The sequence below is a fragment of the Mercenaria mercenaria genome, chromosome 2 (genome assembly GCF_021730395.1).
Source record: "Mercenaria mercenaria strain notata chromosome 2, MADL_Memer_1, whole genome shotgun sequence".
NCBI classification, from domain to species: Eukaryota; Metazoa; Mollusca; class Bivalvia; order Venerida; family Veneridae; genus Mercenaria; species Mercenaria mercenaria.
Genome location: NC_069362.1, coordinates 73,558,444 through 73,823,690, shown reverse-complemented (window position 1 = coordinate 73,823,690; position 265,247 = coordinate 73,558,444). Strand labels below are relative to the sequence as shown.

The following is a 265,247-nucleotide window of genomic DNA, read 5'->3' as shown; positions in this document are numbered from 1 at the left end:
GACAGACAAGATGTTATTCAAGTTTCACGCAAAAAAGAAATTTATTCGTAGCTGTTGTTTATAAATGACTTTCAGTTTTTATGCTACCACGATCTGCGTCGATCTGTATGCAGATGGCACATGTTTGTGTGACATTTAGAAAGATTGAATATCTTAGGGAATTTGTCTCTTTTAAGCATTTGCAAAACAACACTTTGATTAATTGCAATAGAACAATTGTATGGTTTTATGCTAGAAATTTCTTTAGTTAATACTTTCAATACAGACATAGGAAAATGCCTAATGTTTTTATTTAGACACATGCTGGAACAAGTTGTGTTTCTGCCAATCTACTTGTCAAATGATATTATATCCTTAACGAAATATTTGCAATTCTGAAAAGACATTTTTGACTAACATTAAATAAATGTGAACCATAATAAAGATATTTTAAAACAATTACAAATTCTTACTAAAATATGAAACATTACAATTGAACAACATGCAACTTGAAGCTAACACATACCATCATAGCTATCTATATTTTGCTGAATAATATGTTGGTGGTGGTTGAACGAAATATATTTGAATATCTCACAGATAACTCGATAGATACAATTTTCCGCACAATTCTTACAATGAAAACAAGTTCTTGCATTAACATCAAGGATCTCATATCTACCAGTTTCCAATTTCAGTGGAGGTACCCCAACATCGAAACTTTGCCATGAGACAGAATGGTAGATTTCCGGTAGTTTTCTGTATCAAGATCACTTTTAAATTATCTGTATGTCCAAAGTGTTTTTTTTCCATTACTATCTCGTGATTCTACTTTATTCAATGCATCCTTCCATCCCTGAATCTCAGCCTCTACCAATTTATTTTCTACTGCTTATTTATAACATTTTACACATATGAAATACACTATTTTTAGTTGTGGGAAGATTCAGCCCATAAAAATATTTTCTTATTGACACGATTATGAGTCATATTCTTAAAACGATAAAACTGACGAGTAACTGCGCCCCATTGTTTAACTTTTGCTGGTATACATACCATTTTCCCATAGATTGCAGTATTTGGTGTATATTTACCAACCCCAAGAAAATATCTCATTGCACGATTTTGTACAGTTTTAACACAAGATAACTCTTCATCCCTAGCAATTAAAGATTGGCCATACCATGGAGTCGTACAGTTTGGTGGAAGCCACGTTAGTTCGTAATGTTACAATTCAGGCCCACTCAATGGATCATAATCATTGTTCTAATTAAAACAATAATATTATATATCTTCATGAAATTCTATCAAATAACAAAAGTGCGTCATAAGATACGAATTATCAGTTTAATCAACTATCAATTTGCTGGATTACAATTAACCGCCCGATTGATTGGCTCAATAGATCAGATATGAAATCGTAAGAGGTCGAATGTTCTCGAAATCGAATGAGTTTAATTTCCTTTTTTTTTTCTTTTTGAGAGGTTGTCATTTACATGTGATGAGGAATTCAGAACTGATACGAAAAGCAAGAAAAGTGTATAATGGCTGCTGTTACATAAATAAAATTGCCAAACTGCGTTTAATCCGTTTAATCAAAGGAAACAATCAGGCGAACAAACAAGTAAGAACCACTGCAATCAACGACTGATTCAGAAGAATATTGCATTACTCTTCTGCTTGACCAAACACATTTTCAAATATTACTGGATTAGAGAAGAATATAGAGTAGGCAATCATAGTTTTATGAAATCTAGGGCATAATTACCATGAAATTAAAGTTTAGCAGTATATCACAAAACAACAGAATTTTTTAGTAAACGAACAGCATCTTGACAAACAACTTATCTGTCCAATACATGTTTTACTGTTATGTCCCATAGAGTTGGATACTTAAAATATTCTAAAGAAGTTGTCCCCCTTTAAAGAAGAATGCCTTTTGTAAAGAAATAAATGTAAACAATTGTCAAAAACGATGTTTTACCTAGTTATGTTAAGTTCAAACACTGGTACGTTGTTGCAAATGCATCAAAACGAAGACATGTAACACCTTTTTAAAAATGGTGAGCTTTTAAAGGCGCTGAACTGTCCAGAAGTGTGGCCTCTTCATGCAGCCCCTTTTCGGAATTCCATACATATATGAGTTAATTGACAATGGTTTTGTAGAATAATATAAATGTCTTAAATGCTGTTAAATTTTCATGTAAAACAATGCTTTTTTTTCTTTGCTTTGATGATGTTCGAACTTTTTTCTCTGAAACATGGATCTAACTTAAATAACATTCTCACAAAATTTCATTCCGTTTTAATAACCACACAAATAAATTTCGTAATATTACAAATAATATTAGCTAAACAAAACATTACACTTATATATGATTGAAACGTTGGAAATTATTTTAAAAGTATAACTCAGACAATATTTAATTCACTGTAGTTTTCAGACATTTTGCCAATTTACGCTTTTACTGTTTGAATTCTTAAAGATTTATAGGTAATGTTATTGTAAAGCACTCTTCAGCGAATGGAACATTTTAGTTAAACTTCACACACAGATGTCTGCTTCTAGTTGTTTTAATAACATACCTATGTGGTATCGTAGACAACGAGTAGGCGGAAATGGACTTTTTAACTTCAAGTCTTTTGAAACATTACACCTATTTACAATAACGAAAGAAACGTAGGAGATGTTTAACATTATTTGAAACTTAAACATGATTCACTGGCGCCAGCAAGAACTCTTTAGAAAGTGTGCCTATCAGAAGTAAATCTGGAATATAGTTCTTCTTCTTCTTCTTTTCGTTCGCGACTACACTGTCAGACCAGTAGCCTCGATGAAACTGGTGGTTTGCCGCAGATCCTCAATGCCTCTATACAGTTTCTGGTGGATTGAGGTATCTATCGGCCAAGTCGCAGCTCGCTCCTTGTCATGCCTTTTACAAATCTGAAGTATATGCTTCGCAGTCTGATCTTCTTCACTACCTGATGTCAGTCTGTATTTCTTGTACATGTGAGCATTGAGCTTGTTGTGCCCTGAGCGGGGCCTGACCATCATCACTTGTTCAGACCGATTAAGGAGATGAAAAGCATCTTCCTCCATCCTTGGTCTCATTAGTACCTTGATAGTGGTGACTTTCTCCTTGTAACTCACAGGTTCTGTTGGTTGTTCTGACTGAGCTCCTAGCTTAGCCAGTTTGTCTGCCTCTCCATTGCCTGCAAGTCCACAATGGGATGGAATCCATTGAAGTGCTACTTTGCAGGTTATACTCAGGCTCTGCATTCTCCTGGCTAGCTGCGGAGCTTTTTTGTTGATCAGAGCTTCCACGACAGACAGCGTATCTGTGAGAAAGACGACTGAGGAGCTTTCTTCTGCCGAGTCTTCAACCATTGACACGGCCTTAATGAGTGCTTCAGTCTTTGCCTTGTAATTGCTGCAGTGTTTTCCTGTGGCTGCATGTAGTGTTTCTCTCTTGCCAGATGGGTATTGAATGAAAACTCCTGCTCCTCCATCTTTGACGGCACATTTGGCTGATCCGTCTGTATAGACATGAGTCCATGATTCCGGATGATAGTCTTCATTGATCATAGCAAGTGTGAGGCTTTTCCGAATGCCTTCATCCTCTTGCTTCCCGCGGTCAAGACGAGGAACAGCAAGTCTCACAGTCACTGAGGACAGATCATTCGCTAGTGGGTTTATAATGTCTTCACTACCTAGGGGAGTCGTTGGTATGCTCAGTTCAGTTTTGAACTCTCGGTTGAGTTTCTTTGCTTCATGTACGAAGCTGCTACGTTTGAGCCGATTCTTTGTGTAGCCATCTAGCTTGGCTTTCATGGGATGGTCTTGAAAAGACCTGAACTTCTCTGCTTGAAGCAGAACCTTTGCATGTCTTCTGTCTTGTAACGGCTGTGTGCCTGTTAGCTTCTCCATGAAGGAGATTGGTGTAGACTTTGTAGCATCTGTCATGATCCGCAATGCTTGGTTCTGAACCTTGTCTAAAGCCTGTTGGTTAGTTTTGGCAGTAGTGGACCAAGCAGTTGGACTATATTCTACATGGGGTCTCACTGTTCCCTGATATACTGTCTTGAGTATTTGCTCATTTGCTCCCCACGTTATTCCAGCAAGTATGCGCATCATGGCAAGCTTCCTACGGGCTTTGCCTTCTGCTTGACTAATGTGGGGCTTCCAGATTAGCCGTTTGTCAAAGGTCACTCCAAGGTATTTTGCCTCGTCTGCTTAAATCAGCAAAGTATTTCCCATCTTGATTTTACACGCCCTCTGTTTTGACGAGAGGGAGAATAGTGTGGTGGACGATTTCTCTGTATTGATCGATACACACAAATCTTCAGCCCAAGCTGAAAGCTTGTTGATGGCTTCTTGCATCCTGTATGTGGCTATAGTGGCATGTTCTTCCTTACACCATAACACCAGATCGTCAGCGTAGAGAGCAGCCTTAACTCCTTTCGGTAGTTCAGACACCAGATCATTGATGAAAAGCAAGAAGAGTGAGATAAGACTCCGCCTTGTGGGACACCATAACGCAACAGGCACTTCCTACTGCTGGCACGTTCTAAACTGACTCTTGCTCTCCTGTTGTGGAGATATGATTTAATCCACCTCAGCATGTGACCTCCTACTCCAGTCCTCATCAGCTTGACGGGGAGTCCATCAGTCCAGACTTCGTCAAACGCCCTCTGTAGATCAATCCATGCTGTAAGCACGACTTTCTGCTCTTGGAAGGCGTCCTCTATCTCTTGCGATAGATAAGTGGTCTGGTCCTCAGTAGAGCGGAATTGTCTGAAGCCAGCGTTGCGAATAGGTTGTTAGTCTCCATGTACCACTTCAGGCGTGCATTCACAATCAGCTCTATGGTCTTTCCAACACAGCTGGTTAGACTGATTGGGCGGTAGCTTGCAGCCTTCTTTGGATCCTTCCCTTTTTTGTGGATGGGGATCACGACCGCCTCTTTCCATATCTGTGGGAGCAGTCCTTGTGTCCCGCTGTAGTTGTAAATTTCCAGGAGTTCCAAATTGCTTCAGTGCCTAGATGGGTCAGCATTTCATTTGTGACTCCATCTGGTCCAAGAGACTTCTTTGTCTTCAACTGCCTAATAGCTGTCTGTAGCTCATGCAGTTTAAGACCCTGCTTCATGCATTCTGGTGCCACTTGGCTTGTCTGCCTTTCCTTTTTTTCTCTTCGGGCTTCTCTTTGCCGTTCCTTGTTGATGGGGATGTTTGAAACATCTTTGTAGTTAGAGGCAAAAGTGTTTGCCGCTTGTTTACCCGTCAACAGTTCACCATTCTCTTCCAAAGTTACTGAGCCTCTTCCTGTTTCTTCATCATTCAGCTGTCTCGTCAATCTCCACAGCTTTTGGCCATCACGCTCTAGATTGAGCGAGGCTGTTTTGTTTCTCCAGCTCTTCCTCTGTGCTTCCCGTTTGTGCCTGAGGAATTTGGTCTTGGCTTGCTGAAGAGAGAGGTTACTTTCTTTTGAGGGATTGTTTTTCTGCTTCCTCTCTGGCTTCTGATAACTTTGCCTGTAGATTTTCCAACTCATCACTCCAGTAGGGCTTATAAGGCTCATGAACAGACTCAATAAAACCGAGTCTGCAATTTTCACTGTTTGCTTTGTTCTCGGTGCTTCCGAGAGATCTACTTTCCAAATTTTATTATAGTCCTTTCTTGCTCCCCTTGGAATGACGCTGTACGCAGCCTTAAGTATACTGGCGTTGAAGTCTTTGACAACCCGGTTGATGTCTCTACCTTCCACTCTGATGTCTTTACAGAGCTCATCACTCAGACTAAAAGGTCCACCTGGCCTTCTTGTAGTTCCATCTGGGGATGATAGGTGAAGTAATGGCTATACGGTCCATAGTAAGTTGGACTAGGCGATAGTCGCTACCTCCTAGTTGTTCATTGACTTCCCGCTTGACATGTCCATGTATGTCAGCAGTACATAAAGCAAGATCAGGGACTGATGTTGTTCGCCAGCTTCTGGAGTATAAAGTTGGGGGATCATCTGGCTTGTTGATGAGGTTTAGCTTGTTATCATCTTGCCAGGTCTTTACTTCCTCTCCACGTTTATCCAGGTGGTCATATCCCCAGCTTTGTGAGTGACTGTTAAAGTCTCCTACAATGATGACCCTGGTTTCATCAGTTGTAACTTTGTCAAGGGACAGAGCTTTGTCACTTGGAGAGTATATGTTCACAAGTTTCAAACTGAACTCGTTCTTTCTAAGGCTCAGAACTTGGAACTCGGAGTCATCCATAGGCGTGTTGGTCTGGACAGCGCTGATGTTGTTCCTGACCAATGTCATGATGCCTCCTTTTCGTCTGCCAATTCTGTCACAACGGAAAGACTGGTATCCTTTGACTTTGAAGGATTTCTCTGGCTGTAGGTGAGTTTCCTGAATGCAACAGACATTGATGTCTTTCTCATGGAGGATATGCTCAAGTTCAGCTTTCTTGTTGAAGACACCGTCCGCATTCCAATGCATCAGCCTGAAAGGTTGATGCGGATTGGTTCTTCTCCTTGGTATGTTCCTCCTTCTTCTCTTTGCATGTTGTGGATTGAAGGAGGGACCCCCAGTAGCTGTGGGTGGACTCGAGGCTCAGAGCCCGGCAGTGAATCCCCCTGGAGGGACCTCAGAGATTCAGCACCACATTGTTGAATACCGGATGGCTGTGTAGTCATAGCGATATTGCATGGTGCTGTGGTTCGTTAAGAGAGCGCCAATGGCCCAGCACCTCTGTCTTCAACTCTCTAGGTTTCTTTCGGGGTTACCTCACTCTTAGTTCCGAGTTAAAACCCTATCCTGGGAACACAGGAGCTATTTGTCCCATAGCTGGGGGTCTGTTCATAGGCATCAGGGCGTGTCCACACACCGGTGGGCCTGGCATGCCACATGTCTGGGGGCAGACCTCCTCCGAGTCCCCTGCAGTTCTGCCTAAGGCCGCAAGGTGCTCAGTTACCGTGTGGCGCCAACTCGAAGGCACTGCAAAGGGGCTTGTCTGCAGAGAGGCTATGTACTGGCAGGGAAGACTTACGCACTCGGCTCCTTTTTCACCAGAAGGCTAGCCAGCGGTGGAGGCTGAAAGCGGAAGGTGACAAGCACACAACACACAGCACATCACACTTGAGGCATCAGCAGACCAATTGCCACACACATAGTGCTGCTAAAACCATTTTTCTTCTATTTAATCAAATTGGTACTTACCGAGTTAACTCTTTTCTGTCTAAAGCCTTAATTCAGAATAAAATATAGTGCATTGTTCAGAGGTGGGTCAGCTGTACTACATGGCGTCATCCCCTTTAAAATATTTTGAAACAAGAAGGGAGAAGAAAATAACTCTACCCTTCGGAAGATGTAAGAAACATATTTTATCAAACTGTTTAAACCGTCTTTGAATGCTGAATAATATTTACATTTTATACGCCCGAAGGGACGTATTATGTTATGACGCCGTCTGTCCGTCTGTCTCTCGGGTCTGTCCGTCCTTCCGTCAGCAATTACAAATGTTTACAATATCAAGGCGACGTGCAGAGCGCATGTTTTGGATGGCTCGCTTTAAGGTCAAGGTCACACTTAGTGGTCAAATGTCATACCTAAACCCCTTGAAGGATTTCGAAGAAGCTTGACACAAATGTTCACCACATCTAGACACCGTGCAGAGCGCATCTTCTGGATGGCTCGCTTCAAGGCCAAGGTCACACTTAGTGGTCAAAGGTCATATGACTATGTTTCGTGTCCGCTCTGTAACTCTTGAAATGCTTAAAGGATTTTAAAGAAACATGGCACAAATTTTCACTACATCCAGACGTGCAGAGCGCATGTTTCGAATGGCTCGCTTCAAGGTCAAGGTCACACTTAGGCGTCAAAGGACATACATTTGGGTGTATATTGCCCCGCATTGCGGTGCTCTTGTTATACCCAGAAATCCCGAAAATAAGCCGCAGGCTTATTTTAAATTTCCGCAAGGATTTGGTGGCTTATTATCGAGACCGGCTTAATTTTTAGTCCGGCGAACTTTTGAGTACATATATTCAGTAACAGTTTAAAAAGCGGCGTATTTTCGAGTACCGAAATACTGAAGATATGGATTTCATATATTTTGTTTCTCAGTAAAAACACCGACGTCGGTAAATACTCATACTTCTGACATACCAGTTTTGTTACAATTTGTTACTATTTCTTAATGAAAATAATCCGATGCTAACACATAATTACCCATTAAAAAGTTTTGTCTGGCCTAACAAACAAAATCCACCTATGATTTAATCAACAACTTACACAATACGTGTAAACACTGTTTTAAAGACCGGTCATTGTTAATTTGTAGAACTGACGTGACAAAATGTGTTTGAGATAAGAATTTTATTGCTTTTAAAATTTTAATTTGCCAAGGCTTTTAAAAATTAGCACAACTTGCATTGTTTTATGTGTTTTTTATTCCAAAGTATGTTTTATTGCTATTACATATAGAAATAAATCTGCTTTGTACACGTTGGTAACTTTTGCTATCTTATATGGTGTCTTAACAAAGTCATTGATACTATTACTGATACAAAAAGCTGGACGGCTTTTGAGTGCGCTTATTAAGCCTTTTTGATGTATGAATGGTGGCTAATTTTCAACGCTATTTCGGATTAGGTATTATTTTATAGCCTACAATTACGGAATTTATGTATTATTTTTGTTGTTGTTTTTTTCAATGATGCAAAACTAAAAGTTTCATTTTTGTTATTATTTCTTTGAAATCCATGCTTATGTGAAACCGTGTTTGCATATTTATTTGTAATCTTTTTCACTATTAAAGTATGTAAATACGAAATGGCCATTTCTTGAATCTTTGTTCATCTACATAACATATGTTCAGCAGATGTATTATTTCTTATTTATTGTACAGTTGTTATCCATCTTGGAACTTCTGTATAATGAACATAAAAAAAAGATATACTAATACACGTATACATGTGAATGTCTGATAATGGAAAGAAAAAATAAGTTGATAACCACAATGCACTCGAAACGAATGAGGCGGATTTATTGATTAAGATTAGTCAAAATCTGTTTCAGTTTAATCAGAAGCAGTGCCGGTTTATATGATGATTTATATTAACAAATAACTAATTCGTTTATTTTTACAATATACTAGGACATAATGACATATTCCGTTGATTGTGATTGATACCTAGAAAGAACAGGGAAATTGGTCAAGACCATTTACTCGAGTCATCGTTAGTTTTCGAGTTAGCGAGGTTTGAGTGATTAACTGTAGCATAATTACTCAGTTTAAACACTTGCATTTCTTCAGGAGGTTGCTGGGTATGCCGTCAATTTCTTAAGTCTCAGTGTACACATAGCAAACTATTGTACCTATGCATCTAATAATAAGATAATTATGCTTAAATCTCCTACACAATTTCTAAATGTCCATTCTAGTCTCATTTATCACTTTAAGACAGGAAATATTAATACAAATCTCCACTTTTTCGCACAGAAATTGAGAAAAAAATAATATCAAAAGTTTAGAAGGCACGAAAAGATATTTTGAAACAACTAAGGATCAGAAAATGATGCAGAGTATATAAAATTGTTGAAATCTCGGCAAACAGTTTTTATCTTACTTTTTGTTTCTCTTTTGAATTTTGAAAAAAAATATAGTACGTTTTATCATGCTAGTGTACCACTCTCACACTAAACATCGAACATGTGATTTGCAATTTTACTCACACATGTCTGCTTCTGTTTGCTTTAATTACATAACCTTGTTGAAAACGAGTGGGCGGAGGAGTAATTGTTTTAACTTGTCGTCTTCTGAACTGGGTCGTTTGCAGTATTACACACCTATAAACAGAGAAATGATAAAAAAGTTAATGTTTAATATTAGAGAGTTTGAGATTTCAACCTTCGCCTTCACCTTCAACGTCTCTTGCGAAGTTAACGTATGAAGTTGAAGTTCGATTAAAATTCCTTGAGATTTCAAACATTAGAATGAACCTTACTTCTTTTAATCCGCCCATTTAATTTATCCATAATTATGATCGTTTTTTTTTTCGTGCATTTTGATACCAATTGTCCAAAAGGGCAGGAATTTTACAAGAGGTTTTAAAAATGAAAAGAATGAAAATTAAATGAAAAAAAAACCCATTTCAATTAATATAATCATCGCATGGATATTAGAGCGACAACAACAAAAACAAAAAAAACAACAACAACAAAAAAAAAACAATGTGAACAATGTAAAAACTCGTTAGTGTTGCTCCAAACATTTAGGTTTTATATAAAGTTATGTCAGTATAGTCAGTATACAATGCACGATTGTAAATCATACACGAGAGGAAATAAAAATGATTATTACATACCTAAAATTATTTTCAATTGGGTTTCAATGGACCGCGATCGTGCAATATTTTTCCATATCATGACGTTGAACGCTTTCATATCGGACTAGTCCCAATCCGTGACTCTAGTTACCTCCCCTGACGGTCCGTCCATTGCGAATCTCGTTTCTTTAGATTTTTGTTGCTATTGTGTATTTGTTTAATTTGTAATTAATGCAACATTTTGTTTACTTTTACGCTTTGATTAATCTGACCTATTAGATACTGGCACGTAGTAATTTATCAGACTGAAATGAAATGAAAGTTATAATTACGTCATGAGTTGGACTAATATAGGACGTGGAATGTTTTCTTAACGTTGTAATGGAAAGACTTGCGTGACGTCCATGGCGTCCACGCGCACGTTGCGACAAGTTGACGTCATTTTCGCGGAAAATACTAATGCGCGTCAGTTTCATTTGTTTATTGCATTTTCGGAGAATTTTTTTCCGTATTTTTTCCTGTCTTTTGTGACAGAACGATAATTTAGATATAAATTAATCATTCGATAGTGGATATGTAATAAAAAGGGTATCAACTTTGTATGTGTATATATGCACTCGTTCTTTCGCGGACAACACTGCGCTCCTAAAGTCGCGCAATATTACCGCTGCAGAACTCGTGCATATATCCACATACAAAGTTAATAGCCTATTATGATCATATCAAAGTGATAATGACACTCTGTATAACTCTGTATAATGCCAAACTCTCAGACAGCACAATATGATTTTAATATACTATTTTATAAGTAAAGCATCTGCGGATCCAGGAATTTTTGTTAGAGGGACACCAACATTAAAGATGGGGTCACCCATTTAAGGGGGGAGGGGGAGTGGGTAGGGTAGGGTCACACCGAGTTTCAAGACTGACTTTCTTTGTAAAATGTAAGAATCAAAGGGGGAATTAACCCACAATGTCTCTCTGCCAGGCTCTGGTTCCGTGCATTTAAAAAATGAAGTTATCCCATACGGCTAACAGGAAAAGTCTCTTTGATATCATAAATCTGAAATTGTATGATACTTCAAAAAGAATTTTCCGTCTTACTAGTACCATTTTATGTTTATAATTAAAACGCAATTGTCGTTTTAAGTGTCCGACAGAAACAGATTGATTTTATTTGGATGTGAAAATAAAATGTTCCACCAAATGATAATCGCGCGTAATTATTTATTTTTCAAGTAAAATGACTGTCATGCCATGTGCCTTCATCCAGATTTCAGTCTTTGATGCCGAGTATGTGAACAGAGTAGATGTAAAAAGAATGAAGTTTCGACTTTCGTGATATCACATCTTCGGACGTTCAAAACTTCACTTCATACGACAAAACGGCCCATCTGGTATAATCGATACCGCCTGGGGACAAAAATATGCCGTAGAAGTTAAAGTTTGAACAAAATCTCAAAGGTTTTCAAAATCAATTGATAACTTTATACTTCCAGGTTCAATTCAATGTATTTAGTTAAAATCATTAGCCATACAAAACTTCCTTATTCTTATACCTATTGATAGTGTTTCGCATCAAATTTAGTCTAATTATATATATGGATAATCAAATAACTTAATAAACAGAAATCCTGAAACTAAGCTTTTTATTTCGCATAGTAATAAAGCGAAGTCTTAGGCTTACGTGATATTACATGGAAAACTTTAGTAGAAACGTGTGATTTAAATAAAATTCACGCATGTCGGTGACGTTTTACCCAAACTATATATGAGAGACGTTGAAGGGGAAGGCGAAGTTTGAAATCTCAAACTCTCTATTATCTGAAAGGAAGAAAAGTTTGTCACCGATGATATTGACTTGTTTATACAACGAAAAATAAAAATTTGAATGAAGAACATACTATATCCATTTGTTAGACGTTTAGTTTGATGTTTGTTATCGGAAATATGTTAATATCGAAAACCCTTTTGTCAGAACTACTATGAAAATACCGAACAAACCTGAAAAAGCAGTCATTCAATATCAAATGTAATATTTGTTTTCTTTTAAATAATTACTTTACTGGGACACCTTTAAAGATGCAACACAAAATAACTGTATTCTTTTATATTTTCATGATGGTGTATTTATACATGATTTGCATGAAAACAAAGAGAAATAACAAGTATCTAGTTACAAACTGACCGTGACATATAAAAGGCCAAGACAATGTGTTTATTGTCTTAATATATTATTGAATTAATGTTAAAGTATGATGCATTAAGGTGAGTTTAGGCGACACTTTGTTTCTACAGTGTAGGATAGTAATTATGCTATGTTCTTAAAGGGAATTCCTATAGTTTTTTATGCGCATCTTTCTGCGCAGCCTACACTTTCTATGGAAAACTGAACTGAAGTCAGCATTTGTTGAAACATTTACAGACAATCTTAGTATGAGGAATATTTGATTGATATTAAATTATTGATAAGTTAATAGTTCAACAAATGTTGATCGGGTTTTATGTTTTATAATGACTGTATGCCATTGCCTTCAGACAGTCTTATCCTTTGCGAGTAATGTAGTGGTTTTGCTTTTTTCACATGCATTCGAGTACAAAACAGTTTGTCAAAAATTTGTATAATGATATTGGACTTAGTCGTGAATTAAGTTGACAAATCCAATTTTCATCAGTTATTTTAGTATTCATGGTTCAATCAATGAATTAGTAAATTTAAAAAACTTTTTTTTACTAACTTTTCGCATCAGAATATGTAATCAATTTGGATATCCAACATTTACGTCCGAACTAGTGTTTAGTTAGCGTATAACATAATTTAGGCTTAGTGAACCCATACATTTTAGCCATTTTTATGATTCACAATGTCGTAGTTTTAACCACAAAGAAAAAGAAAAAAAGCGAAGGTTTTTCAAATTTATATCAAAAAAAAATTCTTCCACGGTATATTGTTACAATGAAAAATAAAAAAATTAAAGAAACATATTTTTTTTCTTTGTACCGTTATTGTAAGGATGTGTTTACAAATATGTTAATATCAAATTTGTAAATATATAAAATCGAACAAATGAAAAAGCAGTATTGTATGCATATGTATATTGTTTCGTTTTAAGGTATTTATAAAAAAGAGCAAAAAAATTAATGAAAATTTTCAAATCGCTGTATTTCACAATGCATGGAGAGTAAAACAAGTTTTTACAAAACTGACCGTGACTATGTTTTTATTGTTATTGATTTTGCAATAATTTATTATCATTAAGTGATTTACACACATTTTCTAATTGTAAGGAAGTAAATTATGTATTTCTTAAAACTGTACTGAAAAGAATATGACTAAATAAGTTTCCAAATGCAGTTGTGAAAACACATTAATTCAGACGGGATCTAAGTTGTCCACCTGGTATCTGGTAGAATAGCTGCATTATATCGGTATTGCTAGAATAACTTGCGCGAAGTTCATGTGGAAGGAAAAAGAAAGACACTGGGTTGTGGTAGGTCTTTAATTGCCTTTTGCAATTTAATTGACATTAAAATGTTTCCAATGCCAATGCCAGTTGCAATTTTAAATATATTGGTCAGATAAGATAAAAGATTAGTATATCATAGTGTAATTTAAATTTAAAGCATGGGATAGAATACACTAGATCACATTTTTAAACATTATAAGTAAGAAGTATCTATTACTTCAACTGAATCATCATTATTTCAAGCAGTATTTTGAGTTTCCATTTCTCCTTTCTGTATACTACTCGATATTTAGTCACATTAAATTTTAAAGCGTGTTGTAAACATAATTCAAATCGAAACAGAGCTGAACGAAGTAATTAAGAGATACACAATGAAAACATATAACCAGCTATAATTAAATATGGCTGATGGGGAGGATTAATTGAATAGATTCATGATATATCTGCTTAAGTGGAAAGGAAAACTGTGGTTAAATAAAAAGGGAAAATCCTAAAAGACAGAAAACTTTTATCAGTTGAGGTCGATATACATGTAAGACTTGAAATACTATCTATAGTAGCAAGTGTTTGATGCTAATTTTCCTTAATAAGTTTTCGTAGAAGGTCTCCCCGTACTTTGACTCCTTGTATTTTCTGGTCCTTTTTATCATGGATTCCAATAATAGAGTTCCACTTAAGACGGCGTTATTGGGCGTGAGGGATACTGCAAATTCATAACCTCCGGTGAACAGACAATCAAACCGAGCCTGCTGTTTTTTTTAATTTGTTGCGTTCTATAAGGAATTTTGCCTTTTAGTAGATGCTGTGTTATAAATCTGCAATGATATCTTAATATACAAGTGCAAACGCCGCAATTCTTATCAAATTTCTAAAAAGATATTTTCGTTTTATTTTCATTTGAAAGAATTTATACAGAGGAAAATAAACTACTGGTAAGACACATGTAGGACGATGTTGATATATATCTTGTAAAACGAAGCCGAAGTACTCGAAAAATCCTTTTCGGATTTGGTGAATCAGACAGAAAACGTGAATTTAAAAATTATATAGCTTGCATAGCTTGCTATGAGGTATACTTTCTTTGCCTACAATGTTTAATCTAATGTAAATATTTTACAAAACATGTTTACAAGTTTATTAGGCAATCGGTATTATAACATGCCTTTGGCCATTTACAATATCTTACTAAGACGGCCAAGACATACAATCAAGATACAAATCATACAATCATCAACATACAAACACACGAAGTAACACATTCAATATTACACTAAGACGCAGCAATAGTAGCAAGTTTATCCAACCGAAATTTCATAGCATTGGATACAAATTTAGACAAACTTCTAATAGTTTTGATACTCTTACTAGATAGCAAATTAGCAAATCTATTGATAGTAGGAAAGGAAGAAAGCTCATGATAAATTGGACAGCACAATAAAAAGTTATACCCAAATTCAACATAACTAGGACATAGTTTACATATTCGATCATTTCTATCAATACCTGCAAATCTACCATTTTCAATTTCCAGATTATGAGATTACAACCTAAAACGTGACATGTCTTTTCTCACAGACACACTATCTACTACATCCAAATATTTCTCATATGTAAATTCAGTCTTGAATTTCCTATAATACTCAAGTTTCGGTTGGTTTTATATTGTATCATTCCACTCTTATAAATATTGATTTCGTAACCTTTGTTTTAACAATGGTAAATAGTTTATATCAAAATTAGTAGCATACTGTAAATGACCATATCCAAGGTTGTTTAGTAAGTGTTTTACAGACAAAGCCCATGAATTTTTTTGGTTTACAATATCAGATGAAGATAATTCAACAAATATTTTGTGAGTTAGAGAATCGGTGTTTTTCATTATTTTTATCCACTGTTTTAAAACTCGCTCTTTACAAATTAGTGATAAAGGAAAACGACCAAGTTCTCCCAACACGGCAGTATTAGATGTCTGAGTACGAACACCAAGGATGCGTTTACAAAAACGTAAATGTAGTTTATCAATTTCTTTAAAATTATAAGCACCCCATACTTCTGATCCATAAAGAAGTATAGGAGTTACTAGAGAGTCAAATAAAGAAAGTTGGATTTTAATGTCAAGATGAACCCTACTAAAAACAGATAATAAATTATTATACGCTTTCAGAGCTTGATCGTTCAATGTTTTGACAGCATTTTGCATATTACCAGTATAATAAAATTTGACACCTAGGTAACAAAAAGAATCAACAATATCTAATCTTGCACCATTAATACACCAAGTAAAACTACAATGACTTTTTCTTTTTTCAAATATACATATTTTAGTTTTCTTAACATTTATTTTGAGTCCCCAATGTAATGAGTATATATAAATATTATCGAGTAAAGTCTGTAGGCTTTCGGAACTAGTTGTAAATAATGCTATATCATCGGCAAACAATAACATGTACACATATAATATATTTAAATCAGTTTCAGACATTTGCGAGAAATCAATGATATTTCTAACATCATTTTCAAATAAAATAAACAATAAAGGAAAAAGTGGTTCTCCTTGCTTAACACCAAGAGTAACATCAAAAATGTTGGAATATGACAATGATACTGTATCTTTAACACAAGATTTAACATTTTGGTAAAAAAGCTTTAACCATAGTTACAATCTTACAACTTATTCCAGATTCAATTAACTTGACCCATAATGCTTTATGAATGACGGTAGCAGATGCCCGCTCATAATCTACAAAAACACAATATAACTTGGATTTGCTAGATAAAACTTTCTGAATAATACTATGCAATATAAATATACAACCTGACGTACTATGACCATCTCTAAACCCGAACTGTGCCTCATTAAACACATGTTCATTTTCACACCATTTATTTATACGATTACTTAACGCTAATGAAAATATTTTTGCCATAACATTTACAATGGTTATACCTCTATAATTAGAAGGCTCACTACGATCACCCTTTTTGTAGATAGGAACAATAACACCTTTGCTCCAAGAATCAGGATATGTACCTTTATCATAAACAACGTTAAAAGTTTTCACTAGATATGGTGCAATAAAATCTTTAAAATCAATAAAGAAATCAGCGACATTATTTGTTAAATCACAACTTTTATGTCTTTTCATATATGATATTGTCTTTTGTATTTCATCGACTGTAAATTCACAATCGAGCATATCTATGTGTAACGTTTCATCCCTATTTACAAAATCTTCCGGACTAAACGTATTTCATGCTGTGTGTTAGACATATTACTAAAATGTTCAACAAAGCTATCTAAACCGACATCGCTTTTTGCATTGCTAGACTTTTGTTTATATTTCTTTATGTATTTCCAAAACTTTTTTGAATTAGATTTACTCAAATTAGACAAAGTACTCCTTTCCTTGAAACAATATTTACGTTTAGCTTTCCGTTTTGTAGCACAAAACGCCCGCCGAGCATTTAAAAATATATCTCTGTTAGCCTCTGTAGAGATTTCGTTATACAACCTTTTAACCTATAGAACTCAGATTTGTTTAACTTACAATCATTGTCAAACCATAAGGAAAGTTTTCTGTTAACCGTCTTACCAGGGTTCTTTGTTTTAAAAGTTTTTCCATGTAATTGGAAGGAAATACCGTACATAACATCAGGAAACTCATTTATACATGTATCAATATTAATATCATTACATAGTAAGTTGTTTGTTATATCATCAAAAGATTTTTTTCTATCATTTAGTAATGTATTTAGTTCAAACATATCACAATTTTCCCAAATTATTTTTTCATAAGTTATATCTTCTACATCATCAAATTTCATATTGGCAAAATTCATATCAAATAAAATTGGACAATGGTCAGAAAACTCTGAGAGTTCTTGTACTTTCATACTATTAATCATAGGAAAGACGTTAGAGTCTGTAATCAAATAGTCAAAAACACTAACTGCAGTGTGTTTTCGAGCCAAATTGTAACAAGTATAGTGGCCCGATTCTAAGCGACCATTGGCAATATATAAACTATTTTCTTTACATAAAGATAGTAATTTGTTACCAAAATTGTTAACATGTTTATCAAATGAAGTACGTGGCACCATTTCATCACACAATGTATCTGCCTCAGGTAAGTCAATATAGCGCTCAAGATTGATACGATCAACCAAGTCTGACCTTTCACCGGTCCTTGCATTTAAATCGCCAGTTACTACAATATCACCATTTTGGCTATATTTTCTTATGTCATCCGATATAACTTCAAAAATGTCAAATTCAAATAGTGGTGAGTCACGCTGTTTATACACTTTTGAGTCATCAGGTGGTATATAACAACTACAAACATATATGTCATTTACACTTCCGAAATAAGATTTCTTTAACTTAAACCAAATTATCCCTTTATTATTTAATGATACAAGTTCAATATGTCCAGAAAATTTCTTTTTATAATAAACTATTACACCACCATTGTGACGTTTTGCTCGTTTATTGAATTTGGGTCGCGGACAGGAAAAACTTTCGAAAGTGTTCAAATCGATATTCAAGATTTTAGAATTCCAGGTTTCAGTTGCAATAATAACATCATAACCATTCAAAAAATTAAAAAAAAACACTGTCTGTTAATTCAGTACTTATTCCCTGTAAATTCCATAGTAACAATTTTAGCTGCCTCTGTTCAGCTTCCTATGCACTCTCCATTGGCTGGCCTCCACTCTGTTGCCCTTCCCCGGTACCCGTTGCTCCAGACTGGTGCCTCCGAGGACGAGGCTCGAGGGTGGGCACGGGCCCCGGCGGGTGGGGGGGGGGGGGGGCGATCAGCAGTGTAAGGGCGATTCTCTATATACAGTGTGTCATATGATAACACTGCATCTTTCTTTTGATTTCTAGCTTGTACTAGATATGGAATGGGCTTTTTGCGTCTATCTTGAATTTCCCGCAGAAACTGATCACTGACACGAAAATCTTTGCCAGCTAATTTAACTCGTGCTTTCTCTTTAACTTCAACTTTGTCTCTATAGTAGTTAAATTTTGCCACAATTGGCCGCTTCTTACCCTGTTCGTATTTACCAACACGATGAGCTCTGTCAATTTTGAATCTATATGCATCTACTATGTCAATTTTTTCAACACAAAAATTTAAAACAAATTCAGTACAGTCTTCTTTATTTCTGGATTCGCGATTCTTCTCCTCGTCAACGTTAAAGAAAAGAAAATTGTCTCTCATCGATCGCGACTTGAGGTCTATAACCTCATTGACCATAGCATCCTTTTCTTTTTTCAACTAATCAAAAGACTGTGATACATGCAAACAATACGCATTTGGATGTTTTTGTTACAAATTTGTAACATATTCGGGCTTGTTACGCTAGCATAATGTGTATAACTATTATATCTGTGTCCGCAATACTTGATGTTTTATTCAAACTCGGCGTACAAATATAAAATATATTTTAGATAACTGAAACATGAAATCGAAAAACCGAAGTTATGTTGGTTCCAATGTATTCTGAAAGAAATCTTAAAATAAAATTCAGTTACAGTTTTTTGAATTAATAAATGTTTGCAGTTCCATCACAAACAAAAAGAAACATTATTCAAAAGATTGACTTTTGTCTGATATTTGAGCATAAGCTTATGATTACCATATAACGAAATTGCGTTCGTTTCAGAAATGGAACATTTGAATACTGGTGACAGAATGGCATCAAATTTATTCTATAATTACAAAGTTAATTTTTTATTAAAAAATTTAGAAATGTCGTTTTTCCTAAAATGGGAAAGATATTATGCAACTTTTATTTCATGTAATTTGTATTATGAGTTATATGAATAAATATAATTATAAATATCTTAGCTCGAATGTACAACAATTCTGGGAACTGAAAGAAAGTTTTGTTGAGAAAAGTTATATAATAACCACAAAACGCGTGCCTGGTATTTTACTGTAGTGTCGCATTATGTTCTTTTTTAAACTTTTGGAAAAAATGTTTGGTTTCAGAGTACTTCAACTCGGGCTCTTTTACCTTTTATTTCACTGTTCATTAGTGCCTGTTTGGTACATTCTTGAGATAACAATACCAATTTAAGTCAAACTTTGTGTGAAAAGTTAATGTGCTTGGTTGCGTTCTATGCTTCCAAAGGATCGACCTACTTTTATGGATTCTTTCTCTCCCTATAAGTTTAAGCATACCGAATTTATTACATATAAAAAAGCGAGCCAACGTTTTCTAAATAGCTATTAAGTCTGTAATGAAAATGGAAATATCAACAATAAAATATGAAAATAAATCAATACAACAATAACGATAAAATGAATAAAAAAGATACAAGGTAAGGGTAGATTTCCCGGAAGCACAGCACACCCAAAAACACAGCCATAGAGCCATGCATCGCAGAGTAGGCCCCAAAGAAAGAAGCAGTAACGGAAAAAAACATTGTAGACGGGTTGCTTCAAAAATCCAACAATAAGTACATTATAAATATATGCAAAATACAATAAATAGGGGTTGGGTGGTAAGGGTTGGATAAAAGGGTCGGCAGTTGGGGGAAGATGGAGCAAGGATGAATATTAAACAGAGAAATCCACAATTCTTAAATGTAGTATTCGTACGTGATTATATTTTACAATGTGATATATGAATCATTTTGTCCCAGCGTTATTAATTGTTTTAGGCTATATCATCACTGCCAGTTGTAGAATTTAAGGATTTGTCCTCATGCCAGCCACCTTTCTAGTCCCACCTCTTTCTAAGGCCATATATCACTATTACTCAATTTGAACAGTTGACATTTCCTTAATTTCCCGCAGTGTTCATAAAAATGCTAGGGTATGCCGAGCATGCCATTTTATCAGTCGTTGTATCCTGTAATTAGATAACGATGCCTCTCAATTCACTAAACAGCTTCTTTATATTGTGTAGTCGCAAACGTTATCAGTTTAAGAAAGGAAACAATAAAAAAATGGATCGCCCTTCTGCATAAAAGTACAGTAAAAGTAAAGGATTGTCTCCAAATCATCTGAAATATTGTTTGACTCCCATAACACATTCTAGAACAATAACCTACACAGTGACCTGCCTTCCTATGAGGACTACCAATTTAAAACGTTGATAAGGTCATTGTGCTGTAACTTGGATTCTATAAAAGCAGCCATAACAGTTTTTTTATTTCTAAATGTTTCTATGACAAGCCTGTGTTAAACTGTTCAGTTCTCGGACTTTGTTCGTAATTTCCCGTTATTAAATGCCGCAGTCAGGCGTCTACCCATGCCATTTAACTTCACAAAAAGGTTATCTCTTCCAGTTATTGCAGTCGACTGAATTTTGAACAAACATTGAGCAGAGTGATAACTGCATCTTAAAGTATTCACGGTCGGTTTTGGACCTGATTAATTGGTAAACAAAAAAGAACATGTAGGCTGTGAGCGAAATATGTTGGCACTAAGAAGTAAAGCTCTCCATTAAGCGGTGGACGTGAGATACAAAAATTAATTTCTAGTATCAAATCTTAAACAAAGTAAAAATATTTACTTGTTGTTTGGGCAAACTATTACCTAAAAAGTATGTTAAACTAGTTAAATTCCTTGAGTCAACATCTCTTTTTACTATCTGCTACAAGGATTTTTTCAAGACTGTAATTTATTTAAATCATTCTTAGAAATAGAGATAAATGACATCTTTTAAATGAGAATATCCCAGGGTAAACATAACAGTATCAATTGTACACAGATAATAATGCCTTTAAAATGAATATTAATACTCAAATGCGTTTCCTTCGGCGAAATAATGAAAAGAAATTGCATTCAGATTCCCATAATGTATTTACCCCCCAAAAATGAAGATTCTAGAAGTCATCAGTTTAGATTTACAATGTTTCGGTTGTACTTTATTCCATGTTTTGCACACTATAACTTTAATATACCAGTTTGTGTAAAACGTTCATTACATAAATAATTTTCATGCAATGGCTTATTTTCTATTTTATTATCACAGCAGCGTTGTTTGTGCCGTGTGGCGGTCGTAAAATGTCTCCCCGTACATTCAGTCAGGGCTGTTATATTTCGATCTTCTCAGATCGTTCAGCACGACGTTTATGTCGTGTTACTGGTACTGTTTAGTTTTTCAGCATGAACATTTCGGCCTGGGTTGTTCCAATACTCCCGCTTTCATGGCTTTGGGTATTGTTTAATCACCCCTTGGATATGGTGCCTGCTTTTTAATTTTGTCTTTTGGCAGTTCCTGTGATATGCAGATCTCCTTTCTAAATTCAAGTTTGTTTAGTTCTGCTCATTGTTTTCTCGTTTAGGGCAACCCCATTATTTTAACTGGGGACCATACGCCGCTCTTCATGGAATAACACGCTAGTGTAGCATTGAAGGTTCCATGTGCACCGCCGTATGAACACATCTGCGGATGTCTCTAAATTGTTTTTTGTACTTTTAGCATGTGTAAATGTTGAGTTCTGCTCAACCCGGGGCTAGAGGGCGTGGACGGTAGCATGCATTTTAACTACCGTCCATGAACAGGCTCAATCAAACCGAGCCTGCAACATTTTCGTTTTTGTTGTGTTGAGCGACCTGTGGAGTTTCCACTTTTTCTAGTTTACGTACATTTCATTGTTTTCTGTTGGAAAACACTGGAAAATGAACACGATTTTTTTTATTCTAGGAATGCTAACATCGGTTTTATTTTGGGACAGCCTAAATGATATAATAGACCAAAGTTATAGAGACCTGTACTGGTTCTTCCCAGGAAGACGGCTTCGCGTGTATCGGTGCTATACACCGGGCACGTTAAAGAACCAGACTGTCTATTCGCAAAGAACTAGGCTAAGTTAGCCGGACAAGTCTGTATCTAAAAAGGATTTCTCTCTATCTGTTCTGAGGGCTTTATCTCACTCTGTCCCTCTGGTCAGATCGCTCTGTGTCTGTACTAGTAGAGGATGAATTTTGCGCCCTGTGTGGCTGCGTTTGCTATATGTAAACCGCCGTTGAAAATGGCGCTATGTAAATCTGGTTTAATAAAAATAATAATAGTAATAGTAATAATAATAATAATAATTTAAAAGTTCTTTCTCATTTTATTTTTCATTTGTTTACCAGAATATTACATTCTTATTAATTTATTTCATTTATTTCAAGATCTTGTCCCCGAAGTCATAAATCTCCGAAACGGCACTTACGGCGGTTGTCGAAACTGCATTTGTCTTACACGTGGTAACAACGAACGCTTTTCACATTATAACCTCTGATAAAATACTCGTATCTCATACGATGCCGTATGATGTAAAATACAAATAAACATATTTTAACAATAATTTGTAGCCGACTTGTTTAAAGCTATATGTCAAAACTACTACATGTAAACAGTTGACATTTCTTTAATTGAAGCATATGTGCGACGAAATTGGTCGCTATGTATAACAAGCATGCTGTACTATCACCCGTTGTCTCTTATAACTGAATAACTGAATAACGTTACACCAGCTCTCAGAATAATCTCTCCATGTCTCTAATTATAAGATATATCGATAACAAAAAGACAAAAGCGTACAATTTATCATCCGTTTGCACGATATAGTACAAGTGTTGTGTTAACATCAATAACTGTGTTACAATTTAATCTCCTGGTACGGACGACAATAAATTATGTGTTTATTCAATTCTTTTCTGCTATTTGTAACATACGGAACAATAAAACTCCCTGACGGGCATGGTGAAAATGAAAGTATTTTGTTATGGTTAAATTAAGCGTCGCAGTGTAAGAAAATACCTAAGTGTATGGAACGCCTAAACTGCCTTTGCGTGTTAATTATTAGTTCGTTATGTGCCATTTCCAATATATTCCGACAAATCATAATTTGTTATGTAGAAATAGCAGTTTGTTATGTACATTTTCTAGTTTGTCCAGTACATATTTTAGTTTGTGCTGTGCATTCACTAGTTTGTGCTGTACAATTAATAGTTCGTCATGTGCATTTTCCATTCATTTTCTTTATATTTTCGAAGACAATTGTAGACAATTGCGAAAGATATTTTACCTGTGAGCAACGTATGTGAATATTATTTTCAAATGTCCGGTAAATTATTAGATAACGTTTTATTCTTGCAATACAGCAAAACATTTACTTTTCTACATTCAGTTTATGATTCAGCGGATATAAAAATGTGTTTTGATTTATTTTTTTGTGATTTGGTGTGCATAAATATCCATGTTAAGCACCGTAAAGTAGTTATGATTTAAATATCAACGTTGCAACAAATTATTGTGTCTAAAATCTCGAATCAAGAGGAAATCTTACGTGGTAAAGTTACATGTACCGTGCACACTCCCGCTTATTATTGTCGTCATCGGTGCATCCTTGTTAATGGCAAACATACATGACGTGGACACAAACAACATTAGTTCTGGCACGTTTTGCACAGACCAATACCAACGTGACTGAAAGTTTCGTTTTAAAGTCGCCTCATAGTAACAATCATTTGTGTCAGTACATTTGAAAATCCTTCCAGATGTAAAACTCTTATCAATACGCAGAAAAACTAGTTTTATTGACTAATTAATTTATGGACTGTTCATAGTTTAACATGTAAATCCACAGACATCAACCAAAATATAGTTGATTACCACCTGACCACTATTTGACCAATTGAAAAGGCTATAAGCTTACGGGCTGCAAAACAAACTATCCTTAGAAGACACTATTAGAGTTTCAGAAACGAGTTCCAGTGTGTCACACAGTGATCAAAATATGTCGTTTTATTAATTCACATTGCAGTGACCGGCCCCTTGAGTTAATACTGCCCATGCCTATAGTTATGGATGTGTCATTTTGATGTTCAGCTACCAATTAAATCTGTATTGTATTTGCGAAGTGTTCATTTTGGAAATGGTTTATGTGATGTTTTTGTTTTGATTCAGAAGCTGTACTCTGACAATATTCACATTTTAATGTACTGTTCTAATTAAAAACGACTGAGCTCCCGTTAGAAATCAAGGAGTCCACCTTGGGATATTTTTTATGCAATTAATTCTGCTCAAAACAAAAATTGTTTAATTGCCATTGCAATTTTGCGATAATGATGTGATTCATTAACAAACTTCGCTCTGATTGCACATTCACGGATTTTATTAATCAAGACCAATATTCAAAATATCACACATACCGCAAAATACATTGCGTAACTGAAAAAAACATGTGATGTTTACCTTTTTGTCTTTGTAGCAAAGCAGCAGTTCATTAACTTGGAATTGGAGTCTTGTGCAAGCGAAAACACTTATACGTACCTGCAATGTTGAGTACCAATTTCTAAATTCTGTGGAAACGAGGATGTAACTGTGATGTAAGTGTTAATTTATAACATTTTGTTTGACATTTTTGCTTGCAAATAAACATTATCAATGAAAAACACCTTTGAACATGTTTTCATGCGAAAGTTGGTATATGTAACATTAAAACATCTATACTATTTTTTCAACAAAAGCATATCAAGCATGAAAATCATCCTGCCAATAGTGTCATAAACCTATAAAGCAGCTGCACTTTCGGATATTTCAACCCCATAAATACATCTCCATGTTCTAAGTATTAAAACACGTAGTTTTTGTACGCATTTGCGATAATGTCTGAATACTAAAATGCTTTTAGAATGTTTATCATAGCTCTCAGTCAAATTGACCATATGCAAATTTGTTCTCGGATGTCGCAGTTTTTAAAGAAGTACTTTTGTCAAGACAATGTGCATGCTTATTGTAATGTTTAGAGAAATCCACCTGTTAACAACAATTTTAAAAGATTACGTCTCAATATATGTTTGAACCGTCGACAAATGTGTCATGCCATAGTAATCTCCTCCTCTGTTTTGCAAATGACTCCCTCAAAGAACAGATCATGAATACATTCAATTTAATAAATTTACTGTCGTACTACTTAGCACACGTACATACATGTAACTGCAAATGTATCAAATAGGAGACAGTCTATCGAGCATATTGAGGTATATAAAATATTGGACTGTCTGAAGTCCTTTTAATTCACAATTCTAGAATAAAAAGTTGATGATAGTTTTTCGAAAGATATGCATGCTTTATAATCTATTTTACTTTTTTAACAACCGAGTCTACTCATCCTGCACCGGACGTGAAATCTATTGACGAAAATTTTATGACTCCTGACACTGATATTCTGTCACATCGGTCTGGAGAGATTTCTTCCTCACAAATCACAAGTATTGTTAGGCATTCTTGAAATAAATATTATTCATAAGAGACATTCTACTATTTAATTCACGAGTTTTAATAATACGGACGATTTCTTATTGATGATATATAACGCTTAGTAAAAGTAATATGTTTGAGTCTTGTTACATTGATATATGAGATCTTTTCCCTAATTTCACAAAGTTCTGGGAATGTCGATAATAGAAGTCAATATATGAAATGTGGAAAAAAAGCTTTCAGTTGGACAATTTGTTAGATCTGCTTAAGATTATTACAGTAACAGCTAAAATGCTAAATAAAATTTAATAATGTACAATGATATGTAAACAGCTTCTGGACATATTCAAATACATAGATCTTCCTTTTTAAGATAAATATGTGATGTAGTATAATCTAATAGCAATCACTAATAAAGTCCTTAAAAGATAAGTATATTGCCATCGTTTGAAACACGCAAAATTCAAGCATCAAAGTATCAAGCAAGTCAATGAAAATAGTAAATCATTATTTCAATATTTAGCGAGACGATTTAATCACAGAATAGTTGTCTTTTTCTAATCCTTTGGCCAATTGTAAGACCGTCAATAAGGCATATATAGAGATTGTATTTCAAGCTAAAATGCCTAAAATTGAAACGCTAGCTAACACTGTTTTCACAGTGTTGGTAAACTTAACATCCTCTCAAAAATTGTTGAAATTGTTGTTGTTGTTTTTTTATAGTCTCAAAGTGTATTTTGCATACATTGTATACCCCTATGAAAATATGTCATATGAGCAAAAAAGGAAGAACTTGTTTTAAAATATCTTACCTCCAACTCACCATGTGCGACAAGAATTAAAAATTACATAATATGAATGTCTCATTATTGTTAAATAAATTATCTCAAGTGCCATGCTGATACCATTTACGACGACCTAATTACAAGTGATTGTAAACACACTTTTTGTAAGAACCAATTCCTAGAAAAGTTGATGTTCCATTTCTACAAAAGATCACTTTTCTTGTCACTGACGTAAAATATGTTTTATATTAGTTCCGCCTTTTGTGAAACCGTCTGCTTTATTTTTCCGTTAGAATTTTCTTTTTGTTGCAGGCCTACTTAGCGATGCATGGCTCTATGGCCGTGTTTTGAGATTCTCCGTGCTTCCGGGAAATCAACCATTACCTTTAAATTTTGAAAATATGTGAATCTCTGTATACGGAAAGACAGGACTATTCATAAGATATTAACAACCGGAAAGAACATAATCGAGGATTAATTTATTATTGATGCAACGGCATGTTTAAGTTATTTTGATTTAAATACATTTATAAATGACCAAAAAAGGGTATTTCTTATATTGTTGTACAACTCATTTATGATACTAGGGCATAATAGCAAGGGGTGTAGATTGTTTCCTGGAAAATATCAAAACAAGTCAAGAACGAGTCATCCAAAGTTCTCGAGTGAGCTATGCGCGAGTGCTTAACTCTACAATAATTAATCAGTTGAAACGCTTGGTATCATTCTCTTAAGCACGTTTGTGGGTATGCCGTAATTTCCTTACTTTGTCTCAATGTACGCCTAGCAGGCCGCTGTATCAATCGTTGCCTTCGGTAATTAGATAATTCAGCCCTAATCTTCAAATCGATTTCTAGTACCATTTATCAGCTTAAGACAGGAAAAATTATTATAAATTACACATTTGCACGCAACGTTTGAATAGGAATAGTTTTTCTCACTTAAAGAAATTGGAAACAACAAAACGCAAAAGAAAATTTAAAAACATTCTGATCAAGAAATGGTATATAGTATACATAATTGTATAAAATACGAGACGTCAACGGTAGATAGATAATATTATTATTTTAATATCGTGTGTAAAGAGCTTTATCGACGAAAATCATATTATGAAACGATTGCAAAACTATTTAGAAGGACCTTTCCATTTTACTTTAATCACCGGAAATAGCTTATGTAAATTTCACACAAAGAAGTGTGTGTCTGATCATTTTGATTACATTTTTTTTAAGTTTTTTCTACTTTTTACATTTTCTACTAACTTCAAGTCTTCATCTGAATTAGCGCTTTTGAAATATAATACCTCTGTTAAACAGAATAAAAACATAGATTATGAGTATCATTACCGAAATGACCAATAAATATGCTGAACTTTATTCACTGACACCAATTAATGAACAGCTAGTCAGTTCGTGAAATCATATAATTATATTTACCATAAGTATAAACAATTAATCGAAGTGTTGAAACAATCATTTGATTATCAGATTAAATATTATTACTTATCTAGTAAAATCTAATACACGATTAAATGTCAAACCAATTGGAGATCATCGTTAACATAGTATCAAGCAAGAAACAAGGCCTTGCCAATGCATAATATGACACTATGGTAACGGTAGATAAACCTATTGAAGCTTTTGACAGACGTTAATATTTATTGCCCTCTTGATACAACGTTTATTGTACCAATGAAAGGGCGTCGTTAATAATAAATGTCACGTGAAAAAACAACAACATAATTTCTGTAAAAAAACATAGGTTACTTTATGATATTCACATGTTCATTCCCTCTGTTGCTCATTTGATATGTACTGTGTATTTGGATAATAATATTTCTGAAATTGGTTGATAGCTATGTATGAACGCCGAAAATCAATTTTTGTTTCGAACCTGCCACATTATTAGAAAAGACACGTCAAATCACGAAATGAAATATGTCAAAAATTCAGTTCTAACCAAATCTTATGGTACCTTATTGCATAGACTAATACTGACTTGAATGGAATCGACACAGGTCCTGTAAGGTCCTGTATCTGATTAATTTCCACAGAGATCTGTGACAGTAATAAACTTGATCAGTATGAATAGTTAAATAAAATAAGAACGCAAATGATAGTTAAGTGGAGGCAGCATTGAGTAGTATATCATCAAAAGATCATTGCTGAAACAGACATTTTGGTTAAAAACATATGTACATGATCAGATTTGAGGGCACAATCAGTCTTTGATAAAGCAATTACCTTTTTATACAAGTAAAAACATACGCCCGAATACCACAGATATTGTCCATTGTAGAACCTTTTATTAAAATTTAATTGATCATTGTTTATAAATATTTAATTGATATCTACATAAATCAGTCATGATTGTCCTGTTTGATACATAGAAGAATGCACGCTAAATAACCTCAAACAGTGTGCTTCTTTAATGTGTGTTATTTAAATTGGATAAGATTTATGATATCTTTACAGACTAGATCCAACTTTACAAGTCACAAGTTATTCGTTTCTCCTAAATGCTATCGAAATTCTTTACAACTAGTGAAACAGCCTAATCACAATTAACGTAACACAATTAAAGTAGAACTGGATTTTGATGTATTAAATACTACTGGAAGGGACACTCAAAATTGCCCTGTGACATTTGGTTCCAAGTTTGCATTTGACATTAGAATGTTTCAGTGTTACTCTTAATTGCATTTTTAATTATTTAATGCCACAGACGTCCCCAGAAACACAGACTTCAGCGGAACTCTATTATACAAATACTTTCAATGGGTTTTATGATCAAATAAAACCAACATTATAACACTCAGCACTGAGAACATTTTTGTTTTGTTGTACATTTGTTGTGGAAAATTGAATTCATTTCTTATATACAGTTGACTTGTCTTATAAATCTCTAGCAAATGTCATCTCCATTTGATGTGATGCTAAAATTTTGATATGACAAAATTAATTTGAGTGATTTCAATCGTGTGGTCTCATTTTCTCTAGACAACTTTGTCACTTGCAAAAACATTTTATGAAACCGGATTACTAACAAAATACTGGTTTAAATTTGATTTTTCCACTTTATCTTTCAGACACTCGGTTATAGCCAGCATTTCGTGATGAAGCCAGTTTTGTTCTATACATATAAATGCATATTATAAAAAAGGAATCATATAATTGGATGGAACGGGCGGGTGAATAGAATACATGTAATCCGGTGTTAGGGGGCGTGATGGGTGTTTCACAGTTCATAACCTCTCATGAACAGACTCAAATAAACCAAGTACTCTATTAAGTTAGTTTATACATAATTTATTTAAGGTCGATTGTGAAGTAAGTTCTACAACTTATATTAATCACTCTCGACACCTCATTCCTGATGGAATCCATCGCCACGAAGGTATGAGAAAAGAGGCCAGTTTCTCTTTTAATGCTGAGCGCCAAGCAAGGGAGCTACTGGTACCATTTTTCACGTCTTTGATATGACGCGGCCGGGGATCGAACCCACGACCTCCCGCGCTCGAAGCGAACGCTGTACCACTAGGCTATCTCTATTATGTTGCTTGGTTGCATTCTGTGATTCCGAAGGGTCTTTCACAGATTTGATTCATTATATAGCTAGTATTACAGTGACGCCACATAAGTGCACACTATTTCAGACTAGGGAAAGACACGGGTATCTTTCTTTCCCTGGCACATAATCGGACAATTGTATCCTTTTCCCGCTACAGACAAGAATCGTTTAATTTGCTTTATTTAAAAATACTGCAATGAGATAAGAAAACACTACATAAAATAACTAAGAAAATTGCATTTTGATGATATGTTCATCATGAAAGAACAAAATATCAAAATCAGTGATCAGTGAAAGGTAAATGTTCTTCCCATAATGGTGCCTTTCGTCTGCAAAGGGATTTTTATGATTCATTGGGTGTTTTCTTTATTTACACGAACAAATCTGTATTCTATGAAAGATAATTTTGCAGTCGTATAGGAATAACATATCTCTATAACAATATTACCAATATTAAACATCATGAGTTTCTTATTGTACGAAATATGTTATTGCTTTTTTTCTGTAATAACATGTCTATAACAATATTACCCATGTTTTAACTGTCCCTCATCGAGAAAGACATGTACCTTGTTTAACATCAAACTAGATATACCTGGTTTGCATTTCAAGAATAAAAATCGTGCAATGAGAAACCATGAATGCTTTTTAACACACAGTTTACACATTTCCGGATCAAAGTGAAAAAGTAGTTTTTGTGATGAACGACTGATGCCTATCTTAACCCTATGGTGATCTAGTTACCAGGATATTCTTGCCTATCTCTTTAGCAAGGTAGACAAAAATATTAGATTGGGAAGTTGGGCGTGATATATTTTGATCTTTTCTATTATTTCATTTGACCTACCTTTCTTAAATAGCTCTAATTGGATAGAACTTTATTTTTATGTAACATTTAGCCTCGGCCTCTATTTAAATTTTTATGATGTTCGTGTAAGTTATTAACTAGCCAAGTGTCGAATCAAAACACCTTTAGTTTGTACTACGGAGTCCTACATAACATCACGTGATATCTTTTTAAACTACTTCAAACAGAGTCAAGCGTCTGATCATGTGCTATTATTATATCTAATCGTTAGATATACGGTACATGTCATATCACATTGCGAGAAAAAAAGATATTCAGTTTTTATCCAATCTGACTAAAGTACTTGATCTTCTAAACGAAGATCTGAGAACGACCCATTCACATTCGTCTTCTGTATATTTTGGATTTCCAGTATTGCTATTTTTATTTTATCCAATCAGACGACTTGTTCGAATGTCAAAGAGTAAGAAAAATGTGCAGTCATTCCAGGGCTCGAAGCCGGGACCCCTCGCTTACGAAGCAAGTAGCCAACCGACTGAGCTAGCCGGCTATCTGATACATTACGACATAAGAATTGTAAATATCAAAAGTCAAGGCTACATGTAGATTTGCAAGATGTTGTAAGTTAGGCTCTGATTGGCTAGCGAAAGGGTCGTCAGAACGAGGCTATGAATAGGTCGTTCTCAGATCCTATGCGTAGCGTAAAAGGAGATGTACTTCAGTCAGATTGGTTTTTATCATACATATATTATTTTTCTAGCGGTCAGTCGTTTCTTTGACATCATCAGATTATTGGTGTTTGTTTTACCGTTGCTTTACCACACCTTTCAATAAGAGAAAATTATGATAATGCTATTGAAACTCTTTGTGGTACCCTCTAAATAATATAAACAGTACTACTAAACAAAATAAATCCCATTTTTGAATGGTTTTAATTTATGAACGACTCTCGAATTAAATTACTAATTTCTTCCACAGCGTAGATTAAACCTCACTCTTATCAAGACAGCATCGCATTGCTAAATTTCTTCTGGTTTTAGCCGTTCAAATCAATAGACTCATATTTAACTAAGCTAGATGACTATGTTTTGAGTATGGGATAAAATATCAAGGGACTATATCTATTCTACTTCTAAGATAATAATACATTTAGCTATGCTATTTTGCTTTCAGAGAACGCATGTTATAACCAATATTTTAGGATAGCAAGGCCATTATTACAGTAATGGAAATATATGTCCTGATTAATGTATTTAGGCCATGTTTGTTATTATACTGTATCTATTGAAAGGAAATGTTTCTAATTTCGGATTAAACTATATAGACAGTGAAATGTAGCAGAAAAAGTGTAATAAAAGGCTCCACGAATTGGCCAGTATCGATCATAAAACGCTGAGAGAAATGGGAAACTTCTACTCTACTGAATTACTGACAAAACTGTTGTGTATATTTCGTGACAGCGTAATATTTGATTCTTTTCCTTATTTTCGGTGTACATAAGCCAGAACGTTTAAAAGATTTTCACATACGTAAGATCAGAATTCAGTGCAAAAAGCAGTTTGAATCAAAAGCCAAGCCGCTTTGGTTGAAATTTAGATTACATTTTCTTCTGAGAATAATAGAAAATTAAAAAGTCGTTTTGTCAGAAACTGAGGGCTGAATTATAAAACAATTCCATGAAGTTTTTACCAAGAATTCTCATTGTCTGAAAAAATGGTTGCAAGATGGTCTCTTCTCCATACATCGAAAGCTGATGATAAAGTTTGTAATAATCTTTTGGTGATCATGACCACCAGAGGACACGGTCAGATCTAACACAGACAAGTTTTATTTTATTTCACCTCCTTCTTAGACATACTATATTTTCTTTGGACATTAGACATTTCTTTATATGCACGGGGGAGGAAGTGTCACACGAAGGATGGAGTTCTTCTGATAACCTGTCATGTTTTCTTCTGATAACTGTTACGGAGTTCCTGGAAAACGTTACAGAGTTCTTCTGATGTCTGGATGACGAGCCAAGGAATCGGTGGATAAAATGGTAATTATTTATCTTTAAATAGAGAGAATGAGGTGTAAAACTAAAGTTTGATGATCAAGGTTGCCTGATGTCTTGTGCTATGCGTCAGAAAAAACTGTTTAGTCTAATAATCAGTGCCACCTCTTTGTAATGAGGAAATGTTGAGTAAAATATCGAAATCGTTTGCTTATTCATACATATTATTCTTCTTATTTACGTTTTTCATCCTCACCACAAGCAATAGAATAAATTTAGTGCAAAGTTGCAAACATAAACCACGTTCTAACAATTTTTTACCCGACTTTTTAAATGTTACGGAATTCAGGTGATAACTCTGAAGATGTCACAGAGTTCTTATGATAACTTTTATTACTGCCAGGGTGTTTCATGAGCTATGTTAAGATACTTTTTAGCTAATTTGATTATTTACAAAGGGTGTTAATGATGTTTTAACGTAATATATTTATCCACTGCACAGTATTGTGATTATATAATGTAGGTATGAGTCTTTTGTAAAGTTTAAAACTATGTGCAGTATAATGACATATATAGTAAAATATGAATAGACAACAAATGTAGTAAATTGTATTTTTTCGTTCTATCAATGGATGTGCCAATGTTCGTGAACAACGGTTTATTGGTTTCCGTTTTGATTGATCACTGAATTGAAATCAAATCCGTTCATCTATTTGCTGCATTTGCAGAGGCTGTCTTTTTCTGAAGCGGTTTATCGGATTAATATGTATGACTGTGGCAAACTTAAAACTCGGACGTTTGATTTACTTGGGGGAAGACATTGGACAGGACGAATAAAGAATATCCTATGATGAAAAATGCTTATTTATTTATTTATTTATTTATTTATTTGGGTTTTACGGCGCACCAACCTAGTATAGGTTATATGGCGCCAAACAGGACTACAAATTTCAGTTTCACATCTCATTTACATCGAAATAAAAAATAAAACATGAAGTGTGGAATCAAAAAGATGGTTTGATACAGTGTTGACGAAAGATACTACATAAAGTCCTGTACACAAATTAAAAAGAATAAATACACCAACCAAGAATGTGCATAAATAGTTGTTTTAAATTTGCTACATGGCCTCAATATTGTAATTGCGACTTTCCTTTCAGGATGAATATTTACAACATGAGCAACTGCTTCAGACGTCAGGAATCTTTTGTGACAGTATTTATATCTGACTGTCGCATCCTGAAACAAAGGACAATTATCTAAAGCTTTACCTAGCATATTGGTCCTTTCAACCTACCACATATTAACCCAACGTAAAGGTCATAATATGAATATGCATAACTAGATAAGCAATTGAATTGCATGCGATGACAACAGCAGTCATACATATTAATCCGATAAACCACTTCAGAAAAAGACAGCTTCTGCAAATGCAGCAAATAGATGGACGGATTTGATTTCAATTCAGTGATCAATCAAAACGGAAATCAATAAACCGTTGTTCACGAACATTGGCACATCCATTGATAATACGAAAAAATACAATTTACTGCATTTGTTGTCTATTCATATTTTACTATATATGTCATTATACTGCACATAGTTTTAAACTTTACAAAAGACTCATACCGTACATTATATAACTACAATACTGTGCAGTGGATAAATATATTACATTAGAACATCATTAACACCCTTTGTAAATAAATAAATTAGCTAAAAGGTATCTTAACATAGCTCAAGAAACATCCTCGCAGTAATAAAAGTTATCATAAGAACTCTGACATTTTCAGAGTTATCACCTGAATTCCGTAACATTTGAAAAATCGGGCATAAAATTGTTAGAAAATAGTTTATGTTTGCAACTTTGCACTAAAATTATTTTATTGCATGTGGTGAGGATGTAGAACGTAAATAAGAAGAATAATATGTATGAAAAAGCAAACGATTTCGATATTTTACTCAAAATGTCTTCATTTCAAAGAAGTGGCACTGATTATTAGACTAAACAGTTTTTTCTGACGCATAGCACAATACATCAGGCAACCTTGATCATCAAACTTTAGTTTTACACCCCATTCTCTCTATTTAAAGATAAATAATTACCATTTTATCCACCGATTCCTTGGCTCGTCATTCAGACATCAGAAGAACTCTGTAACGTTTTCCAGGAACTCCGTAACAGTTATCAGAAGAAAACATGACAGGTTATCAGAAGAACTCCATCTTCCTCCCCCGTGATATGGTCGCTAATAATTAACAGCTATATACACGCCAAGCATGCCACTTTATAAATTGTTGTTTCAAGTAATTGGGTAATTGCATCTCATTTCTCGTTAACGACAAAAGAAAACTGAAATTCATCACCTTTTTGCATGTAGTACGAGGTCTGTTGTCAGTTCTAGTAATGATGAAAAAACAACAATTAATATATGTTAATGCAGATCGCATAAGAACGTACGTGTGTTTTGTGTGCTATGAGTCATAGAAAGGAAAATTGCATTTGATTTTTAGATGTTGTAAAAACATATGCAACAACACCGCAAGGATATGTTTCTAGAATTATTACTTACTCATATAAAATGCATTGAATTTAAACGTATTGCATTTCTTATATTATCTGAGTATGATTTCATATTTTAGTACGTATCAATTCGAGGATAAGTAATTTTTAATATGATCTTTATGTAAGCTGAACGGCTTATTTACATTATATAATTTGCCTTCTAATTACAATGCTTTAATTATCATTTATTTTATTTCGTTATGTTAAATCCTACATTTCTAAGGAACTTCATTATTTGTCTTGAATGACAGTGTTAGGTACGTGTGTTAAATGTCATATTAAAATCTTAAATAAATCACGACCGTGAATAAAAACCTTTTATCAAACAAATGACAGCTGATGAGTGACTAAGAATTTTTGTCTGTCTGAAGAGGCTTCGTTGAAAACTACTCACTCAAAAAAGCAGTAAACACGTTGGGTAACTGTTCGGTAATGTCAAATGTTTTATATGGATATTTACCTATCTGTGGCAACAAAATATATTAGCAGATGCCAATGTATCAATTCTCCATTCATTGCTTAATATTACTGAGCAGTGCTAAACTTACCCCAGTTGTTTCATCTGTATGCAAAAGTATATGGAAACGCTTTTAAAGATAATGGCTACCTAATAGCCAGACAGGTCAATGCCACAAAATAAGCAAACACTTTATAGATATCGTTACTTAATCGCTTCAAATAAACCATACAACATAACTTATCAACATTATGTCTAATACCTGTATAGCTTGTGTTGTTTAGAAATAAATCGAGTTATTTAAGTCTTACAAAAATATATATAATTACCGTTTTGAAAAGTTTGAAATAGGAAAAGATTTTTGTAACAATCGATGAAATAGCGTGGGAAAGAAATCTAATAGAGTTTTGTCGTTGACAAAATCAAATAAGAAACAAAATAGTTACCTCCTGTATATCATAAAAAAAACATTTGTTTAAAGTGCACACTCTCAGTACATTATGATTGTTTCTTCCATTGAGGAAGCTGTTTTAAATATTTTATTAGCTTGCTGAATGCATCCAGTATTGCCAATTCAAGTATTGCTTTATAACTCAGAGCGTGTAGCAACACGATGACATCATTTTATGACATCACTTGTTTAAAAGTCCGTTTCCTATAAAACTGAGTTTTAGATTGTTTACTGTTACATGATTACATGTGTATTGAAGACAAAAATACTTTGATTCTGCCCTCCGTGAGGTAATGGTCGGCCTTTAGAAAATAATCACCCTCAGATCTATGACATTTATGCTATTTTTTACTTTTCGGGACGATTATAACCTCCTTTCGAGTTACCTCAGTCAGACAAGTCATGTCGTCTATTTGATATGAAATTCAGGAGCCTAAACGATTATTATGACATCCTTAAAACTGCGCTAAAATAAAATTTATATCATTACGATAAATGCGATATCAATAACGTATGAACAGTTTCTTGTAATATAACGTGGTTTCACATGAAATAATATTTAGTTACAGCAGCCAATAATAGTTTATTGATCTGCCTTTAATATATGATAATTGTCATGAAAATGTGGTGAATTTAATATCAACAATACGGAAAATATCTACACGCTTGATACTCTTTTAGTAAGTGACCACTTATCTCTGTTCTAGACAAATGCCTATAATTACAGAAAATTAACAAGAGCAACGCAATGCGGAGCAATATACGCCCGAAGGTATGACCTTTGACCCCTAAGTGTGACCTTGACCTTGAAGCGAGCCATCCGAAACATACGTTCTGCACGTCGTCTCGATGTGGTTAACATTTGTGCCAAGTTTCTTTAAAATCCTTCAAGCAGTCCAAGAGTTACAGAGCGGACACGAAATAAAGTTTTATGAACTTTGACCCCTAAGTGTGACCTTGACCTAGGAGCAAGGCATCCAGAACACGCGCTTTGCACGTCGTCTTGATGTGGTGAACATTTGTGTCAAGTTACTTCAAAATCCGTCCAGGGGTTCAAGATTTACAGAGCGGAAACGAAATTGCTTTGACCCTAAGTGTGACCTTGACTCCAAAACATGCACTCTACATGTGGTCTTAATGTGATGAACATTTCTTAAAAGTTTCGTTAATTGCACTGTATCCTCTTTCTATACGGTTTCTGACAGATTTTACAAACATTTAAGTAAAATAAGTATAATGATTAATAAACTACATCCCCATAGTATACGGAGTGTGTAAGAACAAGTATTAGTAGTGTTTTAAGGTTTGTTTACTATTTCTTTAAAAATTCGGACGATCTGTGGTAAGGTTTAGCGAAAGCCTTCTGTAGTTTGTAATACCGATAACCGTGTTTGGTAATATAAAGATTTTCTACGATTAAAATCTTTTGAGCACACTCTTTTAAAATGAATAAGATCTGATTTAGAGACACCGCATGTTGGGGGGCATATCCACCCAGAAGTGGAACTTTCAAAATTGAAATTGTCTCATTAAATAAATAAGCTCTCTTTGATTCTAAATCACCATTCATTGTTGTTTAATGTAAGTCCAAATTCAACTCTTTATCCATCATTTATGAAAAATGTTTTGTGTCCATATTAAGGTTCATCGAGGTTTCATGAAAAGCTTTAGTAAGGTAAAACTGGGAATTAGCGGACAAACTTAGCATTAAATCTCGTTGATAATAATAATTTTAAATAAATCAGCAATAAGTGCGACTCTGTTAATCCACAAAGAGATGCCAGTCACTTGTCTATGTTTTATTGCCAAATTAATAAATAATTTGACAATGAGATACCGCAATGCTTCACATGCCTGATCACAATTTCACAAGTTGTATTAATTTTGTTCAGTTTACTGTTAGAGAAAATTATTCTCTTTCTGAATCATTAGATGCCAAATAATTAGAATTTCTTTTTTGCAACTGTTTTCTTAGTTAAGTAAAAGCTACGCAATGTCTTAACTGTAATGATGCACAACGATCAAGCTTGTATTAGGTTTTTGATTTTGATTTTGTTTTGTTGGGTGTAACATCCGACTTGATTATTGCAAAATATTTGAAAAAAAAAACCGTAAATGTGAATGTTCCTCTTGCCATTGTATCAAAATTTGGCCAGGATTTGTTAAATGTGATATATTTTGAAATCAAATAACTCTCTTATTATTGAAAAATCCGTCTCCCTGCGTCGACAAAAATTGGCAATAATTAGATTTTACTATTTTAATTGACTTTCTTACGGCAGTGATGGTCGTACGTAAAGTAATAATCCAAAATATATGTTCTAACCAAGGTGACAGTTTGATTGTATTAGAGCAAAAATCCAGTTACTAGTCCTCCTGATGGCTACACTTATGTGTGAATGTGTTTTCTTGGTGTCTATCCAGAAACATGGACCGATGATGGTGAAAATGGAACGAGGTATTACACATTTCCTTTGATAATATTTTACACATAATCTGATTTGTCCAGAGGTATGTAGCCAGTTAAACAGTTTAATAACAGCCGTAATGACATTATAACTTTCAATGCTTCCCACACTTTTTGACACATATAAACTGTTGAAGTACTTATATTATGCTTGACGTAACAGCTGATAACATGTGTTTTTGCTCAAACACATTCTTGTTGCTTGTTGCCTCCTTGACCGAGTGTTTAAGGTCACTGGCTTCGAATTACTTGTCCCTCACCAAAGTAGGTTCGAAACCTAGCTTGGGATGTAGAATTCTGCATGTGAGGAAACCATCCACCTTAATTACTGGAGATAAGTGGTTCCCCTTAAATACCCGCCCATGTCTGAAACAATATGCTTCCGCCAGCATTAAAAGCTAGACAAAATCACCATATATTCCCTAAATTTACTCTCGACCCAATAAAAAGCGTAATATTGCTCGAAATCTTCTTGACCCATATAATTTCTGAGACGTAGGTAAATCTCATGAATCATATAATAAGATTAGACTCGTAAGAAAGAATGCCTTCGGCTAGATGTGACATAAAATCGATGTTTTTTGGAGTTTGGCCTAAAAGTTCAACTAAACCGACTCACTATACCGTACGTTCTATGCACAAATGTAGATCTAATAAACATCCGACATAAGAGACGGATACGATAGATCACAAACTGATTCGACTGGGAGTTAAATTCAGCATAAAACCAGCTTAGGCAAATAACAGTAAGCACAGACAATCATTAAAAACCTTGATTCTATTATAAATACAAACCCAACCTACAAAAAATAAGACGTAATATTTTCCTACATAAAATGATTAATGTTCAAAATAAGTATATCCGTCATTTTAATTAATGAATGTTTTGCTGTTTCTCATTCCTTAGAGGGTGATATGAAAAATGTTCACCTCGAATTTGTCATAGGAATCTTAACCGAGGTTAGTTTGATCATTTCCTATCCGTGATTCAAAATTCGATAAAAAGTTGATTTCGAAAGTTTTGGCACGGAAAGCAAATCATTAAAGAAAGAAAATCGACAAGGGTCACATATGCATGAACACTAGAAGATATCATTTAATCCTATAATATATAACCGCCTCGTCAACATTGATCGTTGCACTCTTATAATCAATGTGAAAGTATCATATCACATTATATAACATGCGCAGAAAACCAAAAGAGCGCTGTTGCGCATGTGATAGTAAATAACGGATACCATCACATACACAGAAAAAGAAAATAACGATTTTACGCTTGAGATATTAAATCAGTCGGGAATATGATACTATTCAAGTCAATCTAATGGGAAATTTGTATTATGCATTGATGCGAGGTATAATAATGTAAGTTATAAACTACGGGTGTGTAGTGGTTATTCCATTAATGTTCAAATCAAATATAGAATCATTAAGAGGATAGGTCTAGGACTGGTCATCTCGGTGTCAGTATATTGTGAATAGGTGCGGTATCGTGATATTCACGTGAGGAAACACTATACGGTTTGGCATTGTATTCACTGCTATACTTAGACACCGTCGTTTAAATGAAAGACTGTTGACAGAGACTCTAGATACCACCACTATACTGCTGCGCCATAGAAATAGGAACCATTAAGTCTGCTAATGCTTCACGTATAACAAAAACATCATTGATTCGCAAATTCAGACAAAGTTATCTATGCGTATGATGCGCAGCAGAATCTAACAGATATGTATTTTATTTAACAAACAAAAACGTCATTCAAGGCTAATGTTAAACAAGAAATGCAAGTACACAAAAATGACTATCGAATAAAGTTTATCGTGATTTTCAGTGTTCAAAAACAGCGAAAGTATTTTTTTTTCATTGGTACGGGTTATACTTGAATACAAATACTAATATACTTGTCTCTGTTAAAACACGCTTACGCTAGAATGACGTCACGTTAACGTGCGGTGACGTCAATGTATTTGTTGCGACCAAGAAAGAGCGCTACTATATTTTATCTACTGTTTTAAATTAAGTCCATATTAGAATCGAAATAATTTATATCAAAACCGTGTTTTAACACTATTTATACTCTCGGGCGGTAATACGTCGTACAAATAACTTTACTCGGGCTGCGCCCTCGTGAAATTATTACGCCCGACGTATAACCGCCCATCGTGCATAAATAGTGTTTAAACACTCTTTTGCTATAAATTATTTCTTAGATAATATGATTTTAAATATTCGGAAATTCTTTCAAAATAAATTTATAGATTATTTCATTTCTATTTCTAAATAAAACTATATTCTCACCCTCGCGTGTAACGGTGCTATACATAACGTAAAAAACCAGACTGTCTATTTGCAAAGAGCTAGCTGTACAGGCCTGTATCTAAAGTATTTCTCGTTCTGTGTCTCTCTCCTAGTTCTGGGGGCTTTCTCCCGCTCTTTTCCTCTGTTCAGATCGCTCTATGTCTGTTCTAATAGAGGATGAATTCAGCATCCTGAGTGCACTATGGCTGCCTTTGTACAATGTAAAGCGCCTTTGAACGTGTTTATCATGAAAAGGACGCTTTATTAATCTTGTAATATTTAATAACAATATAACATTATCTAAATGAAATAGATGTTTGGAAAGATAATTTAACTTTTTTATTTCTGATGTCATGACATTGGATATAATTTTGGATACAATTATCAGACATACATGAAACAAACGGAATTTTGCTTCTTTTATATGTAAGATTAAAATATCTTTAACTCGTCTTAAAAACAAAGTTTTATAGATAATAGACTCGGTCCGAGACTGAATGTTTGTTATGAGATTATTGAATTTGTTATGTCGGTTGTTAACCATTTTAATTTTATATGAAAATTCGAATTACGTTCGCGCGTCTAGAATGAGAATATCATTGGGATTTGATAAAATGTTTCTTTCGCTAAACCATGCTTTGAATAACTGCTGAAAATCTTGTTCGCAGACATTTATTATCAAGGTATTCTCCTTTTGATATTTATATTTAAATGTCTTGAGACAATCCGTTTTCACGGCATAAGTTTTATTTTAACAACGAAAAAGGAATTTCAGTTCGTCTACCGTTAACGTTAGTCCTACTTTGGACGTTTTTAGGTAAGTTTCGTACTTTTACCTATATCAAAGTCCTGCGAAAGCCCGTTCTGAAATAGTCATTTTAACACGATGTCCAGACCCCAGCTTGCCTAGCGAAAACGAAAAGCATTTACTGCAGATGAAACTTAAAGTAAATCTGTATAAGTAATTTATTTTTAGACCATACAACTGAAATCTAATTAAACTGTTTATTACTTTTGGAAAACTACCTTTGACTTTATTTTGTCAACCTTAATTAAAACATGTCATTTCGAGGGCTGAGCGCGAAACTATTGTAACTATATAGGAATAAAGAACAAGATACAATAGTTTCGCGCTCAGCCCACGATTTGCTGTTGGCAGTCTTATAATCTCGGTGGCACAAGACAAGATACAAGATCGTCGTCTCGCGTACCGGCAGCGGGTCTTAGAGATAAAAATAGAGAATGCCATGTCGTGGAGTAAAATGCAATGTTACTTTGACACAAGATTTTCATTTATTGCTCTCGATTTGTTGACATTGCTTGTTTATTAGCGGAATGGAATTTAGACCTATTATTAGTAACGGGCACCTGGTATTGCTTGAGCAAACTATTGAATTCTTTTTAACAAACGGAAAACATGAAGCCGTTTGGATGCCAAGTCAACCGCTTTTTTATAAAACTAATGGAATTCGGAAACTCCTTACAACGACTGGGTACAGGCAATCCGGGGCAATCCAAATCCCGATACCGGAAGAAAGGTCTTGAAATTTCGAGACTTGACAGGCCATATTTTGAAATGACCATGTACATTATGAATATTGTATGAATGTTTTGTACAACGAGGTACCTGTATATGTGTACAAGTTGAATAAACTATGTTCTGTTCTGTTCTGTTCATATTTATCTTTATTTATAGTATATTTAGTTGTAAAATAGATCTAGTTATATTGTGTTTACTGAAAATTATTTATATTGAAAACAAATGGAAGGTATCCTCTTCTGTTGCTAAATATAACTTGCAAATCGGAATCTAAGACTCAAAGTAAGCAAGATCTACAGTATGGCCGCCCGACGGGCATCACAAGAAATAACTTTAATAGATTATTAATGGTGAAGTAATTATTTTGCTTTTTAAATGCAACACAGCGGTCACTAATTTTATTCATGAGTCAGAAACCATTTGTAAATAATATTTTTAAGTTGTTTTTCCTAAAATGAAATAATTTATTTTGTTAGTTCTTCCAGCGACTTTATGATGATCGAGAGTGATATTCGACAAACGACGATATCTTTCTTATCTTTGAACGAAACATATATGTTTGGATTATTATGTTATTTCTTAGATAATTTCTTATCCGGTGATTATGTTTCGAGTCAAAATTTGGTAAAATTGTTTCCGATATTTTTTTGTGCTGAGAGCAAAGGCAATAAAAAATGGCGAGGAATCCAGCTTACTTGGAATTATAAGGAATAGATTATTTTTTCTGATGCTCATGCACGTGCAACTTTTTGGCAAACATTTAGCATAGAATCTTTTCAGGGTCTTACTTAATTTTTGCTGTTAGGCAGGGTTAACACTCGTCAAAGTCGTGTCGTAATTATCACATTTAAATTATTTCATTTCATTTCAGCCAGATATAAAATCCATTATATTAGGTCCAACATCTGATATCATTAGTAATTACCAGTCAAACATAAATTTCCATCTCAAGAATATTAGAAACGAGTAAAACCTTTTAGTTAAAATTTAGTTATCTTGTGAACAGATATTTGTATTCAGCTAATTCTGCATAAAATCTGTAGAAAAAAGACTATTTAATATATACTTGTATCAAGCACAGTGTAAAGTCGTACTCGATTTGTCCACCAGGGTTATCCGTTAACCGTGGCGTTAATAAAAGAAAGCCAAATCAAAATTCGAAGACATAGAGCTATATCATTTCTCGTAAATGTTTTATGCATTCAAATGTTGTCAGTAAGTTATACTTATTTCTTACAAAAACACAAATTTATTTGCAACAACGCGCTAAAAATAAAGTGTGGAAAACCACAGGTTGCCCAACACGACATAAACGAAAATTTTGCAGGCTCAGTTTTATTGAGCCTGTTCATAGACGGTAGTGGAATTGCAAACTACCGTCCAGAACTCAATATTGTTACACGTGTTATGAGTACCTGAATATAATTTAGTGACGTGCGCTGATGTATTTATACGGCGGCGCACATGGCACAGAATGCAATTTCATGAAAAGCGGCGTATTGTCCCCCGATAAAATAATTACTTTGCCCTAAACGAGAAAACAATGGACAGAACTAAACAAACTGGACTTTAGAGGGTAGCTGTGGTTATGGAGCCTGCATATCACAGAAACTGCCCTAAGACGGCATTAAAATGCAGACGACATATCCAAGGATTGATTAAACAATAACCAAAGCTATAATAGTGGGCGTATTTGAACCACCCAAGCCGAAATGTTCAACCTATAAATGATCTGAAGAGATCGAAATATTACAGTCTGACTAAGAGTACTAGGAGAATTTACACGGCCTTCAAGGCTGCTTTGTTAATAGAAATAAAAAGGTAGAAAACCACAGGTCGGCCAACACGACACAAACGAAACTGTTGCAGGGGTAGGGGAAATGCCAGAATATAATTTAGAGACATTAGCAGATGTATTCATACGGCGGTGCACATAGAACCTTCAATAGTTCAGAGAGTGCAAGAAAAAAAAGCGGCATATGGTCCACAGATTAAATAATAACTTTGCCCTAAACGAGAAAACAATGGGCAGAACTAACCTAACTGGAATTTAGAGAGGAGATCTGTGGTTATAGAGCCTGCATATCACAGAAACTGCCATAAGACAACATTAAAATGCCGGCACCATATCCAAGGGGTGATTAAACAATACCCAAAGCCTTTAATGCGCGAGTACTGGAACCGCCCAAGCCGAAATATTCAAGATGAAAAATTAATACTTTATTTAAAGTACATTATTTTGAGCAATCAGTCCTATTTGAGCATACTTTTAACATCCATTATTGACTGAAATACTTTGTTCCGTTTTGATTAATGAATAAATGTTGCAGCTTTCAGGTGCTATTAAATTTATCATGAGTGAGGTAAAAAAAAAGAACTTTTAATGACTGAGATTATTGGGAAAATATACAATAAGCATGGCCATTTTCAAACAAAATGAACAGTTTTACTTGCAATAAATCTTATTCTTTTCCATATATATTTAGTATTTGATATACAAATTACTATGCGAAAACTGTGGACTTAATGAACGTTAACATGGAAACTAACCGTACACACTATATGACTAACATTAAAATTCAAAGGCATTGAAAACGCATGATAATTACAAAATTAATAATAAATTTTTGCAACTTTTTTCCTTTGGTAACAATCATGGTTACGTGATATTGCAACTGAATATTTTAATAAGGGACTGTGTACAATTGGCTAGAGGAATATAAATTAAAATTTTTAATATCTTAATATTCTTGTCATTTCTGTTTTTTTATATATCATTGTGTCTATCCAATATTTTTAAGCAAAGTTCCGCTTAAGCCGGTGCTACGGGCGCATATCTAGTGTTGCAGGTTTCATTGTCAGCCGTGAACAAGCACAAACAAACCAATTATAGGATTAACTGGTTTTGTTGCGTTTTATGCTGCAAAAGAATCTTCTTGTTGATGTGATTGCTACTTATTTCAACTTTAACCAGTTTTATCTTATAAATGTCTAATAATGACTAATATTTTACGTGCTCAATGATTTTTATATTAGGATTTTTACGTTTCTCCAATTATATAACTTTTGATACAACTGTAGTTGCCTCAGCCATGTAAAACTACAGAGAATTCTCTTGCCAAATGTATTTTTGCTGTAATCGCTTAATCAATAGATTCATATCTTCCTCCACTAGATGATTACTATGAAGTTGTGATGATCGGTTAAAATATCTAGTGAGTACATATTCTACATTTCTAACACCATTATACATTCAGAGGACGCGTGTTTGGATCTCTAAAACAAGACAGATAGGAATATGTTAGAATAAAGAAAAACGATATCTACATTAAAGAATTCAGGCTAATTTCATTATTAACTTATAAACCCGTATATTACATCCTTTTCTGCACTTACTGTTTGTAGTTGACTCTGATTGTGTTTCCTGTGCACAATGCATCTAGGGAGAATACTTTTATTTTATAGATTTTTGTACAGCAGTTTTGTGAAACATGTTCAGTTAAGTTAAGTTATGTTCAAATGTTGATTTCACTGTACACTATGATTTACAATTTTTCATTTAACACATCTCTTCTGCTTATATTTGTTTACTAAATGGTTATATTTCGTTTCGATAAGCTTTTAAAACTTAATAAATTCGCAGATTTTACGAATCGTTTGATGCAATTATTATTCCTCACATATGTATACAGGTTTCTGTTACTACTATATGTAGATATAATATACATATGTGTTAGCATCTCAGTTATAAATGGAATTGATATTCAATATTCATCTTAATATGCAATTGTGATTTGTACATTGAACTTATATTGTACTTATTGTTTTGTAATTATGCTTTGTAAATTGAAATGTTATATTATAATATGTACTCTTCAATCTTTAGAGGCAATAAAAATATCTATCTATCTGTTATATTTAATGTATGTGCGTAAGCACTGAGGAAAATGCTCCTTGCAAGTGGTGTCATGCCGGTTGAGATATATATGAGTCGACCTTGTCGGGGCCTTTTACTTATGATCTGAAGTTTGTTGTGTCTGAGACCGATATTTAGATTATCTTCAAGTGAACAACAACGTCGTTATATGAGTTTTAATTGTTTCAAAAATACGTAGTTTACACACTAATAAATGAGGCTGGATACGACAACGCAATAAAGGAAAACAAAAGGGGGTCATAAAAGGGGGAGGGGGTCATAAATGCGTACGTCAGCAGTGTTTAAATGACGTCATAGGCACTAAAATACCGTCTCTTCTTTAACTGCCATATCATTTTCGTAAGTGATTCAATTGTAAAATTATATTCAGCGTTAAGAAGAGCAATATGAATCAATGGACGATGTGAATTTCATTGAAACAGAACGAGACATATTATGCTAATGACCATATAGCAAGATTTCAGTTAATCACAAGGTAATTTAGAGTAAAATGATTTATTATAAACTTGAATGAAACATGTTAATAAATGTAAGAGATTTCGTTATTAACAATAATTGTAGGAGATTTATTTATTTATTGATTGATTAATTAATTTATGTATTTAATTAAAGACTGATTGTTAACTAGAAAAGAAAGTGACTGATGGCGGGACGAAGCCAGTGAAATCTTTCTAGCCATCGTTTTTCTCAATTAAGTGAAGCTCGAATAATTCACGGTACAATTTGGTTGCTGTCTATGCCGACATTTCTTTAATTTTTCTCATGCTATTGTATCAATCGCTGTATCTGATAATTAGATAATTCTGCCCCAATCTTCTAAACAATTTCTGGGGGTCCTTTTTTGTAACATTAATCAGCTTAAGACAGGAAAAATTAGTATAAATCACCCATTTGAACGCCGCTTGTGAATTCTTTTCTCACTTCGAGAAATTGGATACAACAACAATAATTAACACGAAAAGTTAAAAGAACGCAGAGGAAATTTCAAATATTGCTAGATCTGGGAAAGGTGTTGAACATACATCTCGGACATCATTGCAAAAAAATTGTCTGCTGTTAAATTTTATATTCATGAGAATTTCTTGAGTTGTAGTAATTTTCGTTTAAAGAATATTACAAAAACGCTTGCTCAGTGTGTTTTACATGTATTCACATTTTGCTTATACGTTTGTCAGAAAGGCACTCATATCAAAAAGTGTAACCAATGTAATATTAATTACACAGTAGCTTTCAGAAAACATTTTCCCATTTTAAGACGTTTTTTAATTCATTCACAAGTTTAAAAGATTTATAGTCAATACTACTGTAAACCCAAGCGACAATCATACACATGTCTGCTTCTGATTGCTTGATTATACCTTGTTGTAACTATTGGGCGGAAATGTATGTTGTTTAACTTCAGGTCGTCTGAATTACCTTTCTCGAATTATTTCACCTCTACAAAACAGACAGCGGAAAAAAGGAAATCTGAAAGGCTCATAATTGTTTAAAATATGGGTGCCACATTTTCCGTTTTGAACATAAAATACATTATTTTCTTGTTAAATCCTTTTTCTGATAATTACTTTCATTAACGTTTGTCAAAAGTTTGAATAATGCTGAATATACCAGAATGTTTCATTGAATCTATTGTTTTTTATTACCTGCTTTGAATGCTCTAAATATAACAGTTCAGGTACAATATTAAAAGTAGCGCTTTTCTAACCATGTAAGTACGCATAACATCTATACGTAAAGCTGTTTCATCCGTTTTTATGATAAAAAGTTAAAGCATTATTGACCTTTAAACAGTGTGAAAAATATATAGTAAAAAGCACTGATATGTCTTTTGGATTGAAAATATAGTACTGCTTGTGGACACTAATGTTAACATTGGTTGAAGCAAGAAATAAGACAGTGTCAACGCATAACATACGGTATCGTGATATGCTTTAAGAAGTTGACAGTTTCGACAAACATAAGCATAATGCCCCATCCCTTAATACAAGTTATAGTATAACAATATAGATACAACGACAGCTTTGAAAATGCAACACCTTATATTCATCCTATGAGTATTGTGAATACTGAAAGCAACATGTTTGATAGCAAAAGTTATTATGCTTAATTTTGAAATCATTCATGCGTGAAAACGGAGTAAGTAATGGAGGGGTTTACCACACTTTTTCCGGCCTGTGATACATTTTAAATTCGTTACGATATATGAGGTAAATAATAATTTAAATCTCTTCGGTCTTACAAACTTTGTTTTCTTTAAAAAAAAGTATGCATGAGAAATGTCGACGATTTTCTATGTTAATGCTCATAACGGGTGATTTTAATAATAAAAAAAGAAAATTCAAGTACCATGTTCTATAGGGTTTAACCCAATACATCTTAACACGAAACAACAAATGCGACGGATTTGAAATTTTAAGCGCATTTTCGAAACTGAAAATAAAACATAAGGAGGGCTCTTTGGTTTACACTTGAAGCCTAAATTAAATGTTGATAAGCACGAGTATATGCTGTTTTAATCTTTTAAATTTTCTATTGGAAATGAAGAATACACCATTTTGAAAGTGTTTGCTGATTTGACCAGTATATCAAATGAAAGTCCCGAGTTTAAGGCAATTTGGCTCTTTTGTGACTTTTATTTTAGTTTCTTACGAAAAGGGATATAATACTTAAATTGTTACCATATATATATTACAGCGTTCTTAGCAAATTTGAATAAAACCTAAGCGTGAAATAGATGTTATTTAGAGATGTGTTAGAGAAGGCATATTTTAGCGCTGCTAGTTATATAAGATGATGCTATTGTTGCTTTTTGAATACATGAAACATCGTGAACACACAAAGTATTAAAACAATAAGTAAACATTTATTATTTTAAATAGTACAAAAAATTAATATTTAAAAAGGCGATCAGTATTTTTTCTGTACAATGATACCATGGCATACGAAGTTCATATGGGATAAAGACAGAAAAGGTATGTTTTCTTAATTAATCGGAGATGATATTGTTTTTATATTCGATCTGTATCCTACAACTATTGAACTTTATATGTATTATTGCCCAGCCTGGCGTGAAATACAAAAACGATTTTACGTTTGTAGAACGGGGTCAGTTTTCTTTTCAATACAATAAAATGACATTTTCGAAATGCATCTAAAAGAAAAGAGCTTATGGACATACGTTGTTATGTATTTCAGTGTAAAGCAAGAGAACGATAAGCTTAAAAATGTATTTGTCTTTGTTTTTATGGATGATCATTTTATTCTTGTCTCTATACATTTAAATAAGACCATGGTCAAGAGAGAACCCTTTAATTCAACTTGAAGATAGAAATAATGAGTCTTATGAATGCTTCATAACATTTGCGTTCCACGAATGCCAGTCCAAATTAGCGAATTAACCGATTTCCCATTAACTGTGTTAGATATACCGCAATAGAGTCTTAGCAGTAGTCAGTTGCCAACTTTCTTCTCAGTCTAGTTGTTGAATCAATATATTCATATCTCCCTACACTGAACGATTAAGTCTTAGCTTTTAAAATATCAAGGGACCAACATTCTCTACTTCTAAGATAATTATTTATTTAGCTATATTATTTTGTTTTCAAGCAATGCATGTTATAACCACTATTTTAGGATAGCAAGGCCGTTATTATATTTATGGTAAGATAAGTCATCATGAATGTATTTGGTACTAGTTTTGTTTCTTATTGACTTTCTAGAATTAAACTATATATTGACAGAAAATATGGCAAAAAGGCTATGGCTATAGAGAAGATTTTACAACTTGGTCTGTTATATCTATCAGTACAAGTTAGAGAAATGCAGCAATAACTGTTGTGCGTATTTTATTATACCAGTACCACAAAATTTGACTTTTCCCTTCATTTTCGTTGTACATTACATATGATACAAAGTTAGTGATAACTTTATCCATTGACAGATTTTGAATCTTCAGTTATTTGTAAAATTTGTTCTATGAACAAGTATGTTTTAAATTCTAGCGCCCGTAAATATTAGGTTAGCTGGCAGCCAAAACGCATGCTAAATACGGTTAAGAAACGGGGTTGTCAAACGGTTTTTGCAAAAGTCAAACAGAACACCAATATCAACAAGAAAGACATCAGTGTAATCAATTGTTTCTACTTTTCTAAATATTTAAAAATATATAATTCTTAACTTGAATACTATTTTCCTGATTCTTAAAATTCTTTCATAGCATTGAAAAACTATTTTGATGAGAAAAAAGTCAAAATAGGCACCGAGAAACGCATGGCCGGTATTTTATATCGACTGATTGGATGTCCCGATCAATAATAATTTTGTAAATGTTATTTCCTTAACAATAAGGGAAAATGGCATATTTTCAGAGCACCATCGTTTTTTGTTTTTGTTTTTTTTTCCACATGCCCTTCAGTGCCTGATGAATAGAATCTTGATACCCAACTGAGACTTTATTTAGATATACAGTTTCAGATAATTTAACCATTCTGTTTATGAGAAATGTTCATTGCAATATATGACTGTCTCAGCTCGTTGATTGTCTGCCTTTTACAAGTCGTATTATCTCTGAATTAATGTTAACCAGGCGTCGTGATGCGATCTTAGAATGTTTGATGTTCCAACAGCCGTTTGTACAACCCTGTAAAACTGAATGACGTAACAACTGAAAATGAAAGAAAGCATAAATGTCAATATGTATTTCATATATTTCAAAAGAAGACATGGAACATACTGAGCTGTTTCATGTCAGCATACAGGCTTTATCTACATACAAACATACCTAATGTATTTGTACTTCTATGAAAACTGCTAAACATGTATTAAAAAAATAGCATGCAGTCAATAAGGATTTTACACTAAGTAGCGAAATATCTACTACACCAAATCAGTACGGCAATAACTAAAGTAAGATTAAAAACCATTTTGAAGTTATATTGATCTACTTTGTTTACTAAATATAAATCATATTAATATTTTTTTATGAATAATTTCTATCCAAATGTACGTATTAACTGACTGTTGTTAAAAACCAAGGTCTCATTTTGATGCCGACAAATTGTTACACCCTTTTCTGGGATAATCATTATTGTTTTAGAACATTTAACATTTGTTTTAATTGACCATTTCAAAAATATCGAATTCATTAATTTGCTGCTATGTACGCAGAGCATACCGCTTCATCTGCCGCTGTATCCGATAATTAGATGATGTTGCCTCGGTTCTCTAAACAGTGTCTTCATCTTGGTAATCGTAAAAGTTATTAGTGTAAGACAGGGCAAAAATTGAAATTGATCACTTTTTTACATGCATTATGAACGTGTTATCATTTAGAGTAATGTTAAAGAAGAATAATTAATGATAAAATATTAATGTTGAACGCAAAGAAAAATGGAAAAATATCGTGTGCTGTACATAGTAAATATAAGTCCATGAAGTATAGAAAATTTCAAGCATTGACCATATTGATATGAAACATGGCATAGTCTAATCAAAGTTATTTTCTTGTCTGGCGATTACAAATGAGTGTGATGTTTGGCATAATACTAGACTAAATCAAGTTTACTGGACATGAAACTGCATCATTTACAGTTGACAAATGTAGCTAGGCTGAGCTTTCACCCCGAAAATATGTTTGGAATAATTCCAGCATGGCTTGTTTTGGACAAAATAGCAGAAAATATTTGCCCCGTTCTATCTCAGACCTCTTTTTAAAGTTTGTTAGTTAAAAGGAAGTAAAACATGAGACATAAATCTTCGTTTTTGAAACATAAACATTGACTATTTTTTGCTACATTTGATCGAAATATGTATAGTTTGGAGGTATACTTTTTGGCTTTCAAAAGATCCGCGTGATCAACCTTTACCGACACTAAAATATGTCATTTAAAACTGTCAAAATGTGTCGTTATATGTTGGAATTGTTTTATTTTGCCTTAATGATGGTTGATTTAAGCAAGTCTTCATTTAAAATTTGGTTTCCTGAAATGAAAACGTAAAATGATTTGAAATTTCATTCAGATGCTAGTAACTAAAGATAGGGTAGAAATTTAAATTATATTGAAATATGAAAAAGCTCATAACATGGCAATATTGGCGTGACGTCAGTATAGTGTTAGATGTAATACAGATAGAGTGCTATCAGATTTAAGTCATACATGTGTCATGAAATAGTGATTCCCTATATCATCTACATGTTTACATAAAAACACATATTGGAATCAAAATAAAATATAACTGGACAATATTTTGATATATCGTAACAAACGAATCGATTATACACCACGTTTAATAATTCACCGCAAGCGCATAACCTGTTCGTATTGTTTCGATATATCAAAACTAGGTTTCTGGTATATTCTTTTTCTTAATTGAATAAATATTAGAAAGAATGGTTTAAAGAAAATAACGACTGTGTTCCGGTATATATCTGTACAGTTTTTGAAATCAAATGGCCATACCACTGTTACCATTTTCCAATGTATGAATGACTCCCTTGGCCACTGTTTGCATTTCATTTCACATTTATCGTAATTAGACCGGGCTTTCAATAAATCATCCTATCAAATGACTTATCAGCAATATATCTTGTTTAGTTTTGCATTTAACGGGAAACACATTGACTTTAATAAATCGAGGTAAGTAAGTCTTAAACATAGATATTGGTATAAGATATGAATGATGTGAGGAATTATCGGACAAAATCTGATCGTTACTGTAGGAAAAACGAACAGAGTATAAAATAGTTATAAAAAGGTTGTTATAAATAAATGACTGTAGAAGAGTTAATAAAAGACAGTAGTTAGACTGCTAAATGGGACGGTCGTTTCAAAAGTTTAAAAGAATAAGAACTACAAAAATACTTGTTCTCAAAGCGTTTAATAGGAAGTCCGTAAATTGAACTGTAATAAATTATAACATAATTTTATGATACAGAAGTATGCGCTAGTCTGTGCATGATGGTGGTTTAAGTAACATCATTGTAATATTTTGAAATGTACGATCTATTACTTAATGCAACATTAAAGTCAAAACTTTTTGTCTGCATTACAGAACGCCTCTTTATTAAGGCACTCACTTTCTGACTCTTTTGCCATGCGTTAATGTTGCAAGTGTCATTTAGTTCAAAGATCGGATTGATCTGGCACAGAATTTGCAATAACATACAATATTCAGCGCAACAAACAACGTTAGTTTGCTTTCAAAGGCCATACATGTTTTGGCTTTAGCTTGAATTTTGTCAAAGAAATGACCATTTTAACAAAGTTTGTTCACAACGAACGTTTATCAAAATCATTTATTAAAGACATAAACAAAGACATTGATGACTGTAATACTTTGTATATAATCACGCACTCGGATTAGGGCAAAGCAATAATATAAGAGTAGATGTGGAAACTATTTTATCAGTATAACTTTAAAAGGATAGGAATGTAAGAAACTAACTATCTCCGATGTGGTCTATTTTGACCTTCTTTAATCTTCATTAAATAACGTTCAGGTATATTGTATTTATTGGTTTGTAATTCCAAATGATAATATGCTATCATCAAATAGCTTAAGGTCTGGAAATTTGATGTAGATATTTGTATGTAAGCATGTTTTGCAGTAACTTCTTGTCCAATACTCAAACACCATGTAAGTCTGTGGTATCATGAGATGACATTATCGTATATGTAACGTTACTCTGCCTTATATTTAATCACAATGAAGCCCATTTTCGTTGAACGTTTTACACGTAGGCAAGTTTTTCAGGAAATATAGGGCTTAAAGCTATGCATATGACTTAACATCATGATATGAACGCTCAAATCTAGGTTCCATAACTCTGCCCTAGTTTAAAAATGTACGCGACATCAACCTAGATGTTTTGTAAAACGTGTGTGTGAGTTAGTAATGTGTAAAAAGGTTTCAAAAAGGTGAGCGTGATGCCTTTACACAACACTGTTACCATTTATCATTTATAATGGAATAGGTAGTCTGAGACAAAAAGGGAGTAGGAAATGTTTATAGTCTTTTTCAATTTCATTCCATTTTATTGTTTACGTAGACACGTATACATGTTTAAATGCAATATGTATGGAATAGAATTGACTGAGCTGCAATCAAGGGAGCTACTGACGACGCGGGTCAAGGAGAAAATCACAACTCATTGGAAGCGAGCGTTTTGCCACAGTTACGTTTTACGTAATAGGTCTAAAAGCATATTGTTATAAAAAAAATTATACGAGATAAAGAAGTCTGAGTGTTCAGAGGGTTTCAGTGAATTCAGACATAATCTAGACATCATCTCATAATTACAAACTGATTTTCAAAACCACTGAAAATGTCTTGCAAATATATAGGATAAACTATATAAATAAAAATTCAGAGCGTATTTTGCAGGAGATTTGTCTTTTCTGGTTTTATGTCAAACACAAAATTTTCAACAGTATCTTAGATGTAGATATTTCTTCAAGTAACATTTCATTAGAATAGGGTATTCTAAAAAGTCAATTATAAAATGTCCGGTCAAACTAATGTTTGTAAAGGTATTGTTATACCGGTGATATTTGATGAAACAATAACCACTGAGAAATCGGTTGCAAATAATTTGACTTGCTAATGAAAATCAAGACATTTGAAATTTAAAATTTATTTCTATGGATAACCTTTCCCATCTGCGAAGTTGAAATGTACTTAATAATATTGCTGACTAGGTAAAATGTGTGTGACATTGTTCTCAAGGGGGAGAAGTGGCATGTGTTAGGAGGAGCATATCACAAGATGAACATTACAATAGTATTGTTACACAGTTAGAAATATCTAAAAATGTGTTGAAGTTCATAAATATTGATATACGATATGCGTTTCCTTCGATAAAACTAAATAATATTGCAGCTGAAATTCTGTGAACTATATTTAATTGACGTATTGGACACCATTGTAGGCTATAGCTGATATTGTGGTACAATATTGGTTTAAATGAAAACATGAAACATTGAGACGTCTGGTGGGTTTGGTTGATTTATTTTTTGTTTTAGGGCAACTATTTTGCACCTTAAAGCCATTCATTCACAGCTATGACAAAGCAGAGAATACCTGAATGTACATTTTCTATATTAGAAATGTCATGTCACCTGTGCAAATAATAACTCTATACAATAAAAAAAAACAACAGCAAAGACTTTGCATGCAAATCAAACCAGACCTTTACTGTGAAAAAAAAGTCATTACTTTTACTTCATAAATATCTCACCTATAAAATATACTTCTGATCTATATGTGACACACTATTTGTAACAATACAAATGCCAAACTATTAAAATACTTGTATGAGAAACATTCACAAACGTGCTTCAACTCTAAGATGAACTCCACGTGACCTAACATGAATCAGAAATTAACATTGTCTAAATGGTCAGATGGAATGCAGTGGTGTGCTTGGAATACCTTGTCATTATATAGATCTTATATAATCTAAATGGTTGACAGGTTGTATTAGGACTGCTTGATCATTGATAATTCTTCCGCAACATTCATGAATGGAACTATTTTGTGTAGTGCAGTAACATCTTTTTGATGTGATTAGGTATAAAATAAAGATTATATCACAATCAGAAATACACTTATTACTTTGTTAGTGGATAAATCCGCTCCAATAAATCAGGTCTTCAAGTTTATATGTAATCTTAATTATTCACTATCCTTTTTATCAACATATATTGTATAACTATTCATCGTTTATGTGTTATTAATAAATGTCAATCATCGTTTACAAAAGCAGTCATATTCATCAATAAATCATCTTATGTATCTATACTGTTAGATATACATACTCGGTCGCAGTCACAAATGTGGGCGTACAGAATGTGGGCTATAGAGGGTTGGGCTGAAGGGAAGTAGAACCACTAACATTCGAAACAATATTCATAACATATAAAAAAGTGGACAAAACGACGAGTTAAACATAGGGACAGGGAACGTTCGTAGGGGGTTTAAACGCGTTTTGGGCATGTCAGTCTCACACATCATATTTTCAATTAGATAGACACTGTCTGAATAAAATTTTTCTCCGCTGAGACAAGCTCTAGTAATGGTGACAAAATACAAGACTATCATACTGTATAAAGTCAAAAAAATAAATATGGTCAACCTGAGGTATCGCTATTAAACCAAGAATAATTTTTTATTACTGGAGGTAAACTGCCTTAATTATAAGTGTCTATATTTAATGATCGCGAAACACATATTCCTCCGTGGTGGTATTGTTAGGGACAGCGGGACAGTTTTTATTGCTCCGCGGCTTGGGTTCGATTCCCGACGCGAGCATCTTTTTTCTTGATTTGGCTTTTTTAAGATTTAGAAACAAAAACTCGTATTCAAATGTTCATAATACGACCAAATTTCAATTTTAAAGAAAGATCATTTTAGCCAAAATATTTTTGTCATTGTAGTTTTTTATCATTTGCTCTGTATTGATTTTCTACGTCATGAAATATGTTTACTTATGTCTCTTACAAAGCGTGTTGAAATAGTGTTTTCAAATTTCAAACAGAATAGATCTCCAGAACACTGTGATACAATAGTTGTCTCACAGAGACATTAAGTAGGCAGTGGAGGATCTGAAGCAAGCTTAATGTCAGCCGTCACGTTAAAAAAGAACAATTTGGTTTAAGACAATTTCTTGGTAAAGGAAATTAAGCTATTTTTTCACAATTAAGAGTACATACAAGAAACGTTTGACCCCTCGCATACACATCTGGTACATTATTATCCCTCGCAGGGAAATATTGCCCTGCAATATTCATTGATATTATTTCAGAAACACATGAGTTACGGCCTTTAGTATTTACATGATGCTTACTAAACATGACATTTCTTTGCAATTTTAATGTAATTTTAAGGTCCATTTTTGCCATGGGATAGATATAGTCACCAAGTTTAATGCACATATAGATTTCCTAGAAACTGATGTACGGTATGCGTTCTGATCACTGCGGTCAAGGTCAAGGTCAATGTTACTAAAAATAGAATATTATTTTTGCACAATAATTTCAGTAAGGAATAGGGTAGGCCTATTTTTAGGTTTTAGGTGTACTTTTTGTTGATTACTTCGAATTCAAGCTCAAGATTAATAATTTAGAATGAGTAGCTTTTAAAAAGACTGAAATTCAATTGCATTTAAGTAATGCGTTTTTGTATGCAGAGAATGCTTCCTCAAGGTATTGAAACATTTCCCATTCGATGGGGGATACCGGTTCTTTATTGACAAAAATAACAACGACTGTGTACACAAATAAGATAACCATCCATTTTACGACTCCTTACTTACTTTTATGAACGTTGACGTTGCTTTTGATATTTACAGATGTTAATCAGTATACAAAACTGTTATAATTAGTGAGTTAACGCGCTCTACTGACATAACAATCAACTACTGTGTTTTTAATGATATAATGATTATCAACTATGGTTTATTTTAACCCACTGGTAAAGGTCTAATCAGTGCATCTGGCAGAGGTGTGATCGCGAATTCAGTGATATTCAGTCTGAGTGACTGTTACCGTTTCGTCAAGACGATACATTTGCTTTGAGAAATGACTGTGATCTTCAAAGTAATTACGTTGTCTTTACGTTAGCAGTGTAAATGACCATTGTTGCTGCGTAACGATTTTAAAGTTCAGACTTATTAGCATACGATACAGACAACGTGCATGTGTTAAGCACGGATGGCTATGATTCTCTACTAATTAGAATGAAGAATTGACAAGCAGCAAAGCAAGATGCTGTGGCATAATAAGTAGGAAAATACAACACAAAACATGTCATTACATGGAAATCAAATGATGGTTTAGATCAGTTTTAGATCAGACCGTATAAAAGGCAGGACGTAAACAAATCAAACATGATCACTTATTGATTAAAACATTCTGTTTTCCCGTCCATTTAACGGTACAGAATGAATATAGAATAAATACGCTATATCTGTTTTTGCAATGGAACAAACACGCTGTCTGAATGATAATAAAAAGAGATAAGGATTTTGACACAAAACACCTTTCAGTAATCATGTAGGTATTTTCAAAGAAAGAAAGGGATAGTATGGTCGTACCATGCTTCCATGTCAACAGTAAAGTCTCTTATTCCGGAAACAAATGTAATACCGGTATTATAACTGTTACCGACCCAGGGAAGGGAAATAGAATCAAACACGAGCATTACATATAAACATAACACAGTAATAAGAAAAAAGCATAAATCAATCTTTTCTTATCAAAAGGGAAACAAATTGGTTGTATGGATATCTTCTCTTCATCTCTTTTGGGATATATTGAAAGGTCTGTATATGTTAATATGCTGTTCACAGTCATCGATTAGGGAACTAAGATATCAGTATTACTTTTCTCTGATTAAGAGATTTTATATATCATTTCTTTTTACATAAAAATCCGTCAATTATATATTAGTATGAATACTATAATGCAACTTCCCAATAGCTTTACCGATCCCCCCCCCCCCCCCCCCTCCTCACACACACACACACACACAAAGTTAGCTTATTACTGCACTAATGTCTAAGTCTTACAATAAGAGAGTAGTCATCAGCTGCCAAATTTCTTCTCACTCTCGTTGTTAAGGAGGTAGGCTACCTTCATATTTGTATGTGCGCATGTCCAAACGGAAGCTAACGTGACGATTTACGACGACGTTTACGACAAACTAAATGTGTTTGTATATTCATTCTTCTGAAAACAAATCATGAACTTGTCTTCGATCTGATGCTTTATGGTTTAATAATGCAGAAATAATGAATAAATTGCCGCAGAAACGCTTCAAAACAATGTTGCCTTAAAATGACGTCATTGACGTCATGACGTTACGTGTCAGTTACCGCGCAAAATGAATAGCTTTTATCTTGAAAGTACGTAATTCTGTACATTTTCTTTATTTTAACTATTTTCAAATAACCATTATTTGCTGAAATATTTTTTATGAGTCTTTTGCTCTGAATAATAATCAATATTTTGCTTCTTTTATGTAGTTATATTGAAATGTTTTGCGGAATGTAAGAAAATGGATGATGGCAACCAATGCTATTTGGAATATAGTTGGGTGAAAGGTTACTTGTTACGGCCATTTTCAAAAAAAAAGTCTAGCAGTTTGATTTATAATACCTATTTTTCAGGTTCCATTGATAATTTGTTACTTACATACTAAAACTAAGATCTAAAATTGTTCAAATTTCTGTAGAAAATTGTGGTTTCTTGAATTGAATTGATGTTACCATGGAAACGAAGCCCGTGACCTATGTATCTAAATGTAAAATTCAAAAGCGTTGACACTGGTCTATTTAAGAAACACAGCTTCGGCTTTTTATTTTCATTTCAACAATATCCATGAGAATAATAGCAGCACGCTGAACGATTTTTCCATGAAAAATGGCAGACGAGGGGTACTGCTGTACGTATTCTAAGCTGTGAAATTTGTTTGAATAAATGCAAATAACACGAAAATGTAACCTACGTTAGAAATAATATGTTTTAAAGCTACATCAACTAGAAAGATAATCTTATTCAATATTTTTTTTAAAGAAATTACGACAAACAGCAAGATATAAGATATTTTAAATATCTCTGTTGCCATGGTTACTTTAAAATTTAAGAAAAATAGGGTACCATGTAAAGTGCTTGGTATTTTGCTAATAATATTCCCCAAATATTTCATGTTGGTCATTAACAGAATGGCACTGAAGCCGTCGAAAACCCCTATTTTTATACATAATTGTTTAAAAATGAGAGAAAATGCGTTACCATGGAAACACGAGCCCCGCGACATATACATTTTAAGCTTTTATTAGAAAGATAACGTGCATACCAGTAAAATTATCAATTATGCAGACTTCTACGGATATCAATGCAACTAAAATACACTGAAAAGTGTTAAATATCCGTATTTTCCTTCTTCTTTCAATATGAAATATCTTTGGAGGGTCATGTTCTTCAAACCTGGATAAAAATTGAACTTGAAGGGACAGAGACAAACGAAATTGAGATTGTAGCAGTTAAAACTTCATATTACACGAAATACAAAAACATGCTGCGGTTCACCTAATTTGAATTTACCCTTGTAACAAGGTATCCTACCTCCTTAAATCAATAGATTCAAATCTTCTTACACTGGGTGATTAAGTCCTAGTTTCTAAAGTATCAAAGGACTACGCATTCTCCACGTCTAAGATAATTATACATTTAGCTATATTATTTTGTTTTCAAAGATGGCATGTTATGATCACTACTTTAACATAGTAAGGCCGTTATTACATTAATGGAAAGATCTGTACTCATGAATGTGTTTGGTACCAATTATGATATTAGACAGTGAACATTGAAAGGAAATGTTTCTTATTTTAGGATCAACTATATATTTATAGCAAATGTAGCAGAAAAGCTTACAACTTGGTCTGGTATCAGACATTATTACAACTTAGAGAATTGCAGAGGAATAGATTGACAATAATTATTGTGCGTATTTCATGACTTATCTCTCAATTTTCGTTGTACAAATGATACGAAATTCAATAATTTCTTTATTCATTGATATATTCTAAATCGTCAGTGATAAGTACAAATCGGCCTATGTAAGAAGTATATTTCAAATTCCAGCGCCTGTAAGTATCATGTTAGCTGGCAGGCAAAATGTTAAGAAACTGTGTTGCCAAACGGTTCTTAACAAGCCAAACAAAGTAAAAATAGTGGAAAACTAAAAGTCCCCCAACACAACACGTCATAAACCTCGGTTTGATTCAGCCTGTTCATGGACGGAGTGCAATTCCATGAAAAGCGGCGTGTTGTCCCCCAATAAAATAATGGCTTTGCCCTTAACGAAAAACAATTGGTAGAACTAAACAAACTGGAATTTAGAGAGAGGATCTGTGGTTATTGAGCCTGCGTATCACAGCATCTGCCAACAGACAAAATTAAAACGCCTGCACCATATTCAAGGGTTTTTAAACAATACCCAAAGCTTTTAAAGTGGGTGTATTGGAACCACCGAAGTCGAAATGTACAAAATTAAACAGTATTTTTATTTACACAACATAAATGTCGTGCTGAACGATTTGAAATATAACAGCTGTGATTGACGGTACGGGGAGACATTTTACGGCCGCCACACGGCACAAACAACCCTGCTGTATTCGAGAAATCACAAGTAGCCCAACACGGCATAAACGGAAATGTACATCAATCTAACATGAAAGACACCAGTGTTAACAAATCTTTAAATATATTTTAAACTTTGATACGTTTTTTCCGATTTATAAAATTCTTCCACAACATTGAAATGCTACTTTGATAGGAAAAAGAATCAAACAAAATAGCCATCTGTAAAAGCGCGGCTGGTTTGCTTATTTCATATATGTTGCCCCATTTTGAGTAGACGGATCCATAATAATTCAGTAAATGATATTTCTATAAACAATGAGGGAAAACAACACAGTTTCAGAGTACCATCGTTTTATAGTATTTTTCTTATTATTTTCACAAGCCCGTCAGTGTCTGATTGATAGAATCTGGAGACCTCGGCGATACTTTATTTATATATATAGTCTCAGAAACTTTATCCATTCTGTTCATTAGCAAAGTATAATGTAAATATGTTTCTGTCCCTACTTGTTACAGTTGTTGCTTTGTCAGTCTTTGGTTAGTCGTATTTCCTTTAAATAATATAACAAGGCGACATGATAGGTCTTAGTATCTTTAGTGTCCAAACATCCGTTGTATCTTTAGTGTCCAAACATCCGTTGTATCTTTAGTGTCCAAACATCCGTTGTATCTTTAGTTTTCCGTTTGTACAGCAATAAAACCTGAATGACGTGACAACTGAAAATGCAAGAAAACAAATATTTTGAATGGGAAATGTCAATATTTAATACATTTATAAAGAAGAAATGAAAAATACTAAACTATATCATGTTAGCATACATGCTTTCTCTTCATACAGACATGGGCAGTGTATATTCGTTTGCAGCATATTGTTTACACTAGAAGATATATCAGAGTCGAAATAAATAAAATAGCAAGATCATTGTATAATCTATTGTAACAATACGAATCGGTTTTTCGCGACCATTATAATCATAAATTGGCTGCTATGTACGCAGAGCGCACCCCTTTATTAGGCACTGTGCCCATCAATTTCGTCATGAAAGTAATCGTAAAAGTAATTAGTGTAAGGCAGCACAAAAATTGAAATTAATCACTCTTTTGCTTGTATTATGAGCGTTTTATCATTTTGAGTAATGTTAAAAAACAATGATTAATGACGAATGTTAATGTTGAACGCAACAAAAGTGGAAAGCTGTGATGTGTAGTACATTTTAGTTATAATTGCATCGAGAATGGAAAATATACATACATTGTATGAAACATGTTATAGTTTTATTAAGGTGCATGACCTATCTAGCTATTAAGACTATTGTGACTTAGACATTAACTAAAGAAACATAAGTTTACTGGAAATTAATCTGCACCATTAAAAGTTAATAAATGTTGCCGTGCTGAGCTTTGTATACCTTGAAAATGCATCCAGTATAGCAGTATGGTTGGGTTTGAACAAAATAGCAGATAATATTCTACAAACTCTTTTAAACTTCTAAATATTTTGACCCGTTCCGTCTTTGTATGAAATATTAATCGCTGTCCGAAGTTTGTCCGCTGTTTTATGTAAAATACGTTTTTAGAATCAAAACGAAACAGAACATTGTAACACTTAATGCACCCACTTTGAGTTGATTGTAAGGCCGCAGAATAACTCAGCAAACGTCTACCCACGCAGAATGTGTTCCCTCATGAAATTTATCAATATCACGGGCAGGCACTGAAGTCATTCAAGTTCCATGAAATAGTGATTATGTATATCATCTTCTTACTTACACTAGAAGATATATCAGAGTCGAAATAAATAAAACAGCAGGATCATTGTATAATATATTTTAACAATACGAATCGGTTTTACGCGGCGTTTAATAATTGATCCGGCTACACCGTCATAAACGTAAACTGTTCGTATAGTTCCGATTTCCTAAAACATGGTTTCTGATATATACTAATTCTTAATTTAATTAATATTAGTAAGGAGGATTTACTGAATAGCACGACTATTCTTCTGTATAATTTGAAAACACATGGCTATTACGCGATAACCTTTTTCCTACTTATGAATGACTCTCCGCGCCAATGTTTGTCCCCGTTGCACATATATTATAACTAAATCGGATTTCCGATGAATATTATCAAAGACTTATCAGCAATATGTCTTGTTTAGTTCTGCATTGAACAAGAAACATATTGTCTTCAAAAATAATTAAAGTTACTATGTCTTACAAATATATTACAATATGAACGATAAACAATCTTTGTGGTAATTGGTGAGGGAAAGAAACCTGTATAGTAGTTTTAGGAAAAACAAATACAGTATAAAATTGCTCAAGTATATCATAAAAGTATTGATGATAAATATATGACTACCGTTGAGTTTATAAAAGACAGTATTAGTAATTGCACAGTTGAATAAGACGGTCGTTACTAAAGGTTGCGTTTAAATATAAGGAACTCGAATAACTCATATCATAATATTATGATAAAGAAGTCTGCTTACGTGTGCGCATGCTGGTGGTTTAAATATCTCCATGGCGGTGGTGTAAAAGACAAAACAAATATTTTAATGCAGCTTTAAAGTAAGATATGTTTTCCTGCGTTACAGAACGACTATTGGGTTAAACCCTCTCGTTCTGGCAGTTTTTCCATGCATTAATGTTGAAAGCGGCATCGACTTTAAACGTCTGAATGCTCTAACACAAATCATAAGTTTTAGGCATTAAATTGCATTTTGTCAAAATAACAACCAAGTTTATTCAATTATTAGTGTTCGGGTGAGCTATTGTGATCGCTCCCCGTACGGCGTCCGTCCGTCCGTCGGTTGTCCGGCCATACTTTTCTTTAAAGAAGATCTCCTCTGAAAACAGTGTGTGGAAGCTGATGAAGCTTAGCCATGGTGTACCTTGGGTGGTCCACTTCCACAAGTGTTCAAATGGTTCTGCTTGGTTGCACATAGGGACCGCCAGAGCTAAATAGAAAAATCTTAAAGCAACATCTCCACCTAAACCGCTGGTCCGATTTCCAAATAATTTCTCACAAATGGTCCTTATGTAATCCTCTACATTTCATTAGAGATAAGACAGATACATCTGAAATACAAGCATTGCGCAATAGCATGTAAACACAAACAAAAATAAATGACAGAAATGTTTTTATGGACATGATTACCTGAATGGAAATGACAATATCTAAGTAAAGAAAAACAAACAAACACATTTATGTTTGTTTCCACGGTGTGAGTAGATATGTTTGGTAGACGCGCTACTGGTACAGGATCCAGCCGCGGACCTTGTAGCGGGACAGGAACTTCCTGGAGATACCCTTTGGAGGATTTCGCTGTAACAGTTGAAGATATTTATAAACGTTGGTATCCGAGTCACCGTCGCCGAAGTCTTCCAGTATTGTTCCCGTATCAGCTTCGGCTTGACAGACGCATCTGAGGCGCTCTTGATCCTCTTATTGATTCGTGTTTTGCAACTGGAAATACCATTGTTAAGATATATTGTATTTACACGAAATCCCATATCATAATATACTATTATTCAAAAAGCATAGTGCACGGAAATTAAATTTAGAATTTTGTATGTGAGCAGGTGTCGTATTAATGTAACTAATGTGCCGAATATTAAAACCCTATTCAAGTATTTAGCCGCCCGCTTAGCTCAATAGGGAGAGCGTAAATCTACGGATCGCGGGGTCGTGAGTTTGATCCCCAGGCGGGTTGTATGTTCTCCGTGACGGTTTGATAAAAGACATTTGTCTGAAATCATTCATCCTCCACCTCTGATTCATGTGGGCAAGTTGGCAGTTACTTGCGGAGAACAGGTTTGTACAGGTACACACAGGAACACTGGTTAGGTTAACTGCCCGCCATTATATAATTGAAATACTGTTGAAAAACGGCGTTAAACCTCCCCCCCCCCCCCCCCCCAAACAAAAAAAAAACTATTCATTTATTTGGAACCTTGATATGACGTCATAGGGCATCTTACATTACTCTACCTTATTTTGTCATAACTAAGTCGCTTTTCGTTGAGGTTTTGCATGTAAAAAGGTTTCTCAGAAACAATAAGGCTTTATACTCTGCATACGTCTTTGGCATTATGAATGGCCGCTCTGAGCCGGGTTTCATAATTCTGCCTACTTCTTCGAATATCATATTTCGTTTATTGTTATCTCATAAGTTTGAATACTTGATTAATGTAGTAGAAAAAATATTAAATTCATTCTCTATAATTATCTATCTTTATGATCCTGACAGTAAAAGTTTAACGTACATAAATTTTATTCTCTATATACTAGTTTTCTATATTAAATGGAAAAGTTTCACAGAACTGCTACACGTAGATAGACCAAATGTGCGCCCGTTTCAACTTGGAATTCTGTAAACCATTTGCGTTTATTAGTATTGTGTAAAAGGATTTCAAGTAATTTAGCGCGACGTTTTTACACAACTTTTGTTTTCATTTATTCTTTATAATGGAATAGGAACACAAAATGGGAATGAGTGTATGGTCTTTTTCAGTTGTATTCCATTTCATTGTTTACTTTGTATATCTGTTGGAAGGTAATATGTTTCGTGCTGAGCTGCAATCAAGGAAGCTACTAGTACCATTTAACGTCTTCATGATAACGCAAGTCAACGAGGGAAAGGAAATAAGGCGTTCAATTTTAAATGAACCAGCATTCTTTTAAATTCTGGGGACATGTAATCATTAACAGCAGTAGATCTTTTTGATTACTATCCTTCTAATTTATCGATCTTGTTGGGAATGTCTTGTCACATTCAGTGTAATTACAAGAATATTCCTGTGGGACTTCAAAATGCTCTTATAATGATAATGAAAAGTACCGGTCATTGGGAAAAGCCTGGCTTTAAATTACGGACTTTCTTAAATAAGAATAACATGTTTTGCTGGAAAGCTTACACTCTTATTCTACAAAACACATAGCTTATACCAGCTGTACAATGCTTACCTTTCATTTTAGAGACATTTCGGTTTACCAAATTCTCCTACAAAATAAATATTATAACCGAGAACTGAAATCGGGCATTCTTAATTTCGTTGAGGGTAATATTTAAATACAAGTAAAAAGATGTTACACTGAAAACCATTGCAAACGCATAACATTACTGTAAATAACTGCAATTTTGTTTTAGGACCTTGCTGTATAAGCCAAACTTCCTTGTATAAAATTTCATAAAGACGGGAGCACCCATGGCGAAAATGAAAGTTACTTTGTTCACCTGATACGCGGAGCAGATCAACAGAATAATATCATCAAATATGTTTTCTTGTAACTGTTTAAGCTTGACATTACAATATCACTGTTACACAGAAAGAAATGTCTATAAAGTCTAATTAATACATATTGATATTCCACAATTATACGTTTCTATCACTTAGAAGTACTGAAAAAATTAAGAATTTTTTTTGTAAACACGGAAATTTTTGTTGTAATCCACTATTTTATTCTTTTTAAAAACCTATACCATACAGTTAAAATACTGCAACCGGACTTGTTTGACCCCCTTACTGAGTAAAATTTTGAATGCACTTTTAATATATACTAATTTTGCACACGCTTATTTTGGAGAACTCAAGCATGTATTTATAAAATAAAAATCCTTCATGCATACTGTATATCCGGTATTATTCGCGGTGGTTTAATTTTCGCTATTTTTCGCGAATCGGGTGCATCGCGAATTCATAACTCCCCGTAAGTTTCCTTCCATAACATACAGACTATCCTGTTAGTATATAAATGTCAAGGTTGGGTCCTATTATCATCAGGAGTTGCATCGAGCTGGGTGGGCCTACATCCAACAATCAATAATATTCAGTAAGCACAGTGTCAAATAGGATGTACCAATAATCAACAACAGGTGAAAAGTATTAAAACCCGCTGCTAATATCTTGACAAAATGCAAAACAATTTTTTCACGCGATATTCTGTAATTTGTGCAAAGCTATAGAGTTTTAGCGTGATCGGCGGGAACGTCGAATATAATGTCGTTATCATTATGTGCGAGCAGACGCATTCTACCAAGTTCTTTTTTTTTTTGTTATTTCAAGTCTGCTTTGAATAATTTTAGTTTTACTTTTGTTATATTATCTAACAAATTACACGTGTATATGGTGTCAGAAATATTATTAAGGTATCGATTAAGGAATTTTAGTTTTAATTGTCAATCTATTGCTGACTAACAGTTACAAAGGTACTCATTTTGGAAAGTATACTTTATTAAAAAACTGACATTTCTTTAACTGGATTCTTTTTGCGCTGATTTGTAAATTTGTCAGTTGGTCGCTATGAACGCCACCAATCGTTGTCTCATATAATTGAATTTACGTTGGTTCCCTGACCCGAACAATTTCGTTATGTCCGTAGCTGTAAACTATACCGGTTTGATGACAAAACATATCATTGATTATCCGTTCGTATTATGCACAAGTAGTATGGTGGCAACATTAATTGTAATAGAACTGACTCTGGAGAAAGCAAACACTTATAATTAAAGTGTTTAATATACAACTGATTTTTTTTCTCACCAAACACTTGTTAGATAGAGAGAGAGAGTAGTAGAGACAAAAATATTATTTCTCCGTACAGGTATAAAAAGAACTGAACAGTCTCGAATAACTGAAAAAAATCAACACATTTCACTGCTTATTTCAAAATGTATTGTTAAAATGGCATAAACATAATTACGCAAATTAAATAAACAAATTTCAATAAATCACAAAAAGGCACTTTTCGTGTGGCGAAGATATATCCGAAAATCATATTGTAAACTTTATACTTCAAGTAACTGAAGACATACCACTAATATTTTTCAAATAATACATGTAATCATGGTTGAACGTTTTCTATATTGTGGATATAATTTAAAAAAATGTATTATAAAACAATGCACAGTTTTCACTATAATAATGAAAAATGATCGAGCTCCTATTAGAAATCAAGAAGTCAACATAGCGAGTAATTTCAATGTCATTAATCCTGCTGACAACAAAAACTGTTTCCAGCGTGCAATTTCACGAAAATGATCTAACATAATTTACAGATCTCATTTTGATTGCACATTCCTGAATGTTGTTAATCTGGACTAATGTTAAAATTGTTCTCACGTAAAGTTAACATTGTATAACTGGAAATATGTGATTGATAATTTTTCATTGCAGGAATACACAAGTTCAGTAAATTGAAGTCTCCTGCAATTCTACGCACCTGTAAGGTTTTGTTTGTACCAGCTCATAAAATTTGAGGATCGTACATGTAAGTATACATATCTAATATTTTGTTTATACTAATAATTAACAGGACATGGGGGCTAAAAGTGAAACATTTAAATATCGTTTTATATAAAATGCCTGAAGAAACAGAAGCGAAGACCGGTATTAAAGCTTCCTAAAACGCATTAAAAGCGATTTACAATGATTTATTTAAAAGTATTCAAATATGAAATACTTGAAATACATAGAACTCTTAACAAAAACAGTTTCTATAATAGAAGATTTTTAAAAAAAAATTCAGGATTTATAAAATGTGAAAATGTAACCTAATCGTTGTGAGTAAAATTTGATATTTGTGCAGTCTCGAAGTTGCTCAAGACGTGCTATGAAAGAACATTGAATATGCGTAATTGTAGATAGAATTGTACAGTTTACCCAATTGCGCGTGACTGAATCATATGTATTCAGATGGTTATTAGATCGATATCGGCCGCACCTAGAAGTGTCAATGTTTAGATCGTATAAAATGATTTTTTTCCTGTTCTGCATGTTATTTGCCAAACATGAAGCATAACACGGATTGTAATGCATAGCATGTTCATTTTGGGAGCGTAGTTAAATGGAATTATTCAAAAATGTCCTTATTTCTTGATACACTTTCTCAAAAAATCATTAACATTTCTATATCATGACATTGCTTATGGCTGCCATTTTGAATTTCTATGAGAAGAACTAAAAGCCCAACAGTTTCAGTCAAGCTGTCATCAATTTTTACCACATGATGGCTACCATTTACCATCGATGATTTCTTCTTGTCCAACTAAAGTATTAACGGTAATAACTGAAAAGAATATAGTTTGGACAATTGCCTTAAAGGTGGTCAGTCACATTTGGGCAACATTTTTTAACATTTTTCAGTTGGAGATTTGTTTAAGGAACAAAAAGACTCACTATATAGAGACAGATCCATACTGGAAATGTATAGTTAATTAGTTTTCGTAAAATTTTGGAATAATCTTCTGTTGTTGTCTTTTTTTGCATTTGGATTTGATAAATATTGAGATACTTTAACTACTTGAAACAAGAAGAAGTTTTAAAACTGCGTCTTCGGAATTTATCTATCTTCAGTCTATATCGGTTGCACACCGAGATAGGCAAAGGGAGGTAATAATATTTTATTTCAATTTGCATTTCTAATGCATTTTTGCAAGATATACTTGTCAATGCAAATCTTTGACTAATTTGATACAATAGTGCTTATATTCATATTATTCCTTAGGCATAATATGTTTATTAAATTTACTTATGCTAAAATAAAGCTATCTTGGTTCGGCAACCAGGATAGAAATATCAAATTCTAAAAAAACATCCAGTAAATCTAACATGTATAGAGACCTAAGTGAACACAGATAAGTGTAAATGATTAGTTAGTCTTGAACAAATCCATTTGTTGACTACAGTCTGATTAACCACCTTTAAAGGAGTTTGCTAAAATATATTACTCTAAATTACCGTCACATTTAAGCAAAATTTGTTCAACAAAAATCCTACCGATCATACATAGTAACTTACATCGGAGCCTAGCTGTTACGACATCCGCCTGGGGAACTCGGATTCCAAAGGGAGTTCATCCGTTATTTAAAATAGATGTTTCATAAGTCAAAATGGCTGGCCCTTTTGGAAGTGGTGACGCTATAATAATATCAATTAGAATAAATTAAAATATATATATATATATATATATATATATATATATATATATATATATATATATATATATATATATATATATAAATTAAATCTAAAGCGTTATGTTAACGACTATTTTACTTTTGGAATCGTATTTGAACATAAGATTTTAGAAGCTATTTTGATGCTAAAACCTATTTAGAAATAATTGTATATCCGACAAAACAATTAACCCATCACTTGTTATTTTGTTAATATCTCAGAAATTACTTAAATCACTTGTTTTTTTAGATTTAGCTTACCCCTCGGAGCTATATGCTGTTGATTTCATTTCAAACTATTAACAAATTCAAACTATGCTATCATATACATTTATTCATTACCGCGAAAAATCACAAAACACAAATTGACTAGAATTTACCATTTAGCAAACTATTGGGGAGAAAATTACAACAACAACAAAATATCATCCTTGTCGTGCCCTGTCTAAAAGTGCATATAATATTTAGGTAATATTCAACCATTTTCTAGGACAAAATAAAAATCTACACGTCCGTATTCTTATAAAGTGTCCTTACTGGTTCCTTTTAATAAACATACACTTTATGTGTTTTTTGTGGCTTTTCAAACATGTGCTGTATTTATATGTAAAGAATGCATTTATCCATAGCAGATTTGTTAGGTTTTATGTTGGTGAATTATCGGTCATATTGTCCAATATATATGAGCAAAAGGTAATTTTCTTGTGTAATTAACAAATAATTAAGGACTTCGAGTGGTTTGTCGTCTAATATACTACGGTTCAGAGTTCAGACGCGTAAGAATTGAACCAAGAAGGCGTTAGCCCGAGTGGTTAAGTACAGAAGCATCTCCTTCAAGTTGATTGTTTTCATTCTGACATGCTCAATGACATATTTTAATAAATATTATTCTGGACTTCATTTACCCGAGGAGTAATGTATCGGACATCATGCGGCAGTTAGACGTCATAATTGACGTCATAGTGCTCCCTTACCGGTCCGCGCATCAACCGTTGTTTATCGCAGAATATTCATAGCTTGATTTCCTTCTTTGTTAAACTGGAAATCAAATCGAGCCATGTTAGAATATTGGTTTTCCCATGGAGATATCCTGCAACAAAAAAAAAAACCAACTTTTCTCAGGCATTCAAATAGAATGTTTACTTTTGAAGGCACATACATAGATCTTTTATTTATATGTACAATAGCTACTCCTGAAAGTAATAGGTACATTTTTGGTAGTAAAACAGTTGTTAATGCAAACTGTAGATATAAATCACCGTTGATCGTTTCAAAATGGCGAACATAGTCTATTTTCTTAATGGTTTATTTTAACTGTGTTATTTGAGCTATTTAAAAGCAGTAAAATTGGCAGCCGTTAAATTGACTTTAGGATGAATCGTAGTAGGCCAGCTTCCAAAGGATAACAAGAACATTGTTTGATCAATTTCAGATGTGTGCCTGATAAAATAAATGGATAAAACTGTCTTGATATATATACAGGACCTGAAAGGGAAACCTGGTAATGTAGGATTGAATGACTTAGAAACTGCATGACTGGCACAAAAAGATTGAAATACCTATACCAACACACTGCATATATAACAATTTGAGCAGTCAGTGGAACGCAAGCAAGACGTTTTATACATAGTTTCCATGTTTAATACCTATACAGTAGGTAGCGCTTTTTACAGCGAAAATTCTGTCATATGATCATTTTTACTGTAAATCCACACCGGGCCCCTTTGTTGCACAAATAAGGTGTAGTGCATTTTAGTGTTGTCAAGGTTGATGATGTTTTAACACTTTTATACCCGATTGGCGGTTATACACCGGTCGTAATAACTTCACGAGGCCGTAGTCCGAGTGAAATTATTTCGCACGACGTGTACGAGTGTATAAATAGTGTTCAGATACGGTTTTGCTAAATATCTTTTATTGTAAAATTTAGACAAAATATAATAGAACTGTTTATTGGCCCAGGTATGGCGTCAAATGGTAGGTCGTCACGATCTTTGTTTATACACGCCAGGACAGGAAATGGTAATACGTCTTGCGGAGTAGTTCCATTCGGGCGCAAATGACCGCGAATTATTAAGCACAGCTAATAACTAACTCCGCGTGTGAAAATTAATTAAGACAATTATGCTATGTGACATTTCGTTTTTAAACGTGTGTTTAAGTAAAATATTTGATAAATTCGAAAGCGCTATTTCTCGCTGCGAACATGGCGCTAAATTGTTAGTCAAATTAGAATAAGAATACATATATATTGTTTTTATGGGTATCACATATCTCTGTCTGTCGTCCAGGTATTTTTGTGAGCTAATGACCAGTCATAATGGGACTTTATCTCTGCAGAAGAATGGTTATACCTAACTGTAAATAGTTAAGAGAATTACCCTAAAAGTTTTTGAACATGAAGATTCAATTATTTTGCAGATATTTAGAAGAAAGAAGAAATCTTTTGAATCAGATAATAAAATAAATGACTTTTCTATTCAGCGTTTGCAAAACCATTTTATGACGCTGTAAAGTTGGTGGTTTTTAACATATATATCATATTTATACCTATGATTTAACATTCTCCTCGATATTAATGTCTTCCGTAATTCATGACCCACACCCCTTAGAACTAAAAACTGCTATCATTATCAAAACTGGTATTGAAAAGTATAATCAATGACAGGATGCCCTTTGTTCAATGGAAAAAAGACGTTATTACATAATTGGATTGGCAAAAAAGTTCAGTGTTCTTGAAATGGTTCTTAAAATTACCAAGTTATAATACATACCGTTATATGATATCTTTGTTTACATCCACCATTGTAATTAGATTTTTATTTGACTTTTGTAAAATACTTTGGCTGCTGAACTAGGACTAAGTTTATTGTTGATATATTCATAGGTAACCGGGTACATTTAATATATTTACATTCATTTTAAATTTACACTTTGTATAGAAAGAAAAGGGCATATGTTTACGTGTACATAACATTGGTGTAAGATATCAAGGACGGCCTTTTCCATGACATTGCAAGAGCAATTCCACGTCATTTTGAAAATACATGACAAACTGGCGTCGTTTGAAAAATTGTTTCGAAACTCGACGCAAAACATTCAAAAGAACATTACCTTGTAGCTTAAACTAATTTTTCTGACGATAAAGATCAAAATTAATCGACACGAGTGTTTGTTTTCCACTGGATTTAAAGATACTTTAATTAAGGAGCTATTCTCGCAAGGCGTACAATGATTTATTTGATAATCCAGAAAATGGCGTCAGACAACCATCAGAGTTTCCCAGAATTAATGAAAATGAAAGAACACAGGCTACACTTTAATACGAAAGTCACATTTTAATTGATCTACATCCAGCATTCACGCAGGGGTCATCCTGTCTTAAAAGTATGCTCGTGGAGTTCTTTTGTTGTTTTTGTTTGTTAATGAGGAGCCAATCATACGTGCTTACCGTTTAGAAATATCTGGGACTGAGCACGACATGCCAATTTTTTATTTATGGCGCGTAAAAACAAAACATCCCACAGGTTCCGTAACGGAGCAAGGTTATATTGAGATATTTGGAACCTCATCAAATAGTTCGTAGAATATTTTTGATGTTATTAAAAATGTCAGCATATGCCTCATGTGTCAGATGTTTGTGTATTTGAAAGCTGCTGCCTTAGAGATTTCAGCCATATCTTCATGAAACTGTTAATACTACGGAGTCTTCAACTTTTACGTTGTTTAACGTTACAGGTGCGGACAATATAAAGGTTTAATATATAAATAAAATGTCTCACAGCTAATAATAATTTGTAATCTGTTATATGTCGATACTTTTCGCAGACCAAACAACCGTGAATATTGCTTTTGTATGAAAGGTTATAGGACTAAAGAAGTACTGAATAGATGGTACTAGCATTGACATATATTTTTGAAGTCACAAGTGTTAAGATTTATAATAACTTTATTTTATTCTTTTAGAAAATGAAAAGACGTACGTTTTCAGAAATGTTATAGATATACACGAGTTCAAAACAATAGATTAGGGAACAAGCTTTAGCAAATTAGATTTAATCGAACGAATACGTCACCTTAAAGTTATATCTAAATTATAACATAGAATATTGTTTTGTAAACAGCTACTAAACAGAAATAAGAACTAAACATGTATCAAATAACTTAATTAACAATCCCCATTCTTCCCGCCGTATTATTTTCTTTGTGTACGACCTTATCGACAATTCGTTTTCCCCTTTTTCTCTAGAATACAACAGTTATCAGTACTGTCACATTTTTTTTACAAATTTGAACTTTCAGAAAATGAGAATAATCAGGGACCAGTGACACAATGATGAACGATCACGGTATCAAATACTGGTATGTTTAGGAGTAGTTTCATTACATTTCGAGCTGCTGGTGAGGTTTTTTCTTAATTAACAACACTAAAATGAAAATAACGTTATCCGTTGTCAGCATAATTATTGAATGAATAACAGATATTCCAGGAAATGTCTGTCATCTAAACATAGCGGATTCTGCTCTACAAATTATTTTTAAGTGAGTGAGTGTGTGAGTGAGTTTGGTTTTACGGCGATTCGACACAAATGGTCATATATCGCCGAGAAGACGCCAACTGTAAAGCAGAAACTGTAAAAATGTTAATGTTTAAGTATCTAGCAAAACCTTGGTATACTTTTGAATAGCTTACATCTTTGTATTGAAATGACTAGTCTGTTCTTTGATGTTCCTTCAAGTTTAACTGTGTGAGTTAGCCTTCGAATTTTTTTCGAACAAAACACATCAGTGAAATGAAAATGAAAAATTAATATGTCTTTACAAGATATAGACGTTCCATATCCTTTTTCTTTAGATATATAAATGAAATGTTATTAAAGTTCCATGAGGCTTTTTAAATTTATGTTTAAAACAGGGAAAGGTGTTGTTCAAAGGGATGTTGTGAATCAGTATATAAACTTGTTTAATCAGAAGACTTCCCAGTCTAGATGATATTTTTAGTTGGACTACATATTCTGTATCAAATTATACAATAAATGAAGTTATATTTTGGTTTTGAATTATGTGTGATCGAAAATATCATATTATTTGAGTCATAGAATAACTTGTCATACAGATGTAATTATTCAAACCAATTCTGTTAATATACCAGTACACGCATCACGCTTCATTTTAGGTGTTGCATGTTGTATACTGAATAGTTTAACAATGCAACATTGACTTAATTATTTGAACAATTCTGGCCTATTACAAAATGAGAAATGCAATTTTGTTCTTTTCTGTTGTTTTGTCATAACGAAGAATTGTATTAAAATACTATAACTATGTGCTCTCAATTATGAGCTTAGTGGGTGAGCCTAAGTAGTATAAAAATAAAATCAGTTCATGGTTGACAGAGTAAAGAATAAGGAACGAATGACATCAAAGACAAAGAACAGTTACCTACAGTTCCAACGCAAATATAAATTCGAAATGACGGGTGGACAGACGGACAGAAAAGCGCAATCCTTTAGTCCCCGACTCTGATTAACCAGTTGAGACTAATAATACTAATAATTAATTATTTGCTTATTTGGTAAAAAATAAAGTTTATGTCTGTTTCTGAAGTGTAAGCAGAAGGTAGTAGCTTTCTTAATAGTTAATTTATCAAGAAATTTTAACAAACTGTCGCCTTTAACTATATATTGTAGGCATTGGATTTCTTATCAAACATGTTTCTACTTATAAACTTGAAATATCTTTACTTATACTTGTCAACGTAGGGTGATGAACGATGCCAGCAAGTGCTGAAATTCAAACAGAATGAAATTTTTGAAAAGTGTGATACAATATTTGTAACACTAACTAGGAAGTGAAGTATTTGAAGCAGCATTAGAATTTCACGTTTAAAGAGAGCGATTTGGTCTACGAAAATGTCTTTGAAAAGGAAATTAAGCTATTTTTCACAGTTAAGAGTGCATGCTAGAAACGTTTGACACCTGTATACACATGCACTAACCAATTCATTAATAACAACATCGACATTTTTGTGTAAACAAATAAGGAAGCCATCCATTCTACACTCATTACTTATACTATTACGATATTTGACGCTGCCTTTGATTTAAGCGACGTTAATTTTTATATAATTGTTAAAATAATTGTTCAATCAATGCGCTTTGTTATGGAATATATTTCCTTACTGGAATAACAAGTTTCAAGTTTATTGGCATAACCAGCAAAACAATTTGCCTTTGGCCATTTACATAAATACACAGAAAGTATGGCAAAGACATACAATACAAATATATAATAGCATTACAAATAAATATGAATTTACATTTCATGAAACAGTTAGATTTTCAAGGGTATTTTTACGAATTTCAAAAGTTTCTTTAACAAATTTTACCTTCTTTTGACTTTTACCAGACATAACAATCAACTACAGTGTTTTTCATTAATGTCATAATGGCTTATTTTAACTCGGTTGTAATGGTGAATCCAATGATAATTTGAGTGACTGTTACCGTATCGTCTAGACAAAATTTTTTATCTGAAATACTGTGATCGGCGAAGTAATTACGTTATCTATGCGTTAGCGGTGTAAATGGCCATTGTTGCTGCGTAACGACTTGCTAGAGTACGATGGGTATAATTTACTTATATATAGCACATTTACAAATGGCCTTGGTTCTCTTCTTGGGAAAATGAAGAATTAACTAACTACAAACATAATGTTACGGCATTATAACTAGAAAAAGAAACAACACAAAATATTATATGAGCCGTGCCATGAGAAAACTAACATAGTGGGTATGCGACCAGCATGGATCCAGGCTGTTCGCTTTTAAAGCCTATTGGAATTGGAGAAACTATTAGCGAACAGCATGGATCCAGACCAGCCTGCGCATCCGCGCATACCCACTATGTTGGTTTTCCCATGGCGCGGCTAATATTAAATGACAGTCAAACAATGTTTTAGATCAGACTGTATAAAAGACAGGAAGTAAACAAATTAAACATGATCCCTTATCGATGAGATCATTTCATGTTCCCGTCCATTTAGCGGTACAGAATGAATATAGAATAAATATGTTCTATCAGCTTTTGCAATGGAACAAACACGCTGTCTGAATGTCTGAATGTAATCACAGGCGCTAATGCTTTTACTACAAAACACCTTTCAGTAATCATCAGTGTATTTTCCAAGAAAACAATAGTATGATTGTACCATGTTTCTGTCTTATTTATATAGTCACCATTTTTACTGAAAAAACAACAACGTAATATTATCACGGTTACCGACCCATGGAGATAGAATCACTCACAGAAATTAAATGTAAACATACTAAAGTATACATAAGAAAGCTTAGATCAATATTCCCTTATCAAAACGGGAAACAAACTGGATATTTTCTCTTAATTTCTTTTGGGATACATTGACAGTTCCGCGTGTGTTGATATACTGCTCACAGTCATCAGTAAGGAACTAAGAGATCAGTAAATGACGGATTTTATATCATCTCTTTTTATATCAAAATATCAAGGGGATTTGTAACCTTGAAAATGATTTCGTGCGAATGACGGCTGCCAAACTTGTGTTTACATATAAAGCTGAAGTTATAATATTACAGTGCTGAGTGCTGAAATACGCCGCATTTATAAGTAATATATTTTAATAACAATTTGTCAGAAGAGTAAGATCGCCTTTAGATACATATTTTCTTATTTTGATAGAAACAGTTGTGCTACACTGATGTTTTAATCAAACATCAAATGCTTCATACTACGTTAGTATAAATCCCAGCTTTACATTAAAATTCAACCCGACATATTTACTGAAAGTCTTGAGTGCTGCATTTCGGCATTTAAAAAGTGCCGGTTTTTATGTTCAAGATCTTTACATTCAATTTTACCTTTTAAAAGAATTCTCCTTAGACGGTGCTAGGAGTGTGAGTGATGTTCGACTTCTCCTTAGACGGTGCTAGGAGTGTGAGTGATGTTCGACTTCTCCTTAGACGGTGCTAGGTGTGTGAGTGATGTCCGACTTCTCCTTAGACGGTGCTAGGTGTGTGAGTGATGTTCGACTTCTCCTTAGACGGTGCTAGGAGTGTGAGTGATGTTCGACTTCTCCTTAGACGGTGCTAGGTGTTTGAGTGATGTTCGACTTCTCCTTGGACGGTGGTAGGAGTGTGAGTGATGTTCGACTTCTCCTTAGACGGTGCTAGGAGTGTGAGTGATGTCCGACTTCTCCTTAGACGGTGCTAGGTGTGTGAGTGATGTTCGACTTTTAATTATCAATATGAAAGGAAATAATCAAGCAGATTCTGCTGTCAGTTTTTCTGGTTTCGTTTTATGCTTCCGAAGATTTAAACAAAATATTACAACAAAAATATTCATTCACAAAGGTTTTCAATACTGTTTTACTTGTACAGTGTATTAAGGGTATGACTATGTGTTTTTTTTACAATTGCAAGTAAAATCTAAGCAATATAGCAGCAGCGGCGTTTTGGTTGTGGATGATGCAGACAGTAGTATCTTGATATATTACAGTATTATGCTATAATCCTATTACAGAACAATAAATGACTGCAGTTTTACAGCATAAATTGGCGGAGAGACCCTCGAGTTATACTTAATCATAACATAAAGGTCGCATTACGACAAGGTATTTATTAGTATTGCCACGAGTCTGTATTTATTTAAGAAATTCTATTTCGAAAAATAAATACTGTAGGTGCGTTGTCATTTTCTTTAACTAACATCTATCCGAAAAGAGTGTCAGTCACTGTCGAAATAAGACAAAGTAAAAGTAACAGTAGCTTAGTAATTTCCTTTACACGAAAGGAAGTTACGATGCTCTTTGATTCTGGCCATCCCGTCGGTTAGCTTTTTGCTATCTTTACTATTTGTACTTCTTCTTTAAACAAGGGCTTATACAAGATTGACAGGGCATTGTAAGAAATTACTTTAATATTAATTAATGCAGATAAGTTGAAAATCTTTAGAAGACAGTAGGTATGTTACCCATTCGTCATCTCGTTTCCCAGTTTTAAAACTATAGTTAAGACAATTTCCTCGGTGATTTGTGTAAGTTCCAAACAGTCAATTGATATTTCAACTTTTTATACTATGTTTTGGTGATTTTATAAAATTAAGGAGCTTTTGACAAAATGTACATTCTATATAATTAACTCAAAACATAATATTACTCGTAATATAAATTCTTCCCCAAAACCTTGCTAATTCGACTAATATAGGAAAAACTTGACCATTATCAAAACCGCGATCATTATATTATCGAGTATTCTTATTAGCTGACACACAATTAGCCCGTGCATTTGGTTTACCTTTTTCGGCGAACGTCGTCTAAGAACGATGCCACGTGACTTAAGTTTGCAAATCAGATTACTTGATAACGCATTACAGATAATTTATCGGAGGTCATTGATCTAGGTCTCAAGAATCCCTTACCAATAGAGGGTACCAGCCAGCAGCAATACCGAGCGTTGATTATTTAGAATCTGTTGAAAACAAATAGGTTCAATTAAAGTAGTTTGCCAATGTATAATGGAAGTAAAACGTCTTACTGCTGGAACTTGAATTATCCATACTGAAAATGCTACATAGAATTGTATAAAATGATTAGAACTGCTCTTATAATTACTTTTTTGTACATGTACATAAGTGAAAAGACGTTAATTACATAGAGCCTTTTAATAACTCATACGACACCTATACAAATTAAACATAGGCGCACGGTCGAAAATGTGCACAAAGTCTATTCATGACGAAAACGCCTCAGCTGTGTGGTATTATTATATCAAAAAGTTAAAATTTCCATCTTGTATCATTCTTGAAAGATCAATCTGGTTTTCATGCATCAACTGTCATTTCCGCTTGATAAATCAGAATTATTGTGTGCTCTGCAACACTGCGAATTAATTGACAGTTCGGCGCTAAAACAACCTCGTATTTGTTATTAATTGTGACTCACTATAGTGTCGACTTCAGTTTTACAAAGTGATCTCATAGACTGACTTAGATAAATTGCAAAAGTCTGCTAGTATAAACATCTAAACATTAAACCTGACCCCTGTTATTTAATTTTTATTGGGACAAACCTGTTACACAATTTATTGAAAGCGTCAATATTACATTAATATTTGTTGGTATACACGAGTGAACATCAAATGATAAAATTAGAACGGTTCTTTGCCTTGACTGTTTGCTCTTTCCAAAGACAAGACCTCATGTCACTCTTTCTTTATTTTGATTGATTGTGACCAGGAAAGTCTTTTTGAGAGTATGGTATAATGGTATTAATAAACATAATGTTCTAGAAGAGAATGAGATACTGTGATATTTCAATGATATGTTACCATTCTCATTTTGAAAAAAAATTCTATCGCGCATATTTACTTCCTAAAGACAAAATAACGTTTAACTATGCTTTGATTGAGATATGCTTTATTAACTGAATGGTATCATCCTATTAATTTACATAATGATGACTTAAGAAAACGTATAATGGACCACTGTTCCCCTTCTCTGATCGTTGCCAGCTATTTGCAAATAAAAGTCAATACTGGTTAGATACTCTTGAACGGTCAAATAACCTAATCACCGTATGTAACTCAAATACGTTTGAAAACATCGTCGACAACAAGCAATGCTGTATCCATGTCGTTTTGTAGATAAAAGCCTAGGGTATATAAATCTCGGGAATTAAGTAAAAAGAAAAGAGAACTGGAAGAATAATCAAATATACTTTGTTGTTTATATGACAGATTTTGTCCTAAAAGTTGATATATTGTGTTTCAGATGAATTGTATATTTTCTTTTATGTAATTATCAGAGAAGATTCACAAATTTAGCCGAGATAAAATTTTATCAAACTTTTACTAGCATTATAGAGTAAACAATGGACATTCGAAATTTATCGGTTATTGTGGTTTGTAACCTTACAAACTGATAAAACGTTTTTCAAGCAGTTTTTTTTTTGCCCCCGAAGGGAGGCATATAGTTTTTGAACCGTCTGTCAGTCTGTCATTCTGCCAGTCTGTCCGCAATTTTCGTGTCCGGTCCATATCTTTGTCATCCATGGATGGATTTTCAAATAACTTGGCATGAATGTGTACCACAGTAAGACGACGTGTCGCGCGCAAGACCCAGGTCCGTAGCTCAAAGGTCAAGGTCACACTTAGACGTTAAAGGCCATTTTTCATGATAGTGCATTCGTGTCCGATCCATATCTTTGTCATCCATGGATGGATTTTCAAATAACTTGGTATGAATGTGTACCACAGTAAGACGACGTGTCGCGCGCAAGACCTAGGTCCGTAGCTCAAAGGTCAAGGTCACACTTAGACGTTAAAGGTCATATTTCATGATAGTGCATTGATGGGCGTGCCCGGTCCATATCTTTGTCATTCATGCATGGATTTTAAAATTATTGGGCATGAATGTGTACCACAGTAAGACGACGTGTCGCGCGCAAGACCCAGGTCCGTAAGTCAAAGGTCCTAAACTCTAACGTCAGCCATAACTATTCATTCAAAATGCCATCGGGGGCATGTGACATCCTATGGAGACAGCTCTTGTTATTTCATACACTTCAACAACTCCCGCTGTTAGGAATTCCTATCTTTAGTCTATGATAGTAGGTTGACTTTTGAATTTTACGGACGTACTGGTGAACAGCTGAACTGAGATATTGCCGAAATCAAAATGTACGGCCGGAAAGGAAAGTTTTTTTTTATTTTTCAATTTTGGTAAGAAATAGACGTTGCATGGTGCCAGGTATGGGCTGTTAAATGGTTCATAAGTTATGCTCCGGACACGGACGGATTGACCTTTCAGCTCAATTTGTGAACTTGATCTTCGACCTACAGACCCGGTTCATGTGCTCTGCACATCGCATCATAACTACCTACCTACATGCCAAGTTTGAAGACAATACCTTGAATGGTTAATACGTTATGCTCCGGACCGAAATATGACGGACGGATTTGATCTTTGAGTTCAGTTAATGACATTGACCTTTGTCCTACAGAGTCGGTTCAATTTCTCTGCACATTGTCTCATTATTGCCTACCTACATGCCAAGTTTGAAGAAAATACATTGAATGGTTAATAAGTTATGCTCCGGACGCGAAATGTGACGGACGGATTCGATCTTTGAGCTCAATTTGTGACCTCGACCTTTGACTTATAGACCCGGTTCATGTGCTCTGCATATTGTCTCATCACTACCTACCTACATGCCAAGTTTGAAGACAATACCTTGAATGATTGATAAGTTATGCTCCGGACATGAAATATAACGGACAGATTTGACTTTTGAGTTCAATTTATGATCTTGATCGTTGACCTACAGAGCCGCCGCTTCAATCGCTCTGTACACCATCTCAACACCGTCTACCAAATCACCACGTTTAAAGTCAATACCTTCAATGATAATAAAGTTATGCTCCGGAGACAGACAGTCAGACGCACGCGCCATCACATAATACGTCCGGTTTTTTTCAAAACTGGCGTATAGAAACGTTTTGTCGTAATTTTGGAATATTTTTAGCAATTTCTTGGCAGTTTTAAAAGGAACATTTTTTTTCTGGTCGTCAGTCAAAAAAGGGGTCATCCTAATGCATCAACGAATTCCTAGTTTTTACCATCATCAGACACTTTACCAAACCCATAAACACGAGTATATATCGGCATTTGTTTTTTTCACAGACCAACTGAGGTTGAAGCGATCCTCTATATAAGACCGAATTTCTTCAGCACTGGCAGTTGTTTTTCAGCAACATTTGCAACAGTAGATACATGTGTATACTATTGTGTAGATATTTGATAGAGTTATTCAAACGTAAAATTCCTACAATACATAATACATTTCGAGCATCCCTCGTGATATAGATTTAACATATTTCAAAATTAAATGAGATAAGATAACCCTTTACGTAGATATATAGCCGTTTTAAGCTCCCCAGAGGCGGTTTTGCCGATGACCGTTCCAAGGCGGTTCGCCCGCTGTTCGTTTTGGCCTCATCTGTTTGCTTTGTGCATGTGTTTGTCTATGTGTGCTTGATTTGTGCACGTACACGTCCGGGAGCTGTGGGTTACACGTTTTGGAACGTGGATTTACCTGTTAGATATTCATCCTTGTTCTTAAAGCCATAATGGATAAGAACACCAGTTATAGCTGATTACATTGTACAATTTCATATAAAAGACAAAATCAAGAAAGTAACTCTTACTTCCTAAATCGAACGATAATATGTATACGTAGTTTTAGATTTACAATGCCAAACATCCAAATCAAACGGAAATAACAATAAAGGATTCCAGTTTGTCACACTAGTCTTTACACACTATCAATTTGCCAATCATGTTTACAATGATTTGCAATCAAAATGTTTACAAGGAGAGTGGTGATAGTTCTGATAGTCTTGTTCATCTGTTTGCTCTAAGGAGATTTTACTTTTCATATTTAACTCGAACTTATGATATAAGGAGATTACACTCTTCATACCTACGTTACTGGAAACATCATGCTCTAGGGAGTTTTTGCTCTTCAGCTTTATCTTGAAACATAAATACGAATTTGACTGTAATTGACACAAGGAGATTGAATTACTGACGAACAGAAAACGTAGACATGATACATTAGAAAATCAATATTTCTTTATCAAAGCGGAATAAAAACAAATGACGTATCTTCTATAAATTTCATTTAGATATGACGATGGTTCCATGTATGTTAGTATATTGTGTACAGTAAGCAATAAGTAACTAAACAGACCACTGTAACTTCTTAGAATACCCGATTTTACAAAATCTTTTCGTCTGGTAAAATTATCGGGGGAATTTATAATTTCGTAAATGATTTCCCAGATATGAAGGTTGCCAATGCTTATGTTATATACAAAACAATGAAGCTGTATAAAGTCAGGAACAAAATCACGATATAAATCTTAAAAAACTTTAATATCTAATTCCAGAAACTATTTGTGTCATGACGAAACTCATTTCTTTTTCATTTAAGTCTAGATTAGTTCAGGAACACAGGTTGAAGATACAACAAAATATACGCATCTATAAGGTTTGCAAATATATTTTTAGATGTTTTATTTTTCTAGTACTAAGTCTGTAGTTATGTTCTGAAAAAATGTCTTGAAAATAATAACACTCAATATGTAATATATAACAATATTCTGGACGGCTTAATTCATACATCTTTTACAAATATGCAAAGAAAACCAATGTTCTAAAATGGACGTAGATCTAGTCTAAAACCAAGAAAAATATTCTGAAAAATAGCCGTGATTCTAGAACGCAGCCACTTAAAGTTTAACTCTAAAACCGGTTTTGTATGACTGTGTACAAAACAAATATGTTCACAAAATAGATAAAGTAACGCATACAAACAAGGAGATAAACATATGAAGGCAAATATATGAGGTACTTTCTTGTCAACCGCACCAACTGGGAGTTAATACCGGTTCTAAATGTGAAAAAAAAAACGAACTACTAAGCAAAACAGCATATAAATAAATTTATAGAAGGTGCATCAACTAAATACAAACTACTAAGCGTTCTTTGAAACAAGATGGAACAAAAACATCGAGACAGCTCATTTACCCAGGTATTGAGAACTGTTCGCCATGAAACAGAAAAAGTTGAAACCCCACAGACCGCTGCCAACATGACAAAAATGAAAATGTCGCAGCTCGATTTGATTGAGCCTATTCTTGGACGCACAATAGACGTTGCTGTGATTACAGCATAGACAACTTTGAACTGCACAAGTCACCCAATATGTCAAAAATGAAATTTGTTCCATAGCCTGTTCATTGACCGCAGCGGAAATGCATGCTATTGTTAACGCCCTTTAGCCATGGATTGAACAAACCTAAAAATGTACACAGGCTACAAGCAACAAAAACAATTTAGAGACATCCGCAGATATGTTCATATAGCAAAGTACATGGAAACTTTAAATAAACCTTAGTGTGCAATTCCATAATCACAAGTTAAAATAATGGTCTAGCTTTAAACGAGAAAACAATGGGCACGAACCCTCCATTTGTGAAATATGAACAAGTGTTAAAAATTAGAAAATTAAGAGGGCACTTCAAAGTATCAATTAGTTGTAAAGACATGTTTTACATAAGTTTTTTTTGGGTACCGCTAAAACAACCAAAATCAAAATCTAAATATTTTGTAATCATTTTTTTCTTTTGAAATAATATTTATCAGAATTGGCGAGTTTTGTATCCGCTCCAATGGTTAATAACAGTCCACAAACCTATACAGAATAATCCCTTGCCAAAACTTTTCTGAGCCTAATCGTTAAATCAATATATTCATTTCTTCATATCTTCAAAGACTAGATGATTAATGTCTGTTGATCGGTAAAAAATATCCTAGGACTATATATTCCGAATCCTAAAGTCGTATTTAGCTACAATATTACGGTTTTAACTTAATAACGGCAAGACGTGTCTTTCACTTTTGATTATTTGGGCTGATTTTACATAAATGTCAAAATAGGCAACTTGCTTAAGACGAAATATTTAGGGTTACATTACATATCAAATGAAGTCAACGTAACAGGATGGCATAAATATTTGAATTCCTGTTTATTACGATATGAGAATACGAAATGTAAGAATCCATCTATTATCAGGCTGTTTTGTAAAAGGCTGTTTTATCCATCCAAGTCAAAATGTTGTACTTACGCGTAGGTGTAAAGAAATAATGCGATGACATAAATATTTCATCCCTTTGTCGCACATGTACAAATATGACTACTTGCAAAAATAATAACAGTATAAATGAAGTGTAGAAAAATACATGTAAACATTGAAAAACTATTGCTTTCAATGTGTAAGCAGAAGTGAATAGCTTTCTTAAATTTATTTTATTAGGATATTTGTTCGATAAAATATGTAAAACCATGTAAAAAAAACAAAACAAAGGGGATTATTATAGGGTAAAAGATTTAAAATTCAAACTATATACAATAAGACGGTTGATTTACATGTGTTAAGAATCTTCACAGATGGCTATGCATCTCTAGGTTGGTGAAATGCTAGGGATATGAGGGCAGGACAGCTTTTGTGTCACTTGCATTTGTACTTATGTAAGTCCGGATATCCATCAATCTGTCCGTCCGTCCATCCATGCCATAAATATCTCGAATGTATTTGACCTAGATCCATCAAACATCATGGGATTGCTATTCAGCATGTGGTGTTGTGCACATGGGATTTATTTAGGATTTCGTACAGTTATACCAGAGGTATGGCCTTTGCCCAAGTCAAAATATGCATAAAGGGCATAAAAGATCAAACGTGATTGGATAACTGTCATGTAATAGTACAGGATTGTTATTTACCACCAACTGGGAGTTAAGCGACAAATAATATTAAGTGAAACAGTTTGTTTTAAGAAATACCATCAAGTTATTCTAAAAAATATTATCAATTCTCAATTCATATTTCTGAAAATATAGCATAGTTAAAGTCGCGTCTCCAATTGGATTCTTGATTCCCTTTGCTATTCTTTTTTATTAAGATTGCAAATTCATGTTAGTTAGGCCGTCGGAATGTTTTGACGCTACGTTGATCTGGTCCTCGGCACCATCACAACTTGATACACAATCACAACAAAAAGAGGTTTTTGCAGAAAATATAAGATCACCATTTGAAGTGAGGCAATTTACAATTTGAGCTTGTTTTAATTATTCTTCAAGCCGTATTTTTTCATTTAAAGCAGCTACTTAGTTATATTTTGGATTGAAACTACACTATAAGAACTGGTGTTAAAACGCCGACATATTGTCATAATATTTTCATGAGAGGCGATTGTTCATCACACTTACCCATGATAAATTGAATAGATTTGCGATTAAAGCAGCTATAAAACACGATTTTTGCTTTATTTGATAATATTAGACGTAAAATGACTTATGGCGATAGAACACATAGGATGTGTGTATCTCTCGTTTTCATGCGCCTCCTTTCATTTCCGCTTTACATGTCACTTAATACTAAATCAGAATTATCGCAGTCTGTGCTCTGCAACAAGGCGCCATTAATTTTAATTTCTATCGACAAATCGGCGCTAAAATAACAGCATTTATTCTTCTCACTCCTGCCCTGTCTTAGTTTTACATGATGTTCTCATAAAGGATTAATGAAAAAAGGCGATGTAAATATAGTCAATAAACATGTAACTTTTAAAACCTGACATCCGTCAATATATTGGGATTTTCACGTAACACGTTATCGTTCTTACTCGTCAAAAGCTTCAGTAATACTATGATTCTTTAAAATTAAAAAAAGCATGTAGCTATGCGAGTTAATATATTATTATAATAATATTATATAATACTAGTATTATAATAATTATAGTAATATTATTATAACGTATCGTTCCTTTGATATCAAGTGCTTTCCAATCAAGTGTGTGTTTTTCCCAAAAGTATAATTAATTATGCCGCTCGGATTCATGGGAGGATGTGGTCACCTATTTGTGAAGAAAGGTGCATACATGTTTTTGTGGGTGTGTGTTCGATATCTAACAACCTCGCTATAGATTTTCAGTACTTTATTCTTTAACATAACGATATATGAATTCAGATATTGTTACGAATGAAATTTTATTGAAGTCAGTTGTGTCTTTTTCAATATAAGCATAACATATTTTACTGAATACACATGCAATATGATATATACACATGTAAATAAAATAAAAGATAATAGGTAAGGGTAGATTTCTCGGAAGCACAGAGCACCAAAAACACAGCCTCAGAGCCACTCATTTGCAAAGTAGGTCCGCAACAAAAGGAAGCTGTAATGGAAAAATATTACAGACGGGTTGCTTCAAAAATCTAACAAATTTATGCCAAATAAAGATAGATGGGGTGGAAGTGGTAAGGGGTAAAAGGAGGGGGGGGGGGGGGGGGGCAGAAGAAGTTGAAGGAGAAAGTAGAACAAGGATAAATATACAAAGGGAATGCCACGTTCCTTATTAATCACACTTACACTACAACGTAAACCACAATAGGGCAGACATTCATGTACCAAAGATGAAAACGCAACCACACCCAACTAACTAACATAGAAAAACAGACAAGTAAGATACAAGAAATGAAGTCATAATTATACTAACGCTTGGCTTGAAACCTTTGTGCTTACCATTGTAATCGGGGACTCTAAGAATCCACTGACGCAGCCAGCGAAACTACTTAAACTGCCGACGAAGCAATAAGAAATGAATTCTGAATTGAAATGAAATTTACTAGTATATGGAAATAAAAATGAAAAATAATAACCTAAAATTTTCAACCAAAAGTTAAAACAATGCCTTTGTCTGAGTATTGAACCTCAAACACCTGTGTGACATGTCGCCGCACAACCACTATGTCGTTGTGAGTAGTTAAAACAGGTAATGGTTGTAATCAAAATAAGGTAAAGCCAATCATGCTGATTTCCCTATCCGACTGACGAGTCTTTACAAATTAAACTCTCATGCGTCAATTTAAACTATATATGTTGCAGTCGACAAAAACTTTATGAACAACCTGTGCTTCTGTTCTACAAATTGATCTTAGGAATTACGAGTAATGAGGACAAAAAGAATCAGTGTAATGTAAACGAAAAAATGTTTTTTAAATAACTATTCTGATGATACCACGTACTTTATCACACGTGATGTTAAATCGATGAAATCTATCATTGGTGTATCAAATTGATAAAATAATTATTATAATACTGACGTCAAAAGTTTATTTAATTATTACGTTTCTACTGAAGGAATATTTATCAAAATTAGAGAGTTTCGGATTGGCCCGTATTGAATAAAACTGCACTTGCTTTTACAGCGAAATCCCTTGACAATCTTATCGTTTAATCAATAGATTCATATCCTCTAAACCTCTGCCAGACTGATGATTTATACCTTATTTCTGCTGATATGTTAAAATATCCATGGACTACATATTATACATCTTAGATATGCTAAAACCGTCATTTCTTGATAGCAATGGTATTATTAGAATAATGGAAAGACGTGTCATCATGATTAGATTATTCGGACTGATTCTTTTGATATGCCACTGCATGCAACTGACTTAAGAAGAAAAGCTTGTAATTTTAGGGTTATATTTCAACCGAATAATTAAATAGGATGGTGAATATTATTGATACACCTTGTCAATTACAATTATTTATTTCGAAATAATTACATTTTTTTCTTTTCTGTTAATTTGTGAGAACTAAAAAAATCAATTATTCTAACATTTTATTACAGTGCTATGACTATGCCATGTTTTCTGTCTTATACAGTTTTATATACAAATGAAAAATAACATTTTAAGTTAAAGATTCAATTGTTAATTTTCAAATACAATTAATAAACTTAATGTGTTTCACCATTTCTGAAAAAATACTGATTGTCAATATTAAAATATGATAATATTTTTTCATCGTCAGATTTTCAAATTGCATAGATCCATGAACGGTTTTAAACTCGAAGCATTTTTCTTTACTTAAAGTTTCTTTCTGTAATTTCTCGAACGCAGCGTGATGAACTCAGTAAGTGCTGATATCAGGCTTTCAAAAGATAATGGACTTTTAAAACATTGTTTCACAGTTGGTATTTTGGAAGATTTCAAGGAAAACTAATGTCAGTCGTCACGTTCGAAAAGAGCAGTTGTAATCAATGCCAATGTCTTGGAAAATGAATTTTCTCCTTTTTTTTTTTTAGATATATCAGAGATACATGTAACCAGTCATAAAATGAGATAATATTCCTGTATAAAAAAAACATCGACTGTGTACACAAATAACGAAACAATCCTTTTTACGATTAATTTCTTAATTTATAAAATTGGCATTGAATGATATTTACAGACGTTCTATTAACAGCCTTTATCATATTATGATCTACTTAAATGATATCAAATATTTGTGTTTTAGGAAAGTTCCCAAAGACTTATTTTCGATGTCTCGTTAAGGGAACATGAGTTACAGGTTATAATTAGGATTTAACCTTAACGGCCCATAACATACCGCCCAGTCTGAGATACTCTGAACTACAAAGAATCAGTAATACAAATATTAAAAACGTCTTGTATATATTACGTTAAGATTTTGTTAATTCAAAATAAACGTAATCAAAAATTCCTATGATTCTGAGCTTTGTAGAATCTAGAAATGAAAAACAAAAATCCTTGCCCAACGGACTGGCGTTTTCAGTTATGTTTTCCTTGCCGGCAAAACCAAGTTTACATACAATAGAAGGTAATGGAAACTAACGGTAAGTGCATGGTTGTATAATGACTAAAAACCAAATACATTACCAGCTGCTCTTTGTTATCTTTTAATCGGACATTCATATCTGCTAAACACTTTATTAAATGACAGTCTAACGATCTGTTATATCCGGCTAAATAAAAGACATGAAGTGAACAAATATAACGCGTTCTCTAATTTCCTGTTCATTTAGCAATATAAACGTATAGTATCAGCACATCGTCACATCTGCTATTGTAGGTACAGTATTATCAATTAAAAACGAAACATTCAAGCCGTCTGAATGAAGTCACAGAAGTAATATTAAAAAAGCTAATATCTGCAAGAAAAGATTCTTTCCAGTAATACTTTATCAATGTTAAAGGGATTAAATAAAGGAACTTCAATAATGGAACTGTCGTCGCACTTTCATTCCGTCGCTGTGTGTTCTTCAGAGATTCATCATTTGAACCGGAAAAGAAAATATTGTTTTAACTCCGACTTAGAGAGATTGAATCACGGGTTAAAATAAATCGTAAACATTGTGCAGTAATTTAAGAAAGACTGGATTAATATTTTCTTATCAAAGCGAAAAACAAACTCGTTTTATTGATATTGTCTCTTCCTTTCCTTTGGGATACAATAGTTTCGATTCTGTCTTAGTCATCAATAAGGAATTAAGATAGCTCTTCTTATTTTCTCTGAATATCGGGATTTTCTATCTCAATAGTCCTGTTCCCTTTCAATTTAAGTAAAACGTCTCTATATTGTTCTTTATTGGTCTCCTTCATTCTTATCATTTTCATATATCTTCCATCTCAATCCACGTAAAAGGTCTCTTCTGAACTGCATTTGAAAATTGTATACAATGGAATAATTTCATATGTACATTAACATGTAGTCATATAAATGCTGTAATTTACTTAATATCATAATAATGAATAACTCTGGATACTTGTTTTCATGAAACAAAAAGTGGAATAAACCTTTTTCCATCTGAGACATAAAATGATTCCTTGCGAAGGACACTGTTCTTACGTTTATACGTTATGTTTTACGGGAAACCATACCATAACAGTACAAATGATAAAACTAAATTAGAACTTTGCTGTTGTGTGTCTTTAAAACGTCAAGACATCATTTCAGTTTACGTTCACTTGTTCCCTTCGCTTTCTTTCAGTATGCTACTATAAAAAGAGTGCTACAAAGAAAGTGTTTCGTTTTCCGTTACCTGTTCTATGATATGTAAAATACGGTATGCCCTCTGGCAGAATGCCGCCTATCTTGTGTGCTTTGGAGATGAAATATCGCCCAGTACATTAATCACGCCTTTAGTATCTGGTCCTGTCAATTCCATTTTACTTAAATACTGAATTCTGCTTAGGTGTCTTGTTGAAATTATAAGAGTTGCAGGATTTAATACGTGTTATGTCTGATTAGACTAAATGAAACCAAGTGAGCTATCATTTTGTTAAGTATCTTCTTAAAAAATACTCATTCAAAAAATTGCTTTGATTACTCCTATGCACTTCTATGTATTTGTGGAAAGTATGTAATATGCGTGATATTACAATCAAACAGTAAAATCAAAGGAATACAGTACCAGCAGACATTTGGTAGTAGATTATGCTTAAACAATTTTAAGGCATCATACGTATTTGGTGTTTACAGATTTATATTGTAATTCATAACTGGAGCCGGTCGAATTAGGACAAAACAACGGCGACTTTCCGCAGACACTCGACTAAACTTCATAAACATAATTTGACCAAGACAAGATTCGAACCTACATTCACAGAAAGGGATAAATAAGCAGAGACTTTCATAACTGTGACTCACAATTATATGAGCAGTCATTTTGTATTTCCTTTACGAGCGTTTATCGGAATTCGATGATAATCACTGCTGAGATACAGACAAAGTAAATATAAAAGGATATAATTTATTTTCATCATACGTTATGAAATTGCGATCTTTGGTCCTTACCAATCCATGGATTAACCGATGGTATTAATAGAATGACAAACGTTTGAACTATTGATATACGTAGTTTACGTTGTCAGCATATTATGAGCAGCCATCTTATAGTAAAAACCAAAAACCCATTACATAATTTTGGTATTACACAAGAGTGATATAGATTTGACGTTTTAAGAATAAGAGACGTTAGTGAAATTGACTTACTCTGTAAAAGGTAAAGAAGGAAGAATTTTTTATGTTTCATCTGGAAAAAGCTTACGTATGATAAAAAGAATGTAACATTGTGTCTTCAAACATTGAATTTACGAAACCCGTTAAATAAAATTGATAAAATGCTCGACAGAGATTCTTTATATACATATACAGGTCCTGAACTGGAAACCTGCTAGTATAGGACACCATGAAATAGAACATTACCTCAGAAACAGAGGTAAAATCATTTCATGATTGGCAAAGGATGTGATCTCTTTTCTTGCATCAAACTACTGGATATGAACCTTTCTTCAACGCAGTTGAAACGTAATCCAGAATAGTATATTTGTTCGACAAAATAAGTAAAATCAAAGGCCATTGTTGTAGGGTGGAGAATTTAAAATTCAAACTAGATACAGACGGTTGATTTGCGTGTGTTAAGAATCTTCACAGAGGGCTATGCATCTCCAGGTTGGTGAAATGCTAGGGATATGAGGGCAGAGCAGGTTTGGTGTAACTTGTATTTGTACTTGTCCGTAGGTCCAGATATCCATCAATTTGTCTGTCCGCCCGTCCGTGCCATGAATATCTCGAACGTTTGACCTAGATTCATCAAACATCACGGGATTGCTATTCAGCATGTGGTGTTGTGCACATGGGATTTATTTAGGATTTCATTCATTTATATCAGAGGTATGCCCTTTGCCTAAGTCAAAAATATGCAAAAAGTGCCTAAAAGATCAAAGATAAATGACTAACAGTCATGTAACAATACAGGATTGTTATTTGCCACCAACTATGATTTGATTTGCGATTCAACTCATGCAATGTCTAATTCTCAGAATTCCGTTTATCTTTATCTTGCATTCTTTAATGATGTTTGTAGTATCCATATCCCTACACCAACCCCAGAATCTTCAAATAACTTCATTACAACATTGTTCATTCATCAAAGAATGAAATCTAAGCAATAGAGTATAACAGAACTTTGAAAAAATATTTATTTCGAAAGCAGATTATCTTGATACATTGCAGACTTATAATGTTTCTGTATTATAGAACAAAACAGGTTGACAATTTGCAATCGTTCACTTTCTAACCTACACGTAGACAGGATTATACTATACCATAAGTATAGAGGGTCGAATAAGGGTAAAACTACACCGACCCTCCTAGAGCAAGCGATTGAACCTTCTTCTTAGCTGAAATTAACGGACCAGACTAATTTCAACATACAGTTACAAGGGACACGGAATATTTAGTGAAACAATTTGTTTTAACAAATACCATCAAGTGATTCTAAAAATATTATCAATTTGCAATTCATATTTCTGAAAATATAGCATATTTGAAGCAAAGTCTCCAAAACGGATTCTTGTTTTCATTTGCCATTCCTTTTTATTAAGATTGCAAATTCATGTTAGTTAGGCCGTCGTGATGTTTGAATTAAAGTTGATCTGGTCCTCGGCACCATCAAAACTTGATACACAATCACAACAAAAAGTGGGTTTGCAGAAAATATAAGATCACCATTCAAATGTTTTATATGAAGTGAGGCAATTTACAATATGTGCTTGTTTAAATGCTTCTTCGAGCCATATTTATTCGCTTAAAAATTAAAAAAACTAGCTAGTTATTTATTTTTTGTATTGAAAATACACTATAAGACTGGTGTTAAAACGTTGATATACTGTCATAATATTTTCATGAGAGCCGATTGTTCATCACACTTACCCAAGATAAATTGAGTATATTTGCGATTTAAGCACCTTTAAAACACGATTTTGGCTTTATTTGGTAATTTTAGATGTAACATGGTTTATGGTGATGGAACACGTAGGATGTGTGTATCCCTCGTTTTCATGCGCCTCCTTTCACTTCCACTTTACATGTCTCTTAATACTAAATCAGAATTATCGCAGTCTATGCTCTGCAACAAGGCGCCATTAATTTTAATTTCTATCGACAATTCGTCGATAAAATAACAACATTTATTCTTGATCAGTTTCGCTTCTCATTACTACTGCACCCTTCCCCCCCCCCCCCCCCCCCCCCCCCCCCGCCTTAGTTTTACATGATGTTCTCATAAAGGATTAATGAAAAAGACGATGTAAATATACAGTCAATAAACATGTAAACTGTAAAACCTGACATTCGTCAATATATTGGGATTTTCACGTAACATGTGATCGTTTTTACTCGTCAAAAGCTTCAGTAATACTTTCATTCTTTCAAATTAGAGAAAGGCATGTAGCTATGCCAGTTAACATTAGACTGTAATATTATTATAACGGATCGTTCCTTTGATATTTAGTGCTTTCCTATCAAGTTTGTGTTTTTCCCAAAAGCATAATAAATTATGCTACTCGGATTCATTTGAGGATGTGGTCACCTATTTGTGAAGAAAGATACATACTTGTTATTTGTGCGTGCGTGCGTGCGTGTGTGTGTGTTCGATATCCAACAACCTCGCTATATTTTTTTCAGTATTTTATTCTTTAACATAGCTATATGTGAATTCAGATATTGTTACGATTATTGAAGTCAATTGTGTCTTTTTCCATATAAGCATAACATATTTTACTGAATACACATGCAATATGATATATACACATGTAAATTAAAAAAAGTCATAATTATGTCTAACGCTTGGCTTGAAACCTTTGTGCTTACCATTATAATCGGGGACTCTGACTCTAAGAATACACTGACGAAGCTAGCGAAACTACATAAACCGATAACGAAGCAGTAAGAACTGAATTATGCATTGAAATGAAATTTACTAGTATATGGAAATAAAAATGAAAAAGAATTTAACGAATAAAATTGTCCATGAAAACAATAGGTTCGTCTCAAACGCCTGTGTGACATGCCGCAGCACAACCACTACGCCGTTCTGAGTAGTCGTAACAGGTAATGGTTGTAATCAAAATAAGGTAAAGCCAATCATGCTGGTTTCCCTATTCGGTAGACGAGTCTATACAAATTAAACCCTCATACGTCAGTTCAAACTATAAATGTTGCAGTTGTCAAAAACCTTACGAACAACCTTCATGTTTCCCATGTGCTTTTGTTCTACAAATAGATCTTAAGAATTACGAGTAATGAGGATAAAAAGTATCAGTGTAATGTAAACGAAAATGATTATTATAATACTGGCGTCAAAAGATTATTTAATTATTGGAATATCTATCAAAATTAGAGATTTTCAGTCAAACTCCACTTACTTTTAAAGAGAAATCCCTTGACAATTTTATCGTTTAATCAATAGATCCATATTCTCTAAACCTCTCCCAGACGTTTGATTTATACTTTATATCTGTTGATAAGTTTAAATATCCGTGGACTACCTATAATACATTTAGCTACATTATTATGCTGCGAAGACCGTCATTTTTTTTTTATAGCAATGGTATTACTAGAATAATGGAAAGACGTGTCATCACGATTAGATTATTCGGACTGATTTTATTGATATGCCAGGGTATACAAAAGACTTAAGAAGAAAAAGCTTCTAATTTTATTGTAAAGTTTCAAACTGAAAAATTAGATAAGATGGTAAATATTATTGATACACCTTGTCAGTTACAGTAATTTATTTCTAATAAATACAAATGTTCTTTTCTGTTAATTTGTGATCACTAAAAAATTCGAGTATTCTAACTTTTTATTACAGTGCGATTAATATGCCATGTTCTCTGTATTTATATAGGTTGATATACAAAGGACATAATAACATTACATGTTAAAGATTTAACTGTTAGTTTGTAAACACAAGTAATAAACTTTTCTGAAAAATACTGATTGTCCATATTTGAAATACGATGATATTTTTTATCATTTTCAAGTTACAAAAATCTTTCAATGTTTATAAACTTGAAGCATTTTTATTTAAAGTTTCTCTCTGTAATTTCTCGTGCGCAGCGTGATGAACTATCTCAGTAAGTGCTGATATTTGGTTTTCAAAAGATAATGGAGTTTTAGAACATTGTCTCACAGATGGTATTTTGGAGCATTTCAAGGAAAACTAACGTTCGAAAAGAGCAGTTGTGATCAATGCCTTTTTCTTGGAAAATTAACTTTAATTTTTTTGATATATCAGAAATACATGTAACCTATCATATAATGAGATATTATTCCTGAATAAAAGAAAACATCGACTATGTACACTAATAACGAAACAATCATTTTACGACTAATTTCTTAATTCATAAATTTGGTCTTGAATGATATTTACGGACGTTCTAATAACAGCCTTTATTATATTATAATCTACTTAACATTGCTGTGGCCAAAATTTTCTGCCTTTGGAAAGTTCAGACCAAGAAGCTCGTGCAGGGATATGGTCTGATGTCGATTCATCGATTTCAGCAACCCTTCAATAAATGAGCATTGACGCGGACTCCATTAGAATTTGAAGGTAAGTTAATGTATCATTCTTGTTTGAATCCATACTATTGTTGATGTCTCGTAACGGGAACATGAGATACATGTTAACCTTAAAAAGCCATACCACATCGCCTAGTTCAGTAATTTAAATGTGAAAAAAAACGACTTGTATATAATACATAAGGATTTTGTAAATTGAAAACAAACATACACAATAATAGCTATGATTCAGAACATTGTAAAATACAGAAATGAGAAAAAGGTGATTCTGCACCATTAAACGTAGAGGCAAATTATTCCTGCACATCGGACTGGCGTTTCCGATATTATTTTACTTGCCGGTAAAACCCAGCTTACATCCCATAGCAGATGATGAAAACTAACGATAAGTGCATGATTATATAATGGATAAAAACCAAATACATTACTAGCTTCTCATCGGAAATTCATATCTGCTAAACACTTTATTAAGTGACAGTCTAACGATCTGTCGTATCCGGCTATATAAAAGGCAGGAAGTTAACCAATAGAACGCGTTCTCTAATTTCCTATTTATTTAGCACCATAAACGTGTAGTATCAGCAAAACGTTTCATCCAGCATTATCGATTAAAAACGAAACATTCAAGCCGTCTGAATGAAATCACAGAAATGACAATAAAAAAGGTAATATTTGCAAGAAAAGGTTCATTTCAGTAATAATTTATCAATCTTCATTGTATTTTCAATAAAGGAACTATCGTTGCACTGTCTTTCCGTCTCTGTTTGTTTTTCAGAGATTTCATCATTTGAATCGGATAAGAAAATATTATTTTGACTCCGACTTAGAGAGATTGAATCACGGGCTGAAATAAATCGTAAACATTGTGCAGTAATTTAAAAACGATTGGATTAATGTTTTCTTATCAAAACGAAAAACAAACTCGTTGTATTGATATTTTCTTTTCCTTTCCTTTGGGATACAATGGTTCCGATTCTGCCTTAGTCATCAATAAGGAATTAAGATTTTCTCTGAATATCGGGTTTACTAGATCTTTTCTTGTAGTGATATATATGATTTCCTATCACAATTATCCTGTTCCTTTTCAATTTAAGTGAAACGTCTCTATATTGTTCTTTATTGTTCTTCCTTCTTTTTATTTTCATCTACTTTCCATCTCAATCCCTGTAAAAGGTCTCTTCTGAACTGCAATTGAAATAATTTCATATGTACATTTACATGTAGTCTTGTAAATACTGTAATGTATTTAATATTATAATAATGAATAAATCCGGATACATGTTTTCTTGAAAAAGGTGGAATAAGCCTCCTTGCGCATGATGGCTGTTCTTTCCTTTATACGTTACGTTTTACGGGAAACCATACCGTAACAGTACAAATTGACAAAACTACGGTCTAGAACTTTGTTGTGCATCTGTCTTTGAAACGTCATGGCGTCATTTCAGTTTACGATCACTTATTCCCTTTGCTTTCTTTCAGTATGCTACTATAAAAAGAGTGCTACAATGAAAAGGTTTCGTATTCTGTTATCTGTTCTATGATATTTGAAATATGGCAGTTAATCGACTATCTTGTGTGCTCTTTGGAGATGAAATATCGCCCAGTACATTAATCTTGCCTTTGTTATCTAGTCTTGTCAATTCCATTTTATTTAAATATTGAATTCTGCTTCGGTGGCTAGTGGGTATGAGGAGTGTTGCAGGTTTTAATACTAGACTAAAGCAAACCAAGTGCTATCACTTTGTACAGCTGCCGCCAAAGTATCTTCTTAAAATAGTTACTCATTCACCAAATTGTTTTGATTATTCTTATGTACTTCTGTGTATTTGTGGAATATATTTGTGATCTTAGAATCAAACAGTAAAATTTAAGGAATACCGTAGCAGCAGACATTGGGTAGTACATTATGCTTAATTTGTTTACGGCAGCGGACGTATTTGGTATTTTCAGATTTATATTTTTATCCGGAACTAGAGACGGCCGAATTAGAACAAAATAAGACAACGGCGACTTTCCACAGGCACTCGACTGAACTCCATTAACATAATTTGACCAAGACAAGATTCGAACCTACTTTTACAGAACGGGACAAATAATCAGAGACTTTCATAACTGTGACGCACAATTATGTGAGCAGTCATTCTGTACTTCCTTTACAAACGTTTATCGGAAATCGATGATAATCACTGCTGAGATACAGACAAAGTAAACATAAAAGCAGATTATTTATTTTCATCATACGTTATGAAGTTACGATGATCTTTAGTCCTGACCAATCCATCGGTTAACTGATGATATTATAGTATGTAGTTTACGTTGTGTCAGCATATTATGAGCAGCCATCTAGATACCAATGTTTTTTTTTTCTTTTGTTTGCATATCAACTGGCGAAACGTTTTTCTATGTAGGAATAACATTTGTAACTGGGAGAATCTTTACCTATATAGGAATAACAATTATCACATAGTTAATGTCGCGGGAGTAAAATAAAGTCATTACATAATTTTGGTACTACACAAGAGTAATATAGCTTTGACGTTGATGTCGTTTTAAGTACAAGAGACATTATTTTGGTTAAATTGACTTACTCTATAAAGGTAAAGAAAGAAGTTTTTTATGTGTCTTCCAACATTGAATTTATTAAACCCGTTGAATACAATTGGTCAAATACTCGGCAGAGATTCTTGATATACATATATACCATTGAATTGAACATAACCTGACAAACAGTTGTAAAAACATCTCACGATTGGCAAAAACGCAGTTGAAACGTAATCCAGAAAACCTAGATTTTACAAACAAATCGAAACTTGTTTGAGTCTTGGATGTATGTACGATCTGTTTTGTTTAGAAATATATGGACTATCACAACAGTTACTCATACATGAATTAGTCGTTCGTAGTGGTGTTACGGCGAGTTTAAATAAAATCATGAATGTTCAAAACATTAAATGACTAGAATGCATGTAAGTCCTCTTTTCAAAAGGCGTAATTTATCTGTATCAAGTAAATCTTATCAGTAAAGTCGTTTAATTTTGCTTGAATTTATAAAACATAATGATATATATTTTAGACTTATGAGCATGTTTTTGCCGTTATGGAGTTTCCTTTCTTAAAACTATGTTATCTTACGATAAGTAGACGCCGATCGTTTGATTCATGAAATATTGAAAACGACCAATGTTCGGTGCTGATTATATGGCTAGTGTGTCTATTATGTTTTAAAAACATTCTTTTGAGTTATGAGATATTCAGCTAAGACGTGTCGAGTGAGAACATTCCCTAAGAACTTAAAACTTCTGTTATTATGATTATGAAATGTATCGTTCTATGAAAGGTGTCTGTCTTTGGTCAAATAAAATAGATATTATCTTTCTGAACTGGAAAAATAGTTTAAATTTTTTAGAGATAATATGTAAAAGGTATAGACCGAAGGTATGCATCGATATCGAAGGGCTTTGCACGGAAACGGAACAAGTTTAGTACAGCGATGCATATCGACATTAGTGATCCATAGCTGACATTGCAGAAAAATAAGTTGACTGTAATTGTGATTCTAATAATTACGTGAAACAACAAAACATTCTATTTCCGAAAGGTTAAAAGAAGTAGAACCGTTTGTTTGTCAGACATGTTCTATACAAGTGGAACGTAGTAGGTTGTGGCAAAGGTCTGAAATGTATCTTAATTTATTATTTAGTAAACAGATCAGTAACAACATTTCCGTACAGCATGATATGCATGCTGATTCTAGGAAAGTGTTTTGCCCGATAGTCCGAAAATCAACACGTTCAGTAGATTCGCCCAGAAGTACAAAGGCTTGCCAGGCCCAAGACCCACAGGTCGGAAATGAAACAAGACTTCATGTTCACTCTTCGGTTTATGGTTAGGATATGGCTAATAGTTCTTTTGGATAAGCGGACCCTTGCACTGTTGGGCCTTCGGACTATTTTTCCTCTGACCGACCATTGTCTGTAATCTCACTGTCACGTGCGAAGGTCCATACAGGCACGTCTGGTCCATACCTTCATATATTTGTCAAGTAGAACATATCAAATAGTTTTTTGTTTGTTTTAGGTTTAACGCTGTTTTTCTAACAGTATTTCAGTCATGTAACGGCGGGCAGTTAACCTAACCAGTGTTCCTGGATTCTGTACCAGTACAAACCTGTTCTCCGCAAGTAACTGCCAACTTCCCCAAATGAATTATCAGAGGTGGAGGACGAATGATTTCACAATGTCTTTTATCAAATCGTCACGGAGAACATACTCCCCGCCTAGGGATCGTACTCGCGACCCCGCGATCTGTAGACCAACGCTCTCCCTACTGAGCTATGCGGGCGAGTGCAAGATAAGATAAGATAAGATAAGATAAGACGAGACGAGACGAGACGAGACAAAAGACAAAACAAGATAAGATAAGATGGTATCATTGCAGTTAACCACACTTACTGTGGTTTTTTGTATCTTTAATTCGAAGACGTTCCTGCACGAACGTTAGTCCTCCTGCTCATATATTGTAGTCATATTCCATTCTGCTCGCATTTGTATAATTGAAATACAATATACTGATATACAGCGCCTTAAAACCCAATCCAACAATAGGTATAGACTGATCGGGCTGAATACCCAGAATGTTGGATTTGAGTTGTGCCCAGCAAAGTAATTACAGTAATTACAGTAATTATGTCAAGTTGATTTCTCAATTGACATACCACATAGTTATATGGTGAAAATTTCGTTTATATGCATATTATTTGTTTGTTTATTTGAGTCTCATCATTGTACAAATATTTACATACATACAAATATAAAAGTCATAAAAAGTACAATGCCATTCATAATATTGAATTACAAGAGACTATTAAGTTAAACATTAAAATACTCTACCACATATCCTGAAATTTCAACATGTCTTAAATAAAACAGAGAGATAAAAGAAATTATCAGCGGCTACAGAATATGAGGTGAAACTACCACTAAAAGTTAGTAAAAAAAAACACAGACTATGCATGTATTATCGTTCACCATAAACAACACTTTCTCCTCAGATTGATAGAAACTATTATCTTTCGAGTACAAATTATTTAGCTATCTCCTTAACGATACCAGTTGTATAAATTGAAGCAAAGCTATTCTCTTTTATATCATTAATGTACAGTGTGACATTCACAATAAATAAAGTTTCTTACATACTTACAGATGGCATAATTGTTTTATAAACAAATACTATTTACAACCAAATAAATATCTTTGCTCTAATTTTATATTTACAGAACAAAAATAAAAAAGGTCCAAAACTTACTTTCTGAATTTCAAAACTTTGAACATGTATTACTTTTCATGTACAAACCGAGTCAGCTTTGCGTTCTCTGCTTCAGTTGACACATTTATTATCCTGAGTCATTAATAATTGATGTAATCAATTACATAAGACTAAACATGTCTTTCCTATGAGTATAGATATTTTGCAACCATAGACACTCTGATCAGTTTCGTTTGAAACGATTTAAAATACCGCTTGAAAAAAAAACGTACTCAAGGTAAAAACATTTGAAGATTTTAGCGAATAATATTTAATTAATGCGTATCACGGATTCTCAAAGTTATATATTAATTCATGACATAGAATACAGGTAGTTAGCTATATTATAATAACTCCAGATACAAAGGATACAGTGGTCTATATTGGAGTAACGCATGTCCGTCCGTCCGACTATCGTGGCCGCTACTTAGCTTTTTATTCGCTCGGACGATATTCATTAAACTAGTGTAACTAGTTAACCTCATCAACACGACGTGCAGAGCATACAACACAGATCACTAAGTCCGCAAACCAGGTCACTAGGTCCAAGGTCAATGTCACACTTGGGGGCTAGAGTCAAACAGCAAAACTTTGCGGCCGTTCCATATCTTCTACCGCTGCCTAAGAAAATAGTCATTGAACTAACTACAATTATCTATCTCATCAAGATGGCGTGCAATGTGCATTGGTTAGGTCACAATGATCAAGGTCAAGGTTATACTTGGCGGTCAAAATCCAGTTGGCTTAACGTCTGTTTTGCCAAAATCGCTTGAAAGATTGTACTATAACTGGCATCGATATTTTACCTTTTCAAGAGGAGATGCAGAGCAGAGTATATGATTCTGTTTACTAAGCTCAAGGTGGTCAAGGTCACACATAAAAGTCAAAAATCAAATCGCTTAAAGTATGCTGTTGGCGACAGGAATGAATTTCTTAAAATAAGCATCAGTTGTTAGCTTACCCAGACGACATGCAGAAAAAATAACACGGGTCATAAGGTCCTAGGTCAAGATAACACCTAGACGTCAAAGATCAAATAGCTTAATTTCTTTTTTGCGTAATTATATCTTCTTAACCACTGAAAGGAACTTCATGAAATTAGCTTGAAGTGTTAACCTTGTAACGACAACTTACAGCGTGTACGACCCAGGTCACTAGGTCCAAATTCAAGTCAATCTTGAAAGTCAAAAGTCATGCTTTCCATGTAAAAAAAACGGCCTTTTTGGTATTATTCGCATTTAGTGATAACTCTAGTTTGTTATAAAAATGAATGCTACCTACAAATATTAGGTAAGGTTGTCGTTATGGAACAAATTAGAAACTGATAGCCTTATCAAATTAGTTTACTTCTCTTCTTGTGCTTTTTATGTGTATGACCTTATCTGGCTATTCTTGTCTCTTTTTTTTCAAAAAATGTTATTTGTCATGGGTTTCTATTATCAATTTTGAACAACATGTTGATTGTTTCCAGAGAGCAAACTTACCAAAAAACAAACGCCAATCTCACAACGAAATATAACCGAGTTGTCAAATGCTGGTACGATTTCCATCTCCTGTTACTAGAGATATTTGTTTTATTATTGACAAAGATAAATGATACATATTGTTATCTGAAGTCAGCTAACTCTTGAATGCATCTAATCGCTTCAAGTCAATATCTGCTTTTCACCTAAAACTCGTGGTAAAGTTTGTATATCCCACGTAATAAAAAATTCAACTTTACGTTTTAAGCCAAACCCCATAATACCTTTCATCAGAATGTTTATTTTCACGCTAAAAGCTTTTATTATATACATACAAATCTTCTGTCTGAAATAAAGCACGAAGTCAAAACCATGTATTTAACTCCCATCGGATACGAAAAAATATCCAAACATAAATGACGTATATGATGGTACCGCGACGTTCCAAACGTTACAAAAATCCCCGTTTCAAACGAGTTTTCTGTTTTATTTATCTAAAATCATACTCAATCTTGGTTGATATAACACTAGTAATAGGTAAAAGTATATAAAAGAGGGTTATTAAAACAGTACGTTGATGTTGAATGATGCATTTGACTACCGTGGATTTTTCTAGACCGGATCACACTCGGCGCAATCGCCTTGTGGGATCCAGGCCTTGCAAAGTCCTTTCGAGTCGGGTCAATGCACTGTGGTAATTACCATGTTTTATTATCAGTTTCTGTGTTTTCTAAACACAATGAAATTTAAGTCTATGAAATAAATTAGCAAGTGTACTTTACTGGTCACCTCTTCCCTTATGTGGCGTAGCTCTGCTGGTCTGCCGTAACAACTGAATGTAACTCTTCAAGTAAAATTATTAATCTAAATTTTCATTTTGTTTACTATGTTTTTGAAATAGGTAACATATATGTACCGAAAATATATGTATTGACAAAATATTCAATTTGTTCATAGTGATATAAGGATATCTTAAAATCTGCCATTGTTGTATAATTGGTCCATTAAACCAAAACAAGTCACATGAGATCACTGCATGGCGTTTTGACTCAGTCGAGTTCTGTACACCAAATTGTTGTCTAATGGGTGATCAATTATCAGTTTTGCCAAGATGATGTGTTATCCAATAATAATTTGTGTCACTGGGTTGCTCAAGGTTATAAATTAATATTCTTTCATCAAGGTGATTATGTATCTTATGAATTTTAAAAAAGACGATCATAAAGATAAACAATAATGGGATATATGCATTTTAGATTATATGTCACTTTCTATTTTAATATTTAATGTTCCGTAAAATAGCTAACATTAAGGTATTAGGTCACTAATAGTAATGTTTACAAAATGGCTTTTGCTTGGAATATTCTGAAAGGTAACCGTGTTTTGCACTATTTTGCATTTTTAAACAACTTCTACCGTGCCGTTTTTTATAAGTTTTGTATAACTTATGGTATCTGCTCAAGCTCAAGTAGAGACAAATTTCAAAGTGATAGCCCCTATCCAAAACGTTTGCAGAGAACTTATTTTACCATTAATTTTAATAAAAGAAACATCAAACTATTGGTAAATAATTATAAAACACAAAATAAAAATGTTAATATCATTTTTTCTATGGTGCCTCAAGTAACGGATTTAATGAGACAGAGTTCATACATCAACATTGAAAAATAAGGTCGAATGCTGTGTTTTTGTTTTGAATTTTGCTTACTCCATTTAAAAATAACCTTAGGGCAGAAGTAAAACCTACCTAAATTTCTTCCACAATATATAATCTATAAGTGAAAGCAAAATAGAAGAAATCACGTATAAGATTAATCTTTTTAAGGTTTATGGTAGGAATTGAACACTCTTCAAAAAGGAGATTCTCTATTAGTGATCTAATACCTTAAATTAGGATAAGAAGAGAAAAGAATATAATAATCAATGTTGCAGTTGTATCTTATAGAAAGATTTACAAATTGTTACAGTAACGACCATTCTAATTTTAAAATCTAGAAGTTTTGACGATACAATAAACAATACCATATTTTCTGAATCAATACGTATCCTTACAATGCTTTAATAACGAGTAGCCAATATTTTTCATAAATAAGTTTAAGTAAACGCACAATTTTATGTATTGTCTCAATACCTCTTACTCAACTGTAGGACAAAACTTTTCAGGTGTAGGACTGGGGACCATGTTTTCACCCATTTCAACCAAGTTTACAAGACATAGATGCTGTAAAGACAAATATTTTGACAAAGAGTTTTGAAAATATTGCCTCCAGAGTGATGTTTTTCAAAATGCAAGGATTCTCTACATTCTTATGCATGATAACTGAGAAATGTTGATTGTACGCCATTATAAACTGGTATCAAATCAAATAAAACACTTTGTTAAGCGATAGTGCAACGATCTGTTAGATTAGACTGTATAATCAACAGAGAGAAAGTAAACAAGTAAACAAGGAAACATTATCGCTTATGGAAGTTGGCATTCTACTGCAACATTTAGAAAAACAAGAAACAAAATAAATACATTCATCTGCTTTTCAAGCCAACGTCTTCGTCACAAAAGATTACTAACACAGTAATAAGTAACATTTTGAAGACAATTTCAAAGAAAGGCACTATACGTATGCTAGTACTGTCTTTCGGTCTAATCTCTGTGTGTTTTATAGGGAGTTCACCATTCGTACCGTATGCAAAATATTATTTTAACTGTTGCATATATATGGTTAACAGAACACTGTCAGAATTAAATCGTACACAGTAGATAGTAATAGTAGTGCAGGAAAGCGGAGATCAATTTTATACTCAAGGACATAAAAACAAAAACCAAACATACATATCACCATTCTTTTAAATACTATAACAGGACACAATTCTCTCAGGATATCTTATCTCATTTGCTAGATAATCATCAAGGGATTTTCTAAATTTTGACAAAAATGATGTCCAGGTCATAACGAATGCCAGTTCTTATGTCATACATAAAACCATATAGCTATATTATATGATTACTGTCACGGTTTAAATTTCGTGTCCAATCTGTGAAATGAAATGCGACTTAATCGCTCAGTAATAATTTTGATAATATTGATAAAATTATATTTTTGAAAAATTGAAATAGCCAATAGTTGAAATGTCTTATTTTGAAGTTATTTACATAGAAATGATTTTGATACATGGATGTCACAGTCAAACTTTTATTAAAAAAGACAAATAATATACGAAGAAAAGGCACAATATTCACACCTTCTTTGACATTTTTACTACCATAAATCAAAACTTGCTTAATATTTCGCGGAATAAATGGAAGTAAAGAAGTTCTTTGAACAAGGTTGTTTTGAAGGTTCCATGTGCACCCCGTATGAACACATCTGCGGATGTCTCTAAATTTTTTTTGTACTTTTAGCATGTGTAAATGTTGAGTTCTGCTCAACCTGGGGGCTAGAGGGCGTGGACGGTAGCATGCATTTTAACTACAATGAACAGGCTCAATCAAACCGAGCCAGCAACATTTTCGTTTTTGTTGTGTTGAGCGACCTGTGGAGTTTCCACTTTTTTCTATTTTATAGTTCCTTCCTTTACTAAATAACATTGTTCTGCTTGATAGACTGTTTTAGGAGACGTGTGTTACACTTTTGTTTTAGAACTTTTCACTTGACTGCAAACAACGGAATGCGGACTAACAGCATTGAGTTTCTCAACTGAATATTTAATTATCGCAAGGAAGAAATACTACGTGCTTTGATTTTGTTTTATTTATTGTAAGTTTTGTTTCATTTAAAAACATGTAGCATGAAATCATTTGTACATAAGCAAGCGATAAACTAGATCAAAAATTACGCTTACCAGAGATCGCTTTCGACTAGTTCACACTTATGGAAAGATATACTTAATTGTTAATGTATAAGCTTGTTTCAGAAGTCAAGTTTGGACTCAAGTTCAGCGACCAAAGTCACATGTTAAACCAAATAATATTCCTAAAATATTATCTTAGTTGACTTCAATGCCACAATTGTAGCCATCCCGCAGGTCCGATAGTCGAACAAATTTAGTTGGCACTGGTAGTCCACCATATATAAAAGATTTTGACCTCCTGCGTGACCCCTCCAAAGTTTGGAAGATAAATTGAAAAAAAATCCTCAAGAATTATACAAAGCTAAAACTAGTCACGGTCACATTAGAACAAGATGGACAGATCTTCTATCCGAAATCAATACAAATCACTGTTGAGATAGAAACACAGTAAATAAAAAAGCAAATTATTTACTCCTTGATACATAATGAATTTACGATGCTCTTTGGTCCAACCCATCAGTTAGCTTATGATTCTGAATGAAATGACGTTTTTATATGAGAAAGGACTTATGTAACATTGCCAGAGCATTATGAGCGGCTGGAGTTTGTTTATATGTTTTACCTTTTCTTAATGGACAGCTAGGAAATTGTTCTTTTGTTAAGATAAGTTAAAGTCTGTATCATCCGTTTGTTGGTAAAACCTGACAAACACTTCCAGCATTCGTCATAGAACAAAGATAAAAAATTTAATGACATCCAGAACAAAAAAAATGGTTAATCTATCATTATTATCTGTATAATGTTGTTATATATTCATATCTCCAGTCGAAATAATTCACGTCGCTTCAGTACGACGACGGAACTCGGCTAAGAAGACAAAACGTGGTCATTATGAATATACTCGGTCAATACAGAATGAAAATCATTGTGAAAACACTGACGTTATGAAAACGCCCGGCATTGTGACAACACTCGGCCATTGTGACATTAATCTAACATTATGAAAACACTCGGTCTTGGAAACACTTGGCGTCAATTTTGGGAACACTTCTAGTATAAAATAATCTCGACCGATTTGTACACACTCACCCAGTATGAAAACACTCAGCCGTTATGAAAACACATGGCCATTGTACGTTTCGAGTTGTATGATAAGCTGAAAAACTCACACATGACGAACCTGAACAGTTTCTCTTTCCTTTTTGGTGCCTTCAGGAAAACACTATCCACATTTTGTGCTCTGATCTGACTCACACAACAGCAAAGCTATTATGAAATCTCCAAGCTATTTATATAATTATAAACATTAAGACTAAGTCAATTAAAATCAGTAATTAAATTACCTGATACTGCTGGTAGTAATTTTAAAATCATAGCTTCAAAACTTGTTTGTTTCTTAACAAATTCTTTTATCAACACTCTTTGCTGTAAACATCAATGCTTGATTCTTGATTGTGTCCATTCCGCATTCCAACTCCACTTTTATTTTTTAATGAACAAAACAGAGTTTAGTGACACAGTTTGCTTTACAAATAAATTAGTTTTGAGTCCAAAGGTATAATCAGTTTCTGATTTTTATGACTGTTAATGCACATGAAAAAGACCGTCGTGAAGTTTTGCTTTACAGCCGATCTGGTTCTAGGTACCGTCACAACTATGGAAAGGACTAAGGCCTTGCGCGTAAGAGGTGATCGTAAAGTTGTGCACCACCATTCAAGTGTTTCATATTAATAGAAACCACCTAAACCGGTTATTTTATTCTGTCTGTTTAACTGGGCAGTTTTTCAGTATTATATAAGCTGTGAATAGCAAATTGTAGAACACTGTTGTCGCTTATTTTAGGGCATACTATCTCATCTGATTCGAATCCTATTGAGAGCGCAACTTGGCCTTTGTCTCAATAATCTCTTACTCAAGAAGCAGTAAGCGAATGCAGTTTAATTAAGGGTGATTTAAAATTAGCAGATTTAATTAAACTAATTGAATTGTTCTAACATCTAACATTTATAGTGTTTATTTGAAATAAAACGCTCTGTTAATTGCCTAATATAATTGGTAAAGTATGTAGCACTCTTTTCTATGCTGATTTTGATTTGGAAGTTGTTCTTTCCATTTATTTGTAGTACTGTATTTCCCCATAAAATTCATACTTGTTAAAATTCTACAATATTGAACTATTTTTATGACGTAATTATTAATTCCTTATTACGAACCTTTCAAAATTCCTACTAACTTTAATCAATAGATTCGTATCTTCAAAACAAGAGTCTAAACTTTTAGCGAGATGATCGGCTGAATTAACCAGGGACGATAATGTTCTGTATTTCTAAGACAATTACATATTTATCTACGTAATTTTGCTTTTAGATACGTGTGATAAGACCACTATCTCATCGTAGTTGGGATGTTATTAGATTAATGGACATACTTGTCGAGATAAAATCATTCTGTGCAATTTTATTATAACAGAATATACAGCTGGCTGTTGACGGCAATGACTTGTCCATTTCGTTACATTATGATGAATGTGAATTGGATCTTTACTGTTAATTGTCTTAAGTGATCAAAATTGCTCTATTTATTTCTTCTTCAGCCATTATTTTCTTAAAGTTTTTTTTTCTGAGTATTATACGTTAACTTAAGTGGAGAGGAAGTATTTTATCATGATAACGGTACTGATTATAAGATTCTTTCACTGGTTATAGGTGCAGATGGGAATTTCCGGCCTCGAGGGTAACTGTTTAGGCGGTAACGAGGTTCCTACTGAGTTACCGCCTAAACAGTTACCCGAGAGCCGGATATTCCTATCTGCACCTATAACCAGTGACAGAATCTTTTTCTTGCATACCGATATCAAGATAAAATAATAAAAATAAAATAGTCGAACGGCTTTCTTTTTAGAACTATTTCTTATAGCAGCGTTTTTAAACAAAGCGCGGGAAATCAACGTCCGTAAACAGGAAAGACGTCATGACGTTTCAAAGATAAATAACAATGTTTAGTTCCGGTTTTTGTTTTATCAGTTCCAGCGTAACGTTATGAATTTTTGATAAAATAACGTGTTTTGAATCGAGAAATATACTATCAGGAACAAAGAGGAACTGTCAAGGTATTGGATTTTTATTCCGTTTTTCGAAATAAAATATAAATAACTACATAAATCTTCTACATATATGTAGTTCGTAATACGTCATTTAAAGCACGAGAGTCATCTTACACCCCGGGGTGTAAGATGGATTTTTTCAGCACCGGTTAAAATACCGGAAATCCCCATCTGGTATGCAAGAATAATATATCCCGACTCCTACGTTCGAATAAGCAAAGTGATCAACGAAAGAGGCGTAAAATATGTTGAAGTATTTTTTACACTATAGTAGTGCGTCACTGACCTTTAAGCTTGATTTAAAGGCGAGTTTACTTTGAAAGGCAGTCAGATATTCGGACTGGTTTGTCATATTTTGTATATTCCTTTCAAAAATAAAAAAGAAGGGAAGCTTTCGGAATCACAAAAAAAAATTTGTTCAATTCAAATCCGCTACATTTGTTATCTAAAATCCATTTTTTTTTTTAATTTGACGCATTTAGCTACAGTGTTGCTGAAAAACAAATATTATATGTTTTGCAGAGCATAATCGATCACACTAAAATATAAGTGTCAATCGAGCTAGATAGTTAACACCCAAAGCGGTTCTATCTCAAAAAGCACTGTTATTGAATAGAATATTCGATCAGTCTAAAACATATTTGACTTGAGATTTGAAATACAGGAAGACACAGGAGAATAATGAAATATACCATGTTGTTTACATGGCGGAGATTGTCTTAGATTTGATAGACTGTGTTTCATTTTGTCTAATCGAATCGAATATTGTATGTTCTTTTATCTAATTATTGTCTTATTATTGGGGATTACATTCGTAAATTCAGCCACGACGAGATTTTATTAGATTTTTATTAGTGTCGCTGAATTTTCTTGGAGTATTATATACAGTTACAGCTTGAACTTTACAAACTTTAATATGGTAAGAAAATAATGTACATAGACATTTCGAGTAAGCATTGTTTCCAAAATATGTCCATGATGGATAAAAATACTAATCATAGCTGAATTGTTTATTTCTGATTATATTTATTAACTTGAGATACAAGGACAACATTGAAGCAAATGGTAACGCATCATAGATTACTGATCTACTAATGCACAGATGCATGGTAAGATACAAAAATTGTAAGAAAGATTTAAACATTCTATTCCTACTAAATGTTTGCTTCTATATAACATGTAAAAATGTTGAGTTCTGCTCAACCCGGGGCTATTTCCACTACCGTCCATGAACAGGCTCAATCAAACCGAGCCTGCAACAGTTTCGTTTATGTAGTGTTGGGCGACCTGTGGTTTTCCACTTTTTAAAAATATTATTATCATTTTAGTAAATTCGTTATGTGGTATTACTGCTTTGTTACAACCAGATTTGTAATAATTATAACATTTCTTGTTTTTATTACAAAAGTGGTTGCAAAGGTTCAACCAGATTTGTAATAACCAGATTTGTAATAAAAATCGCAAACACTTTTTTCGAGAGATGTGTTTTCCCACGTGATATTCAAGCTTATGCAAGCGTTATTAAGCACGTGCAGGTCGAATTGAACTGTCCTGGGTCATTTAAGACTCCAAATGTTTTACCTGAATTCCTTGTTCATGGACATATTTTACTTTAGAAAATTATTACATATCTCGTTTTTATTACAAAAGTGGTTGCAAAGGTTCAACCACAGTTGTAATAACCAGATTTGTAATAAAATCGCAAACTTTTTTTTCGGGAGATGTGTTTTCCCACGTGATATTCAAGCTTATGCATGCGTTATTAAGCACGTGCAGGTCGAATTAAACTGTCCTGAGTCTTTTAAGACTCCAAATGTTTTACCTGAAATCCCTGTTCATGGACATATTTTACTTTAAAAAAATTATTACATTTCTCGTTTTTATTACAAAAGTGGTTGCAAAGGTTCAACCACATTTGTAATAACCAGATTTGTAATAAAAATCGCAAACACTTTTTTTCGAGAGATGTGTTTTCCCACGTTATATACAAGCCTATGCATGCGTTATTAAGAACGTGCAGGTCGAATTAAACTGTCATGGGTCATTAAAGACTCCAAATGTTTTACCTGAAATCCTTGTTCATGGACATATTTTACTTTAAAAAATTAATACATTTCTCGTTGTTATTACAAAAGCAGTTGCAAAGGTTCAACCATATTTGTAATAACCAGATTTGTAATAAAAATCGAAAACACATTTTCCGAGAGATGAGTTTTCCCACGTGATATTCAAGCTTATGCATACGTTATTAAGCACGTGCAGGTCGAACTAAACTGTCATGGGTCATTTAAGACTCCAAATGTTTTACCCGAAATCCTTGTTCATGGACATATTTATTTCAGAAAATTATTACATTTCTCGTTTTTATTACAAAAGTGGTTGCAAAGGTTCAACCACATTTGTAATAACCAGATTTGTAATAAAAATCGCAAACTTTTTTTTCGGGAGGTGTGTTTTCCCACGTGACATTCAAGCTTATGCATGCGTTATTAAGCACGTGCTGGTCGAACTAAACTGTCATGGGTCATTTAAGACTCCAAATGTTTTACCTGAAATCCTTGTTCATGGACATATTTTATTTCAGAAAATTATTACATATCTCGTTTTTATTACAAAAGTGGTTGCAAAGGTTTGTAATAACCAGATTTGTAATCAAAATCGCAAACTTTTTTTTTCGGGAGATGTGTTTTCCCACGTGATATTCAAGCTTATGCATAAGTTATTAAGCACGTGCAGGTCGAATTAAACTGTCATGGGTCATTTAAGACTCCAAATGTTTTACCTGAAATCCTTGTTCATGGACATATTTTATTTCAGAAAATTATAACATTTCTCGTTTTTATTACAAAAGTGGTTGCAAAGGTTCAACCACATTTGTAATAACCAGATTTGTAATAAAAATCGCAAACACTTTCTTTCGAGAGATGTGTTTTCCCACGTGATATTCAAGCTTATGCATGCGTTATTAAGCACGTGCAGGTTGAATTAAACTGTCCTGGGTCATTTAAGACTCCAAATGTTTTACCTGAAATCCTTGTTCATGGACATATTTTACTTTAGAAAATTATTACATTTCTCGTTTTTATTACAAAAGTGGTTGCAAAGGTTCAACCACATTTGTAATAACCAGATTTGTAATAAAAATCGCAAACTTTTTTTTTTTTCGAGAGATGTGTTTTCCCACGTGATATTCAAGCTTATGCATACGTTATTAAGCACGTGCAGGTCGAACTAAACTGTCATGGGTAATTTAAGACTCCAAATGTCTTACCTGAAATCCTTGTTCATGGACATATTTTATTTTAGAAAATTATTACATTTCTCGTTTTTATTACAAAAGTGGTTGCAAAGGTTCAACCACATTTGTAATAACCAGATTTGTAATAAAATCGCAAACTTTTCTTTTCGGGAGATGTGTTTTCCCACGTGATATTCAAGCTTATGCATGCGTTATTAAGCACGTGCAGGTTGAATTGAACTCTCTTGGGTCATTTAAGTACTCCAAATGTATTACCTGAAATCTCTGTATAAATATTTGTCCTAAGACACTGAACTGGCATTTTTAAAGGGTTCTAGCTTGATGGAAGATGTCGGAAAATAGTTATGAATCTTGTCCAGAAATTCTGATGTATATTTATCTTTTCAAACAAATTTTACATGCCAAAAGGCCTGTAAACAAAAGCCATTTCATATCAGCAGGTTTTAGGGGATTCTTTATGTAAGCTAATTCGTACCTATATATCACACATGCGCAAAATAATTTCTGTAGGTACTAATTCCTCAAAATTTCATAAATACCATCTACTTTTAATTCTTAATGACCCTAATCCCGTTGTAAACAGTTGTCGTCTTGGGGTATTCAAGATCATCTTTAGTGAAAGGTCGTTTTTGCATTTAGCCTATACTCTTACAGCTTACCTGACACATGGACATAGACACTAACTACAATGGCAAATATTGGACTTCAGCAGAATCATTTGATATAGGAAATAATCAAATAACAAGCTTATTAAGATTTAGCTAAATTTATTAGGTCTATATCCTTTAGACCCTTTAAAGACACATGCTCACAAATAACGCAAAATTACACAACAAGTATCGTAGTATCGTAAGCAGGCATGAAGTAAGGGACAATGCTACAAAATCAGGGTTACAACATAGCTTTTAGTATCAGTCAAGTCAGTGTCTTTGACTCTAATGACCCCAACACCTAACGTCTTCCACGATTCACGTGCTGAGTCAAAGCAGGCGTCAGATGCAAATAGTTACAGACACACATACACACGAACATTTACACACATGCACACGAACGCGCACACGCACACGCACAACCTGGCAGAATTAAATATATAAAAAGAAAAAAATCTCATAACAGAGTTGTGGGGGAAATCATTACTAGTGTAAAGTGTTATACTTAGAATTTTTAGATTAAAGTTATTGTTTATGGCATCTCTGTTACTTTGAAAGCTATTGATTTGAAACTTAAAATATTTCTTTAATATTAAAGATTACACTAGTAGAAACAATCTCCATAACCCCTAATAGAAGAGAGAGTTATGCTTCGTTTGCATCGACAACCTTTATGGTACAGTTTTATATAAAATTCAATTTATCAGTAACTTTCAAAGGTATTGACTGGAAACTGAAATTGGATCTCTACTATAACACTTTACACTAGTAATGATTTCCCCCACAACTCTGTTATGAGTTTTTTTTCTTTTTTACATATTTATACCACATTTTAAGTTAGATTTTGTTACATATTAAAGTATTGTTAAACTCTTATGTATATTTCTACCAGCCATGTTGTGCGTGTGCGTGTGCGCGTTCGTATGCGTGTGTGTAAATGTTAGTGTGTGTGTGTCTGTAACTATTTGCATCTGTCGCCTGCTTTGACTCAGCATGTGAATCGTGGAAGACGTTTGGTGTTGGGGTCATTAAAGTCAAAGACACTGACATGACTGATACTAAAGGCTATGTTGGAACCCTGATTTTGTAGCATTGTGCCTTATTTCATGCCTGCTTACGATACTACGATACTTGTTGTGTAATTTTGCGTTATTTGTGAGCATGTGTCTTTAAAGGGTCTAAAGGATATAGACCTAATAAATTTAGCTAAATCTTAATAAGCTTGTTATTTGATTATTTCCTATATCAAATGATTCTGCTGAAGTCCAATATTTGCCATTGGTGTTAGTGTCTATGTCCATGTGTCAGGTAAGCTGTAAGAGTATAGGCTTAATGCAAAAACGACCTTTCACTAAAGATGATCTTGAATACCCCAAGACGACAACTGTTTACAACGGGATTAGGGTCATTAAGAATTAAAAGTAGATGGTATTTATGAAATTTTGAGGAATTAGTACCTACAGAAATTATTTTGCGCATGTGTAATATATAGGTACGAATTAGCTTACATAAAGAATCCCCTAAAACCTGCTGATATGAAATGGCTTTTGTTTACAGGCCTTTTGGCATGTAAAATTTGTTTGAAAAGATAAATATACATCAGAATTTCTGGACCAGATTCATAACTATTTTCCGACATCTTCCATCAAGCTAGAACCTTTAAAAATGCCAGTTCAGTGTCTTAGGACAAATATTTATACAGAGATTTCAGGTAATACATTTGGAGTACTTAAATGACCCAAGAGAGTTCAATTCAACCTGCACGTGCTTAATAACGCATGCATAAGCTTGAATATCACGTGGGAAAACACATCTCCCGAAAAGAAAAGTTTGCGATTTTTATTACAAATCTGGTTATTACAAATGTGGTTAAACCTTTGCAACCACTTTTGTAATAAAAACGAGAAATGTAATAATTTTCTTAAGTAAAATATGTCCATGAACAAGGATTTCAGGTAAAACATTTGGAGTCTTAAATGACCCAGGACAGTTCAATTCGACCTGCACGTGCTTAAACACGCATGCGTTAGCTTGAATATCACGTGGAAAAACACATCTCTCGAAAAAAAAAGTTTGCGATTTTTATTACAAATCTGGTTATTACAAATGTGGTTGAACCTTTGCAACCACTTTTGTAATAAAAACGAGAAATGTTATAATTATTACAAATCTGGTTTTTATTACAAATGTGGTTGTAACACTGCTTCATCATTAAATATGCGTAAGCCGTTGGTTTCTCGCTTGTAGTAAGATGTAAATTTAAAGCAATTTTACCAGTCCATAATGTCTTGTACGCAGAGTGATGAATAGTATCATTAAGGGCAGATATTGGATTTTCAAACAGAATGGAACATGATTGAAATAATTTGCCTACTTTAAGAAAAGTTCGTTGCCATTGTCTCACAGACAACAAGGCTACAGCATATTCAAAGCAAACACTTGTTAGTAATCACATTGGAAAAAGGTAATTTCAGTAGCGCGACAGAGGAAAAATCAAGTGTGAAAAGTAATTATTTAGAGGCATAAAACGAAACCAAGCAAATTGCACATGAGATTAATGCAAAAAATCAAGAAAACGCCATGTTCCTAGCCGAAACAAAGCCCTACAGCAGTGCTAAATTGGTAAATGGCATAAACATAAAAAGCTTGTTTTACAATTAGACAGCAAGAACAAAAACAAACGAATAGATTAACACAATTAGCCACCGCAATAAAATGATTGGTTTGACAAAAACAACACTGGATAGTTTAAACCGGTTTATGATTAACAGCAGTCCCCGCTCGTACCCCTACAATGTTCAAAGTCGCAGTACTATGAAAGCGATCCCCGCTGAATCTGTTATATAATATAGCGGAGCAACAGTTCAGAGGACTATTATTGAAACATGCATCTAGGAGTCTTCAGCTTGTACTGCCAAACACAATCAAATAGCAAAGCGTAAAGGCCAATTCAAAATGGCTGAAAACCAAAATTAAATGTATCTCAAAGAAGTCAGATCATAACCTCTTTTAATGAACCGTTTTGTGTTTTACCAGATAAGCAACATCTTCATAACTGTCAGGTGTTGATATTCCTTAATGCACAATTGTCTTTAAATTACTAGAGAAATATTTAATTGTTTAATGTTCATGTAACGGTAGTCGTGCTGATGATATACTGATTACGTTAAAATGACTACACATTCTAGAAAATTGATTAATTGAGAGGTACATATCAAATAATAACTGCCTATCATAATTGGAAAAGTTTACAGAAATAAACTTGAAATGATCTCTCTTGTCATCAATGTTGTATGAATAAATGCCATTTCATGTAAAGAGATGCAAAAATATCGACTTAAGTCGATATTTTTGTTTCCTTTTTTAAGCTCTTATTTCTGGTTAACATTTTCTTTTGATGTGAAAATCCATTTGTATGCCAATGTTCATGTCGATAAGCTTTAAATGCTTAAGACTAATGAAAGATATAATAGGGTTATTATAAAAGTAGCTCGATCTTGGATGCAGTATTCGGCTTGAGTGAATTTTGCCAGACTGGACCTCACGAGGCGCGCAAGCGCCGAGTGCGATCCGTTCTTGCAAAATCCACTAGAACCGAATACAAAATCCTAGATCTATGTACTGTTGTTTAATTTATCGAAAGAAATCGTATATGTTTGTCGGCGTTAAAATAAAAATGAGTGCAGTTTTGCGTATGCTATTTATAGAATTGTGTCAAGGTATGCATATTAAATTAAAGTAGTCCGGCATGATCATACAATACAAAAGATACTATACGGATTTTTTTCTGCCTGCTCATATTTACTTGTGAACTAAAAGCTGTATTTCTGTCATATAGGTATATAATAAGGTATTCAGAATAAGCTCCATGTTTCAAATCATTTGATCTCTAGAGGTTTTGTACCCTTTCCCACAAAATTTGGTGGCACTTAGATCTGTCGTTGTCCGTATGTATGTCCGTCCTGATCTCCGATCGTCCGTTCAGATTTGTCCAGTTCCAATGTCAGAAAAGTAAATGACCCGGAGTCATTATACACGAAATTGTTTAGCAAGTTTTTTGCTGTTGTTTCCTTGAGTAAGAACAGAATTCTAGCCCTTGACTTTGATAAGATATATTTATGCACGTTTGATCTAGGGCCATGAAACGTGATCCAGAAGGTAAAATTATGCACCTGGGATTTTGTTTGAGATTGTACCTAACCAGTCTTTACTATCAACACATTTTCAAAGTGAGGGGCGGTGGGTCAGATTTTCTAATTCTAGACATGCTCTAGGGAGACTTTTCACTTCATATCTTACTGGACTGATAGCTACTACTTTGACTGTAACTGACACCGGAAGATTGAAAAACTGACGAAAATACAATACAGACACGAGACATTATTATAAGAAAAACGAAGATCAATATTTGCTTATCAAAGCGGAATAAAACCTGACGCAGTATTTTCTATAAATTCCGTTGGGATATGATGATAGTTCCATATATGTTAATATACTGTGCACTGTAATCAATAAGTAACTAAACATATCACTACTTCTTCTTCTCGGAATATCCGATTTTACAACATCTTTTCGTCTAGTAAAATTATCAAGGGATTTTATAATTCCGAAAATGATTTCCTTGATATGACGGCTGCCAATTCTTATGTTATACATAAAAGCTATGGAGCTGTATAAAGTTACGGAGAAAATCACAGTTTAAGAAACTAGTGCAACATCTAATGCTGATAGATATTAGGTGGTTGTTGTGAGGAAGCTACAAAAATATGAAAATGTAAATGCAATATTTTGGCAAATTTATCTTGTTAGCTGTTCTCTGCGTTCCGCATAAATCCAATGACTTTACGTTCGGTAAATCAGCAAATGGCAAACAGCAGATTTGTCTGTCATACTGCCCTCGTCCGTCATTGTTTTATTTGATCAAAAGAATTACGGTGGTGATAAAGCTCAAACGTAAGGTAGGTGCAACATTACAACATTCAGGTGTAAAGGACCGAATTCAAATTTTGATTGTAAAAACAACTTAAAACGCTCCCTTTTTTAATATATTCATACTTTCTTATTGCAGCAATAACTTAAAACAACTTATCTCATTAAGCATTGCTATTTCCTATAAGTGACTTTTATCCGGCATAAATGTCTATCACACTGACAATGTAGACACCGGGTAAATGTTAAAAGCAGATTATGTTTTCTTCCTCATACAAAATGAAATGGCGAAGCTCTTTGGCCTTGAATGATTCATCAGTTTTCTTTCGTCATTGAACGCAATGATACATTTTTGTGTATCGCACTATTTTACGTTACTAGGGGCGATATCAGCGGTAGGCTGATAGCGATTTAGAAAGTTCTGTTTTGTGTATGCGAGGTGCGGCACTGTATGACATTCTTGTCGTAAATAGTAAAACATACATGAACATTAAAAACAGAAATGAGAAAGAGAAAACACTGGCTTGTAACTTCAATATTTACTCAAGTATGGTTTTTGCATCGGTTTGTGCCATTAGCACCCACGTTATTCAAGAATACATTGTCTTCATTGCTACTAATTACAATTCCATTTATTTACATATCAATTAATTTATCAATATAATGAATGTATTAGGAGTATTTAATTACGTTTGCCTGGGAATCGTGTCGTTCAGAAAAGCTATACATAAGTGTAGACAAAACGGTATCGGTATCACAGTTGAACGAGTGTAGATTTAATGAACACAGATAAACTCTACAGAACACCATCAAAGCGAATAAACGAAACTCTCCCGTTTAGCTCGTACGTCGTCATGACGCATTGCACGACGTGCGACAAAACGAAACGACACGCCACACGACGCATGGAAATGCAATACACAAGACAAAATACATGCACTACAACGCGCGAAAATACGAAACGATCCGCAACAGACGTACGACAGTTCAAAACGACGCATGACACACGATACGGCAGACAACAATAGGATACGATATTGCGACATAAATGTCACGCGTCGAGTTGAATTATGGTTTAACATCCTTGAAGTTGACACATAACTTGTGACACGACTGTTTGAAACGACGCACAAAAATGCGACACGACAATTGACATTTATGTTGCGATGACGTGTCGTATTTTCGCTCTTGCGTGTTGTGAGGCAAGCCTCGTGTCGCACTGTTGTGCGTCGTGTCGCGAGTCTTATTGCATACTGTGCGTGGATATAGAAGAGAAGACTTTCGATACACCACCAGAGGCGCATCAGTGCGACACGACGCTTGTCATACGAAACGCCGGGCCACAATACGACACAACATTGTTGTGTCGAATGGTTTTCCGTCTTGTCGTATTGTCGAGCGTCATGTTGCTTGCTTTATTGTATAGTCGCGCGTCGTGCACCGACCAGAAACGGAACTGAAGACGCACAGCATGAGCTAAACATGTTTCCATTAAAATAAACCCATTCTTAATAATTTCTTTTCGACATAATATACGTTTGCAAAATGAAACGAAGCAAAGACGATATACAGTTCGTAGGAATCGTCTCAACATAATTTAATTTTTACATTAATTGCAAAAGGAAAACCTGGCTTATAAAGGTGATAAGGTATGGCTTATTTTGTCATTACTTTGTGTAGGAGAATAAAGATTTGTCTTTGTCATTCCATATGTCCGTCTTATCTTGTTTGAAACTGGCATGTAAACTATTCAGTAAAATATTTGTTAGGAGATATTGTTCCGCCGGCACTCCTGCCTAGTACCGGGAACAGTTGTTGAGTTGGGTTCTAACAAAGAGTGATGACATTGTACCTATATCTCTAGCAAAAAGGCAAAATCAGTGTTCAGTCACACATGTTTTATTCAGATATAAAGTTTTAGCAGTTCCAGGGTAAAATATTCAGTAGTTCATAAAGTATTCATAAATTCCACATAACTCCAGAAGTTACTGTTCTATGACTCTTATACAGTATGCTTATGTCAGGATAAATTACTATTTGTGGAGCCGATTTTTATGCATTCAACATAGGGGTTACTGTCTTCAGGGTGGAGGAAAGATTGACAAATGAGGAGCCGAAAATCGGGCCTTTTATAGTTTTAGCGCAGCTCCGCATACGACAACGGTACGTGACGTACGTGGAGATAGCTACTGTCCAATCGGAAACGACGTTACATAAAACGTACGGTGACACCGGAGCAACCGGAAGTAAACAATGTCGCGGAGCGAAAGACCGATATAAGCGAAGTATTTCTCGCATATCTTTCTAAATAACAGTATTCCAAGCGGATCACCGATATAGATTGATCAAGAACAGGTAGGGCTATCGATTAATACCGTGTTTTAGGTCTGACATAAAATACGCGCGCCGAAAACGTTGATGTAACTTCTGGTTCTATGCGATCAAAAATATACATGTACAAGTTTCATGTTACTAATCGTGTTTAGATCAGCTGGACGGCCTAACATTGCACCCTCCCCTAAAAGGAATTCAGTCCCTGAATTGGAGTGAAAATGAAAGTACTCAGTAAGGAAACTTTAGTAAATGAAAGCTGGTGGAGAGTCAAACTGATCAAAACTAGATTGATTAAAACATTCATGTAATCATGAAATTAAGAATGACATGCATGTTAAATCACACAAATATACAACAACATAATTATCGTTAAAGATAGCGACTGTTTTTCAAATATTTTATACAAAATCCGCGGCTAAACATTTTACTGAACTACCTTAACTTGCCCAACTATGACAACAAACAATAATACAACTGGCAAATTCAGCAACATATAAGTCTGTAATTTCTTACTATTCTTATAACTATGTTTATCAAAAGTAATAATTAAACAATAAGTAAGTATCCTATCCTCGGCCGAAAGAATAGCTTACTTTAAAACAAGGCATAAGATTAATAATTAAATTTATGGTTACAGTTTGACGCGTTACTTTTACAACTTAAATATGTCTTGCTCACTAAAACTAACACACTAAAGGTATTCTGCTTTAAAATAATCACATAAACAGATTAACAAAATTACACAGTGTAACAAAATTACACCGTATAAGAAAATTACTCTGTATAACAAAATTACACTGCACCCAATATAACATTTACTCTTATATTCCTCAGAATATTATTACTTGGTATTCTTATTTATATTCATACTAAACTCTTAAACACGGTATCCTTATCCTAAGTGCCAGGCCTACTATAAAATGATTCGTAAACTGAAACAGGAATATAAACATCCCAAAATAAAATCTCAATCACAGTGGCACATTAAAAGTACAAAAAGAGTGGGGAGACAAAAGGGCTTGCACGACCCTGGGCGCCAATATAAATAATACAATAATAATACCTGTCGGGATCCCAAAAAGTGACTGCCTATTAAAGGAGGAAACGGAGTTTTAACCCCCGGCCCACCGGCGTATGTCAAACAACACATGTAAAGGTGTGTGAAATGGCACATGTAAAGGTGTGCAAGGTACATGTAAAAGGTGTACCCGCAGGGCCTCCAATCGGACATTCTTAATCAACTTACATACCGAGAACCCTGCTAAGGCTCGTGAGCAAATAACAATAGGACAGGATTTAAGTCAGCAATAGGTGTAGGCCTAAAAGTAGTAACATCTTCTAGTTACCATAAACAAGTCTCCCATAATATTCAAATATTCTATTAGTAATAGCAGAAATAACGCATGTGCTGACAATGATTTATATACATATAAAAATGTGCAATAAACAACTGACCGTACGGAACCTTTACACATTACATATAAAGATGGCTCATGGATACCTTTAATAATATTCAACATCTATATACTGCAAAATCCCATATACATTTCTAATATAGCTATAGCAATATGATCCTAAAGTAATAGTGCACTATTAACAGAGTATGACCATTTTAGATGGTATTTAGGGTACAGTGTCAAAATAAAACAATACAGACTAATGGCTAAAAATTAAAAATCAATTAGTGATAAAGAAATAGCATTAATTAATAGGAAAAGTTATATACTGTTAGTTTAGTTTAAATAGACATTTATGTATAAACTAGACCTTATACTGGTAACACTATTTTAGCATAAAACATTAATTATAATTAAACTTCTATTTTCACAAATTTTAAGAACAGTACAACACCAATAGTAATACCAAAAATTGATTACACTACGTAATCCTATTACATAACAGTTCATCAGACAATTCTCTTCTTCTGTTCCTTAGTCGTAGTATGTCCTCCGTGGTGTGTTTTGTGTGTGGTCATCGGTCTCGACAATGCACTGGTCAATAAATAAATCCTCGTCTATGTTAGCCTCTGGATATTGGGCTATATATGAGTATTCACATGGAAATTGGGAGTTAAGTATCTGTAACTGTTCTTGGTATCCAGTAAGGGCACTGTAATTTCCGTGATCATTGCCCTTCAATAAAGGGTCTGGGAGTTCATTCCAGGAATTGTCATTTTCACATCCATCATTCGTATTTGTGGCAGTTATGGGTATCATCTGTTGTCGAAGGGTTTCAGCTTTGCATAAAGCTTCAAACCTGGTTGCGGTTATCTCAGCTTCCTTTAAAGTTTTAGGTAGCCTCTCCAATAAACGTAATGGAATGTCAGAATCACTGATAGCTTCAATGAATTTGTCTATTGCAAAAGTTTCAGTCAAGCCCATGGAAAAATTAGGATGTGCCAGTTTGGTCAATTTCATAATATCTTGAGCTAAGTCTGAGATAGACTCTCCGGGAAATTGTCTTCTGTTTCTCAGTTTGACTTTAAATATCTCTTTCTGGTTTAAGGTTCCATAGTGGTCATTCAGTTTCTTTACTAAGTTGTTATAGTCCCATTTCTCATTCTGGTCTAGATCTGGAAGAATTGATCTAGCACTTTTAGTAAGACAACTTGCTAAATAAAGTCCCTTTGTCTTTTGATCCCAGCTGTTTATTTGGCAGATTATGTTAAATGATTCAAGGAATTCTTGTAAATCTTCTTTTCCATCATAAGTAGGTGGTTTAAGAACTATATTACAGTTTGAATTTGTACTGCTTTCTTCTTCTTGGTTTACTGATTGGTAGTCATTTTCTGTCTCAGACATCGTGTTGTCTATATAGTGCATATGAGGAAGTGAAATTTGATTTGCCTCTGGTACGGCATTCTCACTAGGATATTACCTCACACTGTTCTGTTGTAACTCTTTAATACCCTGAAGGTCATGTTCTAAGACTCTTAATTGTTCATGGATTTCATAATGGTATTTTCTATGGGCTTCAATACTACTGGAAAAATCTTCTACCAAATTACCAAGTCTCTTTTCCTCTTTAATCATTACAGAAGTTTTCAGGCTTCCCCCAAGGTGCATTCCTCTTTCGCTTTCACATGATTCAATATCTGTTTCATGATTCAGGTCTGTATTTTCATATTCAAGCCGAAGATCATCACCAACAGCTTTGTTTCCAGTCTCCATTTCAGTTGTGTTACATTTCAATGTATTGGAACAAGCCATCCCTTTTGTCTATTTCAAGGTAATTGGCAGGTATTGTGATGTAGAGATTCTCTTATATTTGGTAACAGCAGTCCCCCTAACAAATGGTCCTTGGATCTAATGGAACCAGCCGATAGAATCCGTGGAGCTAAATTCTATCACCCAGGAGTGTCGACTTAAACTAGTAATAGGGTGATAGAATGGTCAATCGTTCCTTTAATGTACTATTATACTCAAGGTAGATTGTTGCTTATGGTTTCTGCGTAGCTAATGTCTTCACCGGAGCCGATTGTGGAGCTTCATTCCTCGTGGAGCCAAAATACAAATGCTGTGGAGCTATTTCTGTGTGGAGCCACTTTATGGCTATGCAGCAATATTATTGTTAGGGAACATTTTTTTTATGGAGCTACTTTAGCGTTCCGGAGCAATTCTATGGAGCAATTTGTTTCATGGAGCTATATTACGGAGCTTAGTTGATCAGATTGCTGGAACTAAATGTTGGTACATACTGGTTACTTTGTTTGTTGTGTTGATTCTCTACAGTCAGTCTTGAAATAAATATCCTGCACTTCTGACACCAGTTGTTCCGCCGGCACTCCTGCCTAGTACCGGGAACAGTTGTTGAGTTGGGTTCTAACAAAGAGTGATGACATTGTACCTATATCTCTAGCAAAAAGGCAAAATCAGTGTTCAGTCACACATGTTTTATTCAGATATAAAGTTTTAGCAGTTCCAGGGTAAAATATTCAGTAGTTCATAAAGTATTCATAAATTCCACATAACTCCAGAAGTTACTGTTCTATGACTCTTATACAGTATGCTTATGTCAGGATAAATTAATATTTGTGGAGCCGATTTTTATGCATTCAACATAGGGGTTACTGTCTTCAGGGTGGAGGAAAGATTGACAAATGAGGAGCCGAAAATCGGGCCTTTTATAGTTTTAGCGCAGCTCCGCATACGACAACGGTACGTGACGTACGTGGAGATAGCTACTGTCCAATCGGAAACGACGTTACATAAAACGTACGGTGACACCGGAGCAACCGGAAGTAAACAATGTCGCGGAGCGAAAGACCGATATAAGCGAAGTATTTCTCGCATATCTTTCTAAATAACAGTATTCCAAGCGGATCACCGATATAGATTGATCAAGAACAGGTAGGGCTATCGATTAATACCGTGTTTTAGGTCTGACATAAAATACGCGCGCCGAAAACGTTGATGTAACTTCTGGTTCTATGCGATCAAAAATATACATGTACAAGTTTCATGTTACTAATCGTGTTTAGATCAGCTGGACGGCCTAACATTATATACTCTGATAAACTTAATACAGATTATCAAGATTCCGAGATATATTTACTATTGAATAAATGACGAATCTTATAAACGCAGCAATTAATGAACTCAGTAACAAAATTCGTTTGACAAATTTGTGGATCTTGCAACGTAAAAATAAAACAAATAAGTTTTCAGAATTTCCCAACAGCAAAACCAAACTATATGCCCTTGTACAACTACAAGAAAAATATCCCGACCACTTGATGTAAATCAGTGGATCCGAGAAACTTATCAGATTGGAATTGTTACAAAAAGATAAGAAATAAAGTTAACAACATGAAACGAGATGCCAATAAAGTCTTTTTAACAATACTGAATTTACTCTAAGCGATCTAAGTTAATCTAATCAAGGACACTATTAGAATATGGTAAAGTCATTTCTTACAGAAAACTCATCAAGCTGTGGAAACGGAAAAATCCAATTTTCTTCGAAAACTCGGGGTATCTCTGCATTTCTTGATAAAGTCAAAACCTACATCAAGCTTAATTTGTCAGATTTTGAACAAAAAAGGACCAAACTTGAAACACTTTCATCGATAAAGCTAATGGATTTGTGGGAGTAAGCCACAAGCATTTTAAGAAAACTTCTCATTCAAGATGTAAGAAACTATGTATACGTACTAATAGATCCATTCAACATAGTGTATATATAAGTACAGGGAAAGATGTCAATGTCCTTATTCAAAAAGGTGATAAATCTTTTTTCTCGAAATATAGACCTGTATCTCTTAAACGTTGTGTGTAACGTATGATTTTTACATGTTCATATGACATTTTACGTGTAAATAATCTTATTTATATACTAGTATATCTATCTGATTGACATCGAAAACATTTTGTGATAAGGAAGCAACACGTAATGTTTTTGTGACACTAGCAAAGCTTTCAACAGAGTCTAGCATAACGGCCTTATTTTCAAACTAAAGTAGTTTGTAAGACAAACATTGGGACCTAGTCGCATTAGGACTGGACTAGACATTGACCTCTGGAGTGTTAAATTTGAAGTTGTTCATCACTAACGACGAATATGGACGACGGACACAGGGCGATCACATCAGCTCACATTGCGCCTATACCTGACATTTCAGTAAAGTGTAAATAGGGTAGGTTAAATATTTTTGGAGTTATGTGTATTACAAATATTTGTTTGACGGACAGAAGGACGGATGGACGGCTTTTAGAGAGACGACAAAAGGAAGATATATATCACCCCTCATTAAACAGGGGCAATAAACGGGTAAACTGTATCACCGTAATAGTAACAAATAATAAGATTGAATTATGTTGAAATGAGCCCCCTGAAATGTCAATCCGCCCCGCAGTTCACACTCCACTTCGGCTTAATTCTCAAATGTCTACTGAAAGGAAATTAAATATAACATCCTAGTTCTATATTTGGACATATAATTACATTTCTTTTCATAATAGGATGAATCTTTAAAATTTTACCAAGTTGTTTCCTAAACTGAAAGCGGTCTGCTTTGTCAATATTAGTAAAATGTTGTTTTAAAGAACACCTCACATAGCTTTTATGTTAACGTTTTATGTTACGAAGTCATGATTCATGAAGACAAAACTAAAGAAGAGAATTATGGAAGGCCAGCCTAAGGAATCTTGTTAAATTGTAGAATTGCTGTTTGAATCGACATTCTCGGTAGAAACACCTCATTAATACACATTTATGGTAGAAGTGCTGTTTGAAACGACATTTACTGTACAAATGATCTACGGTAGAAATGTGATCTTAATCGACAATAAGGTTACACATGCACGCACTATCTATCTACATTTTCGGTGGAAATGACGTACATGTATTATCGACATTTACGGGGCCATTATTCTGCCCAAGCAATGCCAAGTGCAATATAGAGATATACTTACCTGACTTACTCATACGAGGGTGATTCAATACATTCTGCTACTAATGTTCTTTCATAGAAACCGTTGAACATTACAGCATTAAAGTTTCATTTATTTAATAACGGATAGTTAATTGACATACTTGTAAAAATTGATTTTATGCAAACTAAACGCACAAGTAAAGGTTTAAAAGACATACAGCTTATTCTTAACAATGCATCCAGTCACAAATATTTAACTGTACATATTATATAGAACTAGAAAATGTCATTGATGCTGAGCACCCGCCTTATTTCCCTGCCTAAAATCAAATACTAGCAAATCTCCAAAAGTATGTTTCCTTGCAGCAAGAATACTTTGAACGCGTGATGTGATCTGCGACGAACAAAGAGAGAATCTTGAATATGATTATAAAGATATTATTATGATTACGTATCAAGGTAACAATGTTATCAGACATTAATAAAATTCGGTAGCATTTATCAGTATCAGATGAAGTTTTCTGTGCTTAAGTTACGCTTCATTCAAACAGATTAAATTTGATGTATTACAATATACAACGAATAGTTATCTTTCTAAGTTTATTTTTTTACTTCTCGATTACTTCGCAAGTTACACACAAATATGAGATTTTCTAGTACATTTAGTAGAAGTTTGCGCTTCGGAAATAGGAAACTATTTGCACTTACCACCTGCCAAATTGTTGTACTGAATATGATATACCCGGTCTTACGTTATTATAAAATTTTAGCTGATTGATGCTGTAAACTACTAAATTTAATGCCCATGAAGGCCGGCAAATAGAAATTTAACCGTCCGCCTGTTTGTCCATACATATCCTCGATTTACAATTGATAATTGAAGAATGCTCCGACGAAGGAACCTCAGGTTGATCGTGAACAATACAATGCAATGCAATGCAATGCAATACAATACAATACAATACAATACAATACAATACAATACTTTATTATATACCTATATAAATTCTGTAAAAAATCTGCTTGTATTTCACAATTAAATATGAACAGACCGACAAAAATTCCGTATTGTACCTTTTAAATTCCGTATTGTACCTTCCGTATTGTATGCTGCCGGACTATTTTCATTAATATGCATGACCCGACACATTTCTATAAAAAGCGCACATAAAAACTTAACTATGTTCCATTTAATATCGATAAACATTGAAGATTTCGTTCAAGAACAAAACAAGAATCAAAGTGGTAAAGGTATATAATAAAAGGGTCATTATAACAGTAGCTAGATCTGGGACTTTGTATTCGGCTCTCGTGCATTTTGCAAGGTCGGATCACACTCGGCGCTTGCGCGCCTCGTGAGATCTTATCTGGCAAAATCCACTCGAGCCGAATACTGCATTCCAGATCAAGCTACTGTTATAATAACCCTATTAGGTTATAACACACTAAATAGTTGTTGTTCTATATTCTATATGAAATTGACCTATTTCCAATGATCGCAGCACACATCAGGACCCATTTTAAATTTCTGTAACTTACATTTTCTTGAAGAATATTGTCAGTGCTAAATAAAAATCAAAAGAAAAGTGGGGATCATGTTTAATGCAAGAAAAATAATTTCAGTCAAACACACAAACTGCAAAATCAGCTAAAAAATGAGACCCCAAATTATACTGGTGGTGTATGATCTAAGTTTCCATGAAAAATTTTGTCATGGTGTTATTTCATGATCAAAATGCTATCTTCGTGTCAAGCATAGATCTGTCATGTGATTTTACCCAAAAAATTGCAAAGAAAATAAGGAAAATAGCTCTACACAGCGAAAAAACTGAGGACTATTTGTATCCGCCATTATGCGACTACCATTTTTTTTCGCGCCATTTTTCTATTTAGTGTCTGTATGCCTATAAGAAAAATTATTTTCTCTGACAGTGTGCCAGTTTCATTTGAAATGTACAAGAAACCCAAATGCATGAAGAAATACAAGGTTTTAGCTTGATATCAACAGTTTCCAATTTTTTATGGCATTTTCAGTACCATAAGACAAAGCGTCAGATTTTGTCAAAAATAGCTGTCGCGACATAATTTTGAAGCAGTTACCCTAAATTCAGCCTTGTTTTGCCCTGTTTTGACATTTTCTACTCTGATCTGCATGCAAATTACACATTTAAACTGTTATATATATTCACTTTTACCTCTGATGGCCAGAAAATAGCAATCAGTAGCCTATAAATATGCAGTTTTTGAAAAAATACACTCAAAACAGTGAAAATGTGATATTTTGGGGTTTTATCCTCATTTTCAACAAAATTGCAATTAATTTGTCATTTTCTATCAAAGTCTAATAAAACTAGCCCATTCCCACCATTATCTGGCCAGATTTCATTTTTTACCAATGTCATCTTATAATACTATACAATACAAAACAATACTATGCAATGCAATGCAATGCAATTCAATGCAATTCAATTCAATTCAATACAATACAATGGCAGTGCTGTAGAATACAATACAATACTATACAATGACAGTGCAGTGCAGTGCAATTCAGTGACAAGACAAGACCAAGACCTACATACATATATGCATAGATACATACTTACAAGTTTCTTATCTCAATTGATTTTGAAATCTGTTTCAAAAAGGTCTATGTCCCGGTTCCTCTGTTGTATTTCACAGGTTATCCGGTCAGGTCAAGTTTCTGCAGGATGTCATGACGTTTATATTTGAGTAGTCATTGCAAACAGAAAAACGTGGTGATTAGCTGTATTGTGGATGAATCAGTCACAATACAGGCGCTGTTTTTAGAGCTGTTTTGCATTGTTTCTTCCTTAAATAACCTTGTACGTGTGTTAACAAATATTTTATCTATATATGCTTGTTTGATTTTTGTGTATTTTATATGTCACTCTCAAAAGTTACAGAAAAGTTAAAAGTTGCCAGACAAGGCTAAGGGAATGTTTTATTGTTTGTACTAGTAGGAGTGACTTCTGATCTTATAAAATGAAGTCTTTTCGTAGCATGTGTCAGTAGTCCTCTTGTAACAACATTTATTAGTCAAGAGATTTCTAATATTTAAATCTTCTCATTTAGAGCTAGTTCTTGAAAAACGATTTTCTTAGGATACGTATACTCTGGGGACACATTTCCGTCTAATTTTGGGTAGTTGTCAACGTCAAAGATAAAGTCGTCTCTATAATCTGATTAAAGAATCATATGAGAATTCTACATCTTTGTGATCAATCATTATGATCAAATAACCTGCATATTACAGACCCTGACAGTTCTTATTGCAGTTATTCAAGGCTTAATTTATAATAAAAATAAGGTAATTTTCTTCAAGAATGCGCGCACGCTTCTAAGGTTTTTATGCCCCCGAAGGGAGGCATATTAGTTTTCAACTGTCCGTCCGTTCGTTCGTTAGTTAGTTCGTTCGTTCCTTAGTCACAAAGTTAACTTTTTGCATGAAGGCACTTTACTCGTGAACCACTGCACCCATGACCTTCAAACTTCACATGCTGATAGTACTTATTGAGTACACCATCCTTACTGACTTTGGGGTCACCAGGTCAAAGGTCAAGGTCACAGGGGCCAACGTTAACTTTCTGCATGAAGGCACTTTACTCGTGAACCACTGCATCCAGGACATTCAAACTTCACATACTGATAGTATTTACTGAGTACACCGTCCCTACTGATTTTGGGGTCACCAGGTCAAAGGTCAAGGTCACAAGGGCCAACGTTAACTTTTTGCATGAAGGCACTTTACTCGCGAACCACTGCACCCAAGACCTCCAAACTTCACATGCTGATAGTACTTTATAAGTATACCAACCCTACTTACTTTGGGATCACCAGGTCAAAGGTCAAGGTCACAGGGGCCAACGTTAACTTTTTGCATGAAGGCACTTTACTCGCGAACCACTGCACCCAAGACCTTCAAACTTCACATGCTGATAGTACTTTATGAGTATACCAACCCTACTTACTTTGGGATCACAAGATCAAAGTTCAAGGTCACAGGGGCCAACGTTAACTTTTTGCATGAAGGCACTTTACTCGCGAACCACTGCACCCAAGACCTTCAAACTTCACATGCTGAAAGTACTTATTGAGTTCACTACCTCTACTGACTTTGGAGTCACCAGGTCAAAGGTCAAGGTCACAGGGGCCAACGTTACCTTTTTGTATGAAGGCACTTTACTCGCGAACCACTGCATCCAGGACCTTCAAACTTCACATGTTGATAGTACTTATTGAGTATACCACCCCAACTGACCTTGGGGTCACCAAGTTAAAGGTCAAAGTCACAGGGGCCAACGTTAACTTTTTGCATGAAGGCACTTTACTCGCGAACCACTGCACCCAGGACCTTCAAACTTTACATGCTGATAGTACTTTATGAGTACACCAACTCTACTGACTTTGGGGTCACCAGGTCAAAGGTCAAGGTCACAGGGGCCAACGTTAACTTTTTGCCTGAAGGCACTTTACTCGCGAACCACTGCACCCAAGACCTTCAAACTTCACATGCTGATAGTACTTATTGAGTACACCACCCCTACTGACTTTGGGGTCACCAGATCAAAGGTCAAGGTGCTACGGGTGCATTTGTCACCATTAGTGACAGCTCTTGTTTAAGTATATTAAACATATAAATCTGAAAAATGAATATACTATCATTTCTTTTTACAAGTCTAGGTAAAAGTAAAAATGATTAACTTTACTAATATATTGTCTATCAAATACAGCAGATATAACTGATACGTGTGAAAATAATCAAAGCATGAGTAAACTGGAAGACGCTTTTTGTAGTTTTATTTCTCATGCGTGCCTACATGTAAGTGTAACTTTTCGACATTGGAGAATACTGCTTTCTTGTGTTCTGTGGATTTTAAACCAATAGTGGCACAGAAACAGTAATAAAAGCATCTACTATGTCGTACTATACTAAAAGAAATTGGTCAAACGGAATGCATAGCTAATACACGAACCAATTTTATGTATTACGACATTATGAGTGACTGGCTAACATTTTGTACTATCGTTCTTTTTTGTTGAGTTTTTTCTCTTTCTGTATTACCTTCAGAGAGATCGCAACACAGAGATTCGGAAAGATATATTTCTGGAACAATGCATAGACACTGTCCGAAAGCAACACAATGAATAGAAGAAAACTTTTTGCGGAAGTAGTCTTTTATTATAATCGTAAAGTTTAAGAAACTTTCACCATTCACAATGCAAACTTAGTATTTCTTAACATTAATTTGTCTTTCTTCGTTTTTGTTTTGGGGTTGTTCAAATACGATTTAAAATTATTGTTCGGCAAACTAAATATATTTCATTAATACTAGCGGTATATTCAGAAGCAGATTATTAAATTTTCGAACTAGAGGCAGGTAATAATACAGAAATCAATACCAGTAGCCAGTACAGCGGCGATTTCAACAGATCATGTGTTATTGTACAAAATATCTATTTGATTTGGTAAAGTATTTAGTTATAGTTATACAAAACATCCAGGGAAATGCTCATAATACTGCCAGATGCAGTAAATATTTGCGCGCAATTATATTTGAGCAATATCTTGAGCAACAAGTTATTTTTATTAGCCATGCTAGATCGAGTAACTGGCATCTATACAAAATCAATGTCATTTATACTTGGAATGTAGGCACAAAGTAAATACTAAACGTAGATTATGAATTTTCCTTAAACGTAATGAAATAACGACGACCTTTAGTCCTGGGTGATCCATCAGTTATCACTCATTATTGAAATAAATGACAAATGGTTGTACTACATCTTAATATATAGACTTATCTTGCGTTATTGTGACATTCAGAAGGGATTTATGATGAATATAAATATCATAATTCTCTTTTGTTAATATTTGCGATATTTTGGTATCCATATCATGCATCAGAGAACCCGTGTCATTCTCCAAAAAGGAAAACACTTATTATTCTTGAGGAACGATCTGACAATGTCCGGAGGCATAACTATAGAAACCATAAATCATAACAAGCATTAGAAAAGGAGTAATTATGAAATAATACTGAAAAAATGTCTTGAGTGTTTCATTGTCTGTTTAGGTCATGAATAATAAAGTTAATTGACTTAATGGTCATTTTGATTGGTAAGTTTTGTATCTTTTCTAAAAAATAATGTTTATGATTAGATCATTTCTATTTGCAATAAATGTTCTTTGGCCTTGTTCTTTGGTATAATTTGTATCAAATTAACCTCTGCAGAGCTGCAGCCTCTGTGCAATAAACTCATGTCAGTCTTCCCAGTCGTGTTCGCTTTATGCTATAAGCACTAAAGGCTTCCACTCTTTACAAATATTAACGAAATAAAGACGTCCCCCACAACATGTACTTCTGGAACAAATAACATTGTTCGATGACCTTACTCTAGAAACTCAGATAAAGATCAAAGTACAAATTAGGAAAGACATGTTAAAATTAGAGAAAACATTGAAAACAAAGTCATGCTTATTTCTTTGCCACTATTGTGTCATTTACAACACAGACCACTATCATTATCGTCTGGTCAATGTTTTGCTGATTCTTATTTTGGGTGAGTATTGTAAAGATGAAAGAATATTTGTCTTGGATATACGCTAAAAAGACATCAGCACTGTCAGTTACTTGTTTACCAAATAAAGTTTGAATCCATTAAAGGCAAACATGCTGTAATTAAAGTGTCCAAATTTAACTTAAATCTATATCGGTGGCTGTCCAGTTAGACCTTGAGTGACATAGGGTATGTACAAAGTATTTCAGAACCATGAAATGTCCGTCAAATACTTTGTGAGAAAATATTACAATTTCAGGCAAACGTGTAATAAGCCATTCTGATAAGTTTGCTATTCAAAGAAGTGTTTTTCTGATTTTGTTCGGTTTATTTTGGGTTATGCTGAATTTGAATACGTTTTCAATAATATTACATTTGTTCATATTTATCCACGTTTACTTAACTCCTTAACAGTATTAACCCGTGTCCTACAACAGTATGTCTCACCCAAGGTTCAAATCTATTACCACTTAAATTCGTACCATTGAGTTTATTTACCAGGAAATAAATTTACCTTTTTTTATTCTGATATGCGTTTTGTTCTCCCTTACCCCCAACTATTTTCTAGGAACAACAACAGACAGGCTTATCATTCCTTTAGATACACGCACTTTGAGAAAAGCGTTATGTATATATAATTCAATTTTTTGTATATTTGCAGTTCCCTGTCTTTTCAGAAAAATGTATGTTCATATTTCAAATAAATTAATGAAACTACTGCTGTAAATATTGTAGAATTATTTGCCACTTAGCTTCAGACTACATATGATGAAATATAATAATATTTACCTAGCATGTATATTAATGGCGTGAATTTGTAATTAAAAGAAACAATATACTGGTTAATATTGTAATAATAGAACAGAACAGAACATATGGTTTATTTAGACTTGAGCACAATACTCATCGTCATAACAACATGTATTATACATGTAAATAACAATGCATGTGTTGAGAGAGAGCGAATACATGATAATAATAATAGTAGAAATAAAGGGACCTGAGCATGTCAATAACACAATACAACAAAGTCATAAAGTAATAAAGAAACATTCATCTAATTCATAATATAATAAGTAGTTTCTGACAGATGCTTGTCCCCAATCTAGATTTGCATTAATCATGTTAATGGCTGAGAATGTATCAAATCGTTTTTGTTTAATCTGCAACTAAATGCATCTTCTTGGTAACATGAAAAGATAAAATTTGCTAATTCCTTTTTTTTTCCAAATGAAATAAGGGAGGCTAATGTTCCATTACTTATAAAAATATTAATTTCACTAATTTTGAATTACATTTCATAATTACTTGGAACGTGTGTGGTTTCAGAACATTGAAATGCAAAAGAAAATTTAATAAATGCTCTGTTTTATGTACCTACAGAAGTAATCGTGGGCGGTTTGAATAATGCATGAATAACGTACATAGAGACCCACAGACAGACTAACATTTGAAGCCTTTCTTGTGCAAACCCATCAATAATTCTGTAATATCGCGTTTCCTGTGTATAGAATTAAGCTATATTCCAGACTCTAAAGCTAATGAATGGAAAATCAGGAAGTATTGTCTGTCATTGAGTGTAGTTAATAAGTTATACTTCTATATTCAAAGCTTTTCTAATGATAAATCAGAAATTATCTAATAACAGCGTATGTAAATTGTATGCATTTACATAATCGCTTTCTCACTATTTAGTTGGTTTTCAGATATGTAAAGTACGAATAAGATGGGGATTAATAGCCAAAATCAAAGTATAGTATTTTTTTTATATTAATCTATCTATAAAGATGCTGTTTCTATTGAGAATGTGAATACTTGATCACAGGAAATCCGTGAAATACTGCCATTGACTTGAAAAATCATTCCAGTCTTGTTTAATAAGGCAACTTGTGGTCGGTAAAGACAGTTTAGTAGAGACACCAAAATGAATCAAATTATTGGCATTACCTTTCTAACGAAAACGAATTTCGGAAAAGAAACGAGACCCATATATTTAGTCAGATTTAAACATCTGACGACGGAAAAGTTAATTCAATGTATATTGTTCCCAGAAATGTTGCCTTTGCATATCAAATATGCAGATACGAAATGTCTTATCATTTGATAATTTAATGATATGTTTCATACGTGCATGTGATCATTCATGCGTCAAAACCCAATATATATGCATTAATATTTTGATACATGTAGTTCGTTACAAATACGAGTAAAATGCAACGTTGTAGTGTTCCGTTTATTATTAAGCAATAGATCAAACTCTATAGTGTTCAAGAAAAGAGCCAATCGATCAATGTAGAGTTAAAGGTGTTAGTACGGTCAATTTAAGTCCTCTTGTCGAATCTTTTTGTAGTAATACATATGTATACTTTCCGCATGTCAAAATTTCCATTTGTTTTTCAAGATTTCACAACGAGTGATATTTGAGGCTCACAGTTTATTTCGTGCAGGTTTATGACGTTTCACAGGCTTTTTCCACAGGAGCCTTGCAATGCATTATACTGTCTAACATAACAGCTCAAAGCACTTGTACACCCCTTAAGAAAATATTATTTATTATATACCTATATAAATTCTGTAAAAAAACTGCTTGTATTTCACAATTAAATATGAACAGACAGACAAAAATTCCGTATTGTACCTTTTGAATTCCGTATTGTACCTTCCGTATTGTATGCTGCCGGACTATTTACATTAATATGCATTAGCCGACACTTTTCTATAAAAAGCGCACATAAAAACTTCACTATGTTCCATTTAATATCGATAAACATTGAAGATTTCGTTCAAGAACAAAACAAGAATCAAAATGGTAAAGGTATATAATAAAAGGGTCATTATAACAGTAGCTAGATCTGGGACTTTGTATTCGGCTCTCGTGGATTTTGCAAGGTCGGATCACACTCGGCGATTGCGCGCCTCGTAAGATCCGATCTGGCAAAATCCACTCGAGCCGAATACTGCATCCCAGATCAAGCTACTGTTATAATAACCCTATTTTATTCCATTCGGAAACCTGTGAAATGTTTCATCCAGCAATTAAAATGTACAGTTTTAATCAGCTGTTAAATGACCTTCACCCCAGATAGAAACAGGAAGTAAAGATGAAATCAATATCGGACTGCGGTCAGAAAATGTAAGTCTTACTAATGTCTTTGCAAGCTGAAAAAACTGTATAAAATACGACCTTCAACTAGGGAGCACATAGATTGACAAGACAGTAAATATACTAGAAAATTAAACGGAATTTATCCCAGTAACGTGCTGTTTCGTTGAATAATTAAGATTATGCTTTTCGGCAGTAGAAACAGCTATCCGTACTGGCATATGACAATATCAATTCAATCATAATGAAATATCAGAGTCTTATAAAATACAAAAATAAACACAGCTTGAAGTGCAGATTACAAGATACTGTTCTTCAAAATAAGCAAGATAGAAAGAGTTATGAGATACGACGATATCTGGTGCATCATCATTTACAATATGTTTTTATTGTAACTGCAGTTAAATCATTACAAAAATAGACGTATTAAAACTATTAGAACAAGTTGACATAACGAACGTTACTAAATATTTTTAAAAGTATATGTGTTGATAAAACTGTTTTGTTCTGGCTCACAAGCAACTGTTCTGCCGAAGTTCTAACACTAAACTTCAGATTTATTTTGTTAGTTAACGAGAATTTTGATTATCACTATTATAAGAAACTCCTGAAGTATAAATCATCCACCTCTTCCAAAATCCGAGGATGTCTCAAAAGTCGTGTTCCTCTTTGGAATTAAATATGCAAATAGAATATAAATAAGGCTTCCAATGGAAATAACCTTTTTTGGGCCTTGTATGTTACTGTAAACTTCGGTAATAGTGCGACTGTAATTGAGAGCAAATTACCCTTTCGTGTTGTCTGCCAGCGCCTGTCGAATATCAAATAGAATACTTGGAAAGCGCTTCGAAATCTGGTACAGGTCAAACTGAGCCAACTAGTAGACACTCGTTTATTTAGCGTGTCTTCCATAGTTTATGGAAGAGGCTGACGATAAAATTACACGATTTTCAGAATTAGGTTATATAAGTGTTTTGTGGACGTGTGTGTGTGTAAATGTTTAATTATATGTAACTGTACACAAATATTTCATATCTATCTTTTACGATGTCATAGTATGTGTATTTACTGAAATTAGTATATATAACATAAGATAGGAATCTGTATAAAAGTTTATGCAAGCTACCTATTTGAAGCATATTTTCAATGGAACACTTCAAAGTAAATATGCATATATGTCATACACATACTTAATACATTAATCGACGTGGACGTTAATGCGCCATTAACCCTTTGCCTGCTGGCGGCAGATGATTCTGCCTTTGCGACCAGTGCAAACCAAGATCAGCCTGCACATCCGTGCAGTCTGATCATGGTCTGCACTGTTCTCTATTCAGTCAGTAAATTTTCAGTGAAAACCCCTTTGAATAATAAGTGGTACTATCCAAATTGAAAGATGGACCAGTCCATTATAGAAATTTAGCAGGGTAAGGGTTAAACAATAATGCTAAGAGGTATTTACAACAATATTGGCATTTATGATTATCTGAAGATGAGAAAATATAAAAAAAAAACATCATACAGCAAATAACAATCACTTCAATTGTAACATTACAACGTTAAGTTTATAACATAATTTCATTTTACATCGGGGTTTATATATTAACCTTTATTTGTAATCCATGTACAGTAGGTTAGTTATGTTATAGATAACAGTATAATTGCTGGATATTGCTTTTCTTAAGAATCAAATGTCATATTCATTTAAACTGTCAAATCAAGTGCCTAGGTTTGATGTTTTCAATTTTTCTGTTTTACATCTGGTAGCGGAAGAAACGAAATACGTTTAACCATTTTTTGACAAGCAGCATTATAATAAACAATAAAATGACATAGCAAAATGTTTGCAAATATTCTTTATACACTTTGGTATCAGCCAAATCATGTATTCTACAGATACTGGATACTGTGGTACATGTGTATGTAGTAATCTTATCGTGTACATAGGTGCTAAACTGTCCACAGATCGTTGATCTCCAACGGGAAGCATGAAGGCAATAATTAATACCAGTAGACAGAAAACGTCCTGGAATCGGTGATTATTTATCGTAACAGTTTACAGATGTTAGTAGTGTACAGGTAACGGGTCGCTGGTATTTACTCTTTGTTATAACAAGCAATATTTTCCGTTTTCTTTTCATTGCTGACATACTTATCATAATAATAAAGGCATAAATATTATGGTTAATATTCTTGTAGTAAAAATCGAGAAAAAGTATATGGTCTTTGGATGGAAGATTGCTCTTTGGAATTGTTTGTGAAGAATAAATGGAGTAATTTACGTTGTATTAGTTAATGGTAAATATTTTGATTTTATATGTTAAACATTTGCGTGGTATTTCATAACACTGAATGTGGAGGTATGTCAAATAAGAAATATAAAACAAATGTAGAATATGAACGATAAATTGCGATTACTACTGCGATTACTGTTGATATTCAACGATGAGACCATATCATATCTGTAATCTTGTTTAGTGTAATGGATTGATTTTTGTATTATTTTATCATTTTTCTCCCTCTACAATACATGAAAATTCAAGCTATTTTACCTTTTATTTTATATACTATATATTCAATGAGGAATGACTAAGAATCTTCATGCACTGGGAATATGTTTTTATGATAATTAAGTCCTGCTCGTTTGTGTAATCGCAGCCCTGCATTTGTATCGAAGATAGGAGACTAGACTAATTTCTACTATGAATTGATAAATAGCGTTTCTCAACATGCAGATAATACTGATTAATTGAACTATTTAACATGTCTACAAAAACAATAAATATAGGCATAATCGCCGTGAATCAGGGTAAAACTGTAACACCAAAAATTGATATCCATTAGCAGCTGTCAAAGCTAGGCATAAGAATGGATATTACCACAAAAGTCATTTAATTGCTTTATTTTGGATTGTTTTAAGTTTGGATGAATTCCATTGCGCAAGTACAATCTATAATGCATAAAATATATGATGTTTTACATGCATATGTGTAAAATTTGTACGCTTTCATATCTATTTTAATGATCCGTAACAAAAATGATGAACATTTTCTTTTTTTTTAAAGACAAGTAAAACTGTTGTTGTTTTTTTTTTCGTCTAGAATGCAAAATAATATTCGATCATAGAAATGGCAATTCCTTAATTTTACCATATCTTGTGTTTAATATTTATCGCAAAATAATTGTTCATTTTAACGTCATATGTATATGTATATAAAACACAATAAATATATTTATACACCAATATATCAAGGAAACGGCACAGACATAAAGTACAGTCTATTTTGTATTTACAGAGACTTGGCAGATAATACCGTAACGATTGGCCTTGGTCATTGGAGTTAATAAAAGTGTCAAAGCTGTATAAATGTATTCTTGCTGGGCTTGTCAAATCTTAGACATGTTATCTATTTTTCCGCTTATTTCACAGACTGCTGGATGAAGCAAAGAGAAGAACGTGGAATTGCGTTTCATTGATTCGTAGCTTCTACAAACAAGGGATAGCTCAAAATTTTGGACAGGACTCATTGATGTGTATGATGGATCATTACATAGGTTATTGGATTATACAAATTGTGTGATGTTCTCAATTGTGGGAGAAACAACTATGCAAATAGGCTTATTGTTACCCGAAATTAAATTGTGTACTACTTCACGAGCCAGCTTTGTGTTAAGTGATTAGTTAAATAAATAATACTGCATACAAGTTTTCTTGCAAAAAAGGAGAGAAAAAAATAGTTTACGTGCAGTTGTTTTATATAGTGTAATCATGCATTGGAATAAAACTGTTTTGTTTAGAGTAATATCAACATGGAAAAATATTGGGAGTATAATTTTAGTGTTAATTTTTATGTGCACTGATTATAGTGTTGTTAATGCTGTGCCACGCCAGGACGTCGTTCTGCAAATAGTGATGCCCTATCAGTCCCTGGCTGAGAATAAATATCAATCTACACATGTTCGTACGAAGGAAAGAATCAAACATGGCCGAGAAATCGCTTACAGAAACCTACGACGGCAATTTGTGATAGATTCATGGTTAAATTTTACACAGTCAGAATCCCCCGCAGAAATTTTATCATTGTACTGTAACCAGATATTCAAAAAGCCAGTTAATACTATACTCAGTTTAAACCATGGTTCAGGGACTGAATCGTCAAACAATTATATACTGCAGCTAGCCGATCACTTAGGATACCCAGTCATCAGTTGGGACCCACATTACCCTGGAGCGTTACAGGTATGTAATAAACATTTCATTTATTTATGCACTCTTTGATTAATTGCAAATAATTTCAAATGTTTGAACTTGTGTGTTCACAACTCACAGCAGGTTGCCTTATATGGTTTAATGAATAGTTTCATTTTGATTTAAGACGCACAGAAAAGTGTGCATTTGCTACGCACATTTAACACATTGCGATAGTTTATAATATTGTGTTCATTTTCATTTTGTCTCTCACGATAGACTGTGTTAGCAACCAGCGTAAAACCAGCGGTTTCTCAACATCATCACGAAATATTACAACTTTCACCAACCTGCTTTTTAAAAATCAATTTACATTTACTAAAATCTTTCTTTTATTGCAAATTATTGTGTCTTTCAAGACTAAGCCAGTATTTTACAGCGGATTAGCAATTTAAAATCCATTACACTTATGGGAACTGTAACAAGAATTTGATTAACATCTTTCCAAATCTATTTCTATTATTTTCAGACATGCACGATTAAATTATATATTCATTACTTTGAAAATCGTGTTTTTATCTGAAGCCTGAAGCAGCCATATTTTAACAAGAAACTGTCTAATGCATTTTCAACTTGACAGACTTTAATGGGCCTTTCGTGTGCAGCTGCTATATACTAAATGTTTCATTGTAGGACTTTTGGAGAAAATGGAATCTGCATTTGGTTAAAAGGGGTTTAAGCAATATTTAAGATAAAATCATCATAAAAAGAACAAGAGATCAATATTTTATGACTTTTGTAAAAATGCAGTCTGAGCAATTTATATCCAAGCACTGTCACATAATATTCTCGTAATATAGGCTGTGCCTTAATATCTTGTGTGATTGGAATATCCCCTCTTAATGCTGTGTCACCGGCAAGATATCATAGAAAGATTGAGACCTGCCAAATATTGTAGGACAGATCATTTCATAGTTTTAGAAGCTACTACTCATACCTGAACAAGATCAGAAACCTGTGAAGTTTTTAGGTTATATGTTTGCTTAATATATATATAGCTGCTTTATTGTTATATCTTTAGACACATGAGCCATTCACTGTGAAACTAGTTTGTGACTTTTATTAAATTTAAGAAAATCTAAGCGAGCGTTTGAAGTCATTTTATAATTGTACGATATATATTAATAAATTATAACAGACGATTATGCATTGAGATATAATCTAATTGAATTACGTTGACCGACATTTGGGAATATATTCATGAAGTCTTCTGGATCTTTAGCTGTTTTAACAATTGTAATATGTGGCATAAGACTTTTCAATACATCTAAATGTTTCGTGTTATAAATAAAGTAACTGTAAACTAATAAGTGGGAACCAGCCATATTGCTTACTTTACCCGTGCTACTATGCCCCAACGATAACTTGATATTTACAAACATGACTATAAATAGATTAAAATGGAACATAGGGAATTCAGCATTTTTCTAGCATGTTACAAACTAAATATTTCCGGATTTTGTTCAAATTACAAATTAGCTCAGTGGTAAAGCATAATGTCCATGGTCAACAGATCTTTTGGCGTGTGGGTTCGAAACTCAGTATTGAGAATTAATTTTTATTTCACTTTTGCATAAAAATTAGGTTTCCTTCATGAGCTCTGTGACAATACGACAGAGAGGTATCTAAAGCCGATATGGCAGATCAGAATAGTTTATTATATATCAAAGATGATAGATTAAATGCATGCACTCAAGTCATGCAAATAATGAACATGCTATTGTGTTATATAAAGACATATATACAAATTCAAACCATCAAAGAAAGAAACAAAAGTAATGAAATAAAAATGAAAACGAATAGAAAAAAAAAACAAATCTGAAAAAAAAAACTCTTATGAAGATTCGAACCCACAAAACGACTTGCTTATATCCAATTGTTGTCTGCAGTTTACCCAACTGAGCTATGTTGCCATATACATACGAACTATTTAAAATGAAAGAAATACCAATATTTAATTGTCAAGTAAATGGGTAACCATAATGAATTATTATTTCGTCAGTTATCATGAAATAGACTCGTCCTCGCGTTTCGGCGGGAATCTCGTTATCATTGGGGATTAGTACATGCCACGACGATTCATCAAATGAACAGGTTGCGAACAATGTTGTGTGTCCGTATTATGCACGAAAATGTCGGTACTGCATCAAATAAACATTTCGAATCATCGCAGGCATTATATCAACCTATTGTATCGGAACGGTACAAGTTCTGTCTCCGTGGGATAATGGAAGCACTGACTTTTTTTGATGCGGGGGTAAATATTTTCCACGGATGCTTGTCAAAGTGCCAAGCAACAAATATTGCTTTATTTTGTTCTTGTTATAGTTACCTAGGGAACTAATTTTCTGCTAATCCTCACAATCTGTTACGCTTTAATTGTTTATTTTTTATCGAATAGATAAACACTTCGGGTGAAATAGGCAAAAAATGATTAATTGTAATTTACGAACGTGTAGAATTTCTATTCAATTGTTTATCTGTAGAAGAGATACACCGATATTGAAATGTCACGGGAACAGCTTGTGACAGCTTGTAAGTATCATGTATACAAATACAACATGTGTCAAGCACTGACAGACTTCCATGAAAATGAAATCGGAGAACATAATATTTGGGCAACGCATAAATTGATAGACTGGCTCCCGTCCCTATGTTTGTTTTTATTTACATATATCAGTTTTCTTCATTAAGAGGGAAGTAACTCCAGAAGGTTGTTTCTACATTGACATTTTTATTGCCCCTGGCTCCAAACATGTATGGTTCAGCCATCAGATAAAATTGTGCTATTTTAGAGACTTAAATTTTTCTTATAAAATGTTTCCAGTATTTATATAAAAATAACCATGCAGCCAGGGAGCCAGGCTAATAAATTGATATTGAAAGTAGATAGTAGTGTTATGCACTATAGGAAATATTGATGCGATACTTTGTTAATAAAACACAGTTATTAAAGACAAATAACGTGCTACAAGAGGTTATTAGGAAAATTACACCAAAACTGCCATGAGGGCGAAGCAATTGCCGTTTAATTAACAGCATTAATAGCATGACATGCGGCTTGCGAATAAGAGGTGGAATTGCTGTGTACGCTCTGCGCGTCTGTGCATAACTAAGTTTTCTGTTCCGCTATGGTTATTATGCAAACTTCCGGTTACTGACATGCATTATGGATTCTGTCCTGTATTTAAACACATTTCTTTTCCTTTCATCAAACATTTCAGCCTTCCTTATCGAATGATTATATGCTTCAATCTTTACTTAGTAAACGACGTGAAGAGCAAAAATATGTGAATAAAATGAAATGCATTTCCTGATAGTTATTCTGGTTATTTAACCAGCTGATTAATTACAACAAATAATTTACGCGGTCATGCATTCAAGCAGTTTGATTTTTGTTATGTTGTAGTTTCTAATTTAAAGTCTTAATTAACAGAAAAATGCTCACGAAAAAGCAGTATTTGTTTAGTGTTTAGATATAATTAGCTGTCACTCCACAGTATTACAGCATCTCTGACACATTGTGCTGAAACAGGAGTTTTCTTACAAAATTCTAACAAACGTATAATAATGAAGATAAAAACTAGATTTCTTGTACTTTAGAACTGAATGAATTTTAATCAAATATAACATTTAAAACTATCATTTTATCAGCAGTAAATAAATAGATATCCAGTAGGGAAAGCGTATCCCCCTTACATGATGTGTACATGATTGATATGTACACAAAAAAAAACGTACCAACTAAAATACAAAACAAACGCAACAATGGACATGCTTTGGGGAACGGTCAATGGCAAATCACTATCCCTGTCATGATACAAAGAAGTGATTAATCCAGATGCACCAGTATGTAATAATCAAGTTTGGAGTAAACTTAATTTAGTATGATAATTTTTACGAAGGACATACGAAAGTATTGATTTATTGATGGCAATATGCAGTTTCAATATTCTCAAGACAGTATGCGCGGAAATATTTGTAAACTTATGGGAGAAGATAAAGCGGCTCATTTACATAATTATCATCATAAACTTGTATCAGCTCTTATTTGATGCCATGCTCTAATGTTATTTCATTTAATTTGATTTAGATGCGATCATGTTTCAATACATGGCCGCAAGACATATACCTTATCTATATAAATGATAATATATTAAATTAAGGAATAAATTGAAAATATTCGAAAATATGCAAAAAATGATTGTTGCAGAATAACTACAGATGCCACTGACAGATCTAAAAAGTAGGTGTTAAAGCTGTGCTAGAATATATGTTACACAATGTTTTGACCTTTTTCAAACTTCATACAAGCGTGATCCGAATCTTTAGGATACCAATGAGTGCGCTATGACAGGCTTTGCCGGATTCAGACCTCTGACCTCTCCTGCTGCAGAATTAAGTATTTCTGTCTCCTACGGCACTGTGCGGTGGGAGACATATTGCTTTACTCCTGTCTGTCTCTGTGTGTCTCCGTCTGTCTAATTCGAACATGTTTCATCCGATCTTCACCAAATTTGAACAAAATGTGTTTGCCAATAAGTCCTCGGCCAAGGTCGATAACTAGCCATATCGGCTCAGGCACTTCGGGACTATGGCCCTTAAATTACCGATAGGCCGCTTACTCCAAAACTTACCGATAGGCCGCTTACTCCAAAATTATCAATGTTATATTTTCTGTGAGTAAACAGTATATAACTCAGATGTTTAGGCAGTTGTGGGAGACATGCGCTTTTCTCAAAAGCATCTCTTGTTATAGAAAATCCTACAATGGCCTGTTTACATCACACTTGAGTGTTTACAATATTTCTTATAGTGTTTAAAGTCAATGTGAAAAGCACCCAAAGGCAAACTGAAACATAACGCAATTCAAAACTGAGGTTTATGCTTAATAAACGTTTTATGTGTTTTCCAGATTAGAGCTTTGTGTTTTATCTAATTTTGACACAAGGTTTTTCACACAACTGTTTGTCTTCAAACGTCAGAACTTAATAAATCTAATTCAGTTTTGTCAATGGATATGTAAGAAATAAATATCTCGTCACAAGTGGTACCTAGAAAGTTTCCAGAGATAACACTGTCTGCCTGGCAAGGGTAATCAATAGCATCCCCTGATCATCATTATGCAGACATTGTTGTTTTACAGACAGTTACTGTAACAGACTATTACCACGTATGCATGAGGTATTATTTCGTTGATTGAATGTTTGACTAGCAATTTTCATCGTCAAAACAAGTTTTAAGCTCTCATTTGCTAAACGGTAATGCAAAATGTACATTTAAGTCTGCATATATATTTTTCTGACAGAAACTGCGATAACATTGTGAAAAATTCACAATTTTTTCTAGTCAAAACTAGATTCTGTTTACGCAAGACTTTTAAACCATTAATTCCATAACTTGCCTGGTGTTTTGCTTTTTGTCCATTTATATCCACGTTACGAAGTGAAATTTAAATATTGCTGTTTTGAGTGTTTTTCGTAATTATTTTTACGAACTAATTATATTGTAGAACCATGTAGAAAGAAGATATTAAACATGTACACCTGCGGAATAATTTCACGAGGGATTAGCCCGACTTTAACCGACAGTTGACATGATGTAAATTTCGTAATCGCCTTTAAAAATGTTAAAGAATGAAAAGTGGCTGGCCCAATGATGCATACAGGGCTAGCGAGTATTCAGCGGGCCCAATATTTGATTCAGAGCGTGTGAATTCCGTGGTTCTGAAACGTCTCTTATATGAAATGGTATATTAATTCATTCCGTGCATGTGCGAACACATTTGTTATGAATATAACCTAGGCGTAGCCTCGTGTATATTTTTCGTTAATCAACAGTTGAAATTGTGTGTAGAATTTCCAAAAAGGTAAACTTTCACGACTCCTGAACTGGCATCTTTCCTCGTATGAAACGGAAATCTGTGTACATAGCCGTTTTCCGCCCAGGTTCGTATTAATGACAATGATATAGCTTGAGTACGAGTAAACGTTTTGTTTGCCACCATTATAGAATATAAGCAGGAGTTCGGATGCGTAATAATTAAATCACGAGTGTGTAGCTTAGCATAAGTTATTTAATTATTGTCAGCCAAACGATTGTCTAGGTTTCAATATTTACTGGCAAACAATAGGGTCAATTTAACATTTCTTCAATCGAAAAAGGCCGATAACCAAAGATCGATTATTTTCTATTTTTGCTCACTTTGGTGTTTAATGTGTTTAATGAGTTTAATTCACCCTGAAATAGAATGCGTCTTGCAGGAAACGAAACGTTCTTCGTGATTGTATTCGTTGTTTATTGAAATTAAAGCTTGAACAAAACTCTACTGTTATATGCGTTTTAGTGTCGTGCCTTTATTTTTATAACCGCCTGCTTCCTTTGTTGAAATTACTTTTGCGGAAGAAAAGTTTTGATTTTGAAAAAAATGCTAATTTTATATGAAATATGTTTTATACTTAATTACCTCTAGTTTGGTTTAATAATTCTATACATCAGTTGCACATTTTATTTCTTCTTGTAAATATCTCCATCAGAAGTTTATAGACCTAATTTCATAAGACAGAAAGATAAAGGTTCAGAATATTTTTTTTTAAAGAACGAGATGATTAATTAAAATCCTACGAAAAGGTGTGATATAAACTTTTCATAAAAACTCTATTCAGAAAAGAAACAATCGTTGCTATTAGAAACTGTCTGTTGGAGATGGGACATAATAAATTGTTGTTAAGAACTATTTGTTGTTGATTATTGTTATATTAATATATCGGAGAGTTGCTCTGCTACAATAACTATACATAACCCGAAATGCCAAAAAGTGATACGCATGCGTAGTTTTTACTTTCTTCATTTAATAGTATCGCCTGACACTAACTTATTAACTAGAAGGAACTAAGATACATTTTTGCATATCTAGCAAGTCAATATTAAAACTATGTTCTATAAGATATTATGCATGAATTTATTCAGATGACTTTACAAGACAAGATATCTTACAATAGATATGAAATGTGATTATATCTTGTTTACGTCCGAGATTTTAGTATTTTTCATAGTACATTTAACGTTGTCAGAACAAAATACATTTACAAATTATATCTTTTTCGAAAATAAAATTATATTATGTATTTTATTTATGTATTTTCACGGGATAACTTATTTTAACTGCAGTCGTAAAACAAAACAAAAGAAATTAAACTAAGTATCCGGTATGAAGAAGTGCATAATAATCACTGCGTATCGGTTTGCGAATATTGATTCAAACCAGTCTGCACGTAAACAAAGAGAAAGCTGGTTAGTGTGGTTGGTGGGGGTGAGATAAAGTGGTGCATTAAAATAATTAGTGTAACATAATTATAATCAGAAATTATTATCTGGTTATACAGTAATGCTACACAATTTCGTTGCTTAGACCGGACACGTAATGAAATACGATAGTGAAGGTAATATGAGCCGCGCCATGAGAAAACCAACATAGTGCGTTTGCGATCAGCATGGATCCAGACCAGCCTGCGCATCCGCGCAGTCTGGTCAGGATCCATGCTGTTCGCTTTCATTTTTTTTTTTTTTTTTTTTTTGTTGGGTTTATTTTCGCACCGACACAGTTTTAGGTCATATGGCGACTTTCCAGCTTTAATGGTGGAGGAAGACCCCAGGTGCCCCTCCGTGCATATTTCATCACGAGCGGGCACCTGGGTAGAACCACCGACCTTCCGTAAGCCAGCTGGATGGCTTCCTCACGTGAAGAATTCTACGCCCCAAATGAGGTTTCGAACCCACATCGATGAGGGGCAAATGGTTTGAAGTCAACGACTCTAACCGCTCGGCCACGGAGGCCCCTGTTCGCTTTCAAAGCCTATTGCAGTTAGAGAAACCGTTAGCGACCAGCATGGATCTTGACCAGACTGTGCGGATCCATGCTGGTCGCAAACGCACTGTGTTGGTTTTCTCATGGTGCGGCTCAATTATGTTAAAAACTAGTAGTAAGATTGTACAACAGAAGAACAACTTTTTTCTTGCGAAATATCGTAGAAGTTTGAGAAGTTCCAAACGTGATATTTTCAGCATCTTAGATATAGAAAAATATTTTCATAATGATAGACATAATTGACCGGATTTAAAATTTGATTTAATGTTTAAACTGCCACTACTACAATGTTTGCGTGACATAACTATTGTCTTTAACATTATCTTACCAGTTTTATTAATCATTTGTAAACTTGTTTCAGGGTATATGGAATTATTTTACTTGAACTTACATTGATTTTCGCCGGTAAATATGTTGACTATAAAGTGCCCCACGAGAAATTGCACACTCTGCATACGATCCGACACATTATTTAGCAGGTGTTTTAGATAGTGTAAAGATTTATTCATTTGGCTGTGAGCAATTTCTTTAGACTTCCAGATGTCTGATACTTTTTTCCATTTGCGTATGTGCGTATTTGTGTTGGGTTATTAATGTACTTCACTTTAGTAATCTTGTAGTAAAGCTCGTCAAATTAAGGAAAAGTATTATTTAGACAAAGCAAGAATTATCTACGACTTCTCAGGCCAGGTATAAGCAGCTTTGTTTTACACCTGCAAAGGTGCAAATTACAAAAATATAAAAATGTACACCTTTTATCTTCTAATGAATTCATTCTAGAGCATTAATATGAAAGGAAAATTTGAAAAGTGTTTTGTTCACCAACATAGCCACCTTAATTATGAAAGATAAACTAATCAAAAGTCTCATAAACGCATGAATCACTATTATAAATAATTAATTATTACAAATTAATTTCACTCACTAGGGATGTCGCATTTAATAACGTTTTCCAAAATTAACGAGAAAATACAGATCAATAGTAAATAAACCATGATGCAGATAGAGCCACCAACACCTGTGTCGGATAGACTAAATCAAAGTTACAATTAAGCCGCAATATCACATGATTGCAATTAAATGAATGTAGGTTGGAAGCTTAACGTACGTAGTTATGGAACGCAGGTGTTTGCTTAAGGTGGAATGCGCCCCAAATTTTTTTTCCGAATTTCGTCCTGGAATTTATACTATACAAAATTCAGGATATATGCGATTAGGTTCCGATTTTACTTTGTCGCCATATTGTTCGAGTTTTTTGCTATTGTGTCACAAACATGGCCCCTGACGTCACTTTTCGTGCAACGCCCAGTTCCGAATGCTCTCGGCATTTTTCCTTTCCTGCGTTCTGAATGTCATAAAAATGAAAAATACAAACTAATTATCACTTTGCGTACAGAAAATGCTACTCAATGGTACAAAAATCAGCGAAATAAGATTGATGCTTAAAACGTCAAAGACGATATTGTGACGTCAGAACGAAAAAACTCATATCAAGTTTAGCTATAAATTTTGCCTTAAAATCCAGTTTACAAAAAATCGGCTCGATAAAAAAATGTATAACTTTGGTATGTTGTTTCACAGTATGTGGTCGTCTAACAGACACATAAATACTTAGGGGTCACCGACTTCTATTTTTCGCAATATAATATAACTTTACCCCCACCCCCACATGGTTTTAGGCTATATCACGTTAGAGTTAAAAAGAATGCGTTTTCAACTTGCACAACTTACGTTCGTGTTAAAAACGAGATGTATTTATTATAAGAAATGTTCACGATATATTCGATCTGAAGTGCAGAAGAAAAGAAAACAACTTTGAAAAAAAATGTATATACTTTATACTTTTTGTCCGTAAGTATTGACCGGGCACTCATTAATCTTCGCTGATATTTTCGAGCGTTTTCGTTACTTTACGCAATATTGTATCCTTAAAAGATCTATTAGTACACAAATAACCTTTATAGTTAACCGTCTGACTTCCACGCACGTTACCATGGGTAAACACTTCTGACAAAATGTATGTTTTATACTATTGTCCGTAAGTATTGACCTGGCACTCATTAATCTTCACTAATATTTTCGGGCGCTTTCGTTACTTTACGCAATATTGTATCCTGAAAAGATCTATTATTACAAAAAATAACCTTTATGATTAACTGTCTGACTTCCATGCACGTTACCGCGGGTTCAAAATTACCTCAGACCATTTTTGTATATTCAATGTACAAAATGTAATATAGTGTTATCGTTATTGCTTGTATTCTTACATATCTTTGCGACAATATTCACGCATTTTAATTTGTTTTCACTTGTAGTATCAATTTTCGGGAGTAATTTGTCTTTTTATCTAAGATACCTTTACTCGACACATTCTACAAAATATAGTGAACACAAGTGTATTTCTTTCAATAAATGAACCATAAAATTTGATCAGATAAGTTTTAATTTTCCGGCCTGTAAAATTTGGAGATGAAATTTGAAAAATAGATTATCAGACTGAGAAGTCGAACCCACAACCCCGAGATTGATGGATAATCGGTTTGTCCCCGCAGCTACTTAAACATGCGATATTTTGTTTATCATCAAGAAATATTTATGCTATTTAGGTCTGGGCATGGAGAATCAAATTACGGAAATGTACGGAATATTCATGAGTGCCAGGTCAATACTTACGGACAATATCCACTATTTACTATCCATTGTTTATTTCCTATTGATGTTTTCAAAATGCAAATTCAAGGGTTGAAGAATAGTTTAACGTTCACACAGTCTCTTGCAAATGCTAACTTAGCTTTGTAAAAAAGCTTGTATGTGGTCCGTTGTCGATTTAATATCGTGAAAATAGGTACTTTAACATGCTTTTAACATTTAGAAAGTTCGTTCAAATGTAATTTTATGAAATGAGCATTTGCCTGATTTTACCAGAAATATTTATCGACGCATGGCAGACGGTTGCTCCACTTTACATGTATAATCAGCACGAAAATAGTATATCGGATCCTTTATCTGATAAGAAATTATTATTTTTTACACTAATTAATTTATGGTGAATCATGAAATAAATTCTACTAATTTAGACATCAATCTCCACATCTCATTCATGCGAGATTACGAGTTGAGAAAAGAGTCTATTATTTCCGCATAAAGCTGAGCAAATGGTATCATTTTTCACATTCTTGGTAAACGACTGGCGATCAAAGTCATGATATTTCGCACCGGAGGCGGACGCTCCAGACAAGATGACTTCACTGAAAATGGAATCGTGTGCAATTATAGCTCAGTGGAAGAGCGTTCGCCTCTGGAGCGCGAGTTTCGGAGTTTGAGCCCCACCGGAGAGACAGAGAGAGAGAGAGAGACAGAGACAGACAGACAGACAAAGTGACAGAGAGGTCACAGTTAGGTAGAGTAGCTAGTCCAATGAAGAGACTTTATTTCTGAAAGACATATCTTCAGATGACGATAAGTATTGCAGCAAGTCCGACGCAGAGAATTTATTCTTGAGTGTCTTTTTATTACAATTAAGCACAGCTGCAGGTCCGATGCAAAGAATTCATTTCTTGGCGGAAACCTTTTAATCAAGTGCAGTAACAAACTCTTGATAAAGTAATAAATACTAGAAAAGATGTTATAAAACCCTCACCAGTTGCAGTGTTCAGATTTACGGAGTACGGAGATTTAGTAAAAGTCCTATCTGTTTCTCCGAATGTCCTGGATGTAGAAATTATAGTTACGTGTTCACATTCTGAACACTTAAATTTAACCAATGAACAAAGTTTTTTTTCGATAATATCCTTAGATACGACATGTCGTTAACATGATTTACACCTTTTATCAAATATCTCACCAAGATATTTCATATCTACAATTCTTCTTTTCGGAACATGTCCGTAATCACTGAATGTTTCAATTTATTACATGTTTTAAAATATCTGACTTTTTCTTTAACACTTTCTTAGCAAATCTCCCCTTATGTCTCTCAATACTTTCCGATTTACCGTTGATACATGCAACTTCGCATACTATTTAGATTATTTTGTTAAATAAAACACGATTTAGCGTGAAAACACGATTTAGCGTGAAATTTCTTAATGGGGTAGGGGTAAAATATCGTCAAATATTGAAAAATAAAAGTCGGTGACCCCTAAGTATTTATATGTCTGCTAGACGTACACATACTGTGAAACAACATACCAAAGTTATACATTTTTTTATCGAGCCGATTTTTTATAAACTGGATTTTAAGGCAAAATTTACAGCAAAACTTGATGTGAGTTTTTCCGTTCTGACGTCACAATATCGCCTCTGGCGTCTTAAGCGTCAATCTTATTTCGCTGAATTTTGTACCATTGAGTAGCATTTTCTAAATGCAAAGTGACAATTATTTTGTATTTTTCATTTTTATGACATTCAGAGCGCAGGAAAGGAAAATTGCTGAGAGCATTCGGAACTGGGCGTTGCACGAAAAGTGACGTCAGGGGCCATGTTTGTGACACAATAGCAAAAAACTCGAACAATATGGCGACAAAGTAAAGTCGGAACCTAATCGCATATATCCTGAATTTTGTATAGTATAAATTTCAGGACGAAATTCGGAAAAAAAAATTGGGGCGCATTCCACCTTAAGTCACTTCTACTACACATACAGGAGGATTGCTACAATTCATAGTACAGGGTGGCCTACGCACGTGTCTGTTCGGTATCGTACGCACGGGGAAAATTGCTCGATTAAGGTAACATTTTTGCTAATGATCCCCATATTACATGACCATTTGTAACCATAATATAAAAGCGTCGAATAAAACATTGGAAGCTTTCCTTACCGTAAAGCATTTGCAAGACATTCATGATACTTTTCTCAAAGACTGTTTGTTTTTTACTGACAAAATGTATATGTAACGTACACATTTGAATATGAGCGAAGTGTTTGCTGACAATATTGACAAAGTCTGGCAGATGTTATGTACAGAGGAAAACACTCTTTCGGCTGTAATCGACGCTTTTTATTTTATTTCAATACATTAAGTATCAGAGAAAATACAAATAAAAACGTTATCTTGATCGGGTGATTTTCACCGTATGTACGATACTAGACTAGCTGCTAGACTATGATATATACATGTGTAAAATTGTGAATGTAGCAAGTCTATATCCTATGTCCATATCATATAGTATTACAACCAGTTCTCTGCGAAAATCACTAAGGTAAACTTGCATTTTGGAGCTATCAAATAAAAGAAAAAAGAAAAGAAAAATTACATAAGTTGAAATTTTGTGACATATTCTATATTATCAGTCTAGTGGCTAGTCTAGATCGATATTAATAGGTCAAGTGGGTTGGCCACCCTGTAGCATTCTTTTTAGCCAGACATTTAAGATACTCTGTTTGCAAAACCTTGTCGTTTATCATTTATTTTAAACCTACAGTATATCTAGATTCATGGAGTCCAATTATGTTCTTTTGCAATATAGTTTCGCTTAAGCCGGTGTTCGGGGATTCGGGCATGTTGCACTTTTTATTACGTCTTGTATACAGACTAGTTTGCTTGGTTGCATATAATGCTTCTAAAAGATATTCTTAAACATCACGGCAGCAGTTATGAAATGATTGTCGTAAAGGTTTAAAAGCAATTGCACTCGGTGTTTTATTTTCACATATAAATTTCTGGTAATTAAGGACCATGGCATTCTGCTAGGGAGCGCGAAGTATTTCAAACTTTTCTAAACCTCTCAGGAACAGACTCGATTTAATTGTGTCTGCCATTTTATATGCAACAAGTCACAATATTTATTTTAATGATTGTGCAATTGAATTTAAAACACTGGGTCTGCTATAATATTATCTATTTTACATTGAATGATATAAATACGAAATCGCAGTTAAGACGTAAGGATATAATGACGTTCTCAGTTTCAAAGACACATTCTTGCATAAAAACTACTTTTTTCACTGGATCCGCCCATGTACAAACGAGAGAAAAATCGTGTGCAAACAAGGCAATTCACGTGCTGTTAATACATGATTTTTATTTTTGAAATGCTTTGCCAGGGACGTATGTATGTATTTCTGCGCAGACTGATATTTGGCATCTGCATCTTGTTTCTTCCATAATAACTTCTTCTTGTAGCATTATAGATACAATGTAATCCATAGTATTTTAGCTGTATCAATTTCCAACCCCAAACGTACTGCCCCCCATCAATGTACGCTCTAGCTTCTCTTAGAGTTTACTCCCTTTACAAAGCGTCTGTTCAGTTATTGTAAATAACTGTGAATAAATAAGTATCGCGTGTAACTTGTGCTATTGCCCGTTTTTAGGTATTATATTAATGATTTTTGTTAGTATCAGTCGGTTTGTTTTTTATCTGATTGTTCGCAGAATTCATATAATAAACCTCGAAAGCTAGTCACTAGCTTCGTACTCATCCGTACTCTGTTTGTTCGTACTCAAAATAATTCGAATGTAAAGTTGTTATTCTTAAAATAATTGTGTTCCTGTTTATCAAAGTTTTAAGTTATATGCAAAATTATGTGTAATGTAACGTTTGTAATAACTAAAAATAAAAATAAGATGCTCAAAAACCTTCAAATCACGCTTTTAGTAGTGTTGTTGTTATGTGTGCCCCGGTTATGGATATTTAAAACATGTTTACCGTTTCCAAGAACAACAAGAATGGTAAATAAAAAATATACCGGAATCGTCAAGTCATCACATATGAAAACAATGCATTTAGTCGTCGTGTAATGTTTTTTATGCAAGAATAGCGACAATACACGTTTGTTTTGTGCATTAACGCCTGCAGAAGCCCTTGGGATATGTTTGTGACCTCGACCTTCGGTCTCGGTCACAAACAATCCCGCGGGCTTCTGCAGACGTTAATACACAAAAAAACGTGTATTATCCCAACATTCTTCTTCGAAGTGTAATCTTAGTTTAATTGTGTATAGTAAACTTGTCGTAAGCAATCGTTCATTGATTATGCAAAGTAAATCGTTCATTGATTATGCAAAGTAAATCGTTCATTGATTATGCAAAGTAACGCGGTATACATTAAGTAGATGATTTATTTGGTAATTATGGGGGTTGCTTATGGCGAGACCTCCTAATGAATTATTACTTTCTCTTCGATGGGTTCACTTGATTTCATTAGAAGGTTTTCTACTGAGTCCTTAGAAATTCTATCTAATTTAAAACTCTGACTTTACATTGTATCAGAAGTCTAAAGTAATTCCGATATTTATATATAAAGGAGATATGTGTGTTTCTATGTAAGATCGAATTATCTCGTATTGAATGAACATTTGGTGAACACGAGTGAAACATGATTTCATCTTGCATGAAAACAAATCAGTTCTTCATTTCATGATTATTTCACTGGTTTAACCAATGGTTACCCATTTCTTAATGCCGTACCAATCATATGTTAAACAAGCAATGAACTTTTCGTCACATCTGATATCAAACTTTTACATTTCGGACAAAATTCAGTAATTTCCATTCCCTTGCCAGAACAGTCTAGCTTCCTGGACAAATAAGAGAAACAATTTTAACCAAAAGAAGTGTTCGTTGTAAATTCCCAGATGTAAATATGCTTTGAAAACTGAACAATGCCTGTCTGGCTCCTTGGGTACTAATCGATTACACCTAACCTTTACCGCCCCACTGTAGGCAGAGTGTTGCTTTACAGAATGAGAGAACCTCGAAGACTGTGCTGGGCAATATCTCGCTAAAAGTTAACTCTTAACCATTATGCTCCAGGAACACAAACATTACAGAAGGAAAATATATTATGCAGTAAATTTAAAGTTTTGGGAATCATAGATGCTCGCCAGATTCAATATAACCGTTATTTAAGACTGTGTATATACTTTCTTGGTTATTAGAAATCATGAATGCCAACTCAAGCGAAGAGTTCATGATTTGGCAGTATTACCTGCAGGTGTTTTAAGACACATATATATCCTCTAAGTTAGGGTCTGATATTATCATTAAGGATGTTATATGCCTGCCTGTGTGAGACAGGGTTCTCCCTATAACAAGGACAGCGGGGAATGAAAACCGTAGCATAAGCGGATTTCTTGTCAACGAAGTCCAGCTGTCATTCAAAGCCTGACGTAAGGTCATTTTTTCTTGCCTGTCACATTGAAAGATATTCGTGATGATGCTATATGCCGTCTATTCGACGTGCACGGGTTTTTTTTTATATCAAATCAGCAATATTTTGAACATCAACACCTGTAACGGTTTTAAAAATGAATAATATATACTCCCAATCGTTTGTAACATATACAATATATTTGCAACTGGCTGATAACTTGTATTTTCATAACATCGAATTTTACAGTTGTAAGTAATAAATTAAAGTTAAAATTCAGTTTTGAAGATAACAGGTTTTTCCTAATGCCTTTTTTTCATGTCGGTCTGTTTTATCATCACAGCCTGGTCAGCAAGGTTGCGGAAGTCTAATTTGTTTATTTGGTACTTGTAACATGTGTAAATGTTGCCTTTTGCTCAACCTGGGGCGGACGGAACTCACGGAAGCATGCATTTCAGTTACCGTCCATTAACAGGCACAGTTAAACCGAGCCTGCACCATCTTTATTTTCATTTTCCAGTTTGTTTAGTTCTGCCGATTGTTTGCTCGTTTAGGGCAAGCTTATTATTTTAAATGGGGATCATACTTCGTTTTCCAAGGAACTGCACTTTGTGTCGAAGGTTCCACGGGGCTAGAAGGCGTGAATAGTAGCATGCATTACTACTACCGTCAAAGAACAGGCACAATCGAACCGAGCCTGCAGCATTTTCATTTTTGTCGTGTTGGGCGACCTATGGAAGTTCTACTTTTTCTGTTTTGCTGTTTTTTGTTTAGTATAGACAGTTTTATTCGCATTTTCAAGGCTGTTCCAGCAAAAGCTCCCACTACATATATCAAAACTCATCATTTTCTATATTTTTCCGACGAAATAGATTTTTAATCTGTCTTTGAAAATTCTTATATAGGATTTTTAACCAAAGGGATTTTCCATAGAATCTCAAACGGCACCATTTGCCAAATCTGTCGAGCCAAAATCAGGAACAAAAATATCTGGCTAAATTGATAAGAGTATTTCACTTAGCTAAGAATAACTAGGTTAAAATGAAGTTCTGCGTATAAGAATACATTTGGTAAGAGCATACAACTTTATCCGTTATAACAAAATGTGCATTTCTGCATTCCTGCAAATTCTGAAGAAATATGATAATGATAAAAAGCATAATGGTGTGTTTAAAACTTTCGGTAAATACAATCATTAAAAAAGATTATAGGTAAAGGTAGATTTGTCGGAAGCACAGAGCACTAAAACACGGTCTCAGAGCCACGCATTTGCAAAGTAGGCCCACAACAAAAAGAAGCTGTAACGGAAAAGTATTACAGACGGATTGCTACGAAATTCCAACAAGTACACTTAAATTTTATGCAAAGTATAGATAGAGGGGAGGAAAGGGGTAAGGGGTAGAAAGGGGGGTGGGGGGGGGCGGAGTTTGAAGGAGAAAGTAGAACAAGGATGAAAATACAAAAGGGAGTGCTACGTTCCTTAATTACACTACAACGTAAACCACAATAGCACAGACATTCATGTACCAAAGATCAACACACACAACCACATCCAACTAACTAACATAGATAAACAGACAAGTAAGATACAACAACACTGTAGGACACCGCTTTAGACACACAAGCACACAAATAAGCGGAAAAAAATAATAAAAGGGGAGAGGATGCCAAAAACAAGGGAGCGCAATTGCAAGGGGAAAAGGAGGGGGTTAGGGGGAGTGAGGAGAAGGAAGAAAAAACGCTAACAACAAACAAGATAACATAAGCAACACAAAATACAAGACAGACAGAAAACCAGTTGAAAATAGGGGCACCGCCTTGGACTGGTCAGTAACCTATATAAAGGAAACTGGGGGTTTGAACGCATTTAGGGCATGCCAACTTTGCACTTACCCTATTTTCAACAAGTTAGACAACACAATGTAAATAAAATCCCCGCTGAGAAAGGCTCTAACAGTAGCGAAAAATTACCAGATCATATTAAGTAAAACATAAAATTGAGGTAAATCTAAGGTATAATTACACCAATTGACTCAACAACTTCTCTGAAGTCAGATCACCAAGAGCCTAACTTTTAAGGACACAACTAAGAAAGCTACAAGACAAAATTCCACTCCCTCCGTCCGTTTTATGTAGGATTTAGGAGAAAAGCATCATGAAGTCTTACTCTTTATTAGTCATCGCACCGTCAAAAAGGAAAGCGTAGCGATTAATTGTAGAGGGTTCAATCACTAAACATGCACTGTGCTTCACGATTTTCGCATCGTATCCTCTTTTGATAAACTTTTTAACACATTTTACAAATATCTGATTAAAATAAGGCTTATGTTTAATTTTCCGAATTTTATAAACTACATCTCCATAGTATTCCGAGTGTGTAAGTCCAAGTTTTAAAAGTGTTTTTAGGTTAGTATTATATTTTTCTAACAGTTCGGACGGTCTGTAGTAAAAATTACTGAAAGCTTTCCGTAGCTTATGATAACGGGAACCCTGTTGTAATAATTTCTTGTTGATATGAAGATTTCTATCATTCAAATCTTCTATCTTTGAGCAAGCTCTTGCAAAACGAATAAGTTGTGAAATATGGACACCGTATGATGTTGCTCGAAGGACATCTCCATCAAGGTGGGGAAGTTGACTATTTCAAAATTAAAATCGTCCCTTTTATCATATATTTCCGTTTCTAGATTATTATTCACAATTGTTAAATTTAAATCCAAAAATGACGCTTCTAAATCTGAAGTATTAGTCTTGTTAAGCTGCATTTCTTTTGGGTAAATGTGTTTCACCATTTCTGAAAAATATAGGTTATCCATATTTAAAATATTATCAAGATTCTTAAGGTTCCATTTAAAGCTTCAATAATTTCACATTGTGCCTCAGTGGATAAACTAAGCATGAAATCTCGTTCATAACAGTATAAGAATAAATCAGCAATGGGTGGGGCGCAGTTGGTTCCCATCGGGATACCAATTACTTGTCTGTAAGTTTTATTGCCAAATTTGATAAATATGTTATCTAGTAGAAATCTTAGAGCTTCACAAACCTGATCACAACTCCATAGGTTGTATCTCTTAAATTTACTCTTAGAAAAAGAATGCTCTAGTTTCATTGAATGCCAGATAATTAACGTTTTCTCTTGCAAATGTTTTCTCAATTAAAGCTACCAGTTTTTCTTTAATAAGATTATGTGGTAAATTAGTATAAAGAGTAGAAAAGTCATAAGTACTTATACTCGAACATTTGAAGTGTTTGTTTATTAGCTTTTTGATAACATCTCCAGAGTTCTTGATGGACCAGATTAGATTAACACCCGAGTTCTCATATACCTTGGAGCAATACTTCTGTACGTGTTCATTTATTGCAATTAAGACAAGAATGAGAAATGTTTTTGTAGTGCATAAGGTTGAATTTGCAATGAATCGAGCTTTATATGGAGTTTTGTGAAGTTTAGGGATTCAATGAAGATTAGGGAGCTTCATCTGATTGTCGTCAAGTGCGACATTAAAATTTATACATTGATTTACATGACTTTTTACAATATTATTCTCACTGATCAGTTTTTGTTTGTTTCAGTTCATTTTGTAATATTTCTGCGTAGTAAATGCGTCATATGATAATGATATTAATTGAAGCTTTGTCTGCAGGAGTTAAAACAAAATTCGTGTGTATCTTAGATAAAGCTTTATTTAAACTTCGAAGTGAAAACTTTGGTTTAGGAGGTATTAAGGAAGGGTTTGATTCATAAAATTTAACTCGAGTTTCTATGATTTTAGATATATTCTTTTTCCATTCAGTGAGAGCGTTCTGATCTACATTTTCTTTCCGACACCATTTTTTAACATAGTCATCAATAGACTGAGTTATTTTAGAGAGACATTTTTCAAAGTTAACAGACGAGGGAATTCTATATTTTGGACCTTTGGAGAAAATATTTCTGAATCTTTTATCATTAAAAATCTTAAAATTACCCGTTATGATATGACCGGCTAAACTCATTTAGTGCAAAATACAGTTGTTGTATTTTGTGTTACAAGCTTACAATCCGAGTGACAAACAGAAATTTTCAAACCGAACATTAAAATTTTCTAAATATTTAAGCTCAGAAATATATGCCCTATGCAGGAATCTGAAAATTGTTTCAGTGTAGGTCTGCTAACAGGTTGGAGCCTCCATCGCCGAGTGATTTCGAATTACTTGCCTCTCAGCGATCATCTGGGACAAGAAATCTTCACGTAAAAAAGCCAACCCGCTTGTTTACTAAAGGTCGGTGCTTCAGCACATGTGTCTGCCTATGCACTAACAAAAATCCCCGACGGAACACTTAGCATCTTCCTCCACCATCGAAAAGCTGACGGAAAATCAAACAAAAAACTGCTAACAGGTGACTCGGTTGTAAGCATAGAAATTGGAGTTCTTGTTATATTATAGGAGCATTTCTGTGCTGCATAGAAGGGCTTTGTAGCATCTGGTGTTAATTATTGTTCCATTAAAGCAGAGAGCTGACCTGTCTCTCTAATTAACTAAAAGCACATCACCTGAGCTATACAAGAATGCGTTTGCTTGTATTTCATACGAGATTTATCCGTACTTAAAACATTCATGGTAACGAAAGTCGCGATCACAGAGATCTAGATGTTAAGTATAGCGACGAGTTTAAGATATTAGATTACCGGTTTTGAAAAAGGACAAATGATAATAAAGTTGATAAAAGCCTGTATTGTCACATTTGCTCCATTCAGTATTTATTTGTTTGACTTATTCCATTCTGTGTTCTTGAAAATACCCCGAGCACAACAACTTTCAAAATATTTCTAAAATATTTCAAACAACTCATTGCTAACGTTTTTATAATGATAACATCTTTTGAAGAAATGAATTCTGTCGTCACGAATTTTTTAAAGCTTTTGAATACTCAGTTCTCAATGTATTGTTAAGGAATATAAGGTACCAATATTATGAATCTACTTTCTTCATTTATTCTGGTTCGTCTACACACTCCACGTATATATCCATCAAGAAGACATTCATTTGGCGAAACTCTGAAAGAATTGAATTTCTCATAGAAGTATCAAATGGTTACAAAGAACACACTCCTTGGTATCTGTTTATTTCGTGCAACACATAGTTGCAAGCATCTGTAAAACCAATCTTTGAAACCAACGTTAGTTTTTAAATCAGCCAAGTAATATTTATCTATAAAAGATATCTAGTTATTGACAGAAACAGGTATATTAATATATTGTGTATTTACAGATAATCTGATAGCTTTATATAACACATTCAAACACAGCTGCCGGAGATACTTTCTATGCTATTTTGTACGTATGTCCAAAACCATACCGTGTGACATAACTATCATAAACTATTTTATACCAGTCAGTAATGTTGCGGAATTTTATTTAGAATGCACGGACAAACATTGGACATGGTACAATATAATTGATATATACTGTGTTATTTGCATGAAGGTCGAATTTATCTTACAGCGAACGTGAATTCTAATAATGTAGACTGCTACTTAAGATAGAAGTTGTATGTCAGGAAACGACGGGAAGGGATTTAAAATATTTCGAAATATTTAAGATAGGTCCCATCAGAGACTGTTTTACAACATTTCAAAAGTCCATTAGGGATGAATGTTTGATAGTTAAGTTATATGTGAATATGTATTTAAAGTCTCTTTCTTTTCTAAATGAATATAAAGTCGTATGAAATGGCTTTCTTGTTATAAAATTGTCTCTTCATTTGCCATAAGATGCGACTGATAAATATTGCGTTTCAGAATACAATAGGGTTATTATAATATTAACTCGATCTGGGATGCTGTATTCGGCTGTAGTGTTAGTGTATACACAATTTCGTGTGAGCAAATAAACAAAACACAAGTGTATTCGGCTCTAGTGAACTTTGCCAGATCGAATCTCACGAGACGCGTAAGCGGCGAGTGTGATCCGGCCTTGTAAAATCCACGAAAGCCGAATACAAAATCCCAGATTTGGCTACTGTTATAAGGATCCTTTTATGATATACCTCCACCTTTTTGTTTGTTGTTTTGTTGTTGAACGAAATCTTCAATATTTATCGATGTTAAATGGAACTTAGTGAAGGTCTTATATGCGCTATTTATAGAAGTGTGCCAGGTCATGCATATTAATGAAAGTAGTCCGGCAACATACAATACAAAAGGTACAATACGGATTTTGTATCCGCCTGTTCTTATTTACTCGATTTTTTTTTACAGAATGTATATAGGTATATAATAAATGACGTTTCTGTACGGTGTGATTATTAGAAATATAAAGATAAATATGGCCATTCAACTGTATTCGCGTTTCTTAATCTGTAATAGAATAGGATGGTTGTTGATATGAAGTCACTGTCTTTACTAGATACATTACAAAATCCGACTGATATAATCGTTAATGTGTCCAATATCACAATATCAGTTGTTTTAAAAGGCGTTTTCTGAAATTGTATCACTGAATCAAGCACATGTTAAAAAAAAGATACCTACTAGATTTAAACTTATTCACTTAGGCCTTACCAAATTGATTTGTCGTTCGTCGGAACTACCGCATCAATGATTTCATTCCCGAGAAAAAGAAAAAAAATTCACCCGCCCGCACGTACATAAAAATCGCCGATTTTTTTTTTCTGATTACGTGGTCCGGAATGATAACGGTAAACAGGTTTTATCGCTGTTTTAATGCGTCAAAGTGATATTGATCGGAATCCATGCGTTCGTAATACATGTAGCTGATGACACAAACTCGAAAAGTCAGGAATTATGGTGTTGTTCATTATTTGTTTTAAACCTGGAGTGTCTGTGCTAGTGCCACACATGACCTTCGATGTGCTGGTAGGTGATGAAGTATGCACGTTCTACGATTGTTCAAATTATACAGTGAAAAGAACAAAGCCCGACTTGTAGACGTGCACGGCTACGGGGATTCAAATTGAAAATATTTGGATTAAACATAGAAATATTGTTCAGATAAAGTTTTCAAACCATTTGTTATCAGTGTGTTTAGTTAAATATTTTAGATCTAGAGCCAAAGCCAGTGTTTTCTTGAAAAAAAAGTTTGTTCACAGATCCTGACTGATCCATCACATTAATTGTCTCGGGTCCAAATCGTTTTGAACGTAACTTCTTTAGTACGACAGTCAGATATTCTATCAAAATTCATATTTTCATTTTTAAAAAATGTTTAGCTTTTCAAATAAGTTGTGTAGATATAAAAAATAATTTCTGTCGTATTGTAACCCCAATTTTCCCTGTTTGTATATTAATTGGCTGTGAATTGATTGAAAGAAAGAATCTGAAAAACAGACCTTCCCAACTCAAAATTTCTTGGTCAATCAAAGCACAACAAATAACACTTTTAAAGAGTGGCCATATTGGGATCATTTTTTGTCCGTCTGTTATCATTTTTGACTGAAATGAACCTCTGCCACAAAAACTTAAGCTAAGCTTATCTGTTAAGAAATTATTCCAATGGGTTCGAACAATGTCGGAGCATTTGTGTGTCCAACTCCGTTTGGTCTCATTGGTCAAGTGATTTATTACTTCCCCTCACCTCTACCGTTTGGAGTTTCACTAGGGGCACAAAGTTGCTCATGTGTCGAAGCCATCTAACTGGGTTTCAGAAGATATGTTATTCCACTTGGGTGCCTGTTTTGTCTTAAATATTCCTCATCCTCTGCCGTTAAATGGGCACGCCTTCAGATTAATGTAGAACAATCAAAATTAAAAATAAGACACTCGTCCCTCAGTAATTATAAATACAAAATAAAAACAAAGTGATTCAGTGAGTTTTAGCAAGAATTTATTTGCAAAACCATTCATGTAATCTTTAAAACAATCAGAAAAGCTATCTGCTGTCTTAGTCACACTGTAAATGTTTAAGTTCTGTGTTATTCTAAAAGAAATGTTAACTTCATGTATAATCATAACTGAAAAAAAAAAATACCCGCTCGCTCCATGTAAAAGCAACCAGCCTCTGAAAAAATCAAAATTGAGAAAAAAAAAAAAAAAAAAAAAATTCGCTCGCTCGCTCCTATTTTTTTTGGAAACTTTTCCGAAGAACTACTAATCAATTTGGTATGGCCTTATTTCAGCGCTTTTTCTTATAATTATTCACATAACCTAATATAAATGGAAAAAGGTACATTAACACTGTGGAATACGTATAAATATATACATCATCTTTCAACTATGTACATGGAAAGGACAAAGCGTGAAATCAATTGCGTGTGAGCAAATAAACAAAGCACAAATACAAGGATAGATTTAGCTGTCACAATAAATATAAAGCTTCTTTGAGCCGTGGCTAAATATGGTTCTACAAGATAACACAGCAGGTGTCTTGGGTACACGATGTTTAATGATTTGTGCTCTGGGGGAAATTCTGCAGACAACAGAAACCTGCTAATCCATTTGGTTCGAGGATTGCAAACAGCATTTACAAGTGGGCACAATATTTCAGATCTCTTGAAAAATAATGTTGGAAATGACTATTTTTTATGCCCCCGAAGGGAGGCATATAGTTTTTGAACCGTCTGTCCGTCTGTCCGCAATTTTCGTGTCCGGTCCATATCTTTGTCATCGATGGATGGATTTTCAAATAACTTGGCATGAATGTGTACCACAGTAAGACGACGTGTCGCGCGCAAGACCCAGGTCCGTAGCTCAAAGGTCAAGGTCACACTTAGACATTAAAGGATAGTGCATTGATGGGCGTGTCCGGTCCATATCTTTGTCATCGATGGATGGATTTTCAAATAACTTGGCATGAATGTGTACCACAGTAAGACGACGTGTCGCGCGCAAGACCCAGGTCCGTAGCTCAAAGGTCAAGGTCACACTTAGACATTAAAGGTAAGTGCATTGATGGGCGTGTCCGGTCCATATCTTTGTCATCGATGGATGGATTTTCAAATAACTTGGCATGAATTTGTACCACAGTAAGACGACGTGTCGTGCGCAAGACCCAGGTCCGTAGCTCAAAGGTCAAGGTCACACTTAGACATTAAAGGATAGTGCATTGATGGGCGTGTCCGGTCCATATCTTTGTCAACCATGGATGGATTTTCAAATTACTTGGCATGAATGTGTACCACAGTAAGACGACGTGTCGGGCGCAAGACCCAGGTCCGTAGCTCAAAGGTCAAGGTCACACTTAGACGTTAAAGGTCATTTTTCATGATAGTGCATTGATGGGCGTGTCCGGTCCATATCTTTGTCATTCATGCATGGATTTTAAAATAACTACGCATGATTGTGTGGCACATTAAGACGACGTGTCGCGCGCAAGACGCAGCTCCGTAGGTCAAAGGTCCTAAACTCTAACATCGGCCATAACTACTCATTCAAAGTGCCATCGGGGGCATATGTCATCCTATGGAGACAGCTCTTGTTTTCCATTTAAAGAACAGCACTTTTTGTTGTTCAGGTTGTGACAAGGCAGCGTAAAAACATTAAATTTGAAACTGCTGTGATTGTTCATGTGTAAATGTCGGGCTCGGTCAAAAGTTTGTAGATGGTTGTTCAAATTATTATTATTATTGTTAAAGAAATTAGTGCTTTATAAATGAGTCATTAATTCTGTATTCCACAATCCGTTATCTAATATGCCTTCTATAGGGATATGACATGGATAGGATTAGTATTTACTAAACAGTTTCACTATTAGATAGGTTGTATCCGTTGCGTTTATAGTTTTAAAGGTATCTGCACTACAACGAACAAGAAACAAGTGTTGTTGTAAGTAGAAAGTTCATCAATCCAATATAAAATGCTTCAAATTATTTTATCTGTTTCAACATTTTATTCTTCCAGTTTCAGTTGTCACAGTAACCCCTTTCTAGGAAACGGTGTACGTAAATTTTGCCATAGAGTCAAAATTAGATTAGGACTATTTGCCTCATGTAATGGAGATCGTCATAATTAGCAATTTGCTGACAACATCTTTAAATGAGCCGTGCCATGGGAAAACCAACATAGTGGGTTTGCGACTAGCATGGATTCAGACCAGCCTGCGCATCCGCGCAGTCTGGTCAGGATCCATGCTATTCGCTTTCAAAGCCTATTGGAATTAGAGAAATTGTTAGCGAACAGCATGGATTCTGACCAGACTGCGCGGATGCGCAGGCTGGTCTGGATCCATGCTGGTCGCAAACCCACTATGTTGGTTTTCTCATGGCTCGGCTCAAATCATTTAAAGTTAAAAATTGCATTAAGCTGTTGAAATATTTTTACTTCGAAATGTTGAAGTCGCATACAAACATTGTTTCGGTATTTTCTCTTGATAAGAAGGTAATCAACCTCTGATTTTAAGGCCAAGTATAATTCCTGTTTTATCTGTAAAGAAAATAATTAAATTAAATAATTACATTGTTCTTTTATGGTACATTTAATCTCACTTTTTATTATATTTTTGCCTCTCACAGGATGTTCCAAACGTGACGAGGTCTCATTTGAGATCTAGATATTGCTCCCTTCTGACAGTTTTTATTGGTATTATTATTATTATTGCTGACTGTACCACCATTTTAAAAGTAGCAAAAAATTAGGCCGAATTGAATTATTTTAGTATCGAAATATGTATAATGATGACATATCAATGATATGCCGATGATATGTATTCTATGATACGTAGCATATTATGCAAGAATTATTCCTTAAATAGGGCAAGGTTAGAACAAGGTTTACATATTCTGATAAAACACATAACTTTCTGTCCAAGTTCTCAGCTTTAATTGTGTAAATATTTCATGAATAGCTGAAATAAATGTATGTTTAAACTAAACTAAAACAACTTTAGCAATGAGAAGGTTCCATTCACTAGCGCATTAGTGATGATTTAAATAAATCAAAGCCTTGAAATGTCTGATGGTTACGGGGTTTTGGCAGATTTATTTTTTGTTTAAATGCTAATCTATGAATATACATGAATGAGAAACAAATACAAATTTAATGTGCCTCATATCTAAGATGAACTCTGCCTGACCCAGCTTGTGATGTAACCATGGGCTGGAATACCTTATCATTGATAGATCTTATATAATCTAAATGGTCAGTGTGAGTGGATACAGGTTGAATAAGAACTACTTGTTCATTGATAATTCATCCGCATTGTTCATGAATGGGACTATTTTGTGTAGCACATGAACATCCTTTGGATGTGATTGGGAATAAAAAAAGGATGCTATGATTGTCAGAAATACACTTTAACTTTTGTAGCGAGATAAACCCGCAACCAAAAATGTAATCTATTACGTAAGTAGTTACTTATACCTAGGTATTGTTATACCTGCATGGTTGCTTAATGATTACCGCAGGTGAAACATTAGCTTACGATGATTGCTTGTAACCAAAGTGTCTGACTTTGCTTTTCTTCTCTGTGATATATTCTGGTCTGTCGCTTTATCAGTCTGACAGCAGGGAAGTTATGTGTGGTAGTCTAGAACACTTCGATTCTATCTCATTTCAGTAATGAATCTGGTCAAGTCACATATTCGTCTTGTTGTGGAGTAAAAAAGATAATGTTCTGCAAATTATGTTCGGCTATACAGCTATGTGAAAAATACATTTGTAATCAAAATAATTTTCTCACATTTTGCTAACACTGGATACTTTTATATCTTCATCAAATGCAATTACTTCTAAATTTATACACAAGTGATTAATTGCACTATAAGTAACGTTTATCATTTCCTTCCTGCAAAATGAAAACGTTCAATTAAAGGTGGTTAATCAAATTTAAGCGATATTTTATGACATTTTGTTACTCTTCCTGTATTGTGTTAGAGATTTATTTGAGGAACACATAAATTCATTACATAGGGTTAGAGTCCTTAGAAATATATCTTTTACTGCTTTTATAAAGTTGTTTTGGTACATAATGAGATATTTTAACAATCGGAACAAAAAGCAGTGTTTCAAGCCGTGTGTAAATTCATTTATTTCTTAGACTAATCAAGCTAGAATTTTAAAGATCCTTACATGTTTTAAGCACTCAATGGACATAAGTGTACGAGAACATGATCATATTAGGAATTGACTGAAACACATTATATTCACAAACTTATAAATAATTATGTCATTGTGCAATAAAATACACAAACACTATTGGGTTTGCATCAGTCTTTAATAAAAGACTGTGCTCTACACACACGTTATACCACACGTGTTTTTAATAGTTAATTTTGATATGACGGATCAAAAGAGGCACGCAAGTGCCGAATATGATCCAGCCTGGCAAAATCCTCGAGAGCCGAATATAGTATCCCAGATGAAGCTATTGTTATAATGATCCTTTATTATATAAATAACTATTACTTAGCTGAAATATACACGCGCAGGAGTACAGTAGTGTAAGTATCGTTTGTCAGCCGTTCAAGCCATGTCAGTTATGAGACACCGTAGCGTTTCGTAGTTTTATTAAAAATTAACTGTCACAAAGGTACAGACTATAAATACATTCGAAACTTGGAACACTTTCAATTCTATTAAACGTAAAAAATGCTTTCTTCTCAGAAACTTTTAAGGGAGTATATCGGTCTTAAAACTGGGTCACGTCATGAATATAAACTATGTAAAGTAGTACGGCCACAATACTGGGTTCACATTACAATACGTATTCTTTTTATTTGTAAAATACAACATAAATATTTTACAGAATTTGTGTATTGCAATTGATATTCTTCGCTTCGCAAATAAATCGTCTGCTAAATTTCAGTTTTGTCGGTAGAGAGCACCCATAAGATAGGCTTCAAAACAGATATTTCATAGGCAGATATCACAAATAGCACGTGATTTATTTCATTCCGCAGAGAGGAGAATCGGAATAATAGTCGTCTATATCTTATAGACTTATCTTAAAGTAACAAAACTGTTTAATAGAACAGTTTCGTGTTTTCATTTGTTCTTTTATTTCTCTTACCGCCACATCCCAACTACACTGTGAGATATCCATTTTGTATATTGCTATTAATTGAGTAGTATTTGGGACAGTTTCATTTCCATTAATATAAAACACTCGATTAAAATAAGTAGCATTATTCTATATCTATTTTATCTATCCAATCGTGAACGTTCATTTGCAAACACTCGTACAAAAAAAACTGTATTTTTCCGTATTTGGACGGTTCAAAAAGTCCCATGTTAAACATACGATAAAGCCCGAATCGCGTGAAAATGTTCCGAATGTTAATCGGGTGAAGTAGGCACTCTGTATACAGAGTTTGATTATGCGTCTTGAAATCAGGAAGGCAGAAATACAATTTCAAATAATCGGTTTTAATTTAAACTAAAATAAAATAGAATATGAATAAAAAGGTTATTTAACATTGAAGTGTACAATACGAGATATATTTGAACTCGTACCCAGCTGGGAAAACCATAATGGACTCGCCTAGCGGCTAGTCCAGTATGGTTTTCTCAGATGGGTACTTGACCAAATATATCTCCGTATTGTACAGAACAGTGTTAAATAACCTAATAATTGTATTGATATGTAGTGCTGCTTTCGCAATCAAAAGTCGTGTATTAGTATTTTTAACATAACGCATGAACATTATGTGGGTTTTTTCGTAATTACATGAATGCTGTTAAGTTTAATACTGATCTTTTTTTTAAAAAATACGAAACTGGGACATAAGAACTCCTTAAATAAATTATTTTATATATGAAATTGAATTACACACTGAAAATAAATTGATATTTTTCACTGACTAAACGCATCGAATATAATTTATTTTTTTACTGTTACACATTTTTAAAGAATTGGTTAAAACTATTGACCAAAATGAGATAAAACTTGTGAATACTGTTGTGACGATTGAAATCAGTGACCTTTGTTTAGATAATTCATATCTTCGCTGGTAATGTTGAAATAGACATAGTTATGAGCACAATATGAAAATGCACCGTTAACTCTTCATAATCCAGGCTGTGCAATACCTTCGCGACATCAAATAAACATCACTTGGCAAATCCAGTATTGAAGAAATCTTATACATATATATGTAGCTGGAAAATTATTGATTTGTTTGGAATTGAGACGAAAAAGTTACCTAAAATATGATAACGGCACATGAATATATTATAGATAAAACCAATACCTCTATGCCTCTATGAGAAATTTATCACGTCACGGCGGCCGAGTAGCTCCGCTGGTGCAGCATTGGGTTTCCAAGGCTAAGGATTCGACGTCTGCTGCGCAGTTTCTCACCTTGTGACATTTACATGGACGTTCGAAAGACATCTCAATAAGGCTTCAAAAAGCTAGCGTATATAACACCATTAAAGATAATTAGTTTCGAAACATGATGTATAGAACGGTAACTTTCAAGTAAAATATAGTTTGAGAAATTACTAAAATGTCAAAACGATGTATCAGAAAATTAAATACAGAATAGTTTTAAATGAAAACCTAAACAATTTCTCTTTTATTTGAAAGTTAACGTTCTATACATCATGTTTTGAAACTAATTATCTTTAAAGGCGTCATTAGTTTCCGAAACGCAGTGCATTATATTCCCTTGGTAGATAACTCGGCAGTGATATTTTGGATAGCCATGATTTACAATCTTAAAATCACGCAATGCTTATTGCATGTACCAGTAAACGGTTTCTTTTTCAATTTATTGTTACACGAAAACGGAAAAAAGTGCTTATTTATCAAAATTTGGCAAAGATGTTTCCTCGATGTGGGAGACGTGTCCTTAACCAGACCAGAGATGTTAAAAGCACTATGTTAATTGATAAAAGTTTCAACATTTTGACATCAAACTTTCCCGTCATATAGATTTATTCATTCTATCACTTCAATCCATTTTTGAACAAAAGTCACAAAATACACTAATATTTACAATGGGGGAAGAACTGTATGAGCGAAATCAAAACGTACCGGTCATAGCAGAAGTTTAATAAATACTTCTCGCCCGCAGTTTGGGTGAAAATTTTCAATATGTTCTTTTCCACCAAGTTTCGCATATATACATGTATATATATTACACTTACATATGATAAAGTGGGTGAAAATGAATGTAAAATATTGGTAAAAATGCAAGTAGAATGTAAATTTTCTGCCTTATTTACTGCCCTATGCGCAGTATATTTGGTTATTTCAAAGAATATCTTGCGAAATTCTTAGTCAATAAGTTTGTACTACTTTACTAGTCACTTTCACGGATTGTGGAATGAAATGAATTTTCGCATAAAATATATGGATTTGTCCCGTTAATACTCGTCTAACACATACCTGCTGATTAAGTAAACTATCTGTAATAAAAAAGCATATAATTACAGGAATTAGAATATGACAAATATTTTGTAGAACTCTTGTAAAGTAGAGTCTCGGACAAATGAAAACTGAGAGTTCTTTACGAGTTTAAATCTGGAAACTTTAGCCTAAACCGATACGTATCGTTTTAGGTTGAATAAAAGAATAGAATGAAACCAAACGTCAAATTCAGTGTAAAGATGCATGAAATTAGTATATTGTATTTTGCATCCAGCCTAGATGCTATAAACAACGCATCTTTCTTGAATTATACGCAACATCGAAAACTTCTGTAGATTCACAACTGATCGACGAGATCTACACTAAACAATTTAAAATAACTCCAATCCAAGTGATGTGTTCGGCTGTAGTACCGGGGTCATTATCATGTTTAACCCTTTTTTTGCCAGTGCAATGTATGTCCTAAATGACCATTGCATTGTTTTTCATTTTTGATGTCTGACCCGGCCACTAGTAATGGCACCAACCGAGAAAATTCAGTTTCATACAACAGGAAAGCAATCAAAGAGCAGAAAAGAAAGCATTTTTTGACGGGCATCACTTTGAAATATCCTTTATTTTTTAGTTTGATGACTGCACCAGAAAGAAATAGTTTCGATCCATAAACTCTAAAACATGTGAATATGCATTTCGAAAGCACATATTGATGGTTTAAATGTAAGCGTATGGAACGCGTAGACTGCCTTGACATGATATTTTTTTATTTAATTACGTAGTCATTCCAGATTGTGTTGTGCTTTTGCTGGTTTGTGCTGTACAATTAATACTTCGTCATGTGCATTTTCCAATATATTCGATACAAATTATAATTTATGTAGATAAAACAGTTTGTTATATACATTTATTAGTTTGTCGGGTACATTGCTTAGTTTGTGTTGTGCATTGACTAATCTGTTCTGTACAAGTAATAGTTCGTCATGTGCATTTTCCAATATATTCGGTACAAATAATAATTTGTTATGTAGATAAAACATATTCGGGACAAATTATACTTTGTCATGTAGATAAAACAATTTGTTATATACATTTATTAGTTTGTCGGGTACATTGCTTAGTTTGTGTTGTGCATTGACTAATCTGTTCTGTACAAGTAATAGTTCGTCATGTGCATTTTCCAATATATTCGGTACAAATAATAATTTGTTATGTAGATAAAACATATTCGGGACAAATTATACTTTGTCATGTAGATAAAACAATTTGTTATGTACATTGACTAGTTTGTCCAGTAAATTTCATAGTTTGTGCTGTCCAATTGATAGGCTGTCATGTGCATTTTCTAGTATGTTCGGTACAAATTATAATTTGTTGTGTAGATAAAACAGTTTGTTATGTACATTTATCAGTTTTTCCATGCTAGTTTTTAAACCGGACCGCCACTACGGAGCTAGAGAATTCGATTCAAGCGTATATTTTCTTACACAAATTGATTATTCGTGGGAGTGTAATAAAATCACAAATAACCAATTTCATATAAATGCCTTTGAAATACATCTACTTCTTACATTCAGAAACCTCTTTTTATCAAGAAAAAGTTCACCGGCTACGAAACAAAACTGTTCATTGCCATCGCCATATGAAACTGCCCCTTGCATCGAACTAGCAGGGGATCAATTGTTTTTACAAGTTAATTATATTATTTTTAATGATATGTTGGGTAGTAAATAAATCTCTTAATATGTTATGTATTAATTACAAGATTTATTCTGTTTTCGTCACTGAAATATCGTATATAGCAAACTTTGTCTATAACAAATGTTTGTTTATCTGGTTTGATTTCCGCTGGTCCAATAACTTTCGGTTAGTCCATGTCTTCCGTTTAGAGGACAATCCCAGAGATGCATCACTGACCTGTCTGTATTACAAACTTTCTATCTTTAGTATTGTTTTCTGTTGCCTATAATTAAAACTGTAATCAAGACAATACTGAAGTCTAACGATGCTCTTAACTAAGAAACATTGCCATCATCGGTGTTTACAAAAGTGCAGTATTCACATGATTTCTTACACACATTGGACAGAGATGTGCAGAAAATGAGTTGCATGAGGTCGATGCAATTACTTAAATAAACCACAAAAATGACATGGATATACATTTGAAAATAATTCGTGTTTGACAAATAGCCTTTTAAGGTAGTAGGGGTGTAATAGCAATGTTTGCAAAATAGCATTTGCTTGGTATATTCTTAAAGATGACCGTGTTTTGCACTGCTTTGCCATTTTTTAATAACATTTACCGTGCCGTTTTTTCAAAATTTTGTATAACTTATGGTATCTCCTCTAGCTCAAGTAGAGCGAAATTCAAAGTGATGACCACTTTACAAAACGTTTGCAGAGAACACATTTTACCATTAATTTTAATACAAGAATCATCAAACTATTGGTAAACAAATATAAAACACAAAATAAAAATATGAATATCATTTTATGTAGGGTTCCTTAAGTAAACGGACTTAATGATAAAGAATTCTAACTTCAACATTGAAAAAATAAGATTGAATCCTGTGTTTCTGTTTTGAATTTTGCTTACTTCATTCAAAAATGACCTTGGGGCAGACGTAAAACCTACCTAAATTTCTTCCACAAGATGTAATCTAAAGAGTGAAAGCAAAATAGAGAACTTTTACCACATGTAATTCAATATTTTTAAAGATGTGTAACTCTACCCCTTCTGTTTAAGTAGTAAATTCACTTTAAATAGCAAAAAATCGCTTATCAAATTATTTTTTTCCCATTTTTGTACAATAAATCAATCATAGGTCTTGAAAGAAGTAAAAACTTACGAGAAAAAAATGGAAAATAAAAGAAAAAAAATTTGGTCCCAGTAGGGTTTGAACCTACGCCCCCTGAGAATTGTAGTAAAAGTGGGTTTATGTTAGTAATTGAATACTCTTCAAAAAGGAGGTACTCTATTACACCTCTACTACCTTAATAGCTTTCTGTTTGCATGCTCATTCTCATTCAGTTTTGTCTTTAAGGACAACATCATTATAAATAATTCCGAAAACTGTGTTATCATATTCCCTTGAGGAAAAACTAATCTTAAACAATATATCAGAATTTACACGAGTAAAACAGTTTTGACTGGCATATTTCAAAACATTTTAAACTCAACATTATATGTCTTTATATTACATACGATCTATTCAATCTTCAACTTATAACACAAGAGTGCGTACTCTGTCTTTTCCTTCGTTGTAACATGCAAACTTGTTTCGTTACAAAAAGAGACACATGTCAGTGCTATAATCTTTGTATAAAGAAACTGGCCTGGTAACGGTTTAATCAATCTTTGAATTCTTGTATAGAAGGTATTGAATGTTGAAAGAATAATATTTTATATTTGATTAAGAGAATGTGTAATTCGAAAGGACTGAAAGAGTGGTTGTTGCTGATAATAACAGAAATATCTTAGCAATAAGTTTACGGCAAATGCTACTCTGAACATGCACTCAAACTATACATTTGTTTACGAATAAACTGTCTATGGGTCATTTCTTGCTTGCCGTTCATACCTCCACCCGCGGGGACACAGATTAAATGTGACCAAAGAACCCGGACTGCAATTTCAAGATTCACACGTATAAATCAGATACGAAATCTGATGATGAATATTTAAAAAAGGAAAAGATTTGGCCTTCACAGTGCCCTTGGCAGATGATGCACTCATTACCTGTACAGACACATATCTGAGACTATATAAATAAAGATTAGAGGTTCTACGAGGCACTGGACATAACTAAAACTGAGGTTTAATTTTCTTATAACCACAACGTAACTGGTATGGTGGATTTATATTCTCCCTGTTTCAGCCAAATAAATAAAAAGTCATTTCTGGGAGACATAAAAGACCTTTACATTGATGCCAGGCGTAACAATTACGTCATATATATAGTTTTCAATGACGTCATCAAGTGTAAAATATGAAAATTAGAAGTTGCTTTTTTGGTAGTTTTGAGAAACAATTCGTTACTATTACTCAGTATGATAATATGAAAATAACACTTCAGTCTAGATGAATATTTTAAAAAGAGTTCTAGATTCTACTTTACACAAAATTATTTTTGTTAACATGACACATTTAATTTTACATCAGCAAAAAAATATTTAGCCTGCCCGTATCGTGTTCATAAAGGAGTTTTGTATTGTTTATAACTTTTCTTCCATTGCATAGTTCAATAAATAAAGCACAATAAATAACCAAGCTGCAGTAGAATAGGTATTTTCAGTATGTTTTATGAAGATATATCCTCTAAACTTTCGATGATATCTCAATCGGAAATCAATCCCAGCATCAGTGTCTGCCAAGGGCAATATTTACATGTTATGTTTACCGAAATAAAATAGATATATAACCATCGTTAGTTTTACATTTATTCCGTTATATACACTATTGAATGTCATGGACTAACATGATACAGTTAATGTCATGGACTAACATGATACAGTTATATATAAAATCATAAATCTCATCATTGTAAGATATGCCGTTTGTGGCTGTCAAGAATGCCAGCGAGCATAAACGCCTCGAAATAGCCTGTAAAATGATTCAGTGATGTACTTTTTAGGTAAAGACATATTTTTCGCAGTATAATATAACACATATTTCTAATACCACTTTTATTACGGAAGTGTTTACGCATTAAAACAGAACACAGATCATGTCAAGAAATGCTGTTTAAAATAATTAGCATAAGGTAAAAGAAATCTGGCAGACATAAAGCAAGAAGAAAAATTAGAACGTCTTACCAGTTCTTCACTGCATCATTGCCTCAACGCGTCTAATTCTGTTTTATTACGTTCTTTTGAACACTTCTCCTGTTCAGTTATTTTTGACCGCTCAAAATAGTGGATATAAGTAATATTTAAGACAACATTGTCAACGCACTTGTTTTGAAAGCTTTCGTAGCATCGCATTCCACAATGCCAATAACATTTACTTAGCAAATCGGTGTTCATATTTCACTATTAATTTGTTAAAAACGTGCTGATATTAACTTCATTCAGTCAATTTTCTTTTGGATAGTTTCGCTCATCTCATGCAGTTTAACTATAACAGAGTTTCGCTTAAGCCGGTGCTAGGGGCTGTGAGGGGTTTTGCACATTTCATTATCAAACCAAGTCTATTGTTATTTTGTTTGGTTTTGTAGTATGCTTCCTAAAGATTTTCTTACGTACTTTATTTATAAGTGCCTTTTTTTGCAGAGTAATGAAGATTCCAGGGTTCTCCAAATTGCACCAACTATATACCATCAGTGCCAAGCAATGCAGAAAATACTAAATCGCTACAACTGGACAGATTTTTCCCTTGTTACCACGAAAATTACCAGTCACGTAGATTTCATCAACTGTATGAGAGACATGGTGAGAAGAACAAGTGTATCTCAAGGATTTACAACAAAAGCTAAGTATGTTTTCTCATCTCTGTTGCATTACCACCTTCCTGAATATAGTAATGGCACTTGTATCTTAAACACGTGTTTGAAAATACGCCGTAACAATCTAGGCCATCTTGTTTCCTGTTTAATCTCTCAGCTGAACTTCGGTTATATTTGACGACTGGATGAATGATATTACGCCAACAGTCATCCGGCTTTGTAAATTATTAGTTTCTAGCCGTACACGGAAAACTGAAACTGAACTTGACCCATTCACTGTTATTACAAGGGAGATATTGTTAATTGCAAATTTCTGAATGTCGATAGGCAATTAACGAATACTGAAATACTACTGTAGTATTATGTATGCGCAGTTTCCTTACGAATAGTCTTCAATTATTCTATGATTGTGTGGCAGATTCAGTGATCGATATTTTAAAAGCCCATCGGGACTGATGTCTTGATACTTGTTCGTGGTTTGGCCTGTTCAGTGAGCCCTAAATGTGTTCTCTTGTCGCTTTGCCTTCTGATATTGTATTTTATCTACTTCTGTTATATTTCATATGAGCACTTTGTATTCTGTCTAACATGTCTTAGTGTGTTAGTGGGATTCATCTAATGAGGACTGCTGTCCTATAATAGCTCGTTCCTGCTTGTCGGAAGGCGTGCTAACTTCCACTTATCACTGTATGTGTTTTCAGATATCGTTATGCAAAGAAATGAAATTGGACTGCATATTTCCGATATCTTTTCTGGAATCTAGACCTCTTTATACAGCAGTTAAAGAAATTGAATAAATCGTCTTATGCTATCTCAGTGACAATGCCTGCAGGGCTAGCATAAGCGATTCAAGTAACTGGTAAATCAGTTATAAAGTGTCTACCGCCTTGTCCATTAAATTGACAGTGTTTTACGAGACAATTGAAGCCATACTGGCATACGTCACAGAGAGAAGCTTTCAATCTTAATGAATGAAGGCATTGACAAAGAGTGCGGACAATCTGTTGAGCCCGTAAGATACGCATGTGAGTCGAAAATAGACTAGCTGGATAGAAAGAGATGTGAAAGAAGGAGTATACGAAGAAAACTATAAATGGGATGCAATACTTTTAGGTTTACATACGTCAAGACAAATTGCAAAATTAATAGAGGAAGCTGACACTTACATGATCGCAGTTTAACTTACTTATGCATTTAACAAATAATAAAGCGTTTATCTACGTCGATATCGAACTGTAGTAACTGTATATAAATAAATAACAAGATACAAGCTCAGCCCTTGATAAATTGAAATACTTTAAAAGCACAAACAACAAAGATAAAATAATAGAGAAAGAATAGACATCATATTCAGACTTGACATCAACTGCAATGGAATGGAACGTTTGTCAATGTGCAATGTAGCACGATTAATATTTAAAAATGAATACTTAGTAGAGTTGAATTGTGATACATGTATATATATATATATACTCGAACAAATCATTGTTCACTAATACAGCTTCTATTAAGTTTGCCAGCAACATTCGGGAGAGATGAGAGTGTTACATTTATATTGTAAATACGACGAGGAGGTTACAGAGTTCTGTTGTAGACAATGATTTTGAATTTCGATTCATGCATAAAGTGCAATCATTCCTGTACCTAAAATCTGTTTACCTAGTAATATTATCAAATTACTTTTTGTATTTGGATAGATACTGTCAACAGATTGTTTATTGCGGTTTCATTGTGTCATTGTAAAAAGCGTTTTGTTCAGGAATTGTCAGCCCTAGACAACTGTGCAATTTAATAGGAAACATTACACATTAATGGAACTCATGCTGTCACTAAATGTAATTTGTTATTACTCCAGGCTTGGCTTTTAGCAAAACATGAACACATATAATAACACATCCTTCCATTCGGGTGAAACACAATATAGGGAACAGTAGTGTTGCACTTGGAGGTGAAATATTAAGTTCTTAATTTTGGCAAAAAAAGTATTTTTCTACATAGTAGAGTGCTTGAAGTATAAGCAACTTAAGTGGTTTGCTGGTACTTGCATCGGAAATGTAATTTTTAAAGGCTGATAAAATGCATATTTTTGCTGGTTACGGACACTACAAGTGGTACATTTTGTAAAATAAAGCTTCATATTTATGATAAAGTTGAACTATTTTTACTGTTTTGTAAGACAAACACATGGAAATACATAATGCAAGGCAGAAATAGGACTGGGAAAGGTATAGATACTGAAAAAAGAAACATATTGTTGGATATTACTTTGTTGCTAAAAAACATGTATATTTCAAATCATCTGACATCTTCAATTTCAGTTTTAATAATGTAAACTTAATGAAAAAGCAACACAGATTCTGTCTTTGTTGAAACAAAATGACTTAGATTAAAGGGAAAGTGATTAATTTTCAAAAAAATCCTAAATATTGATAGATACAAGTAATTGGTTACGGACACTACAAAAAGCCTCAAGAATGGTTTTGCATTAGATTATGTTAAAAACATTAAATCCACTCATGAATTATTTGGTATAATGTTAAAATGATATCTGAATGGAAAGTGTATTTAAATTTGATATTCTTCAAACAGAAATATACAACTTGCCAAATTAAAACCAATGAAAAAGAAAACAGAACAACAAAATCTGAAAACTTCCTGTTTTCATGAAATCTTATAACTTAACAAGCAAAATTAAGTTCTCTAAGTGATACATTATTATCAATACTTTGTATTCATATCACACAACACTTACACTTATTTACTCAAGAATGTCACTAACCAGAAAAAAGAAATTAAGTTCATGGTTATGGACACTACAATATGAATTATCTAACGGAAGTACACATATCTATAATCTTTTTGTAACTTTTTGTTTCAAATTTTCAGATGTCTTGGTGTTGAAAATGTAGCCCTATTATCAGTCATAGTAGATTCATCTATAAATGCAACAATATTGTCTCTTATCTCCTATGACAGATCCTGTTTGTGCGGACACATAAATTTCTTTTTACTCGTTTTTCCTTCGTCATGTGATTTTGATATTAGTTCTGCTTTCTTAACTAATCTAGTTTTGAGTTATTCTTCCCTACTTCTTGTCTCTTTCTACAATCTTTCTTTCTCTCTCATTTTTCTTTTAATTTTCACATTGGCCTGGAGTGAGTTTCTGCCTTTCTTGCCATTTAACCTCTTCTAACCTATTCAGCATTTTTGTGCCTTTAAAGTTTCAGCACTGCAGCTGCCTCATCAGATCAAAACTATATCTGAATCAAAAATGCACAATGAAATCAGACATACTTTTACTTTATTATAAAGCAATTGAATTGCAATATAAATTTAGATATTATAACCATACGACACAGATGTGCACACATACACATGCCATTGCCCATTCTCTATAAAGCAAAAATGATCATCACTGCTGCCAGTAAAAATGTACTCAGAGAAGATTCCTTCCCTTCATCTGCACATAAAGCTTGTTCATCTGTTAAAGTTTGAAGCAAATCAGGCTAAAAGTTTGGGAATCGTTGACAGGATTTTCCCCTATCATACTATATTCTATAGCAAAAAAAAGGGCCATAAACTGGAGTAAAAACAGTCACAGAAAGAATTTCTCCCTTTACGGTCATCTGAACATCAAGTTTGTTCATCCGTGAAAGTCTGAAACAAATCAGGCTACTAGTGTTGGAGGAGTTGGACACATAAAAATGTTTCTCTATATTCCTTATGATTAAACAGAAACTATCAAAGGGCCATAACTGTAGTAAAATAGTCACAGAAAAAAATCATCGCTTTAATGTAATATACACATCTTGAGCTTGTTCATCTATGAAAAGTTTGAATCAGGCTAATAGTGTGGGAGGAGTTGGACACAAAAGATTTTTCTAGATATATTTCTATATAAAAATATAGTATCATAACTGTGGTTAAAATAGTCACTGAGAAATTCCTTCTTTTATGGTTATCTACACATCAAGGTTGTTCATCTATGAAAGTTTGAAGCAGAGCAATCTAATGGTGGGAGGAGTTGGACACACAATATTTTGAACGGACTGACGGACGTACATACATAGAGCAGCAACACTATATGCCCATCACATAAATATAAAATCTCATCTAAATGAATATACATGTACCTGTCATCACATGGTTTGTACTTAGTACTTCTTGAAGAGATTTTTCTTTCATTTGCAAGTTTTTAGATATTACTTTTAATCATAAATACTTGTAAAGATTTATTCACTTGAACTGTAAGATGTATAATAATCCAAACAAAAATTTCAGTAATACTGGATGTTTTTTTTACATTGTATTAATTTCTGTAGTGTCCGTAACCAGATAACACCGCCCCTCTGAAACATTTTGAAAAGAAACATTATTGTAAGCTACATGAATTTGAATTATCTTAACAATGATGCTCCTGAAGAAATTTGTCTAAGTGAATAACTGTTAATTGTCATTATCACATCTTTACATTTTTAATATAAATCTGCAATTTAGATGATAAACACGATTTTTAGTACTTTTGAACTGTATCTATATTTTTATATCTTAAAATATTTGTCAACAAATACATATATTTGTTTTTTCTCAATATTAATAAAATTTGAAATGATAATTTTTCTTTTTTCTGTAAAAAAAATGCAAGTTTTAATTTTTTCAGCTCTGGTTACGGACACTACAGTTTCAAGTAGCATTATCAAATAGACAAAATTTACCTTTTGTAGTGAAATTATTAATAGACTTTACTAAATTTGTCATCAGTGAACCTTCCAAATTGAAAAAAGTAGTGACCCTTTATCTCTCATCGTTTCAATGTTTGCTATGACATCTTTCAATTTCATGCTGCAGCAACAGAAAATGATGCTGTATATAAAGATGCCGAAATAAGGGTTTTCCAATGTGGTTGCAACATCAACAAGTTGATGAAAAATAAAGTTGATTAATTAACTTGTGAAATCAGTTATTACTTTCATAAGAACAGCTATAAATAAAACTTTTAAAAATGTTTATTTACACCATTGAAAGACAGGTTACGGACACTACAGGGTTTTTGTAGTGTCCGTAACCATATTAGTGGTGCTAGAGCAAAAATGTAGTTAACAATAAAGGAAATAGCATAAAAATTTAATGTCAACAGTTAAATATGATAAGAAAAAATCAATAAAGACTCTCATAATATCTTACAAATCTATAAAATACAATTGGTTACGGACTCTACATCTTTTCATAAAAACCTGATTTTCAATTTTAAAAATTCATACAAATAAATTTCAGAAATACAAGATTTTGATTTTTTTTCTTTAAGTACTATTACAACAGAGAAATGATTCTGGACCAAAATATTAAAGAAAAAATAATGTTAACATTGCAATTAATCATTATAACAAAAGGAAGGAATTTCGGTGAAAAACTGCATAACATCTTACCCATTTCACATTTTTCTCGACAGCTTCAACAATTTTCATCCGATCATGATAAATCAAACACCAAAATAATCCTTAAAAAATTGTCTTTATGCTGATAACACACATTTACATGGAAATATATAATATCTTACCATTATTTTATTTGGAAAATATGGAAATTTCTAAGTGCAACAACATAACGCTTCAAAAATGACTTTTTCTAGATGCGTTTTTTGCCACTGCTTGAAAACTATTTGAGCTAGATCAATAAAATTTGGCACAGAACTTCTTCATATTTAGTGTTATGAAGTGTAAATGTTAAATTGCAATAAAGGGTTAGGAAATTTTTGAAAACCATGTATAACAATGCGATATTCTAAATGCTCCCTATATTGTGTTTCACCCGATTGTTTATTCTCACTAAAACAAAAGCATAAATAAATACTTTCTTCTTCTGTCTCTGTTTCGAAAGAATTCGCTTTCGTATCTTTCACGCAATGTTAGATAATGACTGTGCTACTATGTCAAATATCAAACGATAAACTGTGTTGTAAGGGTGAATATCTGATATCTTGTTTTCGTCAAATAATCAGCATTTTAAATGATGTTAGATAAAGACAATCATCTTTTTAAGTATTTAGCTAGACAATTTTAGAGCACAGTTTCACCCTGCAGTATAGATAGGGCCAGGTTATTACAATAAATTACTGACTAGTTCCACCATTGTGTTAGTGGTATTTGAACATTTTTTGCAAAACGTGTGTGGTGTGTGTGTGTGGGGGGGGGGGGGGGGGGGGGGGGGTAGCGGCTTTTTCAACAGTTTTTCCTTGCAATCGTGTAACAATAATTTTTGTTCTTTTGTTCTTCTTTTTTCGCTGCTATCTAGTCTCCGTGTCAGTCATATATAGTCTTCGACAATGTAAAGACTGGCTCAATTTACTGTTCCGGAATAAGAATAAAATAAATCTGCTTTATATGCTTTCCAAAATGGAGAGCATAACTGTCGTCGCTTCGTCCGTCCGTCCTGAATTCTTGTCCGGAGTATTTCTCAGCAACCTTTTGCTGGAATTCAGTGAAACTTCGTAATAAGCTTTATTCCCAAAAGGAGATATGCATATCTTGTTCGCGCGTTTTCTCAACAACTACTTGCTGGAGTCCTAAGAAACCTTTTCGGAAATTCCACTACTTAGACGAAATATGCGCTTAGTCGATGAATTACGATTTTGTGCTTTTAAATTAAATTTGATAGTAATACTTCGAGGAGCATCCATTGGTTTTACCGATAATTTTTGTTTGTTTTGTTGTTGTAACAGTATTATTTGTTAACCAATATCGTCCTAATTTATAATAAATTCATTTCGTATAACAATTCATTGCACTAGTTAATGCATTACATCTGTCTGTCAAGTGGTCATTTACTTTTTCAGGTACAATATATTATCGTCTGTCACCGCTGATATTGGCGATACTGATGACTATGAACAGACAGAAGCGGCTATCAAAGCGGCCTTAAAGATCGTTAAAGATTCGGTGTCTCGCGTTATTATACTACATGCTGGGTAAGCTGATATCTAATTGTTTTGTTTATCAAGACGTGTCAATTTTAATATAAGACAAAGGCAAACAATAAGAATATACTTGTTGTAAGACAAAATGCTTTCCGATTAGTTTTGTTTATGTATAAATAACGAACGAACGGATAGACAGAGTGAGAACAGTTGAGAAAAAATATACCAAAGACGGGATCATCACATTGTCGTACCCCTTGATTTTCTTAAACATTCTTCTTTGGTCATTACTTATATTATTTAAGAAGTTTAAACGTTGCTGTAACATACTGAGGCAGCAATTGCATTTTGAAATATATTCAGAATTATTAGCAATAGAAATTCATGAACTTCATTAACTAGTCCCAACTATTTTATGATATTAGGAGCAAAACATCAGAAGGATGTCTGATAAAATCTTTAATTTTGATTTATTTCATATTTCGTTGGATTTTACTTACTTTAAGCTGCTAATTACAAAATGGTTTGTAATAGCAACTGTTACAAAGTCATATTTGTGTGTTGCCGTCAATTCTAGGATGTCGGGTGTATGTAGAACGAACGTTTCTGTGCAATTTTACTATTTTTATTTTAGTCACAATAGTTCAAATTAACAGAAGGTATAAATTTATTATAACAAAGTCAGTAGTCAGCTTTTGAACACTGGTTATCCAGTTAATATATTTAAATAAGAAATTTAGTGTCACTTTTAACGTCGGTTAACCGAACTAAGAAGAAATTAAACATTACAGTATAACACGCTTGTTCTGTGGATGTCCACTAACTAATGACTGTCATTTTACCTGGCTGCTGCATTATTTCTTATCTTTTCGGTTTAAGATCTCCAACCAATGAAATCACAGATTAGGATCTTGACAACCAGTATATACGAATTATGCAAATTATTCTTATACAGTCTTCTTTAGATCTTATCACATTTATGATAGTGATCGAAGGAAGTGGTAAACAATGGAACAAAGACCTTGTTAGAAATTATCTACACTTCACACTCTTGCATTGCATAACAAATAATCAGCTTAATTGTCTACAAATATTACAGAACCTAGCAACTTAAAAGTTTACAGCAGGACATTTGTTTCAGTAAATGTCTTACTCCAGAAACTATATCACCAGTTTGAATCTGTCATTAACAAACAACAACAACATTACCTTTATTAAACTCAAATCACAAAGAGACACAAGAGTATACAGTAATACATTGTATATATCTCAAAAATGTGACATGGTGTAGAAGCTACAAAAAAAAAGACAAAATTTACATTGACTTGAGATATAAGATACAATATATTATACAAAAATAGAAAAAAAACTGAAAAAGAACTAAAAAGCGGATTTCATTCAAGGAAATGAAATGAGGGGGAATGTATACTTTGACCTATTTTTTTTAAAACATATTTGATGCACACGCGATCTAGAGAAACAGACTATAATTTTGGATTTCCAAACAATTCTATTTAAATAATCTATTTTGATTGGTCGTTATGTCACGCGCTGTGTCAATTGAAACTGTGTCAGTTGTGTATTAAACCCAGATACGGGTCAGAAGCGTGCAATTTATTCATAGACAAGAAATTCTCGTTAAAGTAAATTCAAAAGAAATAAAAAAGTGTTTTAAATCTATATGACGCGGTGTGAAAGTGTATATTCGTATTGATTAACACTGGAATAAATTTTGCATCTCTCAACATGCTCAATATGTGGTCAAAACAGAAAAATCAAGGCATGATGTAACAGTACAATTCATGACCTGTGAGTAATACTTTAGAAATTTTGTTACACATTATTATTTTTCATTACAAAGCAGAGCAGAATCTAACATAGGGTTACTGTATGCTTATTATGAAAACCTACACTTATTACAAGACCTTTCATACCTTATATAAATATAAAATAAACTTTTTAATGGGGAATCAGAACAGAATTTCTTGTATAGTGTACATTCAAAGCTCATATAGATTTCATGCTTCTATGAGATAGATACACAGTTCAAAACAAAAACAAACAAACAAACAAAAATATACAAAAAAAGGAAATTGTACAGGTAAATACAATGCGGTATGGAATGTTTTGTCATATATCTTATAGATTATTTTTATTTTAAATATTTTCACTATTTATTCATTCGGTTGCGGCAGCTTATATATAATAATTGTGTGTACAAATTTTATCGTTTAAGTGTCTGAAATAGAATTTTTATGAACTTACAGAGGTTTTTTAATTCCTTTATTGACCTGGATGTAAGCAGTTCTTTATATTTCAGTATATTTGTTCTAGTATAATAATATCTTTTAATAAACAGTTTTCTTTGTTCATGGAAAAACTGGCATTTTAGTAGATAATGAAACTCATCCGCCACATCTCTACTTAAACACAGTGGACATGTTCTTTGATTAATATCTTGGCCTGCCCATCTCCCTGTTTCGTTTGGAAAGAAGTGGTTACCTGTTCTAAATTTAATAAGCATGGATGACTCATATTTAGTCAATGTTATTAGGTACTTCTCCAATTCAATTGTTTCTTTATAAATTGAAAAGTTAAGACCCTTTGTTGAATTCTGTAAAGATGCTTGCCAATTTTGTAGATTTTGTTCAAGCAAGGTACGTTTTATAATGTACTTTATATTTTTATTTTGGAGTTCATGCTGATTTAACCAGATATCCATTCTGCCGGTTTGTCTAAAAATGTTTTTTATATAGTTTATCCATTTTGATTCAAGATTTGGAAGATTTAACATGTAATTATATATACGGTAAGATAATTTATCTTGTTTGCCTGTCATTAACCTATTCCAAAATGCAATCATTCTGCACTATTTAGTTATTTCTAATGGATATCTTCCTAGTTCGGCATAAAGCATATACAATGGTGTGCTTTTTCTTAATTTAAAAATTTTCCTTAGGAATTCAGTATGTATTCTTTTTAATATAATAGTACTTTCATAACCCCATATTTCAGATGAGTATGTAAGTATTGGCAAAATTGTGTTATCAAAGAGCTTTAAGATTAAGTCTAGTGGTAAATTCAGGTTATTGATTCTTGCATAAAGAAGATGCATTGCTTTCCTTGCTTGTTGTGCAAGATGTTTTCTTGCAGTTAGGAAACTTCCAGATTTTGCGAAGTATACTCCTAGATATTTGTATGTATTGACAATATCCAATGTTGTATCTTCAATTTTAAAAGAAAAATTTCTATCTACTCTTGATCCAAAAATCATGACTTTGGTTTTTTCTTTATTTGTTATTAAATTCCAAGTTTTACAGTACTCAACAAAGTCGTTAAGGCAATCTTGTCATATTTGGTCAAGTTCAATATCGTTAGTAATCTGTTCCTTTCCGTTTCCAGTATTCAATATTACCAACTCACGCATTCATACTCATTTATAAAGCAATTTAATTATGTATGATCAGACTCTATGAGAAATGCTTTTCGTAGATTGTAAAACTTTGAAAGTATCGTAACTTTCCACGATAGACAAATATATACGTATAATAGCTAGTGAGGGCTAAACCAGAATTAAGGACATTTCCAGCGGTTGTTTCTTGGTAACCTGGACCGTTACTTATAGATTTTGTGTCTCGTTAAATAGATAGCTGAATTTTTTTCATACGGTATCGAACACATCACCTTAATGGAAACAAACTAGTTGTCAATACGTTTTAGTCAGTAAAAGCGAATTGGTCGGTTTCTATCTAGAGGAAAGGTAGATGTAATGAAGAAAAGATTACTGTTTACTTTCAAGACGGCAGAAAGTTGAGAAAATATACCTTTGGGTAGTATAGCCAAGAATAAATACAATTACATATAAATCACGTTTAGGTGTTTTTTTAAGAGTCATGTGTAAAGGACAGTTTTTTTCTGAATCAAACACCCAAGGAATGAAACAATGCAGACAGATAATAGAGTTATTGCCTCTGGTATAAATGAACCAAATTTCAAGAAATATCTAGATATTACAGAAAAATATATGTATACCCGTGACTTCTATGGTTTCTTTCTGACGAATACGACACAGTCAAAATGAAAACAAGCTGTAGGTTTAAACAAGAAAATATGATAAAAAGTGAGTTTTTGTAACATTTTTGTATATTCGAGAAATCTTCTCAAAAACAGATTCTCAAAAATAGAAAGAAAAAACATTTTGTCTTTCAAATAAATCTTTTAAGTGAAAAAAACAGTTTTTAAGTGAAAAAATCAGTTTGTTCGGTTTATTTGTGCTGGACGGATTCACGTCGTTTGCTTGGAAAATGTGTTTCTTTTTTGTTTCTTATTGCGGCTCACATTGTATTTTTTTAGAATATCTACATTTTCCCTGATATTAAGAATATTGCTTTCAGCCGTAAAATTGCATTTACCACGTAGGCATTTTGTCAGTGTTGCTAATCGGAAGTAACAAGCCAAACTTTTCTTATTTCAGATTTGTTTTACTTTGAATCCTTTTTTCAGGGATATAGAAACATTGGATATTATGGATGCTGCTAAAGAAATTGGGCTTACAGATCCTAAATATGTCTGGCTGCTAACGTCATCCAGTATCGGGCGCATTGGCAGAAGCACGACTTTTCCTGTTGGTGTTCTGGGTACGAGTCTAAGAATGTTTTAATGTCGTTGATTACTTACAGTCTAGTTTAGCATTCCGAAAGTAAAATAACATTTTTAAAAACTGTATCCAACACTTATTCTGTAATACATTCGCATTTAGATGAAATATGTGTCTGGGTAAAGACAATGACTATCTAAGGTGTAATTTTCGCAAAAGCAGACAGTAAATTTATACAAAATTTGGTTATACAGCATACAAATGTCCAATTATTCCGTAGTTGGTTATGTACCGGAGAACCAAATAACAGCAAAAGTCATTACTCTTAATTATACCTCAAGATAAAAAGAATATGGGAGCTATGTTGGGGTCACGCATGTTCGCCAGCCTACCCTTACGTTTATCGTGTCCGCTTCATATTTTCTTAACCGCTGAGAAAAGTTTCATAAATCTGTAGCCTCTTTGTTAACCTCATCAATACGAAAAACGACATGCAGAGCCAACAACCCAGATCACTTGGTCCAGTGTCATAGGCAAACTTGGAGGTCAAAGTTTAAATAGCTTAATTTCGTGTCCGCTCGATATTGTCTAAACCACTTGGTAGATTTTCATAAAACTTTACAACATTTTGTTTACCTCACGAAGACGACGTGCAGAGCACTTAGAGGTCTAAATATTTAATGGCGTAAATTTGTGCTCACTCCATTTCTTCTAATTCACTAGAATGAATTTCATAAATTAGAATCAGTTGTTAACCTCATCAAAAAGCCAAACAGAGTACACAAGCCATGTCATTAGGTCCAAGGTCAAGGTAACACTTACAGATCAAAGATGGAGAAGCTTAAATTTATGTCTGCACCATATCGTCTTAACCACTGGCAGGAGTTTCGTAAAATTAGCATTTCTTGTTAATCTTACTAAGATGACGTTCAGAATTGTACAACTAATATAAGTTGGTCCAAGGTCAAGGTCACACTTGAATGTGAAAAGTTATGATCACAAAATATTACTTCCTCTGTATCATTGTGCCGTCTTGGGGTATTAATCGCCATTAGTAATATCCTTAGTTTTATTTTCTAAAACAATGTTCCTGTGCTATGACAATTGTAAGAAAGCATACTAGATGTTTTATATATTCAGTGCTTGCATGTAATTTCAGTATTTATTTGCACTTCTATCAGACACTTATTTATTTGTAGACTGAAAGTGTAGAGATAATCGTGCGTGTTTTACAATCAGTTATCTTCTTCTTGTATGTAATCAGGCACCATGTGATAGCAAAAGCTTGAGTTTACACGTTATGATGAAATTAGTCTCTTTGTTTGGCATTTCCTTAATTAAATTTTTTTTGCGTGTTATTCATCTTACTAAGCAATGGAATTAATTTTATTTGCGACTTGATATTTGTAAAGTTTCATCACTACAGTCCACAGTTGAACAAGGTACCTGCCTGTGAAAATGATGTCGCCATATTGATTGAGCTTTGTGTATGTAGATATTTGTAAATCTGTGCTTCGAAGTATCGTCAACGTAACATTCCTGTTTGACGGAACACGCATACATTATATATACATTTGCACTTTTCAACATGATGTATACATGTAGTGCTATATAAATGTGGCACAATAATAATCTGGACCTCGCACTCGAGACTTTTATTACTTTATATTGTAATTTTGAAAATTGTAACGGATCTCCAGACTTTAAAACCGATAGAAGTAGGAAATTGCTAAAAGCGACAGGGTAAAATGCCATACTGAGCAGGTTTCAGTCTTTCCACGACCTCTATGCAGCTCCACATATTCACATATTACACTCTTGAAGAGATAAAATGAGCCTGATGGTACTCGAATCAAACCAGAAATATGTTCATTTGAGTTTTATTTGGCGATATACGTTAAAACCCAATTACTGTTACAAATCACGAGAATACGCATTATTGCCAAACCTTACTATTAGCAATTCTTAAACTAAGAAAATATCTTAGTGTTTCTCATTCTCTAGAACTATTTGATAAACTGATTTCACCAATTTCGAACTATGGGAGCGAAACTTGGGGATTCTGTCTGGCTAATCAAATAGAGCGAGTTCATTTACAATTTTGTAAGTCTCATTTGGGGGTTAAAACTACTACACAGAATGACTTCATTTCTTCTTTTTCTTCTTCTTCCAATATATGGTCAGGAGTCATCGTCTGACTGTATAGTTGACCAGCGTTTACGGGGAACTTGGAAGGTTTAAATTTCAACCATTACGATTATTTAAAATAATAAAATACTGGCTAAAAGATGTAAACACCCCTGAAAGAAAATATATCTCAATTATATATAAGTTAATGTTAAGAGATAAATAAAACAATTCAATTATGGGTTTTTATCAAGTATGGCTCGCACAAAATGTTGGTGATGTAACCCTCTTTTTATCAATTTTCAAACAAAGAATAAAAGACATGCAGTTACAAGAGTGGACTAACAGGGTCGGAGAATCAAGCAGAGCATCATTTTATAGATCTTTTTCAACTTTTAATTATCAAATATACCTAAATCAAGTAAATGTTAAGAAATATAGGATTGCACTTACTTGATTAAGAGTTTATCTCATAGGCTTAAAGTAGAAACTGGAAGGTGGAATAATACACCATTTGGAAATAGAATATGTCTTATCTGTAACAAACTAGAAGGTGAATACCATTTTTTGTTAGAATGTGTTCAGTGTGATGACTTAAGAAAGAAATATATTAGGCCATATTTTTAATAAAACACCGAGCATGCACAAAGCAATCGAATTATTAACATCTGAAAACATAAAAGTCATAAGAAATTTAGCTACCTTCATATATAGTGCCTTTGAAAACAGAAAGTCTCATATGTAATTATTCATTCCACAGTAACTACAAATACAAAGACAGTATTGATTTTTTATATTTTTCTTTCTGATGTACGACTGCCTTTCTGGAACTAAAATACATGGTCTCCTGTCACAACTTTGCAATTGATTGGAACACTTTATTATTACATACGCATTTTTAAATTCCCGTTTACTTACAATGTAATTTTATACATCAATATTTTTCCAATTGACGTTCAAATTTCATATTGGTGTGTGACTTCATTTGTGACGACACTTTCATGTATGTCGACGCGTTTAAACTTCCCTAACGACGATATTTTCAGTTTCACTTAGGTTTAATTAATATCAGATTTGTATCATCTATTTACTAGTTTTAAGCGTAGTTGAGTATGTAATAAAAGATTGTTGGGTTTGCCTCGGGAAATATGCACTTGTTCTTTGGCGGAGTAATATTGCGCTTCTATAAGATCGCGCAGTATGTCCGTTGCGGAACTCGTGCATGTTTCTCGTTACAAATCTAATAACCTATGATTATTTGTCACAACGAGGTGTATTTTTATGCATGTAGTTAAACACTTTAAGCATATTTCCGCAACTGACAATCCTTTTCAGAATTTGTATTAATTGTCAACTTTTGATTTGATTATGGGTCATGTTGACCTACATCAAATATATCATGTAATGTGTATTATCATGATAATTGTATGAATAAACTTCATATCATTTTATTAAATGTGTATTAATCTTTCACTGTTGTTGGATGGTATTTAAACAAATGTTGTCTGCACTTTTAAATAGGCCTGAAAAACTACCATGTTCGTTTCCGTTGTAGGTATAATGTACAACGAAACACAAGATATGATTGAAGAAGCCATGAAGACGTCTATAAGAATATGGGCAATGGGACTTGAAAAACTGGCGAGAAATCCACTTCTGTCCAGAGTGATGATGCACCCCAATCATACGTGTAGTAATTCAAGCCAGGAATACTGGAAGAAGGGCTTCTGGCTGTATAGGTAAATCAATATTCATTGAGAATGTAAGTTGGTAAACGCACTCACTTAAATAATTTGCGTTACAAATGAATATAGAAGATGCTGATAAGTAAAATTTTCAATATTGCACAGTTGTGCTGGAAGGTACTCTATTGCAATGAGAAACCTTCAGTTGAAAGCGGCAGGAATATTGATCAAGGGATGAGAATCTCCTCTTCCACTTACTTCTGTTGAGAAACGTTCACATGCTTGCGAGATTGCGTTCTATAATTCAAATACGTTTGCAAAGTGGGATGATATGCATATCTTTCAACTAGTCATATTAGCAAAAAAATTCAGTTGAGTCATAACCCTATTGAAGTTACCTTTTTGCATCTCGGTATCTCTTACTTTGAGTTTAGTAAATTAATAGAATTGTTAAATTTGAATGTAATTGTTTTGATGTATATTTAAAATTCGGGAGCCTAAAGAAAACGTCATATCAGTTAACTTTATATATTTATACAGGGCGATGAGAGATGTAGTCATCAAAGACCCACCTGTATCTTTCAGTTCTAATGGCGTCATTGAATATGTTAAATTCAATATATACAATGTCCGCCCATCAACAAATCCTACATATGCAAGACGAGGCTGGAATGAATTTACATCGGTAGGTAGGAAAGTAATATAAAATAAAATTGTGTGGTTCCGTACAAGTATATCATTAATTTGTATCTAAAAATGAGTTAATTTAAAACCAGTAAAATATGGCGACAATAGGAAATATTGTTTTAATTTTTCAGATTGTTTTATCATTGGATTATGTATAGCTTGTTTTTAGAAAAGTTTGTTGTACAATAATTCTTACACTCGGTTGTAGGCCTGTACATGTCATAGAGTGTTTTATATAAAGACACTAAGTCATTTTGCTTTTAGGTTGGTACAATTTCTCCAAAGGAAGTCAATGGTAAAATGGATATGCGGATAGAAATGGATGAGGTTGTCTGGCCGGGAAATGCTGTGTTTCCCCCAAAAGGCAAACCAGAGAGGCGATTTTTCAAAATTGTTACCTTGAAAGAGCCTCCCTACATATCTTACGTACCACCGGACGCAGAAACTGGCACTTGTGGTTCACATGCAATTCCCTGCAAGCTAACTGTAGATCCAAAGAAACCAGATGAGTAGTAAGAACTTTATAAATGCATTTGTCACAAACTGTCTAGCTGTTGCCTTCTATTTAACCGGACAGTTTAAAAACTTTTATTCCAGGTAAAAATTCACGTTCAAACAGAAAACAGAATTTTTCATGTGAGGAAGTCATCTAGCTAGCATTCTGAAACTTGGTGGTTCTGTCCACCTGTGATAAAGTAATGCAGGAAGGGACACCTGTGGTCTTTCTCCACCATCAAAGCTAGAACGTTGGGTCATATGACCTTTAATTGTGTTGTTGCTACGTTAAACCTTGCAAAAATACGTAAGAGTGAGGTAATAATTACCGAGCGCGTGCTGTAAAAGACATCTCATGTTCCAGATCAAGAGGCAGATGCTAAAAGTGTTTTTTCTTTTTTATTTATTACAGTGGTAATGCAACTATAAACGAGGATGGACTAGTAGAATATTGTTGCGCCGGGTTGTGTGTTGATTTACTGAAGATACTTAGCACAAAAATGAATTTTGACTACGAAATGCATGAGGTTTCTGATAGGGAGTGGGGCATTAAACAACAGGTATATATTTAATGTAGAAAATGTAACATCATTTCACTGTATATATAATAAAGTATTCTTGTAAATATTATGACATTATGCTATGGGTAAGATATGAAATGTTTACTTTGATTTGTTATATGATGCCCAGTCATGCAGTATGTCATATCACGTCCAGTCAATTCACGTTTTGCTTTGTAGATGTTATGTTATATTTTTTAGTATTTAAAATTGAAAAACGCATCAGTATTATTTTGAAAAGTTGCAAAATCTTATATATCTTGCTTTTAAAATACGATATTATTTCCGGTAACAAAAGTACCATATCATCATGAGAAAAAGATAAATCTACCTTCGCAAAATTTTCTGCATAAATTATCGCAGAAGACTGCTCAATCCAAAAATAAAATCTTACAATAATGGTCGTTTATTTGAAAGTACCAATGCACAGATAAAATTAAATTTTTCCTGATCGAGTAGTCCAAAAGTTATGTGTTCGTATTACCTAAACATCACCTTGTATTGTGTTCGCTATCTTTAGCTTTACTTTTGAATATGTTGCACGCCTAGATATTATTACGATGTTTTTAGTCAAACTGATGATAAAATACAGGACTGTGAAAAAGGTAGTAATGGTATAAAGTCTAGATTTACCATGGGGTTGACTGACCGCCGTAAATATTCCTAAATATATAATTGCCGTCATATTCTATTTTCGCAAACATGACCACATGCATAGATGCCGCATGTAAAGGAATATTTCTATACTCGAAGTAATTCTATGAAAAGTAAAAGAACTAATTCATATATTTTATGACAGAATGGTGAATGGACTGGACTTGTTAAAGATATGATGGAACAAAAGGCAGAAATGGTTATCACATCTATTAAGATTAACCACGAAAGAGCCACAGCGATGGATTTCTCCACACCATTTCTAGAAACTGGAATCACAATAATGGTAGCACTTCGCAAAGGTGCAATCTCTGCCACCGCATTTCTAGGTATGTACAAATATTTTATATACAAGTATAAATAGGTGTGACGAGTTGAGACAATACTGTACAAGTAGAGGTTTTATGCTACGTGAAAACAAGTTGATTTTGAATTAAAAAATTTCTTTTGATATAATCACAAAGCTTAGAATTATATTATGAAAATATGAACAATGACTTCATAGTATATATGTAAACGTACATGTTTGTGTGTAGAAACATTACTTTGTGTTAGGTTTAAAGTAGTACAAACCAAATACATGTATAGCTAAGCCCAGTATAAACCTAAAAGGTTGTTGTAACAAATAACTGTGACAAATGACATTTATTTGAGAATGTAGATCTATAAGCACAGTTAGTTTAAATATTTAGTCAAGTTAGGTCTGATGAGGAGTTTTCAACATTTAAAGTTAGCAAGTAAAATAAAGTAATAAAGTGAAAGACGCTCATTGGAAATTGAACATGCGTTAATTTCCTGATCGTATAAGGAAGATGGACAAAAGTATGGGCCAGTTGATATATATAACTAAAGAAGTATCATCCAAGAGGGGTACTTTGGGGACTACAGTGGGTACTATTTTCACATCAAATACAGCTTACAAATATTCTTACTTTATATTATGTATTTCCTTAGCAACAAGAATTAAGCGGATATTTCATTCGTGAATATTTCATAGTCTAAATCATATTCAGCTGCTTAAGCAAACGCATTCTTCCTCGTGAAGTACTCTAAGCTAAAGAAGCATTATATTTTGATAGATTTAGATATTTAATAAGTGCTAAGTGCATATCTTATACAAACTCGATATATATCATTCAATATCATTGAAATGTTTAGTCTAAAATATTGTGAGGTTATAATTAACATGACATAAAGAGGGAAATCAAATCAGTGTCGAATAACCTTTATGGTTATATGGAGACGTTGTTATTTCTTACGCAAATATCATGTTTGAAACCATACAGTTCAAGCCTCACATAAATACATTGGAATCATATTTAATTTTTATCATTTTTTTCTGTTTGGTACAGTTTTAAAGAAAACTAGATTTAATTAATTTCCCTCTTAAAATACTTCTGTTAAATATTTCAATACTTACCCTTAGCTCAACCCGTTCAGAGCTGTCAGACTTACTTTTTATGTATATAATTTAGAAGTTGATATCGTGGTGGAAGTAATTATATTTCGCGAAACAAGCCGCTGCAAAGTTTTACATCTTTCTTGTTTAGAGATTATTCTACCCAGATCTTATCTAATATAATCACCAGATGTTTGAAAATAAAATGTTGGCGGAAAAACAAAAGTTTAATTCTTCTAAAAACCTAACAGTTGTTATTTGGTTAACGTGTAAACTAAATTTAGATATATGGTAGTTATTTAAGACGCATAGCGCATAATAAAAAAGCCTGTAAAAACGTCAAAGCACCGACACGTGTTATTGCTTCAGAAATAAAGCCTTTTTGAAATATATTTTTTACAAATTTCATTTTAAAGAAGTAACAATATTGAGCATGACACACAGCAATTTCATTTCATACATTTCTCTTTCTGTCCTCTGAATGTGGTATTTAAACATCAAATGATTTATGTCAATATTGAGGCCACCGCAGTTATGGAACGAAGTCATTTTTTCCAATCCAGATTTTTTTTTTCTCACATGTATTTTAGCTCCCATCAAATTATATTCTAAATCGGAATATACAGTAATAAACCAACTTTAACAACAAATATAAAGATAATCATAATGACCGTAAGTAAGAACACAAGTCATGTTACGGAAATGAAATTAACTGATACGTACATTGGCAAAATCATTTACACATTCTATTTATTGTTGAATGAACATATTCGTTGCAAGGTAGGAATTGTCACAGCTAGCACTCGGGAATAATTCAGCAGTAACGCATTTACTTAGAATGAAGGCTTGCCCTCTAGACCTGCATTAATGAATGTCTGAATGAAGTTTTAGTCTAACAGGAAATGAAAAACGCAATTTCCATTCGTGTAATGTAATATCCTGTGTAACACATGGGTACTGAAATGAACATTAAACAGATTTAATCAACTTTTCCTTTTGTAACGGGATTGTTTTTTTACATCTTTGATCATTTATTGTTTGTGATCCAAGTTCGTTTTTGCTTAATGAGCTGCACTGCGTTTGAGATATCACTGTGCCTGCCACTGTCGCTTTGGATACAACGTTCTTTGGATACGAAACAACATTATGGTTAAAAAGGAAATACCATGTCTTAAGCTACAAATGCATACATAATTTTATTCTAGACACGAGTTGAGAAACAAGAGTGCAATATTTAATTCTCGGCATTTATATGCATTTTCACTACATATTTGGAATAGCTCATTATGTCAATATCTAGGACGAGATACTTTAACTTATGATATTGGTGTCTTTAATTTACTTATTTAGTCAGTTATTTCGGGTGCTGGTAGATTCATATCCCTTTGCAGTCCATTTATCCAGTTTTTACTGCTATGATATAATTTAAGTGGTTTACAAATAACACGAAACTTTGGCAGCAAATGATATCTTTTACACGCATCAAGTATCAGAAATTCATTTTCGGATTTAAATTTCATCAGGATGTTGCACTGAAAGCAGCATTTGTGACGAATCGTCCATTCACAAATGTAGTCGTCTTAAATATTAAGTAGTTCACAAACGGGACGAAGCACAATATTTCGACGGTAAAATACCCATATTACCTTGCGTGTGTATGTTTGTGTGCGTGCAATATCGTGCCTGCTTTGTTGGGCATAGTCGAATTTTGAAATACTTTCACAAAACTAACCACCATAGCAAGGTAACTTTTCGCCTGCAGACCCCAAACCACTTGGTAAAAGTATAATTTAGAGGTTAAAGGTTTGATGTGATTAGACTTGTCTACGATATAACGTTTCAGCCTACTACAGCACTACGTGCTCAAGGTGTTGTGATCACTCGCCGTCCGTCCGAGTGCATTTTCTGTAGATGACATCTGTTCCAGATCACTTAGTGGAAGTTTCTGAAACTTGACATGGATGTTTCTTAAATACACGTCTGTCAATTTTGTGCAAAGAAATCTATTTCATGCAAAACTAACTTTGCCGTTGCAATAGAAATCAATAGAAATGAAATCGTAAAAAATCTTACTGTCAACAAGTTACAACTTGTAGGCTCATTTCAAAACAGTTCTTTACACAAATTGTCCTTGGTTGACTCTCTACCTAGATTGTACGAGTAAATAAGATTTGACATCAGAGGGCGTGATTATTTTCTCTATTGTTTAAAGGTCACTTATTCAAATCCTTCTTTGTCTCACATAAAAACGAGGTCTTATTTACACACCTTTAAAGCGCACCAATTTTACCTACACATATTTTTACCTTTAACTCTTTTCAAAACTCGCCGTCGTGTAAGTATAAACAAGAAATCCCAGCATTGGATAAATGCGATTGAAACACTCGTTCTACACGACATTGTGCAAGAATGCAAAAATTAGAAGCTATTTCTTTCGACTTATTCATTGTCCTGTTTACGGATCTCTTAGACAAGAACTTTTTAAAAATGTTACAAAATACAATATGTCTTTCTCAATGTATACTGACTGAAAAATTTATTTATTTGCTATCACACGAAAATATTGTTAAATACACTGCCAGAACCTGCTTTGAAATATTATGTGAAAGACGAAATAAGCTGTATAATGTTACTTAACTTGTACAAAATTTGTTCTTTTATATGAACTTTTAAAGATGTATATTAAGGTGCTATTTTAGCTTTTTTAGAACTGTACATGTATATCTTAATATTCTATATTTTTAATGATTCATTGTCTTAGGATTTTAGTCTCTCATAACTCTTATAGAGTGGTTTTGTACATGTATTTATATTTTAAAATATGTTTTATTATGTAATGTGTGTACAAACGTGAGACTTAAATAAACTATTGTTGTTGTTGTTGTTGTTGTTATTTGACTACACTGTGATAACACATTTTGACCGAAATACTAACCTTGTGCCTATTATGTTATAGTTGAAATATTGTAATTCTCGTCAGAAACAGCAAAATAGTTTCTCGGGTGACACTCCATTTTTTTCATTAATTCTCTACTTCTCATCATTTCAACCTCTGATTTTTTTCTTGTCTTGAATTATTTATTCAATAAAATTATTCGTAGAATGCAATTTTTTTCAATTTTTTGCAGAAGTACGAGGTTGCACTATGTGTCTTAGATCACATATACTTAATTTCATATTTGTTCCGTATATTCTTTCTCTCTAAAATGACAAAAAATGTTTAGCGTAATATACGAGGGTTGTTCAATAAATTTTTAGGCTGACCCTGTTATGTGCTGTTAAGTATTACTGGTACCGTTCATTACCAGTAACATGTCTGCTATCAGTTATAATTACTTAGATAGAACGACACATCGCAGTACAAAAACAGAATTTGTTCAATAGCAATAAAAACGCTCTAGCGGCCCAGTTGATCTTTTAATTCCATGAATGTAAAACTCATCAATAATTGAAAATAAAATTATATAAATTTCTGCTGTAAATGAATTTTTCTCAACATTTAATATTGTCTCCTTACGATTCAATGTAATTAGGTCATTCCAGTTTAAAACAAACAACGTTTAGTTTGGGGCAGTCTTACGTGGCCTGACATAAAGATGATGCCACAAAAACGTCTAGAAGTCCGCGCAAAACATTAAATAGTTAAAGAGCGTTGGAAAGCACAGGAAGAAACTTTAGAATTGCTTAAGAAAACAAGAGTCTTGATGCATCAGTCATATGTATTATTTACGTTAAACAAGTGATACCTTGTGGAAAACGGATATTGTTATTCTTCAAATGATACACTGATATATTAATCATAGACGTTCTTTAAATAGTGACTATATTTAAAAAAACATAAAAAAACGAATTTGACGATATGAAGTTGTCGCAGATGTGGACGACAATGCGTAACCCTTACTTAAACGAACGACCACAGCATGTTTTAACATAATACAAATGTAAGACTTTTGTCGGCTAGTGTGAAGTAATGGCATTAGTCGACGTATTTTGTGAACGACCCTCGTAACTCATTGTACATAATCACAGTATCAGTACAATTACTACCACCACTACAATGCCATGTCATAGTTTCTGCCTATAGAGTATAAGATTCTTTCACTGGTTGTAGGTGCAAATAGGAATATCCGGCCTCGAGGGTATCTGTTTAGCCGGTAACGAGGCTCCCTGCCGAGTTACCGCCTAAACTGTTACCCGAGAGCCGGATATTTCTATCTGCACCTATAACCAGTGACAGAATCTTTTTCTTGCATACCGATTTCAAGAAATAATAATAAAAATAAAATCAATTGAACGGCTTTCTTTTTAGAACTATTTCTTATGGCAGTGTATTTAAACAAAGCGCGGGAAACCAACGTCCGTAAACAGGAAAGACGTCATGACGTTTCAAAGTTATGAATTTTTGTTGAAATATTGTGATTTGAATCGAGAAATATACTATCAGGAACCAATAGGAACTGTCAATGTATTGAATTTTTATTCCGTTTTTTAAATAAAATATAAATTACTACATAAATCTTCTACATATATGTAGACCGTTATACGTCATTTACAGCACGAGAGTCATCTTACACCCCCCAGGATGTAAGATGGGTTTTTCCAGCACCGGTAAAGATACCTGAAATTCCCGTCTAGTATGCAAGAAATGTTTATCCTGTCGAAATAGTGATGAGTTTTATTCCCTCCGGTTGGACCAATGCAGTCGAGCTATATATATATATCGGCAAATGCAAATTCTTTTTTCATTTTAGCCAGAATGACAAACGAATCCTAGATACAAACGGTTGTGTTCAAACCTAGTTATAACCTGCATTCACGTGTTGTGGTAAAACTGAGATTCAGTTGATGTAATTACATTTTGTATCATATCTGCCGATATTTTTGTAATGAATTACTCTGCAAATTCTGATTGTATCTGATCTGCTCATAAATATCTGAACAGTATTACAAATCGTTAAAAAGTTAAATGTCTGCTCAATTTTCCCGATTTCATTTTATAATGATGAAGGAAAACATGATAAAATATAATATTCCTTGACATAATGGAAAGCTTTGTTTTAATCTTCCAAGCTGTCAAGGTTTAAAACGTTTTATGAATGTGCAATGACACCAAAAGTAATATCTATTTTTTCATGACGCACAGCTGAATAATGTGTCTCAAACTTTTGTTAAACACGCATTTCTGCTGATTGTAAAACTACGTGTATATATCAATATAAAGTAAGTTTTGTCTCTTTGTTTTTTTTACCGTTAGTAGCGATATATAACCGATCAGATAGTCTATTTCTACATGTCAGTCGTATTTGTACAGACATTTAGAAGTGTTTTGTACAGACATTTAGAAGTGTTTTGAAGAATTGCAGAAGTTTAATTCGAAAAACCTTTCTTTCTACGCTTGCCACGACAGGATCGCATCAATAAAACCGAAAAGAATTTTACAAAACATATTTTTCGTTATTTCTTGTATTGATCTTTTCTGAAATTCATATAACATTGCCTGTTTGGCAGGTTTGATTGTTGCCGACATGAGCCAGTCCCATTCAGTTTGCAATTCAGAGACATAAAACCATGATTTGACCATTTTGCGGACGGATATCAGATTCTTGCACACCGAACTGGCGTTTCCGGTTATTTTACCAATGCCGGCAAAACCCATCTGGCACCCCCATGCCAGATGACTGCCATGCAGTTAATATAAACTAGCGATTCATGCATTGATTTTATATTGTTCATGTAAACTACGAAAAAATCAGGTCCCTTGATAGTTTCTACCCGTTCCTTATAGTATATTTCTCGATTCAAAATAGTTATTTTACGGGAAGAATGTACCGTTACGCTACAAACGATAAAACTATGACGTCACCTCTGCTAACGGACGTTAATTTCCCGCACTTTGTGTACACACTTTCCTCGGCTAGCCACGTTACCGCCCAATGCGCAGGTGCCCTCGGGACGAATATTTCTATCCGATTTGTAAACACATGACAGATATTATTAAACGTGTCTGTTTGTTTACCAATAATTGATAACTTTTAATAACAGATCATTTGAAACTATTGAATAATTCATGAACGTTAAATTCTAAAATTTAATAATCTTGCATGAATATAACAATTTTAATAAGCTTGAAATTTTACGTTCAGAAAATTCAGACCGTGACTACTCTTAGCTTCATTGATGTACCATGAGCTGACAAGAAAAATTATAACCGTGCCGATAAATGGGAAAACAAAGGATCAACAGTTTTTGACAATAAGTGCATACATTGTTACATATCTTTGAATTGAATTTCAGAATGATATAGATAGCATTTTTAACGTCTTCAAACTTATTTCCTTGATTTTTACTGTTTGATATAAAACAATTGTCTGTAGGTGACAAAAACCTGTGGAAAATAAACGAACCTATCTGTATCACATTGGCTATCATAGATGTTGCACAATGTAAAACAATACCCCATATGAACTACCATATATACAGTACAAGTAACAAACAAAGCTATTTTAATACAACAGAAGCAAAATATCACAATATTATTTACCTTACTGGTATGTTAAATAATTCTAATATCAATTGCAGAACCCTTTGACATTGCTACTTGGTTCACAGTTATGCTTCTGTGTATCCCTATCTTGGCGTCTTTCATATTTGCATCTGAATGGTTCAGTTCGTCTGGTCTTAACCGGACAATATCATTCGATGGAGGTATCTTACACCACATGTGTATTTCAATTCGAAAATACTTGATTCCATGACACAAGTGAAACATTCAAGAACACGTTTGTATTGGCATCCTTCTTAAAACACTATTATGTCATAAAGAAACAGGTTCGTTGCATCTTCAGTTAAAAGGGTAATGTATTTTCTACGAAAAGTATGCTTTATATGAAGACACACTTTGTTTATGGAATCAAATGTTTCCTGTCAATTTTACAGACAAAACACTTTCTCGTCTTTCTATGTGGTAGTATTAGCGTCGTCGTCAAAATTTGCATGTTGTAAAAACTATTTCCGGTAATCTCTTCTGTAAAATGTTTAAAGTCGATTTAAACTAGTTTTAGAATAATTGACCGATGGTGTTTATAGTTTTCTTTGTGATATTTATGAGATTTAGTATTATTAAACTTGTAATTTAAAAGCAATGCAAAAATGCATACCAAAAAGAAGAAATCGTGCATACATACCTTTTCATACACCAATCAAAACCTAGCGCTTTTAGAGGACATTCTAGCATAAAACTGATGTTACGGTTATTAAACTTCTGCAATTTTTCAAAATGAGTAAAAAGTATCAGTTACAAACTTGGAGTGATTCTCGCACTCACATGCTGTTAAACACCTTTTTGTAATTTATATATAAATTATAAAAAGGTATATGTGTGTTCCGTGGCATGGCGTAAATGCATTACGGCCCCAAAACGGATAATTAAAAAGTATACGTGAAAAACATTGCAGACGTTCCCGCACGTTTCGTGGAAATTGAATGACGTCGAGGAATAATGTATATAGGATATTTGTTTGTTTCAGTGTAAGATCGAAATATATTTCACCAAGTGAACGAGTGAAAATGTAAATTAAGGTGTTCTCTGATATCCATTTTAATTTTGATGACGTCACGATATATATGGTGTATAACTGTCAAATAATTCTATGACGTTTCCAGACTTCTTTTAGATTCTTTAATGATGGAACGTATATATGGCTTTATAATCCTGTAAAAATTTATGTAGCTCTACATTTATATCTTTACTGAAGTATATTTTGCTTGGAATTTTCTATTATTCATGATTTATGTTCTTTCGCATTCAACTGTTGTTCCGTACCAGTGAAAAATAAACATGATATTTTCACTTCATTTGAAACTGATAAATTTCAGTATCTCATTGAAAAGCATAAAATATATTCGTTTATTAGTTTTGTACGCGTTTTATGCTAGAATAGCATTAACGCATGTTCATTTTGTGTAGTTGTAACATCTTTAGAATTTCTCGGAAAACGTTTGTACCCTCGTCCTACCGGGCTCGGGTACCAACCAATCCATCGAGATTCTGAAGATGTTAAAGCATTAAAAAAGCATGCGTTATCTCTTTAGAAATACAGTATTTTAGCAACCGGAAATGGCATTATTATTGAAATGTTTTATCTATTTTGTTGCATGTTGTTTTTTTTTATATTTCTGTGTGCGTATACCAGTATTTCATTTAAGGGAGCAACACGTCCAACCTAATCTTAATTAAAACGCAGATGGTAATACGACAGTGAAGTGTAAATAAAGTTCTGATTACGTATAAAACACAGAAACAACATCCAACACGAAATATTTCTACAGCTACGTGTTTTGGAAGTATGGAATAAATGTAGGTCTTTCTATCATGTTGCAAGATAAGGCAAAAAGGCCAAAGGTCAAATTAGCATTGCGAAAAGAGTTGATTTTAAAAGCAAACAAATAGAAACTTCACTGACTGTCGCCTGCAATCATCTACGTTATGCAGGGCATGTTTTTATTATAGTTATTAGGTATTCAAGTGTCATGTTTTGTTTCAGAACCGTACGACTATCCGTCATGGTGTTTAATTCTTGTGTTCAGTGTGCATGCAACTGGGGCGTCCATCTTTATCTTTGAATGGCTGAGTCCTGCTGGTCTGGACAAAGGGAGGCGATCTATGAGAGGTAACTGATTGAGGTAAATTTAGGGGAATCTTAGCCAAAAAGGTACATGCACGGTTTCTCGAGGATTAATTGTCATTAAGGTAGAGATAACACATTTTATATAACATTAAGTAAATATATAATGAATTATTCTGTACGACACGGGTTGTAAAATTTAATTTCTTCCTTTTAAATACATTAGTGTTCACAGTGTTGGTACCTGGCTCGTTTAGCTGCTATTTAATTACTACTGCACTCCATTTACGAGTTTTTTTGTCACACATGATTATTAGCTTTAGAAGGCAAAGTTTTATTATGTCTCCCCCAGGAGACATATTGTTTTTGCCCTGTCCGTCCGTCCGTCTGTCCGTCCGTCCGTCCGTACGTCACACTTCATTTCCGAGCAATAACTGGAGAATCATTTGACCTAGAACCTTCAAACTTCGTAGGGCTGCTAGAGTAAACGACCCCTATTGTTTTTGGGGTCACTCCGTCAAAGGTCAAGGTCACAGGGGCCTGAACATTGAAAACCATTTCCGATCAATAAGTAGAGAACCACTTGACCCAGAATGTTGAAACTTCATAGGATGATTGATCATGAACAGTAGATGACCCCTATTGATTTTGGGGTCAATCCGTCAAAGGTCAAGGTCACAGGGGCCTGAACATTGAAAACCATTTCCGATCAATAACTAGAGAACCACTTGACCCCGAATGTTGAAACTTCATAGGATGATTGGTCATGAAGAGTAATTGACCCCTATTGATTTTGGGATCACTCCATCAAAGGTCAAGGTCACAGGGGCCTGAACATTGAAAACCATTTCCAATCAATAACAAGAGAACCACTTGACCCAGAATGTTAAAACTTCATAGGATGATTGGTCATAAAGAGTAATTGACCCCTATTGATTTTGGGGTCACTCCATCAAAGGTCAAGGTCACAGGGGCCTGAACATGGAAAACCATTTCCGATCAATAACTAGAGAACCACTTGACCCAGAATGTTGAAACTTCATAGGATGATTGTACATGCAAAGTAGATGACCCCTATCGATTTTGGGGTCACTCCATTAAAGGTCAAGGTCACAGGGGCCTGAACATTGAAAACCATTTCCGGTCAATAACTTCAGAACCACTTGACCCAGAATGTTGAAACGTAATAGTATGATTGGTCATGCAGAGTAGATGACCCCTAACGATTTTGGGGTCACTCTGTTAAAGGTCAAGGTCACAGGGGCCTGAACATTGAAAACCATTTCCGGTCAGTAACTTGAGAACCACTTGACCCAGAATGATGAAACTTCATAGGATGATTGGTCATGCAGAGTAGATGACCCCTAACGATTTTAGGGTCACTCTGTTAAAGGTCAAGGCCACAGGGGCCTGAACATGGAAAACCATTTCCAATCAATAACTTGAGAACTTTTCGACCCAGAATGTTGAAACTTCATATGATGATTGTTCATGCAGAGTAAATGACCCCTATTATTTTTGGGGCCACTCCGTTAAAGGTCAAGGTCACAGGGCCCTGAACATTGATAACCAGTTCTGATCAATAACTTGAGAACCACTTGACCCAGAATGTTGAAACTTCATAGGATCATTGAACATGCAGAGTAGATGACCCCTATTGATTTTGGGGTCAGTCTGTTAAAGGTCAAGGTCACAGTGGCCTGTTCATGTAAAATCATTTTTTGGAAATAACTTGAGAACCACTTAACCTACAATGTTGAAACTTAATAGGATGATTGGACATGCAGAGTAGATGACCCCTACTTATTTTGAGGTCACTTGATCAAAGGTCAAGGTCACAGGAGCCTGAACAGTGACTTGAGAACCACTAGGCCAAGAGTGTTGAAATTTAGCGGGATGACTGGACATGCCAAGTAGATGATCCCTATTGCAGCCAACCATCAGTGTCTCTTTGATTTTTGCTCCTGACCCCTATTGACTTCTTGCCTATAGGACTTTGCATTTGGGGAGACATGCGCTTTTTCACAAAAGCATTTTCTAGTTCAACACTTAGAAAGTTCCAAATGTGAGGAAGCTTTTTCTTGATGAATACTAGTTTAATTTACAAACATTAAACATGCATTTTATACCTATTTCAAAATGCATATGTAAAAGACTGGGATGGGTTTAAATAGCCAAGTGGAATATTCAAACAGATGCATACATATGGTTTGTTTCTGGAAAAATGACAACAAGTTTGCATCATATTTGGATAAGATTAACATCTTCATTATAACAGTTTTAAGAGTATCTTTTATATAATCAAAGAAGGAATTTTGCCATTATTGTCTTGTCAATTAGAACACGTTTCGCAAAATGACCTACTTTTAGCTATTCTGGTTTACTCCCTCGTATTTAAAACCACATTTTATCAATGAAATCACATGATGTAAATACAGATTTCCCTTCCTGGTGTAATTTCAGCGTGTTAGAATGGAAATAAATTTTAGTGTAACGTGCCCAAAAACGTGTTTTATTTGCCAACAAAGTACGCAAAACTAATATCTATTCCCAAGTTAAAATCAGTTATGCAAAAAATTTGCAGTGCGGATAAAGACTATAAAAACATTAAATATTTGATTTAACTGAAGAAAAAAGTCTAAACAAAATAAGCGTTACAAAAATACACCGACCTTTGCACTTCTGAGAGAGAGAGAGAGAGAGAGAGAGATAGAGATTACTCTTGAATTACTATTTGCATGCGGTATATTGGTAGCTATTCGTATAAAATAATGAAAATCACTCTTTTTTGTAAATATTCATTCTGTATCATTTCCATATATACCATGAATATAGTCAACATTTATTCGGTCTTTACAAATTATCGTGGAAATGATTTGCCCCGGGAAAAGTAAGAAATAATATCAACAATTTCTCTTCTCTTTGAATTTTCTTAGCAATATAATAGTAAAATCGTAGCACCCTCAGCGCTTATTGTAGTACATATGTACGCTACAAGTGATTTCATGTCAGTTACCATGGCCGCTTGGCAACAGAGGCCCACCATGTATTGTGTAGGCTGTATAAATATTAAAGTTCTAACCATTCTTTGATTGATCATTCTTATTACTGTTTTAAGATTTTTTTTCATGCATGTTTTACTGAAACATATTTACAATGTGTCCTTGATAAGCATGAATATTGTATTTTGTTAGTTGCTTTCGTCCTATGCTGCACTACGGCGAAACAGTTTTTCTTATTATTTCATTAAATAGATATATATAATAATAATAATATGATTCCGGTTGATACAAGTTACGATTAAAATGTTATATTTTGATTGAATGTATAATAGTGTTTCTGATGACTTCGCTAGAAGAATAAAATTACCAATTTGAATTATCAGGCATTTGTTTTTTCTTTAATATATATTTCTGATACATTTTTGTAGTGTTAAAATTCAAGCTTTCGTTTTGTAACCATAGCTTTCCCATTTTTTCTATTCAGAGCACAAGTTTTCTCTGTTCCGTTCATTTTGGCTGATATGGGCGATGTTGTTTGGAGCATCCGTTTCAACTGACAATCCACGAGGCATGTCCAGTAGATTTCTCGCCAACGTCTGGGCCCTGTTTGCCCTTGTTTTTCTCGCCAGTTACACGGCAAACTTGGCAGCCTTTATGATCACAATAGAGGAATACTATGATCTCAGCGGGATCGAAGACTGGAGAGTAAGAAGCATTGTCACCTTTATTTTTAATGGTTTACTAATTTGCTCATGTTATTTTACGACGAAAAGTTCATACAATTAGATATTATGTTTGTTTCGCTTGAAAGGCATTCTTAGTATTGGCCCTCTATATCCGTTTGCCTGAAGACAAACGATATAGTTTCTCCCGCATTGAGTAATGTACACTATTAAACCTACGTTAAACCTAAACCTAACCTTGAGTCAGTATATTGTACACTCAATACGTGCGTACATCTAATGTTCGCGTATATTTTAGGTAGCAGGGTACACTTCGAACTTTGGCCCCGTCAATATTTGTAATAATTAGAACTTCGTGATTTTGGATGTCTGTAAATTAAAGTGAGAGATAATGATTGTTAATTCTTTAGAAAATTTAAACAGCTGATACATGTAAAATTGTGATGTCAGTTGTAAAACTAACTGCTGCTAGCTTTGTATGAATCGATGAGTCACCTTGGCGCGGGAAATTCAAATCATAGAAGGGTTCCATGCTTGTTGATTGATACTCCTGAACATTTTTGCTATTTTGTGAAAAAACGAGATGGATGGCTCCCATTCTATTAATATCCTGTAGTTCAGTAGGGTCTATTAAATTGAGAAATGCAATAAAATTGGACGTTGTTCCTGCAGCAGGATCATTGCAGGCTGTTCAAAAAGTGCAAAATAGATTTTTTTAGCATGTTATTTTTAATGGATGGTGTAACACTTTCGTTTTGATAACTTTCTGTATTCTTGTACGAGAGTCCTGATCTTGTCATTAATTAAAAGCACAAAACATGCACACAATTTATAAAATGGCCACCACCCTGCTTCTGCTCATTAGGGAAGTGCAATATTACGACTCGCTACATGTAAGCCTGGCCGTGCCCAGAATTTTCGAATCTAAGTGTACCCTGCTACCTTTAAATTGAAAATGTTAACTTTTTTCCCATTCGTTCTTGTAGTTTGACTTTATCTTAACTTTGTGTATAAGATAATATGACTTGTATTTTTATCAGCTTCATGTGTTTTACAATGGAAAATAGCTTACTCAGATTAATTAATGCGGCAACTGATGGCATGCAAAGAAAAGAGATGCGTTTTCAAATTGCTTTTCTCACTTAACTTTGCATTATAATATTAAAACATATTTCTGAAACGTTTCGGCCCAATGTTCCCGTGACTTGTAGAACATGTTATTGCTTCAAATCAGACTCAGTCTGGCAAAACATTACATGTTTTCAGATAAGTAAACGTTACATTCATTATATCCAATGATACAAATCAGTAACACATAAAATCAATGAGTTTAAAGGTTGGCAATGTGCCTTAGCTTGAACATTTTGCTTTTTGTATATGGTATATAGCATTTTGTATGAAGCATTAAGCATTAAGGTATTGGATCCCTAATAGTAATGTTTAAAAAAATGGCATTTGCTTGGTATTTTCTTAAAGTCGACCGTGTTTCGCACTGTGTTGCAATTTTTAAACAACTTTAACCGTACCGTTTTTTTTATAAATTTTGAATACTTTATGGTATTTCCTCAAGCTCAAGTAGTGATGACCACTATCCAAAACGTTTGCAGAAAATTCATTTTCCAGTTATTTTGATAAAAGAAACATCAGACTATTGGTAAACAATTATAAAACACAAAATAAAACTGTCAATATCATTTTTTTCTAGGGTGCCTGAAGTAAACGGATTTAATGAGACAGAATTCTAACTCCAACATCGACAAATTAAGGTCGAATCCTGCGGGTCTGCTTTGAATTTTGCTCACTTCATTAAACAAAAAAACTTGGGGCAGAAGTAAAAGATACCTACATTTCTTCCACAATATGTAATAGAGAACTTTTAGCGCATGTAACTCAGTATTTTTAAAGATGTCTAACTCTACCCCTTCTATTTCAGAGGTAAATTTTTTTTGAACAGCAAGAAATCGCTTATCAAATGATTTTTTTCCACTTTGGTACAATAAATCAATAATAAGTCTTGAAAGAAGTAAAAGTTTACTAGAAAAAAGGAAAATAGGGGGAAAAAATTGGTCCCAGCGGTGCTTGAACCTAAGCCCCATGAAAATTGCAGTCAAAGTATGTTTGGTAAGAATTGAATACTCTTCAGAATGGAGGTACTCTATTGCGGGTCTAATACCTTAAATGTTTGGCATTGAGCATTTAGTAATTGGCATTTAGCATTTAAAAAATATTTGTTATGTTGCATTTGGCAAAAAGCATGGCGTACCGGTCTTCCTATATAAGTTTTAGATTTTAACCATTTGAAAACATTATTTTCTACCAGTCTGATTCGAAGCAGAAACCTCTTTTACCGGTCATGGCAACATTAGACTGGAACTGTTTACTCTTAAATGTCAAGAGAAAAAAGTTTCTGACAGAGACAAAGTAATCGTTAATGAAAGCTACTGACTCTTAAAATGATACATTCATCAAATTATACGGACTTAGCAATAAGCTTTTGGCTTTATTGTGCCGCATTTTGCAATAAAAAGTTAGAATTTATCATTTGATCATTACCGTTTGACAGAAGCATTGTAGTTAGCATGACGTGCCGGCCTTCCATATCTGCGACTCTATTTGTATTTAAAAGCTTATGATTCGTTTAGTGAGCTAATCCCTTCCATGAATTCTACTTTAGCTCTGTTTATTTAAATAAAATCATTCATTGTTTTGTATATTTTAGGACAATAAATAATGGTAATTCAAAAGTAAAATAAGACTATTTGTGTCACTTTCAGTTGATGAATCCAACGGCAGTAACTCCTCACTTCAAATTCGCCACCAAACCGGGCGGAAGCACAGAAGATAATCTTAGAAAGAATTATCCCAGGATGCATCGGTACATGCAGAAATACAATAAAAGTGAAGTGGTAGATGGTATACACGCTCTTAAGATAGGGTAAGGAACTATATTTCGAAGTATAAGTCACACGCGTGTCACTGACACAAATAATGCATTTACGGTAACAGGATAAGGAAATATTTTTTCACATATAAATGACTTATTGTATCCGTAAATACGGAAAAGGACATCCTGGCGATGACTACAAGTACGCATGCAATAAATGCTAAGTTTCAGGTTGTTTTTGTTATACGTATTTCTACATGCCTCAACATCAGACGCTAAAATCTCTTTCTCCCTTACCATACAGCTGTAAAACTAATGATTGTGCTCTTTGTTTTGCAGCGAGATCCATGCATTTATATACGACGCCACAGTGTTGGAATACCTGGCAGGCAGAGACAAAGAATGTAACCTAATAACTGTTGGCAAATGGTACGCCATGACTGGCTATGGTGTTGGCTTTCCGAAAGGATCACCGTACATAGACGAAGTAAACGACATCATACTGGAACTGCAAAATAATGGTATTTATTACTGTAAACGCAGTCAAGATTTGTACATATGTACCAGGATTAAACCTAACTTGCACGTTCTTTGGTGGTGCAGCAATACATAACTTTATTTCTTTGTGTTGTCCCCGTGAGTCTACATATCGAGTGTTACTGCCATAATTGCTTCTTTATTTAAAAGGAGTTACGGCAGTATTGCGCTCAACCCTCGATATGTATTTTTATACACGAGACTGTGGTCGCTGGCAACTGTACTAGATATAAAAGTACAAAATTAGAGATTGTAGCAATAATAACTCGCTAGCGGTATAGTCGGTGATTTGACATCATCAGTTACTGCAAATAAAATTGCAACCCTTTCTTCAACTGAAAATTAGCTCTACTTCGTAAATATGTTTAGTATTACTTTTAAGCGACACCACCTGGTCGTTCAAGTCCTATAAAAAGTTTTATATGTTGCAGTCATACGTGGTTTTACATATAAATGACATCACCAAAAATCTAGATATCAGAGCAAAACACTAAGCAATGAGAGAAAACGCCGACGGAAACTTCTGATTGACCGACGAAAAAAAGATATTGACAAATATCTCAGTTGTCAGTTAGCAGCTTGATAAGGCACACTACATTTAGAAATAGAACTTTTCATAATTTCCATAGAAATAAAATGACAAAATATCTCATATATATATGCTTTGGTGAAATGCATTTTCATGTTAACAGATATAGATATGTTGATGAAAATGAATATAATTATTTTTCAAATAATACACTGATTTTTGATGGGAAATGTTACTCAAATATTTTCTGTATCGAAAAAAAAAATTGATTATGAAAAGCATTTCATAAAGAAATTTAACGTTATAAAAACGTCACTGATGCGGGCCTGAATGCGTACGTTTTATCTAAACGAACACACAGCAACTAAATGCAACAATTTGTGCATTTGTAGCCGATTCATTATTGATTTTTATTGGTGCAAGACGTACTTCTTGACTAGTTTCGGAGTGATTGAATCGGTCAACGAATTTTGTGAACGACCTTCGTATTTATCCGTTATGTGCACTTCCACACATGTACTGCTCTATGGTTTTTTTTTATTTTGGTCGTGTTTCTGCAACGTTGCTCTTCCATTTGGATATTTTATTTTGTGCTAATTGATAGGGAATCGATCCTTTGCTTACTTATACCACTGTTGTGTTCATAGAATTGCTACAAATATAACAGTATATTTCAGTATATGAAACAAAAACTGAATACCTATGATACTAGATCCCGTTTTACGATAAACATCTTGTTGTAAACTTAAAAATATGTGTTCAAATGTAGTGCTAAAGTGTAAAAATCGTTTTGTATGGTTTCCATTTTTGCTTTAATTTTTGCAAATGGATTTTCGCTAATAGAAAATCATATTTTGCAGGTGAATTGGACAGATTACAGAAGTTTTGGCTGGCTGGAGCTTGCCATGCCATGAAAGATAAAAAGGATAAGACTAGTCAGAAGATAGGAATTCTTAACTTCACCAGTGCTTTCATTTTACTTGCTGCTGGAGTGACACTGGCGACTATATTAATGCTCTTGGAACACTTTTACTTTAAATTTGGGAGGAGGTGTTTAAAGAAATATGATAAAACAGGTTGTTGTGCCCTTGTTAGTCTGGTAGGTGGCTGTTTAAAATTTTAATGTCAGAAAAACAAGTATTTTAGTACAAAATTTGTGTAAAATTGATTATATTTGTTACATTTGTATTTCATAATTGTAGTCTTCCTGTATTATAGAAAGAAATTAGGTCTATGCGGAGGAGTATGGTTGTAAGTATGTCCCATTTTCCTAACATTAATTTTTATGTTTCCAATTCTTTCCAGCATTCAACATGTTTTGTCATATTTTTGTCTTATAATTGTCGTTTTCGTGTCGTTATTTTCAGAGTATGGGTAAATCTTTAACTTTCGAGCAGTCAGTGTTAGATGCTGTCGAATACCAGAAAAGACATAAATGTAAAGACCCTCTTTGTGAAACTCAGTTATGGACAGTCCGACATGAGCTTGACCTGGCGCTCATAAAATTGGAAAAGATGAGGGACGATCTTGTGTAAGTCTTTTTTAATAATGTATAAACTGAAATGTTATTTTTGTCTGTATTTTGGTCCTATAAATGCAAAACGTAGCATTGAGTGTTGTTGCATTATTTTGGAAGTCCGTGTACCTTTAGCAATGAAGTTGTAGCGTCGAAATGTACTCAACATGTATCTTCTATCAGAGAAAAAAGACTACCAATAGATTGAAAAACAATGCTGGATGCTCACCGACAAACTTATAGACACATGAAGTTTGCTTACAATCGTTGAACGAATGGGAAACAAAATAGAACAATTGAAAGGGAATGTTATTCTGTATTCATTGCAGATTAGTTAAGTCAGTGTTTTCAAATATCCGTTAACATGGCGCCATTCAACACAGGTTCACTTCATAGTGATATATTTATGTCTAAAACCTTTGGGCAAATTCCTTAAAATCTGTATGATTAGTTTTCCGGATATGGTGGACGGACAGAAAGAAGGACTATAAGCCCCGTATTTATTTTGGGGAAACAACAAAAGTCAGGTAAAATTAAGTTTTATTTGTTAACCATTTTACAAAGCAAAACTGGATTTTTTCAGGACATTTTTTTATATAGTTATGACTTCAGCGCCTGCATAGCCTAAATCCCACCCCCCCCCCCCCCCCAAAAAAAAAAAAAAAAAAAAAAAAAACACGTTTTCATCAATATAATGAAAACACCTTTACTGCCTTTACTGTTATCTGCATTATTCTGTTTCAGACAAATTGAACCAAACTGTAAGGAGTTCACTAACCCATGTATTGACATCACATCAGAGGACCAGTACAAATCTCGTGCTCCTAATGGAACATCTAATGCTCAAAGTTCCAATCAGAATTCAGGACCTCTGTACGAAACACCTGATTCTTTAAGACAAACTACTGAAAATCATGTAGGAAATTCTGTACCATGTGACTTTCAGAACCGCGTATTTGAGCGGCCAGAAACAGTGTCTCCACCAAGTGTCGGAGAAAACAATAAGAATAAGTCAGATCTGGAGAAGAAACGTTCACAATTCCGTCGCTCACCAAGTTACACTAATGCAATATCAATAGACAGTAATGATTCCAAGGATGTGAGTACCTTGAATACAATTGAACCTCCGCCTAGTTATACAGAGGCAAGTCCTAAACGTTGTCCGTCTTACTCTCAGGCAGTTGAAGAATCGCCTCTACTTTCAAGAAATAACGGTGATAAACACAATATGAAAACGAAATATTTTGATGGGAAGTATTATGTAGGTGTAGTGCGTGATACGGATGACAGTGCTTTATAAGTAAATTAACTATAAAAGAACGGTAATATTCTGTTCATCTAAATATCAAATAGTATTCTAAGTTAATAATGGGTTTTAACATTTTTATCATCAACTTTTGCTAAAGCGAAAATATCCTCACATGTAATATTGCCAGATACTGGTAGTAAATAGCAGAAAGTGGACCTTAGAGAAAATATATTTTATGCTCCACATTTTACGTCGAGTTTCAGTATGTAAATCATTCATGACTTTGAAATTTGACACGGTTCTATCATATATGATGCTCCCTAATCTAGTTAAAATTATTCTGTCAAACTCGTCATTTAGGAGTGTCACATATGAGTAGAATATACTGTTGCTGGTTGTTTTGGAATAGTTTTGTTGCATTAAATATCAACTGAGTTTTCCGTTCACGTGTAAAACATGCAGCTTTATCATTTGTCAATTTGTAATTCATTGAATTCCCCACTTGATTAATTGTTTTTCCCAAACTACAATAATATCGCCAAACGATGACTGACACATGAATCAGTGAATTGTTTTTGAACAATTAGTATTACATTGTAGACTTCAGTTAAAGTGATGATTAACTAAAGTCAGGTATTAAAAAGCAAATACAATGTTTCAATGCTGTACTTATTTTATACAAATTAACAGTCAGAAAGTATTATAGTTGTGATATCTTTTGCGCAATTATATATTTTGAATCATTGACAGTTGTTATATATCACATTTTTGTATATCGCCATGAAATGCCTGTATTACCTGATTTATTATGCATAGAATAAGATTAGTTAAGCCAAGTAACTAACGACTTATGTTCCAAGCACATTAAATGAAGTTGAAATTAGTATATTTACGTAAACGACTAAACACTGTATATATAAATATAGCAATTCATATGTCAGGTTAACGTACACTTTAAACAGTGTTTTTCAACGCACTTGGAGAGCTATCTAGATTGTTTATTGCATTTTTGTAATTTACCATTTCTAAATAAAGCAATGTCAAGCACAGAAATGGACTAAATGTTCCCCAAAATTAAGAAATAATTATAGCAAAAAAGTGTTTTAACACTTATTCATGCACGATGGGCGGTTATACGTCGGGCATAATTATTTTACGAGGGCGCAGCCCGAGTGAATTTATTTTGTACGACGTATTACCGCCCGAGTTTATAGATAGTGTTAATTCTAATATGCCCTTAATCTAAAATATAGATAAAATATAGTAGCGCTCTTTCTTGGTCGCAACAAAAACATTGACGTCACTGCATGTTAACGTGACGTCATTCTAGCGTAAGAGTGTTTTAACAGAGAAAACATATTGGAATGAATGTTCTGAAACTTCTAAAGCTATAGTCCTTTCTTGAATTGTGCCACTTTAAATATAATGTCATATTTGAAAACTAGTAAAAACGGAACTCTGATATCATTTCTTTCTCCTATTATTTATGAAATAATGGCTATTTCGAAAAAAAAAAGAAATATGAAATAATACACAGATATTTGAAGTGTGTTATCAAACAAAAGTGGATTCATGATAATAGACCAATTTACATAATTTAAGGAAAAGCTACTCCGATGGTATCGAACATTTAGGTAACACCATTTCATAAAGGTATCTAAGTACTTTTGTCGGTTTGATCATAAAGGTAAAAACAGATTTTAAAGATAACTCGAAGGTTTGGTGTTAAAGGTAACACCCGCGATGTGAGCTGGTCATTTCATATAATCCTTTTCATTCCACGTCTTATTAACTTTCTTAGTATTGCAGTCAAATAAACAGTTGTCTTCATCTGTGTCCAGTTTAAACCATATGTGTATTGGGGCCTAACACAAAGAACTTTTAATAGCAGCGGTCCTGTGATGCTCTAGTGATAAAAGACTAATAGTGTATGCTATGTCGACTATTACTATTACAGTTAGTGAGTAAAACAAAGAGTAAGACAATCTACAACAGTCCAAACTTACACCGAAAATGTTACTTTTAAACCGACGGTAGCCGGTGTTACACTTAAAACCAGGAATGTTACCTTTTTGATCATGTGATAAATTTATGCCCGTTGAAGCTGAAACCTTAGTCATAGCATTTATATACAAATATGTGATGTTTCGTGTAACGTTTGAGAAAAGTGGTAGTTGTAGAATGATTAGTTGGTGTTTCTGCAATTGATACATAATTAGTAAATGGTTGTACTTACATCAATAAAATCTGCAAGATTATTGTATCAAGTCCATTTTGTATATAAATCTTATATAAATTGTATTGTATTGCGACTTAGATTTAAAACTTTTTATTTTATATGTATAACATAGAATATATTAATTGATTAAATAATTGCTGAATAATATGTCTTTTTAAACGTCATTTATTCTTAGGTATCCCAAGAAATATATCTCTTCCACAGCTGTATGTCATCTGTATGCATGCAAATAGCAAAGAAATAAGGAGAACTTCACAGATACTGAAGCGGTGCTCAACCATCATAAGTTCATAACCTTTTTTTGTCCTAGGAAAGATTGAAGAGTTTGACTTTTTTGCGCGGACACTTAGACATGGATAAAAGGTATTCATTTCAAACCTTAACATGGTCTATATTTTGATAGCTGTTTTGACAGCTGTACGCACATTTTTGTACACATTGCTCGTGACGGTTTTACCCTAATTACAATGAATTTGTACAACGTGGCCTTTAGAATTCAAGGAAAGTGCATATGAAACCTTCTTGGTACCCTTTGACCTTTTTTTGCGATAACCGACCTTGCCTGACCTTTATTCAGCCATTATTTATTATTTTTGTGTCGCTTGGGTTCAAAATATTAAACCTGAGTTCCATCCCCAGTGAGCAGCTCAGAGGTTTTCTTTGTATTGCATTGTTTTATATTTTCACCAGTTATTTGACCGCAATCTAAACGCTTGGGCCAACAAATTGGGAACCGATATGGCAAAACCTTAAATTTCAAACGGTCAGTCAGAATAGTAAGTAAGTAAATTGTTTATTAACGTGACATGTGTTATATAAACAGTACATACATATAATAGATGCTTATTCTACACAATACCCGGCCCAATGGGCCCATATGTCACCTGTTAATTCATTTCAAACATATCATGATGTGAAATGGGAATAATAAATAGTAAGGTACCATATTAAAACAGATTTAAAGCCAGAATAAATAAGACTTTTAACACACATACTGAATACTTTGTCAACTATTTCTCACAGCTTTAAATCAGTTTACAGTAATGATGTATATTATATGTACATAATGTTAAAATTATTGTGAGTTTCACCTTTTAAAAAGTGCCCTTTGTCTTTTAACTTAGGCTTTTGCGAGATATTTAGCAATCTTCCGAGGATATGACACAACTAATGTTTTAAGCTTATCATTATTGTTCATTTCGACGAACTGCATGTCTGACCATTGATCCCATAACATGTTGCCTCTAATATCTTTATAAAAACACATTCAACTAAAAATGACCCTCGTTCTCTTCTACAGTAAGTTCATAATGCACAAGGTACTCAGGTTCTTCTTCGACATATCGGACCGTCTTAATTCTTAATGGCAATATACCTTAGACCTACGGAATCCTGTTGGGGCCATTTATAATATCGCCGTCGCATTTGTTGGGTCGACACACGACAACGTGAAGTGACATTACGAAGTGACACCAGACAATCGCAAACGACGGCGACAATCCCAAACGACAATGTCGCGATATCCACTTTGAAATGTCGCCTTTCAAAAACACGATATATCGCGATGTCATTTCGCGTTGTCGAGCGTCATGTCGCATTGTCGATATGTCACTTCGTAATGTCGCGATGTCACTTCGCATTGTCGTGTGTCGACACTGCAAACGCGACAGCGACATTATCAAACGACATGCGATAATCAACGACGCTCGACAACACGAAGCGACATTTTCCTAATGTCGTATCGTATGTCGCGTGTCGCGGGTTTGGGTGAGGGTCGACGCGCGACAATTCCAAACAATACACGACACGCGAAGTGACACTCGACAATACGAAGCGACATTTTCATAATGTCGTATCGCATTGTCGTGCGTCGATCGGTGTTCACTTGAATAAACTTAGTAATGTCGCTATGTCACTTCGCGTTGTCATGTGTCGACCCCACAAACGCGACGGCCACATAATAAATGGCACCAACAGGATTCCGTATAGAGCAGATGCAGTGGTCCAGTGGTAACATTGTCGGACTACGAAACCAGGAGACCCCGCTCCTCCAACTAAAATTCTTAACATTGGGATAAGAGTCCCGTGTATGGGTGCTTTACACCTGGCACGCTAAAGAACCAGGGAAGCTTCTGGAATCGGAGCGTCTTCTGTATCTTACACTATCCTCCCACTAACATTATTAACAATCTTCTGGAGGAGTTGCCCATATGTGTTACAGGTTGCGACTAACCTATATACAAACAAACAAACGAAATTGTGCAAGTGAGTGAGTTAGATTTTACGGCGAACCGACACAAAAAGGCCATATATCGCCGAAAACAAGCGCTTTGAAAACGTAAATTATAAAGCATCTCTAAAAAACAATTATGTAAAATTGTATATACATATAAAATGTAAAGTAAATTGTAAAGCATGTCTAAAACATCTATGCATAAACGTATATAAAGGGTTAAAATATTAGTGACAAACAACAATATTGCAAAATGTGTAAAGAAAAATATATGATTTCAGATTTGGTGATAAATGCCTATCTGCTTTAAAAAGGACAAGATATTGCTGATTGAAATGTTTTCAAACAATTCTTTCAAAGATTGAACGTCATAGTATGTACTGCGCTGTGAAACGAAGTCCACAGTCGACTAAAATATTTTTAATAGTAAGCGGTGTCTGACATGGCACACATTCAGGTTGTTCTTCTTTGTTCAGAAGATAAGAATGAGTCAAACGGGAATGACCTATTCGACAACGAGAAAGAACAACTTCCTCCCTACGAACAGATCTGTTCCCGTGGTGCCAATCACCTAAAGTAGGTTTAACATCATGAAGTTTATTGAACGAAGCATTGTTCCATGACGATTGCCATTTAGATAAAATGTATTTCTCGACATTTGGCCTAAAATCAGAATATGGTAACTTCATATTAGATTGTGATAATAAAAGGGAGCTCTTTGCTGTAGTATCAGCATCCTCGTTTCCATTAATACCAACATGACTAGGAATCCAACAGAATATGATAGACTTTTTGAAAGATAGTGCATGAACCCTGAGAAGAATATTTTGAATGAAAGGATTTTCCATGTTGCGGTTGTGAATTGACTGTAAAACAGAAAGCGAGTCGGAAAAAAATAATAAACTTTTCTTCACTATATTTTGATATAAAATTTAGGGCCAAATCAATATCTTTTGCCTCAGCTGAAAATATTGTTGCGTTATTTGGTAAACGTAATTTTGACTGATGAAGGTGGCTGATGGCCACACAGCCAACCCCCGAATCATCTTTCGAACCATCAGTGTAAATTGGAAAATAATCCTTGTAAAGTGACTTGATCTCATTATATTTGGATTTAAATATTTCTGGATTTGTTTCTGATTTTTAAAGGCTGTTTTCAAATCAAAAAGAACTGTAGGGGAAGCAAGGGTCCATGTTGGCGTATCCGGAATTGAATTTTCTTTGATGTCTTCGAATTCAAAGTCAGTTTCATTCATAGAAGATTTTATGCAAAATCCAAACGGTTTGATTTGTTTTGGTTTATTCTCATATGAATCAAAGTAATTGGGCTATAAAATGATTTTATGAGCAGGGTTGGATTTGTTGGCAGCCACACTTAAAGCATGTTGTAATGAACGTTTTTCACGGTGTGTGTAAAGAGAGGGTTCGTTTGCCTCAACATACAAGCCTTCAACAGGCGATGTTCTAAATGCACCGAGAGCGATACGAAGACCTTGATTATGGATGGTATCTAACATTTGTAAATAAGATTTTCTTGCTGAACCATAAACAACACACCCGTAATCTAACTTGGATCTAATCAAAGCTCTATACAGTCTTAATAAAACCTGGCGATCGGCCCCCCAATCAGTATTTGAAATTACCTTTAAAAGATTCAATGATTTCAAACATTTGGCTTTCAAATATTTTATGTGTGGTATAAAAGAAAGATTTTTATCGAAGACAACACCAAGAAATTTTGCTTCGTCAACAACGGGTATTTTGGTACCATTTAGGAAAAGCTCAGGGTCACAGTGTTGTTTCCGTATATGACAAAAGTGGATACACTGAGTTTTAGACTTGGAAAATTTAAAACCATTTTTCATGGCCCAAATTTGAACTTTATTCAAACACTGCTGTAATTTGCGTTCAATTGTACGCATATTTTTCGAACGATAACAAATCAAAAAATCATCGACATATAATGAGGAATCTGTCCCTCGTAACAAACATTTCACAATATTATTTATTTTAATGCTAAAAAGTGTAATAGATAAAATTGTGCAAGTAATGAGCGTTCAATTCGGTTCAAATTTAATCTAACGTAATTTTCTTGCGTAAACGTAAATGTAACATATATGTTCTTAATTTTCTAACTGTTCTAACTGACACTGTTTGATGAGACCATATATTGCAGTAATAAGTTTCTATTCTAGATGAACACAATTCGAGGTCCAAAGCAATCTTTTGGTCAAAGTAACTCTAGTTTATAGAACATATCCTTCAGATCACTTCACCAATCATTTATGAATTTATCATAATCAATATTGAAAACCTATTTAGAAATTCTAGTCATCAAACGCTATAAGCCTATTCCAGCATCGGACAATAATAATCCACTGTCTGTAACCATGCTGTGTTCCCCGTTATAGCCAAAATGGAGCAAACCTGTGTACCCGAGGGAATAACAAATCACTCTGTTTTGTATATTGTCTATGGCTTGACTATGTTTAAATCCCCAGACAGCAGCTGAATAATCCAATATAGGGGTGACATAGGAATAGTACATTTTTTCAAAGATTTAAATCCCAAATCTTTAATTTTATATATCTTCGAGATAATTTTACCGAGTGCACGTCCACCACTTTAAGCAAGCGCCCGGCAGGTTGAAGAAAAGTCCTTATAACAGTGAAAGATGACCCTAAATACTTATATGAATCGACTTTTTCAAGTACATTATTGTAAATTCATGTTCCGTCTGTGCGGATCTAGATGTGGATACATTTGTCAGTGTTAATTAGCACTCTCCACTTCCTACACCATCTATACATAACGTCAAGCAAAAGTTGCAAGTTAGTTTCAGATGTTGCTAACAATGCGATATCGTCTGCATATAACAAAGCTGACAGTGTCTGTTCACCGATTTCGAAACCGATATCAAGGGCATTTAATTCTGACACTAAATCATTTATGAACATGGAAAATATCATCGAGGACAAATTATCTCCCTGTTTTACGCTTGTTACTCAATGGAACCAGTCTGTGTATTTCCCGTTTATACGTAAACAGGTCGTTGACTGACTATATATACTTTTAATAGGATTGTACACTTTTCCATCAACTTTGTTCAGACGTAGTACCACGGTCTATGAAATCAAAACACTTACATAAATCTATGAACGCCGTGGATACGTTACCGTTATTACGTATAAGACTGTTTAATGTGAATATATGGTCTTAACAGAAGTGGCTTTGTTTGTCTGCTAATACGTTATTGTGTTCTAGAAAACTGGTAAGTCTCTTATTTAGGAATGATTGGTATAATTTACTTATACATGACAGTAAGCTTATTCCTCTATAAGTCATTTGTACCGTGGCATCTGTGGAGGGATCTTTCATTATAGGGCAGATAATCGATCGCCTCCAAATATTTGGAATAATTCCTGTCAAATATTACTTGAAACAAGCCCTTCAGCGTTCCAACAACTAATGGATATTTTAAACAATGTAGGGTATGCCATTGTAAACACATGAAGAACGCAATCTAGCTTCTATTATAATGGCTGAAATTTCCTCGGTATTTATATTTTTATTCAATAAGGCATTTGATTCATAGAGTGGGTCTTCGATTGTATTTTCCAGAAGGATTTCATGTACGTTTTCTTGCTTAAAATGATCATTATTAAACGAGTCATCGCTGTTCCCGTTGTATAGGTTTTCAAAGTATTTTTTCCGTTTGTCAAATATTATATGTGATGTTTTCCTCCCGCAGAACATTACCATCATCAATAGTTTTCATGGGTATACTTTTATCATTACTTGGACCGAGTTGCTAAATTTTTCCCAGATTTCATTTGGGTGGACATTTCCTCGGTATCGTTAGCAAAAGACTGTTTGTACGAACGCTCACTCTGACGCAGTCTTTTATCAAATTTATTACGTGGTTTGATATATTTATTTCCCTGAATAGTCTTTTTATTTCGTGCCGGTAGCTTAAACTCGTTTTCCGTAATTTTCATTGTATTCCACAATTGAGATAACTCGTCAGACCAGTATGGTATATGGATTTTTTTCTTTTATTTAGTCGCGTCGACGCATCATACTTGGGTATCTTATTGTTAATTTCAGTTATTATGAACTTTCATAAGTATTGATGCATTGTATCAATACTATCTTGTGTGTCTACAAGTTTCGATTTGTAAACTGACTCATTTATTCCCAATCAAATGAGCTCGTTATCCATAAAAATCAACGGGTATTTTGCTCAACTTATACCTTTCCTGTTTAATCTCTTGACCAGCTGAATTAGGTACAATATAATCCGTTTGTACACAATAAAACTCAGTCAATAGTATAGCGTGATCGGGTAAACGAGATCTACCCCCGAGAAATCCGTGCATGTTTAATTGATCAATAACTGACTGAATTGTTTGTGCTTCAACGGATTTAAACACCGTAAAAGCATCATGCGGTACGCTTATATAGTCTAAACGGCCTTACCATCCCTAGAGATGGACGTAAAATTATCTTTCTCAGGCGATATTCTACCATTCAGAGCAAAAAAATTTGCTGTTACACAGAAATTCAACGAACGCGTGCCCATGTTGATTGATCGTTTTGTCAAGAACTTTTCTGCCCGGAATGGAGTCTATTTCATTCAGTTTATCCGATAAACTACCGATTCTAGAGTTGAAATCCCAAGTGAGAACAAAATTATCACAGTCGTCGTTTAGATATGTTTGTTCAAAAATGTGTGAAAAAAGGTTTGACTATCGCGGCCTCTGGTTGAGTTTTCCGGGCGGCAAAATATCAGCAAAAGACCACACATTAATAACTGGCGGCCATGTCGGACAGTTTTATTTCGTTGATTCCATCCATTGTAAGGTCGATAACTTTCACGTCAAAATATTCAAAAATCCAGTTTTTTACAAGTATATTCCCCAGATCCCTTTAATGCATTGCGGTGAATTTCAGGGTGATTATACATATAATATCCACATGAATGACGTTTAACAAATTAACAAATCCAGATCGTTCGACAACAATTTTTTTTAGATATCTTGAAATAAATGCTATATTTCTTAAGAAGGCTTTAAAACTTAATTACTGACAAACTTTATGTTACGGAAACACATGAGAATTTGCTGCTTTTTACTACTTATTACAATTAAAATCGAAAAGCGTTTGTCACGCTTTTACTCCATGTAAACTGTCTCGATTATAAATTTCTATATTTTGAAGTCATTATTCGCTACTTCAGCTAAAGCGCTATTGGTTACGACGACGGGAAAATGTCTTTATTGCCGCGGCGGTCCGGGGTTCGATTCCCGACGCGGTCATCTTTTTTTCTTGATTTGGAACTTTTAAACTATTTTAGAAACAAAAATTCATATTCTAATATTCATAATACTATGTCCAAACTTCAATTTGAAAGAATGATTATTTTTTAGCCAAATTTTGAGGCATGCTGCTTTAATCCTTAACTGATTATTGTCTTTTGTCCATCCACACAAAGTTGTGCTAGCTTCCATGTGACATTTGACAGGTTCTCCTACAATTGTTGACCATCTAAGTGTGCTGTCATGTGTATGCGGTTTGATCGTCCCGTTTGCGTCCATCCTAAACATGTTCCCATTTGGAATTATTGGCTTTGTGTGTGTGCGCGTGTATGTGTGTGTGTGTGTGTGTGTTTGTGTTGTGCACGTCTGCGTGCTGTGGGTTTCGTTTTTGGAAGGCTGCGTTTTTGGTACGTGGCATTCCCTGTTTGATATTTGTCTTTGTTTTTTTTTCGCAGAATCGTTTTAGTATTGAGCTCAATAAGTCTCTGCATGTGATTTGCTGCTTTTCAGATATACCAAGGTATAAACATCAGTGTCTTTCAACTTGTGTTTATTCTGCAGGATGATAATTTTCTCTTCTAATGGCCGGAGACTAAATTTCAAAATTGTCACAATTGACGGCTTGTTGATTATTCGAGTTGGAAGGCGTTTTGCTGTCGTTACATTTATCTGCGACGATACCTGTACCTAATTCATTGATAATTGCCTTAACGTTTGTGATTAGGTCCTCTCCTTCTGTTAATGGAATGCCGCTGGTGGTTATGGTCAAGTTTGGGACGTCAAGTGACCCTGTCCTATTCATCGTTTATCTCTCGTGTGTCCCGTTAATCTCTCCTTATGACACTGGACTTTGTGACGACAGTTCAAGTGAATCTAAGCGAGATTACATAGATTGAACAACAGTACATAGGTCATCAATATGGGCACTCTCTTTAAACAGGTCCATTGTAATCTCGTTTTTGATGCCCTTCATTTGAAAAGAACTAGAATAATCCATATTTCACTGAGCTAAAAAATTTCCGACTTTCCCACTTCAGATCACCTGACTTATGATTGACTGTCCATTGTGAAATGTCTATAGTGTGGGTTATTTTGGAAATATTATTTCTGCCATCTTTGCTTACCAAAGCCCTAACAGCAGCATTGTTTTTCTTTGTTGCTTCAGAACTACATGGACACGACACAGAAAATATATCTTTTAGAGATACCCTTAAAGAAACCCGGACTTTTGATCCCTGATTATTTCTTTCATATTTCACAGACCTGTATTTTGAATAGACACCTGTTATCAAGTATTTGAATTTGTTGAATCACCCTTGTATATATGAAAGGAAAATACTAGCTTATTTCAGTTGCTCATTTCTCATTTTATACATGGGATGTGACGAAAAGGTGCTATGCATATAGAAGTATTGATTGCGTAGTGGGGATCGAGCATAAGTCAATTTCAGGATATGACATGCAGACAATACCATACTTTTCTAATCTTGTGGCATACCCAAATGAAATGATGAATTGCGGTAGGCATATAATACTGAATAGATAAAACAACACTTTTACATAATTGTCATTAGAAACCGATACCTTGTCCTATTTCATGCCATGGAGTACAGTTAAAACAATGTATAATACTGAATAGATAAAACAACACTTTTACATAATTGTCATTAGAAACCGATACCTTGTCCTATTTCATGCCATGGAGTACAGTTATAACAATGTATAATACTGAATAGATAAAACAACACTTTTACATAATTGTCATTAGAAACCGATACCTTGTCCTATTTCATGCCATGGAGTACAGTTATAACAATGTATAATACTAAATAGATAAAACAACACTTTAACATAATTGTCATTAGAAACCGATACCTTGTCCTATTTCATGCCATGGAATACAGTTATAACAATGTATAATACTGAATAGATAAAACAACACTTTTACATAATTGTCATTAGAAACCGATACTTTGTCCTATTTCATGCCATGGAGTACAGTTATAACAATGTATCGGTTTCAGATATACAAAATTTGAAAATGTGGGTTATATGAGGTTATGTGATATTAATAAACAGTTTTATTTTCTTGGCCTATTATGAGCTTTACATTTTAGATAAATGATGTAAATCATGGAATGTATTATGTATAACTCGAACGATATTTAGAAATATCTTTCTTTTAATGCAGTAAATTAAACATGTTGTTCTTGATCAGAGAAAAGGTGAGAAGACCTGCTCCAGAGTATCTGATGTCTACTTTTTTGAAAAAGGAAATTTGGCTAATAAAAAAAGATAGGTCGTGTGCTTGATTCTATTTGCTAGTCTAGACTAATTTGAAAATGTGGATCACGTGGGAGTCTATAGAAAAAAATACAATTTCAGTTACATTTCTGCGAATGGGATTTTCACAATTGTCGATCTACATACTTCTATTTAAGGTCAAATAAAATACACAGGCATATTGGTCTATTTTAGAGAATTTTGCCTATAATGGAAGAGATTGGCATTTTTAGCAGATTGGATGGATGGTATTATTTCACGTGACATTATTATTGTTATCATTGAATTCCTATCTAGACTATAGAAAGAATGAAATGTTGTCATTCTTATTAATATAATGTAATGATACATTATTTTTTTCATTTTCCCTGCCTCTGAAAACATGAAATGATATGTATAAATATTGCGTACTATAAGTTCACCTTTAATTAACCCATATATACTAAAATTTTAACTTTGGTTAACTGTTCCATTTTTTCATAGGCTTTGCCACACGTTCCTGTTGGTGTCTTGGGCATGTCCGTTACAGAGAGCAATTGGCAGAACTTGTTTTAGTTTGTTGACTTGTACAGCTGATACCCAGTTGTTACCCGGTTCATCCATCAGAAGAAGTGATGTTAATAAATTATCAAAGTCAAATGTTCAAAATTATCCTTAGTCAGTTCAGCCAATTTGTCCATTAGCACTGCTCCGTCCATTCCGAAGTGACAGGTGTCAGTTGCCTTCTGGCAGTATCAGTGTTACAGACGTGGGCTGATCCTGTTGCCGACTACTTAGATTGTCGTACATGTATGTCACTTCTTTATCCTCACAAGCACTGTCTTCATCAGTTAGTTCCGTGACAAGTGGCGGCAGAATGTGTACATCTGCTGCAGTATACATTCTGTTAAAAATGAGTTTGATAAGATTTTATAGAAAATATTTATTTACCCTCTCGGTTTTATCGTGTACTTTTGAAAAACACGTTTAAAAAAGTTCATAATGAATGATCAAAGTCACAATTTGATACTAGACACAGTGGGTTGCCTTCGTTATTTATTGTTACACGCCAACTGAAAAATATTTGGCTTGTATAAATAAAAAATCTGCTTACCTTTTCTTGCTAGTCTGCTTTACAAAATTTCCAGAACATATCGCGACCGTCTTCATTTAACTCGAGCTGCATGCCTAATTGTCGAAGGAAACCTTGTTATTCTCATAACATTAAATTACCAGCATTGTCAACTTATGGAAACCAGATTCAGCTTCATTTATTACATATTCACACTACAAAAGTAGACACTAGGCATATATGGGTTACGTTATTATTACGCGGTATGGGGAGACATGTGCTTTTACGAAAAGCAGACCTTTGTTTTTTATACTGAGGCTTTTAAGACTCGGAAGACCAAGGAATAGAGACGTTTATGTTAATATATCTTATCTATTATTATGGATGTTTTAGATTGTTTTTGTATTTTAATTCATTCTCATTTTTGAAGCAATGAAACTTCAAGGTACCTTCATGATATGTTTCATATGGACAACATATATTTTTCACAAATTGTAATTCACATTTATCCAAATAAACTGTTACTTAACAAAGCAAATACCTCAGCTTCAGGAGCGTCAGTTATGATCTTACATTTAACAGTTAGAAAAATGTTAATCCTAGTGACAAGAAGCAGATTTAGATTTCACTACATATCATAAGCTTTCTCGCCAATTTTTTCCCAAATATGGTCCGACACATAACACGGCAGGTGTTTTAGATGTAGGAAGTTTCATTTTTATAGATTTATCCTTTAGCTGGAAACAATTCCAGCAGACCGCAGATTACTGTTTTCAATCTCGCGTTGCAGCGAAGTTCAGCCGATTGAGCTTACCATAAATATCTGAATATGGTATAACTTGGCAATTGTTTTACAGACATTATTTATTGTTGAACAGTTTTGTTAACAAAGCTTATATTGAAAAAGATTTTTTGCACTGGTAGATAATGTGGTTTAAGCAGAAGTGACTTACATTATTGGAGTTGTAGAATATCACTAGTCTTACCAAATATGTACTTGTAAAGTGCGATTTTTAAGTAAAGTAAAGTAATGTGTTTGTTTATTATAGTGAAAGGGCCATTCAAGTTGGTTTATGAGACACCTACATACATTGAACAGCATTACTTCCCGATTCTTATAGGTACCAGGCAGGTAGGCAATTGGTAGCCATTATTTAACTAGCTGGCGGCTCACCAACCGGTCTCTCTTCAGTAACAAGTCCCGCCTCTGACATGGCTCGAACCTTCGACCTCCCGATTGCGGGGCAGGTGCCTTATGCATTAGACAACCGCAGCTCGGCATATAAGCATTTATATGTAAGTAAATAATCTCATAAACATGCCTTCTTTATGAAAAATAATAATAAATGTGCCGTTGTTGCAAGATTAAAATCTCATAAATCGAAATGGTGACACGTTTAGATGCAGAGTAAAGGAGACAACAGTCCATTACGTGGAAGAATGGACTCATCATGGCACAACGTGCCGAGATTGTCCATTCTTTTACTGACCGTCCATAAGAAGTGCCCATATTTTCAACTTGCGTTTAGTCGGTGTTGTTTCTTATGTTATGTAAAATGTGTTGTATGTTGGTAGAGTTTTCTCCCTTCATCCCCCCTTTATGCTCCTCTGTTTTCTATCCAATTATTTCTTCTTAACTTTCCCCAACTTTTATCCATTCTTTTATACATCGTTCATAAAATGAAAATGTACCTGTTGGTGGGTATCCGAAGCAACTCGTCTTCTATGTCTTTCCATTATAGTATCAGGCTATGTCATATTTTAAAACAGTATGAAAAAAAAACCTTCTTATAGAGTGGTTTGTTTACTATAATTACACGAAAATATTAGTAACTAGTGAAATTTTAAGGCGGTTTTTAGACAAAAGTAGTCTTACTAAATTGCCAGTAGCTCTGCACCAGTGTAACTTTGTATATCAAAGCAACTGCAGCAGACTTAGAGATATTTTAGAAAGATATAGTCTGTCTTAATTTTCGATGATATCTTTGTTGGAAATCTATTTCCAGCATCAGATTCTGCCAAGAAGAATATCTGCATGTTATGTTTACAAAGAGAAGAGATAATCAAAGTCGAAATGTGTGCAATAATACCCTATAATATTATGCATTACATTTCCTCCGAAAGTCAATTTAAATATTATATATATTCGGTTAACTTACTTTATATGGTAATACATTTATTTGTTGTCCTTTGATATCATGTTGTGCTTTCAGTTTTTCTCTTAGAATTCCGTTTACGCCGGTGCTAGAGGGCGTGAAGGATATTGCAAATTTCATTACCTCTTATGTTGCACATATCATAACCTCCCATGTACAAACTCAGCTCATCTGAGTCTACTGTTATTTGATTTTGTTGTGTTCTGTGCTTTCAAAAGATTTTCTTATAGTTTTTATTAGATATCTTTATAAAACGGTTACTCTTGTATATGCATCTTGAAAGGAAACATATGTCGCAGCAACTTCTCATATACCGGAACACTTCACAAAAGAATTGGTGACATTATACATTGATTCAGTAATACAGTCTTTGAGAAAACGCTTTGTAATCAAATCTTTAGAGACCACCAATGGAAAACAGAAGAAAGTGTTATGTTTAGACAGATGGTCTTTTAACTAACAGCTGATGTTGGACATACATTATGTACGTGTATGAATAACACCATGTTGCATTTAATACATCTGTTTTAAAAGTGAATACATGTATCCATAAACCGTTCGTCTACTTTATAAAAGGTGTTATGATTGTGAAATTAAATAAAAATTATAGTTTAAAAATGACTGATATTTACAACGGAAAAATACCTTACCAAAATATTTTTTTACATTAAATTCAAAACTAATCAAGACATTATTTTTTATTTAAAATGTTCCTGTAACCACATTCAAAGTTCCGTAGAATATTCATAAAATCAACGGTATTGCCTGATATTTATAGAGGAATCGGAGAAATGTCTTGCAACGGAAAGGTTTCAGACAGCAATTGTTAAACATTTTCCTTTTAAGTCTCTGTTTAAAATAGTTTACTTTATAGAATCAATGATTCTTTCTAAATAATGAAATATCCATAATTCCAGTCCTGTCAGGATACGAGTTATAAGACCCAGTGCCTACGCCTTTAGTATCTTGAACAATGAAATGGGTCCAATCGCTAAGGTGACTATGTCTTAGACTAGCTGACAAACGAAATAGAATGCCCTTTGTTAAAACGTATAGCTGGTGAGACCAAATATCTCATATATAGAATTTTTCTCTGGCTACCTTGCCTAAATGACTCGTGTACCAATGATTTGTTAATGATTACTATTATGAGCTAAATAATTTCTGGGATCAGGCAAATCACTAAATGTTTCAAACTAACAGTCTTCAATTAATAATGATTAGGGCTGGATACTCGATACTTGATTAGTCTTTTTGTTGAAGTTCCCGTCATACAATGTCTTTGAATCAACCTATCGTATAGATGTTCGGCCTCTGTCCTCTTAATTAAAGTTGCAACTCTATATAATTGCCCTGACTCCTGGATGCTCAGCGCCTATACGCTATCACATGTAGCATTCAACTACCATATAGGTATATCCCCGATACCTTGGCTGTACTTCGCCAATAACGCTGAACCGTCTATAAGCTGGAACTCTCCTACTCTCAGTAGATTACCAAACACTGGGTCTCTGTCTCACCTTTTCGATTCTACGCCTATATTTGCTATAGTCTATAACATTCGACTACCATAAAGGTAAAGCTCATATGCGCTGACTCTATAGCTCGAAACCTTGTTGAAATTCTGCAACTCTTCTTTAGTCTATGAACTTCAAACGTCTTCTTTATTAATAATTTATCCGCCCTGACAGGGTAGTTGCAATAACCTACCGCTCAAGTTACTAGAATAAATTATTAGTTGAATCCTCAATGTGTCTTCTTCTATCGCTGGATATCGAATGAACTCTCTGTCATCCATCTGCCTATTTATACCCTAGCAGACGTGAGCTTTGATTGGTGCTATTTATAGAACGTGTTCTGATTGGTCCAAATTTATACATAGTATTTTACAATGAGTACTTGCTCTATCAAATATCTGGTACCCTTTAACTATTGTATATGACATAATGTGTGACGCTGGGATCCAGCTATTAACATACTTAACCCTAAGCAGCCACAAATGACCCAAATCCTATTATTAACAGCAGTTCAACAACAATTATTGCAATGATAGCATGGAAAGGGAGTCAATCACTATCTGTGCTTAATGTGTTACGTTATCAATATATCAAACATTATTATTCTGACACTACCACAGCAACGACCAGTCATCAACTGTATGTGGAAAATGGTGAGAAGGGTAAGTGTGTCTTAGGGATGTGCAGCAAGGGCTACGTCTTTAATAAAAATACTAATAAGGACAAACTTAACTCAAATCAATGTATGAAAAGGACACCTCTGATGCTCTGTTTGTTAGAACACCTTACTAGCATACTTGACGCGAAGTATGTAAGCTGAATCTCGTTATCGGTATCTATAATGATTGGATCAAGAGGGAATTTGCCTATGATGTTTTAATTACCATTGACTCACGGAAATCTGAACTGTCTAATTTTCTATTAAGAGATTCTGAAATACTAGTTTTGTGTGTATGCTTCCCTATAAGCATCACAATGACATTAAAACGGGTAGTTTGATAAATCTTTAGGCAGCGTATACTTACATTCAAAATCCTCTCACAGTTAGACGCCACATTTTCCCTTTAATACTGAAACCCGCTGGGAAAGAGTCGTCATTTCAGTTTAAGATCATATTTATTAAGTAACGATGACCAGATAACATTACCATTCCGTACAAGAACTGACCTGTTCTCCTCAACTTGTAACGTCCCGATATGAATGGTCTTGTAGACTTATAACTTAGACGTTTTGACACTTGTCAAATCGTTATGGAAAGCAATCGCTTAGTTCGGATATCGAACTCGTCAGTTTTTAGATAAATATGGAACATAACTTTAACTTATCATCGTGTACGATAAGCATATTATATGTTATGTACCTAATTAAATGTTACATTTCCAATTTGATTTTGAACCATATACTTTCAATTTCTTTGTCACTGTTTTTAAACTTAACAAAAATGCGAAAATGTCATGAAATATGATAAAAATCCATGCTGTCAAAAGAACTATTTCCGTAGTTCATTCCTTACGCGATTTCATACTTGAACGAGTTCATTTTACGTGTATGAGTTTGTTCTGTATTTCAGCAGGCATATAGTTTGAGAAAATTCAGAACATTAACACATTAAAAGTTTTGTACAAGTTCCTTGTCTATATTTGTTTATCCCGCGTAACTCAATAAAGTTTACTTCACAAATAGCAGGCGTATACTTGTTTTTTCTTCTTAAGAGATATCCGTCACGTTCAAGTACACTTACAAGTATGAAATCGTAGGCGGTCGCGGTCGCACTAATAAAATCTGTAAGATTGTTTGTTTGTCTGTATTGGATTAAACGTTGTTTTTCAACGGGATTTCAGTTATGTAGCAATTGGCAAGTAACCTAATCAGTCTTCCTTGATTCTGTACAAGTACAACGTGTTTTCATTAAGTAACTGCCAACTTCCGAACATGAATCAGAGGCGGAGGACGAATGATTTCAGACACAATGTATTTTATCCAATCGTCACGGAGAATGTACGCCCTGTCCGGGGATCCAACGCACGACCCCGCGTTTCGTAAATCTGCTCTCTTCCTTTTAAGCTAACCGGGCGGCCTAAAGAAGATCCTTTAAAAGCCTAGAATGCAACAAAGTAAAATAAAAACATACTTCGTTTGACTGTGTCTGTTCGTGAGAGGTAATGTAATGTGGAACACCTTGCAACGATTTAAGCGGAATTCTGTTATAGTAAAATTGAATGTATTTCATGCTCGCTCACAAAGGACCAGAAGATATAACTTAATGTCGGACATCATATAAGTTAGGACTTGTCTTTAATTTGAACCTACATAAAACAGGTGACGTGAGACAGCTCTTTGCACACTTTACTCCTAATTCATATCATATGTTCCAATTTTGTCAAAAGCAGGCTTCGTGGAACGGCTTCTGGTTTATCTTTCAGCTGGATCTTTTAGCTGGTCTTTTGGCCCGTTTTGTCGGACCTTAAAAGTGTATGTTTTGTTGCTGTACCAATTTTGCATTTTTTCACATCACTCCTTTTGCTTCAACAGCGCGCATCAGTGATTCATCCGGCGAGAACTTTTTGCACTGTCTTGAGAATTTTGGAACATGGGATAAAGAGTTAGGTAAGGTACGTACCATAAGCCAGTTTTAACTCCCCAGTGTTCTTGCCACTGACCGTATCAAGGCGAGTACTTTTTATTGGGTGTTTTGATATGTTCATTTTGTTCATTTTAGTTACTTGTTTTACTTTGTCTGCAACCACCGCTTCGAAGGGGTTGACACATATTAACTGGACCGTCCATCCTTCTGTCTGTCCCGTCAATTTGAGACCGATAACTGAAGACCGCTTTGGCACAGGAACCTTAATCTTGGCATACAGAATTGTCGTAACTGGCAAATGACCTCAATTGATTTTGAAGTTGGTTGCTCATAGGTCAATGTTGCGGTCACCAGTAGCTGAAAATCGGTTTCAAAGAACACTCTTGCCTAACGTCGTCAAATATCTGTGGTTAGTAGGTAAGCCCTATTGTTTTGGAATCAGCAGGTCAAAGGATAAGGTCGCGATAACCTTTAGCTGAAAATCGGTGTCCAATTTTTTTATAACTGAAGAAGTTTTTACCTGCAATCATGTACCAGCAAAAGATGTTTGCCTGTGGTGAGTAGAAGATCTCTATTGTTGGGTCAATAGCTCAAAGGTCAATGTTACACTTAACTTCAGTTGAGATGCAGCATCCAATCGATAATTTAATAACGCTTGGACATACAGTCCACAAAAGTTATAGAATGAATATCTCGGTCCGTGGATAAACTCTGATATTTTGAGGATCTGTAAGTCAAAGATCTTGAGGCTTAAAACGCTAAATACCTAAAGCACATGTTTGCTTATAGACTTCAAACTTTATAGACTGATTGCCGGTGGTGATAAAATGATGTATTTGTTTTAGGGTTCAGTATGTCAAAAGTCTAGGTCACTGTGACATAGAAAATGAAAATGCTTTCTGCTCCGTAACGGAAGTACCTTATGGTATACTAACTAATTTTCTCTTTTCAAGGCACAAGTTACAACTATATTATATCAAATTTCTGCGTGATTTTGATTGATTGACTGCTATGTGTTTGTTTATCAATGGGTTTCATGATGCGCCATGTGCTTGTATCTAAATGGCAATATAGATCAAATTGTCGGAGCCACCTAGTGCATATCAAATATCGTAATGTGAGTGAATAAAACAAAATAACGTATTTTCATCAACCGTTTAAAGGAATTGGATAAATCGTCTTATGCAATCACAGCTACGATACCTGCAGGGCTAGCATTGGCGCTGTTTGTTCAAATTGGTAAATCAGTTATAAATTGTCTACCGTCTTGTACTGTATATTAACAGTTTTTACGAGACAGCCAAAATTTGACACACGTCACAGAGCGAAGATATCGATTTAATCGTACGTAGGCGTTTACAACAAATAGACTTGTCATTCTGTCAAGCCCATCAGATAAGCATCGGAATAAAAAAGCCAAACTGGTTTAAAAAAAATGTGAAAATACAATTATACGAAATGGAATCGAAGGCGTTTATCCAAACTTACTTCACAGCTACTTGTCTCATGGGACTGAAATACTGTTGAAAAACGGCGTTAAAACAAACAAACAAACAAACTTGTCTCATGGATAAATAATAACATAGATACTAGTAATAATACGATACATACAACTTGTGTCAGTTCAGCTTAATATGTACAATAAGAAAAATATCTAAACTTCCAAGCAACATAACGATGATCTAGTATTCGAATCTATGGTAATAGGAATAACAAAATAAAACACAAACATAAAATAACATACATGGTCAGAAAACGAAAATAAATAGAAGTTTTTAGAAAATCCATTGGAAGCATAAAACGAAATCAAGAAAATTTTACCAGACTCGGTTTGATCGAGTCCGTTTATAAGAGGATATGAAATTTGGAACACCACTAACGCCTTAAACATGTCTTCAGCTGAATTCTGTAATATTACAGATGATCTCAAATGACCAGAAATATTACAACTCGCATGAATCACGTGAATCAAGAGAAAGAATTCTTTAACATACAAAAATATAGAACACTAAAGCTGTTAATAGAATATTTTCATCACACTGGACAGTGGACATAGGGAGTTTTAGGATAGAGTCACAAATAAATAGATAGTATAAATTGTAATGCAATAAAACGTACTGCCTTGTAGCTTGATTTGAACAAAAGCTGAATAACTTTGAACAATGATTGGTAATTGGTACAACCGTTAATAACAAAGCATACATAATGACTAGCAAACGGGAACTGATGCGTGATCTAGTTAGCATCATTGTGACTTATTAGCTTATTTTATTCTTTATTATAGCCTCATCCATATACAAATAATAAAAATACAAATAATAAAAATCAATTAAAAACACCTCTACGATAATTATGCAAGACGCTCACCGGAATATTAAGAGACCTAGCGGGATAGGCCAGTATATGTCAAACTCTAGATTATTTACAGCACTACTTAAAGTTAAATATAAACGTAGATGCTAGTTGCTGTGTTACGAGTTCAATTAATACAAGAAATATCTTTAAAAATGATGGTCGGCGAATTGTAATAAGGAAAGAAGTTTATGAATTTTTCATCTAACATTCATCTTTCATCTAACATTTTTCAAAATGCAAAACTAAACACCGCACTTTAACAACTTAAATGGTTCTCTTTTAATTTTTCGCAAAGGTTTCGTAGGGTTGCAATTTTGTTTCGTTTATCCTTAGACGAATAATTACAGCAGTAGTCTGATGAAGATTCATGAAGCGGTTCATGAGAAGAGGTCATTAAACGTGTTTATATTTTAGCTAAATTGGTCCCTATCCCCATTTGTAACAAAATAGCAGGAGACCTTACGATATTGTTACACATCGAGTTTGATAAAAATCCATTACATTTTAGTTGTTAATGCGAAGAAAGGCATATCTACTTTTAGCTATAGTGGTCCCTAATAGGGCCCAAGTTCCTATATAAATAAATTTGGAAGAGGACCTTATAATAATGCTCCAGACCAAGTATGACAAAGATCCGCCAAGCTGTTCATGAGACGCTGTATAAAGGCATTACTAGTTTTAGCTCTAGCAGCCCCTAAAAGGGGTCAAATGTCCCAGCTGAACAAAGTTGGCTGCGGGGCTAATAAAGATGCTATAAATCAAGTTTGATTAGAATACATGAGAAAAAATCAATTGAAGGATTTTTTTATTTATTATTTTTATTTATTTCTAAAATAGGCCAACTGATCCCGCTTTAACAAATAGCATATTCGCTATTCATGAATCTTTGGACAATGACGTCACACCTATAAAAAAGTGAAGGTCAAGCAAAACATACAATTGTAATTATTTCAATATTTCTGTTTCATAAGCAAAGTTTGACCGTAGTCATACCACATAGATAAACTGTATGCAGCGTACCTTCATTTCAGTGTAATGAGATTCAGTCATTATATAGCATATATATAATAAAACAGATTTCAACTGAGTTCAATATTTGCATACCATACTAAAGAAAAATATTCATATATAATAAATCAGTTAAATAATTTATAACAAATATATCAAAGCAAACAAGTACTCATTTTAATATGCAATCTGAATAAGTCACAAAAGCAAGAAACATTTTCATATACAGACGACAATAATTTGTAACAAGGAAATTCTTTATGTCACAATTTTATAGCCATATAACTAATTTTGTACTACGTTTTGATGGACTTTGCTTTGTCCTACTTTATGTCACAATTTTATAGCCATATAACTAATTTTGTACTACGTTTTGATAACTAAATAATATTTCTTTCTAATAAAACGTCTGACATTGGTTAGATGTCAGACATTTTGAATCCACTTTTATCTTGTGTCTTTATTGTGACATAAATGAACTGCATCGGCAGTGGAGCGTAAATGTAAAAAGCACTTCTCTACATAAAAGACTCTTATCACACCCTTATTCGTGTGATACGCAGACCGTATTCAGCTCTTTCTTTAATTTGATATATGCTGGTATTTGAACAGGTTTTTATCATATTTATTAAACTTACTTATCATTTTGAGATATATCAATATTCTTGCTAAATATACTGAGCCAAAGTTAGCTTTAAAACTGTGAACAGCGTCGTTTAGGATAAACGCTTTGTCTACATTTCACTCAGCGTAGCACAATCAACAGAGTGAAAGAAATTGACACTCTCGTCCAATCAGGCAGAGTGTTACATAAATCTTCCATTTTGATAAATTATCTATAATGCGTTATCAAGTAGTTTGATTTGCAAACTGAAGTCACGTGGCATAGGTAACGAAAACGAATTTAGACGGCGTCGCCGAAAAAGAGCTATTATGCCTAGCTTAAATACATTACTATGCCTGTCTTAAATCCATACATTTGTCTTACCAACAACTAGATATGTAGGTAGCATTTAATACCCAAAAATAGGCATTATTTACGCGTGTAAAATTGTCTTCTTTGTAGTATTAAGAAGCAGCTTTTGGCTAATTTCCTACCGTAAAAAGCTAAATTTCATTTTATCACTATGTCTTAAACTCATAAAATTAGCTGTGTAAATCGCCATGTAAAGTCATTCTTATTAAACATTCGCACAAAATGAGCAAACTTATGAGAGTGTGACGTTCAGTTTGTCTGTAAAGTTAAGCGAGATGTCAATAGTAATTTCCGACGAAATGATAACGGCAATGATCTTATTGTGTAGAAACATTAATTTGTGATTCATACATTTAGGTGCAACCAATCCTCTACTAAAAATCAATTCACCTTTCAATTCATGGGGCATAGCTTATCTTGTTCTACACTTTTTATACGTCCGTTTGAAAAACGGGACGTATTATTGGAACGCCCCTGATGGGCGGATGGGCGGGCGGGCGGCGTCCACAGACCTTGTCCGGAGCATATTTTCTACATGCATAGAGGGATTTTGATGAAACTTGGCACAGATGTTCACCATCATGAGACGGAGTGTCATGCGCAAGAACCAGGTCCCTAGATCTAAGGTCAAGGTCACACTTAGAGGTCAAAGGTCAAATTCAAGAATGACTTTGTCCGGAGCATATCTTCTTCATGCATGGAGGGATCTTGATGAAAGTTGGTACAATTGTTCATCACCATGAGACGGAGTGTCATGCGCAAGAACCAGGTCCCTAGGTCTAAGGTCAAGGTCACACTTAGAGGTCAAAGGATACAAGAATGAAAACTTTGTCCGGAGCATTTCTTCTTCATGCATAGAGGGATTTTGATATAACTTGGCACAAGTGTTCACCACCACAAGACGGAGTGTCATGCACAAGAACCAGGTCCCTATGTCTAAGGTCAAGGTCACACTTAGAGGTCAAAGGATACAAGAATGAAAACTTTGTCCAGAGCATTTCTTCTTCATGCATAGAGGGATTTTGACATAACCTGGCACAAATGTTCACAAGCATGAGACGGAGTGTCATGCGCAAGAACCAGGTCCCTAGGTCTAAGGTCAAGGTCACACTTAGAGGCCAAAGGTCAGATACAAGAATGACTTTGTCCGGAGCATTTCTTCTTCATGCATGGAGGGATTTTGATGTAACTTGGCACAATTGTACACCATCATGAGACGGAGTGTCATGCACTGGTCCCTTCTTTTGAATTACTTCCCTTTGTTGTTACTATAAATAGCTTATATTGTAACTTTTTCATTACTAGACGTAGGGAAAAATGGAGACCACTTTTCTGTAGTACAACATGCATGTTACATCCAATTTTGAGGTGTATTTTGACCAATTTCTACCTGGTTAGGATTTTTGTGTGGACTAACAATTTTTTTTTGGAATTTTTTTTTTTTTTTTTTTTTTTTTTTTTAAAGATTAACTTCCCTTAGTTGTTACTATAAATAACTTATATTGTAACTTTTTTATAATTGACCGTAGGGAAAAACCAAGACCACTTTTCTGTGGTACAACATAGATGTTACTTTCTAATTTTAGGTGTATTTTAAGGTATCTCTACCTGGTAAGGAGTTTTTTCGTGGACTTAGAAAAACAAAAGAATTACAATGATTACTAAACAACCACAAAATCAAAATTCCATCTGCAAATACAGGTGCTACAGTAAAGAAATTTGCTGTGTCGGGCGTATATTGTGACATTCTGGCACTCTTGTTTTTAATATGGTTACTCGTCATTATTGAGGAATTGCGTCCTCTTTAGTCTGTTTCTGGATTTTGAAAGTAAACGTGTCGTTTTCTAAGGTTATGTAGAAAAGACAAATGTTACAAGAATTGCTTTCATATTTAAAAAGAAAAACACGTGTTTTGGGACTGTATAGATTTCAGCCAAATTGATAAATTTTAATAACATGTTTAAGTCCAGCAATGCGTTTTCAATAGCAATAAATAACAAAGAAATCGTCCTGAAACCCTTGAGATTTTGCTCACAAATCTGTTATCAAAGCTCGTCCTAAACAATTTCTTTGTGTGACTGACGTCCGTAAGCGTGACTTTGATTATATTTTGAAAGAATTATTATTGGTAACAATATTTCAAACAAGGTTTCCACCATGTCATAGACAGTTGTGCTAAACCAGTGCGAAAATAATGACAGTCCTGTTGTATTGTTTGCTATGTGTTATGATCCATAACAACCAAACTTAGTAGTGAGCTTGGTTATCGAACACAGAAAGTATCAAACAATTACAAACTGAATAGAAAAGAGCTGAACAAAATTATTATCAATATCTAACTTGAACATTTACAGTTCATCGTTACAAACTAAAATAATCAGACATCTACACATTGACGTAAATATAACAAATAAAGACAAAAAAACATTATATCATCTGTTGCAAAGAATTTATATGACTGGATCTTAATTTAAATGTATTTGTTTTAGAAAAAAAACCTATTTATTCAACACATTCACATTTGTAGAATTTAACAACTGAGTGAATTTTAGCATACTTGGGTGTCTACGGTGATATCTAGGAATAAATTGTGCTCTATAGAGCACAGATTGGGCATATTGATACAAAATGATAGTCATCTTCAATGTCAATACACTGACAAAGTGTACATTCTCAATCGTTTCTATATATATTGCTATATCTACCAGTTTCGATAGAAATCTGGTGGGAATATAGAAGTAATTAAGCTAGAATATTTCCTAAACTATAACATTTCATTTTGCTAATATATTCAGACATTTTGAAATTTTGTTATAATTCTTTATATAAAAAAGAAGACATTGAACGTATATCATGTCATGTCTCTAGTTATTTATATTCATGTCTATAAGTCTATTGCAAAAACAGGCACAAACATATTAATATTTATGGAAGATAGAAATATCCATACGTCATGACAGCCCGCGTTTGTAATAAATCTCTTTTTATGCCTTATTAACAGCATTACTATTTTCAGCATCATATCTTCAAGCGCTTATAGTGCTTTACAAAATTCAGCATATAACTTTAAAAACAATTCTCATCTGCCCTAATATATTTAGTATAGAAAAATGTCAGATACAACTGACAAAAGAAAATACATCGAAGCGTATGAAAAGGCACCGCTTTGATATCAGAAACGTCACACATTCGAGTTATTGTGACATGAAATTTGCTCCTGTTTTTTTTCTTTTCGATTCTAATACGACATGAAGCATTACTATTTACATCATTTGCCAAATCCGCCTATCACGTTTGTATCTGTTTGTATCGTATTCTTTCGGAGTGACTCCAAAGTAATAGATAAATAGTGAGTTATAAGCATGTCATTATTCGATTGAATTAGCTGCCGTTTTATTCCATGGTAGCATTGTACAAAATGGAATATTTATTAAACGTCTAGATATTTATTTGAAATGCATTTCCTTATTTCTGCATTTTTGATGAAAAAATACTATATTTTACATCTCACACTCAAGAAATATTCGAAATTTATCTATTTAAAAGATATTTGCTAAATAGAAAATAAGCAGTGTATATAAGGCATTATAAACACGTTAAAATGACCCCTGTCATGACCATTTTCTTAAATTGCACACTGTCATATTTGTTTCAAATGTTATATTTTAAAAATAAGTTCTGTGTATCAAAGACTCGAGAATGACAACCCACTCTCATGCCTTGTCCTATATCTATTGAGCTGACATACAAAAACTTGACAAAACTAAATGATTTCTTTATTCCACTATTAAATACTTTTGACATTTTCAAATGCAAGATCTGTTTTTGACTCCTGAGATAACACTTTTTTTAGTTAACGCTTCAGATATGTTCAAATATTGAGATGACAACCGTCATTGCGAGCAATGCATTCCGAGTAGTCTTCGTTTTACACTTACACGTTATCAATATTGTAGAAATGTTAGCATTGTCAACATCTGCATAGTAATTAACAACATACAACATAACCCGAACACAACATATTTTCGATAAATTCATTGCATTTTATTTCATATATTTTCTATATTTTTCACAGATGTTCTTAACTGTTTTAGTATCCTTGCGCAGTGATTAATGTGCCATTTGAATGATAGAGATGCAAACTATTTTTTGTCTTGTAAATGTCAGAATGTAACCTTTACAATGTTTGAACCCGCCGTTTATCCGGCATGTGTTTAAGGAGTTTTGTCTGCCACTTTTGTAGCACATTGAATATATAGAAAGATAATTCGTTTACTGCCTGTGAGTAATTTTGATATATTTCAGCTGAGGTATGGCAAATAATTCGATCAAATACATTCTCAGACCTGCAGGAAAAGTCACAGAAAATGCTGTCGTGATTGTTTTATATTCTTTCAATCCAGATATTGAAACACGCATAAGATCATTTTACAGTTCATGACAGACGAATGACCTCTAGGTCTGTCGTCATCGGCTTTAAGAAAGTACTCCTGTAAAAAAAATACTTGTAAACTGAAGTCATAAGTTAAACAACAAGCAAACATTTTAGCAAATAATGCAAGTGTTTCTATTAGAAATATGCATACAATATGCTAGCTGTTCTACTAGGCACTATTTCAGGCCCTTATGACCCGAAGGTAATTTTCCTGTGGAGTGACCCCTTATATGAATTTCATCCATTCGGAAACGCCCGCTATATACCGGTCATTCTCATCCATCAGATGTTCGTCAAAATCCCGAGACGAACCTCTGATTTATTTCTGTCGTTTATTTGGTGAGCATGCGCACTCGTAATTACTACCGGGAGAAGTTTCAGCCAATCAATGTTCGCCACTATTTGGCACGCCGAATTGAAATTTCAAACAATATGTAAGCAAGGTAGTTGCTAACGATGGATAAAGGCGATATTCCATGATTGCGATTAATAAAAATTATTTCTGTTATTCGATGTTAAGAAATTTACCTGAAGAAATAATAATATTCCTCGTAAGTCGGCATCGATATGAAAGGACGCGGTGACGCTTTTCACGGACGATTTTGATTGGTTCGCTACATTTTGTCGCGAAACGACGCTGATTGGCTGAAACGTTTTACCTGTAATGTAACCAAACCACAAATATCGGCGAAATGTGCCAGAGGTTCATCCGGGGAACCACGGTAAACCTGGTATGCGAGAATGTATACCGGTGGACTACTTGAATGTTTACAAGAGATTTTTAGAGAATTTTATAATATTTCATCTAGATCCATTACATGTATTACTTTGACTTTATAAATGTTATATCGAACACATCATCAGAGATGTTTATACAAATGCAATTTATTGCTTGTTACAGATAATCAACATCCTAGATACTCATTTAGTCTAAATTGCTCTGATACTAAATATTCAGAATCATTTTGATGATTAAAATTCTTCTTGTATTACTTGTATTAGTGACAGTAAAGCATTAAATCTAAATTTTATGTTTTTAGCTTGATAAATGAATGGATGTGTTGATCATTCGACTGATAAATTGAGCTACTGATTCAATTGTTTTTGTTTTTTTTTGTAATCACACTTTGCACTGAATCTCTTCTTTCTGATGCACGATCTAACGAACGTGTATATATTATCCCGAGCGGTGCATTTACGTTATGTCAGTCACTTTCACCTTGAAGGCAATTTTCTTTCAGATACTGTATTTTTTCCAAATAGTTATCAGAGCATGATCCCGAGCGAGCGGTGCATTTACGTTATGTCGGTCACTTTCACCTTGAATGTAATTTTTCTTTCAGACACTGTATTTTTTCCAAATAGTTAACGGAGCATGAAGTCTGAAGATACAAGGTGACATTATTTTTAAGTCCAGATGCGACTTGAGAAACAACAAAAAGCAGGTATAGTGCAATGCTTATTTCTGTAGAATTGTCACATTGTGTCGATATATTATAGTATTAGAATAATAATATTTAGTACGTATTCCTGTTTTCTTTTGTTCAGTCAAAAATATTTTGAGTGCTCAAGACTTATATACCTTTCAATGTATGATTGTTCATCAATCTAGTCATTAACATTGAAATAAAATACCATTAGTTTACAAATAACTTTGTGACATTACAGGGATCGCGTTTTGATCAGAATCAAAATTTAAGCAATTAATAAAATGAAACAATTTGTTAATTTATCTTTTCATCAAAAATATTTCTGTATTTAAACCAAGCTTCTGAAAAGTGTTATTTCCCTAAAATGGTCAGTAAACCAAATATGTTTTTAGTAAGAAATGAAGGATTTGTTTTAACTTAGTAAGCGGTAAAATGTAAAGTTTTCGTGATTGTATCCTTTTACTGATTTGAAGAGTTTCTAATAACTTGGCACAATTGACGATCGCGACGTACAGAACGCAGCATTTATCTATGTTGGCACAAGGTCAATATCGGTTAGTAAATATTATTTCGTGACCGCTAAATATCTTTTTAATCGCTCGAATGATTTTTCAAAAGACCGTGCTCAAATATTTGCTATAAGAAGGCGTGGTGACAGGTAACTTTCAGTCATAGTGGTTCGAGTCCAAAGTCATAGTGTGATCAGATTTAAGGTATGCGTTTTGTAGTGTCAACTACAAACTTTTTTACCTTTTTGATACATTTTATTTCTGGGTTTGAATATTTCACAAGGCGAAAATTTGCAGAACGCAAAATTTTGCCAATGTTTGTCCAAGGACACACTTTAATTTCATATGATCTTCACTGGATTTTCGCTCCTAACGTTTACTTCCTAAACTGAGTTTTAGAAAAATGTTAATGTTCAGCAAATTTTAACCCATTGTGTAAAATTACAGCAGTCTGGTTAAAGATCAAGATCGTGTGTATTTTTGTTAGCTTTATACCATCTATTGAAGGATCTGTTAGTAACATGGCATAAATATTTCACTTAAGGTATTGGACCCCTGATAGTAATGTTTAAAAAATGGCATTTGCTTGGTATATTTTTAAAATTGACCGTGTTTCGCACTTTGTTGCAATTTTTAAACAACCTTTACCGTGCCAGTTTTTTTTTTACAAATTTTGTATAATTTATGGTATTTCCTTAAGCTTAAGTTGAGACAAAATTCAAAGTGAAGGCCACTATCCAAAATGTTTGCAGAGAATTTATTATACCATCCGTTGTGATAAAAAGAAATTTTAGACTATTGGTAAACAATTATAAAACACAAAATAAAACTGTCAATATCATTTTTTTCTAGGGTGCCTCAAGTAAACAGATTTAATGAGACAGAATTCTAACTCCAACATTGAACAATTTTAAGGTCGAGTCCAGTTGGACTGTTTTAAATTTTGCTCACTTCATTCAAAAATAACGTTGGGGCAGAAGTAAACCCTACATACATCTCTTCCACAATATGTAATCTAAAGAGTAAAAACAAAGTAGAAAACTTATACGGCATGTAACTCAGTATTTTCAAAGATGTCTAACTCTGCCCCCTTCTGTTTCAAAGGTAAATTCACTTTGAACAACAACAATTCGCTTATCAAATGAAACATTTCCACTTTTGTTCAATAAATCAATAATAAGTCTTGAAAAAAGTAAAAACTTACTAGAAAAATAAAAGAAAAAAGGAGGGAAATGGCCCCAGTGGTGCTTGAACCTACGCCCCCTGAAAAAAAAATCAGTAAAAGTAGGTTTATGGTAGGAATTGAATACTCTTCAAAGAGGGGGTACTCTATTACGGGTCTAACACATTATTGTTAACAATAATATTGAACGAAAACTATCTATTACAAAGTTTATGATGACGTGATGGTGCAATGGTCATATATTAGATGTTATCTATACATCATATTAGCTTTGTACGAGCATTCAACACATCCTCAGCGTTGCTATATAAACATAAGCGAATCGCTATAATGAATCTATATTTAAAATATAGCCTTCATTCGCACTATGCAATTTGTAAACACTGAGTTCTCTCTGCTTCTTTTATATATCGACTAATACTCGCTTTCAGCGTTAGTGAGAGAATAAAAAGTAGACTGGTCAGTGTTGGAGTTTACAATTCTCCGTTGTAGTAAACCAAAAATGTTCAACTAGATTCTACTTTGACAGTAAATAAAATGTAATTATTTTCCAATCTTCCAGACTAAGTTTTACGAGATTTATAGCCGCCGCAAGTGTCGGCGTGTATTTTTTCATTGCCATAATGAGTTGAGGGTACATTAGAAACGCATATATAAACCTTGAATTAAGTATTTACATCTGATATCTAATCCGACCTTTGAAGTATTGTAAATACATATTTTGCGCAAAATACTATACTTTATTTAAAATTTACTGAATCGAAACAATTCCGTTTGATGCAACCTTTCCACTTGTGTAGTTTTTATAATAGCATAATGGCAGAAAATGACAAAATAAGTGACTGAAAATGCGAAAATTTAGTGTTAAATCGGAAATAAAAATAGTCCAATAATTTTATGTCAGTTAATAACTCTAGATGGGCGTATCTTACGGATTCGAATTTAAATAACTCGTGCTACGCAACTCGATTATAAATTATTACGCATCGAACTCCGTGCAATTTATATTACTGATAATAATATAGGCACATATATTATTTTATAATATGCACGATTTGCAGCTGAAATATTGCAAAACTTTCGGAGCACAATACTTTTCCACTAAAGATTGAGTTCGTATTTCTCGATACAAAGCTAATAGTCTTCTTTATTAGTTAATACCTAAACTGTTACACAAATATTATGAATTTGTTCATTTACCTGAATAAAATTGACAATGCCGACGTAAATAAATCAATTAAAGCAATGACGCACATTAAAATTACGTCACCCGATATTAAATGTAGACCGTCAGTATGGCAACATATAGACGTTTTCTGTTCCATTATAACGGTGAATAAAAACAGGAAAGTAATGATTTAAATGTAATGCTATATTATACAGGGATTGTTTCTTCTGTGTAGTATTTGTCATTGGCACGCAGGGAATCATATTTCTTTCACAAAAAGCGCCAGTGCTCATCTATCTCTAGCAGAACCCAATTTATGCCAATATCGACAATATAATAATAATATTGTGTTCCATTTGTCTTAAAACAAGCAGGAATTACCTAAGGATTTAGAGAAAACATTATTCAAATCAAACGCCAAATGCATTACGCTTTCATTATAGCAATCTTTAATACAAATTGTTGATCACAAACTTCGTCATGACTTGAATACACATGCTGTGATAAAATAGAGATTCGGTGGATGTAATTACATTTTATATCACATCTGTCGATATTTTTGTGATGAATAACTCCGTGCAGTTCGATAGTATCTGATCTTCTCACAAATATCTGAACAGCATTTCAAATTACGAAACACTTTAAATCTCTTATCATATTCCCCATATTCAATTTATGATGATGAGGAAAACAGGATGAAAAAGATGAAAAGCAGGTTTAGTTTTCTTTTCTTTAAAGCTGTCAAGACATAAAACATTTACAATGAAGACATAAAACGCCATATTATTTCAATGCATCAAATAGAACATTTTGGACTGTACTATTAATGTTTAAATGTTATTACATGGTGTAACTATGATTATTTATAATTTCGTCCAATTTGGGAAATTACATGTATATTTCGATAGAAAGTTATTTCTGCCTATCTGTCTACCATCAGATGATTTATTATATATAAAACTTTCTCATATTTGTAAATATATGTGGAAGGCTGATGCCGCCTACTCAAATCGGTATTTATTTTGAAGAATTGCAAAAGATTAATCCAAATATCATGCTGCGCTTGTCACGACAGAAATGTATCAATAAAACCAAGGAGAAATTTTCAAACAGATATTTGCTGTAAGTTTTAACCCTCCATAATTCATGTAAAATTTGACATTTGTTAAATAATCAATTTACTAACTTCAGAATTTACCAAATACGCAGCACAAATTACATAATTTTAAAGTTACATTTGTTCTTTGCGCTGCGCGTTTAGTAAATCGCACAGGGCGAATCTATCCTGCGCAACGATTCGTAACACGGCGCGTAGATAACAAACGGAAAGGTGGCAGGGGAGTACAGATTTGCGAATTCCACATTGACGTGTGGGTACCAGTGTTGAAAACATAGAAATCCAGTTTTTGCTTTTTTTCTTTGAAACTTCTATGGACATTGCAAGACTATAGATACATAAGACGACCCTCGGTCCTATCAACTTGTCGCTTTCCATGCCAGATGTATGAAAATTGGCCAATCACCAAATTTATATGACCAAAAATTAGCCTAATCGGCTACACTTTGAACTCTGCCATTACATCATTTGTATTTTTAAATCATTTCGTACATATTATGTATATAGTGCGGACTGATGCATACCCAGTGGTTGTGGAATGATTCCAAACACTTAATTCCAAATATTCACTTGAAAAAATGTGATGGAATAACAGACGAGTCTGGTCGACGATTGTTTGTGTTAAGTTTTAAACCTCAACCGATGAAATACTGGAGCATTGTTAAAACACCCACGTGTAAATCATTAACTTCTCATTCCCCAGATATATTAAATAGAATTAATAATGTAAATAACCAGTAAGATAGATTGCCTTTAACTACCCTGTCCGTTATACAGAAAATCGACCGGGCAAACTACGAAACCGCTTCCCCCTGCCACCGAAAGAAATTTGTTATATGCGCTACGCGTTTAGTAAATCGCGGAGATTGGCTATTTGCGCTTAACATTGCCAACATGAGTCGATCCTATTCATTTTGCGAACCCATGATTTTAATCAGTTATGGACGTATATCATAAAATTGCCAGATTGTTGGCTATATAATATCTTTTCATGATTTTATCCTACCACTATGCATTTATTAGGCCGATATCTGCCTGCCGTGTAAATTTGGGGTTTATTCGGTCAATAGAGGTTTATGCCGTCGATACAACTGACGGACTGGACTACTTTTTCAAGTATATGCACTATAGGCAGTGTAACTCGGCCAAGATTTCGAAGCTCAAACATTTCATCATTTTTTGAGGACATCCACGAAAAAAAATATCCAAAATTAGTCGACTCTGTCCAAGTATACCTCAATACGGAGTGGTGCAGTGACGGTTTTTAAAGTCTGTGGGCGAATCGACATTGACTTTGTGTATTGTGGCGTTTGCTTATTTCTAGTTAGAAATTTACATAAGCAATCGTTTATTGTAATTATTGGATCTAAACCATTCGTAGCGGAAGGAATTTCTTTTACCTCACAATGTCTTGTATGGACATGGAGTAAATCTAAGGTATGGACTGCGGGCATTTAAATTCATCTCAAGCTTGGTTTTCGGCTGTTTTTTATCCGAGTCAAAATCACTCTGCTTCATTTTGTACACGAATCATCGGATGCCCTGTTAGCACCGATGAGTTAAAATACACAGAAGGCAAAGAATGAGGTAAGGGATAATATTTTATTGTAAGGAATCGTGTATACTGTGAAATCATAAATATTCGTGGGAGACTAATTTTCGTGGATTTCGTGGTTGAGTCAATCCACGAAATTTAATCACAACGAACAAGTAAACTTCCCATTCATTTTATGTTCAAAAGTTGAAATCCACGAATTCATATCCCCATGAAATTGGCGTTTTGACCAAAACCACGAAAATTCATGCCCACGAAATTAAATGATTTTACAGTAACTAAATCAAGCAAGGGCGTAGAAATTTACAATTGAGTCAAAATCTGTGTGGATTATTTTTGTATCGAAAAACAATTTTTTAAGCAAATATGTGTTATACACAGATTTTATTAGCTGCAGGATAAATAGAATATTAAGTTACTGTCTTTCTTAAATTAAGTTTATCAAGCTCGTCTTCGAAAGGTTTATCATTTGTCATGGTATTTTACTGGGGCAAGACTGGTATCGGTGTAATCCGAATTTGTAACGAATACACCATTTTACGTCATGCCACGTGCTCATTTGCATACGTAAACATAAACAAAGACTCGCGCTAGCTGTCATTAGAAGTAAGACAACAAAAATGAGCTTCTTAAGTGTACGTTTGTATTTTGTTTGTATGAACTTGTAAATAAATGATAAATATTTATGGCATTACATGAGTTACAACATTATCCACTTGCAAACGCTTGTTCTGCAGACTTCTTCTGCAAACCCTGACCTTTCACCCGGGTAAAAATCTCCTGCAAAAAAATCTTCATTCAATCTACTTACCTAACCTTCTAGTTTTTATTTGTTTTTGTTGACATAATTTTTCATTTATTGCAGCTTCCAACTCTTGGAAAAAAGAAGAAAATGAACTATGACCCTAGTGTCATAGCCAAGGCATACAAAGATGTGACTGTCAATAGATATTCAGTGTACAAGGCTGTCAGGTTGCATGTAATCCCTGAGAGTACTCTTAGGGGCAGAACTTCGGGAGTACAACCAGTACCTGCTGAGAACAGTGCTATGCCAAAATCTGGACCATCTCCAGTATTCATCACTGAAGAAGAGAAACTGTTTGTTGAGCACCTTTAGTACATGGCAGAAATGGGTTATGGGTATTCAAGGAAGGAGTGCTTGAGACTGGCTACAGATTTTGCTGTTAGTCTTGGAAAGAAGAAAGACACTGATTCTATATTTTCTGATGACTGCTTTTCAATGCTTAAGAAAAACTAGCCTGAACTACATTATACCCAACCTCAGAAAGTTTCTGTTACCAGGCAAAATCTACATCAAAGGAGGTGCTGACAGGTTAACGTACAGAGCTGAAGGCTGTCTTAGACGACAACAACCTAATTAACAGACCAAACCTCATAAGGAATATTGATGAAACGGGCCTTGTAATGTAACATAACCCCACTAACGTTGTGTGCTTTAAAGGTCATACACCCCAGGCTGTTACTTCATCAAAAGGAAAAACTGTAACCATTGCAGCCTGTGGTAATGCTGCTGGTACTCGACTTCCACCCTATTATGTTTTCCTGGGAAAACGGTGGAGTGACAGTTATTTGTTAGACACATGTCTAGGATCTGCTGGCACAATGACAGAGACAGGCTGGTCCAACTCTGTGGTGTTCATGGATTTCTTGGAAAGCCATTTCCAGAAATGTTTGTCAACTGGGCAGCACACTGTTTTGATTTTATTTGATGGGCACAAGTCACACATAAATCTCGTACGCAGTGGGGAAACGCACACAATACCAAATTCTTTGTATTGCCTGCCCATACTTTCCATGCGACTCAATCACTGGATGTAGGGTGTTTGGCCCTTTGAAGAATGCATACTATTTTGAATGTCAGTCCTTTATGAGACAAAACCCAGGTCTTCAGGTAAACAGATACAATATTGGACGCATTTCTTCAAAAGCATATAACAAAGCTCTGACACCTGAGAATCTCATTTCAGCCTTCAGAAAGACTGGAATATACCCACTAAATCCTGCTGTCATGCCAAAGATCAAAACAGCCCCTGCCAAGGTATATACTGCAGACCCTCTAAATGAGAAACCAATAGTGCAGATGAATCTAACAAAAGCACTTTCTTGACAGTAAGAAAATAGTCTCTGTCCAAGTAACAAATAAAAGGAAAGCAAATGAATCAATTGTTGGAGAAATAAGTTCATCAAAGTCTTCAAAACTTAAAGAAATCCCAGTTCTAGAAAAGAAACCAAAAACAGAAAAGAAACCAAAAATTTCAGAAATAAAACTACCAGAGCCTGTTCCTAGATCTAGTACGTCCTTAAAGAGACGGCTTCAAAGTATGTAATTCCTTTCGTAGGAAGACTATACTTAGGACGACGAAACAATTTGCATATAGAATCAAATGCATTCCATCGTTTTTTACTGACCGAACAATTTCGCGTCTATCTATGTGGTGGTTTCAAAATCATTTGTCAAGTTTTTCTTTTTTTTTCAACAATTTTCGGTAATTTTTTTTTTACAGATTTTATTCTTCATTACAATTGTTAAAAGTTTTAGCTGTGTGGCTGCAATATGGCTTGTTTAGTTTTTATAATCAACTACAATTCAACATCAGAGTGGTAAAGGACAGTGCAAATGCATTTTGTGTCAGTTATTACTTTTAATCATGCAACTATTATGAAAACTGCCCGATAACATTCGCCTGATATTCTTGTTCATTATCACGCCAATGACCTGATACGAAAACTAGCCCGCCTAATTGTCGGACTATTTTTAACATCAGTTCCATTCCAAATTAAATAGTCCAGTCTTAATATTGTACGACATTTTTTCTAAACGGATTCTATAATCTAAACTAGTAATATCCTTTCCATCTGCCTGTCTATTCTTATCAGACAATTTTTCTTAATGACGTCATTGTGTAACGTACATAATGACATCACATTGTTTACATGGATCAGTTCTTTGAAAGGTTTATACGCTTGAGAAAATGCACTTGACGCGCATTCCTTTTTGACTTTTGATTAAGTGTTTATGTTTTTTTTCCTTGGAAAAGTATAAATTTCGAAATTAAAGTCTCTGTGACTAAGTCTGGAAGTGTAATTTCCAGCGCTTTCGACATGTAGCTCCCTGAATCAGATGTTAAAAAAATATCATGGAAATTAGCATATTTTGATTTATTCAAGAGCGTGATTTCTTATTTTAGAAGTATAGGAGTTCATTTTATTGTTAGGTTTAGGGCGTGTACGGTAGCATGCATTTCCACTACCGTCCTACGTGAACAGGCTCAATTAAACCGAGCCTGCAACATTTTCGTGTTTGTTGTGTTGAGCGACCTGTGGAGTTTCCACTTTTTCTATTTTATGAAATAAGAAAATGTCTTGTTTTAGGCAGGGTTAATAGAATGTCATACCCGGCAGGTATTAGCGGAGTGACCTCGGTTAACCACACCCCTCCCGTCCCATTTTAGCCTCGTCCTGATAACACTGATTTCAAACACCTTTTATTCTCTGTTTGTGGTAAATAAAATTGGAAACAGTGTGATTTTAGGTGAAAGGCACAATGCGGTATCAAGTTGTTTTACTCTGTAAGCAAATGGTGAAAATCGATATGTGAAACAGTAAGAATTGAGCTATACTTTACATCTGACATTAAAATATCAGTTTAAACAGCACGGTATAACTGCCTTGCATATCTTAAAAAATATTGTTTAAAAGTATTACTATTTGCCTGGCACCTTTACCGTGAGCTTTGTTTCTTAATCACCAATAAGGACAGACCAAATGCAGTACTGACTCACACATAATGCCGCAAAAGCAATTATCATTTAGATAGATTACAGGCATATCCCTACCTGTATATCAGTAGCTTCAAGCAACTCTATGAGGAGTCTATTATTAGTCTATTAGTGATAAGAATGCAAAAGATATTTTCGCATTCTTATCATCAATAAAAATGTTTTATAGATTGTTGTCTACACATTACATAACAGCATGGTATTTGAACTGTTGATATTTTCTATGTTCGCATTCTCTTTAACTAGCAAAAAGGCAAAACATCTTTATTATTATGATAACAAAATCAAGCTACACTAATGCACATTGATGATAGATGGCATCCTATTCTTTATTATTATGCAATAACGGCTCCGCGCCGTGGCGACGTGGTATACTAGAACTAAAGGAGAAAAGCCAAAATATGCCAGTTATGTGAAAAAAGGGGCGCAGCTCTCTTTATTCATATAAAGGACAGTCATTCAATTTCTTCATACAAAAGGTCATTATGAAAAACTCGAAATTCTCGTAATAATACATATAATTACATATAATACAATACTGTTGATAGTGATAAATTGATAGAATTAATTACCGTTGCACAATTCAGTTGTGTATGTCAAAAGTATAAATTTCACAGTCGGAATCCAAACTGATCGCTACTTGTAGCAAGATATTTATCTTTTATATACCCTGACAGCTGACATTTCCTAGACAGGGATTACTGACACCTGACGTATGTATGACGGATGAAATATCGTATTTTTAAACGAATATACATTAAAAGCTTTCCAGCAGTCTATATTTTTTACCTGTACGCGTAATGAATCTTATTTTCACTTTACAAATAGATCCGTAGTTACATAACAAACTGTTCAATATTATTAATTATGTTTCTGACTTTCCTCGACACATTTGTTCTCAGTTAAGAGAATGTTGGTGCAACTGATGCATCTGGACTCATACATTTAGTTAAATAATGATTACCGATTGCCAACCTGCCTAGTGCCTGGTATTCAAAAATATGAATCGGAAAGCAATGCGGTTTATTTTATGAATGTCTCATACGCCAATACGGCTGGCCCTTTTGGTAGGGATGACACTATAACAAACAATTACTTTACTTCACTTAACTTAATTTAATATCTCAACTGTCAAATGACGGGGAATGAATTATAAATGTTAACATATAATAGTAGAAATACAAAAGCCGTTCAACTGTAATTGTTTTAACAAGTTAAAGCATAGCAAAAGTTCCTTCTAGGGCACATCTATATAAATATAAAATGATCGTCTTGTAAAATTTTGGTTACAATGTCTGTTTTATACTGCCAAAAAATGTCAGGTAAGTATTTACGCTAGTTATTTAACATAAATTGTTAAATCCAACAAGACATTAAATATGTTACCACTTTCAATAGAGTAAATACGGCAATAAAACATTGACCCGGTCAATCCATTACGATTCAATGCGTGAATTTGTTGCGCATAATTGGAGGGTCGCAATGGGGTTTGTTTTCACATATAAACCATGCATATGAATGTAACGATAATATTTAGTTGTTTACATTTAAATTTGCTGATATATGTCTATCTGGTCGACTGAATGTACATATGTTATGTTCTTCAAGAATGGAGGAAATAAAAGAATCGATCAATTATCCTCGGGTTTAATAATATGTAATCCATGGAACGCGTTCAATCAGAGAGTCGCCTCAATTAGGAAAGAATAGTTTAACGTCAGAGGTTATTTCTAAGGCCACGGAGTTTAACTGGCTAGCTTGTAATTACAACAGCTTTCGATATCAGTAGCTCAGTCAAGTGTGACTTACCGAATTAAAATATTCCTTCTCAAGAGAAGGAGCAATGATGTTCTGAAACAATACTGAAAATGCTTCTACTGCTTCTTTCTTTCAGACTACCCTGTCTCTCCGATAGTTTAAAATGTTATAAATGTATTGCACATTATTCAAACCAAATATAACAAACATCAATGTTAGCATACCTAAAAATTGTTTTGATAAAAAAAGAATTTTTTTCGTGATCAGTAAGGGTGATTAAAGAATACCCAAAGCTATTAAAGCGGGAGGTTTGGAACCACCAAAGCCGAAATGTTCGAGCTGAAAAATTAAACAGTACACTTACACAACATCGAAATATAACAGCTCTGGAGACAAGAAAAATGACACATAGCCATAATGTAAATAAACTTCTAGGCAAAATTAATAAGAAGTCGAATATACCCATTAGAGACAGTTATATTGTATTTATTTTAAAAACCTCTTTTCTATATTTTTGACACATGTATTCCGAGTTAGATTTACATTTAACCTTTCAATGAAGATTAACAGTTATTCATGTCAAAACACGTATTATAGTACAATACCGCGGCATACCATCGATAGCAAATTACTTTCATCAAGGACGTTTCTTCTGGTTTATTGCGATATGATAGCTGGTTCTCAGCTTGCCTTTTGAATATTTTTCAGAAGGACAATTAAAAGTTCAAATGCATTTTAATATTTGAATATTTTGCAAAATTTTCGAAGGATTATGTTGATCAAAATCGTACATTAATATGCTTTTCTTGTACTTGTGTTCAGTATTCTAATGTAGCTCAACATGCTACTCAAACGGTTTTTATATCATCGTCTATTGACAACAATAGGCTGATTGAAGGATTTCAGACTGGAATCAAGTAAACTCTGTGTAAACAAAACCTTGTAAAACATGCTTATTATCAGCTCCGCTTAGTCAGGTACGAATAGTACGCGTGTGTGTCATTCCCGATTTCTGTTAATCAGGTGTGCTATGACGATAAAATAAGCACATGATCATAACCTAGTCTTGTGTAAATTTAGACAAATATCTACGTTTCGCAAAATCATTCGTTATCATATTTTCTACATACACTTCTATGGTTTATATTCCTGGTTATCGATGGGTAAGAATTTATCTTGACAACAAAATGTGTAGTGCTGAGGCGTTTATTTAGCAGTTAAGTGCCTAATGCAGTCTGGATGATACACTCTGTCAAAGCAAAATTTCGTGGAGCAACATTCTGTGCTTATATGGGAAAGTGGTAAGTGGGTGTAATCGATAATCTTAGTCAGATAGATATTGTTCAGTCTTCAATTATGTATGGCTAAAGCATATTCTAATGCGACTAGTAATTACATATGTATGTTTGCATACACTGGAAGCTAAATTTAATGGAGAGGTTACGACAATTACCGCATCCTAACAATTCACGAATAAATTGTTTGTACAATGTCCTGAATATAGAAATCGAGAATATATTAATAAATGGTAAACGGGAGGATGGTAAAAGAAAATTTTTAAAATCTAGATAAACTATAGAGTTCGTTTGCTTGTGGAAACTGCACAGGTTATCCTGTAGAAATGATCACTAGTTTAACACATTATTTAGATTATTTATCTAATACATGTAATGCATAACCGTAAACTTTGAATTCCAACTAATATTAATCAAATTACAATTAAATAAGCTGTTCAACTGCATGCATACTAGATAATTTGAATGTACCCAACCGATGTAGGTGTTGCTGACTGTTTCTGTATCATAGGTTATAATCATAAGGAAACACAAATTAACTGTTACAGTAACAGTCTATGTGTTTTGCTGAGGTCCTTAAAAGTATCCAGGTACTTCCACTGAGTATTGTTTTTTTCTGGTCCTTTGGCATAATGGACTCCAGGTCACGCATAATAGAATTTTCTAGGGAGCATGAGGGGTGTTTCCTCTTCCATAACGCCCCAGTAACAGAATCAGTCATACCAAGTTTGCTGTAACTTTGCTTGGTTTCGTTTAATGCTTCCAATGGATCTTCTGAAAAATTGTATTTACTAGAAAAGTCATTAGAGATATCAGGCCCCATTCAAGAAAAATAACTTAAGTAGTTACTTAGTTAAGTCTGTTATTTTAAAAATACTAAATTGTACTATGTTTAGTAGTATGTGTCTGCAACGCAAATATGATACGATATAACGAACCTAAGTATTTGCTTTAGTATATTTCCTATTTTTGTACTTCGTAAAATTCAGAACTGTTGTGTTTTGATCTATGAAATAATCATATACCGTTCAGATATAGATGAAAAAGTCAGAATTGAAGACGCATAAAGGGCAAAACAAACATTTTAAATAACAGACTTTGCGAAGCAATTACAATCTGACTAAAGTACATCTCCTATTACGCTACGCATAGGATCTGAAAACGACCTATTCATTGCCTCGTTCTGACGGCCCTTTCACTAGCCAATCAGAGCCTAGCTTACAACATCTTGCAAATCTACCTCTAGCATTGACTTTTGATATTTACAATTCTTATGACGTAATGTATCAGATAGCCGGTTAGCTCAGTAGGTAGGCCACTTGCTTTGTAAGCGAGGGGTCCCGGGTTCGAGTCCTGGAATAACTGCATATTTTTCTTACTCTTTGACAATCGAACAAGTCGCCTGATTGGATAACATAAAAATAGCAATAATGGAAATCCAAAATATACAGAAGACGAATGTGAATGGGTCGTTCTCAGATCTTCGTTTAGAAGATCAAGTACTTTAGTCAGATTGAAGCAATTACTAATATTTTTTTTTTCGTGATATTGGGGCCTTTATATTTGGTGTGCATTTTGTGATTTTTATCATAACATTTGCTTCTGTTGTGTAATTTATCGGGAAAAAATTAGTAACAGGTAATGAAAGTGTACGATAATTAAATAGAGCTAAGATCTTACTTTTGTTACTAAATACAATAAATATCTTTCATTGTAAATATATATTATCTAACCAGCCGAATTACTTACACACGTTTTGGTAACTAGATGCACAACATATATGTCAGAATGCTCGTGTAAATTCATAATATAAAACCCAAAGAACCAGTTATGCATGTTCTCGATGTTTTTCCATAAAGCAGAGCAACAAGAGATTTGTTTGTTTGTTTTGGGTTTAACGCCGTTTTTCAACAGTATTTCAGTCATGTAACGGCGGGCAGTTAACCTAACCAGTGTTCCTGGATTCTGTACCAGTACAAACCTGTTCTCCGCAAGTAACTGCCAACTTCCCCACATGAATCAGAGGTGGAGGACTAATGATTTCAGACACAATGTCGTTTATCAAATAGTCACGGAGAACATACGCCCCGCCCGAGGATCGAACTCACGACCCCGCGATCCGTAGACCGACGCTCTACCTACTGAGCTAAGCGGGCGGGCGGGCAACAAGAGAAGAAGACACGACTTGAAAATATGAAAGAGATTAAAGGTCCATATATGCAAGCAGGCGTAATTTTTGCAGTAATAAAACATCATGATACTGGATGCTAATTATTATTTTCAACATTTACAATACACTTTATGCTCCATAGGATGGCACTTTACATATAGAGCTATATATATATACATATGTACAGTTGCGCTTTAGTTGGATAAAACAATTCGGATATTTTGTAATCTGTTTTGATTGACATCTCTCTACAAGTTATACATATTATCCATACAAATATCATCAAAAGAGAATGGCTTTCAATTTTATTATTATTTGCGTCCTTGGGTGGTTATACGTCGGGCGTAATAATTTTACGAGGGCGCAGCCCAAGTGAAATTATTTGTACGACGTATTACTGCCCGAGTGTATAAATAGCGTTAAAAGATGGTTTTGCTATCAATTATTTCGATTCTAATATGCATTTAATCTAAGACAATAGATAAAATATAGTAGCGCTCTTTCTTGGTCCCAAACAAAAACTGATATTCTTGTTCATTATCACGCCAATGACCTGATACTAAAACTAGCCCCGCCCAATTGTCGGACTAGGTTTAACATCAGTTCCATTCCAAATTAAATAGTCCAGTCTTAATATTGTACGACATTTTTTCTAAACGGATTCTATAATCTAAACTAGTAATATCCTTTCCATCTGCCTGTCTATTCTTATCAGACAATTTTTCTTAATGACGTCATTGTGTAACGTACATAATGACATCACATTGTTTACATGGATCAGTTCTTTGAAAGGTTTATACGCTTGAGAAAAGGTACTTGATGCGCATTCCTTTTTGACTTTTGATTAAGTGTTTATGTTTTTTTTCTTGGAAAAGTATAAATTTCGAAATTAAAGTCTCTGTGACTAAGTCTGGAAGTGTAATTTCCAGCGCTTTCGACATGTAGCTCCCTGAATCAGATGTTAAAAAAATATCATGGAAATTAGCATATTTTGATTTATTCAAGAGCGTGATTTCTTATTTTAGAAGGATAGGAGTTCATTTTATTGTTAGGTTTAGGGCGTGAACCTGCAACATTTTCGTGTTTGTTGTGTTGAGCGACCTGTGGAGTTTCCACTTTTTCTATTTTATGAAATAAGAAAATGTCTTGTTCTAGGCAGGGTTAATAGAATCTCATACCCGGCAGATATTAGCGGAGTGACCTCGGTTAACCACACCCTCCCGCCCCACATTAGCCTCGTCCTGATAACACTGATTTCAAACGCCTTTTATTCTCTGTTTGTGGTACATAAAATTGAAAACAGTGTGATTTTAGGTGAAAGGCACAATGCGGTATCAAGTTGTTATACTCTGTAAACAAATGGTGAAAACTGATATGTAAAACAGTAAGAATTGAGCTATACTTTACATCTGACATTAAAATATCAGTTTTAACAGCACGGTATAACTGCCTTACATATCTTAAAAAATATTGTTTAAAAGTATTACTATTTGCCTGGCACCTTTACAGTGAGCTTTGTTTCTTAATCACCAATAAGGACAGACCAAATGCAGTACTGACTCACACGTAATGCCGCAAAAGCAATTATCATTTAGATAGATTACAGGCATATCCCTACCTGTATATCAGTAGCTTCAAGCAACTCTGTGAGGAGTCTATTATTAGTCTATTAGTGATAAGAATGCAAAAGATATTTTCGCATTCTTATCATCAATACAAATGTTTTATAGATTGTTGTCTACACATTACATAACAGCATGGTATTTGAACTGTTAATATTTTCTATGTTCGCATTCTCTTTAACTAGCAAAAAGGCAAAAAATCTTTATTATTATGATAACAAAATCAAGCTACACTAATGCACATTAATGATAGATGGCATCCTATTCTTTATTATTATGCAATTACGGCTCCGCGCCGTGGCGACGTGGTATAGTAGAACTAAAGGAGAAAAGCCAAAATATGCCAGTTATGTGAAAAAAAAATGGACGCAGCTCTCTTCATTCATATAAAGGACAGTCATACAATTTCTTCATACAAAAGGTCATTATGAAAAACTCTCTCGTAATAATACATAAATTACATATAATACAATAGAAATATTTTCTTATAACAACAGCAAAACAGATCTCGTTTTGTAATATCTAAATGTTCTAAAATGGCATTTGCTTGTTGAGATAAACTTCAGATTTAGATTGATTTTTGTTACTTTGTCCATGATACCGCTACAGTTTTCTCGAGCTTGGTCATGGAGAAACGCTGCAAAATGTTCAGTTATCCATTAGTGCTCTATTGAGCTTAACTAATGCTTTGTTTTATAAATACTAAGGTAAGAATGGAAGATTTAGTTAATGCTTTATTCTGTTAACAAAATTTTTGCGAATTGTTGTTATTTCGCCAATGCATTTTAATATTTGAATTTTTTTTAATATTTTGCAAAGTTTTCGAAGGATTATGTTGATCAAAATCGTACATTAATATTCTTTTCTTGTACTTGTGTACTTGTGTTCTAATGTAGCTCAACATGCTGCTCAAACGGTTTTTATATCATCGTCTATTGACAATAGGCTGATTGAAGGATTTCAGACTGGAATCAAGTAAACTTTGTGTAAACAAAACCTTGTAAAACATGCTTATTATCAGCTCCGCTTTGTCAGGTACGAATAGTACGCGTGTGTGTCATTCCCGATTTCTGTTAATCAGGTGTGCTATGACGTTAAAATAAGCACATGATCATAACCTAGTCTTGTGTAAATTTTGACAAATATCTACGTTTCGCAAAATCATTCGTTATCATATTTTCTACATACACTTCTATGGTTTATATTCCTGGTTATCGATGGGTAAGAATTTATCTTGACAACAAAATGTGTAGTGCTGAGGCGTTTATTTAGCAGTTAAGTGCCTAATGCAGTCTGGATGATACACTCTGTCAAAGCAAAATTTCGTGGAGCAACATTCTGTGCTTATATGGGAAAGTGGTAAGTGGGTGTAATCGATAATCTTAGTCAGACAGATATTGTTCAGTCTTCAATTATGTATGGCTAAAGCATATTCTAATGCGACTAGTGATTACATATGACTGGAAGCTAAATTTAATGGAGAGGTTACGACAATTACCGCATCCTAACAATTCACGAATAAATTGTTTGTACAATGTCCTGAATATAGAAATCGAGAATATATTAATAAATGGTAAACGGGAGGATGGCAAAAGAATATTTTTAAAATCTAGATAAACTAGAGAGTTCGTTTGCTTTGCGGAAACTGCACAGGCTATCCTGTAGAAATGATCACTAGTTTAACACATTATTTAGATTATTTATCTAACACATGTAATGCATAACCATATACTTTGAATTACAATT

General features: G+C 33.8%; 1 protein-coding gene across 3 annotated transcripts; it reads left to right on the top strand.

Annotated features, from left to right (window-relative positions):
• Positions 1-69,137: 69,137 nt before the first annotated feature.
• On the top strand, positions 69,138-220,119 carry LOC123564320 (glutamate receptor ionotropic, NMDA 2B-like). 3 transcript variants are annotated; one of them, XM_045357821.2, is made up of 17 exons: positions 69,138-69,283; positions 142,130-142,939; positions 179,426-179,628; positions 186,431-186,562; positions 191,015-191,148; positions 194,791-194,974; positions 195,461-195,605; positions 195,872-196,119; positions 196,515-196,662; positions 197,462-197,645; positions 207,259-207,384; positions 210,826-211,046; positions 213,799-213,959; positions 214,248-214,429; positions 215,835-216,073; positions 216,342-216,505; positions 217,235-220,119. In XM_045357821.2, the coding sequence occupies exons 2-17, from the start codon at positions 142,469-142,471 to the stop codon at positions 217,788-217,790; spliced, it is 3,498 nt and encodes a 1,165-aa protein (XP_045213756.2). In that variant the 5' UTR covers positions 69,138-69,283; positions 142,130-142,468; the 3' UTR covers positions 217,791-220,119. The 3 variants fall into 3 exon arrangements, with proteins under 3 accessions (XP_045213756.2, XP_045213754.2, XP_045213755.2); XM_045357819.2 differs by lacking the exon at positions 69,138-69,283 and adding an exon at positions 140,839-140,997 and having other exon boundaries at positions 141,996-142,939; XM_045357820.2 differs by lacking the exon at positions 69,138-69,283 and adding an exon at positions 140,840-140,997.
• Positions 220,120-265,247: the final 45,128 nt, after the last annotated feature.

Coding starts and splice junctions, on each gene's coding strand:
- LOC123564320 (XM_045357821.2), top strand. CDS start 142,469: ATGCATTGGAATAAAACTGTTTTGTTTAGAGTAATATCAACATGGAAA. Junction 196,120..196,514: donor CCAAAGAAACCAGATGAGTA/GTAAGAACTTTA, acceptor TATTTATTACAG/TGGTAATGCAACTATAAACG. Junction 197,646..207,258: donor CTCTGCCACCGCATTTCTAG/GTATGTACAAAT, acceptor GTTTTGTTTCAG/AACCGTACGACTATCCGTCA.